Source organism: Anoplophora glabripennis, unplaced genomic scaffold (genome assembly GCF_000390285.2).
Source record: "Anoplophora glabripennis isolate ALB-LARVAE unplaced genomic scaffold, Agla_2.0 scaffold87, whole genome shotgun sequence".
Taxonomy (NCBI): domain Eukaryota; kingdom Metazoa; phylum Arthropoda; class Insecta; order Coleoptera; family Cerambycidae; genus Anoplophora; species Anoplophora glabripennis.
Genome location: NW_019416928.1, coordinates 5,312 through 293,669, shown reverse-complemented (window position 1 = coordinate 293,669; position 288,358 = coordinate 5,312). Strand labels below are relative to the sequence as shown.

Genomic DNA, 288,358 nt, shown 5'->3' with positions numbered 1-288,358 from the left:
ACTTTTTCGTAGGTGGTATCCGGTCATACGAAATGTGTGTATCAGTTTCAGATAATAATAGTGCCCACCTAATGATCTCTTGTCATATGGTGAACTGATATCACGAAACATGTCTACAAAGTAAGAGTACTCAATTTTTTAAAAATCAAAATGGCAGTATATTTATGAAAAATTTTCTATTCAGAAAGGTATATCAAAAACTATTTTTTGACGTAGTCGCCTTCGACCTCAATGTATTTCATGAGCAGAGTGATGAGGTTTCTGATACCTTCATCAAAAAGATCTCCCGCCGCCCATTGTTTTACGGCACTGTGGGCCTCTTGTCGGTAGAAAACCTTCTTTCCACCCATAAACACCTTCAGAGAAGAAAAGAGATGAAAATCTGAAGGTGCCAGGTCAGGGCTGTGAGCGGGCTGGTTGATGATGTTCCAATCGAATCAATCCGAAAGTTGTTGTGTGGTGTTGGCTGTGTGGAAACGTGCATTGTTATGCAATAAACATACTCTCTCGCAGTTGACGGGATTCGGAATATCGGCATTCATTTCAACACGCCACTACCACAACAGTTCTCAACTGACTGAGACAAATGAGCGCGCGTTCTGCTCCCAACACCTTGGCCTTGCAATGTTGCCAATTTTGTCAAAAACAAAAGCCATAGAGCATCAGAGTCTCAGTACTCTTACTTTGTGGATATGCCTCGTGTGTTCACCTAAACTAGGTCAATGCCAAAGGCCATTGATACTGAGATTTTCAAATTAAATGCTTTAAAAATAACAATAAATACTTTTTATTAAAAAATTGGAATGATTTTAAAAGATATTTCAAATTTATTATATTAGTATCTTATTTTTTTTTAATTTTGTCGTTATGTAAAACAGCCGAAATAATTATTATACAACTTAAAAAACTGACCCCATATAAAGTTACAACCTATATACATATCTCCTGAACTGTATTGATTTATTTAGGCTTTAAAAACTATGAATTAATTTTGTACATATATTAAATTGTTATTTAAATAGTTTGAAAAAAATACTCAATATTTTAAACATTTTAAAAAATCAACTTTTAACTAATGATAAAATTATTTGTGTTTGGTTTTGTTTTCTAATTGTTTTATGATCTAGTGGTAGAATATGTAACTGACCTCTTTTAAACAGTTTTAAAAAATTTCCTTTTGTTTTAACACCGCTCCCATCCAAAGTCATTTTCTACTTAGAATAAAATTACTAAAGCAGTACCGTCGTTGACAAATATAAATTAAGCAGATTGAATTATCTAAAAAAACAATTGAGACTCCGAGTAGGGTTTATATAACAATAGGGAGAGATCATATTATTTATTATAAGTAACAAAACTACTGAGTAAACTTTTGCTCTTGTAACATGTAAGTACAAAACGTTTGATTTTTGCTAATATTTTTTTGTTTTATAGTCCAATTAAATGGGCCTTTAAATCGCAATTTGGTCAACTTGCCTGAATTTTTTATATAAGTTAGTTTGAAGTATATATTAACAATAAATGACAGTAATTTTTTTTTTCAACCCCCGGCCAGGGGTGAAAAAAGATAAAATAAAGAGGTTCTTCAAGATAACTCAAAAAGAGTAAGAGCTAGAAAAAGATTCTTATAAAAGTTGTAGAGCATAAAAATTCCAGATAAAAATGGTCTATAGACTTTTTCTTGTACTTAGTTAAGAGTTGATTTCAGAAATTTAAAAAAAAATCCATAACAAGCAGAAAAATTAATAAATTAATTTTATAATTTTTTTTCAATCTTCTCTAAGCAATGTAAACTTCCTTTTCAGAGAATTTTTTAATTTTTAATAAAAAAGTTACAACAATTTCAATTTTTTAATCATTAATTTTTATGATTTAACACAAAAACAATTTTTTTGTATGCCATTCGATCGATTATTTAAAATAATTAAGTTGCTTTCGACATTTTGTTTTACAACAAAGATAAAAAATCATGTTCGCTTTGTGAAATTGTTATAACTTATTTATTAAAAATTAAAAAATGTATCTCTTTCTCTGAAAATATAGTTTACATTTTTTAGAGTAGATTGAAAAAAAATATTAAATTCATTCATGTTTCTGATTGATGATTCTTTAATTTCTGAAATTATCCCTTAACTTCTAGTCTCCCTAACTTTGTTAATTTTAATACTACAAGAAAAAGTCAACAGACCATTTTTATGTAGATTTTTATGCTCTACAAGGTTGAATGCTTTCCGGGCTCGTTGCCACGTCGTCGATTTACAACTCTTGACGTTTCGAGAGACATATCGCTCTCTTCTTCAGAAGTACTCTGAAACTGAAAATTATGCTCTGCAACTTTTATAAGAAACTTTTTTTCTAGCTCATACCCCAAGTTGATCAAAATTGCGATTTAAAGGCCCATTTAATTGGACTATTATGCTTCTTTCTCGTCAGTTTAAAAAAAAAAATAAGATTTTTTAACAATCTTGTGAATAGTTTGCTCCTTTTAGTCAAATATACTTTCGGCAAAAGAAAAAGATTGATCTTACCGAAATTTGACTCTTTAAGCTCCAGAGTAGTGTGTCGACCATTTTTAATTAAAAAATAAAGGGTAGATGAATCCACTACCAAGGTTTTCGAACACAACTTTTGTCGTTTATTTGGAACGTCAATTACTGCCAGTCACACACTTTTTTATTTCCACAACAGGGACTGTGTTTTTATCGTATTTACCTTTAACTGTTTTCCTACATCTCGACAATTAATAAAAAATTGTAAAACTGAACATTTTCTCTTGTTTTACAATTTTAACTCTTAAGTCTACTAAAAAGTGGTAACATTCAATGATTAATTTCTACGATATTTTTACTCACAAGATGTCAAAAATACAAGGCAGATAAATCAAACGCAACATTAAATGACATGTTAAAAACCCCTTTGCATGTGGCACGCTTTGGCAGCTGTTGCAATTATTTGTTTTATAATACTATAATGCAGCATTCACATTGCCTTAGTTTGAATGACTTTCCTCCTACAGGGTGTCTCAATTTGTTTGTTCATTTCTCTTAATTACTTTTTAAGTACACTGAGAAAAGGATTTAATCAGGAGAAATAATAAACTAGAGGCAATTAAACCATTTACTTGTGTTTGGGGCATTTCTTTGAAATTAATTTGATAGCATTTGTTTGGATGATAATATTTAGTTCCAAAAGGTCGATTAAATAATACATGAACAGCATGTAGAAGGAAGCTAATAAAGAAGGTAAAGAAATTATAATACCTCTTCTGGTTACGCAATATTTTTAAGTAGATTTATCGAAATTAAAGTGGTAGGAATAACAGTCAGGAATATAAAGTTTAATAAAGTTTTTGAATTCTTATCTGAGGAACCTCCAACTCCGTCAGTAATAAGCAGTGGCGGCTCGTGAAGGAGGACTCTGGGACTCCGCCCCCACATATATTTTCAAACTATAAACTTAAAATAATATATTTATTTAAATCAATAAGAAATCTAAATAGCATGCATTCTATATCTCTTGGATGTTTGGTTGGTTGCATAAAGTGCATGTACTCCGTGAACGTAGCTCAGATTAATGGCATCTGTCATCTATGATCGTAGCAAAGACTTATGTTTAACCGCGCGCGCAATCCCCACTCCATTGCGGACGGTGAAATCGTAGTCCACCGTGCAAGCATATTTTTACATATGATTGGACAAATTGGCACGTGGAGGGGTAGGCGACGATAGGCTTGTGCGCTTTATTTTGGGACTCAATGTGGCAGTATCCCGTATCACTGCAGTGTAGTTATACGTGTTTTGTTTTTGCTTTGGCGCTTTTTAAGACATTATATTTTATAAGTTTAAGTTTAAAATGAGGGTTTGTGAAATAAAAAAAATTGTTATTAGTAATTTAAGTTTAGAGGAAAAAGTCGAATTGAAAAATAACGGACGTCCAACGCCAGTGTTGAATTTAGTTCAGGTACCTACAGAAAGAGTGCAAAAGTAGACCGACTTTTATTCGCAAATTTGATAAAAACATTTATGATAAGACCCTGTGGTTGTGTGGTTGTGACCAAACAAATAGATTTTTTTGTTTTGTGTGTTTATTGTTTGGAGGAGGCGAAGAAAACTGGACGAAAACTGGAGTTTCTGACTTGAAACATTTAGAAATTAAAATTAAGAAACACGAAAATTGTCCTAAACACAAAAATAAGTTAGTGAGTTTTTTACTTTTAGGAAGAGTAAATATTGCTTCTTGTTTAAATAGTGCTTATGCAGAACAAATAAATAGTAAATAGTCATAACGAAACAGAAAAATCGATTGCTTCTTTCAAACATTTTAAATATCTAAACTATGTGGTACATGTAACCTTTTTCTTCGTCGACATAATAAAAAAGTGACTCGGTAAAGAAAGGGGTATTTTTAGAACTGATAGACTATAGTGCAAAAATTGATCCCGTTTTAGATAAACATCTTAGTGATGCCCATGTTTTTAAAGAAACTTCAAAAACTATACAGAATGAACTATTGCAGTAATCTACATAATTATATCCTAACTGGGTTGGTTGATCGATTATCCACTTCAGCCCCCACACGTTGGAATTTTATTTCTCGCATTGTATCTAATTGTAAGTAGCTACTGTACACACTGACAGTATTCATTTTGGGGTACTTGCAAAACACAATATGACCTTCAAATTCCTTAAAAATTTTCGCCTACGGCGCTAAGCGGGAGGCTACCGCCCCCCACACCCCCACAGCTCTTATGATGTACGTCCTCTTTTCAGAATGCGCCCCCCCCCCCTGTATCTAATCGACATGAGATATACTTATCGATTTTGTTCCTTAGGAAATATGCTACAAGAGTAGGCACTTGCGAAAGCACTCAATTTTTTTTTACATTGCAAAATTAGCGGTGAAAAAAAAATGAGCAAAATTTTCAGCATTAAGCAAAAAGAACGAATTTGACTGAAACTGGATGAAACTGCAGGAAAACATAACTGTTAGGGTGCTGAAAAAATACCCGCAATCCAGACCCCCAATTTCAAAACGGCGGCCTACTGCAAAATTATAAAGTCGAATATGCGAGCGCGTATATCTTCTGGTTTTTTGTTAATAACTTTTTTATTTTGCATCTTAAAAATCTGAAATTTACGCAAAAGTGAGACAATATAATTACCTTTCAATTATTTTTTACCGAATTTCGATATCTCGACTTGAACAGAAGATATACGCGATCGCATTTTCGACTTTATAATTTTGTAGTAGGCCGCCGTTTTGTAATTGGGGGTCCGGATTGCAGGTATTTGTTGAGCACTCCAACAGTTATGTTTTCCTGCAGTTTGATCCAATTTCAGTTAAATTCGTTATTTTTATTTAATGCTGAAAATTTTGTACAATTTTTTTTTTTCACCGCTAATTTTGCAATGTAAAACAAATTTGCGAGCTTTCACAAATGCCTATTCTTGTAGCAAATTTCCTCAGGAATAAAATCGATAAGTATACCTCATGTCGATTAGAGGCTTATTTTCGGAGATATAAGCGAAAAACTGAAAAAGAACAATTATTTTTCTTCTTTTTTGATAAACAATATGACACTCGACCTCTACAAATACACAAACTTAGGCTTTTATTCTTTGTATTTTTTACTTAATTTTAAGCCCATAAAATTTGGGTTAGGCTCGGACTATAATAATAAACTTAAATATTGTGTTGTGTTGGTTCTGTCATTTTTATATTATATGATAATATGATATAACAAATTATAATATTAAAAATTAAATTATAAAATTATTAAATATTATATATTATATAATATTATATATTATATTATAAATTATAATTATTAAATTATTATAGTTAAGCAATGCTTAACTAACAATTAGCAATGCATTTTTATAAATTTCGCTACACAGTTCGTCTTAATACACAAAAAACAGGCTTATACACTTCATTTCATACTTCACACTATACATGCACAGTAATGGCTGACGCTGTTCTACTCCACCTTCTCCTTTGACTGTTCGCTGTGTAGTAATATCTAATTTTGCGAAATAATTGTATATCCAAGGAACAGCTGTTTGTGTTTCTAATTACCTGATTTGTTTCAATTCGTTTCAGTTCATTTTTTAAGTTTTACTCGAAAATTAGACATTTTTTTCGAAAAACATAAGAGAGTAGTAATTTATCGAAAACTGAAAGACGCATTCGAAAATATCATGACCGTAAAGCAGTGACGTACTATTTTATAGAAAAATATGCCACCGATACCCTGTATCTCCGCCACTGGAGCGTGTAAATTTTAGGAAAACCCTCAGATTTTGAACAATGTTTACATAAATACATGTGGCCAATTTCAAATTATTTCACTTACTAGTTTTTAAATTAAAAAAAAAATTTTTGAAGTTTAACACCCTGTATCTTTTTAACGAAGCGTCCTAGATAAAAACTTTATAGGGAAGACTTCCCTTAAAATTCACCATAGAATCCGAGGTTTCATTTTTGGTTGCCATTTGTGAATCACCCTGTATATTCAAGTAAAACTTTTGCCCCCATTGTAATAATAAAAATAGAAACTGTTTTTCTAAATGTAATTATGCCAAAGTTAATAAGTTTGCTTATAGAGCGTATATAAGAAATAAATTAAAACGAAAGTTTAATTGGAGCACATAAAAATTGGTCGATCATTCATCTATTTTGCTTTGGGTAATAGTGTATTGAATTAACTCGTGAAACCGATTGTGAAATAAGAAGAAAGGTAAAAGCCATATTTTCCTTCTAAAGGAATAGTTTCCTTCAATAGTAAATAAAATGGAGACATTCAACAAATACATTTTGTTAATATCTTTTTTCTTATTTCAGTTTGAAATTGTATTTTAAGTCTATGACGTCACTAAGCGGAAACTTAGAAAGTCACTAAATGTCTGTTGGCATACTGATCGGGGTGGTATAACTGTTAGGGATTTTTAGCAACACTGTAATGGTCACCCATAGAAAAGCGAAAGCAGTTATGCTGACGCGCACATATTGCCAGTTCAATAAACTGAAATATTCTAAAAATCACTACATTTGGCCGTGTAATTTGAATTTTCGCCTAACGACTTGAAGACATACATTTCAATTTTGTTTAGGACTTAAATGAGGTCAAAATGCAAACCAAAAAAATACGAGTCTGTTTCTTTATCCTATCTTTATTTTGTGATGCAGTTAAAAATTCGCAAAACACCCCTTTGCACCGCAAGAACTTCGATATATAGGTGGCCTACTTATCGTATACGTACGTCCCAGATGTACTTAATTGAATATAGTGCATTTTCCGAGCAATTTTAATCCCGTTATCCCCTAAACTAACAAAGTAAAAGCGTACAAGGGTCGTCTCCCTTCTTTCCCCTGCAGAGAAAATAGAGACCCACACCGCAAGAAGGCGGCTGTCATGAATGGAGGGCCGAGAGCGAGTAGACCGGGTGGTGGTGTGATGTGTCCTGAGCGCTGAAATGTGGACTAGGTTCGCCCGTTCAAAGAAAAACGTTCATGGCGCGGCGCAGGGTTGCTACTACACCGGGATCGTCTCCAGGGTGGAACTGAGCGGCAAACTTCTTACGCTCTTCAAATTTCGATTACCTCTGCTTTTGTTTTGTGAAAGGTGCACTTTGTTATTGAATAAGTCCTGTTTGGCCAAATTTCACTCTCTATCAACTCCAAAAGGAAATATTTAAAAATAACACAGCCCCACAAAAAAAAATCTGTGCATCGGACTAGACGTTTGACTATGAACTGTCGACTGTCAAAACAAACCAATTTAAAATTTTCACATTTAAACATACATGGATCATATTTGTTTTTTTGGTGTGCAAATTCTAAATTATCCAAATCAACACGGGCTTAGACATCTGTACTTGTGTTGGCTGTCTCTTATTGGAAATCGCTGTGAAATTGGCTTTCCAACCCAAGTACAGATTTTGCCTTAAGACAAAAGTAAATCGTCATTGCTATCAACTACTTCCAGTGAAGAACCTCCACCAGTCATTACAGGTGCTTCCTCTGCTCGCTCTTTTTCTCAGGTCTTCCTTAATTTTTTCATAATACTTTTTTAAAGATTCCGTTGGTCTAAAATTCAACTCCAGTGAAGCAGCTATTTTTCTGCTATTTCTTTCCAGGCTCTTTTTTTTCTTTCACAGAGACACCATCTTTTTTTTTTGTTCTCAACTATCTCCTTATAATACACTACGAGATTCAGTAAAATTTCTCTTTCCTTTTGTGTACAATTCGGGACTCGGGCTCGCTTTCTCTGACTGTTGTTGTTAGTTTCCATGTTATAAATAAATATGACGGTAAAATAATTTACCGCGATAATTCTTAATAAATTTGATTTTTAAGATGTCACGACATCTTAAATCACTTCTAAATGTCATCACGGACAAAACATTTCTGCAGAAAACTGTCAAAATTCGCGACGTTGCCACTACATTGCTCTACATAGTTAGGGATTCCTTAAAATTAGGTGGTTAAGTGTGCGCTAAGATTTAGGGAGCCCGTAACTATTACTTCCCTAGTGATTTTTTGGTGCAAATGGGCATTTTAAAAACGGTCGTGGGGACGTAAATGATGAGCAACATGTTGGCCAACAGAAATCCACAATCACTGCAGATTTCATCAAAACTGTGCGTAAAGTGATCAAAGATCAGTAAAAATCATCATTGAAATTCATGGAATTAGAATTGAGTATCTCCAAAACATAATTTTTCGCATTTTGGTCGAACATTTGGGCTACCGAAAAGTTGATGCACGGTTTTTTCCACACAAGTTGACTGACGATCAAAAATTGCTCAGAATTCAACATTCGACATCATCAAGGAGACCAAAAAGGGCAAAACCTTCCTTTACAATATTGTGACGCGATGAAACGTGGTGTTTTCAGTATGATCCAGAAACCAAGCGCCAAAGTGCCGAAGAGACGGCGCCAGACCAACGAAAAGCCAAATAATCTCGTTGGATTAGTCAAAAGTGAAGACAATGTTGATTTGCTTTTACAATTCAGCGGGCATTGTTCACAAAGAGTTTGTTCCACCGAGCCAAACCATTAATGCACAAATCTATCTTGGCGTTTTGAAGCGTTTGGTGCTTCGTATTCATGGATTCGGCCAGAATGTCGCTCAAAAGAAAGTTGGCGACTGTTGCACTGTGTCAACTCATCGATCGACACATATGACCGATTTTTTTTACTAAAAGTCGCATTTTAACTGTTAGCCACCCGTATTCACCTGATTTGGCACCTTGCGACTTAAATTTTTCGGAAATATGCTTTTAACAGTGGAAGGAAAGAGTTTTGTGGATGTAGAAACCGTCCAAAAGGCTTGTGCCGACATCCGGAAGGACATCCCGGCCGATAATCTAAAACAATCATTTGACATGCTTTTAGACCGTGCAGTTCGCTGCATTGAGTCGGAAGGGGACTATTTTGAATAAAACAAATCGGTTTTACCAAAAAAAAATTGTTCTTATTTTTAAAGACCTGATTAATAATAATTCTATATTATATGTATATTTAAATATAAGAGCAATTTAGCATTAAACAAACCACTTTATTCGATATTTTGCTTAAGGATCTTCACTTAAAAGCTTACAAAATACAGTTAAAACAAGAATTATTGTCAACTGATCATTGATTATGTCGTGCATTTGTTAATTAGGCTCTTGTAGTGAAAGAAGGAAATGATTTTTTTAACAAAATCATGTTTAGTGATGAAGCTCATTTTGAAACTGGCGGATATGTAAACAAACAAAATTGTCGTATCTGGGGTAAGAAAACCCACGAGTAATATTGGGACAACCAATACATCTGCAAAAAGTAACTATTTGGTGTGGTTTTTGGTCCATACTCCGAAAATGAAGATGTAAACGTTGTTACTGTGAGTAGTGCTCGATATCGAACGATGATTAATAACTTTTTATGGTATGAGTTGGAGCGTATTGATGTGTAGAATATGTGGTTCCAACAGGACGGTGCAACATGTTATACAGCAACGGAAACAATCGATGTTTTGAAACAGACATTTGGTAATCGAATAATTTCCCGGAGAAGAGATTGGCCACCAAAATCATGCCATCTGTCACCAGTTGACTTCTTTTTATGAGGTTTTGTCATATACCTTATTAGTTTACTAGGTCTATGGGTTTTGTGAAAATGCTGACAATCCTCAAACCATTCAACATCTGAAAGAAAATATAATCGAGTAAATCACTCAAATTGAACCTCTATTATGCGAACACGTGATGGAAAATGTTGTTGAAAGATTAAAGACTTGTAGAGCTGCAATAGGTGGTCGCCTATCTGACATTCTTTTCTATTATTAACAGCAACATGTCTACTTTAATATTCAATAAAGATATCTAGTTATTTCGAATAAATTATGTGCTTTATTAAAAAAATAAAAAGTTAACTCAAATTTGAACATCCATTACAAGATATCAGGTATAAAAATATAATTATTGATTTAATGTAATAAACGCCGTTGTAACTCACAGACTTTGCCGAAATCCGAAAATAAGTATGCATTGTAGTGATACTAAATATCTTGATTTACCTGCTTGTTATTTATTTAGGATTATCTAAATATGAATATATCCATTATTAAATAATTATTTTTTTTTTATCACAAAATACAAAAATTATTTTGAACACGAAAATTTACCGACTACGATTTCAGACGAGACGATGTGGCGCCTTACACCTATTTTATATCAGCAAATTCAACTGCTTTTGCCGCTGTTATTAATTAGTGAAATTAATTTGTGGTTTTACTTGATAAAATAATCTGACATACCTACCTAATGTTACAACAACTGTTCAAAATTTTGTTCACCGACGTTTAAACACATTTGGATCTACCAACTAATACAAATGTTGTCTTGCTTCACCATAGATTGAAACGATATCCATCGAGCTATAAACGTTAACCATTTTTGACACTAACTACTAAAAAACTATTGTAAATACTATCGCAATGACGTTAATACTAATTGTAAAATCGGATTTCAGTGTTCGGAGTCGCTGGGGACACGTGTCGTTAAAGCGCACAACGCGAATGCCTCTAGAAACTACAGCGAAGTAATGGTGCAAAGTACTACATCTCCAATAATTTTTTCTCGGAAATTTTTTTACGATATTGACTCCATTTTTCATGCCGCGTCTATTCTCAAAATTTTTTGTATAAGTTGTGAATCACCCTGTATATTCTTGTAAATCCATTTATTAGTCTTTTTTTTAAATTTAACATCCTGTATCCCAAAAATATGGGTTCAAGACCAATTGTTTAAATGAAAACTATTCTTAACTTCGTGCCAGGAAAACGATTCTTCAATTTTGACATGTTGTTGTGTAACACCCTATATAATTTCAAAAATGACAAACAAATATTTATATTCCATAGGCGGGCTGTAATTTTTGAAGAAAATACAGGGTTATCCAAAAGTCCCGGTACGGCAGAAAAACTCAAAGAAAGCATTTTGGGAAAAAAAATTTCAGACAAAAGTGTAAGGATTTTTCCCTTGGCTATCTGATGGTGACCTTGGATTTGATCTTGACTTTGACCTTCAAGGTTATTTGAAGGTCAAGTTAAGTTTTTTAATGGAAACCTCTATTTTTTATTGCGGATTTGGAAAGAGCAGGAAATTTTACGTCCAAACATGGTATTGACTATGACTTTGACAATGACATTCAAGGTCAAATGTGGGTCGACTTCCAAAACTCCCGGTACGGCAGAACTTTTGAAGAATGCATTTTGGGAAAAAAATGTTTCAAACAAGAATTTTTCCCTGACTATCTGACGGTGACCTTGAATTTGACCTTGACTTTGACCTTCAAGGTCATTGTCAAAGTTATGGTCAAGACCACATTTAGATGTAAAATTTCCTGCTCTTTCCCAATCCGCAATAAAAATAGGGGTTCCTATTTAAAACACTTAACTTAACCTTCAAATAACCTTTCTTCGAAAGTTTTTCTGCCGTACCCGGACTTTTGGATAACCCTGTATACTTATATCTATGCCACTGGTTTGATTCTTAGTTTTTTCACGTTCATTATATTCCTCTATTGTTTTCTATTATATACTGTTTGTTAAAGTCTAACCGACAATTCATTTGCTGAGAATTTTAAAGCACTGTGTTTAGTTTCTGAATCTCAGTATCAATGGCATCTGATATTGATCTAGTTTAGATGAACTATGCAGGGAAACCCCCAAAAATTTTAACGGGAAAGCATTTTTTAGATAAATGGCGAGGACAAAAGTCTCAACATTCTTCACGGCGCATCCGATGGTAACCTTGATCTTGAGGTCAAGATCAAGGTTTAAGGTCAAGTCGGTTTTTTAAATGGCGACCCTCCTTTTTGGGCCCCGGAAATGGAAAGAGCAGAAAATTCTTCATTCGAATATGACATTGACCGTAATCTCAAGGTCAATGGTCAAGGTCAGTTCGGGATCAAATGTTCATTTTTACTGAAATTTTTTAATTTTAACTATGGAATCGGAGGAAGTGACAGTCTTTGAGTAGTTACCTGATCGTTCTCCTTAGTGACCTTGATCTTGAGGTCACTAAAATTTGTGAGTGCCTTCTATTCCATCGTCGAAAATAAAAAATGACAGTCGGAATAATCACTTGACCTCTATCTGACCTTGACCATTGACCTTAAGATCATTTTAACTTGTAGTTAAATCTACGATCTCTTATTTCTAGGGGTCTAAAAATAAGGGGTTGCTACTCCAAAAACTGATACGACCTTGACATTTTCTTTCGACCTTGACCTCGGGAATAAGGTCATTAAGGAGTACCATCAGGTATCTACTCAAAGACTGTCACTTCTCATGATTCCGTATTTATTAAAAAAAAACTTAAAGGTAAAAATCAACACTTGATTTTGAACTGACTTTGACAATTGACTATGATGTCGCGGTCAATGTCATATTGCCAATTCAGCCTTTCCAACGACGGAATATGACAATTACGAAGAAATGCATAAAAAATCAGGAATTTGAGAAAACAAAGCTATATCCGAGTTTGAAAAAGTAAAGTATAGCCTTGTATAAACATGACGTACATTCGAAGATACATCGTGTATTTGTTTATTTTATTTTATTTTTGGTGATAAAAAAAAGTTAAATATGGAAACTGTTGCTTTTACTTCTTTTTTTTTGCGCAAAACCATCGAAATATGACGGAAGTTGAATATTCTTCGCAAGCCTTTTAAAAGAAAGGGATGAAGAGAAATTGGAAACGACCTTTTCCCCGAGTCCGGTCCTGGCGCGCCGCCAGGACGGAGCACACACACATCCACCCGGCCTCCTGCGACGTTCCTGCCACGCATTCTCGTGGCCGATCGCGACCGACCGCCGCCGATCCCATCAACCCCAACGAGAGTTTGGCGACGGGTGCGGACGTTACAGACTAGTGGTGTCCAGAGGAAAAAATACGATAAAATGAAGTGCAGTGAAGCCCACACATCCGGTCCAGCCATTGTTTAGTGCGAAGTGCCGGCCACCACCCCCACGATGACGGCGGCCCTTTGGACCTTTCGGGGCTGCTCAGCTGGAACCGGCCGCATCTCCACATAGTCGCACAAAATGGAGGCATGTCGTTTTAAAACCAAACTGAAACTTAAGGTTAGTCGCCGGCATACCGCCTGTCCCATGTCTCGTTCGCTTTGCGGACATAGCCACCCCCTCGGGGTAGAACTGGCGGCTCCGCCAAGCTACGCGAGCATAGCGTGGAGCGAATTCGCTCTCATTGATTCCTATGACCCATATACTCCTCGCGGTAACTTTGTAAATGATTAAAAGGGATTGTTTTTGGTTCAGAACCCACACAGTTACTGTTTCAGTACGTTCCAATATTTTACTTTTCGAAAACCACGACGATGTAGGTATTCTAGAAAAGCGCTCGTCGCGAATGGCTACAAAATTATTTTGCTCTCCTGATAATTTGTATCTCAAATCTTACTCCCTGTAGAATTCGTTTAATGTTGTTGTTTTTCAAATATAGGGCGCGGCGATATTACAGAACTTTGCACAATGTTTCTTCCATTTTTCGTTTTTGCAGACTCGTTATCTTATGGTGTCTATCTAATCTGCCACAAAATATCTTTTACTGTTCTTATAAACTGTTTGTTTTGCGTTAAAAGTACCACTTAATGTGACACAATATGAATAATTCAATGGACGATGGTAATAGACGCTAAAATTTGATCCAAATGTATCGATTTACAAGTGAAACTTAAAACATAATACATGAAATGGCCAGTAGAATTAACTGAACAAATTTGCTTTGGAGTTTTCAAACATCGGTAGGTTTAGGCGATGGAAGAGAGATCTTAATGTAGGTCATCTCAATTTCGAGTAACGTGGCCACACAACAGTGGCACAATTTTAATGTTTTATGAGATCTGTCAAAAATACGTCAATTTATAGATATGTCCCCAGAATAAGTGATTGATTCGAAAAATTTTTAGATAAAATTGAAGATATGTCAATAGTCTAGGCGGTATCTGTTTTGGTTTGGGTGAATCGTATATCCACGGAGATTTTTGGCTTTCAAATATCACCAGAAATAAAAACTTTTCTATGCGCATAAAAAATAACGTGGGCTTAACTTTTGGCAGCACAAAATGTTAAAAAAATCGAAAAATGTCACATATTTCTTCCTATTTAATTATGTATCTTTTCAAGAATTGGTTTTAGGCGAAAATGGAAGAGGAAAAAAATGTTTGTAATTAGATTTTTTACAAAATATGACTAGTTACAAATCGAATGAATCATGATTATTATTGTAAAAATCGAAAAAATCGCCAAGAATGGGGTTAAAGAACATTACTTTTTAGCGAATTTTTTTGGGGTCTTTAAATTGGGTACAGGACCTTCATACTTGGCTAAATAAAACTTGATGTTATGTAGAATCATCACATCAAATTTCATCAGCATCGGTTCTATAGATTTTGCATAATAATTTTGCAATTCAGATTTTGAAAAAAAATTTGCAAATTTTCAAAATTTTGCACAGCAAAAACCAAGGCCCTCAGATATTTGAAAATTTAATTACATATAGAAGGGCTCTCATACTTTCAAACGCTTTTTGAAAAATTCGAATCCGTCAATTAGGAGAGCTCTGGCGCTTGTTTAAACATTTGTCGAATTTTTGTACTTATAAACAATTAGAATAACTTTGTGAATATTCAATCAAATCAAATTTTTTAAAGCAGGTTTTAAAAGTTATTGATTTTTTATAATTAATTTTTTAATTTAATCATCATTTCTTTTGTGATTAAAGTATAATTCAAATATTATTTATTGTTTAAAATAGAAGCAAATGAGAAATTAACTCATTATATTATATTAATTTTCGACATATTTTGAAAATAATTATTGTATAAACAATTTTAGAATATTTAAATAAATTTGTTTTTGATAAACAGTATATAAGTTTATGCACTTACCTTTGATACAATAAAAAAATAAAATTGATAATTAAAAGAAGTTTAAAGATAAATAATTTATCGGACTGTTGAAAGACCAATAATTATTAACGATAGGTATTTGAAAATACGTTTTTTTAAATCGCGAGACATAGATATAAAAAAATCATCAAAATTTGACCTCTAGAAGCTGAGATATTAAAAATTTTTAAGCGCGTCGCGGTTTTGAACTCGCTGATTCAATTTCGAACAGGCCGAAGCGGCTGCGCTCTCTGCTTCCCCCACCATCACCACCCGTACGATTTTCTTGAATTTCTCGCTTACATAAATAACTTTAGACACGTTTTAAAGTAGGTTGCCATTGAAGAAAAGTATTGCAAACTTAGACTGATAAGTACTCGGAATACTATAACTACGTAATTAATTGACCAATCGTTTTTTAAAGAAGCGTCTTTCCAAGAACTTTTAAAACCTATTTTGAAAATTTGACCAATGTTTAAACAAGCGCCAGAGCTCTCCTGACTGACAGATTCGAGTTTTTCAAAAAAGCGTTTGAAAGCTGGAGAGTCCTTCTATATGTAATTAAATTTTCAAGTATCTAACGGCCTTGGTTTTTGTTGCGCAAAATTTTGAAAATTTGCAAATTTTTTTTCGAAATCTGGATTGCAAGATTATTATGCAAAATCTATAGAACCGATTTTGATGAAATTTATTGTAATGATTCTACACATATGTATGTAAAAAAAATAATTACAAACATTTTTTTTCCTCTTCCATTTTCGCCTAAAGTCAACTCTTGAAAATATACATAACCAAATAGGAAGCAAAATATGAAATTTTTCGAATTTTTTTTAACATATTGTACCGCTAAAAGTTAAGCCCACGTTTTTTTTATGCGCATAGAAAAATTTCCGTTGATATACGATTCACCCAAATATGGATTTTTTGAAACAGATACCATCTGGACTACAAGAACAAAAACAAAAATGGCTTGAATCTTTTATTTGTGATATTTCTTTAGTAGTTTTCCCTTTGCTTTTTTCGGGTATTACTTTTTTTTACTAATTCTATTACTACTTACCCAAAACTCTTTTACCTATTTGATATTGAAACAATTTCAAATTTTAGCTAGTAGTTATTATTACCCACAAAGCAAATATTTTAATATAATTAAAATATAAGGCATAGGCGTCAGGTTCTAAAATTAAACACACCCAGGACTTTTCTTAATGTATTAGTGATATTTTTATCTAAAAGTTAATATTGTGTTCTAATTTAACTCCCACGTAAGTTCTTCTCTACCAAATTTGAATGAAATATCTCTAAACGTACACGAGAAACGGAGATAATTGTTAAAGATAACAGTTTTCTTCAGAAATTCTTACCTTAATATAAAACAACAAAAAATTGTATGTTTGGGCCATAAGTATTTTTAAGGATATTTTATTTAAATTTGTTACAAAGTTGTTCCTAGGGATGCTAAATTAGATTATTACTAACCCTCCACTCCTTTTTTAAGTTATTTTATATTACTTAATGCAGGTAATTTTATTTCATATTAAAATATCGAAACGTTTCAATTTGAACTAACTTAGGTACCACCCTGTTATTTCAAATTGAAAAGTGAAGCACATGTATATTATGAAAATATTATATCTTTAGTGATCTTTCTTTTTCATTGTGAGATTTAAATCGAACAAAAATAGGTTTGTTAAAAACAACCCCCGATTTTTGTAGCACAAAGGTTTATGTACAAGTCTGTTTTATTTATAGTATGTTAAAATACTCCAGAATAAAGAAACTTACGTTATTATGTAAGAAAATTGCTCATAAAAAATCCAAAAGAAAATAATCGATAATTTCATACTTGTTCTGCAAATAAGAAAAGTTTAAAATTTCAGGATAAAAATGGAAAGGAAATAATCTATACCTAAACCGCTGTTTAAATTTCGTTTTCTAAATAATGTTCTTTATACAGGGTGTATCTAAATAACACCGAAAAAAATCAAGGGGCGATTCTCCGATGAAAATTAATAGGGGTCTTTGGTATAAAATTTTTTGAAAAAACCCTCCCCTGAAAAGTTACGCCCCTCCTAAAATTGCAAAAAAAATTGTGTTTCTTTTTTATCTTCCATGTACATCAAGCTAAAGAAACCAAACTTGGTGAACATTATCTGTCAATAAAACTACACTTTTTGAAATTTTTTCAACCCTGAACTATTTTTGTAAGGGGTTGAAATAATCAACCCCTATGACATTTTCGGCAAAATACACTCGCGTTAAACAGCTCATCTTTTTAAAAATACATTACAATACATTTATTTTTTTTTGTTATAAATCCTTCACTTTTCGAAGAAACTTGAAGAGATCAAAAAGTTAGTAAATGAATGGGGTTTTTTAGACATATTTTTTAAAAGGAAAAAATTTTATCGAAAAAAAAAATTATAAGAAAAAATGTCATAGGGGTTGATTATTTCAACCCCTTACAAAAATAGTTCAGGGCTGAAAAAATTTCAAAAAGTGTAGTTTTATTGACAGATAATGTTCACCAAGTTTGGTTTCTTTAGCTTGATGTACATGGAAGATAAAAAAGAAAAACAATTTTTTTTTGTAATTTTAGGAGGGGCGTAACTTTTCAGGGGAGGGTTTTTCAAAAAATTCTATACCAAAGACCCCTATTAATTTTCATCGGAGAATCGCCCCTTGAATTTTTTCGGTGTTATTTAGATACACCCTGTATACCTCCACGAATTTAATTTTATAACAATCCATAAAATTCGTATTGTTAAAAATATACGGGCATTAAAAATCGCGATCTACCTGTGCAAAATTCGTAAACGCTATAATCGATAATTTTGCCATTGTTGGCAGCTCTATTAATACATATTTATTGGTATTGTCACCAGGACTGGTGTCAAGGACCAAATTTTAATTACACGAATTCGCTTTTAAAATGTATCGATGTTTCATACATCAAATAGTAAATTCGTTCTATGGATTGTCACATTTCAGTACCAGGAAGACGGTGGATGTTAATTGGTTGGAAATGGAAATCAGATAAATTACTTTATGAAGTAGGTTAATGAAATAGTTAGTAGCCGTTTTTTTTTTAATTTCCCGATAAACTTGATTTGAGAAACAAAAATATTTTGCCCCAATATGTTTGTAATTCCTAAATATTAAGTAATACATATCGAATAACATTATTAACATGTACCTATATTCACCATTTTCGATAAACGATTTGGAGAATAGCATTCCTGCTGTTTTATATGACCCCAAGCAATGTATCAAGGGGATTAATCTTGGGTGACCGTTGAAGTCATGTGATACAGGATTTCCTCTACTTGTCCATTTTACTTACAATGTGGTAATGGTACCAACAGTTATTTGTGAGTTACTAATAACTAGTGACTACCAAACAAGTCCATCACTTACTAGATCTATCTGAATCAACTAAAATTTTGTTTAATTTTACTTGCACTAAACGGGTTTCACTCCATTTACTCAGACTTCACGGGTGTAACAATGAACTCTTAGATTCTATCATCATGATAGATGATAGATCTAAAAATTTTTTTGAAAAATCTAAAGGATTCTAAATAACAACACAACGTTGTCGTAAAACCTGTTCAGTACATATCTTCATATCTTCACAATGTAGGTGTATAACGGAGTTCAGTAGGACCAATATTAGTAAATTTGATTGCAATAATTAATAATAACATTTTCTGTGGAATTAAACGAAAAAGAATTATACACTACAATAGTGGCAGTTTTTTTGCACAAAATTGAGGACGACGACAATATAGTAGTTTTTAATAAAACATTTTTCCCTTACACTAACTTCTATAGCGTAATTCATTTCAGATATAAATTTTTCAAGAAAAAAATTCAAAATAGTGGACCTTCACGCAATTAATTTGTAGTTGTGGTTTGTTATTAACAAAGACAATGGGATCATTTCATTTCGGTTTGAACTACGTACGAACTTTATCTTATCAATATTTCATATCCAACAAGCTTGCGATGAAAATATTTGCTATGTAGAACAATATATATAAGTTATAAATTAAAACTATTGAAGTAGAAATAATATTCCGCTTTCCTATCAGTTGGGCTTATGAGAACTGAACTATTTAGGATTGTTTCAAGATAAATTATTATAAATATTTATGTGTTAATAAATGAATTATTTTCAAAGCTTTTATAAAACTTCTTAAACAAATTTATTTGAAATTTTGAGAAAAAATGGTAATTTTTAACCTAGGTACTGTTTACCATACAGGATGTCCGGAAAGGTCATGTCAAAAATGAAGGGGTATACAGAGGAGCACAAAATAGTAGTAGTACTTCAGAAAAAAATTTTCCTATCGGACTTCGTTGTGGAGTTACTCGCTTTCAAAGAAAGAAGTTTGAAAAACTATTTCCAATGATAACTTCTAAATCGTTACCATGACAACAATGAAATTTGGGAAATTAAAGTAACTCATGATAATATTAATTTTCAAGTTTAAACTGATATTCAATATGGCTGAATTATACAGGAACAGACGAAATTATCCATTTAAATTTATACAACTTCGACAGTGTTGCCAAATTTGGCATTTTTCTTTCTTAGTTCGTTTCCTCTCTCACTTTGTTAAAAAAAAAGGTATACCATATATCAGTCGATATCTTATACCGTTTTGGAGAAAATCGAATTTTATTAACAACATACATGTAAGTATTGTATCAAAAATGCGATATTAAAATTTCATTGTTGTCATGGTAACGACTTAGAAGTTATAATTGGAATTTCCATAACGAAGCCCGAAAGAAAAAAAATGTAACGTGCTACAACTATTTTGAGTTCCCCTGCACACCCATTTATTTTTGACATGACCTTTCCGGACACCCTGTATATTGCGGGTATTACAAGATGCTGATTGATGCATCCGCAGTCCTCAGAGTAGGTGTTTCCCGTACTATCATTAGTTAAAAGGTTTATTTCACCTAGTGACACTAATCGTTCTCTCATGATACCAACTGATGAGTAGGTCACTCTTTGTCAACAGGTACAATGCAGTGCTAAAATATAATGTATTTTGTAAGTTATATCTCACCCACAAAATGTCTTTCATTGAAATAAAATGTGTTTTACTTAAATAAATAAATTTTGGCAGAACAAAAATTTTTTAATATACCTAAACATATAAAGATAAATGTATTCTTGATTCAATAATTTTTTTCCCTGAAATTGACATTTTGTACCAAAACGATAACAGCATTGAAAAAAAGAATATTGTCATCATTTCGTTGAAAATAAAATTTACATGATAACGGACGTCTCAAAATTCGCGCAAGATTTGAATTTCGCGCCATTTGTGCGGTAAAGTGGTGCCGACGAAAAAAAAACAGCCTAGCAGGTGACAGTTCAGGCTTATAAAACATGGAGCACTACACGAAATACCAACAATGAAGGTTTGGCAGCTACAGTTCGCAATTTTCGAACGAAATATGGTCGGAATAGGGATTTAACTTCATCAACTGTGAAGAGATTAATTAAAAATTCAGGGAGACTGGATCAATTAGCGATCTTAAACACTCTGGCCGTTCTTCAACAACTCATTCATCACGAAACATCGAAGTAGTTCGTGAGAGTGTCCAGGAAAATCAATTCAGTCAAGAATTGGACGTTTCGGGAAGCTCTCTCCCACGAGAGATTTGCATCTTCATGCTTACAAAGTTCAGTTGACTCAAGAACTGAAGCCTACTGACCAAGTAGAGCGAAGAGAGTTCATTGATTGGATTATGGGACAAGTGGATGCTGATTTTTCGAACAAAATAATCTTCAGCGATGAGGCCCATTTTGATGGCTTCGTTAATCGACAAAATTATCGAATACATCCACAACGTGTCACTGTTGGTGAGGATCTTGGGCTGGAGGCATCATCAGACCATTCTTCTTCGAAAATGCGGTTGGCCAGGCAATAACAGTTACTTAGACTTTACAATATAATTTTTTGTGCTTAAGATGCAAGACATGGATGAAGACGACATGTGGTTTCAACAAGACGGCGCCACATGCCATACAGCCCGAGAAACAATTCAATTACTGCATGAGTCATTTCCTGGTCGTGTAATTTCTCGTTTTGGTGAACAGATTTGGCCGCACAGATCCTGCGATTTTACTCCGTTGGAGTTTCTTCTTTGGGGTTTTTTGAAGTCTAAGATTTATGCCAAAAAAACCCACGACCACCCACGTCTTGAAGAAGAATATTGAGCACTGCATCAACGAAATTCAGCCGCTTTTATGCAAACCGGTCATGGAATATTTCGACTAAAGAGTTGCGTAAGTGACAGCAAAGCCGTGGAGACCATTTACCCGTTATACTGGTCCATACATAACCCTATCCTTTATGAATCGATACAAAAATTTACAATTTTTAATTAAAAACCTGTGTTTTTGTCAAAATTACTTCTTGCGTGAATTTAAAACATAAAAATAAACAGTGGCGGTTTTCAGTTAAAAATTGAATTATGTTTTACATGTTTTTGTATCAGTTGTTCTATTGTCATATATAAATATAGCGTAACACAATATTTTTGAAGAGGTACGCTTGAGTCTCTTTTTCATAATGAAAAAAAAACTTTTACAATAATAGGTACCGTTTTTGTTTGTTTATTAGAAGAAATATCGTTGCTGTAAAAAAGGCTCGTTATCGATCTAGTACGTACAGGTAGTGGAGTGCGGGTGAAGCCTTTTGTTTTCAATTGTTATCCTATTAATCAAGACAATGAGAACTGAGTGGTACCTACTTGAGTAAGAAACTCATTTCTATAAATATATCTCTTATACTGTTTATCTTGTAATTGAAAACTGCACAAAATATTTCATGGCGATTTTGGAATGAACACTTCAAAATGTCCTGGATCAATAAAATTTGTTAATATATATGGGACAATCCGTGCATTTTCACTGTAACTTAATTTGGTTGTAGCTTTTGAACCATACCTTGAATTTTTTGTAATATTGTCGTCAACATCTAAAATAAAAAAATTTATATGATAATGCAAATATTTAATCGGCTCTTAATAAAGAATAAGTTGTAATATTTTAAAACTCAATTATGTATTTAAAGTGTAAATGACTTCTTATTTGCAATTTTATGGGACTAAAAAATCTAAAATTTGTATTTACGTCATATCGGAAGATACTCCCTGTATATTTGTACAGAAACGGTTGAGAAACTTATAATGTGAGTTTGCAACGAGACAGAAACTAATAGGTAGTTATGATTTTTTCTACATCAATAAAGAACAGTGTACTATCCTCGTTTTTCTTAAGGCCGGCCGACAACAAATACTCTTTTAGTGATTTCTTTAATCGGTAGCTTCATATTCGTGGGACATTTGCAGGCCGACTATCGCCCAAAGCGATTTGTAAATTACATTTTTATTATTATGATTATTTTTCCTGCAACACATAATATCCTCATTTAAACATGTCATATTCAATCGCATTCTTATATATTATGTAAAGTCGGTGCAAACATCACTCAAAAATATTAATGTCAGTCCCATCCTATGTGACTATCACCATCTTTTCGACAGTATCCAAATTATAAAAATGTTGAAATACAAGAATTTCTTTAATTTTTCGTTGGGAAAGATCACAAAAAACATATTCATGCATGTAAACATCAGAAACATCCTGTTTTGTCGAGGATTTTGTAAAAAGTACTTAATATTTGTTATTAAATCATGTTTTAGCAGTTTCTTAAAAGCATACTGCGGGTTGTGATTACGTTTATCGTGTCGTCCGCCATTTTCTATACGTGTAAATTTCAGGTAAGGTAGATTTTCTAAAACTTTCGACAAAAAACTGCTACAAATTCCTAAGATTATGCATAAAATTTTACCTAATAGTTTTCTAGAATTATGATAATAAGTTCTGTATATGTACATACGTACAATTTTATTGCTAATTCAGTTGGGGTAAGTTTCTGTCATTGGCATTTTCAGTATTTTCTATGATATTATGTAAACCTTTGTGGGTGATCAAAAAAAAATTCCAATACGGTCCAGGAATTACGAAATTCTAACTTCAAGGCCTTGTTGATCTTCAATAATAATGAAGTATATCAAAAATAATTTGCAAAAATAGTTTAAATGCTACATCTAAATAATTTTTAGTGAAAATTCATGGATTTCCATGCATAACCGCAAATTTTGACAGGACATTTTTAGGTAGTCATTTTGTTCTTGCATAGACTTTAAGAAATTTTAAATATTGTCATAGGCAACTTAGGGTTAGGGTAAAAGGATCTAAACAGAAATTTGGAAGTGAATTTAACTATTACAAACAATATCATATGTATTTTACAGAAAATGTGATTTTATAAAACAATTTATTTTCTTCTTCTTGCTTTACTAGGCTTTAACAGGCCTTAATTTAATTTATCAGAACATCTCTTAATAAAACTGGAATATTACCACATTTACGGTAAAAATATAAAACGTACGTAGGTACATACATACATACATATATATGGGAATGTTGGGAATAGTTGTAGCCCTCCATATGCAAATTAGGGGTTGGAGTATATACTTGCTGTACCTCACTATACCTCGCACCAACCTGTTGATACACCACGAATGTGAGAATTTAGCTTATTTTAAAATAGTTTTGCTGTATATATTATAATTTGGTCGCTGCTTATGGAAAATAATTCAAAAATGTCATGCTTGTTATTTTTAAATCGGAAGACTTTTATTCGTTTTTATTTTATTAGGAATTTGCGCCACACTGAAAGTAATATAGCATTGTTATTCACGACACAGCAGTCACTGTAACACGCTACACAGCTTACCTTTCGAAAAACTCGGTTTTCAAAGAATTATTCAATCAAGTAAAAAAAGTACCTGGAAATTCCGTAAATAAATAATCAGAAACAATACTTTTATTTGGTCTTTGTAGTAAAGCTCCATTTACCTTTTTAGTAATTATTTTAATTGAAGTTCTGATGTATCACAGCGCGTTTTCTATAGTCCTTTGACCCGCTGAATCCGACTCTAAAATAAGAATTCCCGGATCATTTCGTATTTTGACCCTAACATAACACATCCAGAAAGTGCTTTTCCAGATTACAAACTAACTTTAGTAGACAGTGATGAGATAAACATTCGAAGTCATGATCAAATTGCACCATAATCCTATAACCTTTAGCTTCATAACCCCGTAACCCCATAATTAGGCTATTGACTATGTCAAAAAAAAAGAGGGCACAAAGGAACTACAACGTAACAGAAATTTTATTGTTTGATATTTTCAATTGACCCTAAAAAATGATAAAACCGCGAAGTGCTACCTTTTAAAGGGGTGCGTTTTTGAGAACGAAGTAAAAAGGTGGTATTTTCAGTTTTTTGAGTTTTACTCGAAAACTATGAATTTTTTCTATATAGTTGTCAACAGAAAAGTTGTAGCAAATTGAATTTCCAATCTAAATGAGACCCTTTTGAAGTCAAAAAAAAATTATTTTTAACAAAAATGTGCCCAAAAAACGAGTAAAAAAAACGAAAAAATGCGTTTTTTTCTTTTTGGTTTCTGGCCCACAACTTTTTTCTGAGAGGAGTTAGATATACGCATTGCTTCACAGAAAAAAAGTTAATGTTTTTTCCTTTAAAATAAGCCTTTATAGAAGTACCTACGACTAATAGAAACGGAGATACATTGGATCAAAGTTGGCTACTTTTTGGATTTTTTGACGATATTCGCCTTATAACATTTTTTGCTGAGTTAATTTAGGTATATGTAATGCCATATTCAAATGAAAGCTGGTTTCAAGACCTTTAAAATGGTGCCTGGTAGAAGTTTGTACAATTAAAATCAACCGAGATATGTCAATTTAACCAATGATACTTTTTCTTTTTATAAAATTTTTATTACTTTCGGTATTATTTTGTCTAATAAATTTATTTTTGTGAATGTGAAAGTTAAAATAAGTTTCTAGGTGATTGAATATTATTATTTATTTATTTAAACAACAATTAATCATATTTATCTTGTAAAATCTAGAATTCTTTTAATTATTTTTGTACTTTTAATTAAAAAATTACAATTACAAAAAAATTTTCAATTTTGTAAATAAGAATTCTTCAAAATTAAAAAATTACCTCGATGTATTTGTACTTGAAAATGACAGCCTAAAAACTTGTCGATATAAATTATTTCTAAAGTATTCACCAAGTGCGAAATTTACCTTATCTCGATTGCCTTCAACAACTGATGCTCTCAAACATTATGGGTTCAGAGTATATTTTCAGATGCAACAGTGGAATGGTAGTACTTTAAATCCCCTTGATTGGGGTTGGAAAAATTCCATAAATGGGCTAGTTCCCATTTTTAATCATAAATCTCCTGCACCTGAAAATTTATTTGAACAGAAAAAAAAACGCATTTTTTCGGGTATTTTTTACTCGTTTTTTGGTCATATTTTTGTTAAAAATAATTATTTTTACTTCAAAAGGTCTCATTTCGATTGGAAATTCAATTTGCTACAACTACTATATAGAAAAAATTCATAGTTTTCGAGTAAAACTCAAAAAACTGAAAATACCACCTTTTTACTTCGTTCTCAAAAACGCCCCCCTTTAAAAGGTAGCACTCCGCGGTTTTATCATTTTTTAAGGTTAATTGAACATATCAAACAATAAAATTTCTGTTATGCTGCAGTTTCTATCTAAAGTCATAGTCATAGTCAATAGCCTAAATCCGGAATGTGTGAAACTGTTGAATTATGAAACCCTGCGAGAACATGAATTTTGTATATCGGAGGTTCAAAACTATATGACTATGAAACTTCCTTAACCCCATAAGTAAATAACCCCTTAACTGAATAACTCCTTAACTAAACAATCCCTTAACCCGATAGACCTGGATGTGCAAGGATATTTAACCACGAAACTGTATGCATGCAGGATATGCTATCTATCCTAGATCTATGATGCAGTCACTCAGAGATTTTTTCTTTGTATTTGTACTGAAAAAAACGTCATTTAATAAAATAACATTCTTTTATTCATTGATATTTTGTCTTATTCTTTAAGTGTTGATTTATTGGCATATCCAAACCAAGATTTAAAAAGTCGTATGTCCTCGTGAGCAGAATGGAAAAAGCTTTAAAATAAGACGTCACTCAACATAGGGTGCCATTTAAAGTGTAAGGGTAATTTACGCCCCTGTCTAAGGTGTAGTTTCCAAAACACCAAAACTTACGCTATCACGTGTCCCCTTCGAAAAGAAACTCGACGTGTCTTATATTTTTTATTATTTTTTTTTTAATTCCGATATTTTCCAGGTGGGAAGTTTTAACTGGTATACCCTGTATAATGCAAATACTTAGATATTAACTAACATCTCCTCTTAACAGAAAAAATTGAGCACACAAGTTATGAAACACTGTAATAACTATTACATACTTTTGGAACAGTAGTACATGCTATTTAAATTTTTAATACCTAGTGCTATTATTGGAACAATCCCCATGTTATTGATTATTGGCTGTTTCTAATAATCTTTTATGTTTCAATAGTCTGGTATATCACACATAAATTTAAAAGGTACGTGATTGTATTTCTTTAAGTAAATTATTTTTGATCGAAAAGCGTTAACGAAGCTGAAATTTAAAACCGCTAATTTTTTAAGTAGTCAGTGTTGAAATAAAAAAAAAATATATCTTATTTTCCCAAATATGTTTATAGATATTTGACATAAATTAATTAAATTGAGATTAATAATTTAAGTAGTTAGTCAAATGATAAAAAAATATAAAGGGTGGTCAAGATTTTAATAGACAAACTTTGGGAAACTACTAAACAAAAAAAATTAACATCACTTTGCTCTATGAACATAGGCGCAGAAAGCCACCGTTTATGAGATACAGGGCGTTGAAATTAACAAAAATAAAACAATTTTTTTAAATATCTGGAAAACGGCTTTATCAAATTTATCCAAATTTGGTACACATTTTTTTTTAAATATTTCCCCTAGTTTTGTATGCACATAGTCCAAATTCAAAGACCAGTGGCGGAGAAACAAGGATGTCGTTTACTTATTTAAAGTAAAACTTCTACGCCGTCTGAAACATTCCGGAAGAAAAAACATTATTTTATTTTTATCAAAAAGTGAATAGTTTACGAGTTATGAGACACATTATTCAAGTAAACAAAGCGTTGAAATAGGGAAAAATAAAACAAATTTAGGTGGTCCAGATTTTAATAGACAAACTTCGGGAAAGTGGGAAAGTTTTAAATAACAAAAATTAACATCACTTTGCTCTATGAACATAGACGCAGAAAACTACCGTTTATGAGATACAGGGCGTTGAAATTAACAAAAATAAACCAATTTTTTTAAACATCTGGAAAACGGCATCATAATATGTCTCATAACTCTTAAACCATTCACTTTTCGACAAAAATAAAAAAGTGATTTTTCATCCGGAATGTGTCAGACCGTTGTAAAATGGATTCATATTACCAATTAATTCAGTGGCATAAAAGTTTTACTTTAAATAAGGAAACGTTATCATTGTTTCTCCGCCACTGGTTGAATTTGGACTGTGTGCATACAGAACTAGAACAAATATTTGAAAAAAAGTTTGTAGCAAATTTGGATCAATTTTATGAAGCGATTTTCCAGATATTTAAAAAAATTGTTTTACTTTTGTTAATTTCAACGCCCTGTATCTCACAAATAGTGGCTTTCTGTACCTATTGTAGTATAACAACCCTAGGTTCGACAAAAAATAAGTAAACGTAGTTGTGGCCAAAAATATGTGATCGTCATAAGGAATACCTACGTTGTGTGTATTTATTTTTTTAATTGACCGGAAGGCGCTGGCTACTAACTTTGTAGAGGGGATGTATGGTTTAATTATATAAAACAAAAGCAGAGTAAATACACCTAACCTTTATTTACATACAATTCAAATTAAACATGTGACAAATAGAAAGAACAACAAAAACATTAACAACCATTTAACATAAAATGAGAGTGCCAGGCTCACCTAGAGCTCCTGTGGGGAAAGAGCATGGCAGAGAAACCCACGATCGTTGCTCTTACCACCCAAATATAAATACAAAACAACCGCTAACCAAAGGCATAAATTAAGAACCTTTGCTAATGATAAATAAGACCTGTCTCATTTAATGTGTCACTAAATGTCATCTGTTACCTCATATTAGTCATACACACTTCCAAGTAAAACTGAAGAGGTTTGGTGTTAGTTAGCCGGCAGAGCCGGAAGGTACTGGAGTCCCATACGGGAGGCAATCCAGCTATAGTTGAGATTTCGGAAGATCCTTCATAACACTGGAGTCCCATACGGGAGGCAATCGAGCTTAATCCAGATTCGTTCCGCACGGGCGAAAATGTTAGTAAACTCAACAAGGCTCGTATAGACGTATGACATAAAGTGAGCACAAGAAATCAAAGAACAACTTAATCATGATAAAACAAGTTAAATGTGAAACAAAGAGGTCGTTAATGCAATATCTGGGCAGTCACGACAATATACATATTTTAACATGTAATAAATAATGAGCAATCTATAATAATAATTGTAACAATTTTATCTTAGAAAAATATACGCCCCTGAGCGTAAGACAATGAAGGCTAAACATATACAGAATTATTATCATGAAACATCTATATTTTACGTATAACGTAATCGTGGCAAAAACAAGTTAGATGTGAAACAAAGAAGTCGTTATTGTAATGTCTGGCAATCAGGACAATACATATATTTTTAACATGAAATAAATAATGGGCAAACTTTAAGTATAATTATAACAATTTTACCTTGGAAAAATATATGCCCTTGAGCATAAAGCAATGGAAGCTAAACTTACAAAGAATTATTATCATGAAACATCTATAATCATCACAATCATAAGATTATATAGAACAATTAACAACAAAGTACTTAAAGAATATTACCTGCTAACTAATAACACTTTAAACAATTAACTTTTCACTACTTTGACACACTGCCCGTCGATCGTCTTGCTACCTATCTGCACACTGTTCTCACTTCAACTACCTATCTTCGACTCTTTAGGCTTCCTTCCAGAATGCCCCACCTAAACGTTATTTTTTGCGCTTTCTTCTATCGACCGTTAATATTACTTTTTCATTGTTGTGCAACACTCATGTAACAGGTGACGTGGAAGTTGATAAGATAAGTACGGTTTTGCACACTATGTTCTCGAAGTTTGTTTATTAAAAATCTGGACCATCCAAATTCGGTTTATTTTTCCCTATTTCAATGCTTTATTTACTTGGATAATATGTCTCATAACTCGTAAACCATTCACTTTTCGACAAAAATAAAAGAATGTTTTTTCATCCGGAATATTTCAAACCGTTATAAAATGTATTCATATTACCATTTAATTCAGTGGCGTAGAAGTTTTACTCTAAATAAGGAAACAACGTCCTTGTTTCTCCGCCACTGGTTTTTGGATTTGGACTGTGTACATATAGAACAAGGAGAAATATTAAAAAAAAATGTGTACCAAATTTGGATAAATTTGATGAAGCGGTTTTCCAGATATTTAAAAAAATTGTTTTATTTTTGATAATTTCAACCCCCTGTATCTCATAAACGGTGGCTTTCTGCGCCTATGTTCATAGAGCAAAGTGATGTTAATTTTTGTTGTTTAGTACTTTCCCGAAGTTTGTCTATTAAAATCTGAACCACCCTGTATAATTTTGTCACAATATTTGAAAAAAAAATTAAGAAGTATCAACTAACATACCTATTACATTTTCTCTAGAAATTACAGCATACCATTAGAAAAAAATATTTTCGTCAATTTTAAAATGTATTATTACTTATTTTGAACGAGCGATTTTTATATTTTCTTTTTTTTTTCTTCTTTCTTCTTTTTATATTTTCTTGTATAACTTTTACCCTAAATTAACAAATTTTAGACATAACGTCAAAAAACATACAATTTGGTCTTGTATCTGTAAAAGCAATATTAAATTGTTTTTGAAATCACAAAAAGTTTCATACACACACCGTTTTCAAGTACGAAAATAAAAATCCGAGGGGGGCGGTAGAACGTTATGTAAATAACCCTGTACCTGTGTATTGAATTTAAGCTCCTTTGTTGCGCTACAAGGGGATGCTTTTCCGCGACACGTAGCTGCGGCTGGTTCTGAACGCCTGACCGGCTCCCTCCTCCATGTAAAAAAACAAAAATAGACAGGTGGAGACTGTGTTGAAAGTCCGTCCGGAACGTCGGTGGCATTCGCTATCCCAGAGGCGGCAATCCCGGGCCCGGTGTTGCCATGAGCCAATTTCCAAATATAGTCAGCAGAACCACCAAAATTTTGCACAATTCATCCCCAATTATTACACAACGACATATCTTATTCTTTACAACTATTTTTTTAAATACGGGTGTTACTAGAAGAACATATTTCTTATTTCATTAATAAATACACAGGGGAACAAGGTAAAGCAAAATCATGCTTTGATCATATTTTCATTACTATTTTTAATATAGGAACAGAAAGCTTAAGATATTGTTCAACGGAAGTATAAGTAAACAGGACTTTTCAAAAATAAATATTTCTAGTGGGGCCATCTATTGGCAACTGCATGCGTCGGAAAGGTAGATCCTTCACTGATGTACTAACAAAGTTTCATGACATTTGGACCAATAGAAGCAGAGTTATTACGTCTGAAATGACAGTATGTTTGTGTCATCGCACAGTGGTCGCCCCTAATCTCCCGATCTTCCTCCACTACTTGACCGCGTACGCGCGCTCGACCGTTTTTGATCATGTTCGGAGGAATTTTTCCCCTATTTCGCATCATTCTATCGGAAAATTAGAATATACGTTTTGTAGTATTATACTTCTTCTTTTAAAATTCGGCTGAAAAATTAAAATCGGTCCACCTCCAACGCATCCAGAATTTTGCAAAATAGTGCCTTCAAAAAATTCAAATTGGAGTTGTGCCAAAATTAATGGTCGGACAGCGCCTGCTTTGTGCACACTTAAAGTACATATAATTCACTATTTTCGTACACAGGGTCAGCTTTACAACTTTAAAAATGGATCCGGATTTTCTTCGTTTCTAATTATCCGATCGAATGGATCAACCTCCCGTTTTATTCTTATTTCGATTCTCTACGAATTGTCTCTATAACATTCAGATTGCTTCGTTAGTTTAGGTTTCATAAGCAAAAAACTAAAAAATGCGTTTTTTTGCATAACGATGTTTATAAAATATATTTTTATACGACTGCCTTGCAAAAAGGGGCTTTGCGCACGGAAAACACGCTCTGAAAACGGTATTTTGCACACGCCGTGTGCTAAACATTTCGCACACGGTTATGTCATCTTTGCACACGCGCCTCCAGATTGTGATTTTTGTTTGATGTTGTCACCCAAATTATGCAATGTTTCAAGTTGGCTGAGTTTCATAGCAACCGTCACGGCTCCTTTATTTTGTTGATTAGATACTTCAAAAATTGTTGAATTCCCGAAGTTTGGGTGTGAAAATGTGTGATTCTGAAGAGATTTTACAGAAAGCAAGCGAAATATGTTCGGAACTGCTGCCCACAAAATCCAGAAGCAGGTATGAAGCTGAGTTAAGCCGATTTATGGACTGGCGACTAGCCAAAAATGTCCAAACTTTCTCAGAAAACGCAGTAATGGTGTATTTTGAAGAACTATCTAAGAAATATAAATCTTCGACGTTGTGGACGATTTTTTCGATGCTCAAGTCAACGTTAAGTGCCAATCACAACATAGATCTTGGAAGCTATAAAAAGTTGCAAGCGCTAATCAAACGAAAATCCGAAAACTACGTCCCAAAGAAGTCCCAAATCCTCACAGAAGATGATTTTTGCCGGTTTTTGACGAAAGCATCAGACGACAAATATTTACTTATCAAGGCGGTGGTGGCAGTTGGACTATCTGGGGCATGTCGAAGGGAGGAATTATGTTATCTCAAAATAGAAGACACCAAAGATTTCGGCAGTGCTATGCTGATTAAACTGAAGAATACAAAAACAAAGGTACCAAGGTGTTTTACAATTACAGGAAACCTTTACACTATCTTAAAAAAGTACTGTGCTCTTCGTCCTCCTAATCTGAAGACAGGCAGGTTTTTTTTAAACTATCAAAACGGAAAATGTTCAAGCCAAAACGTTGGCATCAACAAAATTGGAAACATGGCTAGGGAAATCGCCAAGTTTTTGATGCTAGAGAATCCAGAAAGTTACACGGGACATTGTTTTCGGCGTTCATCGGCCACAATTTTAGTCAATTCTGGCTCAAATCTGCTTGCCCTCAAACGCCATGGAGGGTGGAAATCCAGTACAGTTGCCGAAGGCTACGTTGATGACTGTTTGAGAAATAAAATGGAAGTTTCGAAAAAGATAGAGTCTTCAGTGTCTTCTGCTGCCACAGAACCAGAACAACGATCGTCTACTGGAATACAACAAGAAAACAACGACCGCACGCTGAAAAACTGCACTAAAAACACGACACCAAAAATATTCTCTATTACCGAAAACAAGGTGCACAATAATACTGCTTTTCCCAGCGTAACCTTGAAGGAATTAAAATTTGATTTTTGTGGTCTCTGTTTGCAGTCGTATAAAAAGTATCGTAAAAAACTTGTTTGAAAACCTCATTGCACACTCGCTCGGTCCACCAATATGTCTCGCTCGTGTGCAAAGAGTCGTTTTCAAACCTTGTTGTTTAATATACTATTTCATGTTCCTCGTGCAACATCCAGGCATGATCAGTGTTTTTATTTATCAACTCCTCGTACGAATATTCTAAAATATTTCTCTATATACAAAATGTGCAGTTACTATAATAACCATCAAGTCTTTGGACATATTTGCAAACGTGTCAACTAATAATAATCATTGAGTGAACATGCATTATATTCATGATGATTTAGGTTAAGTATGTTAGTATACATCTTTTTTTGTTTTGTATTATGTTATTCAGTTATTAAATGTATTGTATTTTTCTGTTTTTACCCATCCTGTAAATGGAATTTTCTGTTGGGTGGTGTAAAATAAAATAAAATAAAAATAAAAAATGAATTAATGGTAAATTGGAGTAGGAAATATATAAGCATATATCTACAGACTATCTTTTATATGATGACACAGTCCGTTTGCTACTAGTATTTTTGTCACAAAATCACTGATTTAATGCTTTGTTGATTGGCCTAATTTGGAAAGGGGTAAAAAATATCAGAAATAAAAAACACGAAATCACGAAACAAGGTCAGCAGCTAAATTCTACAAATTTTTTTGAAACATTTACAGAATTTACTTACAATATTATATTTCTACTTTGTAGAAACTTACAAATATGCTCGTTCTAGTTTTGGCAGATTTGGGAAGTTTTTGATAATAATTTGAATTATATCAAACAAAATGTTGTGACAGTAGGATAGTTTCGAATGAGCCTATTCCATAGGCATGAAGTTGTCCATTGGGGCAGTCCAGAACCTGTAACCTTAATTCAGAGAAAGCTTGATGTAGACATACTTAAAAGATTGAGGCTTATGAATAAGCAAATATGTTTTATATTAATCAATGTCGGTCAGAGGAGCTTATAATTTATTGGACACATCAATAACGCTGTCATTTATTCCCGTGGATATATAAAACACGACTATACTAACGTTTGTATATCAGTTATGTAGGAGGAGATATAAATAAAGATGTCGGTACATAAATTATGCAAAACTGTCATTGTTATTTTAACAACGAACGTAACGTAATTTACTGCTAATTCCACTGTTTGGTGGTTACCGCCAGTACAACAGTGGTGGTGGATATAAAAAAATGGCAAGCCTCAAACAAGAGCAGCATTTAAAATCGTGATTATTTTTGAGTGTTGATCTTTATCGAAGATGATGTTAGAACAATGAGAATACAAGATATTTCTTTGGAAGATTGTACTATTTAATGATTTCAATGTCAGATATGTTTTTCAATTAATAAATTAATTATTAATTACTACACTGAGGGATATTGGTCAATACGAAAAATTTGCTAAAATAATTTTTTGCCGATCGATATTAAAGGCGTAGTTATAATGACAACTGTCAGGCACTAAAGTCATATTACTGCCTAGGCTTTCGAATCATTTTTACTGCCACTAAATTAAAAATTAAAATTTGTTCTTTAACGAAAGTAATTTTATTTACTGTAAACATTTATAGTGAAATTAAAACAGCCTGTAAGGGATGTCCCTTGTACTGTTTATTTTGAAACATTTACTTCCTCTATGTAGGTTGAAGTGTTTTCACTAGTAGATGGTTTATCAACTATTGAATCCTCCAAAGTGGTTGGATTATTTAAAAAATCACTTGTAGCTCTTGATGTACTTGCAGTAGGGAACATTTTTTTACTAACAACTGATTTACGAGTTATGGACTTCTCAATATAGCCTTCAGCTACCGTTGAAGATTCCCATCCATCATGCATTTTTAAAGTTGTGATATCAGCTCCTAAATTTATTAATAGTGTAGCTGAAGTTCTACGGAAACAATGTCCGGTATATTCGTGAGCATTCTTCAGAAACGCAGCAACTTGCTTAGGCATTTTCCCAAATGTATGAATTCCTATTAATTAGTTGTATGCTTTACCATTTAAATATTTAAAAAAAATCTGTTACTATCTATTTGTGTAGGTCCTTTATACCTATTATACTTCTGATATAGGTCTAAATATTAGCATACATTAAAGGATCTTTTTTTTCTTTGTTGTTGTAATTGGAAGAGTGATTGGCAATCTACATATTTCCCATATCTTCAATATCTCCAATTTTTGTTTGAAGTAATTCATCACAGCGACACGCCCTAGATATGGCAAAAATCATTGCCACCTAAAATAATAATAGTTAGTATTCTTCGTTTACAAAAATATTTTGTTTATAATTTTGCATCTTTGTACCTAAATACGTATCATCAGGCACCTTCATTAGAATTTTTTAATTTGTTCATTTTCTAAAACTCGTGATTTTTCAACACGATATCCATCTGATAATGCTTTTAATTGTAGATACATCCCATTATCGACATTATTGTAGGCATTCAAAGTAGCGCATATACAGGGTGTCCCAGAATAACGTGTACAACAGAATTCACCTATATTGGAAATCGTTTAGTTTGGCCGATAGATGGCCTCAAAGTTGGTGAAAATTTTTTGAATTTTGTAAATAACTCGAATACATATCAATCGATTTTGATTATTTTTGGGGTGTGGACTTTTGCTTTCAATCTACACATTTTGGTGTTATACAGAGTGTTTTTTAAAAACTACAACTCCTACAAAATTGATGTATGGTGATTGGTGACAATATCCGTTCATAACTTCTCTTTCTCTCTCTCTCTTTCGGGCAATAATAACAACTATTTTTAATTTGATAGGTGATACCATCTGAAAGTTTTTGGGCCTCTTGTAGAATTATTATTAAATGAGCGGTTTGGGTACAAAAATATATTTTTTAAATGTCTACGTTATCGTGCTACCCATATTATAATACTGAACAAAGTGCTAGTAGGTACTGATTTTGTAGGTTGACTGTAATTTCAGTTTGATTTAAGTCATTGTGACAATTCTTAATGAGTGTTTATGACAATAAGATATACCACCAGTTACTTAATTTTCCGATATGGTTACACACATACGACGAATTAGAGTTATTTACAATGTACCTAATTTCATCCAAATAATTAGAAAAAGCAATCAAATACAACACTTTAATAGCATTATTATTTGTCCTGTTATTCTAATGGGGAATTTTATTTAGAATTTGTGCAAAACACTTTACCCGAGTTATTGGAAGGTGTGCCATTATTACTCAGAGCTAACATGTGGTTTATGCATGATGGAGCTCCATCACATTTCACTGTAAATGTCCAGCAGTATCTGAACCAAAGATTCCCTCGATGGATCGGTAGAAGGGATAATGCTTCTGTTAATAGGCCTGTACGTTCACCAGAGTTAACACCTTGCAACTATTATCTTTGGGGCACTCTGAAAACTACATTGCATGCTTGACTTGTCAGTGCTGCGAGAAACAACTACTCCGAGAGCTATTTGCCCCTACCGGCATTGAATTATACTCGCAACACCTAGTGCAACAGCTAGGATCGTTTGTCAGTTTACCCACCAGGCACAGACCGGTTTCGGATTTATTAGTCCTCATCAGTGTGTCATAGGTGCGACAACCGACAAACGACCCAGCTGTTCTTCGTCGTATCATCACGAAGAGGAAATACATTGTACGCGGGAGCCAAAGGCTCCATCTACATTGCATTGTACATTGCATGCTTTCACATCTAACATTGCAGAAGAGTTGTAGAGGTATATCCAAAATGCCATAAATGTTTTAAAAAATAGTCCTTAAGAACTGCAAAGGGTGTCCTTTAATTTTTTTAGAAACATTTTTTGAAAAAGACAATGTTATTTTCAGCTTAATAATAATATTCTGCTAATAAATTACACTGTATTTGTTTTGCTGATTCAATAATTTCAGGCGGAGTTAATGTGAATTCTTCCATCCCAAATAAACAATTGTTATTTTTGTGGATTTAAATAGGAACAATATGGCGATTACTGGCGACAGACGACCTCATAAAATTATTGTTATTCATGAAAGAAATATTATAAAATTTTAGTAATATAAAATATATAGCTTTGTTTGCTATTATGATAAAAGTTATATTTAACCTGCCAAGTTAAGTTGGCTGCTTAAATCTTGCACTTTTCTGCCCAGTTAAAGAAATAACGATTGTATAGTAATAGTAATAAATAAAACATTTTCCAGGGTAAAAATTGTACTATAGTACAGTTAGTAGACATGGCTATGTAGCTCTTGGCTCTGCGTGCCAATTATGATTACTACGCGCTAAAAAAATATCTAGTTACTCTTATACATGTTTTACTTCGTCGTAGGTAAACTATATCACATTCACGAATTATTATTGACATGCAAAATTCTGCACATTGCGTAAAATTATGCACATCCGGCAACGTTGTCCGGGCCTCCTAGATTTGTAAGCACGTGTCGCAGATGACGCAGGGCGCGCTGCAAAGTGACGTAGCGACCGCCATGTCGACATGTGACGTACCCCGATCGATAGGCAACTGCAGTGCCCCGCTCGGCACCCGCGGAATATCGTATGTCGTGATGGGGCTTAATTGGCACCGAATAATAGTTTATTTTAATTAACTCCGTCGATGCCGTCTAATCAGGCTTTATTTTTCCGAGAAAATGGCAGATTTCGTTCTAACGCTACCTGCTCATCGAACATTGCGAACATCCACTATCTACAATTTGACTGTCACGGAAAAAATGTTTATGAAAATTTATCAAATGATATATTTTCCAACTTTTGAACTACATTAAAAAACGGAGGTCCCACATGTTTTCTTTTTTCATTTTGATTTCATTTAAGTCCCGAAACAATATTGTTAAAAAACAAAAATTTCAAATCCATCTCCAACTGTAGTAATTTTATAGAATATTTCAACTCTATTGTAGTGGCAACATGCATGCACCACTGCTTCGCATTGATATGAGCAATTTGTCCAATCTTTATTTTCAGCTTCATCTGCGAAACTTAAAAACATAAACAAAGTTAATAAATTTTTTCGTCTTTATACAGGGTGCCTGCTAAAGGTTGGGAAATTTCGAAGCTGGAGATACTGGTGACCAAAATAAGTCGATTGAGCCAAATATGCCTTATGCAAATGTTGCTGGTTTCAATGTTTGACTTTTATTTTGAAACTCCTCAATAATTTCCAAAACTGTCAAGAGTATGAACAAAAAAATTGGCACTATTATGTTTTTTGGCATGACAAATAAGAATTTTTAACTAATTTTGACGTTGCTTGCACAGGGCGTATTCCTTTGATAAAAAGGCAAAAAACTTTTTTGCCTTTAGAATTACGGACATTGTGTATTTAAAATATGAAAGAACGTCCTTTGTTTCATAAAAAAGTTACTCTCATTCGATTTAGATAGAAAAAATGATTGAAATTAACCCAGCTAGGTACCATCTGTTAAAGTTTGTCATAGAGCTTGTAGAACAGCCCGCATAAAAATCATTGCAAATATAGAGGATGGCCAAATGAAACCGAAACAGAGACATTTTCAGAATGTGAGTCAAGATTGTAGAAAAATGCTCAGATCCGCCGATTTTAGATTAAAGAGGGACATTCTTTGCTGGTATTTTTGACTCCGCCACTTTTACCCCCAAGCAAGGGTAAGCATCACCCTAAAATATTTAAATGGCATTGGGGGTTAAGTAATATTTATTTTGACAGCTCATACAATTCTCTTTACAACAGACTTTAAATTTTATAATTCCACCCAATACTTATTAAGAATTTTGATTTTAAAGTTGAAACTTATGTACAAACAATTAGTAACGGTGAAAATGTCAGTCATTCGAGTTAAGTACGCCAATGGTATAAATTTAGTATTTCTTGCGTTACATTGGTTTTTGGCGATTTATCACTTTGGTAGTTTATGTAATTGTGTTTTTGAAAAATAAACACTATGATTTATTCCATTGCGGAAAGAGTAGATATCATTTCGCTTTAGATTATGAACAATAAATGTGCGAATAGAACAGCTCAGCTATTTAATGAACAACATCAAGATCGACATGTCAGGAGGAAGAATGTTCTAGAGTTAGTAAAAAAAATTCAAGAGACAGGGAACGTAGCCAATAAAAAACGAGAAATTGAAAAACCTATAGTTAATGAAGCTAGTGAAGTTGCAGTTTTGGGACAAGTTCATCTTGATCCTCCATTAAGTACGAGGCAGCTGGCATCTGTGTCTGGGATCAATCGATCTAGCATACAAACCACTTTGAAGAAGAATAAATTCCATCCATACAAAATACATTTAGTCCAAGAACTTCATGAGGATGATTATGACCGCCGTTTGCAATTTTGCGAAATAATGAGTGAGCGAGCAGGGAGCGATCCACAGTTCCTTTTTAACATCTGTTTTTCTGATGAATTCAGTTTTTCTTGAACGAGGTGGTAAATCGTCACAATTGCCGCTATTGGTCCGATTCAAACCCAAGAGTTTTTCATGAGGTGCATACACAGCAACCGGAAAAATTAAATGTATGGGCTGGAATTTTCGGTGACCGGCTGGTGGGTCCTTTTTTCTACCTGGTAATTTGACTGGCCAAACATATTTGCAATTACTGGAAGACGCTATTGACCCTGCCTTGACTGATATTATTGAAAATGTTCCAGAGTATGATGAAGATCATTTGATTTTTCAACAGGACGGTGCTCCTTGGGATTATGCGTTAATTGTCCGTCAGTATTTGGACCAACGTTTTCCACGGAATTGGATTGGGAGAAGAGGCAGCATTGAGTGGCCTCCACGATCACTGGATTTATCGCTCCTTGATTTCTTTTTGTGGGGATACCTAAAAAGTAATATCTATAAAACACAGCCAGCGTCGCTGGAAGATTTGCGTCAAAGAATCGTCGACGAATGCCGTCGAATCACTCCGGAAATGCTTCGGAATGTGCGCCAACGTTTCGACCAAAATCTTTCTTCTTGTATGAAAGCGGGCGGTCATCAGTTTGAACATTTAATCAACTAAGTAGTAAGTAAGCAACTAAACATAATTTAAATTTTAAAATGTAAATTTTAAAAGTGGCGGAGTCAAAAATACTAGCAAAGAATGTCCCCCTCTAATCTAAAATCGACGGGTCTGAGCGTTTTTCTACAATCTTGACGCAGTACCTGAAAATGGCTCTGTTTCGTTTTCATTTGGCCACCCTAAAAAATCTATGAAAATTTCCACAATTTTTAATAGTCTAGCCAGATTTTAGTATTGGCATTGGCGCCTTCGCCAAAACTTCTGAATTACACATTTGTTTTAGGAAGAGACACCTTTATCGACTTTTTCAGAATTCTATTGCCAATCTAAGAAAGTACAGTCGGCGTCACAGAATTTTAAAACCATATTTATGTTACATTCTATCCACGTATTTCGGGAGTCCAATATAGCCATACAACTTTTTATCAAACATTACACCATTTGTCTTCATTATCACCATTAATTAATCCCGTAATGGAGTAAATACCTACAATTTATTATTTGCTCAGTGAGAATTGATCGATATTAAAAGGGCTAGACAACAGCGTACAAACAAATTAATAATCGCTTTGTTAAGTACGTTCCTGTGTGAAATTGTAACTGAAAAACAATTTTGTGATATTTTCAGGACGCTATACCGCATTCAAAATGTGTAACAATGCGGGCAAATATTATTTTCGCATCTGCGAGAAATAATCCTGCCCCGCCATTGATTTTCGTTCGCTTCACAGCGGTTTAATTGATTATTTATTAGTATTTATAAGCAGCGATATATTTAGACTGTCTCACAATATTAAATAGTTGACGTAATCGGAAAATATTTACCGGGAATGAACTAGAAATGGGTTTATCGGAAAAGAGTCCTTTAGTGCCGCATCCAAATGTCTATTATGGCCGGCGTGGTATGTAATTGAAGTTGTGTAGGTGGCGTTGCGCTCATATTACAGACCAGTGGCGTCACCGGTCGAACATAAATAACGTTTTAGCGGTCCAATAACTGAACAATCTACTCGGGTTCGTATCGATACCGGTCTCCTATCCGTTTCTGTTTTGGTTAATAATTTTCAAGCACCAGCGAAAGTAAATTAATATTCCTTTTTATGTAAGCTCTTATCAGAAAAAATACGTACAATTACTCTAAATCGTACATTAAATCGTTGGTTGTTTTGACGTCACCCTAGGTGCTGTACGACAACACCACATCACACCGGGTGATCACGTAATAAATCTAATTGGTTGAGCCAAAACAAGTCGGTGTAAATCTATACTTTTCTTCACATATTTCAAATGTAAAACCGCATAAAAGATTAGGAGTCAAACATTCTAAAATATAACAGTACAATGTACAATATAGTACAACTTTTATCAGTGTACGTCATTGTATATCGTATGTAGCTCTTTTTTTACATGAAAAAGAAAAAACAAGAAATGACTTTATTCGTGATTAATTAGTTTTATGTAAAGAACTGATGAAACATTAATATTATTGATAAATGGAGCAATACTTCCTTTAAACGATTATAGGTAGACCTTTTCAAAATGTATTTCAGAAAACATCAATTGTACCTCAGAAAACGTCATTTCAATTTCTTCTTAGTGCATTTTATTTGAGAACACATTTGAATTTAAGATTTTAGTCAATTGTAATTCAAAATATGTCAGTTGTGTTTTGCAGAAATTGTTTTTATGAAAACATGGTTTGTTTGTATTTCAAAAAACATGAAAAATCGGTTTTACATATACAGGGTGTTCTCTACAAGCTCTTTGACAAACTCTGTCAAAGTTGGATAGCTGGGTTAATTTCAAACATTTTTTCTTATATGAACATAGGTCCGATTCGTTTTTGTTTAGAACTTACAAGCATTTTAAAAAATATAATTTCATATACAGTACGCGCCTAAAGTATGAAATAAATTCAGTAAAAACTAAACAATTTTTTTTTTGGGAAAAATCCTCGAACAGGTCGATTTTTATTTTAAAAAATACACATTTTAACATAAAAGGCGATTTTCAATCGTCATTTGTTTTCGAGTAATGACGTCATCGACATTTTTCTTAAATAGCAACCCCCTATTTTTTTTCTTAATTCTGAAAGATAGTTTCATTGTCGATCCGACAGTATTAAAATGTTGCCATCTTAAATAGGAAAGTTTTCGAGTAAATGACGATTGAATGTTAGAAAACGTAAATTTTATTCACTAAAAAAATAACAATTGTCAAGCAAATACAATTCATTAAGTTTTCTACCTACATTAAGTGTTCGAATTGCCATCCACCGACTTCTTGACAATACGCAAGTCAGTGTAGAAATTCTTCTTGCACATTATGAATTATTTCTGGGGTGTATTTCATCTATAATACAATTTTGGAGTTCTTCTTAATTATGTGGTCTATTAACGTACACCTTGGACTTTAAGTAGCCCCATAAGAAATAGTCCAGGGGTTGAAGATCTGGGGATCTCGCGGGCCACTCTATCGATCCAGAAAATCTCGAACAGGGCGCGCATAGTGCGGAGGTGCACTGTCTTGCTGAAACCATATGGTGTCATCAATAATCTCAGGGTCATTATCATTAGGAAAAATTACTGCAAGCCCTGGAGCAAGGTCATTTTGTACAAACTCTAAATATCTTTCTACTGTAATGGTTCCTTCAAAGAAAGGCCCTACTATTCTGTTGTCAACTATTCCAGCCCACACATTTGATTTCTGTGAGTGTTGGGTATGTGTCTGTTATCCAATGAGGATTTTCCTGACTCCAATACCTGCGGTATTGGAGTCAGGAAAACACGGTTCACTGTACTATTGAGACAAAACGTGGCCTCGTCTGAAAAAAGTATTTGCCGGTGTAAATCTCTATTTACTTGACATAAATCCATCATAATTTCACAAAAGTGTAAGCGGCGGTCGGGATTGTCTTCATTGAGTTCCTGCACAAGTTGAATTTTGTAGGGATGATATTTTTCCTGCCTCAGGATACGTAGCACTGTGGTCTGACTAATTTCATTGTTTAATGCAACCAATCGTGAAGTATTATGAGGATTATCTACCATACTTATCAATAAGTTCTGTTTGTGATCTTCACTAACGCTTGGACGTCCAGGTTTTGGAATATCTACAACATTGCCAGTTTCTCTAAATTTAGATTCTATCTTACTGACTATTGATTGGCTGATACGGCGATCTGGATGTTTTTTCATTAAATAAATCACAAACTTCCTGCTGCGTTCTTATCTTATCCTTGCATCCGATAAGAATTAAAATTTCAATTCTTTGCGTGACAGTTAAATATGCCATAATACTTTAAATTCAACAATAATTTTTATATCGCTTACAATACTTAGAAAGTCGATATGACAGTGACACTTTGTAAAGATTTACACCTATGTGATCCATAAAAAACTTCAGGCATTTCGAAAAACTAAATTTGATAACGTTTTTGCTTTATTTTAATTGATTTGGGTTTTCTAACATTCAATCGTCATTTACTCAAAAACTTTCCTATGTAAGATGGCAACATTTTAATATTGTCGGATCGACAATGAAACGATCTCTCAGAATCAAGAAAAAAAATAGGTGGTTGCTATTTAAAAAAAATGTCGATGACGTCAATACTCGAAAACAAATGACGGTTGAAAATCGCCTTTTATGCTAAAATGTGTATTTTTTAAGTTAAAAATCGACCTGTTCGAGGATTTTTCCCAAAAAAAAAATTTGTTTCGTTTTTACTGAATTTATTCCATACTTTAGGCGCGTTTCAATCAATAAGTAGATTTGGCGAAGGCGCCAATACCAATAGTGGCTACAATAATAAAAATTGTGTAAATTTATATAGATTTTTACTTATTTGCAATGATTTTTATACAGAGTGTTCTACAGGCTATATGACAAAGTTTGACAGATGGTACCTAGCTGGGTTAATTTCAATATTTTTTTCTTATATGGACATATGTCCGATTCGTTTTTGATTTAGATTATAATTTATTTATGTTGGACTTAAATAATTTGCCTCTCTTTCATATTGTGGAGATAGCGTTTTTAAATGAAAATCTAACTATGCTATATTCCATTGAAAACTTGTATAACACGTAAAACTTACGCTCCGTGATAACTGATAATTTAAAATTGCTAATGTCAATTAGAGACAGAAAATTAAAGGCGTTCAAATCTACAAAAAGCCCTTTGCAGTGGCAGGATTATAAAATATGGCGCAATTACACAAATATTGCTGTGAAATGTAAGAAGCAGGTTTACCTTAATTTTACGTTACGTGATTCTAACTTAAAAAATACTTGGAAAGAGCTAAAACGTATGAATATTATTAATAAAAATAAAAAAAATTTATTCCCGATATGACAGCTGATCCTGATGACATTGTTAATTTCTTTTCTACTTCAGTTCAACAGACTGGAAGTAATAACATAGACAACTTAATTAATTTCTACAACTCTCACGCTAAAAATAATATTCTAAATAATTTTTCTTTTTCTGCTGTAAACGAGGATGTAATTGCTAAAATAAGTAATAACATTTCTTCTAAGGCAGTTGGGGCTGATGGCTTAATATTACTTTTATAAAATTGTGATGCCCACACATCTTTCCCTAATTACGCATTTAGTAAATTATTATCTAGAATATAGTGTTTTTCCATCCTGCTGGAAATAATCATTAATTAGACCTATTGCTAAAGTTACTAATCCAATTGAATTTAAATATTTGAGACCTATTGCTGTGTTGTCCGTATTATCTACAGTTTTGGATAGAGTAATGGATAATCAAATCATCTTAACAATAACGAAATAGTTCCAGTGTTCCAGTCGGGATTTAGGAAAAATCACAGTTGTTTAACTACTCTTCTTCACATAACTGATGAGATTATAGGTCAGGTTGACAAAGGCAAGTTAACAGCGCTTACACTTCTAGATTTTAGCAAAGCGTTTGATACGCTTTATCATGATAGGTATATTACTCTCTGTTTTACATTTTGTAGGTTTTAGTACAAATGCGGTTTCATTATTAGGGAATTATTTAACTAATCGGTTGCAGCGAATCGTTTATAATAATCGACAATCAAATTAAGTAAGAATGGTGTCAGGTGTACCGCAAGGGTCTATTTTGAGACCGCTTCTTTATACTATTTATATGTTAAATTTTGGAACATTACTACTTACTGTAAATTCCATTTTTACGCAGATGATAGGCAATTATATTACTCTTTTTCCCCTTTCAGAAGTAAATAATGCTTGTGATACAATTAACGCTGATTTGGCTGTCTTATTGTTAACTGAAATTGCTGCTGATCATTGTTTAAAGCTTAATAGTTTAAAATCGTCTGTTTTATTAATAGGTCAACAAAATAAGCTTAATGAAGTAACAAAATCAATCATGAGCAACTTAAAGTTACGAGGGAGGCAAAGAATTTAGGTTTAATTCTGGATGCTAATCAAAGATATAGGCTATATGTAAATCATATGTTGAAACAGTTCTATTGTAATTTAAAATTGTTATATAGTAATAGACATACATTAAATAAAAATACCAAGATAATGCTATGTGAAACATTGGTACTATCTCAATATAATTATTGTGGTATCTTCCTAATCAGTGTATAGATAGTTCCGATTGTAACAGAATACAAAAAGTGCAAAATATCTGCGTTTGGTTTATATGTGGTATATAATTCGGTTAATAAAGGTTAACTAATGTTTAAACTTTAAACACAAATAATAATTATTGTTATAGCAACCATCATTTTTATTTGTCAAGTTACTGTGATTGAAATATGAAATAATATTTTTTTAAATGCTTGTAAACAAAAACGAATCCTGCTATCGCCTGTCAAAGTTTGTCATATAGCTTGTACACACCCGGTATACCTACTATAACCATACATACATATATGTATGATTGGATAGTAATGAAATAATGAAAATATTTATTATTTAATCTTTATTTCCGTCACAGGACAAATATGTATTTTCCGTTTTCTTCGCTATCATTTGGGTATTCTGCCACCTCTCAAAAAATTGTAAAAATTAGTGCAATAAACCAAAAATGAAGTCAGAATAAATTCAAAACTGTCAAAAATAACTAAAACGAAGTTAGAATATAAACTGAAATTTCAAATTACGTTTTCAAATTGGTTTGACGATCCTGAAACATAAGTGGCAGTTTTTGAAATGCATCTGAAAAGGGTGCAGAAGAGTATAGGCTTTTTTTCAATAACTAATATTCAGTCGTGAAAATAAGCCTTATGTTTTGAGTCTGATATAGAATAGGTACCTATACACTATTTAAATGGGAAAGCAGGTATCTTCTGTATCAAAAATATAAATAACAACACGGTTCAGTTTTATTTTTAAACTTTTGCTTAAGACCAAAACAAAGTAAGATTTTCAGTCCCAAAAACAAAGAAGAATTGTCTATTCTATTTTTTCTGTTGAAAAAGACGCAGATTCAAGTTGACAACTTTCAGACTTCTATTTGTACTAGTATGAAGCTTGCGAGTACGATATTTTTAAAAAATATGTTTACGTTCCGAGAAACAAGCTTTATTTGTGCACTAACACTGTTTTCTAATGGGAAAACATGTAACTAATTAGCCTTTAGAGGATATGACATTTCAGTTTTCATTCATCAAAGGTTTTTCATTAAGAATCATTAAATTTGCTCATTAGGGATAAGTACCTTTAATAGACAAAATAAACAGTGATGTATTTACAAAATACACTATCCGTGTTTGCTATCCGGAATTTCATTTTAAAATTTCTTTATGTTGGGGAGTAATAGTAAGCTGTCCCTTCCCCCGCATAACTTTAAACAGTTTGTCTCCTTGTCTTTACATGCTAAAAGCTGTGATTAAGAGCAATGCGTGCACTCTAAAAATTCTCGTGTTTTTCTGCTTTGCGTGCTGTAACCATGTTGTTAATTTCTATTATTATTTTTCATGCGTAAAATTTCTTGTAAGAAACGTCCATCAAGCACATGAGGTTCTGCGGTAAAATTGATACCTATAGAAATTTAAAAAGTTGATAATGTTTAGAAATTTATGTGATAAATAGGCAATTTTTATATTAAATGACAGGGGACATTTTTTGCTTAACTTTTTGAAATTGCAAATTTTTATTAAATTATAAAGTTGTAAGTTCCATATTCTGAAATAAAAAAGTCTCTAAATACCATGTAAATTATTATTTGTAACTACTTTCACAAATTATTATGGAAATGTATTTACAGACGAAAATGTTAAAGATCTTTTCTTTCTCGATATATCATCGTAAGTAGATTGCGGAACTAGAGTTCTTTGACTTCAATCAGGGTCATCGAAAAGGCCTATAAACTTTTTATTCATATATTCCTACGATACTCGGATTCTGTCAATTCCGATATAAATTAACTATCCACAAAGAAGAACTAGAAATACCAATGAAAATATTGACATCTACTATTAAGTACATTTTTAAGCATCGATCTCTTTGTAAATAGGAGTGTGTTAATATTGTGTGATATTACAATCAATTTAGAGCACGTTGTACCCATAGATTTCTGCGATGATTTCTGGATGTAATCCGTAAAAAATACAGTTACTGCGTCATTTTACTTAAATAGTCACCTAAATACAGCTTAATTAATATTATTTTTTATAAACACAAACCACTATATCGTTCGTTCTATCGCGGATATCTTGCAATTGGTAATAATATTTCCTCCCTTTTTTCTCTCTTTGCTTACATTCTTTACCAAGATAAGATGGATAGAGCGGTAATCGCACTGATTCGACTCAGATTCTCAAAATACTATAAATATCACATCCCATATCCAGAGCCAACTGTACCACCACCCTCCAGGCACTAGTTGCTTTTGCTTATATAGTGTGTTCGGTTGACCGTCACTTCTATCCATGAGAAAATGAACGCAGAAATGCTCTTGCTCATAGATCACTTGTCGAATACAAAATCGCAAATGTGAGTACAACAATTATTTCTATTTGTTCTCGAAATTATCTAAACATTTAAAAAATCGTAAGTAGTTGTCCAATTTCAGTAATAATAAATATTTTTTGTTTATTTTTCATTCATTATGGGAATATAAATAGGATAGTGCTCTTCAACAGGAATAAAACGGAAATATCTTAGAAATATACATTTTTTATATATTTTTGTGAAGGGATTACTTTAATTTAATTCAGCAATTTATTTCTTATCTTAATTTGAAATTTTATTTTACATGTATAACGTTACTAGGCAAAGAATTAGGAATATTGGCAGTGGCATACTGATAGAGTGTATCTTTATATCTACATAATTTTTTAGTACATTTTTTACACCCATTTGTTTATTTGCGCGCTTAGGCATTTGTACACATAAGTAATTTAATATTTGATAGACAGTATATGGTTTTAATTGGTATTTTAGAAGTATTTATTACTTTTACAGGGTTTTGCGGACGAAAAATCATCTAATTTGGTTTCCTTTCCTTCAATTTATCGGAAAGACCGTAGCGACCTCTAGCGGGGGACACAGAATTGCTACATTTATAGAATCCCGCTTAAAAAATAGGTGCAGGAATCTCCAACAGTTACGTCACCTATCAGTATGCCAATAGACATTTAGTGATTTTCTTTTCGCTTAGTGACGTCATACATATGCAATACAATTTAAAAAAAAATTAAAATACTACCGATTTAAATTAACCAGTCTTTTCATAAAAAATATTAAATAAATTGTATTTCCAGGAGATAATAATTCCATTTTCTTTGTAATTGAAGGAAACTACTCCATTTCTAAATTAATTATATTTTATATCTGGCAAATTTTACACGAATCATCCCTTGGAAAATAATCACGTATATAAAAAAGTGCTCCAATTTTTGTAACTCTGTCCTTAAAAGTTGCCAAGAAAGACCAGTTTTTCCAAGAACGTCATCCCACACCTCTCGGCCGCGTCGCGTCTACGCCAATGACGATAACCCACATTACGGGCAGACTACAGAACTGTGGCGTCGCCTGCGTCGGAACGGGCGCCGTCTGGACAATACTCTTCTCCTGCCAAGAGCTTTCCTTGGAATTGGAGTCTGCTATGTGGAGATTTACGGCTAGAAAAACCTGGATAAAATCATGAATAGGATTTGTTTGTGAAGGGGATGTTGTTTTTAGTAAAATGGGAACGAATATGGAAGGACTTTCTATGTTATGATACGAGTCGTGAGGGACCGACGCTGATGATGACTCACTTGTTTATTATGGTCGTCTGCAATAGAACGCAACATCAAGAAACGTTTTAATAGCGAGCCGCATACATGTTTTTATTTTTGTATTTAATGGTTGTTGCATTAAACTTGTGGAGTATACAAAATGACTTTATTTGTATATATAACTTTGAACAACAACTTTACTTTGATACGAAACTGTCTCCTCTCCTGTCATATTTTTAGATGACTGAACACGACCATACAAAATAACCATTGATTATCCAAAAACAGAACTAACAGAAAATTTTATAATATTATAGTGGCTGCACCGCCATCTAGTAGTATTGTTAAAACTATAAAACAAACTACTTAACAATGGTGTCTTTTATAAGGCCGTACTTATCTTTCGAAAGTTGGACGCCAAATAGAATATATACCAGAAAACACAAAAATATATTTTCTAAAGAACGTACTAAAGATAATTACATTTTTCTATTCCCATGCTAATTGAATTATTAACCATTCATTAATTTTTCATTAATACAAATTAATAACCAATAGAAACGCAACGTCATAACAATATTCAATCAATATCAAATATAGCCTTGAGCATGACAGATCCAAAATTTGTCTGCAATAATTATTTAATTCTAACAACAATAACAATAACAATGTCAACAATGTCGTTTTCTACACACCAATGCTGTATATGGTTCCTTTTATTGTAGATTATTACAAATCATTAAAACTAGTTATGGATCATTCAATTACCCGCATACAATAATTTGCAACAACTGACGATTAAGAAATATGTTCAGCAAAGATAGTTAAATTGGTATCAATTAACCTACGAACAAATGCATGCTGTAAGGAGTTTGGTTATAAATGGAAAGGTAGATACGATTATACAATGCTATTTCAAAGACTTTCAGACTTCAGAGAAATTAGAAATGATCGATATTGGTCTGTAGTTCTCAACCGATGACTTGTCATAATGTTAAGTCACCCACAATGATAACATTACCTTTTTGTGAAAATTCCAACTGCTAAAGAGAATAAAAGAATGGGGGAATGTTCAAATTAATAACGATAAATGAAATATTATCAGTATAACACTTAAAAAATGAATAGGTATTGATAAAATATAGACGAAAAACTTCACATCCAAAACATTCGATTTTATACAGGGTGTCCCAGAATATATGGGCAATCTCTCAGATTTATATAGGGGATGTTAAAATAACATGACAAGTTCCTATAAAAATATTCCCTAGAGGGCCCCCCTTACCGATAGGTATGCCTACAGGCTCCTAAAGGACGCCACGGAAAATCGATTTTTTGTGTAATTTAATTATTTTTAGGAAAAAACAAATGTAAATAAAAGTGGCATTTTTTTTAAATAGGCACAGAAAGAATGCAAATTTCATCGGTTTATTTCTCTTTACGGATGTAATAAAAATAACATTTTTAGTTCAAGCTTCAAGTTATCTAAAAATATTATTTTTGTGCCTCTATCATAGAGGGCGTAAAAAAAATTGTACTACAGCTAGCAAACCAAATAAGACAAATTGTTTTAATGGGTCAATTTTTGAAGAAATCTTATTATTATCTATTGTCCATCATAAAAAATAATTAACTTACACAGAGTATTTTAAAAGTTAGTAAAAAAAAATCGATTTTCATAGGCGTCTTTTAGGGGTCTGTATATCTGTTGGGGGGCTCTCTAGAGAAAATTTTTATATTGTCTTATTTTACTGTCCCCTAATATAAATCCGAGAGATTGCCCACATATTCTGGTACACCCTGTAAAGTTTTTTACAGGAATTAAAACTACACCACTATTCGCTCTATTAATTACTTAAAATATGCGATTTTTGGTAAATGTAAAACAGGTTTGAATAATACAAAATACCTACGTCCTCCTATCCAGAAAATCTTTGTAAAACTATTTCAGAACAGGTATTACTCTGTCGACCAAATCTAACCGCTGTGACAACTGTTTTTCTGTTGTTATCGCAAGTGAAACTTCGACAACACTTTTAAACCCGCGTATGTTGTATGTACATCCCAAAGCTCACATGTTGGTGTTTTGTTCTAGGTTGGCCGCAGCGCAGGAGGCGGCGGCTCAGGCGGTGCAGCAGCAGCAGGCGGGGGCGGGCGCAGCTGATAGAATGGGGGGTGCGAGCGCGGCCGGACAAGGACAGGGGCCCTCCTCGCTGTTCCTCTTCTCCGAGGAAAACCCCATCCGCAGATATACGCGCTTCATCATCGAGTGGCCATATCCTTTTCATGCTTAATTTAAAAAACACAAGCTGTATAATATCGTGGACTCTTTCAAAAACGCATTCAGTAGTTATTAGTTGTAAAAGTATTCATAGACATAACCCTGGTGCCTTTTGATTAGATATGAGGGTCACATTATGGTTTCACGTCTTTCATATGTTCGTTCTGTAACTGTTCGTAGTCATGGCTGTAATAAATCAGTTGGTAGCGCTGGCAATGCATTTGCACTTCACACATAAAATTTCAAATTTGTTTGGTCTAGTGTTGTAGTGTAGTACTGTATTTTTTTAATGCAGTATTTTTTCTTTTCTGTAACCTTTTCAATAACTATGTCGAAATATTCTGTTGGGACATTTAAAATCAAATTAATAGATCCAGGTTGAAAGGTAACTCAAATTATATGTAATTCTTTTTCCATATCAAGCACACCTCAAATAATTTTGTAACAGAAAATAAGTCTTGGGAAATATTATTTATTAAAATACAAACACTTCATAAAGTTCATAGTTAGCTAAATGACTAAATTATGTTTTATAGAGGCGGCATGATCTAGCTTTTTAAAATCGGTGGCTTTGTGCATTTTTAAAGAAGTTATTGATTTATTCCTCTATACAAAAGGCTGCAAGTGCCCTTGCACCTTTTACGGCATATGTGATGATCAAGCATTAATAAATACGGATTAAACAGCTCTTTAACATTTTTTCAAGATCAAAGCATTGCCAGCGCTTTAAAAAATTGGTAGTCACGGTCATTGCAAAATATCACAGTTTTTATCTATAGGCAGATGGAATTTTAAACTGTTTATGAATTCCGATACCAATAATTAATGTAATGAATTTACTCGATATACCTATGATCTGTAGAACTACACTTTACTTATATTTTTCTTAACAATATGTTTACTCCGTTTGAATATGCCGTGCTTTCGACAATCATAGCAAACTGCATTGTACTGGCATTGGAGGAGCACCTGCCCAATTCCGACAAAACAATGTTAGCACAAAAATTAGTAAGTATTCACCCTCTTTTACTTTACTCACATTCTGATAATTATATATATCTGGTTGTCCCAGAATTCTTGGAAAAAATGAGTTTGTGCAATATTTGTTCCATAAGCTGGTAGTTCATTTTTATGGGGAGTGTTTATATGGTGGAGGTAGAAATGAAGCAATTTTGATTTTGCCTTAAAATGATTGTGGTAGGTATTTCTCAATACAGGAGCTTAATTATAAAGATTCCATCATTCGATTTTTTCCACATTTTGGGACATTAGATGCACATAATGTATGAAAAATATATTACTCTTAAATTTGTATTTGGGTACTGATTTTGTTTTGTTCTTTGTAGGAGAAGACAGAAGTTTATTTTCTAGGAATATTTTGCGTTGAAGCCTCACTAAAAATTTTAGCCTTAGGTTTCGTTTTACACAGAGGATCTTATTTGAGGAACATTTGGAACATTATGGATTTTTTTGTCGTACTAACTGGGTAAGGCGATTTCTTTCTTATAGAAACATATACATATATGTAAAGATTATATTTTACAGGATAATATTAAGACAAATTTAGTAATTGTTTTGAATTATATTGCTTAGTCTATAAAAATCTACCATAAATTATCCTGTGAAATACAAAGCCCAGTCGATCTTCATTAAATTTCAGGCTATATCCATCGACCAATGACCAATTTTAACTGTATTTTTTTTCTATTTTTCAATAATTTAAAAGGTCGATGACAGTTTTTGCTGAAGCGAATGTCGATGTAGATCTACGGATGCTCCGGTCTTTCCGCGTATTGCGGCCCCTCAAGTTGGTCTCCAGGATCCCAAGTAAGGGCCCAAGATGACCGTCTCACTTATTTTTACAACTACAAAACTCTCTAACTGTCTAGTTTTTTTAACCCGGCAGCTGATCGTGTAGAGCAGACTAGACTTAGTCTTAAAGATATTAGTTGTGGATATTTTTATAGTTTAGTCACTATTTGTGGTTATTACACAGTCGGTAGGATGAAACGGAGGACGTTTTTCGAAAGTACACTTTTTTAACAAGGTTTAAAGATATTAGGTATATACTTTCTTGTTTACAACTGCTAATAATTTAATATTTTAAAGTTGCTTTTATTCAAACAATATGTTTTTTAATTAAAAATATTTTTTGGCTTATACAATTTTTTAAAATGCTTATTATGCAATAAATAATTTTCTTCCTACAGAAATTTACTGATTTAAGTAATTGCTTCGAACATTTCTAAATCATGCAATATTTATCTAAATTATCGGATATATGTTGAACAGGGTGTATACCAATTTGGAATGGGGTTTTTACATAAAAAAAGTGTAGTGTATTCTTTAATAGTTCTTTAATAGTTTATATGAACCGGTTATATGTTTTTTTCTAAAATCATAAATAAAAACTCCCTATTTGATGTAAATGGTCATTGAAAAATGGAAACTTATATAGAGCTTATATCTTCAAAAAGCAGAACTTTTTAATTCAGACAATTTTTTGGTCAAAAATTAGTATACACCCTGTATCTAAGAGTATCAATTTTTAAGTAAATAAAAAAAGAGTAATTAGGGATGAATTTAAAAAATATATCCTTTTTACCAATCATTATGGAGCCGTTTATGCAACATACTGCTGCCGAGTGTGAAAAACGATTCTCTTTTTGTCCTACTGTTGTATAGGACACAATTTACATATTAAATGCAGTAAATGATCGTTGGTTGATTGGGACTTAATGGGTGTCGAAATGTTTTTTCAGTTTCAGCTATTTTCGATACTGATTGTGCCAAAATTATTATGGTATGCATGAGATGTTTCGTTTTATAGATAGACAGTGCTCGACAAATCACTTTTAAAATAGTTTTAGTCAGAATTTAGATAACGTTCATTTAATTTTAGTCAGTCCGTAATAGATAAGGTTAGCCATCAAAAGAATGTTGACCCGGAAGTATTAACTTCTTATGTGTAAATAATATAATATAAATGATGATAGATTTCATTTAGAATTTAATTATTAAATTATTCATAGTTATTATAAATTCAAATCTTGTTACAAATACATTTCGAATGCAAATCAACATAACTAAAAATGGGCCTCATTTCTAAAGTTGATAATTTTCACGATTTTTTTTATTGCCGATTTAATCCTCTGTAATGATGCAAGAATAGATAGAAAATTGTATTTGAAAATATACAAGGGTATAAGTTTTTTCATCAGAAATTTGAAATGCTGTGTAGAGAGTCAACTAAAATAGTAAATTTCTACTTAATCAAACCAAACTGTAGTACCAGAATTTCTTATTATATTGTTTTTTAATTCATGTAATTTTCTTTGTTATTATTTTAAATATACTAGTTAAATTGAGTAGTAGAGTACCTACTAAACTGAAAATGCCACAAATAAATAATTACAGGCGGTAGTCCGTAGATACTAATTATTCGTGACTACACAGTAATCACCGAAACATAGTTAACATTTTGAAAAACTTTCTGCTTCCGTTATCAAAAGTTTAGTTATAAACTTGACTTAAATTATATCCTTCGTAGAGATATAAGATATATAATATTTATTCTGTTATTACTTACCTCTTCATTGGGAATATTCAACCAGCAACTATAAAAATTTATGGAATTATTTGAAAATCACTGTTTAGCAAAATAAACTTGAACTCTTATTTTCGTTTCCCAAAATTTTTCTATTATATTGAATTTCATCAAAAGATAAATATTATCAAAAATGAAATATTGTTTTTAGAAAATATATCATTAATGTTATTAAATAATCAATATTTAGAAAGGTTTGTCGATAGAACCTTTTTATATTTATAGATTTTTTTATAGACTTTTATTTTTAGACTTTTTTTTGTTTATAGACTTTATATTTACAGACTTTTTTTCCAATTTTTTCCAATTTATAGACTTTGTATAATTAATAGACTTCCAATTTATAGACTTTTTTCCATCTTTGGTTATAATTTTACGATTTAGTTAATCTTAATCTTATACATAAACAATTTTGCAAATTACTTAATCAAACTGCTTATGATATCATTTTTAATTCACATTTCACCAGTAAATGAATTAGGTAGTGAATAAGAAATCTTGGTATAGGTGGCAACTCCATCAGCTAAATCTTCCCTATTCTACAATTTGGTATATTAAATCCATATGTATACATATCGCCACATATCCACATTTAAGGTAATATCGTGATATCCAAATAGTTACTTATAGGAATATGATGTTAGATTAGATATTACATTAGATTAAATGTTGTTAGATCCTGTGAACATAGAATGTATATTCAGATGTGAAATTTTCATACTAGTATGTCAATATAATCAATTACAATATACTCGTAATATAACGACAAAAAAATAAATAAATATAAAGACACTAAATTCCAGTTCCATTACAAGAATTGTACGATTTAAACAGTTACACAAAGCAAGTTTGAATAAAGAAAAAATAGAATTGGGCTTGAATGATCGATGAATAAACATATGTAATAAATATCTCCCTATAGAATTAATACCAACTTCTAATAATTTGAGGACACACTTATGTGGTGTCCCAAAATTAATGCAACAAAATTTGGTCACAGACTCTTAAGACAAATTTAGGGGACCCGTATTTTTTATTTTTGCTAAGTAGCTCTCTTTTTCGGAGTTACAACCCCCTGAAATTCGCCCCTACGAATATTTTTTTTATATCAGAACCCTGTTGTATGGGAATCACTAAATTTGGTACACAGGGGTTTTATGACGTGTGGAATCTGATAATGCTATGCTTTTTGGCGGGGAACCCCCTTAAAACACTTTTTCGTGGACTCCATATTAGTTTGCTAGAAAGCCATAGAGTTTAGAAATTTTTTTATCTTGATATTTTTTTCATAAAATGCAATGTTTTTCAGAAAAATGGCGAATCACGATATGCATTCGATCATATTTTGCCATTTTTCTCGAAAACATTGTGTTATACGAAAAAAGTATCAAGAGACATAAAAGTTTTTAAATTCAATAGCTTTCTAGCGAATTAATAATTTTTAAGAAATTTAAATATGCGACCAAAGTTTTGTGACTTCCCCGCCAAAAAGCGTAGCACTATTATGTTCCACATGTCACAAAACCTCTGTGTACCAAATTTAGTGATTCTCATACAACATGGTTCTGAGTTCTGAGATATAAAAAAAAGACTAATCTTGGGGCGGATTTCAGGGGGCTGTAACTCCGGAAGAGGCCACTTGGCAAAAATAAAAAATACGGGTCCCCTAAATTTGTTTTAAGAATCTGTAACCAAATTTTGTTGCATTAATTTTGGACACCCTGTAGATGTAAGTGTGGGTTAACGAGGTATATGTATCTCAATAATAACAGATGTAATGAAAAGGATCAAACAACATACCTATTGTTCATAAAAAGTGAGATTATAATGTGATTTAAGTAGACATTCACTGTTCTAACTTATACACTCTACAGAATATTTCAAATCTGAAATTTCAGTAAAAAAATTACTATCTTAGTATTGTAGCTTAGGCTTCATGAGATAATCTCCTTGAAATTGAAACTTATTTTTAGTGATGTGATTTGAATGAAGTGTATGTTAAAGAAAAATATAAACAATTTTGGAAAGAAATTATTATGAGTTCAAACTAAACACCCGTTTTTTCAGAGATCATCAACCATTGTTATATATGCTGTTATTTTTACTAGCACCACTCGCTTTCCTAAAAAACTGCAAAAAATCTCACATTTCAACATGGGGCACAATTATACTTTTGCTGCATCCATTATTCTTGAGTTCTTATGGCTTTTTATATATAATTCAAACCAATTTACGCTGAGTTTCACTTTTCATGGAGTTATCTTACTTGAAATTGTAACGTTTCCACACAAAATGTTTACCTGCAAAGCGATTATTCTGATATAACTAAATGCGCCTCGTTCTAAAATTAGTAAGTGTAAATGTTTTTACAAAAGTTATTTTAGCTATTTTTTTAATCTAAAACTTGATACTATATTCTAATTTAGCATCCTCATAATCGTCAATATACAGGGTGATTCAGATTTAATCTGGATAACTTCAGGAATCAATAGAACAGGTTAAAATAATGTTCATTCATGAAACAGCTGCACGCCACCTTTGCCTCATTAATTTTGAAGCTTTTTCATTTCTTGTTTTTTTCGATATTTGGCCTTGTTTCTGAAATATTCAATGAAATTCATGACAGTGTAGCGCCCGTAAATTGTATACAAGGTGAGATAATGTTCACTCATGATATAAACTTATTTCTTAAATCGCACCGTATTGGAAGTAGAGGGCGTTAAAGTAGGAATTTTTTTCCCGTTTTTCCCTCATATCTTTTAAACTTAATTATACTTTTAACAATGATTTTCACAAACGTCAGTTTATACAAATCACTGTGAGTTTTTCATGGGTTGCTATAACATTAAATGAAATTTACGCAGCTGGGGCGTTACCTCGGGTGCTACACTGTCACGAGTTTCATTAAATATCTCAGAAACAGGGCCACATATCAATGAGGCAAAGGTGGTGTGCAGCTGTTTTATTGAAATTAACTATTTTTTTTAAGTTTTAAACTAATGTAAGATGGGGTAGCACACAAAATACACTTCTAACAGGGGTAGGTGGTTCAAACTTAAGGAGCTTATGTAAGATCATAAAGAGTGTTTGTGTTCCGAATTTTACTTCAATCGGCCAAGTGGTTGAAAAGTTATGAGGGAAAAAACAGGAAAAAAATTCCTACTTCAACGCCCTCTATCTCTGAAACGGTGCGATTTAGGAAATAAGTTTATATCATGATTCATGAATGAACATTATTTTAAGCTGTTCTATTGATTCTTGAAGTTATTCAGATTAAACCTGAATCACCCTGTATATATTTTTTAAATAGTTCATTGATTGTTTTTTTATTTTAAAACATGACGTCTGTGACTAAAATCAAATTTAATTATATCAGAATAATTGCTCTGCAGGTAATTATTTCACACTAAAATATCAAAATGTTTCTATTTAAAATAACTGGCATAGGCTTCATGAAAAATGAGACATAGTGTAGGTATATCTTACCTGAAATGTGAACTGTTGCAAAAAAATCAATAATTACAATCACTTTATAATTACAGATAAATGCAAATTTTTATTAAAGAAGATATTCTTAAACAAATAAACGGTGTTAAAAATGTTTTTATGAATATAAATCAAGCCAAACTATAAAAAAAAATAAATTTTGTATTTCTTTTCTATTCTTAGTACACAAATCATATGTATAATAGATATTTGGATGTATTTGAATTAAACAGGCCTTGTTCAAAATTGGCATTCTTCGGTAGAAGACGAAACCTTTTTCGAGCATTGTCGTGGTGACGCACCACTACCTATAAACCAAAATGTATATTCGAATACCATAGATTTTCTGGCCTATGCCACACATCTCGGGACTGATGGCTGAAGTTATGTTTTTTATATTGATTTTGCTCTGTGGTTACCATTCTTATTTCAGGTCGCATATTAGATTAAAACATAGTGTTTTTTTAGAAACTTGACCATAGTTTTAGTTGGTACTTTTGAGTAGTGTTGGCTAGAGGCTAGATTTTTGCAGGTTTCTCACGTTGTTCCCTCAAGATTTCATTGCGGTGGACCTGCGAACCTTGCGGGCTATTCGAGTGCTAAGACCGCTGAAGCTAGTCTCTGGCATCCCTAGTAAGTAGATGATGTGTAGACGTAATTTAATACCCCTCAAATTTTCACTTTTTATTTCGATGCAACGAGACTATTGGCACTCAATGATGACCCGAAAACAGAATATCTGATGTACCTCATGCTATTTATCTTTCTTAATTTCTTATACCTTTATTTGATATAAAACCGAGCCTGTGTAAATACCCTCATATTTCTCCTATTCATAAACCAGTTTTATTTTAATTTTCAAATTGAAAAAATCAGAACCTCTCATTAAACTGTCAATGGTCCCCTTGTAGAGTTTCAGTAGTTAAGACTAAAGTTACTTCTAGTTTACAATGCAAGGTAGTTGGCAAACATAGTTTAGGTTGCTTTTAAAACTTTTATATGCTTTTTTAACTTATTCTTCTGTACTATAAAGTACTTTCCTGAATAGCAAGAGCATTTGATTTATACACATTACACAAATTCAACACACCACTGTATCTTTATTTGTTTATTTGTTGTGGTGTCAGCTGAAACGTTGTGACGTTACTTTTTATTAAGGATGACAAATATTAAATAACTTCCTTTAAAAAAAAAAGAATAAAATAATTACAGTTGATTATAATAAAGTGCAAATAATATTGAAAAGAAAATGGAAAGTGCAACCCATTAAAATCCAGAGTATTCCCCTAAAATATCTAAAAAAAATTTGCTGAACCAATTATGATGTAAACCATGGCCTACTTTGATTTTCCAGAGAATCAGTGGAAATTATTTTATTTAAAAAATCTGTAAAATGTAGTCTTCATCAAGATTACTTCAAATCTATCTCAAACTTCATTAACATATGATGTAGAATATTTTTTTCATACAAACAAACTCTTAAATATGTTTCAATTTCAGCTGAAAAATCAAAGATGCATTGGAAATTCCTGAAAATGATGAAAATTATAGAATTATTGACACTTCTGATAATAATTTGTAAATATTACAATCTGCTTCTGTTACCTACTTTTAGTATTTTAAGCATGAATTGCATTATCAATACCTAATATTGTGAAAATTATACAGGGTGAGTCATTAATAATGGTACACAGCTTAATGGCAGATTGTTAACGTCAAAATATAGCGATTGGGCCAAACATGCCTTAGTCAATTGTTGCTCCTTTTCGTTTTACAGGGTGTTAAAGTTGAAAAAATATTTTCGATTTTTTGCTATATTTTAAGTACGTATGGACCGACTATTGAAAAATTTGTATTCTACGTTTGTTGAGGTGACAAATACGAATATGCAAACATTGTTGGAGTCAGGTCTAGGGAGCGCTAGTTATACTGTCGTACCAATGTAAAAACATTTCTAACTTTTTGTATTTTACAATTTTAAATTTTTTAACAAGAAATTATTGAGCTACGTTCAATTTTTAATAAAAAAAGGTACACTTCGATAAACTCAACCGTTTTTGAGTACAGAGGTTTTAAGTTTTTAAGATTCGGCGGGAATTAAATTTGAAAACTAGCAGGTCTTAAGATACCAAGCCTGAATTAAGAATTAAGATAAACATTACAGTAATATTTTTTAAATTTAAATCCCGCCGAATCTCAAAAACTTAAAATGTCTGTATCCCGAAAATGGTTGAGTTTATCGATTTGTAACAAGTATACATCTTTTATTTAGAATTGAACGCAGATCAATAATTTCTAGTTAAAAAATTCAAAATTGTAAAATACAAAAAGTTAGAAATGTTTTTACATTGGTACGGCAGTATAACTAGCACCCCTTAGACGTGACCCCAACACTGTTTGCATATTCGTATTTGCTACCTCAAAAAACGTAAAACTACAAATTTTCAAAACAATCGGTCCATGCATAGTTAAAATAAAGCAAAAAATTGAAAATATTTTTTCAACTTTTAACACCCTGTAGAACGAAAAGAAGCAACAATTGACTACTAAGGCATGTTTAGCTGAATCACTATATTTTGACGTTAACAATCTGCCATTAAGCTGTGTACCATTATTAATGACTCACCCTATATAAGCCTTTATTACCAGTTATAGTCAGTGTCAGTAATTTGCTAATTTCTCATCATCGGGAATTTCCAAAGCCTCCTAGAATTTTAAACGAATTAAAAATTTCCCATATGAAAAAATATTCTGCATTTTCTATTGATAAAGTTTTGTTTATTGATGATTATGACTGATTACAATTTAAAAATGTTAGTCTTCTTATAGGTAAGTTATTGCAAGTTATTTCCACAGAGTTAAGCATTAATTGCATTCCCAATACGTAAAATTCTGGCAATTATATTATGTGAAGAGGTATTATTCACCAGTTACAGTCAGCAGTGTCAAAATTGGTTTATTTTTCATCTCTAATAATTTCCAATAAAAATCTAAGACGATGAAACAGAAATTTAAAACTTAAAGCCTGCTTAAAAAATATTATATTCTGTATTATTATAAATTGATGATAGTTCTATCCTGGGATTTTAACTAAAATAACTCCCTAAAGTGATTTTCTGGAATATCGTTTCCCAAAATATTTTACTGCGGCGATCTGGATGTTAATGGTGCACACTGTAGATCATATTAATTTGTTGTTTATTTAAAGAATTGCTTTAACAAGATATAAACCATTTGATAATAATAATACAATTAATCATGTGGATTTGTCAAAATTGATGAAGTTTCAGCTGATATTCGATCTGCTCACATTTGGACACTGTTTTATAAAATGTATGTGTTAGGTCTTCAAGTGGTTTTAAAGTCTATCATTAAGGCTATGGCACCTTTGCTGCAAATTGGGTTGTTGGTGTTGTTTGCTATTGTCATATTTGCTATAATCGGCCTGGAATTTTATTCTGGAGCATTGCACCGTACGTGCTATAGCCTTTACAACATAGGTAAGTGAAAATATATTGTTAATGTGTTGTAATGTAATCGTAATGTTATAGTTATTAGTTTTTTGTAATATACAGGGTGTCCCGTTCATGTTTCAAATAAACTTATGTGCAAATTTTTCATGGAAAAATAATGGGGGTTGTTCACTTAACGTTTTTTTCTTACATGCCATGTTTTCGATATACAGAAGTTGTTACTTGCCATGTGGTTTTCCTTAATTACTTTAAATCGTCGAAAGATAAAAATATACAAATTTGTACACGATTAAACATCAACTGTGAGTTAAGAATAATGTGCAAACAGTTTCTTTCTGAAAAGCAGTGTTGTCAATACAGGTAATCGGAGATTTTTCTCGAAAATGGTACATGGTACCGAATTTCGACAAGTAAACCTTTTTTTTTTGGAGTATGCTTTAGAGTTTACAAAATCTTTTAGAAATGTAACAAATTTTGACTTTTAATTTTCAATTACCTGTATTGGCGACACTGCTTTTCAGCAAGAAACCATTTGCACATTATTCTTAACACACAGTTGATGTTTACCCGTGTACAAATTTTGACATTTTAATCTTTAGCCGATTTAAAGATAATTAAGGAAAACCATTTGGAAAGTAATAACTTCAACACACTGTATCTCGAAAACAGGGCGTCTAAGAAAAAATGTCACACAAGCAAGTTTTTTTGAAGCATGAAAGGGACACACTGTAAGTTTAATTGACTAAGTGTTAAAGATGTATGGCAAATATTAGGTTTTTTATTTAGTTGTTTCTATTTTTAACAGGAGAATAATAAATATTACTTTGTCGACATATGTAAATTATTTGATTTTAATTTTAACTTTTAAAAACAACGAAGTAATATTATTTTGTATTTCAGTTTGTTTCTGATATCCCAAATTTTAAATTTAACGAGTAGTCAAACTACTGACCAAAAAAAATACTCTTATAAGTGGGTCAACAGTAACTAGGATTATACTATCTTAATATCTAATTAGTATTACTGAAAAGCTAGATATTTTGAAATAGAGAACCTTTCCATCTGTTTACAGAATGATTTAAAAAATTGACATGTTAAAATTCTTCTTTCATATAAATATTTCCAATCAAACTTCAGAAAAGTTACAGCCCTTTTTAAGTGGGGGAAAGTAAATTTCTTCAACATTATTCCCAAAATAGTTGCAGTTAGATAAATATCAGTATATTTTCTATTTTTTTTGGCGCCCTACAAGGAGTGAGGCTTTTTTTATTTCAAAGAAATGAATTTAAAAAATCAGAACAGCTCTATCCATTTTTTAGAAAGTTGTTATTTATTGAAAAATTTTGTTATCTACCTTAATTTTGGAGCAAAAAAACTTTTAAAAATTAACGCAGATGCTAATAATACAAATACACATGCTTGGAAAATTATTTTATATTTTGTTCTTAGATATAAAGTATTTTTGTTTTAAACTTATATTACATATCTTACGAAGTTCATTTATTATGGCAAAAATGTATTTACATTTAACTATTAATAAATATAGATAATGTAATATCAAAACTGATCAATACACTTAGTTTAAACATAGTTTTAATTGGTATACCAATACGAATTTGATGTAAAAACAATTACTTTGTGTGTTAGATGAAATTGTAAAAGAAGGAGACGAAGAAGTACCATGCAATACGGACAATGAAACACAAGCCGAGAGTCAAGGTAGCAACTGGTGCAGAGACGGAAATTCTGTTTGTCTGGAAAGGTGGCAAGGTCCCAACAATGGCATAACATCTTTCGACAACATTGGGTTTGCCATGTTAACCGTATTCCAGTGTATTACCATGGAAGGTTGGACCTCCATTTTATATTGGGTAAATATAAACGATTATGTTTTGTCAGAACATCATTAAATTCATTTTTTTTAATGATGCTGCGTTTTCAGATGAACGATGCCTTGGGCAGCATCTTCAACTGGATGTACTTTGTCCCACTGATAGTCTTGGGTTCATTTTTTATGTTGAATTTAGTTCTTGGTGTTCTTAGCGGGTAAGTTTTTTGTTTGCAATTTACACGCATGTTCTGATGTCCCATATTTGACAGAGAGTTCTCTAATGAAAGGTTGAGGGTAGAGCGCAGGGCAAAGTATTACAGAACTAGGTCCAAAAATATGATAAACGAGAGTTTCGAGCAGTATATCGATTGGATAACTGAAGCAGGTGAACAAAACTGCCCTCAAGTAGTATTTGCTAGAGTATGGGCCAGATGTAACAAAATATTTAATTGTACCATTAAATTTCTGCTTATCTGTATATGACTAGCAAATTTAATTATTTTTTTGCTTATTTCAAAATTTAAAAAACAATATTAAAAAAAAAACAGTTATATAAATTTATTGCTTTGCAATTATTTTTTAGATATACAGTGTGGTTGAAATATTTTTTATTAAATAAGAATGACATATTTAAAAACTATAACTTTCTCAGAATGGCTCATTCTAAGCCTCTTATGATTTTTGGGCACCAATTTTTCAAAAATTGTATTAGAAAATATTTCTATCCAAAATCTAATAACATCTACACCTCAAAATGCCTCTGTATCAGTTTTTATGATCTGTTTGTTTTTATTCACTTATTATTTTTTTAATCAGTGTCAATGTGATCTAAAAAACAAACCCCAAAAGAATGATAACGCAATTAAATTTGCGGAAGTTGCAGTTTCCTAACATTTCGTATTCGTATTCTTATGAAAACGTAGAAAAGCCGTGTTTTTTTTCTTATCTTCCAAACTTGAAATTATTTTGATAACAAACTAAATATTCCAAGTTTGATATAGAAACTTCAATTTCAAATACCTAATTTCAAGTTTGAAAATTTTGTGTTTAATCTCAAAATTCATGGTCGAATTTGAAATTTCGAATTTCAACTTTCACTTTTGAATGTAAATTTCCGAAATTAAACATAAAATATCAAGATTGAAACACAAAATTTCCTGTGCCAACTAAAAACTTCTAGTTTGAATTCGAAATTTTGTGCTTGGACTTGAAATTTCAAATTCGAGCTCAATTTTAAAAACTCATGTTAAAATTTGACAATATTATTTATTTCAAACTACAATGTTGTGTTTCAAACTCTGAAACAAATTTCAACTCAAATTTGAAATGTGCTAAAACTTGAAATTATTTTGTTTTAATCCCGAAATTTTGTGTTTCAAATTTTTCAAATTCAAGCTCAAAATTTCAAGTTCCAAAATGAAATTTCAAGTTAAAACTTGAATTGTGGACTTTCAATTTTCATACGTTTTCTTGGGGTATATTTAACAGAAAATATTTGAACTGCATTTGTTTCTTATTCTGGTAATGGTCTATACATATTTAAATTGGGACACGCTGAATTTTATAATATAACTTGAAAAGCAAATTATTTGTCCAATTAGGGTTATTTTATAACTTCTTTTAAAAACATAGATGTTGCTACTTTTACTTAGTTTCCCCTAACGAAAATGCTTTATTATTTAGTGAATTTGCCAAAGAAAGAGAAAAAGTAGAAAACAGGCAGGAATTTCTAAAATTGAGAAGAGCAGCACAGCTAGAAAGGGAGCTAAACGGATACGTCCAGTGGATTTGTAAAGCTGGTAGGTTGAATGCTAGAGGTAGTTTGTGCTAAATAAATTTATTCGTTATTTCCTCAAAGGAAATTCTATACATTCTATACATTCTGTACATTCTATTTTTCTTTTCAAAGTGTTGTGATACTGAAGGGAGAAATCTTAATTTAATCTTATTTCTTTCAGAGGAAGTAATTTTAGCCGAAGAAAGAACGACGGAGGAGGAAAAAATGCACATAATGGAAGCGAGACGGCGCGCGGCGAAAAAGAAAAAGTTGAAAAAGATGGGAAAGAGTAAGAGTACAGACACGGAAGAGGAGCAGGAGGAAGAAGATGTGGGAGATGATGGTAAGAACTAATTTTATTCCAGTTTAGTATGTGCATTTTTCTATATTTTTGCAAGAAACTTGGAATTTTCCTCTTGAAAATTTGAGTCTAGTCGAAATTTAGGTGACGATAATATTAAATAGATTTTTCACTTCTTTAATTGTGTTAGGAACAGTTGCATGGTAACGGTAATAAATTACCTTCTTTTCGTGTCTGGACCAGAATTATCACTCTTATTTTTAACTAACGTACAGTCCATTTTATTTACAATAGTAGTTCAAAAGTACCTAATGAAAAATTCAGAACAAATTTGTTTTACATTCATATATTTCGGTTTATTGTCTCTTACCCATAATTTGTTGCTTTTGTTTACTTTTAACAATTACTTATATAATTTTATATTCTACTGATATTCGTTTTTTAATCCACAGTATTTCTTACAGAGTCTAAGAAAAAGCTAAAAGGTATGCGGCTGAAGGAAAACCACGATATTAATTATGTAAAATGAGAATATTTAGATTTTTTAGTTAATAATTTGCAAAAATATGTCTCTTTCTTTGTAGTGCCTTTCTGCGGTCTTATTCTTCGTCGAGGGGAGGACTATCGCGAGGATTAATAACACATTGCGTAGCTTCCACTGTTCATTTTCGAGGGAAACACAAATATTTTCTTAAAAAAAGAAAAAACAAATTTAATTTATAAATTACACCAATTATATACCAAAAGGAATTAAATATACTTGATGAAAAGTGCGAATATTTTGAAAATTTCTGGGGTTCTGGGGCCATTTCTGTTGTCAAAACATTAACAAACTCATTGAGTTTTATCCAGATTTGATGATACAAAAAGCACTTTTTGTGTAACACTGACAGGGTTAGTTAACGTAATTTTTTATTTTTTGGTGTGATATCCGGCTCGAAGGACCAAAGAAATGTATGAGAATTATCTAAATTCTTAGGATTAATATTCCCAAAGGTTTATAAGTCTTGGGAAAAAAAAGTCCTGTTAAAAAATTGTTCGAAAGCACTAATAGAGAAGCGATATATATAAATTAGTATGACGTACAGTATGGTGATTTTCAATAGACCACTGGTGCTTATTATAGAAATTAAAAATTGCTTTTCAGGTAAAAACAGCCAGTTGTAAATGTCCACATAAATAATGATCCTGTAAGGAAATATAGAATTTTTACATGTGAAACGAATACAATGTGTGCCATATTAATTGTAATAAAACACTAAACATGAGAGATTCTTAAATACACAATGGTGATAATTAACAAACAACTAATTACCATGTAAACAGTACTTGGAACAGACAGCAGGCTTTCTTTCATCTTCCATTTATGTATGTTTCTTTCGAAAACATATAAATCTTTTACTGCAGATCATATATTGCTCAATGAGTGGAAACTAGCGTGAGTGAAAGAAAAATACATAACACTCAGTGCTGTTAATAAAAGAAGGATCAGTCCAAGAGGATACTGCTTCAGATATTGAATTATGTTCCAGTGCCAATGACCAATTATCATGAGGATATGGACAGTGGGGTATTTGGAAATAATTTGCATCTATATTGCCTTCACGTTGAACCTGGTGCAGTGATTGTCATGGATAATGTGCCTTACCATAGTCGATAAATAGAAAAATTACCAATATCTGATTGGAAAGAAGAAAACAGAATGGTTCAATGAAATATTTATTACAAAACAATATTATTAGCAATAGTGCAATAATGAAAAGCCATATACATGAAGTGTGTTATCGATGAAATGACCATACTACTGCGCATTGAACTCCATTGAACTAGTATCGGCGAATATAAAAACTTACATGAACTGACACTGTGGCATGAAATAACATAACTTTTAAGTATAATAAAAAAAGGATGAGCATAGGCAGATTGTAGCAATATTTGTCTATAAAAACAGAAATAGTATTAAAAAAAAAGTACTCGAACAATGATGTATATTATGAGGCATCAACATCTTTGATTTTGTCTTTTCCTTTACAAAAAGAAATCAGATTAAGCTCCTCACGTCGCAGTTGGCGGGATTTGGAATAGCCGCACTCATTTCAACACGCCACTACAACAACAGTTCTCAACTGACAAACAAAATATGAACTCGTGTTCTTTTCCGAACATCTTGTCCTTGAATGCAGTGTTGCCAACTTTGTTGAAAGGAAAAACCACAAAGCATCACAGTTTCAGTCCTCTTACTTTGTGGATATGCCTCGTACTAAAAAATATTTTTTCAAATTTTACCAAAGTAAATTTGTAGCAATTGGATCTCCAAGTTCGTAAACACCTATTAACCTATTATACAATCCTAAATTAAAATCTGAAACTTCTTAATTTTAAACAGTTTATATAACAAAGATATAATTAACAAACATATACAACAAACCTAACACCTTAACATTCCTGTGGACAGTGGAAGTTAGAAAACATCAGTTTTGCCCCTCATATACCTTTCTTAGGCCTGTGTAGCTTCTCCACGGTATTTTTGCATCGCATTTTTGTCGTATCTTTTCAAAATGTTCCATTCAAAGTATTAGGTATTACGTATTTTATATCTAGATTCTACCACAAGTTTTTCAGTGAAACATAAAGCGCACAGGTCAGCTTTGGCTGATAGAAGTATCTTGTCGCATCATACCTGAAACTGAATAGCAAAGTAAACCCTGTATAATTTGATCGTAGGTTCTTTGTAGTTTTCTCGACTTAGTCTGACTTTTATAAAACCACCAAGAACTCAATCCTGATACCTCTTGAACCTGATACGTTAGCTCTGGTTTTAGGAGTAGCTGTTTGCCGTAGATTTAATTATGATAGTTCTAGTTCTAGTTTAAGCAAGTAGCGATTCTTTTTTTTTTTTGAAATGTGAACATAAGTTTTTAGACCTTTCAGTTTTGCTTGATTTTATTGATCATGAAGATATCGATAAGTCTGTCGGGCAAAATTATTTACAGTTTTCAAAACATTTGTTTTTATTTAAACAAACATACGAGTATATTTGTTGTTTTAGCTCTAACAAAACCATTTGAAGAGCGGTAGATTTTGTAAATATCATTCTTATGTAAAATATTTTTGCCTGACGTAATCTGTTAAGATAATCGAACTCTTAAAAATATGTTGACTATTTTCTTTACAGGTAATGTAATCGGCACTCTCTATACAGGGTGTAGCACAACAAAATGTCTAAAAGTGAGAATTTTTGAAGTTTTATGTTATTTCTCTAAATATTTTCTGAATATTTTTTGTATTTCTGAAATTGAAAAATGTTTTGAGGTATGGAAAACGAGATTTTATCATCTTCAAAATTACTGTTTTTGTTGTGTAATAAAATTCTATCTAAAAGCATATACATTTTTTTCAGTGACATACCTTAATTTCTCTATAAAATTAACCGGTAAACTATATACAGGATGTCGCACTTAAATGCGATACAAGCCTGTAACTTCTTTAATTTTTGAATAATTTAAAAAAAAATTTTTTGGTAGGGTAAAAACATCTCTAACTAACTGTGATACTGCTGTTTTTATTAATGCAATACACGGCTAATTAGGACATCGTGGCCTGAAGATGTATCGAATTTGATGAAACTTGGTGATAAGACTTTTTAAGGGATGCTGAATGAGAATACTTAATCTGTTTTTTGGAAAAAAATCGCTAATACCAATTAACTGTTTTGACGTCAAAAAACGCGTCCTAGTTGGCTGTATATTGCATTAATAAAAACTGCAGTATCACAGTTAGAGTTTTTTACCCTACATTCTAAAAAAAATTTTGAAATAGACCAAAAAAATAAAGAAGTTACAGGTTTGTATCACATTTAAACGCAATACCCTTTATACCCCCTTAACTTTTCCACTTTGAATGCAAATTTTCAGAAAATATTTAGGGATATAACATTTTTTTTAAGCTTCAACAGCCTGTATCTGTGTTACACACTGTATATATAATTGAAAAGACTTTTCTGTTTGTAGAAATTATATTCATTTTACGTTATACAGGATGTTTTAGAAAACGGTCTCATAAATTCAGTAGCTGATAGAACGTCAAAATATTTGATTTTTTCTATGGGCCGTGCGTCTATCCACTTTTGTTTTTGAGATCCAGTGCCTCAACCACGAATTTTTAGGTCAAGTTTTGAGAGTTTGCTAACTATGAGCCTTTCTCACAAGGGGAGGCGGCACTATGTTGGTCATCTATTTGGCCAAGTCTCTATGTACTTAAAGAGACTCAGTAGTGTAGTAGTATATAACCAAATTCCGAAAATTCGATCTTACGAAAGCTGTCGTGGCGAAATAAGCAGTGTTTCTTAGCGCGAAGATTTGGGTTTGAGACTAACCGTATATTTATTTTATTCTCCTGTCCTCCTTTCTTCATGGAAAATATTTATTTGTACAGTTCCTTCTAAGAAAGGTTATAGTTAGTCAGTGGCGGCTTCTGATATTGTGAATAGGTGAAGCATATTCATTGATTGCCAAAAAGGAAAAAAAAGCACTGCAGCAAATATTTTCATATTTTCAAGATCAAACGGCTTTAAATGAATCTGGAAATTTTTAGTTGCATTGGCAATATTACCGAAAACTGACGTTCGTGATAAGGATCTTCATTTAGATTTTTTTTAAAATAGAAATACTAGTTTGACTTGTGGACTTCTGCGAACATTAACGCACACCCTACATGTATGTTCCAAAGAAGCTTTGTGGTTATGACAACTTCCCGTGACGTTCCCAAAATTGTTAAATCCCTTATTACAGAAACCCGACTTTACAACCACAATTAAACACTGCATACAGAAAAGTTGTTTTAAATAAACACTTCCACACAACCACTTATACTCCGAATACTATTTATTTCGAAATTTCCGAATATACACATTGTCTTTTGACTTCCCCTTATTTCCATATCGAGAGAATAAGACACAGGTCTCACAATTTAAAAAATTCCTTTTGTCCTCAATTTTCCATCTGGAAAATGACGTTTCAAATAAAATACCTACTGGCTCATACATAGGAAACATTTCTACAATTATTATACAAAACAAATATTAACTAAGAACAATTATAATCATGCACTGGGCGCGCGTATCATATAAACTGTTTAAAGGCAGACGATGGGCGATGACAATGCTGTTTCAATATCCATGTCACTCGTTCCCCCACGCCGTAGGTTACTCCCGTGTTGGCCGCCTCTTTACCATGACAACCGCCGTAAACAACGCTTCGTAGAGAAGCGAAACACAGACTGATTTCGATCTGCGTCACTTGCGTATACTATAAGTTGTATAGTATGAGGTTGATGTTCGCGCTCAACGAAGGCAATGTTTTTTTAGAAGGCGTTCACCACACAACTATTCTGTTTATATCTATATAATAATATATATTTATAAATTTATATAAAATTAAAAATAATTTTAAATTGCACAACCATTGAAGTTTTAGGTGAAGTCATCTGACAAGCCGCCACTGTAAGCAACTTCTAGAAACCAATTTTTTTTCTAGTCATTCCCCTTGGTACCTCTAACAAATTGCTAAATTTCATGCCATTGATTTTTTCAGACTTGCCATGATTAGTTTGCAATTAAAATTGTACTCCTAACAAAAAAATCCCATAAACTCTTTTTGAGAATTATTTTACATTTTGTAGAGTGAAATTTAAAAAATAATAAATCGAAAATGTTTTTCAAATAGAACGAAATATATCTTTTTTCTTGGAAACACTACAAGAAGTTACAAGGTGATTATACTGACTCTTCAAAATATCCGGTAGCGTTGAATTTCTAAGGAAAAAAATTTATTTATTTTAAAAAATTTTCTTTGAAGCGTAGTATTTCAAAAACCTAGGAATAATGCTTTCTTCTCATGGTCCTTGGGAAAAAGTATAATTTTTTTATATTCTATCAGTCCCTAAATGTCTTTTTCAAAAACACCCTGTATATGTAAAACACTCGGTGAATTAATTTAAAATTACAGTTTTCATTTGTTTAAAACTTTTTTTATAAATTTATTTTAATTTGTAATTAATAATTATATCAAAAGGGAGTGTCTCAAACCTGTATCACAATCATAAACAATTTTTTAATTAAATAAACTCATTTATATAAGTTACAATTAATTCTAATAAAGAAGTTTTTGTATAAGAATCGTCTATTTTGCAAGTTTATGAAAATTAAGCAAACTTTTTGACTATGACGACACTTATACAAAATTGATGTGACATTATCGCCCGAAGTCAAAATAAAACCATTTCCAATGTTGAAGTTGAAGTATTGTTGGCAGGTTTCGGGAGGACGTCATATTTAAAATCAAGGGTCAAAGGGCAGGGAGGATGCGCCCGGTTCTGGAGGGCCGAAAAGAGGTTCAGATTTGGTGTGAGGCACATGATTAAGACACAGTGGTTTTATTGGTCTGTTATAATGCTTGTCTTTTTAAATACGATTTGCGTTGCCGTCGAGTTCCATGGGCAACCCAAGTGGTTGACCAATTTTTTATGTAAGTATTACATAAGTTTTTTTTTATTATCAATTTTTATACTTTTAGATAACGAAAACTTTTCACAATATATCTTTTTTTTACAGATTGTGCCGAATTCGTATTCTTAGGTCTGTTCATGTCAGAGATGTTCATAAAGATGTACGCCCTGGGGCCAAGGATATACTTTGAGTCTGCCTTCAACCGCTTCGATTGCGTCGTGATATCGGGGTCTATATTCGAGGTGATCTGGTCCGCGGTGAAAGGAGGGTCCTTTGGACTGTCCGTACTTAGGGCCCTCAGGCTGTTGAGGATATTCAAAGTGACGAAATACTGGTCGTCCCTCCGCAACCTCGTCATTTCGCTGCTCAACTCGATGCGATCCATCATCTCCCTGTTGTTCCTTCTGTTCTTGTTCATTCTCATTTTCGCGTTGCTCGGGATGCAGCTCTTCGGGGGACAGTTCAACTTCGAGGGCGGAACTCCCAACGCCAACTTCAACACCTTCCCCATCGCGTTGTTGACGGTGTTTCAAGTAAGAGAACTTCTATTAAGGATATACCTTGTTTTCTTTATGGAAAAGTAACGTTTTTCTTTCAGATTCTGACCGGTGAGGATTGGAACGAGGTGATGTACAACGGCATCAATGCGCTGGGCGGCCCGCACGAGAACGGCATGATTTACTCCTTATATTTCATAATACTCATGCTTTTCGGCAACTACACATTGCTCAACGTATTCTTGGCCATTGCGGTCGATAACTTGGCTAACGCTCAGGAGTTGACGGCCGCCGAAGAAGAACAAGCCGAGGAAAACAAAGAGAAGCAAGCCTTGGAGTTGGAGAAGGAAATGGAGGCCTTGCAGTTGGAAGGTTCTAATCCCAGGGTGGAGGTGTGCCCTCCGAGTCCTGTCAGGGGGCGGAAAAAGAAGGAGGAGAAACCCGAGGAGGAGGAAGAGATTATTGGCCCGAAACCGATGTTGCCGTACTCCAGCATGTTCATTCTTTCTTCAACTAATCCGTAAGTGTGTGATATTCGTCCTTTATTAACGTTTCTTTAAGATTTAAATATTCCAGAAACAATATTCTGTGCATAGTACAGTCATTGTAGCTTTTCACCTCTGAATTCTTTGAAACTGAACCGATCGACTTGAAATTTGGCAGATAGTTAGAGAAAAGGTCAATGAATATTAGTGACATAGCGCCGATTGACGCTTCCACCCTGTTGGGAGTTGACACCCCTTCTGGGGGGTGGAAATTTAAAAAAAATAATAACGCTGGAAATCGATAGAGAATTAAATTTTGAGCAAAAAATATTTTTTCGAGAAATCAATAGTTTTTTAGTTATTCACGATTGAAAACTTGGAATTTTGAGGGAAAAAACACTTTTTCAAAGTATTTTTCATGAATAACTCAAAAACTACGCATTTTATTATAAAAAGTGTAATGAACAAAAATGTAGCTTATAAATAAACAAAGAAAATCGTTTTTTTAAAGTGTTGTACGTCCTATACAAAGCGAAATATGGTTAGTGGAAGGGGACTTGTTTTGGGGGGAATACTCAAATCGATGTATACGTCAAATAACGGAAAAAGGATTAATTTTACGTGTATAACACTCCGGAAGTTTTTTGTAGTACTCAAAAAGACCTTCAAAATGAGCACTTATAAAAGTTAATTGGAGCAAAATTGAAGGTGTTATCGTCAAAAACAGATGGGTGGCTCATATTTTTTAAGGAAAAATGAGCAGTGAATACTATACCATTTCCATCGGAATTAAAATTAATATAATACATCTGTTTATTGAAATAGGTTGACCCTAATACACCATTCAATATACATGCATCTGACTAAGCCTAAAACACATTAACTACATTATACCCATAACTTACACATATACACACATATATATACACACATATATACATACATATAAAAGCCACCAACAATCAGTTAATCAAATTTCTTAGTCTACACTTAAAGGAATTCAAGGACTCCACATTTCTTACCTCTAGTGGGAGTTTATTAAATTCATTAAAACCCTTAAAGAATAAAGAATTCATTGTACCTCTATAATTTGTTTTAGAAATATATAGGTTTCTATTATTTCTTGTATCATAATGATGGACATCCCCACCAAACACAACATATTTACTGAAATATTCTGGTCCCAATCCGTTAACTATTTTATACACAAAAACCATAGTTGAGAAATACAACTTCTGTTCAACTGACAACCAATTTAAAGTTTTTAACATATTTACTATCGGTGTACGGCGGTTTGCTGTTAGTATGATCCTCATGGCACGATTTTGCAGTTTTTGTAATTGATTCAGTTTATTAAGATTAAACATATATAAAACTGATGCACAGTAATCAAAATGTGGCTGAATAATAGAATGAAATACTGTAATCTTGGTTTGAGTTGTCAAATGCTGAGATACTCTGCCAAAAAAATATAGTTTCTTAGATATCTTTTTCTGCATATAATCCAAATGGTAATCAAAGTTTAGAAAACTATCCATTTGAAAACCCAAATACTTTATATGGGATACTATATCTATATTCTCATTACTTATATGCAATTTAATTCCAGTCACATCCATCATACGATACTTATATTTAGTTGTAAATATTACGGCTTTAGTTTTCTGAATATTCAATTTTAGTTTATTAGCTGTAAAATATATTGCTGCAGCTGTTAATATCCTATTTGTTTGTTGTATTGCTTTCTCGAGGCTAACATCACTGCATGCTATGAATGTATCGTCAGCAAAAAGATTAATAAATTCACAATCTATAAAAAGTTCGATATCATTAAGGTATAATATAAAGAGAAGAGGACCCAGGACACTACCTTGAGGTATACCTATATCATTGTTTATTTCATTAGATACAGCTTCATTAAAACGAACTCTTTGTTTCCGATCTTGGAGATAATCCTCAAACCAACCATACACCCTTCCCCCAACGCCATACTGTTTTATCTTGGCTAACAACAATTTTCTGTCCACTGTCTCAAAAGCCCTTTTTAAGTCCAAGAATATCCCAATCACATACTTATTATTGTCAATATCATTCTTTATTTTACATAGGGTTAATTGAAGAGCTGACTCACAAGAATGCTTTTGTCGAAAACCAGACTGAATATTTATTAAAATGGAATTTTTTTCAACATGTTCAAGCAATTGCTCATATACCACTAATTCAAGTACTTTTTCAATTGATGGCAATGTATTAACCGGTCGAAATTCATTAGCTTTAGTTGTATTAACAATTTTTTGTATTGGAATGATTGTAGAGACTTTCAGTAACTTCGGGATCCTCCCAGTACGCAGCGACGTATTTATAAAGTTAAGTATAACATGACCAATTGCTTTAAATATTTCCTTTAATATTTTGGGGTTCATCACATCATGCACAGAGTATCTATTATCCAAGTTATTTATAATCTTACTTAATTCTGACATAGTTACTGTCCTAAATTCATCAAACGCTGGATACAAATTATAATTATATAAACCATACCCATTACCATTATTGGCGATAATACTATTTGTAATATCTCCAATACTATCAACAAAATAACCATTAAAATTTTCTGCAATCTCTACATCATTTTTTAGTACCCTAATTTCTAATCCCTCATCAAATGAAATATTACTATTCATATTTTGACTATTTACATTAACTAAATTCTTCAAAGTTTTCCACATTTCCCTTGTATCATTCTTAAACATATCAATTTTGTTGAAATAATATTGTTCTTTTTTGCGCTTTAGAAGATTGACAACACTATTTCTATACACCTTAAAGATTTCCCATTTATATTGTTTTTCATTATCCGAACAGTTTTTAAAAGATTGGTAAGCTCTATCACGGTCCTTAATTTTATCAAAAACCTCATTATCAAACCAAGGTATTTTAGTTTTATATTTACAAGTTTGTATAGGAGCAATGTCATCAACTACCAAGTTACAATTCATTGAAATCTCTTGAAATATCCTTTCGATATCCGTTGTATCTAAATTCCAGTCACACATCATTAAGTTTGTTTTTATGTTGTTTAGGTTTTTTTCGCTAAAGTTTCTGTATTTCTTTAACTGATCATTAGTACAAGAGCAATTACCCAAATCAACACTCAAATCTGAATGATCTGTTATCTTAGGATAATCATACACATGAGCTATTATATTATTTTGATTTGTTAATACATAGTCAACTAGTGTTTCACTAGTAGCTGTAACTCGGGTAGGTTTTGTTACAAGTTGACTTATACTATACAGTGCAATTAATTGTCTTATTTTATCAGAATAGAAACTAGATCGCAGCAAATCAATGTTGAAATCACCTACCAATACACATCTATTATTAGAAAATAAGTTATCACATATTTCTTCAAAGTCTTCAATAAATCTTGCATCCGAGCTCGATGGAGAATGATAAAGACAACCCACCAACCATTTAGAAGACATCATATCAATTTTCACAAATTTACACCAATAGTTTTCATGCATTACAAACGACTTCACACCAGACAGCTCATAATTGTTTTATATATATATATTAACACACCTCCAGTATGTCTACTATGTGAGTCACACCTAATACACCTGTAATTATCAATTTTAAGTTCATTGTCTTCAACATCAACTGTTGTTCTTGCTTCACTCAATAGTATTATTTTTGGATTATAGTAAGCAATACTGTGACGTATTTGGTCTATATTGCTTAACACACTCTGAGCATTAAGATATATAATATCAACGTTCAGTGGTATATCAGGGCTTGCAACTAGTTTTTTTTGACTATTCGATAATCTTGTTTGTTAACAATAGTTGGTTTATTATTCACAAATTTTATAGTTTTGCTATCATCTCCATTTTGAATAAATTTTTGTAGTTCACCTTTTACCCAGTTAAAGTAATCTCTTTGCATTTTAGTTTGATCACCGTATATTCTAACACTAGGAACATTCACAAGATTTTTGTTCTTCAAAACAATTTTTGCATCTTCAACTGACTTCAAAATTACTTTCAGAGGTCTGTTCTTATGGGGTTCATACTTGCCTAATCTAAAATTTCTTAAATCGTCTTTGTCTATGTTAAAGTCCCTTAAGTAAAAAACGAAGGACTTAAAAGGTTTTATATGCAGACGATCTTACAGCTCCTGAAATTATCTTTAAAATGCTTTTTTTGTAGGATAGCTTGCTTCAAAATTAACCGAGTTATAGTAAAAAAACCAATGACATTTTTTTGGAGCAATATAGGCTTTCTCATTTTTGGAGCAAAATGTTAGGATTCAAGTGCACGTCAGCGTGTATAAAAGTTTATATCCAGCGTAGCAATTTTTTTATGATTGATTATATTTAGAAATCGATTATAATAAAAATATTTTACATTAATATTGGTAAAGGGGTATTTTATAAGAGTTGAAAATGGCAAAAGTAAAATATTCTTTCATAAACAATATAAGGGAATTTTTATTTTTAATTATTGCACAATTATGACATTCCAAGATTTAAAACGTAATTTTTTATCATTTTGTTTAGCACAGGGGTGATTTATAAGGGTTGAAAAGTGTTATGAGATACAAATTCTTTCATAAGCAATGAGGGAATTTTTATTTTAAATAATTGCCCCGTTAAAGCATTCCAAACTTTTAAAAAGTAATTTTTTATTATTTTTATCAATACAGGGGTGGTTTTTAGGGGTTGAAAGGGAAAATTTCTTTTATTGGCTATAAGGTAACTTTTATTTTAAATAATTGCACGATTTAATCATTCCAAATCTTTAAAAAGTAGTTTTTTATCATATTATTTTTGCATAGGGGTAGTTTTTAAGGGTTAAATAAGGGGTCAAAAAGATCAAATATATCATAAAACATGTTCGAGAACATGGAAATATTATATAATCTTTGTGTTTGAACAAGATTTTTATCAATAAAATGCTTAAAACTTACTTTTTTCAATTTTTTTCACTTAGGGGTAGTTTTTACCCCTAAAAACAGAAAGCGTCAATCGGGCTTATGTCACTTTTGAACTTGAGCCTAAGATGAGCCTTATTCTAAATTTTCATGCAAATCCATGCAGTTTCAAAGAATTTGGAGGTTACAGCTGATTTTCAGCTTCAATGACTGTAGGATGGGTTTTGGATAAAATAACATGATTTAACTAAATTTACTTTCTCTAGATTAATATTTGAGAAATTATGATATTAACGTGATAAAATATTTTGAAATTAACTTAGTTGTCTTCATTAAAAAAAAATCAGTGATCTGTCTTTTCGTTTGCAGTGTACGAAGGTGTGCACATTGGATCGTAAACCTGCGATATTTCGATTTTTTTATTATGATCGTCATCTGTCTGAGTTCCATGGCCCTAGCAGCGGAGGACCCGGTGGATGAGAATGCGTTCCGCAACACTATCCTAGACAAGCTGGATTACGCCTTCACGGGGGTATTCGCGGTCGAGATGTTTCTCAAGATAATCGACCTGGGGGTGATCCTGCATCCCGGGTCGTACCTCAGAGAATTGTGGAATATCATGGACGCCGTGGTGGTGATCTGCGCCCTCGTATCCATGGGTTTCGATTTTGCGTAAGTCATCTAATAAATACATGTTTGAACTAGAATAGTTTTTTACGGTGATGCATTGTGTATGTCCGTTTTTTTTTTAGGAAACGTCCAGCGGCCACGAACTTGTCGACGATAAAATCGTTGAGAGTGTTGCGAGTGTTGAGACCTTTAAAAACAATTAAAAGAGTGCCCAAACTGAAGGCGGTGTTCGACTGTCTCGTGAACTCATTAAAAAATGTGATAAACATTCTTATAGTGTACATATTATTCCAATTTATATTCGCTGTGATTGCCGTTCAACTATTTAACGGAAAATTTTTTTATTGTACTGATGGTAGCAAATTTACAGAAGCAACCTGCCAGTAAGTATCACTAGAAATTATGTCACTTAAAAATTTCTGTTTGCTAATCCTAAATCTACACATGAAGCGGGCCGAGAAAAAAACTTTTCGAGTACCAGTTTCTTTCGACATTTGGCCCTGTTTTTGCAAGAAGTGTTTTTAATTGTTAATATTATTTTGATTGAAAATTCAAATATTCACGTTTCTTTAAATACTTTGGGAAATTCAGTTTTTTTTATTCACTATGTTTTTTCTTTAATAAATAAAATAAAATAAAAACTGGAAATATCGAGTTTGAAACATAAAATTTCAAATAATATGTGATGCACAGAATTTGGTAGATAAAAATTATGTAACATTTCTACTTTATTCTTGAAATTTTAGATTTGAAATTACATTTTTCAAACTCAAAATTTTGTGTTCCAAATTCTAAATTTTGAGTTTGAATTCGAAATTTGGTATACAAAACCATATGGTCTTTCTACTTGAAATTTCATATTTACAGCTTGAAATTTCTTCTCAGACTTGAAATTTTGATTTGAAACTCAAAATTTGGAATTGAAATGTCAAAATAACTATCTCGAAATTGAAATTTATTTGAAATTTGGACAAAAAAAAAGTTTCAGGATCGAACTAGAAACTTTGTGTTTGAACCAAAATTTTAGATTTAATTTAAAATATTCTGAATAGAAAATATTAAGTTTCTACCTGAAACTTCGAGTTTGAGTCAATCTTGAGGTCTCGATTGAAGTCTCGATTTTAGTAAAAAATGTGTTTCAAACTTGAAATATGATAAATGAAAAATGAAATTTCTATTAAAACGTAAAGTTTGAATTTAAACTTGAAATTTTATATTCAAATTCAAAATCTCGTAAATTTAAAATTTGCACTTTAAACTCAATGTTTCAAAGTCAAAATTTTTAGTACAAACACGAATTTCAAGTATGACACATTCAAGCAGCATTTGTGCTGTTATAGGACCATGATATAATTGCATTTTTTTTTACTCACATTTTTCAGGGGTCATTTTTTTGTATATGAGGAAGACAGCGATGTGCCTGAGGTGGAAAAGCGCGAATGGTTGTCACAAAAATTCCATTACGACGACGTGGCGATGGCCATGCTGACACTCTTTGCCGTTCAGACGGGAGAAGGATGGCCTCAGTGAGTAGACCCGCTTGAATACACGCTTTAAAAAGGTGCTGTGCCCCGAATTTCACGAATCGCATTACTTCCAGGGTTCTGCAAAACTCGATGGCTGCCACTTATGAGGATCAAGGCCCTATACAGAACTTTCGAATAGAAATGTCCATTTTCTATATCGTATATTTTGTAGTGTTCCCGTTTTTCTTTGTAAATATATTCGTAGCCTTGATCATTATCACGTTTCAAGAGCAGGGAGAGGCCGAGCTTCAGAGTGGTGAGATCGATAAAAATCAAGTAAGTCACGTTTTTGTTATACTAACTCATTTAACAACCAAAAAATTTGAAAATATTTGAATTTTCATGGGGATGTCGAAAGATGTAGCTCAAATGTGGCCCAAATTAGAAGAATGTTGTGCTATCGGATCGGTAAAATGGCAAGAGATCTCGGTTTTTTAAGTTTTAATATACATTATTTGAGAAAAGCAGATTTCTCAATTTTCTGTTTTAATTTTTCAGGTATCAGAGATGTAGTGAAATTAATTAAAAAAAAAAAAATTTTTAATTCTTCATCGATGTTTTGCTTTATTTGATATCATCCTCAGGACTCTAAAAATTCATGAAAAACCCTCTCTAAATGTGTATAAATTATACCATAATTCAAATAAATTTGGGAACATGTCTTTGTGTTTTACCTTTGTTGTCTCAAACATGGAATTTTAACATTAAAATCAAAATTTCATGTTTGAACTTCTTGTTTGAACTTGAAATTTTTAGTTTGAATTGAAAGGTTGGTAAATAAAAAATTTATATAATCTTTCTATTTTCTTCTTGAATCTTTGGATCCGAATCCAATTTTGAAATTTCCTACCGGATCGGGTTGATTTGTTTGTTGTTGTCTCCTCTTGCATTGGTATGGTGTTAGCTGGAACAATCTGGCTCCTTTTTTACCTGCAGTGCTGGCTGGGAGGTTAGTCGCCTGCTTGCTGATAAAGGGTTTCCAGTTGGCTCGTACTCCTTGACGATAACCAGAAGGACTCCCAGGGGTGAATGACTGTGAGACCGTCATTGTTCCTCCATGGATGTCGAGGTTGTTGGTCTGCTAAGGAAGATGATCCACACTTTAATTTGATCCAACACACAGGATGTTGCACTCGATATGTTAGTTCAAGTAGGCTTTCAACTGACCCTGTATGAGTTCAAGTTTTAAGGTTTTGACTGACACTGTATAGTTTTTTGTACTAAAAGTTAATCTTAGGATTATTTGCACTTCAAGTTCTGGGACTCTATAGTCTTATATGTGGACTATTAGGTTTCTTTGGAGTACCTACAAGCTTTAGGAGCTTTTGTACTGCGCCTCATAGGAGGGCTAGTGAATTGCAGCTTTAGAAGCTGGTTTACCATTTTTCAGGGTCCTCGCCATAGTTAGGACATACCTAGATGGACTGCTTGAAGAACAGAGCTAAGGAGCTCCTAAGAATGATTTTTTTGGATATAATCTCTCAGGTTTGTGGCTTTTGGAGAGAATCTAACTCTAAAATTTTGTATTTAATTGTTTATTTTGGATAAATATAACAACAATAGCATATATTTACATTTACATAAGAAAACTTGAACAATTTTGAGCATGTGCAAACGCTGGCCAGAATTCGATCCCTGGTTATATATCTGCCGATTCCCAGGGTTGATGTTCGTTCACATTTCATCCTTCTCCGCAGGTGGCTCTCTTGCGGGCTTCGATTTAGAACGGCTTCTCTGGACCTTGGCTGGATTCCGCGGCTTACATTTTCGACATATTAAAACTGTGACATCCTTTTGGGTTGACTAGATTAATGATGGATCTCACAAAATTCGGAGCATTTTTTTTATTTCCAAAATTCTGACCTAAAACGGCTACGCGGCCCTCATTTCAAACTGTCGGGAATATGGGCTGCTGTGTTGAGGTAGTTTAGGCTGCATGGGTTTTCGGATACTATGGCGGGAATTTTTGAAAGTGAAGTGATTTTTTGCTTTTCCTACGCCTCTTGGAAGGAGCTGTTGATGGCATCTGTCCTTATCAACATAGACTATCATGGATAGGACATTTTCGGGCTACTTGGATCAGTTTTGAGCGCAACAACGGAATTTTGGAAAGATGGGTGAAATTTCCAATTTTCTCGCCGCGTGTTTCGTCGCTGTGCTGGGGTAGGTCCTTTGGGAGCCCTCCTTGACTTCAGCGGGGATGGATTTGGTTTTTTCCAGCTTTGCAGTCTCGAATGGAAAGTGTGGTAAATTGTGAATGGTAATACAACAATATCTTTCCTAATAGTTCAATTTTTTATTAATCATTTCACTTACAGTATACAGATGAGTTGTAATAAGTAAGGCACTACATTTTTAGTTCGTTTCCACTAACGTAGGGCTGGGTAGGTACTCCACGCTGCCGCACCGCTAGGAATGCAAAATAATACCAGAATCGGCAATAATCCTCATTCTAACGACAGCAGTAGGTAGGTAGTATCCAGTTACATCGCATCTTTAGCAACGAGATTTTTTCTGTGTCTTAAAAAAATAAATACATAGGTGTGTCGAAATTAAGTACTAACAAACAATTGTAACAGAAACAATTCTTCGGTGTTACCCAAATGTAGATGAATTAATAGCACAGACCAAGGCAGTTTTGCTCAAATCCTCAAAACGTATTCGTCAATTCCACCAACAGTGTCCTGGCATTCCAGAACCTCCACAACACATTCTTACATGATGGGGGACATAGTTAGAGGCATCATTTTATATTTTAAACATTTTCAAAAAGTAAAATCCGTAATTTTACAATTTGATGCCAAAGAATCCGCTGTATATTTGGAAGAGCCAAATAAAATTTCAAGATAATCCAGTTGAAGCACAATGATATACAAACAGTATGCCTTAAGTGACGAGAAAAGCGTTTACGTCAGAGACAAGTTTGACAATGTTTTGAGAAAAAAATCCAGATTTTTCCAGATTAAGATACATCCATAGCAATTGTGCTCCCATGGATTCATTAACTGCTTTTAGAGATTACTTCAAATATGCACCTATAAAGTCATTAGACGTCGACCAATCGTTATCGTTATAAAAGAAATTTTTTTCCCCATTGCCGACATCGCTTAAAGAATCTACTGTGGAGACATATGTAATGTTCCAGATATTTGCCAGAGCTCATCCATTCTAATCATTTCACAATATTATAAAAATAATTATTATAAACGCACTAGGTAATCTACGCGCAAACGCCTCTGCTTTCAGACTGAAATGTCATGCCTTACTAATAAGTTCTAGACCAGTCTACTAATGAGTGATCTTAACTGTTTACTAGATATTACAGATGTAATTCAATGGCTGGGTAGAGTATGTAGCTGGCAAAGTAGGTGTTTTCCACAATATCATTGATTAAAAGGTTTATTACATCTAATGCAAAATCGGTCATGTTTTCGTAGTGCCTACAGATTAGTAGGTCACTCTCTGCCAGCAGGTACAAATTAATGCCTTGGGCTAGTAAGCATTGATCAGCAATGTCATTAAAGAAACAATATATGTTTACAAGTTATATCTCACCCAGACTCAAAACAAAGTTGAATTTAAAAAAACCAGGCTGATATCAGTATATGAAAAACGAAATGAAAATAAAAATTTATAAATTTGTTTCACAGAATATCTCAAAACTGAGAAGTATATCTGAGATCTGTTAATACCAACTTTTTTTGTAATTTGGGCTCCATATCTTGCCATCTTCAAAATCCCCATGATACACATCGTTATTTCTGTCACGGTATTGGGCGTTTTTCAGAAATCGTGTATAGACTTTACTATCCAAGCTCGTCCATTAGAAAGGTACATGCCAAATAAAAGAAACAGCTTTAAATATAAGATATGGAGGGTAGTCGTGTCGACGCCATTTGAATATTTCATCATGATGTTAATTGTTTTTAATACCTTATTGCTGATGATGAAGGTAAGTTATGTGTCCGTTTTCTCTATATGCACTTTAAATATATATAATTTACTTTTTCACGAGAATTGTTCAACATGAAACCAAAATTCGGAGAAATTAAGTTCATTTGATTGCATTAATGTCATTTTTGAGTAGATTTCTCTCCGAATTTCGGTTATTTTTTTATGAAAAGTTAAAAGTCGGCAGCCTAAACGATTTACCGATGCACCTTGGATGCGGGACACTTTCTTACAAGATTCACACACCGAATGCTATTGTCAGCGTTGCGCACAACCATTCTGCATATGAATTCAAGCAATACAAACATTTTTTACCACATTTTGGTATTTTTTTACGCTTCAAGGCAGTTTATTGGAAAACAACAGTAAACGAAATCGACCTAGTTCTTAAATAAACTCTTAGATAATGTCTTTATATCTTAGATCTAGGTAATTAGTATAGCAGTGAAATTAATTAAATCTGTTAGTGTTGATTATACTTTACATAGATTGATGGAAGTAATTCTTTCGATGTCGTTTTTCATGAGCATGATCAGTGTTGAGGTAATAAGTGGCTTTAAATTGTAAGCACCACATCACTAATGTTGAATTTCGGGGGAAGTTGCGGTTTTCTCGCACAGGTTTTATCAGCTTTCTGCCGCAAAAATTTTTATTATCCGAATGGATATGCCAGACTTCAAAAGTAGCTGTAAACTGATGGAATGTACAAAACAAATTTTGCTTCTTTAAAATGTTACAATTTTTTTTATAGCTAGTTGCTGACCCGTTGTTACATTTTTCATTTTTGGTCTCGATTATGTCAGGAAATATAACAAAAAAATGCTATTACACGTCAACATTTCATTGTTTTTATTGTCATTAAAATTTGTTAATTGGGTTCAGAATTGCAATTTCTTTTAATGGTTAGTTCTACTTTTACAAAAATTTTTTAATTTTTATTTTTACTAAAATTCAAGTACTGTTCAAGCCTTAGAATTTTCCGAAAATATAGTTTTTTTCTTTTTAATTAAATGTTTTTTCTTTTGTATAATTGTTTGTGTATATATGAATACATTACTGATAAACGTAAAGGGAAAAAATGCCATACATTTTTTATTTTTTTTTTCCACTTATAAAATTTCTCGAATTCTCGAATTTGAAAATGATATTTTGACTGGATTTTCAAAATTTTTAGTTTGAACTCAAAATTTCAAATTTGTGCAAGAGACGGCAAAAAATATATGACCTTTTACTTTCTACTTGAAGTTTTAAATTTGAATTAAATTAATTGAATTAAAAAATATAGTCTTTCTACTTGATATTTTGTGACTCAAACTTGTGAAAACAATTGGGTGGCTTAAATTACAAAAAAAGTATATTAAATCAATTAAAGAGAAAGAGAAAGATGATAAAACCTGTAAAATTTACCTTGTACCTGTCTGTAAAGATATTAGATATAACGAGGCATCAGAAAATCTGACACATATATAGCATGTCTTTTATGTTTGTGTAATTGTTTCATTTCAGTTACATTTTGAGAACAAGCTGCACCTCTGTGAATGTCGTACTACTTTTTGGTGTCCGGCTATATATATACTTTGGTTTTTTTGCAATAAACAGGGGCGTACGTGTGAAGGGTTCTCATTTTTATATTCAATAATTACAAAAAGCTCTTGCCACCCGTTTCCACTGACTACGCCGCTGATTAATGAGTTTAATCCAAGACTACTTTGACGTAGGAGTTCACGAGTAGGGAAAGTTCTGTCCCTTCCGTAAACGCCTATAATTTCAGGAGAGCATTGCTGAACTTGGCTGCAGTGCACAGAAAAACACTTATTCCCGTAGATGTTAGATAGTACAGGTCCCCTTTTCCCTTTTCACTTAAATGTCTTAGTTTCTTGTGATGTACATATAGCACCATATTTATACACCTTATCAGGCAATTTCTTATTTACCAAGTTTAGCAATATTGCACACTTTGACAATGCATAATTCCAAATATATGTATAACGTTCTTTAAGTACGTGACCACTTCAGGTTATTCCTTAAGTTGTTTTAAGCTAAAATGGTCTAAAATCACTAATTTTTGTGATACGGGGTGAAAATTTTGAAATTTTAAAAAGTTTGACATTTAATTAAATACCTTTGAATATGTTTGATGTTGATAAACGAAATTTGGGCTAATAATTTATCTAATTAGGGGCAAATATTCTAGGGATTTTGAATAATTTTAAATCTCGAACATTTTGCGTTTCGGAAATTAGTGGCTTTCTCAAATTATGACATAGTCATAAAAACACCCAGTATTGTACATTCTGTAATGCTGTGAATTAATAACTACAGTAATGTCTATGAATGTATAAATATTTGTTTCGCATGATAAATATGAATCTTCGATTTTATGAAAATAAAAGTGTTTTTCCTTAGAATAAGGTTTTAAACTTAATTTACACATGTATTATGGTGGTATATGCTACATTTTCTCCTTTTAAATTAAAAAAAGTTAGTATGTTAACTCGTCCCTCTATTCCCCAAAATAACTTTCAAAAATAAATTTGTACAAAGCTTATATGTACCTAATTGTAAATAATTAGTAAACCTTATCCATTCTCAAGACAAAGCTTACAGAAAAATGTTGGGACGAGCTTAAGGTTTTATTTTGCCTGTAATTGACATTTGAATTTAACGGTGTATATAGAGGGTGTCTTGTTTATACTTAAAAAAGAACAGGGGAGTGAATTCCTCTTAAGAGAAATAGTGGGGGTTGTTCATTTAACATTTCTATCATTTAAGTTGCATTTCAGGGGGTGTTAAAATTATTATTTTTTCATTTTCTTCTTAATTTTTAAATTTACTAAAGATAAAGCCATAAGGAAAATGTGGAAACCATTTTATTTCTAATAGCAGTGGCGTGGATGCAGATAATTTAAAGGAAAATATGTTGTCAACATCTTTTAAACATCCTTTTAATTTTGCAAAACTAAAAATAATGCAAAAAATATATACTATTTGAATATCAATAGGATTCCCAAAATTACAAATTAAAATATATTCAGATTAGGTGACCTAGCAGGCCATTTTACAGTTACATCTTGCCTATGCAATCTATCATCCAGCAAACCGGTTATTAAGGAACTTCTACTCAGTTTGAGTACACCATGCATAAAGCGTAGGCCTCTTTTAATATTCAAGGGCACATCTAATAGATCTGACAATTTATTTAAAAAAATTAAGATACTGAACACATTTAAATGTGACGGCAGCTCAACAGTCCCTAATAAATGATCAATGATAATTCCAGCTCATACATTAATAGCAAATTGAGGCCAGGAATGGTACACAATTGTTGCTTTTGGATTATCGCCACTCCATTCATGACTATTATGTAGATGTATTACTCCATTTTTTTTTATAAAATATGACATCAGTAAATAGGACTGTGTTGCAGAAATTATTTTCGTTTTGTTTATTTCTGAACCAATTACAAAAATGTAGTCTAGCATTGTTATTCTGGGCAAAATTTGTGACTCTTATTAGGTGATAGGTTCATATTATTGTTCTCTTATTGTTCGGTGTAGTTTAAAAAATTGAATTTAACAGCAATTCTTACACTTTCCTGTGGAATTTCTTCAACAATATTTAAAGCGGCTTCTTGCTCGTCTACAGTATTAACATACCATGAACAAGCGCTCTGGTGTGAGATAAAAATTACTTTTTTCTCGAAACCTTCAGTCGATTGCAAGAAAATTACGGAGATGAGGAATTTGTCAACAAGGAAACATTTCAACATATCACATCGTTAATGCTAAAAAATTACGTCTACAATCACAATATACCAAATACGTGTCAGCCAAATCATTTAAGGAGGTTTATCTAATATGTAATTGACAAACAAATATTCATAAAACAATTAATACAAGTTTATTAATATGAAGAAAATCCTCAAAAAAATTATGACTAGTTTGAATATCTAAGAGACGAGATATTAATAAAATAATTTTTCATGATTTGGTACAGACTGCAGATTTTTTTGGTCTTTCCACTTAGAATGCGCAACAATTAACTTAACCTTCATTATGCGTGATAGCGACAACTCCGCAGTTCTCGACGTAGCGTATTATTTGAAATTCGCAGGTGTGACATTATGATCGAACGCGAGCGAGCGAACACTGAATCGAGCCTAGTGCAACATTGCCAAATCTAAAGGCTTACTACTTTAATCATTAGCGAATCTACAGAAATTCTCATTTGACTTTAGAAGGACCCGATAAACCTCCTTAAACTACACCGATTGTACGACAGTGCTAAAAAGGATTGAAGTGGTCCTGATATCTTGTGAAAGTTAAAAAATATGTTGTCAAATTATATTGAATCATATGTACAGCTTTCCGCGAGCAAAGAGCTTTTGCTTAATTTTTCTTGAAAAAAGTACATCCTATCGATTTTCTACTAAGCAACCTTTTTTTTATATCATTTTTTGGGATTTGCAAAGCCGTTATAATTATACCCCTCAAATTACCCACATCCATGCCACTGCTGTTGGGAATATAATGATTTGTACTTTTTTCTTAAGACGTAGTTGATATTTGTGAACTAGTTTTAACAATCTTCTGCCGATTTAAAGATAATTAAGAAAAACCTTCAGCAAAGTAACAACTTTAACATTCTGCATCTTGGAAATGTAATTTTAATGAGAAAAATGTTGTATGAACTTACCCACACAATTTTACCCAATTTTTTTAAGTATACACATACTTAATCTGTGACCTGAGCATTGAAGAGAAGGAATATAAAATGGAAAAATCCATTCACTTATTATATGCGATTCAAAGATGAATTAGAGGCAAAATAAAAGTAAATGTTTGATCCAAGGGACTAACCCGTTCTCCCAGTAAGACATTTAGGTATAAAGACACAAGACTGCATCACTCTCTGGTCTACTAGATAGTTACATATACATGTTTAATATAGTGGCTTAGTGCCTTGTGCGATTTTTATGTTGTGTTAACAGTATGACAAGCAAGGCGAAACCTACACCAATACGTTAAAGTACCTGAACTGGGGATTTACCGGCATGTTCACGGTGGAATGCCTCCTCAAGATCCTAGCCTTTGGCGTGCGGGTAAGAATAACAACTAGGAACTCCTTAAATACCAGATAAAAATTAACGTGTTGTATGCCATTATTTTTCTTGAAATCTAAATCGATGCTACGATTGCTTATTGCCACTCTTTTAGTATCATTATGTTATGGATTTAAATCCCTTGGAATTATCGTTTTTTTAACAGATAATATTCTAAACTAATTCTTTTAACGTAGACTTGAATTTAAAATTTTGATTTTTTTCAAAATTAAGGATTCCCATACCTTTTTGTTTAAAAAAAAAACTTAAAAATTTTTTGAAATAATATGGTCTAGCCAATGGTGTAGCTTCCCAGAATAAAAATAAAGTGATTTGCATCAAGTTGTCTATTCTCGGTTTGTTAAATTAACATTGGCCATTTGTTTTTTGCCTGCCTAGCACTATGTTGTCATATCACATCAGGTGGACTGATAGTATGTTGTCAATGCCAGGGGTCATTGACACTGGTATTCATAAACTAAACACAGTGCTTTATTCAACTCTACGAGATTAGTAAGTATTTATGTGTATTTAAAAAAAAAACATTGCAGGATACTATTCTTGGGAGCATGTACTATTACACCTAAAAAGAAGGTAACTTGATCTAATCGGTTTATTTTCAATCAAGCAAGCTATCTTTGAAGTATGACCTATTCATTTCTAGACATATAATTTTTAATAGAAATAGAAGTAGCTATTATAGGTATTTTATATCTGTATAAAATACATTTGAATCTATAATATAAGCGAAAAATAATATTAGTAGGCAATAAGGAAGCAAATGAAAATAGTGGTGCATACTACAAGAACTTAAAACGAATGTATATAGTAAAAAAAAGAGAGTTCGATTGAATACTATGAAAAAAAAAACGTAATATTACTCTTACTACTAATAATTTTGTGAAAAAAATGTGAAATAAAAAATAAATACAAATAAAAGAAAATTATGCATCGTAATGATGGAGTAAGTGCATACATTCAAATATTTGGTGTTGTAATTAAAGGTATGTCAGCTGTCTAGCTTATACAGTGTAATGTTGAAATATGACCTCTTTAATTCCCACTACCTATCGCTGTGCTCATATGTAGTTTGTTTTATTCTGATAGTGTTACCCTCAGAGGAATATGTTTACTTATTCCTCTGAGATGTTGCCTCTATACAGTGCATTCCAGAAGTAATGCAAAAAATTCGTATTTTATTTTCTGTTGCATTTTCACAAAGACGCTAAAACACGTCAACTAGTAAATATGAATTGTCGTTTTGTCACTTTGCTTAAACTTTTTTGCGCTATGTTTCATGAACTTATGACGTCATCGACATTTTTTGTAAATCGCACTACCTAATTTTTTAAGCATAAAAGGATAGCCTTTTGGAGGGAAATGTGTTGATATAGGGTTTGGCCTACTTTACTTTGACAGATGCGAAAAAAAAACAATGATTGGAATGGACATGGTTTAAGATAACAACAAAAGTAGGTATCACAAACTGATGCAAGAACAGTGCCACAGCAAAAAAATAGGAATTTGTAGATGTTTTGTGTTTTGGTTGATTGTAGGTACATGTTTTTATGTATTGATATGTTGGCGTTTTTGGCGATAAGACGAACTTGGCATTGAATAATTGGCATACTTCATCATAACTCCGGATCCTATCTCCGTATCCAACCATAATTAGGAAATTATTTCTTTGTTTTGCACTTAAACGCAACACCATTGTAATATAAAGTTATGGTATTTGTAACTGTCATAATGATATGCGGCACTATCGTATTCGCTAACTGTCGTCTTTAAAACGATGCCTAGTCGGGTGAACCTACCCAATCTATATAAGACATGTACCTACAATCAACCAACACACAAAACATCTACAAATTCACATTTTTTGCTATAGCACTATTCTCGCATCAGTTTGTGATACCTACTTTTGTTATTATTTTAAACCATGTTTATTCCAATCGTTGGCTTTTTTTTTGCATCTGTCAAAGTAAAGTAGACGCATTTCCCTTCAAAAGGGCTATCCATTTATGCTTAAAAAATTAGGTAGTGCCATTTAAAAAAATGTCGATGACGTAATAGGTTTATGAAACATTGTGCAAAAAAGGTTTAAGCAACGTGACAAAACGACAATTCTTATTTACTAATTGACGTGTTTTAGCGTTTTTGTGAAAATACAACACAAAATAAAATACGAATTTTCGGCTTTACTTCTGGGATGCACTGTATATGAAAAATACTGGTGTAAGTCGTATGGGGTAGATTTACATCTCTACTAAAATAGAGCAAAGGTTTTAGAATAATTACTATGCAAAAATGAAAATTGCAGTAAGAGTATAAAAATTTGTCTTAAAATTTCAAAATTCAATGATATTTTTAATCCTTACCTTTGTACGTTTAATCGAACTATATTAAAAGGGTATTATAATTATTACAATTCGCCATTGTTTGTTTATAAAAGGTGTACTTTGATGTTTTTAAATTTTAGCAATTATTATTTATTGATGAATAATACACTTAACAACACAGTCCCTGTACAAAATCCCCTCGTATTCCACTGTCCCCTTTATGACTTGTCTTTAATGTGTAATCTCACTCTTGCTTGACATAAACGTATTGCATGGCTTCTAGCATCTCACTGAAGTTTTAAAGCATGCTGCTACATTGATACACAAACACGAGAAATAAATATAGGGTAAAACAAGATCTTTAAATGTATTTTTAAATCTATTTCTATGTACTTCTCCTTCGCAAATACAAAATGCAACATCTGTCTGATGCTTTTATCATTACTTATTGTCTTATTCGGCATTGAAATTGATCTGGGAAGTATAATGATGCTGCATCGCGATATTTGCGGATGGATAAAGATGTTTTTATATTTTTAAATGTGTTTTATCGGAATTCACTTGTCAAAAAAATGGTTCTGCCGACTTTTCCAAAGAAATTGAGGTAGGCCTTAATGCTTGTAGAGTAGAGCTATATTTTGAAGTTGTTTGTAGTACCATGAGTCGCCACCCTTGTTGTCAGACATCCTCGCAGCTATGAACATACTTTTTACATTTCTGTTCCTATGTGAGACTGTTTTGAAGTTAATCGCATTTGGTATAAAGGTAAAAACTACATAACACATATATTTATACATTATTAACATTTATAACAGCGTTGTACGAAACAGAAATGCCGTCTCTAGTTTTATTCTTTAATACGTTGGATACTGAGTCGATTCTTGTTTCTGTTTCATACAAATATAATAATTTTTTTATATATCACTATATGTTTTAAGTAAAAATGAGGAATCGATAGAATAGTTTACGTTTATTTTCTAGGTAAATGGCACGTAATTAGTGTTATTTTGTCATTTAGAGGAGTAGAGATATATCATGATTTTTTAATTTGCACTACACTTCCATCCATAGTTTTTCTTTTCTCATCTGTACTATAAAATCGTCACATTTTTTTCACAGGAAGTAGTTTAGCTACTAGTAGATCATTAGGGCTAAAGACTATAGTATTTATATTCTAGTAACTGTTTCTTTTTGACATGAAATTAGTTACTTACTAGAACATTTTCTTGCTTTTTTTAAATTAGAGGCATGTTCTCATATTTATTAAAAACATCCTTTTATCCTCTTCCACCTATATAATACTAAATAATTAGGTATAACATTAGAATCATTTACTAGATTGGAAGTCACTAGAGTATATATTTGTGCTCAATTTTTTTTTATAGGTATTATAGATACTTGTTCTTTAGATAAAATTGCAAACTTTCTTTTATTTAAAAAACTATTATTGAATTTTATTTAAATAAGAAAAATTTGTAAAAAAAATTCTTGAGATATTAGTTACTTTTTCGTCTTTTATTGTTAGTAAAGAATTTTAGAAAATTTGTATGTTCTGTTAGAAAACAGTAAATTAATCGAACACAATTTTTTTTTTTTTTTCAACACAATTCATTTTATATAATTTTTTGAATCGCAATTTTTGTCTATGTACTTTAATAAATTGTTGTTTTCTCTAGAATTTCTTCAAAGACCCTTGGAACGTGTTCGACTTTATAACAGTGATAGGAAGTATTGTAGATGCCTTGGTGGTGGAATTTGGAGTAAGTATTTCTTTTATCGTACATAAATTTCATATAAATAAATATAAAATTTTACTATATACAATTTACCACAGTAACACAATTTTAACACAGATTTATCGACGCCTGATCTGGAAGGTATAGAAATAATGATTAATGCAAAAATAAGGCACTATCGTGCACCGATGCATTTTGAATGTTTATGCACTTCTAACAAAAATGTTTCTTTTCTTTTCTTTCATTAAACTGTTTTATTTAAGGAAAGGGCAGCCCAATTAAATAAAGAAAGGGTAAGCGTTATTCATTATTCTATTCTACTGTATACTAAATTGTATTTAGGGATAGTGTTTAGCTGCGATAAAGTCAGTTCAGGATGAATTTCATATGTCACCTTGTAAATCTCAAAATGGCAAAAATAGAAATTAAGTCGATGTTAGTACCATGTTTAGTAAAGTTTTGATACAGAATACTTGAAAAAAATTACAATAGCTACTCTGCAAAAGTGATTTATGGAATTCGTTCATAAAATATCTAGACGAAAAGTTTTGTTAGGACCCTTTTTTGTAACTTAGAGACTGAGTTTACAGAAATCATAATTTTAGAAGAAGTAAAGATGTATTAGGCTCGGTATTGATTTGTTTAAGGTTAGTCAGCATGCAACAATTTTTTTTATAACTCCTTCCTCTGCATTTTCTTTATGTACTCATGACTTTTATAGAAAAATTAGATATAACTTATAATAAATAAATTAATGTACAAGTGTTATCAGTTTAAAACTGCAAAAGCAAAGTGCTTCGAATTATACTGGAAGAAATGTTTGAAATATTAGTGGGATGTTGAAAATGTTCTTGCTGTTTTTTCATGAAAATTAATGCTTTATTTATAAAAAAATGTCACTTTTCCATCTTTCTGGCATTTTAATTCCACTTTGGAAAAACGATACGTCTTTTGAGGCTTTCTAAGAGTCGTCCCATTTCTTTAGCATCGTCATAAGTATGAAAGTGCTGTACCATTTCTTCCCATTTAAGCGTTTTCGAGTAGCTCTTCACCAGTATTACAACATGTGGCTGAGCATTGTCATGCTGCAAAATCTCTTTGACGTGTCTCTGCTCGTATAGCGGCCGTGTTTCCTTCAATGTTTAGCTCAAACGCATCAGTTGTAGTCGGTAGCGATCGCCTGTGATGGTGTCATTTGATTTGAGCAGCTCATAATAATAATAATAATAATAAAGTCTTACCCCATGATTTTCTATGCTCAGGATTACCGTAGCGTATCCATTTTTCATCACCAGTTACTGTACTATGTAAAAAACCTTTCTTTGTTGGTCGAAGCTGCTGTTCACACGTGCAAAGACACGTTTGGCGTTTCTCAGCTTCAACTCCATGCCCCAGAGCATTTTTTATCTTCAACATCAAAATCATTATTTTTGAAGCGTCTAAACCAATGCATGTTGTTTGCGACAGAGCATGATCACCGTAAATCTCAAGTCTGTGTGCTTCATCTGCAGATTTCTTTTGAATAAAGTAGTACAGTAAAATTCCCCGCAAATACTTTTTTTCTGCACGAAGTTCGACAAGAAAAAAAAATTATTTACACTTCGGCGAAAAACCATACACTGAATTTCAAGCTTACATTCTGGTAACACCGTCTGTGGAAAGCAGCGAGAACTTATTCAACGTCTCTATATTTTCCAACTGTATTTTATTTCTGATTCTTTATTTCTTTAATCTCACAGGACAAAATTTCCTTAACCATCTCCTTTCATAGTTTTCATGAGCAATCTTTGTCTAATTTCAAGAAATCGAAGATTATTTCTTTCAAAAACTGTTATGAGTGCACACATGACATTTTTTTATAGACTAATTTCTTACCCTTTGATTCAAATCAAATTTGAAGGATTTTAGCTTTATTTTCATTTAATTCTTAATCTCACATTTTTTTCCTTACAAGTTATCACATGCTGACATTAAAGTGATGCGGTTTTAAACTGTACATACTTTTTGTAATATAATATTATTTTTTATATTTAATATGGTAAGTCGACCAATGAAATTTAGGAATCAAAACACTAGATGCCGTCTCGCACAAAGTCCCTGTCATCTTTATTTATACGACGAATAGAGCGACAGCGATTCTATGGGAATGTTGTCGTCTAATATTATTTTTCCTAAGTTTGACCGGTCATTACAACCACATTGAATATAAACAATGATAATAAAGATTAAAAATTTCAAAATACAAAAGTATTAAGTTGCTTGAAAAATTGTTTATTGAATAGAGTAGCATGCTAGTAAAGTTGATTTTGGAAGAAATGGAAAAATGTTTGGCTTTCGGTAAGTATTTTCACAAAAAGAACATGATACACTACAAAGAACACCGAATTGTACACATACACCATTTTTAATGTATATACAACGTAGCGTTTTAGCAATATTCAATTACATAATTCTCTAGCAAAATAAAATTAGATTAGATAAAAAGCTTTTTTATATGTTTCATTAATAAACGTAGCATAGATATATTTTTTTTAAGAAGTAGTTTATAAGATCCAAAAAAATAATTTATTATAGGCTTTGAATACAATTTTTTCCCGAAATGATTGTTCTTATTCGTATATCGTATTTTTCAGGAAAATTTCATAAACGTTGGATGTTTGAGGTTATTTCGTGCTGCACGGTTGATAAAATTACTTCGCCAAGGGTATACAATAAGAATATTGCTTTGGACTTTTGTCCAAAGTTTTAAAGCTCTTCCATACGTATGTTTACTCATTGCTATGCTGTTCTTTATATATGCCATTATCGGAATGCAGGTAAGTTTGAGTACAGATAATCTTCAAAAAATTACATTCTTCGTAATTCTTTATTTGTGGCCTTTTTATTTACTCTTTTTATTTCATTCTCTTACTAGTCCAGTCGGTATCTGTTTCCGGGTGGACGTTTTATATAGTAACGCTAATTTTTGTTGGAAATAGTTCTAAATATTATGTAAAATGATAATTGCGATATGTGCTCGCTGAAAAAGTTGTACAAAATTGTTAGTGCAAGAAAATGTAAAAAAAAAATTAAGGCACATTTTTCTCCCTTCTTTCATGTATAACTCGGAGAATATTACCATTAGAGAAAATAGTCAAAGGAAAAATTGTTTCGTTTTGAGATTCTCTTCAAAATAAAAGTGCTCCAAAATTTTTATGTGCATTATTGGTGCTGCAATACAGTATAGAAGTACAGAAGTTGTGCGAGTGAATTATGCTGCTCCGCTCGCATAGTCCCCACCCCCCCTCCTCTCTCTTTGACTCTGCTCAATTCCTGTGAAATGTATCAATCTTTTTTGCATCAGAACTGTTACAACACATTTCCGATTTAAACAAATTTTCATAGTTATAAAGTCTTTGCTGCAAACAATCAAAATCACATTTGATTGTTATTGTACAGTTCGTTTTGCCGTAAACTCACTTCAACTTTGAGCTTTCATATCTCGATGACGATTCATTGTATCAACAAGATCAAAAGTGAATTTTGTTCGTCAATCCTTCCTCTATTTGATCCTATAATTACATTTGAAGAATATGCAAATATGGTAGCTCAAGCTCTAAATGTTTATAAGTATTTTTTCAAAGAAATTTTTAAAAAATTCTAATTCTTGCTAAAATGGATAAAATCGAAAATTTTTAAATGGGGATTGATAGTTGAGACTCCAAAGGGTATGTATAAAAATTGGGAACTCAAAATAATCATTGGTTTTACCCTGAGAGAGAATTGAAAAATAAGTATAATTCTGTATTTTCTTAATTAACAATCGAATTTTGCAAAATCTACCTGGCCAATTTTGATGAAAAAATTTCTGCAATACTACCATACCATAAGTACTCAGAACCATACTTTTTATATGGCTGCTCTAAAGTCAAGGTCCGAAATAAATTCATGAAAAAAACATCTTTTTTTACACAAATTTTTTTTCGGTCTATACTGTATTGCAGCAACAATAATGCACGTAAAAATTTCAGACTACTTTTATTTTGAAGAGAATATCAAAACGAAACTTTTTTTCCTTTGACTATTTTCTCTAATGTCAATATTCTCCGAGATATACATGAAAGAAGGGAGAAAAATGCGCCTTTTTTATTTTTTTTTCATTTTCTTGCGCTAACAATTATGCACAACTTTTTCAGTGGGCGCATATTGTAATTATCATTTTACATAATATTTAGAACTATGTACTTCCAACAAAAATTAGCGTTACTATATGAATCATCCACACAACCTACTTTTAAAACAGATACCGACTGGACTATATTGGGTATTTCCGTTAATAATATAATTTTTACAAAAAATCAAACTGTTGCATTTGATTTTCAGTGAATTTTACAACTAAAGTTTTAATAAAAACAAAGAGGTTTTTGAAACATTAACTGTGTGATGTATTGCATTGATTGCTCTTCAGTGTGAAGGAAATATCTACTCGAATAAAAAGAGTAAAATGACATTTTTATTGGGCAAAAGTAGAGTTGTATTCTTTGTTCACGGTTTTTATTTGTAAAAAAGTTTATCATCAACAAAAAAGAAACAATATCTACATCATAATGCTCCATTCATTATTTTATTAATTTCCGACAATTGTAGGTTTTTGGGAATATTGCCGAACAGCCTACCGAGTCTATAAACAGACACAATAACTTTCGAAATTTCGTACAGGGATTAATGCTTTTATTTAGGTATGAAATTGTTACATCTCTTGAAACATGTTTCTTTAATAATCAATTATATTTAAGATGTGCGACTGGTGAAAATTGGCCCAGCATAATGTTATCCTGCATCAAGGGGAGACCTTGCGACCCGAAAACGGGAAAAGGAGAGAACCAGTGTGGGTCGAATCTAGCGTACGCGTACTTCGTATCTTTTATATTTTTGTGTTCATTTTTGGTAAGCGCTTCGTTAATACTCCGACACATTTCTTGTATTTTCCGATTTGCAGATGTTGAACCTGTTCGTTGCGGTCATCATGGACAATTTCGATTATTTAACCAGGGATTCTTCTATATTGGGGGCCCATCACTTGGACGAATTTGTGCGAATCTGGGCGGAATACGATCCGAACGCGACGTAAGTTTAAGCGTTTTCGTCCGTCATTAATTTATCGTTGGCTTTTCGTAGGGGAAAGATACATTATACGGAGATGTACGACATGTTGAAGAATATGGATCCCCCGCTCGGGTTCGGAAACAAGTGTCCGAACAGGCTGGCTTATAAGAAGCTGATCAGGATGAACATGCCTGTGGACGACGAGGGGAAGGTTAATTTTACGTCCACCTTGTTCGCTCTCATTAGGGAGAATCTCAACATTAAAATGAGATCAGGTAAACGATAATATAATTTTATTTCTAATTGATATACACTGCAGAGTGAACCTTAATATATATATATATATATAATTTTAATCAGCGATACAGTTTACTGTGTAGAACATACAGCTAATATTTTTTTTGCGGAAAAGTTAGGAATAAAGATGTAACGATTACCCTACTTTTGGATATTTTGTTGAGCTGTGTTAAATACGAATCCTCTAATTTGAGAGGAAGTAGCTGCCACCACCACAGCTGGTGTTTTGCCGGAGAAATCGCCGCCCTTCGGAGGGTAGGTGTCGTAGCCCTAAAAGGTTCTGGATTGAGCTCTAACAGAAACACCGTTTAGTACAGTTGAAAATTTAATACACACCCAAGTGAGAAATTTCTTGACAGAAAAAAACAACAAAATTAAAAATATCCTAGAAAGTAGACTTAATTCAGCTCCTTCGGTCCAGGGAAGCAGGTTGCAACCTCTGGCGCCCTTGAGTAATTTGACTTTCTTACCCTTCTGTGGAGCTCTCTAGACCAGCGGTCTGCAACTGACGGACCAGACCGGGGAAAGTAAAATACTAGACTGCCAAACATTTTATGAAAATATAAATTACTCAAATAAATTATTTAGAAAATATTTTATTAGCCACTTTGAATTTAGTGATTCTGAATTCATAATTGTAATCAGTGATCCAAGAAAGTTTCTATAAACAAATATTTGAGGATTATGAAGATCTTTTTAATTTTTTTGTCCGCCATATGGAATACGTCATTTTGAATTTCGTAATTCTGCCTTCAGATTTGTAATCAGAGACCCAAAAAACCCCACTACACAAAAATTCATGCATTTTAGAGACATTTTTATTCTTTTGTCCGCCACTTAGAATCCGCCATTTTGAATTTCGCGATTTAGAGCCCAGATTCGTAATCATAGACCCAAAAAACCCCATTACAAAAAAATTCATGCTTTTTGAAGACATTTCATTTACTTGTCCGCCATATTGGATCCGCCATTTTGAATTTCGTGATTCTGAGACCAGGTTCGTGATCAGCGACCCAAAAAACTCTTCATATGTAAGATTAATAGGAATTGAATGTCTTTCGCATCTCTAAGCTCTTGTTGAGAACCGCTGACTTTACTGAGAAATTTGTGACTAGCATAGATGTTGATCTATGCAGGGTTGTCGGTGTTAATACAGAACTCTTAAGGGGTAACACCACCCTAGTACCCAAAAAACGCCTAACTTTGACAATTTTTCTTCGGGAGTATATTAAAGAGAATGAGAATTCTTTTTAGAGGGGTTATTCAACTTATATTTAAGTATAAAAAAGTATTTTTTTTTACTATTATTTTTATACAAAATGTCTGCGAGAGAGCCAATCTTTGAAATGACCTTTTTAGAAAGCGCCTCCAGGAGCGAACGAATTCGTGCAATTTTAGACCTAGAACAAATATTCCAAGATATTTATTATCTTTGTACTATTGGCTGTAGAAGTACGTAGGATTTTTTTTAAATCAAATACTGTAAAAATGGTGCACTATTGAAACAAAAGTTAGATTTTTTGACAAAAAATAAGCAGTTAATTGTTAAGAAAATAAAAAGTTCATATCGAAACAAAAATTCTCTACCTACTTCTATAGAGAATCTAATTGTGGAGCTACTGTCAAAATTTCAAAGTGATCCGTACAACCATGTGAAGTAATTAATTCACCAAAACTGAAAAAAAATAGTTCCGAGGAAAATGCGATGCCTGCACCATACACAAAACAGAGAATGCAAAGGAAAAATATGACCTACATGTAACATGACTACTTATTATCCCGAAAGTAACAAGCAGTAGAAAAGTAATGAATTAGAGCACCGCACATAAGTGATTGATCGCGCTAAATAGGAGCTCCGAGGCCCTGCTGGAAAATCTTTGGCAGGGCCTCTTAAATTTTTTTTTTTACTATAAAACCAATTGCATATTGTTTTTATGGTATTAAAGCATTGTTTGAACAAAAAAAAACATTTTTTCAAAATTCAATAGTGACGTCACCTTTATATGAATTAAAAATAATCATAATCATTTTTTAGACGGACTACCAGAAACTTTGAAGTATCTTCATAAAAATGTTTATGGTTTCTTTCTACCATTACCGTTCCTGTTTTCATCAACAAACTGTTTCTGTCTAAATTCTAGCCGATGAAATGGACCAAGCCGACGATGAGTTGAAAGAGACAATCAAGAACATTTGGCCGCTTCAGGCCAAGAACATGGTGGACTTACTAGTTCCCCCAAACGATCAGCTGAACATGGGAAAAGTGACGGTCGGGAAAATATACGCCGGCCTGCTGATCCTGGAGAGCTGGCGTAGCACCAGATTCGGCCAAGTGGAGCCCACCGGGTTGCCGGTAAGCAGAAAGATAAACGAACACGCCCTCTATCACACTTATACTCTACAGAATCACAGATATGACAGGCAGAACATTTTTACAAAAATGCAATCACACTCATCTCTTTCGATACTCTTGAATTACTTGTGGCCATTCGTTGTTCAAAGTTCGATTGTTTAAATGTGTTTGTAGGTGTTGTAAATATTTTTTTTACCCTTTCTTTTATAGGTGTACGATGGTTTTTCTTGTTCTAGTTATTTATGTTTTTACATTTTATTCTTCTTAACATGTTTTCTTTTTTTTATTACAGGCCTTAACACATATTTTAAATTTTATCACTTTAAATCCAAATTAAATTATTCCCGCAGCGAAATATTCTAAACTTTTTAATCTTATTAAATTTAAAATATTTAAAAAGACATTAAACAACATCTGATTAATATTTCTTGCTAAATATGTACTTTTTGTTTTGCCTCTTAAAGTTCCGTATTTTAAATTACGTTCTGCTTATTAAAAAATGTTAAGAATAAAATGTTCAAACAGAATGCGAAAAACTTATAGATTAGAGATTATACTAATATGTTTAGTTCATGTTGTAAACAGATATAAGAAGTAGGACACACTATCGTTGTTTAGTAGTTCAATGGTTCCCCAATCACATATTACAACATTTACGTAGAAAACCCTATTTTATTTACATTCGAACATTTCCAAAATCTTAAGTATTACATGTAATTTTTTGGATGAAAAACTCTAAATCTCGTTTTAAAGCAGGGAAACGTTTTATGGAAATGAAAGAAAATATCTTTTACTTTTCTGGAATTTTCTTTATTTGGGTTAAAAATTTCTTAAAACGTAGTAATACCTCTTAATCTTCCTAATCTACTTAATACTAGTGAGAGAGAGAGAATCTTATCGTCCGAAAAATTCTTAGTTATACTTTAGCGTATTATAAATGAGAAACAAGGCACAGAGTCACACAGAAGTTTTATCAGACACATAATAGTGCCCTATAATTTTGTACATTGTTTTCAGGGATTTGGAAACAGTCCTACAGCAAATACCGCGGTAGTATATCATTTTCCCATTTTATTTCTCACTTTTTTCTTTTTTTATATTTAGAAAATGTTTTTAAAATTCTCATTCATAGTACAGTCCTGAGAGTAGATAGTTTTTTTTTAGAAATTACTCGTTTAGCAGCATATTGTGCCTGTCTCGAGTTCAGATTTATAAAAAAAAAAGTGTATTAAAATCAGTTACAGCCCTTTGTCATTTATATGTCAATTATTATCACTATTTTCTCCCGTATTGTTAAATGTGTTCAGAAGTTACTTCAAAAACATAAAAATACAAAATTAATAACATAACCTCAAAACAAACTTGTACTCGAAAAATAAACAGATGGCGCTGTTTTTAGGTGCATTTATAGAGAAAATAAGTCACGATCTTGAATATCATGGATGTGATTTGTATTTTATATTCATATTTGTATTATGATGCCCACCTCAGATTTTCATAGCTCCTTCAGTTTTTGATATAAGTCCATTACATTTGCAGACAAATCAAAATATTTAGTAGCTGTAATCATTCAGAAATCATTCCAGGTAAAAAATGTGAATGCTGAAGATTAATTTGTACCCTGTTTTAGAGACTTTAGCTTTGAAATTGCCATCACGTGAGATAAAATTATTTTTAGGAAAGATAGAGTAATTTGTCACACGAGTTGTTGTGTATAGTCCAACCAAATTATACACTTGGAGAAAAAAAAAATTGTTACATGGATTTTTATAAGTGGAAATGGTAAAGGGGCTTGCAATAAACGTAAAAAAAATAAATGCGTGAGCAGGAGTGGCGGAGGGTTGATTTGTGGGGTTGAAAAGTTGTGAAAAATTTAGAAGTTTCACATTTTTTTTTTCTTTTCTTAATAAATTCCTTTCATCGTAAAAAGTCAATTGCCACATAAATTTAAAATTTTTAATTAATAGTTTTCCTATAAAAAAATATATAAATTCAAAATAATTCTCTATGCACTAAAACGCAGTCTTAAACAAAGACGGCTGACTCTTATGTTACGATCCGGTATCGGTCCAAATTAAACGAGTCATGTTCTGTAGTCTGTCTCACTCTGACTCAAGTGTTTATGCAAACTACGTGTGCCGGATAGATTTTATATTATTTACTTTTACTTAATACAATATTGTTAATTATTTTAAAAATTGTACATTCTTCTATGGCTACAGAACAAATCTGTAATGACAGTTCAAAAACATGCTCAAAAATGCAAAAAAATAAAAAATGAATTGCAACAATGAATTTTTCAGTAATTGTTGATAATGTGTTTAAATTAAAAAAAAAATCAATTGTACGGAAAAAAATACAAAAGAAACTGAGTCTCATTGTTTGACCCAAAACTTTATTTTTGTACAGTATTGCTATAAACATCTATGTCGAATTACAAATGTAAAAATGATAAAATTATCTCTGGATGATTTGAGATATCAGCAATACAAAGTATTAACTGCAAAGTCTACTTTTAAATTAGAAAAATTACCACCAACTGTTGGAGCAGCTACACAACACTCCTATAGAGCAGCTTCAAACGTGGCTTGGAAACAAAATAACTGCAACCAAGTAGGGCTGGAAAGAAGTAATTGCGAGTAATTCCAGTTGTGATGGTAATAGATGCGGGTGTCGAAAATTGTTTGAACGTTGACAAAATTTCGGAAAATTTCAGTGATTCCAAAGACATTTCACATGAAATCGAGCAGCCAAGTCTGCTTGAACCTGGAAAATCAATTAACCGAAGAATTAAATGATATCAAAGAAACATTTGAAGATCAGGAAAAAACCCAGTCTAATGAAGGATAGGACGGTGAAGATCAAGTTAGAAAGTTGAGAAAAAGATTAGCCTAATATTATTTAATTGTAAATATCCATTGTAAAAATTTTGAAAGCAAAAATACGAATTTTAAATAATTTAATTATATCTATGAATTCATCAAAATCTTTAAAAAATAAGTAGGTACACTAATCAATCCTACGGAAAAAGAATTATTATTTATTTTATTTATTCATTATTCGACTTAGATGTTTATAGCAATACTATACAAAAATAAAGTTTAGGTCAAACAATGAGAAACAGATTTTTTGTATTTTTTTTCTGTACAATTGAATGGTGTAATCAGTTTTTGAATTTTTTTAAATTTAAACAAATTATCAACAATTACTGAAAAATTCGTTGTTGCGTCATTTTTTATTTTTTTATTGTGCATTTTTGAGCATGCTTTTGAACTGTCATTACAGATTTTTTTATTTCACCAAAAAGTATATGTCAAAACGAAAAAATTATCATTCTTTAAAAAAACGTGTTTCAGATTGGAAAAAATGAATATCTCGGAAACATCTTCATTTTTTTATCTAAAAAAATTTGTGCTTATTTATGACACAGAAAGGTATATTTTTACTAAGTTTCGTCAAAATTAAATTATTTTTGCGGAAATGAGAAATAAAAAACGAAAAATCAGAAAAAACTCATTTTTCACATTTTTTTCAAAAATTTTAAGGTTGTTTTAAAAAGTGATCTCTACAAAAGTTGTAAATTTTTGCATTATCTACAACTTTTGTATTGGATACTTATATTTTTGACGTCAACTTTTGCCAGAAATCCATTGATACAATTTTTCACAACTTTTCAATCCCCCAAATCAACCCTGCGCCACCCCTGCTCGCGCATTTATTTTTTTTTCGTTCATCATAAGCCCCTTTACCATTTCCACTTATAAAAGTCCAGGTAACAATTTTCTTTTTTTTCCCTCTAAATGAGTTATTTCAATCAATCTAGTATCTTTAATTTTAAAACAAGAAGTATCAATTTCGAGAGTTTCTCTGTGACAGTCACTTTGCATTAATATAATAGATGTCGCCCCTCTTCATTGTTAAATTTGTAAGAACTAGAGGAAGATATTTTCACTTTCTACACATTTTTCTGAAAAAAAAATAACCATCAATGTCATTAAATATGCGAAAGTACGACACTTTTTTAACATTTTATAAATCTGAACTTTACTGAATTTGAGATGATTGATTTCATCGTTAATATCGTTTTGTCCATTTGTCCAGTGTATTTTACACATTATAATTTTGTAAACTCTTGAGGTCTGCATTTTTTTACTGTTCTGCAGTTCGATCTATGTCTGTATTTTGTCTATTTCTTCGTATTTATACAACTGTTGCATGTTTTTTTGAATTTATTCACGTTCCTATTTCTTCGTTTGAAGCATGAGTAATGCAAATAGAGCAATGTTAAATGATTGGCCAGTTCGGTATTTATTATTAATTTCTTAATTGAAAACGTTTATTTACTAATAACGTCTTTTTGTAGAGTTTTCTTAACTTCCGTTTCCCCTACATTAATATTTTTTAAATAATAATTGGTAGATGTTTTGTTACCATTTCGCTATTTTCCATTATAATCAGAAATTTATATTCTAGGGGAAAGTTGTGCATAGGAAAAGTTGGTATGTTTTAAAATTTTATTTGTATTGTAAATTCCTCATATCCGTTCTTCTATTTTGGGACATGCTTTAATTGCGATGGGTAAGTAAGGTAATTGCCAACTTTTTCTGAAAAACTTTCTTCTATGTCTTTAAAAAAAGTGTATCTGGAAAAATAAAGTAAAAAAATGCCATTAATTCAGAAAAACAACATTCGTTTCCTAAACGCTATTTACAGGGTGTTGCTTTGAATGGGTTAACAATTACACAGGCTACCTCTGACCTTTACAAACATATAAGTCTGTTTTCTTAAATTTCGTCATGAACAAAGGATTTTGTTAATTTTTTTCGGGAGTTGCATGCGCATACCCAATCAGGTTCTATGGCATGTGTTGTTTTCAGTAAAAAAATGCAATAGAATGAAGTGGTGATGTATTCGGTCATATCTGTTCCGCCAAATTTTTTTCTTTTGGCCACCTAGTATCTTGTCATATCATATCAGGTGAATTAATATTATGTAGTTATTTAAACTAGGTGTTAGAGGTCATTGACACTGAGATTCATGAACTAAACACAGTGCTTTTAGTAATATTTATTAAAAACTAAGACTGTAAATATCTTTATTTTTTATAATGTTTTTGTAATGACTACCTATTTGATTAAAAAAGAGTTTAGATTAGTGGTCTAGGAAACATATTGTTGCTCTTTAAAAACTGTGAATCCTAATTTAAAGTAACACCTTGTGTAAAGTTCAGAAGCAAAAATTTTGCAGAAGTATTCAAAAAAGAATTAAAAACTTGCTTTATTTTTTGCGAGGTACGGAAACTACTATTATTTATTCTTATATTATAAACATTGCTCTGCCATATAATAGAGGTAGGCTGGTGCTCTTTCTTATTAAGTAATTTCTCTAGTACCGTCATTTTTTGCATGTTTTTACTGTATCTCTATAGGCTGTGTACTTCTCTTTCACATTTTTTGGGCCACATTTTCATTGAATTCTCTAGATATTTTCAATATTAGCACTAGACATTTTATTAGTTAGAAGACAAATTCTGTATAACAATAAATAGGAAGTGATTATAAGTGGATTTCATAGTGGCTAATAAGATTGCTAAATGGTTTAAGTAAAAGTTATTTCTACAAAACAGAAAGCGTCCTTTTTTGACTGCCTTATGGATATGGCCGGCCATCTCGGCGGGAGTAGAGCCGGCTCCCTGAGCTTAGAAGGGGCCCCTCTAATGGGGGGACAGGAGCACAGCGATACTCACCTGAATTTGCCCGAAGATAGCTCGCTCGTTACTCTGGCGCGGAGGAACACCAAAAGAAATCGATCGATAAGGTAGGGACTCTTGAATTAGCAAAATTTTAACATTTTCATTTAATTTAATATTAATTTAAAGTAGATGCATACAGGGTGATTTATTTCAAATTACAAATTCAGTAATCATGAAAACTGATTGACAGTTATTAATTTAAAGAAAAAAAAAACAGTTGCATTGCAATGAAAATCAAGCCAAAGCTACAAAATGTGGTGACGAGAAAATGTCCAAACAAAGTTTGCTTATGATTTAATAATTCGTAATGTCTCCTTTGGCCTTTTTAACAGTGCCAATTCTTTTTGGCATAGTTTCGACTAACGATCTACAAAACTCCATAGTGAGAAATCACCAGATCTCATAGATTTTTCTTTTGAGATCAGGAATTGTCCTTTAGGGATTGGTCTGCAAGGACTTCTTCATATAGTGTTATAGTGTTTCAATGACATTTAGGCTAGGACTGCTTGACCCCAACCTTAAGAGTTTAATATCATTGTCTGCAAACCATTTTTTTGTAAGTTTGGCCATATAACAGAGGAAGCACCGTTTTGTTTGAAAATAAAATTTCTGTTGCCAAATTGTTCTGATACTGTAGGCAGTAAGTTACTGTTGAAGATATCCCTATATCTATCTGCATTAACGGTATCGTTAATAAACTCTATTCTCCCTATCCCCTTTGCCAACATGTATCACCAGATCATGACTGTGGAAATTTTACTGTAAGTTTTAAGTAGATTTAGTGAAACACTTCCCTTGTCATTCATACCATACGCTTATGAAAATCCCCAACACACATGTCAAACTTGGACTCATTACTGAACATTCAAGTCTTCACTTATCCAAGTAGCTTTCGATTTAGTCCAAGCTAAATGCTTCTGTTCCGTTAGCAATGGTACTTCTTTTGCCTTGATGGAAACAGAATTATGATTTAGTTTTCGATGTTAATAATTATTGCCCCTAAAGCCACTTTACCTTAAAAAATCGTAACTAGAATTGTGTATCCACTGACAACAACATTCCTTCAATATGTTTTTTGGTTCCACATCACTGTAATTTCTGTCACAGTAGTCCATATTTGATGCTTGCAGATGTTAACAAGAGGTGTTTGTACCATTTTTGTTATTTTTGGCGGTCAACCAGAACTCTTTCCACGAATGTCTAGATATCTCAGTAGGTTTTGATTCCAATTGTGGATTTTGGAGTATTCAATTTTCTTCATGGATTTCTCTCATTCATATTGTTTGAACACAAATATTGTCATAGTTTTCTACAGTCTTGTGAAAATGTCACAAACACTGACAGACACGAATTATAATCACGGACAATTTTTATTGTCATAAACTTCCTTAGATTTTGAAGCAAACAGTGTTCCGTCAGAATATTTAGTTAGCGAATTAAGCAAAATATTACTGTTGTAAAGAGTTTACCCATCAGATCAAAACATTAAAATACCTAAACAGGTTGTAAAATGAAGGTATTAATGTGGAATTTGTTTATTCTAAGGTTTGACATTATTAAGTGTTACTGTCAAAATTATGGCTAGTCCGAATTAGCTGTTAAGACTCATAGTACTTCTACGGGTGTTGGAAATTAGGATACAAAAGAATAGAATTAATGAGCCAGACTGCCCTGAAATTTTATAGGTGGTCTTTTTACATGTACCTTTAAAATATTGCCAGGTTCTAGTAAATCATCCTGTAACGGTAGAAACAACCAAATAATTTTTAACAACTTTTTTGGATTTTTTCAATATAAAAATGTATTTTTTTTGGAAACTGTCTTAAAATGTTAACATTTTAATTGTTTTATAAGTATCAAGAGTATGAAATATTTTTTTAATTGAACACTATACAACTTTCAGAGGCAATTATTCTTTACTTAAATTCATTCATTTCACTTTTCATTTTTTATACAAGGTGTCTCATTAAGGTCGACGAGATATGATATTAGGGAAAGTATAGGCACTAGAACTTCGGGAATAACATTTTGATTAATAAATCAACCAAGAGAAATTGCTGGAAATAGTTTTCAAGTTTGTAACTCGGCCGCTAAGGGGCGTAATCTACATACCAAAACATGGAGTAGAATTTTTCTCAGAAATGTTTCCTATTCAGGTATATTAAATTAAATACATAGTACAAATATGGATAGCGGGATTCATTGCGCATAACCTTTGTTATTGACACGCAGCGAAGTTTAAATTCCTGTATTGAAAATAATACTATGTATTTCAAGCATTTATAAACATCTTTACTTTTGTTAAAATTTAATTGTTCTTTCGTTATATAATATCAATATATGTTTGTTATTATTTTCAAGATTGTTATTGATTCACTCATTTGCGTGGGTTTAGGTAGGTTCTTTTATAGAGGCATTTTGTTTTGGTAATTAAATATCTTTTCAATAGCGTCATGTTTCTCAATTCATTATCATTATTTATTTTTTGCTCACTAATTTGTGAATAACTTGATAACAAAAAAAGATATCGAACCCTTTTTGGTGTCAAAATGTAGCTATTTTTATGCTCTCCAAACTAATCTATAAAAAGCTTTGTCCTGCTATTTCACGTTTTTAAGAAAACGTGAAACAACCCGAACTTGGAACAAATAGCGCCAATAAATAAACAACTTTGTTAAAAAATTCAAACTTATACTATGTTCATCAATTTCTTGTGCTGAATTGCTGAATTCATTTTGTAAAGAAAACTATAGCATTAAATTTAAAATTTTTAGAAAAATCTATAAAATGGTATTCTTTTGAAATAACGCCATCTATAGGTTTCCATATTGAAGTAAATGACATTACGCATTCACCACGAAATAAAGCATGAAAAAACCTTTCCAACGAGGTATAACACTATGGGCTTTTCTTGAGCCAATCCTTAAAAAAATGCATTTTTCTGATCAGACATTAGGGGTTTCCCCACTCTTTCTGTCAATAACAAGAGATGCGCAATGAATCCGGCTATCCATATTTGTACTATTTAATATACCTGAATAGAAAACATTTCTGAGAAAAATTCAACTCTATGTTTTGGTATGTAGATTGCGCCCCCTAACGGCCGAGCTACGAACTTGAAAACTATTTCCAACGATTTTGTCTGATTTCTATGATTACTTACTGCATAATATTATCTTATCAATATATATTTCTACTATAAATGCCAAATTAACATTTTTTAACAATATTTTGAAGCAGTTTTCAAAAAACAATGTTTAATAGACAGTTGTGAAGTCGCTTTTACATTCTTGAATGGTTTTCTTACTCACTGGCGCTCGCAAAAATACTCTTCATTCTTAAATAAAAAAGCGATACTTCACAATCAAACATAACCGTTGTGATATATCTCGATTTTCTCTTTGTTGCAGGAGCAAAAAGGTGAAAACAAACTCAGATTTGGTGGTAAACTGTATTTTTGTTATAGACTAGTATTAGGTTTTTTTTTTAAAAAACAATATAGAATCAAGTCAAGTCATAATGTTTGGATGTTCATTTTACAGATGCAGAAATATGATGTTATAGTCTTAGAAAACTTCTAGAAGGTATATTTTAGAATAGACATATATAAATCTCTAGTTGGATTTTACCAGAACACACAGAACTAAATATAAAGATAGTTTATAGGTCTCTTAGCGATAAATGATAGTCCCAAAACATTGCATTTATGTGCACGTTTATTATTATAACTATTAGTATATGCATCAGTTACTCTTTAGTTATCACATTTGACATGTTACTAGGGATACATACATAAAATGAATGTTAAATACCTTCTTAAAATCTATTAACCAAAGATCGGGTTAAATCTGGTGACACTAAAATAATATACTAACCAAAAAAAAAAACTAGTTTTAACATCTAGGTAAAGTTAAAAGGGTTTGACTTGCACACGGTTTATGTGTATAATTTTTATATAGCACTACTGCATGTCTCTTTTTTGAGGATTTTTTGCATGATTTTTAACTCTATGTGTTGCATTGAACAGGACCTGTTCTATAAATGGGACTGTTAGTTTTTTACATATTTTTTATTACTAGTGCTACATACCATCATATACAGAGCGTTCTAATTATAATCCTGTTTTAAATAAATCTCTTCCTAAGGCGATGGAGTTACAAGATGTCATGGGCTCCCGCAGGCCGTCTTGCGAAAGTATAGGCGATCAGCAGCATTTACACCCATCAGGTTATGTAAACTCTCATCGACAGAGCCCTAGTCTTCGGTAAGTGAAATATCCGCTATGAAAATTAAGTGATGACCTCTTTGTTTTTTTATGTATAATACACTTCTGGTGCATTTCTTGCAGATGTGCGAAAAGTAGTTCAAATGTTCCTATCCTCTAACTTATGTGATCATTTGGGAATCCTATATATTTTCTAATTTCATCTATATTTTCATTTAATTGTAAATTTTACACATTTCAAAGATGAAAAATATCTAGGGCATGCCATTTAACAAAAACATTCTTGGATTATGATAAAAAAATTACTGCAAATTATAGAAAAATGTTGAAAAAACTTAATAAAGGTCTTACAAAAATAAAAATGTTAGTAATAAAAAATACTCAAAATTAAAAAAAAATGTCAAAATGAGGAACATTCGGTTACTCTCAAAGAAATCAAGGTGAATAATTTTAATTTTTTAATTTTTCTTGAAAATCGAGGCTGAAGCATTTGAACAACATTTTCTCTATCTCCTCAAGAAATACCAGAAATTCTAATTACAATGCAGGCTTTGAGGTAAAAAATGTACCTCTAGAGTAGAGGCCTTTTCTGCGTATACAAAAATTAAAGAAGAGATAACATTTAATTCTCATAAAATACATGTAAAAATATTTAAAGTATGCCATATATTTTTTGTGTGTAGTGTGTAGACATCTGTATACTTTCATTTGAATGTAAGTGTTTCACAGATGTCAATAATTGAAAAATATTTAGCGCCCATTTAACAAAAAAGTACTTAGATTGTAATAAAAAAATGCCGGTAGAAAAATGTCCTGAATAAAAAAAATCTGTCAAAACTAAAAAAAATTGATAGTAGATAACTTACGAGAAATGCTTGATTCTACTAATCAAATCGAGCCTGGGACATTTGATCTACTTTTTATCTATCTCCTCAAGAAATACCAGAAACTCCAATACTGTTAGAATTAGTTTATTCTATACATACAAGGCATACATGGGGTAAAAAATGTATCTCTAGTGAATTTCTCTCCATATAATGGAATTAAAAAGGGATAGCATTTAATGCTCAATACATAGAAAATATAAATTATAGAAATTATACGTAGTTAATGTGCACACCATGTATACTTTAATTTAGATGTAAATTTTAAACTGATTTCATAAATTGTCGTATATGTATTTAGATTATAATAGAAAAAACTTAATTTACAGAAAAATATCATAAAATCTTAAGAAAAAACCTTGCAAAAATTATAAAAAATTAATAAAAAAGTTTGAAATTATTTAAAAAACGTCTAAAAATGGGAAATGCTCACAAATCAAGGCATTGAGAAACTTTTGGCATTCAATTTTCTTCGAAAATCGATATCGGGATATTTGACCTACTTTTTATTTTCTCAAATAATATATGAAACTGCTCAATAGTACTAAAAATTGCGCACCCTATGAGACATTTTGAGGTAAAAAATGTATCTTTAGCAAGGACGTACTTCTAAATTATGCGCCTTGGGCGAATGTGATCGGCCGCCCCTCAGGAACAGGTCGCCCCGGGCAGTCGCCTCCTACACCCTTAGGAAAATACATCCCTGATCTTTAGTGTATATTTCTTCATGTAATAAAATTAAAGGAGAGATAACATTTAATCTGTATACATGTAGTATTTACAATTACTAAGAATTTTTTCCAATTTAGATAGTTTCGTGTTAATATACATCGTAACTATGTACTTCAATAAATGTCTCTTTTAGACGTAACTCCCCTTCTCTTCAGAGAAGCCCATCTCCGCGTAGGAGGTACCCCCATCACCTCCACCACGATATAGGATTCTCAGACACCGTATCGAACGTAGTGGAAATTGTAAAGCACGAACATCAGAGAGCCTCTCAAAGAACTAGATTTCCTAGAGGTAAGCTAATGTGTTTTTTCAATAGTACTCCTAAAGCACCACATGTTTTACCGCTATAAAGACTTTAAATTCTGTTTTTAAATTTATTCCAAGGAACATTATAAAGAAGAAATGGAAAATGTTTTATTCTTCATATGCTTGTGCCCATGAGTGAAATCTCTGTTAAATTTTATATACAGGGTGTTACTCTAGTAAGTGGGGGTCAGTTTTTTAGGGACAATAGTTACGTGTCCCCCCAGAACTGATCTGATTTTTTGTTGATCAAATAATAGTATACAATTTATTTTTTAAACAGCATTTAAGCTAAAGTACAAAAAAGTTAATCTAATTTATGGTTTAAATTATTTTTGCTGTTTTATAAAATGTATTAAAAATATGTATATTTATGTAAAATAAAAATATGATGGGTTTAACTTTTTAACATCATTTCAAGTTTTTAATAACTTAATGCCTACTGGCACAAAGCATCACTTTGTACCTACTAGCATAGAGCAACCTACTATTTCCTAAGTGCTATAGAAATATGACTAGTACTGCATTAGGTAAAATAAACTTTCTAATTAACGATAATGTGGGGAACAACTACTCCACGAGCTATATGCCCTGACTGGCTTTGAATTTCTCTCACACTCAAAACATGTTTCTAGATAGACTCCCAAGTAGCTAAATATTTGTTGGTTGTCTCACCTATAGCATACTGACAAGAACTAATAAGTTCAGAACCGATATATGTCTGGTGGTTCGGCTGTCGAAAAATCTTAGCTATTTAGTCTAGACATTTGCAACATAATTCAATACCAGTTGGAGCACATAGCCTAAGTAGTTGTTTCTCGCAATATCAATAGTGAAAAAAATTTTGTTCTTATTAAAAATTGTATTTAATTTTTATTCTTTCTCATATTAAGTAAAAAAGTGTCACTGTTCGTTTTTAATAACAACGCTTGTAAAATAAATTTTACCATCCTTCTGCACCGAACAAATTCTTAAAGTTGTTTTTAAGAATTTTCCGCTCTAGGCTCCTGGTCAGCCTCGACGAGTCCAGCGAGATCGCCCTCGCCCACAGGAGGCCGACACAACTCCAGGTATGGCCCCCTGAGATCGTCCAGGAGAGGCGATTACGGAACTACCAGTTTGTGTCAGCGGTCAAGGTCTCCCAGTCCTACTAACCCCAATACTACTCACCCCAATACTACTCACCCCAATACTGCTCACCCCAACACGCATCCGCCGGCGCACCCTGCGGTACCACACCAGCAGGGTCCTCCGCTAATAGGTAGGAAATAGTCTTTATGTTAAAATGAAATCTGTGTGATAAGTGTTGTGTAAAAATCATTGGAAATCCAAATTACAGAGCATTAAGTTTCCATGGTACTATTTATAGATGATATTATATTATCAAAGCCTAATAACAATAGTATTAGTCATTAGTCATTAGTCATTTAGCTTATAAAATTTATTTTATTTGACACAGTAAGCCATTTTTTTTTTACTTTTACATTATATTGAAAAGTTGAAAGTACTGAAATTTATGATTTTATACATATTGTTAAAAAATTTGATATGGTTTATTTGTAACACAGCTGTATTGGTTCTTATATATTTGTAATTTCCTTCATCTCTGTGATCGTTTTTGTGTTCTCTGTAATTTTCTCTGCAAATTACTTCTTCATGTTTTTCTATGATTGTTCTGCGATTCTCTGCGATTTTCTTCTCGTTCCCTACAATTCTTCATCTTTGTGATTTTCTTTTCTGCCTTTTCTGCAATTTTCTTTCTCTACTCTGTGATTTTCTTCATGTTCTCTGTGATTTTCTTTGTGTTTTCTATGATTCTCTTCATGTTTTCCATTATTTTCTTTATTTTTTCTGTTATTTTTTTTTACTCGTCTTTGTTGCAACTTCCTTTTTCATCTTATTTGGTATTTCATTTGTATGTCTTTATATTCTTTACTATTTTTTTCTCTGCGATTTCTTTGTCTTTGTTATTGTTTAATTCATCATTTTTTGTGATTTTCTTGTTGTCTTTACAATATTTTTTTTGTATTCTTTGTAATTTCTTTCTCGCAATTTTTTTTCTATCTTCTCTGCAGCTATATTTGTGATTGTGTGTGATCTTTTCTTCATTAACCATGATTTTCTTTCGCAACTTCTCTACAATATTCTTTACTCTGCGGTTTTCTTTGAGATTCTCTTCTTCCTCTGTGCAATTTTCTTCTCACCTCTACAACTTCCCTTGCCTGCTCTGCGATATTCTTCACCTTTTTGTTTTTTATGCAATTCTCTACTTCATTCTCTGCTTTTTTTCTGCAATTTCTTTGTGTTCTTTGCTATTTTCTTCGTCTTCTTTGTCTTTATATTTTTTGTTTTTTCAATTTTTTCCTTTATTTGCTGCCTCTGTTTCTCTCTTCTTTCACATAAATTAAATCAACAAGTTGTTTTTTTTTTTATATTTCATAGTATAGACTTCCTTTCCATATAATTTAATAATTAATACACTTATAAATTACCTTTGTAAATAAAATTGCTTTACATTTTCATTGACCATAATCAATTCTGGACATTCTCCTTATTATTTCCTTTAAGAATAAAATTTAACTTTCTATTAAATAAATATTGAAATTAACCAAGCCACCGCAAACTTACTGCTCTGTTTATATCATACATTGATGTATTGCTAGAATTGAACTGTTATGTGTGTATAAATTTGATGTTTCGATGTTCATAACGAGATGGCTAAACAAAAAAGTCGTAAATTTACAGCAAGTGCTGTGGTAGGTATCCCGATGGGGCAGTCTGCGGCACACCAGGGTAGCATGCAGCACAGTCACCCAATGTTGGGGGGTAGAAGGGGACAGGGGAGAAGGTTACCACCCACACCCTGCAAGCCCTCGACGCTTCAACTTAGACCCGGTACAATCAACTTTCCGAAACTCAACGCGTCTCCAACCCACGTAAGTCAGAGAAGGAAACTAAAAATCAGTGACTGTTTGAACACATTTTTATTGTTCTAAAAAATATATTTTCACATTTATGTTAATGAACTTAACACTTTTGGAGTGTTTTCTAAGGAGACAAAATGTAGGTCAAATATCCTAAGCTTGATCTAAAATTGGAAAACAAAAATTGCATCTTGACATTTCTGTGACATTTGAACTACTTTCTATTTATCTCCTAAGGAAACAAGAGAAACTCTTTAAAAGGTGAAATTGATGTATTCTTTAATATGCACTAATGACAAAAAAAAGAAAACTTAACTTTAGCTAAAAAATGTCAATCAATCTTTTCTTCTTCCGCAGCAACAACTGCAATCACAGTCTGCACACGCAACGCCCCACACCTACCCGCATAGTTTCCCAAGGGATCGAGAACCCCTGAGAGAGATCGTGCCCGCCACTCCCGCCAATGTTACGACGAATATCAGCGTCAACCCGGGAGTAAGGGATCAGGCCCCACTGAGCTTCGAACAGGCCGTCGCGCTCGGAAGGGGCGGCAGAATGTTACCCAGTCCTGTACCAAACGGGTAAGTCCAAAGTTTTTGTCTTTTTGTCCCAAGTAACGTTAGTACTCATAATAACACTTTTTTATTTTCGTTATTTCGAATTTTCAATTTTATTATTTTCAACAACATCAACTTTCTCAACTTTGAATTATAAAGAAAAATAGTAAGCATAAGTTTCATAAATAAATCAAAGCACAAGTTAATGTGATTAAATAACTATATTTTGTGTTTTCTCTGCATGGAAATTATAATGACTGTTCATTTCCATAGAATCTGTGCATGAACTCATGAAACGTTCTATGGTTACAACACTGATTTCTAACTTTGTTTATTGTGTACAAACAGAGAGACTAGTGCTGCATAGTTTCATTTCTCAATTTGTAAGTTTCCCACTTAGGCATTTCCTTTCATGTCATATGCGTGTAAGTGAGAAAAATGAGTAATCATTATAGTAGTCACAAACGAGCAAATTTAACAGATGAAGAATGTTGTATGATAACCAATGTTTATTAGAGAATTCCAGCAGGGTTATTTCATGTATGTGCTATTTTTTAACAAAAGTGTCTGCCAGAAGTGTTTATCATGTCCGTAAGAAAATTCAAGGATTTCGATTTAAAAATGAACCTCCAACATCTGGGAAAGGACGGCGATTAATAATTACACATATTGAAAGTGGTTTACATTGTTTATGGTGAACAGGAGATTACCATGGACAGTGGAAAAATTTAGAAAAATAGTTTACATCTATTTTGCCTCACATCAAAACTGATGCATTTGTGCCTAGTCATACTTGACAAATAAAAGAATTGCCAACATTGCATGGAGAAAAGGAAATTTCATGGAATGGTTGAATGCAAAACATATTGAATATAAAAACAAAATGTTAAAAACAGTTATTGACAATTGCACAAAAATAAAAAGTCAAATACACGAATTATGTAGTGAACGAATTGGTTAAAGCTCAGAGTTACACTTCTTCGATTGCCACCATACCACTGTGAGCTAAAACCCATTGAACTAATCTGGGTGGATATAAGGACTTATGTTAGGTGGCAGTAATGGTAGTGATAGAGTACAACAGTGATTTTATTAATGCGTAAAACAATCGTTTCTAGTGTGTTATTGATGCTGCATCTCATTCTTCAGTGATGTCTGTACTTTTAGTAGCTTTGGTGATTTTAGTGATTTTGTGTCGCATTACTGTTACAACAATAACTTTTAACAGGAGGCACTTGTCGCTTGGCCAATTAGAGAAAGTGAAGAAATAAAATAAGGAGAAAAAAGTGTAGTAAAAAAAAAAGCATGGGTGGCAACAGGCCACCTTTGCCGCGAAGCAGGATTGCTGAATACATACCTTAATATAAATAAAAAAAGTACCTACTTGCCTGTTGGATATACTGAGGTGGGTGTAAATTTGCAATGGTAAACTAATTTTAACCAAAATCATCATATCTAATTATTATTCTATATCTAACAATTTTTGGAACCCTCTAAAATGATACGCCCATGGAATTGCTTTCCCTGCCTTGTCCATTGTACATACATACATACAACATACATGTTGAGAATGAGTCACTGCTTAAAATTTTTGAGCTATAGTATAATCTTAATGATTTCGTGCGATTATATATTCTTAATTGTTTGGAATATAGTCCGGTCAAATCAGTCATAAAAATAGTGGACAAATAACGAAAACTCCGACAGAGCTAAATTTTGGTGGAGACCTTGGGTACACCATTAGAAATAAAGTGTCAAAAGTCCCCATCGATCCCATTTGTGCTAAAAAAGTTATTCGGGGTCAAAGGTCAAAAACAAGTAGTTCTGACAAAAATTATAGATCTTAAAATTATCTACAAAAATGGTCCTTGTAATTTTTTTTCTAAGAATCACCATTCCTGAGATATTGCGGTTCTAAAAGTTGAAGTGCCATTTTTGTAGATAATTTTAAGATCTATAATTGTTATCCGAGCTACTTTTTTGATAAAACTTACCGTTTTGAAAAAAATCCAAAAAACCTCAAATTTTGACCTTTGACCCCAAATAACTTTTTTAGCACAAATGGGATCCCAAGGTCTCCACCAAAATTTAGCTCTGTTGGAATTTTCATTATTTGAAATGTCTATATTGACCGGACTAATATGGAGGTATATAAGAAATCTGGTGTTGACGTTGCAGATACAAACCGAAACCAACACGTTCTAGGCACTCCGATTCCGATGACGATGACTGGTGCTAGCATATGCTGAACACTCTTTAAGAGTACAGTGCAGAGTAATCTAAAAATCGAGAGGTGACTCTTTAAACAAAGTGAAAACCTGATGAACTGTTATTCATAAATTCGCTCAGTACATTTAAGTCGTATTTGGAATTTCTGATTTCGAAAAAGATATATATTCCATTTCGTATCTTTGCCACTGGATATTAATAAAACCCCAGCACATGACCTGCGGGGTAGAAGAATATTAACGATGTATATTTGAGAAAATTTGCTTCAGTCGTTAAATTAATTTTAGATATGATTAATTGTACTTTCCTTAAATGTACTGTGCTTTAAGCTATTTGGGCCTTTCAGGAATTGAATAACATAATTTAATTGTGTCAGTGTGTATAAAAATTAAAAAAAACTTGAGCGGGTGGACTCGAATTAAATTAAAAAATTTTATAAAACTACTGCCAATAACTCTATATAAAAAATTATGACTATGATGACTATTTTCATTAAGTTTATTCTGTAAAAAGGCGGTTTTTTAGCAATAGGTACGCGCGTTCTAAGGATAAGCTTGAACTTCTATTTTGTAAATTAAGTACGTTTAAGTTGAACAGGTTTTGTTTGGGGCCAAATAAAAGTTATAATGTAAATTTTAATAAGAAATTGTCCTAGTATTATTGGCATGGTTAAACCATATTCCACGATTTAGAATTGACTCGTCACCAATTCATCACTTTTGCTAAAAACCCGTTTTTGATTTAACTTTGAGCGAATTTCGTAATAATTGTAAATATAATAGTAAATAATTGGTAGATTTTGAATTTTGAATAAGTGTTATTTATACCAAAAAAAAAAGAACCGTTTATTATTCTGATAAATAATTATATAATTCTTCCCTAAAGTGCTTTAAATCACTATAAAGTTTACGATTAAAATACATAAAACTTGTTACAAGGAAAGAGTTACTTTGGTTGTTATGTTTGTGTTATGTGTAATTAATTATTGTAATACTTTAATTGAAGAAAATAAGTAAGGAAAAGCCTGAATAAAATTTAAAGTTTACAGAAAGTGCAGCTGACATAACCATATAACCTTGATATAATACGAGGGTTGTATGATAAGTAACTGGTCTTGACGAGAAGAAACATTTTGCTAAAACTTTATTTTATTGTTCAATGTATTCACCTTTCAGTTCGATACACTTAGTTCAACGTTTTTCTATCTTTTGTATCCCTCTAAAAAATACGATTGCGCTTCAACTCTTTCAACAAAATAAGTGTCATTTTATCACCACACAATAATCAATTTTCTTCATGGATGTAAAATTGCAAAATTTGTTCTATTTAAATGGCTGGCATTTATAAACTATACCACACAGAGAACAGTTTAACAGTGTTGTTGAGAAAGGTTATATTTACGAAAAATATCACTAGTAGCGCCATCTCTTGCCTAGGCCAGGTACTTATTCAGCCCTCGTATTTTCATAAAATTCGCCAAATAAATTTATTTATCGGAGAATCAATGAAGTTAATCATGGTTATTTTCTTCAAATAAAGCTCTCCTTATATAAATTATTTCTGTGATATAAGCACGAGATGTGTATAGTTTTTCATATGCAAAATTTCACCACTATTATTTCAGTGTCTATAACTATGCTCTGTGAAGGGACTTTTTTTTTCTTATATAACGTGTATAATACTACTTAACATCTACATAAACTTTTTAAAATTTGATTGGGCCCTGCGCCCAATATAGTTTATTAAAAACGATGCCTTATTCTACTTATAACCAGTTCATGCAGAGAGTTTACCATGCTAACTCGTTTCATGGTTGTTTGGTAAGAAACTTACAAAGTTCCACGAGGTACGGCCTCCTCAGCAGTTTTTAACTTTGTGCTGGACCGAATAAGAGCATTAGGGTGCACGGTTTATCTAAAAAAATGGCTGAAATAAAAAATTTTAAAGAACGTAAAGTGTTACTTTCAAAATTGTGTCGTTTTCTATTTTTTTTTTTTTTTTTCAACTCTGATTAGGTATATAGTCATAATGTATCGACAAAAATTTAAATTGCCTTTTATGCAATTCTCAGTATTGAAATGTGTTTTAGCAGTTCTATTTTTTTTAAACTGTTTTTCTATTTTTTTTTTCGTTTATTTTATTTATATTTTTTAATCGCGCATTATCTTTTGTAGAATGAAAAGCATTTAAACATGTGTGTGTAATGGTTGATTGTAAAAAAGTACTATTTGTAAAAAGTAACTGCTGTATTTGAAGTGGAAGTTAAAAATTGCCTTAAAGAATACATTACGTGTTCTCTGTTTATTTTAAATATATACGGCCTAATATAATATAAACGTATTAAGTAAGACTTAGTAATAACTTTGGTCAGAAATTCGCAAACATATACAAAACTTAAGTAATTGGCTATAGGTATTAACGCTGTGTATTGGTTAAATTTAGGCAGGGCCGTACCCCGGAGGGCGATTCGCAAAAGAAAGTAGCATTTTTATATAACAAAATTTAGACTAAGACCTTCATTTCTTTCTTTACAAGTGCTCTGCCAAAGAATCATCGAGAGATTTTTCCTCTACAGTTGAGACGTTTGCACCTACTTAGTAAGAAATTAGAGGCGAAATCTTTTGGGTACTTAAAAATAAGTTCATTATCAATATATGATTGTAACTTGTGGTTATCACATAACAAAAAGTATTGTCATTGACAAACCTTAAAAGATATGAGTCCCACTTCGTTTCGAAGTCATATTTTTTCTTGGTTTACGAAACGTTTCCTGGAAAACATCCTCCGACGTCTCTAGAAGTAAAGTCGTCAAAAATGTTGGAATATATAGATTTTTCTCCTAACTCGATTAAAAATTATATGTAACCACAAAACGTAGTGATCATTAACCAAAATGTACAAGAAAACGTATTCAGAATCTCTGCGGATGTCCAAGTTCTAACTTGTCAAAGTGGAACAGACGATGGAGGATTTTATTTCAACTGTTTTACAAATATGGATAAACAGTCAAATTTAGGGGACCCGTATTTTTTTCTTTTTGCCAAGTGGCCCCTCTTTTGGTGTTACAACCCCCTGAAATCTGCCCCTAAGAAAACCCTGTTGTACAAGAACCACTAAATTGGGTACACAGGGGTTTTATGATATGGGGAATCTGATAGTGTTACGCTTTTTGGTGGGAACCCCCCTTAAGACACTTTTTCGTGGGCCCCCTTATCTTTGGAACAAAAAAAAATATAGTCGCAAATTTGAATTTTTAAAAAATTATTGGTTAGCTAGGAAGTCATTGAATTTAGAAAGTTTTTTGTCTCTTTTAAAATTTTTCCTTAAAACTCAATATTTTTGAGGAAAATGGCGAATCATGTACATTTTAACATTTTTTCTCGAAAACATTGCGTTTTACGAAAGAAGTATCAAGAGACAAAAAGTCTCTAAATTTAATGGGTTTCCAGCGGACTAATAATTTTTAAGAAATTAAAATATGCGACCAAATTTTTTTGGCTACAAAGACAAGGGGGCCAGCCAAAATGCGTAGCACCATCAGATTCCACATCACAAAACTCCTCTGTACCAAATTTAGTGATACTCGTACAACAGGGTTCTGAGATATAAAAAAAAGATTACTATTATTCTTAGGGGCGGATTTCAGGGGGCTGTAACTCCAAAAGAGAGGGCCACTTGGCAAAAATAAAAAGTACGGGTCCCCTAAATTTGTCTTCAGAATCTGTGACCAAATTTTGTTGCATTAATTTCGGGTCACCCTGTATAATGATGAAATTTTGTTCGATCGCTTGGAAGGCTTCACACTACATAATTCCGTTAACTGCACATAGATAGCGCTACGAACTTCGCCACAATATAGTTTTTAACCGGACTGTGTACCTCATCGTTTTGTGTTTAAAAAATTGATTCAAAATGTATATTTGAACGTCCTGCATCTTTCTTATTAAATATTCCCATTAAACATTTTTGTAAAGATTTCTCTATCGCCCGTTTTGAAGATTAGAATAAGGATGCACCGTAAGTTTTACGTTGACGATGCGGTGTTTTCCAAGAAATGTAATTTTATTATTGATATCTCTGCCAACAAAATGCGGGTCATTATTCAACTTAACTCGGTAGATTAGGTAGCTTAGGTGAAAAAGTAATGCGAGACGAATGAAAGAGCAGAATGATATGCCAATGATGCAGAAACCGTTTGTATTCACAGACATTTTCCCATTTCATTGTTTTATAAGTCCAAAATTTTGTATTTCAAGAAGACGTCCAAAAACAAACACAACATTTCTAGAATAGATACCCTAAGATCTACGTAAAAAATGATCTGCTTGTTTCTGGACGAGTACCGTGTATAAATAATAAGTCCATATATCTACTAAATGAAAAGTGTTGATACACATTCTCATGAAAAAATTTCCATTTCAAGAAACTTGCTGTCCTGTTAATAAATTAATTAAAGTATTACCTTGTTACAAACTTAGCATATAATTTTACTCTAGTTAGTAAGAAAAATCAATGCAGCAAGTTGGTTGAGATTTTGATTGAAATGTGTACAAATTAAAAATTTATACATCTTTTTCGTAATTATGTTATTGAATATCTATGTATTTATTCATCAGTTAGGAAATTTGCATTAGTGTTATTACAATAATACTGCTTTAAAGCCATTTTTTAATGAAAATTGTGAATAAATAATAAATACGCTAATCGTATATTTTATTTTAAACCTGGTTGCCCCCGTTTGATGATTTATTGGTGAAGCACACAGACACACACAGACACACACACACACATATTCACACTGTGCTCCAATCCAAATTCGTGTTGGGCAATCTTAAAAAATAGCCGTATTTTGTATGGATCGTATCACACTGAAAAAATATCAATGTTGGAGAAGTATCGGTGACAAATATGGAGTGTTAGTACCTAAAGTCACTTTTTTTATTTTATTATTTATTTTATTGATTTATTTACACATACATACACAAAAAATGTTTTCCTTAAACGAGGCAAACAATATTAAATTGCATACAGTCGATCTCCTTTAGAAAAAACTTTGGACCTAAATTTATTAGCTTAAATAAATAGCAATATTTATACAGGGTGTTTTCTAAAATCTGAGTCATAACTCTCAACATGAAAAGATAGTTCGTTGGAGCCAAAAGCCATCAAGCTTTATTTAAAAGATCTAATGTTCCACTGAGTTTTTAGATACAGAGTGTTGAAGTTCTAGAAGAATAAACTGGAGCCGTTTTTTTTTAATAAAGTGGAATAGACCTTTTATTCCTAAAAAAAAATATAATTTGAAATTAAATTAAATGAAATTAGTTTTGTTAACCTATTTTTGAAAAACTTCATCACCCTGTACATGGAAAATTCGATAATGTTCCAAAGAACTTGGAAGTTATGACAAACACTTAGAAACTATTGTGTATGTCAAAGGTGTAAAGTTGGTCAACGTCTGGACTCTTGGGCCTCAAGCTCTTATTACACCTCTGATATACACAAAATTTTATCCACGTCAGTCACAAATTTGGTGTCGGTATTTGATGCAAAATTCTTCCCATTTTGCATTTTAAATCGAGCATCGAGTCATTATAGTAGTAGTCACTTGTTATAGACCACGGGCGATTAAAGTTGCCCTTATAACACTCGGTCGTGGATAAAATAACTACAAATACATCTTTAGTTGAGAAACTAAGACAGAATATATATACCTTTTTACAATATGTAAAAAAACTTGTACAGTGTTAGTCTCGGATGCTTCCTGTGAGCGTTAGTGATGACGGAACAAGGGATGACGAAGCAAAGAGGGTTAGAATGAATCGTTTCGGAAGTTGTCAGTTTTTAGAAATCGTAAGAATCGTTTTCTCCTTTTTCCACTTTGAACAGGAACCTGTACACTAGACCGGCAACCACCCCACCGATAATTGGGCCTACCCAGTATATCTGTAAATGAAAATAAATTGGTACATTTCAGTCGAATATCAAACAAAACAGAACAAAGAAATACTTTTGTACCAAGTAGTGCACAATTATCACTATTTTAAAAGTTTTATTAACAAACTTTTATTTACACATAATACAGGGTGTTGCAAAAAGGTAGGTCAAACCGTTAACCACAGATTCTTTGAATGAAAATAGTGAGACTTTCCTTATACCATTTTAACTGCAACTCTGTTTCTTCTATTCATGCTTAGATTTATTTTAACAAAAATTATACAAAAATATGCCAAATTCGGTGCAACATTTCTACTGAATTCTTAAAAAATAAGTTTCATCTGTTGAATACATGTAAATCCATTTTTACATTATGCTAGAATTTTTGGGAAATAGCTTAAGTTGAAAGTTAAAAAATTATATCACCGTCTTTTTCAAACTACAATGTAAGAGATTAGGTAAACTATTTTTGTGTTTAATTTTTTATGTTTTCATGTTGAAGACAAAATCTAGAATTTAGTTTTTCCTATGAATTTTAAAAACATTTTCTAAAAAAACACTAAAGAATAAAACGAGAAAATAGTATAGTCTTTCCGATATCAATTGAAGAACTAAGTCGTTGACGATATGTACCGAACCTGGTCACTGACGCAGCAACTCGACATTGAAATATTTGAAGAACTTGTTCCCATATTTATTTAACCATACCCATATACAGGTCTGGTTGAACTACACGTGGAGGTGGTAGAAATGTATATGCCCAGTTGAAGAATGCGAGCACAGGCAAACGAAATCTAACACAACTGTATTGGGCTACTGGGCAATTAATCTCAGCTTTTGACAAGTGATTGACAAATTGCCTAGCAGTGCAGTGCAGCAATGCGGAATTCGGTGTGATTTAGGTAATTTTAATTTTTTATAGGCACCTTCTATTAGTCAGTTATATTACAATTGCGGAAGGGAGAAATAATATTGCAACATGGCATTTTGGAGACCTTTTGAAACGGAACAAAACGAAATTTACCATCAATATAATAAAATTGTTTGAGGACATAAATAATTAAAATATGTTGTTGGTCAAATGAACATATAATAGAAATGTTCTACACATTATATACAAATTATTATAATTTTTTTACCTTTAGTAGAAAACTTTTCTAGGGACGCCTATGAAGCTCATTAAATTTGATTGCTCATAACTTGTCCGTACAATATATGGACCAGTTATGACAAAAATTATTATACTTCGAAGACCGCAAAGATTCGGACAACATATACATGGCACTATTTTTTGTTACAAATTACCCTTTTTATTGCCTCCTTGTTTGACACCCTATATACCAGCATGATGAAAATTCATTAATTCATTTCTTTTGCATAATGATCTACAAATTAATTGAATTCAAGTACCTAATATGTATTTTTTTTTAATGTCTGAACATTATTTTAATTTTCTTGTTTATGCTCCTTGACCTTTCGCATCCTGGTTTTCTCTAAACAAGCTCTCATCATTTTACATAACACTTTTAGAATGCTGGAGTAAATGACCTTTTCCGATCTCTTTGGGAAAATCCCTAGCCACACGGATCATAAACATTCTTTTCTATTATATCAGACCTACAGATATATTCTGAATCATTCATTGTAAAGATATAATCTCAATTTAACATCTTTTAATAATTATTACAATATCCTTTTTGCAGCATCGTAATGTTCTAAAATTCATTTATTTCCCATACCTACCTATTTTTCAAGTCATTAAAAAATAATATGAAGAGGTTTAAAGAAAAAAGTTAAAAGTGAAGAACATAAGTTAAAAAAAAATTAAATTGATTGATTGATTGGAATACATAATCATCAACATAATAGCAAGAAAAATAAATATTACTCACCCAGTGATTTTCCCAGATGTTCATGATAACGGCTGGCCCAAAACTGCGTGCCGGATTTATACTAGATCCAGTATATTGGATCTGGAACATATTTAGTAGTTACTTGGAAGTGTAGAAATAATTTACAGAAGCATTTCAGTTATTTGGAAAAAAATTGTATTGGCAAAACGAAGCAACTTGGTATAGAGATGTAAGTTGCATTAAAACACCATATTTCAGGATCCCCTCATTATAGAAGCTGGTGAAAATTAAAGTGCTCGTATTTTGATAATAAACCCTGAAGTCCTATACCTTTTTTTTAGGAAATAATTTATATGCTCGTATAGAGAACTTTCATGATAAAACCAATTGGGATTTATAAGCTATTCTATCAGATAAGTCAAAGTAAAAGGGTTGACACTTGCCCACAAATTTTTATGTTTGTGTAGGTCCTCAGAATCCAGGGGGTTTTGTGACTGACGCCATTAGATCTCACAAATCATGCAATTATCATATTTATTACAATCATTACTTTTACTACCACAGTTTAAGCAACAAATTGCCTCTTTTTGATACACCCTTAGATTTGACGGCGTCAGCCTTCTCTGCCTTCTAGCCGCGGACGGCCTAACATCCCCTAAAACTATGAGCAACGTCAACAATTAGATGGATCTTCTAGTCCCTGTATATTTAATGGTAGGTGTATGCATACCAAACTTCACTTAAATTGGACAAAGCGTTTCAAAGCTATTTAGATGAAAAACAATTTTTTTTTTACTTCAATGCCATCTACCAAACAATGAGCAAAATAATGAGGTAAGTTGCCTCCTAAAGTTAATACAACAAACGCTTCCTGAAATACATTAAACTAAACTGAAATTGAAATATAACTAACTAATCCAAAATATAATTGATGCTTTCTGAAATAATTACAGAAATTAAATTCTCTTTTTATCCATTAGGTATAGTCCACGGGCCCAGACGCTTTTTTTTCTTTGATTAATAACAAGCTGAATTTTGGGGAATAGCTTCGTTTTGACGAGACGCCCAACTTTTCCCTCTACGAAAATTCTCGAAAACGGTAGCTAATAAAGCGCGGGGATGTCAAACACGTCGATTTGGTGAATGATCAATATTTATTGCTAACAAGTAGTTTTTTACTTAAATCGCATGATAATTCTATGAAAAACTCTAAAAAACTTTTGTCCTACACGTTCGATGGTTTTTCCGAAGCGTCTCCCACTCTTAACATGTTAAAATAATATGATCTTAGAAGTTATTAATAACCACCTAATTTTTTCACAGATGCTTGGTAATTATTATTATAATTCATTGACATTTTTGTCCTACACGTAAAATGGAAGGTTTTCCTAGTCCTACACTGGGAAAGTGTCATTTCCACGGGTACAATTTTCTCATTAATAACAACCTAATTTTCGATTTTTTCTTTTGAGAACGATGTTTGAATCAAGATTTTACCAATGTCCTACAAAAAAAGTGGAAGCTAGTGATGAAAACAAATAAAATTATACTGGAAATCATACAATTTAATTTTCAATAAAAATTATAAAAAAAATTATTGAAGTTTATAATTTTTTTTTAACTTATTTATCTATATAATAATGAATTATTCAATAATCTTTATAATAATAAGTTTTTTTTAAATTTATGAATTATCGAATGTTTCACCATTGGTGAAAATAAAAAATTTCAAAATTCCCGCACCAATCAGGATTATTTTGGCGGTTTGCCCACGTTTTATTTTAGAGAGAATCAAGTGTGTTTCAGTCGTCCACGTTTTTGTGCTTTTTTTTTGACTATGGAGTTCTTATGCAAATTATTGTGCGATAATCCGAATTTCCGAGAAAAAAGAGAGGAAATAAAAAAATTCTCTAAAGTAATTCTGATTGTTTGCAAACAATATAATATAATATTTTATAGTAATAAATTCACTTTTTGTTATTTTCATACAAAAAATGATTATTTTATTAATAGATAAAGGAGCTGTTTATTGAATATCACACATGAGCGTGGTTATTGAATAATTTTAGTAGTAAAAGTTAATGCAGAATAACAAAATTAATAACTATTAACTATTTTTGTGTATAAATTTTTTTTTAAAGTAATAAAATTAATTAATCTACTTAATTAATTTAAAGTTAATTATATTAAAAGGTATTCAGTTACTGAAACGGGTTCAGTAAGTAACTCCTTTAAACTTGAGATAAAAATGTATATTTCTTTGTTTAATATACTCAAAAATACCTTTTATTCAAAATTTTTTTCTATAATTTCTAGAATAAAAATTAAAAATAATACAAAAACATTTACATATGATTTTAAAATATAATAAAAAATTCATCGGTTTGGCTCGACTTGGCTCGATAAGGGTAGTTTGCTTAATATATCCACCCCCCCTCCCCTAAACTCTCTGGAGGGTTACTACTTTTCTACTTTGTGGCATCATACGATCACATGTGCATAGAAAGTTAAATATACACTTTTTTCGACGACATAGAGAAAAATCGCTTTGGTTTAGTTCGGCCGCGCTTGATAAGGATAAAGTTTGTTTATCACTCCCCCCCCCAAACTTCCTGGGGGGGAGTGATAATCACAAGAAGATATAATGCTGATTTCGAAATTCGCAATTTTAAATAATTTTATATAATTTTTGTAGGACTAGCGATACATACTCATTTTTTTGTAGGACATAGTTTCTTTTTATTAAAAATTCCCTAAAATATCGTTTGGTTTCTTTGTCCTACAGTTATTAATGAGAAAATTGTACCCGTGAAAATGACATTTTTCCATTGTAGGACTAGGAAAACCTTCTATTTTACGTGTAGGACAAAAATGTCACTGAATTATAATAATAATTACCAAGCATCTGCGAAAAAATTAGGTGGTTATTAATAACTTCTAAGATCATATTATTTTAACATGTTAAGAGTGGGAGACGCTTCGGAAAAACCATCGAACGTGTAGGACAAAAGTTTTTTAGAGTTTTTCATACAATTATCATGCGATTTAAGTAAAAAACTACTTGTTAGCAATAAATATTGACAATTCACCAAATTGACATATTTGATACCCTCGCGCTTTATTAGCTACCGTTTTCAAAAATTTCCGTAGAGGGACAAGTTGGGCGTCTCGTCAAAACGAAGCTGTTATTAATCAAAGAAAAAAAAGGGTCTGGGCCCGTGGACTAGTATTTCTGCAACACTGAATAAATAAATAAATTCTACTTACCCCACATAAATGGGCAGCGGTGATCGCCAGCCCGATGGCAAGTGGGGCGGATCCCTTGATGTCGTTCCTGCGGGGGTCGCAGACGCCGTGGATGACGAATAGGAGCAGGAAGGTCAGCACGCCTTCCATCAGGAGTCCCTGGAGTTGCGTGATCTGCGAACTTATGTTGGTCAGACCCAAGTTGCCGACTTTATCTTCTGGCGTGGCCACCTACAGTATTTGTAAAAAACAAATGTCGTTGAAAAAAATATTATAGAATAATGTTTTACTTTGTAAAAAAATATTGACATTGTTGAAGACATACGTTAATTTTTATCGCCTCTATTCATGGGCGCCGCTAACCGAAGGGAATGGATGAAAGGGTGGTGGAGCATAGATAAAACATCAGAATGATTAATCTACTAGGTCTAAGGTCCGTGAGTAAATGATACATGAAATAAAAGCCGGGAAGCTATTCATGGCATCATGCTGACATTGCACATATAAAGAATTTGAAACGTTCAAGTAAAAAATCTCGTGGGCGACGAGAGCGCCGTCCATGCGCGTGCGTGGGCACCGCGCTCATTCTCCCGCGTGCAGGCCGTTCATTAAAGTTGACTTTTACTGTTACTAGTGCGTTTTTTACATGAATTACACAGCCACAAAAAAAATGAAAAGTAGTTTGTACTTTCCATGCGACATATGTTATCTGTAGTATTTTTGCCTCCTGATCACGAATCCGGTGTCAGAATTGAGCTGTCACATAACAGGAATTTCCTAACCCCAAAAAACAGGTCAAAAATAGCAAAATTCATGAAAAAGTGCTAGGAAAACTAGAAAAAAAAATTTTTTTTCTATATTCAAATGTTCATTTATATAGTTAAGACCCCGCCGAACGTGAATTAGCGGTCAGAATTGATGGTTCTCAAACCTCAAAAAAACGGGTCAATTAAGGTCAGATATCACGAATTTTCAAAAAAATAAATTCGCGCCAAATTTGGTATACGGGGTATTCGGGGTCGATGATCACGGATCCGTGGTCAATTTTGCAAAATTCGAGATGGCGGATCCAAGATGGCCGACCAAATTTTAAAAAAATAACAGATTCGCATCAAATTTGGTATAAGGGGGTTTTCGAGGTCACTGATAACGAATCAGATTTACAAAGTTCAACCCGTGAATAGATATTTTACAGAAAAAGGAACAATATATAGCCGAAAAAAAAGTAGATTAACACATGATTGGGCAGTAAAAGTAAAATATTACAAAATGAATTCCGCAGTTCTGACCTCGAATACGTAATCTGCGACCCCGAAAACTCCCGTATACCAAATTTGCTACGATTCTGTTATTATTTGAAAATTAGGTCGGCCATTTTGAATCCGCCATCTTGAATTTTGCAAAATTGACCTCGGATTCGTAGTCAGCGATCCCGAAAACCCTCGTACACGAAATTTGCTGCGATTCTGTTATTTTTTGAAAATTGGGTCGGCCATCTTGGATCCGCCATCTTGAATTTTGCATAATTGACCTCGGATCCGTGATCAGCGACCCAGAAAACCCCCGTATACCAAATTTGGCGCGAATCGGTTATTGTTTGAAAATTCGTGATATCTGACTTTAATTGACCCGTATTTTTGAGGTTAGAAAAAGAACCATTAATGCTGACCGCGGATTCACGTTGGGCGGGGTCTTAACTACCTATATAAATGAACATTTGAATATAGAAAAAAAAAAATGTATTTTTCCTAGCACTTTTTCATGAATTGTTGCTATTTTTTCCTGTTTTTTTGAGGTTAGGAAATTCCTGTGATGTGATAGTTTAATTTTGACACCGGATACGTGATCAGGAGGCAAAAATACTACAGAAAACATATGTCGCATGAAAAGTACAGACTACTTTTCTTTTTTGTGTGGCTGTGATATCAATGCAAATTTTTTTGAAAATACCTAATACAGAGGGGTGTCTCATAAATAATGTCGGTTTTCATTCATGGGACACTATCCAACAACTTTTATAGGTCTTACCTAATGACCTTAATTGGCGATGTATAGTCTTTTTAGAAATTCCAAGCAAGTACGGTAATCGGTAATCCACGAGTGTTCTGCTTCCTTTGTAGCCTCAATATCCCACATAGGCAATCGATCTTCAAATGTCAAATCTCCACTGTTAAAACGATTAAACCCGCTGTGTCATTCGCTCATTAACCATGTCTTATCCTTCAATATCTGATATTTTCCTTGCTGCCACGGCTGCAAGGAAAATTGTTTCCAATAATGTCTTAACTACATACTTTTTATTATTAAAACGTCTTGCGCCGCCAATAAACAAAGACAATATAATTAAAATAAAGTAAAACAATTACACTCTTCATAGAACTAGATAATTGTATTAACAAGTTACGCATGTATAAAATGAGGCGTAGTAAATTTTTAGTTATTAGACCGATATTACTTATGAGTAAATGGCGGAATATATGCAAATATTTGCATATTTTGCATATTTTAACAAATTTCATAAAAAATTGCATATTTCGGCAAAAATAAAATTTGTGTGCATATTTTTATGTTTTTCGTTTTATCAAAAGATTAAGTGCGACCCTTGCAGATAATTTAAATAATTTAAAAGTGGGTAGGTTTTGTCGGCTCACCCGTTTTATTATTATATGGTTTATTGCCGGCATTTATTGGGTGTTTAGGAATTTCCAAGTAATCAGCTTGCAGAGAATGGAGAGCAGATGTGGTCTATTCTTTTGTATTTATATTGTATAGTTTAGTTTGTCGATAGATTCCAGTGTGAAAAGAGTGATTTCGAAAATATTTTATTTCAAACGCCTAAAATGCGGAAAGTCGCTTCGTGGATTAAAAATTTTCCTGAGTTGGAGTTTAGTGGGGATAAAGTGTTTTGCAAAGTTTGTGCCAAAATCATTGTTTGTGAAAAGAAGTTCCAAATTGATCAACACTTGAAAACAACTATGCATAAAGCTAAGTTGCAGAAAAATAAATCTGTGCCTGTTCAGCAGTGTGTGCAAACCGCATTTCAAAATGTCAAACCAAAGAGTGAAAAGGAGGTGTTTCATCAAGACTTATGCAAAGCTTTAGTCGCAGCAAATATACTTTTGAAGAAACTGCAAAATACACAATTCAGAGATTTTTTGCAAAAATATTGTAATCAAAACATCCCTGACGAATCTACACTTAGAAAGAAGAATGTGCAAACAGTATACGAAACCGTAATGGGAGAAATTAAAGTTTCACTGGGCGATGAACATTTTTATATTATTGTTGATGAAAGCACAGACTCATGTGGTCGATATATCGCACATCTTATTATTGGAGGGCTTCAAGAAAATGAGCCAGGGAAACCATATTAAATATCTTCTAAACAGTTAGACAAAACAAATAATATGACCGTAACTCGATTTATTCAGCAGTCTCTATCAATTTTTTTTTTACCAAAACCAGTTCCAGTAGAGAAGTTTTTAGTGTTTTTGTCTGACGCAGCGCCGTATATGGTTAAAGTAGGCCAAAACTTAAAAATATTTTATCCCAATATGGTACATGTCACTTGTCTTTTACACGGGATAAACAGAGTTGCAGAAACTATTAGAACAGCATATCCCTTGGTGAACAAATTAATTTCAAATGTAAAGAAAGTGTTTTTGAAAGCACCTCTAAGAGTGCAGATCTATAGAGAGAAATTGCCAGGAGTTAGTTTACCTCCAGAGCCCGTAATTACTCGATGTGGAACATGGATTAAGGCCGCGATATTCTACGCAGACCATTTTGAAGCCATTAAAGACATAGTTTTAAATTTAGAAGACAATTCGCAGTGTGTAGTGCAAAGTCAAGCATTATTCAAAAATGTAAATTTAGCTAAGGAACTTGTTTTTATTAAGGTTAATTTTAGTTTTGTACCAGATATAATAACTTCGTTAGAAAGTAGGAATATAAGTTTAAGAGAATCAATTAATATTGTTGAAACTTTTTCCGACAAATGCAAAAAAGTTCCCGGTGATGTAGGAAATCAAGTAAGAAGGAAACTCGAAGTTATTGTGGGAAAGAATGAAGGCTTTAAGTATTTAATGGAAGTCAAAAATATTTTTGATGGTAAACCATCCAACGAAGTAATACCTTGACCTTATAACTTACTACCCAAATTAAAATATTGCCAGATCACATCGGTAGATGTTGAAAGAACTTTTTCTTTGTACAAACATATTTTTACAGACAGAAGGCAAACATTTTTATTGGAAAATTTTGAAAAATATATCGTTATAAATGCATTTTATACTATTTCAGGTTGAAAATTTTACCTATTATGTTTTTCTTTTAATTTTACTTAAAATAAATAATTTTTGTAAGAGTCGGCGTTTCTTTATTTCCATTTTTCCATGTTATATTCAAGGCATATAATTGCATATTTTGACAAATAAATGCATATTGTTGCATATTTCAGAGAAAAACGATGCATATATATGCGCATATTTTAACTGAATTGACGTGCATATATTCCGCCCTTTACTTATGAGACACCCTCTGTATAACCATATTATAGTTATTTATTGTTTAAGTCTTTTAAGTAGCATTTTATCCACGCAAGAATGTTTAAACGCGAAACGGAGTTCGAGAGTTTAATATTCTTAAGTGGATAAAAGGCAATGGTAAAAATACAAGAAAGTAATTGTGTTCCTGTGGCTGTTTTTGAAGAAGCTCAAAAAGCAATTTTCCATTTATTGCCAGCGAAATCCAGGGAACATTACGAAGAAGTGTTCGCCGAATTTAACGACTGTAGGGAAAAAGGAGAGTAATGACAATAAATGAAGAAGTCATGCTATTGTATTTTTTAAATTTGAAGAAAAAATATGCAATTTCATCTATGTGGTCAAAGTATTCGATGTTGAAGGCTACTATAAAGGTCTGCAAAAATATAGATATTGGAAAATACAGGGTGTTAAAAAGAGAGTGTAAAATATTTAAGGACGTAATAGTATGAACCAAAATAAGCAGAAGTCTCAATAAACATGGGTCCGCAAAGTAACGGTTGCGGAGATATGGATGTTTTATGTTTTTAGCCCCTTTTTTTATTTTGCAAAAACGTTGTGTATTTTCTTATAATAGCTGGTTGATGTTTAGTGAAATAAACAGTACGTATTTGACAGTTGTTCTCAGTGCACAAGTTTTCTTTCGCTATGGCTGGTTACTCTAACGCAGAATTAACAGACATGCATTTCATGTATGGTCGTGCTAATGGGAACGCCACCGAAGCGCGACGTCTTTATGTTGACGCTTATCCAAATCGCCAGATTCCTTCACAACGCATGTTTGGAAGAATTCACCAAAGATTGCGTGATACCGGTTCCTTGAGCAAACAGTGCCATTTATCCAGAAGACCAAGGTCGGTATCCACTCCTAGAGCAGAAGAAGAAATTCTAGCACTGGTAGAGCAGAATCCAGGTATGAGTGTGCGGAGAATAGCAGCCGAGGTAGGAATTAGTGGTCATCTTGTTTGGAGAATCCTTCGCAAACAACTGCTTTATCCATACCATATGCAACGAGTACAGGCCTTAAATCCAATAAATGATCATCAAGTACGTTTGTTTTTTTGCCGCTGGTTTCTACGTCATGATGCTGAAGACCCTCGTTTTCTTGCAAACATTCTTTTTACTGATGAGGCCGAGTTCACAAGAAATGGAGTGTTTAATTTTCACAATACGCATATTTGGGCCGACGAAAATCCTCATACTCTAATAGAATCTGGACATCAGGCACGTTTTTCATTAAACATTTGGATGGGTATTGTAGGTGACAGATTTCTAGGTCCTGTTGTTTTACCAAACCGATTAACAGGCGCTGCTTACCTCAACTTTCTGCAGAACACACTGTATGAGTTTTTGGAAGACATTCCTTTGAATCAGAGGCAACAAATGTGGTTCCAGCATGATGGTGCTCCAGCTCATTTTTCCATGGCCGTTAGAGAGCATTTACACCAAACTTTTCCACAAAGATGGGTAGGAAGGGCAGGACCTGTTTTATGGCCTCCAAGATCGCCTGATCTGAACCCTCTATATTTATTTGTTTGGGGATATTTGAAGACATTAGTGTATGGTACTCCTGTAAATAGCCTGGAAGAGCTGCAACTACGGATTAATCAAAAGTGTCAAGAAATCCAAACCAAGGAGGGTGTTTTCGAAAGAGTTCGAATATCGTTGAGACGAAGATGTCGTGCCTGCTTGGAAATGGACGGAGGGCACTTTGAACATCTTCTGTAACTTTGTTTCTTGTTTGTTAAAAGCTTCCTTTGTTGGTTTATTTCTAATAAAATAAAATGTTTGAAAAACGAATAGTGGTCCATATCTCCGCAACCGTTACTTTGCGGACCCATATTTATTAAGACTTTTCTACTTATTTTGGTTCATACTATTACCTCCTGAAATATTTTACACTCTTTTTTTAACACCCTGTATAACAAGCTTACATCTTATTTGAAGAGTGAATTGAGATTATACAAAGCAAAAAAAGCTGCTGTATTGGAAAGAGCACATATTGAAGAATTTTTGACTGGGGCTTCCGATAAAGAATATTTAATGATTAAGGTAATATCTCTTTACCTTTTACATGTCGTTAGGTATATAGTGAACTTTGAATTATTTTAGGTTGCACTAATAATAGGGATTTCTGGTGCCTATCGATGCTGACAAATTGACAAATTTGAAAATTGACTTGCAGGACTTTGATTCAATACCTGACACCGAGACGTGCATCAAGAAAATTTACAATTATAGAACGATTTTGCGTGAATACTGCTCTCTGCGCCCAACAAAAGACATATTATTTTTAAGATAACCCTATCTTTTATTGTCTCTAAAATCCCGATCCGATACGTCCAATAATTGATTAATAATTAACATTCATCGCTAATAACCAGTGGACCTATTGTGCCAGCTCTAGTTATGACGTAGACTTACAAGACACCCCACATCTAACGACTGCCGACCGTCTCTACAATTCGGGTTCATCGCCTGATCCCCTATCTCGATCTCCCGCGTCTTACTATCCGCCGACCCTCGCGAAAACATTGGATTTGGCGGTTACTCAGCCGGAACCACTACCAGAGTGTCCGTTACGCACGGCCGACCCCTTGCAACACCCGGTGCACGGCGAGCACCATCTCCGCGTCCATACACGACGATATGTCGCATTGACATTGTGCTGTTCTGCTCGCACGGGTGGACAACACCTCGAACTTGACCGTGTAAAATTCAAAGCATTCCTTCTGCGGCGACCGACGAATCGCTTAACGGTTCCGTGTTCCACTGAGAAGGTAAATATTTGTGGGTTTGAGGCCTGTATAATTATAAGTAACGGATACTTAACCGAATGCTATAACAAGATAAACACATATAAATAAGTCGGTATTTATGCGTAAATTCACAGGAACGCAGATTAGAATATTTGAATTTTATAAAAATATTTATTCTAACATTATACAGGGTGTTGCATCACGAGAGGGACATGGCTTAATGGGAGATAGAGGACATCTAAGGTAACTAGGATCGCCTATAGAAATAGCTCCTTGGCCATTCTTTACTGAGATACAGGGTGATTTATGATTTTTGATCAAAACTGCTTTATGTCATAACTTTGTTAGTGAATGGAATATCTATTCTACTATTATCCAGAGAGGATGGCGTGAGAACCGCCAATCTAAATGAAAGTCTGGAACCGCTGATGCGGACCCACTTCCCGGGATCCACATCAATGGAACGGGAAGATTGGCCAGACGAAATTGAAAACCCACCCGCAGTCTTGGATTGGCAGATTGCCAACCAAACTGTAACTAAAGACAAAATTAGATGGGCAATGCTCACCCTTCAAATCACCAGGCATTGACGGTATATATCCAGCCCTCTTACAATGGAGCTTGGATGCTTTAATGCCGCAACTGGAGCGGATGTTTAGGCTGTGTTTTGCACACCTTTACATTCCAAAGATCTGGAGGGAGGTAAGGGTTGTATTCATTCCCAAAACAGGGAGGCTGGATTATACCTCCCCAAAGGCGTATCGACCCATCAGCCTGACCTCGTTTCTGTTGAAAACGATGGAAAAGCTGTGTGAACGATACATAAGGGATAGTGTGCTGTTGGACAGACAGCCACACCCTAATCAACATGCATACACTCCAAGGCGATCTACCGATACTGCTCTCCATCGGGTGGTGGGCAGGATCGAGAAATCTTTGGACAACAAGGAGTCCACCCTGGGGGTATTCATTGACATAGAAGGGGCGTTTGACAAAACATCCTTTCCCAAAATCAACTCGAAACCCCTCTCTCATGGAGAGAGATGTTTCTTCCACCATCTGCAGATGGATATCGAATATGCTCACAAAAAGAGCTATACAAATCAGTGTGGGGGATGCCTCCGCGAGAGGAATTGTTGCAAGGGGCTGTCCGCAGGGAGGTGTTCTATCACCACTGCTGTGGAACTTAGTTCTAGACGGTCTCTTGTGCCACCTCAACTCGGAAGGCATCTATACCATCGCTTATGCAGATGACCTCACTATGCTGATTAGCGGTAAATTCGAAGGGATCCTTTGCCAAAGAATGCAAACAGCCCTGAGAATTATTGAAAAGTGGTGTGAGGACCATGCTCTGTCAGTGAACCCCAGGAAGACGGATACGTGGTGGTTTTCTTTTAATTCATTACATCTGTTAAATTCCCAGCCATTTCTAAACTTTCTAGACAACCATCTATTTGAATTATTAGAGAATGTTCCATTAAATATACGACAAAATACTGAATACAAATGGATGGTGCCCCTTGAGGAGAATAATACAAGAAAGGCTTAATGAAAATTATATGGGGTGATGGATAGGCAGAAGACCAAATGCCAATGTCAACCATAATGTTGGAGAGGGTCCAGTGTCTCGGCCAGCCAGATCGCCAGATCTAAACCCCCTGGATTTCTATGTTTGGGGTTACCTATCTGAAAAGTAAAGTTTACTTCAATAGATATTACTGTAGCGAATAGAACGCAGGTAAATGGGGTGGCAAGAAGAAAGGTCCGCATCCTTTATTGCGAATTATTCCGAGCTATACTTTCACAGAAAATTCCTGTTGAAAAGATTTTGTTCGAATTTCATGAAGATTTTCTTGTTACCAAATATGCAAATTGTGAAAATTCACTACCCATCGCCTTGTGAACGCAGCCTCATCAGATCAAAGTATTTCTAGTAAGAATTTTAAAAACCACTGATAAAAATTCAGGCATCTCTCTGCAGCTAACGGATGTAAATTTTGCACAGGTTGTAAATGGTACGGATTTCTGCTATCTTTATGTAGAACTTTTCAAATTTTTGGATTTACTCACCCCAAGTTGCCGAGACGTTCTTCGTGTACTTAACCAAAGATCGTCGTCAAATACTCTTAAAATTTCATTTCTGTGTCTTTCATTACTCCGTCGTGATTTTCCAAATATCGTTTTAATCCAAAAAGATGAAAGCGACGAGTGTAAAGAATTTTGTTGATATGCTTACAAATTGCACTTACTTTTAAGCATAAACATAAATATTATAATTTTATGGTTAGAAGTGTCTGCTACAAGGGGATTGTGTTGGTATGAATAACTTGAGAACGGTGAACTTTAGGGAAAAAATTCAAATTACCTTTTTTACGTATTTTGTGCAATAGAATATAAATCCGTTACAATGTAAAAAATACAGTGGCGTAAGTTTGTTTTATAAAAAAGGGGGTGACTCTGTCCAGTTGGACACCACTATTTGAACCTTTAGAGCTCATATTTTTGGTAATATAAGGCCTACTATCATACATTATCTGTACTAAATTTTATTGAGATCGATTGATAGATTCCGGAGATATGAACAAAAATTCTATTTTTTTTAACAACTTCAACACCCTGTATCTCTAAAACGAGGTCGTTCCAGACCTATGTTTATAAGGCAAACACCTACTGTTTTAAAGTGATTTATCTACCATTGAAGTTTCCTGCTTAAAATTCGGACCGCCCTGTATATTTTGTATTTTTGTTGTTTGTAGGGAATTTTTTAAATTTTTTCACCCAATAAATCCAATAAGTAAAGAAAAAAAGAGACAAATTAGTAACTTCAGAAAATTTGTATTGTTGTTCAAAGATAACATAAATGAATTGCAACATGATTATATGTATTTTATGTGGGTAATAGAGATATTGATAATAAAAATATCCGCGGTTATTTTTATGCTAGCAATTTAATTCAGAATTCATTCATCTAGAAAATAATAAATGTATAATGATTACTATTGTACTATTAACTACGTTCGTTTATAAAAAACCTTCGCTTCATTGTAATTGACTACCTCTCACTCGCAACTCTATAAAAAAATATTTTTTTGCTGTTAAATGTCAATTTTCTACCGTTATATAGTCGTGAAGAGCCACTATTTAACTACGATTAACTTATTTACTTATTACTGATTATTTAAATTTATTCAGTATTTATTTAATCGGACTTTTATTACAATCAACATTATGTAGTAAAATAATACATAAAATAACGTTAGTTTATTAGATTTAGATTGGATTGGAAGAGGTTGAGTAATTTTCTACTAGTTTTTGCGTTACGTTTTGCGTTAACTGTTAATAATGAGCATGTATTTACCAATATCTATACATTCTTCATGTACATTTCAGAAGGCCTTTCATTTCACAAAAATCATGATATTCAGATCGGTCACATTTATTTCAGAGAGCATAAAATATTTTAACTTGCTTTATTTCTTATAGCAAAAAGATATCACAAACAAACAATTCTACTCCTATAAACAATTCCTTATGTTAAATTCATAAATAAAAACGGGGCAATATTGTCTTATCTTGTTTTGTCGAGACAATATCCCGTAAAATAATCACAAAAACCTTCGCATCGGTACCTCCTGGATTTAGTGCAAAAATTTTCGGAAACTGGATCGGTTGTAAACGGAACGCATCAACGTGAACAGGTCGTACGTAATGAGAGTAATCAGGTAGCTGTCCTGGATCACATCGCAATAGAACCAAATTTGAGTCTCAGAAAACTTGCAACTACTTCAGAATTTCTGTACCTAGTAACCGCCGTATCTTAAAAATTCGTAAGTATCACCCATACAAAATTAATTTGGTACAAGAAATTAACGAAGATGATCCCGATCGTCGCTTGCAGTTCTGTGGAGAAATGAGTGATCGTGCTCGAAGAAAACCAAATTTTTTGTACCCAATCTGTTTTTCCGATGAATGTACGTTCCAACTAAATGGTGCTACTGGAGTGATTAAAATCCACGCATTTTTCATGAAACTCATAACGAATATCTACCCGATGATTGTGGAAGTATTGGAAAATTACAGCGTATTGTCAGAAGAATATGTGTGTTTTCAGCAGGATGGTGCTCCAGCACATTATGCCGCAGCTGTGCGTGATTTTCTTAATCAGAACTTTCCAAAGGACTGGATAGGACGCAGAAGTTAATTGAGTGGCCTCCCAGATCGCCAGATCTAACGCCCTTAGACTTTTTTCTATGGGGACACTTAAAATCGAAAATTTTTGCAACACGACCAAACTCACTTGACGTGTCTCAGTTTTTTTTTAACTCCGATATTTCCCAGGTGGGAAGTTTTAATTGGCACACTCTGTATTTCTTCCCTAGTAATTAACAGACGTAAAAACGTCTAAAAAGTTTGCTTGCATATTTTTTTTATCGGCTTGTTTCACAATAAACAAATAATAATAAAAATGAAGCAACCATTCCACTTTTTTCCGCCTTGAATTAAATATATTAAGCAACGCAATTGCGAAACGCGCAAACCTTATTACCCCTTCACCGAACATTACAGATCATACATCGACAGCGTTTCAGAATGCGATTTGCAGTTTCATCACTTAACTATTAAAGAAAAGGTAAAATATACATTTCAAAAAAATATATTTGAGGTTGTTCAACTTAACAAAAAATTTTCTAAAAATATTCAAGTTATTTCCAATTTTATTTACTCACAATTTCTGGACACTCTGTATAAGGCGAAACATATAAAATATTCTGCCAATAAAGAAATCGCAGTAAATGTATACAATCCCTTTAGAATGGTTGAATGAAAACATTAAATTATATCCTGCTGATCCTGTTATTGACTTAAATATTAATGTAGATGTCACAACCTAAATATTATGTTTACTAAAGAATCCCTACATTAAATAGCTTAGTGAAAGGTTGTATTATACTTTCTTTCTTGAAATTATTATAGCATAAGGTTATAATGTCTTAGATTAAAACACTCTAGAAAGCAGAAGATTTATATTTCTACATTTTTTCTTTTACAATGGGAAACTGTTAATAGTGTATACTTTTACTTACAATTATTCGAGAATCTTGGCCAGTTAAAGTTAAATAAATGAGTAAAAGAGCTGACAGATAACGACGAGTTGTCAGAATAAATCACTTAATCTAGCAGAATAACATGTTTGAAGAGTTCTACAAAATAAGGATTCATCGCAAAATACACACATTGACTATGAAATATCTTAGTTATAACGATTTTTATATGTAGACACAGCTAAGTCAAAATCAATTGTGGTTGTTTAGGAAATAAAAATAAATGACTCACTTTTAACAACGCTGATCCTCCAGCTGCTCCAATGCATTGCACGACGATGAAGAAGATGGCCCTCAAGAGTTTTATGTCTCCTGTGACGAAAAGGCTTAGCGTAACTGCTGGGTTAATGTGGCAACCGCTGATATGACCAATAGCCTAGAAAGAAATAAATCGTCATTGGTGTTGATTTACTAGACATTTTATAGAAACAGTTCAAAAACTGATCTATATAGAAACTATCGACAACTCAAAATTTGAAAAATTATAACAAGTTTTAAAACAAAATATCATTTTTGGATTCTCTTTAAAAAATTATTTAGTCGAAATATTTTCGAAATAGTACATTATGTATACTATATGTATTATGTTAGTGAAGCCAATTATATTTCCGGACGATGATAAAGAAAATTTTTACTATGAAGTACACATATTATTTTTTCTATAATTGCAATCAATATTATTATAAATTAAGGAATAACATTTTTCATTACAATATAATTGCTTATGAAATCGTTTCTTTAACGGTCACTATTTATTTATTGTTACGATGAAAGTTAGATTCACTTTAAAACTTGTAAGTATGCTAAAAAGTATTAAAACGTATTTAAAATGGACAGTGATGATATGTGTCCGGGACAACACCACAGTTAATAACAGCTGTAAAATATATTATTTCAAATTTATTGTCAAATAAATCTAGAAAAGAGTACGAATTCCCTTATAAACATTCATATATTATTGCCACAATAAAAAAATACGACCTCCCGTTCAGAAAATGTTCCGCTTCATACTTTTTCGATTTATCACCTACAAAGTTGAAGTCATCTACGTTATGGTCAAATTACACTATCAAACTGTTTTGTTGGCATTTTTAGCAACAAAAATAGATAACAATTTTATGCAAAATATATTCCATAGTGAGAGCAAAAATAAATATTAAACATGATATTGATATTTCAAGACAAAAAAAAACCGACAATGTTAACAAATTCTTAGAAGATGTTCCGAACAATATATATTTAGCAACAAAGCAAAGGTGATAACGTCAATTTCAAAAATTTAGATGACATTATTGCAGTTACAAATCCAGATTCTAAAAATAGTGTTACGTGCGTTTACAATTACTTCTCATCTGGGTCCTGTTTCTCACCTAGAAATTCTCAAGAAATATATCAAGATTTGATTGGAAATTAAAACTGATATTTCATGCTTTTTTGTTAGCTATCAATCAGGTGGATATTACAACCAACCTGTCGGCAAGAATACTCTTTCTATGATTCCTAATACGATTGCATAGTTCTTGAAACTAGAACATCCTGAAACATATACAGGCCATTCATTTCGAAGAACATCGGCAACGTTAATGGCTAATACAGGACAGTCACAATTGCAGCAAGTTATGTTGCTGACAGTTTATATAACAAAATTAAAATAGCCAACAGGATTCTTTACAATGACACGTCAACTCTAGATTCTAGTAGCATCATGCTGTTTTAATAGATCAGTCAGATAATATTGAGCCTCCGGTAACTGAGCTTTTTATTGATTGAAAACAAGCAAAAACTAATGTCTTTTCGGAAACCGCTTTGTTGGCATTTTTAAATAACAAAAAATTTAATTTATCAACTTTATGGAAAATATGCTCGATGCTGAGAACAACAATAAATGTAAAATATGATGTTCACAAATTCTTAGAAGATGTTCCGTGGTATATATTTAGAACAAAGGTGATAATTTGCAGAAAAATGTATTTATTACATCTCGCGAAAAAGCCAAACCGCAGTTAATTATAGTAACCGCGTTAGCGGTTTTTCACCAAAAAAAAAAAACACTAAAAATATTTGAAATTATGTCCTTTCCTTAAACGTCAAGGTGACAACCATAAACCAAAGAGCTAAAAAAAGTTTTGTCAAACTATTTGAATCTAGGCAGGTCAAAGATTCCCAAAACTATTTACATTCTGGTATCGCTTTCTGGTGGTTGCATGGCAATGAATTAAAACACTAGATAGGATATTTGATATCTAAAATTGCGCTGAAAGAATAGTCATTTCAGAGAAAAGTGAAGCTCTTTCATTTAAATTTATCAAAATGGAATCGTATAAAATGGAAGAATGAATTCGTGATTCGTATTGAAATATAACAAGTATATGAACTACTTTACTAAAAATAAAAGTCGTTAAACAAAAATACTGAAACTCTAATATACACACATATTAGTAATGCTATATTTAGATAATGGTTATGTTTCTTTAAATTCAATGGAACTTTTTGAATCGTCAAACTATAACGTCGAAATTTGTCTTTCATTAACGGACATTTTTATTGATTACTAATAATCAAAACAAAACGTCTTGGAGCACAATATACAACAAAAAAATTCAGACAAAAATAAATATTGTCTGTAAGTTGTTTAGAGTTCTTGATTCGCCCTGTATATTCTAAGATTGTGAAGAAATTATATAATAAGTAACTACTAGAAAAAGAAACATTATTAACTGCAAAAAATACTTTACATCGAAAATTGTGAAACCTAACTATCTAATGTTTTTATTGTTGTTATCGATTTAAAGTTGCTTTTATGAATTTCTTTATTGCATATTACTGAAAAAAAAAAAAATCGATAACATACAAACATTGCTGATGATCACTTTAATTTAAATAATTTTATTACCGTAATAAAATCAAGTCTCATTGCTCATAATAAATGCAATTTTTTCACCATTCCCACGTATTAGATTGCAAAACGCTTTGATATACACGAACACAAACACGATACGGCAATTTCGGCAACATGTTACTAATGTCGAAACAAAAATATTGCAAAGATGAGTTTCCAAGATAAAGAGTGATGGGTTAAATGCGAAAACACGATTGCGAAAATTTTAACATTGTACACTGATACATAATATTGTTTTATTGCGATTCGTCTAAAAACAGTGCAAATTTTGGCCAGTTTGGTTATATTTAATTCAAACAGTGGCGGCTCGTATATCTAGAACAAGGGGGGTCAATTTTAAAAAGTTAACATACATATAATGGTTTATATAACAAAATTCTCGATTTTTTTTCGAAATACGAAGTAGACTATAATTTTATCATTGAAGTTATTCATCTGCTTTATCAAGAATGTGTCTATAGTGAGCGTAACATGTTTCATTGTATTTCTTAAAAATGTATTTGTAAAGTTAAAAAACGAGACTCGCTTTGGATTACTACACAATATACAGGGATGGCCAGAAGTACGGAATAAAATTCATATCTTTTGAATGAGTAAATTTTTTTTAAAACGCCGAAACACGTTAACTGATTTTGATTTTTTCCCATCTTTCGGTTATATAATAATAAATTTTTCTTCAACCCCCTAACCCCTAGCTACCCCTACTTTTTTTTTAAATGGAAACATAAGGCATGAGGGGGCTCGTTGAAAAGCTTATAGAAAACCGAATCCAGTCATACCAAATAAACAAGTTTTATTTTTTCAATAACAAGTTTTTTTTCATTTAGAAATTGAAACAACTAGATAATTTACAAAAATAAACTCAATGTCGCAAATGCTGAAAATGTCCTCCATTCACTATTTGGCATTCTCCAAGACGATAGTAAAAGCTGTCCACAGCATTCTGAATGACTTCAGCTGGTAAATTATGCATCTCCGCCCTAATCTTGTTCTTTAAATTCTCAATATTATCCGGTCTGTCCTGGTAGACTCTTTCTTTCAAATATCCCCAAAGAAAATAATCCAGGGGTGTTAAGTCGGGGGATCTTGGCGGCCATTCAACTGTACCCCGTCTACCAATCCAGCGATTTGGAAACATTTCATCTAAGTATCTTCGAACATCAATACCAAAATGTGGGGGAGCGCCATCTTGTTGGAACCAAATTCTTTCATTCGGTATATCTGGATCAATTTCATGAGGGAAAATCACAGCTAGAGCAGGTATCAGGTCAAATGTTAGGAAATCCAGGTAGCGTGCGGCAGTAAGATTTTCTTCAAAAAAGAATGGGCCCAAGATTCTGTTGTTGATGATACCTGCCCATACATTAACTTTTTGTGGATGCTGCGTATGCGATTCGCATGTCCAGTGTGGATTTTCCTGGGACCAAAAGCGATAGTTGTGCCTGTTAACCACTCCATTTAAATAAAACGTAGCTCCATCCGAAAAAAGTACGTCTCGTTGAAAACCATTATTGTCGTCACACCGTCTCATCATTTCCTCACAAAATTGTAATCGCTTATCATAATCGTCTTCCAAAAACTCTTGGACAAGACATACCTTATAGGGGTGGTATTTCTCTTGTTTCAGAAACATTCGAATTGCAGTTTCGAGAAGGATCGTGATTGCGGACCAATGAAACAGTTGAAGTATGAGGATTTTCAACAAGTTCTAATGCACTGTCTAATTTCTTTTCTTCATTCAAAGCATGGAGGACATTTTCAGCATTTGCGACATTCAGTTTACTTTTGTAAATTATCTAGTTGTTTCAATTTCTAAGTGAAAAAAAGCTTGTTATTAAAAAAATAAAACTTGTTTATTTGGTATGGCTGGATTCGGTTTGCCTTATGTTTCCATTTGAAAAAAAAGTAGGGGTAGCTAGGGGTTAGGGGGTTGAAGAAAAATTTATTATTATATAAAAAATCAAAATCAGTTAACGTGTTTCGGTGTATTAAAAAAAATAACTCATTCAAAAGATATGAATTTTATTCCGTACTTCTGGCCATCCCTGTATTTAAAGTTTCACACTCAGAACAAGTATTTCACAAGTAATTGTTCCTAAATATCTGTAACAAGTGCACTGACTCACTATTTAAAAAATATCCATTTTAAAATACTTCAATTCAGTTTTAACAGTTCATGTTTATTCCGTTTTAATTAATTTGAAAGCATTTGAGGAAAAGTTCTTTTTTAATTTTTAAATCAGCCTGCGTGAAACAATTGAGACACTATTAACTGATTACTGAAGCCAATCCTGTGGTTAATCTGTAAGTCTCCGGTTTTACATGTTTGTTGATATTTGTCCACCTGATATTAATTAACTTGACACTTTCAGATATTGTTATCCGTGAACCCATTATTTCAAGTTGTATTAAATTTTCCAAATTAGAAACAGTACAATTAAACTGCTGATTTTTATAAGTATCGTAAATCCTTTGTAAGTCAGTATTAATTTTGGCACTGGCTGATTCATAATCCAAGGAATTAAGTGAATAATACAGTAATAATACAGTTGAATATCATCAGCATATATGTGAATAGAACAGTATTTGATAAATTTAACAAACTGGCTAGTATAAATACTAAATAAAACAGGCCCTAAAATTGAACCCTGCGGAACACCAGAAGAAATTTGCCTAGGTTCAGATAATTTGTCCCATAACCTTACAACCTGTGTGAGATCCTGTAAGTATGATTCAATGAGTGAATTGGCTTCGTTTTGAAACCCACATGATTCAAGAATAGATAACAGTACTTGATAGTTAACAGTATCAAAGGCTTTACTAAAATCTAGTAATACCATCGCAGTATTTTTCCTTTCATCCACAGCTTGAATAATGTCGTCGGTGATATGCATTAATGCTGTAGTACAACTGTATCCTGGTCGAAATCCAGACTGAATCGATGGAAGAATATAATTAATTTCTAAGGAATTGCGAATTTGATTCTCCATTACTTTTTCAGCAACTTTAGATAGACAGGGTAAAATGCTAATCGGCCTTAAATCCGATATTTGTTTTGGATCATTATTCTTAGGTATAGGAATCACAACCCCATTTTTCCGTAATATAGGAAACCTGGAGTCCAGAAACATACTATTAACTATGTGTACTAGATACTTTAAAACGTGGGGACAACACAACTTAATTAGATTTAAACTCAAAGTATCAGCGCCAAGGGATGATTTTTTCGAATTTATCAAGATTTTATGTATATCTGCAACTGTGACCAAACTAAAATTAAATGAATTCTCACATATTTTATTTTCTTTGTAATATCGAACTATATAATCAGGGGAAACATTTTGATGACGAATATTATCTACAAAGAAATTATTGATTTCATCAGTATTTGAAAGGTGATAAGGATTTCTACCCATAATTTATATTTCTCCCATCCTCTGTCTTATCTTGCCCCCCCCCCCTTGGCTGGCGACGTCCTTGCATCCAAATTCACAGACATTATTGCGAACTGCTGGTACCGCAGGAAACAACTGCTCTATAGGTTACCTGCCTCAACTATTATTGGATTAAAAAATTATCCAAAATAAAATGAAATAGTTAAATAATTAATAGAAAAACACATACACATATTTCAGAATGTAAACATATCAGGTACCTACGTGTACCTTATGAAATGCAAATGACTTAACTGAAATATAATTTACATTTTTTAAACCACAAACTGAGGCTTTCCGAAATACCTCTTTAATGGACATCCGTACAAAGGATGAAGCAGTCTAACATTAATATTTTCTTGAAACCTATTAGGATTATTACCAACGCGTTTAGTAACGCACTTTGTTGCTCATTTCGCATCAAGTGTTTCGCATTTAAAGTGTTATAAAGATAAATAATAGCACAATTAAACGTCTAATTGCAAACGAAGTTGTTAATTAAACGAATATTATCATAATATACCTGTTACACGCGGCCGAATTATTAAAGTTGAAGGTCGAGCTTTTTAAATGGGTTTTTAAACATTTGCCTGTGTCGATTTCGTGTTCAATTTACCGTGGGGCATACCTACGGGTACAAGTGATAGTTTTATAATGATCAATCGAGAAACGGATGTGACAAGTCATTAAGCAACATCGGTCATGTGCCACATACGAGTACTAACGAAATAACGTACCATTATAGATTTCTTACATCTGCTGTGTAGGTTTTTGAATGCGATAATATTTTAAACAAATAAGTGGATGATCTTGTGAATAAAAATATCAAAAGGAGAAACAATCCTCTCTCGTAAGAGAGACTCTTCAAAATGCAAATTTTTCCAATGGGATAAAATTCAAATAAATCTAACAACCATTCCCCGCATTAGCAATTCTCCTGCGGTAGGCAAATAAAATGCAACGATCGGAAGTACGCACGCTGTAAAAGGTATATGTTTCACAGTTTCGTAATAGTTTTGTTTGCGAAGGTACGTGCTCAGACTGCTCATGTCGATTTTATATGACGGCTAATGGCTGTCATTAATTCCTTTTAAAGATACGAAGTGAACGGTACCAAATGTACTTAAATTGTTGTGATTTTTCTAGTCTTTCGAGAGATGTAGGTCCGCATGATGAATTGACGTAGTAATTAAAGACAGTTTTCATTGTATGACCAGGTTTTAAACATTATTTAAAAAAACACACAAAAATGTTTCTAACTCAAGAAAAGTATAACCAATACAACGAAAAAGCGCAAACCCAACGAAAAATCATCTAATATAACGAGAAATTATTTAATATGTCCTAAAATCATAGAACCCAACGAAAATCTAACGATCATGGGTTAGATTGAGGATGGTCGAGGATGGTTGGTGATGTTCGAGGGTGGCAGATGTCAAGAATGGTCGGTGATGGTCAAGGATGGGCGATGACGGTCGAGGATGGTCGGTGACGATTGAAGATTGTCGGTGACAATCGAGGATGTTCGATGACGGTCGAGAATTGTCGATAATCGTCGAGGATGTTCGATGACGGTCGAGGCTGGTCGATGATGGTCGATGCCATCCTCATTGATGGTCGAAGATTGTTGGGGATTATCGAGAAAGGTCGGCGATGGTTGGTGATAATCAGTGATGATAACATGATCTTACAATAGGTTGAATGATTTCATTATACATTAAATGATTTTATGATTCTAAAATCTAAGATCTAAGAATACAGTCATCCAACTTAACGTAAAACCATTTGACCCAACGTTGAGCTAGATAAACTCAACAAAAATATATACTACATGAACAGGCATCTAACCTGGCAAAAAATTATCTAACTCAACGAAAATGTATATCACCCATGGAGAAATCATAGTAAAATCATCTAACCCATCGCAAAATGCTCTAACCTAAAATATCTAACCCAAATAAAACATTTTTTACACGGAAAAACTTCTAAACGAAGGAAAAAGTATTTAACCCATCGGAAAACTATCAAATCTGCCATGAATTCATCTAACCTCTTGTAAAATCAACTAATTTAGCTTAAAATTTCTCTAGACTATCGCTAAATCTACTAATCTATTTTAAAATCACTAATCCAACGACACTTAGATCTAATATCTGAAGATAGTTCAGGGTAGTCGAGAGTAGTAGAGGATCGTCAGCGACGATCGAAGACGGTCGGTGATAGTCAACGATAATCGGTGACTGTTGATGATGGCCGATGACGGTCGAGGATAGTCGATGACGGTCAAAGATGTTCAATGACGATCGACGATAGTTAGTGATGGACAAATATGGACTGATGGACTGTGATTGCGGATAATTGAGGATAGTTGAGGATTAAAGAGAAAGTTCGGTCATGGTTTGTGATGGTAGATGATGAGTTTGTAATAGGTTGGATAATTTTATGGATTAAATGATTTTACAACATGCTAGATGATTGGGTTCAGTTATTTTTCGTTGGATTGATGCTTTTTCGATGTGTTACATATTCTCTTTACGTTAGGTGATTTTTGGTACGGTAGATAGTTTTATTATAGGTTCGGTACATGATTTTGCGATAGGTTAGTTCATTTTGCATTGGTTTAGATGCTTTTTCGTGGAATATATTATTTTTTCGTTGAATTATATATTTTTTCTTTAAACAGTCGAAGATTGTCGACGATGATCGATGATGGTCGGTGGAGATCGATGATGGTCGATGAAGATCGATGATAGTTGACTATGGTCGAGGATGGTCCGTAATGTTCGACATGATTTTACGATAGGTTAGCAGATTATATAATAGATGATTTCACTATATAGGTTATATAATCTAATAGTATAAGAAAAAGGAAAATGTAGTTCACATTTGCTTTAGAATTATTTTTATGATATGAGAGGTCCTTCCAATATTCCATTAGAAAAACGTCCATTTAGAAAAACGGTTTGCGAGATCCAAATAATCATCCACGCGTAATATTAAAGATTGTACCACCGAAATCTAAGGTGGTAATCTTTATACTTTCTCTTGCACAATAAACACACAATCTATTACAAGCACAAATCCCAAGTTACTTGTTTGAGCCGAAAAAATGGCAAGTACCAATTTATCTCGACACGTTCAATTTAGTTGTGGGTCGAGTACGGCACATTGCGCAAGATTTTATGAAATTGAAGTAGGCTTTTAATTTGTTGTTTAATGTGAATAATAAATATCTTATAAATGTCTCTATTTACATTTTGTTTGTTTTGCGCCGTAAACAATGTGTTAACATTTACTCAAACACGATAACTATGTTTACGATTTAATAACTGGGAAGTTATTTCATGGAAGGATATTTTCATTTATTTCTAAATATAGCGTAGAATTCTCAACCACGTATACAGGATGTTTCTGAACTGAGTGCGTTCCTTGAAAAGGGAGATAGAGAGCACGAAATTGAGCAACTTTTGGTCTATAAAAAAGTTTAAAGCCGGACTTCGTGCTGGTCAACGTACAGGGCCATTTCCTCCTATCCACTTTTCCGGAAAGTTGGTATGTAAAAATTCACAAACTGCACGAGAAGTTTGGGAAGGGGCACCATCACGCATGAAGAACATTTGGGCACGGATTTGCAAACGGACGTCTTCCAACAAATCCAGTAAGGCATTTGTTAAAAACTCTAAATAAGCAGCACCATTTAAACGTGCATCGGACCGAGTGATCTGTCACCAAAAACACATCACTGAAAACCGTTGCTGCTTCACACCAATAGTGAATGTTGTGAAAATTTAGTATACAGTCTAATAAAGCAACATTCATCCGTAAAGAGCTTGTAAAATCCGGATAATGTGCTATTTGATCTAGAAACCACAGGCAAAATTTCGGGGCTGAAAATATACAATGTGCCTAACATTAAGTCGAACAACATGCTTATCATGGAGAGCATTACAGAGGATTATGTCAAACGAGGTTTGCGCATACTGAAGCCAAAAATGTCCATGGGACTGGATGAAATCCCTGCGTTTTTGGTAATGGACTGTGGTAGCACCTTTATTCATCCTCTCACTATCATATTTAATTTAATATTGAAATCCAGGAAGTTTCCTAATATATGGAAAGTTTCACGTTTATGCCCTATTTTTAAGAATGGTGGCAAGAGTGATATAACTAATTATCGACCCATTGCGCTAATTTGTGGTTTCTGTAAGGTCTTTGAGAATATCTTGTATCATTATGTCTATAACAGTGTCAAAAATATTGTAACAATAAATCATGATTTTATGAACGGGAGATCTACTACAACGAATCTCGTGTGTGTTTCTCAATATGCCGCGGATGTTCTGGATAATCGGGGGCAAGTTGATATTATATATACAGATTTCTCGAAGGCCTTTGATAGATTGGATCACAAAATTTTGATTGAGAGACTGGGTGGTTACGGATTGACTGAGAATTTAGTTGATTTGTTTGTGTCATACCTGACTGAATGCACTATGGGTGTAAATCACAAATAATAAGAGTACTATCAGGAGTACCTCAGGGTTCAGTCCTAGGACCTATATCGTTCAACATCTTGTTGGATGACATAATAAATTCCATCGACGTCAATTTTTTTATGTACGCAGAAGATATGAAGTTGTATTCGAGGATTCGAAGCACTGTGAACGGCTGCAAAATGCTTTAAATTTAGTCGAACATTGGTGTATAGTTAATAAACTCCCACTGAATTCTAAAAAATGTGAGCTTTGGTTACCACATTAATGATGTATATTTAGATCGGCCTACCCTCATCAAAGATTTAGGGATTGCATTTGATCGTAGACTTTCGTTTGTTGAACATGTTGATAGGATTTTGAGGACCTCATACAAAAATTTAGGGTTCGTTGTTCGAAATGGTAAAGATTTCTTGGATCATAGTACGTTATTTATTTTATATAATTCGTTTGTGAGGTCTAGATTGGAACCCGCTACAGTTCACATAAATAATTTGGAGAACTACAAAGGAAGTTTTTAAAGTACTTATTTTATAAAAAAAAATCGTATATCCCCCCCATTAATTTTCCTCAGAACCTTCTGTTAAATCACTTTGGCGTGAATTCTTTACGGTGTAGAAGATCAATGCACTCGATCATTTTTTTGCATAAGATAATCCAAAACATCTTTGACTGTCCTCAGTTATTAAGTTTACTTAACTTTAATGTGCCTAGGTTAACTTCGCGTTCTACTGCAACCTTCTGTTTGCCAATCCCTCGTACAAATCTCCTAAAAGCTTCTCCATTGATTCAGGCATGTTCAAACTATACGAAAATTGCACATCTTGTAGATGTTTTTAATTATACCATAAATTAAATTAAAGAAAACACTATACATATTTTGAGCATGACCTAAATTAACCAAATATAAATATGTTATTAATAGGCTGTTTGTAACGAGCGTTCAAATAAAAACGTGGTCAAGTTGGTTCTGAAAATTTGGACGTAGGGCGTAGCGTATAGCAAATGAACTTAAACGTCATCTGTCAAAGCGAATGGTGTTTTCTCAAGAACAAAAAGTGTTTATCATAGAATCCTACTTTAGAAATTGACGCAAGATTGATGGAATATGGAAGTATTCTATTGAGGAATGTTTCATAGAATTTCAAAATCAATTTCCCGGCGTTGTTGAGTACAAAATTTTTCAAAGTGCAGTTCAGCGTTGTGTTAATGTTTTTCGTGTAACAAGAAAATAAGGAAGCGGCCGACCTAAAAAGCGGACTGAAGAATTAAAAGAAAATGTCCAAGAAATAATGGAAAATGCGCCAAGAACTTCTGTACGTGTTTTATCACAAATGGTGGGAGTATCAGTCGGTACCTGCCACACAGTGTTAAAAAAAGATTTGCGTTTGTTCTCCTATCGTTTAACTTGTCAGCAAGAACTTCATGAAGTTGATTTTCCGCGACGGGCTGTATTTTGTGAATGGTTTTTAAACAACTACGGTGAACTTCATAATATCACCTTTTTTTCTGATGAAGCCTGGTTTCATTTAAGTGGTTACGTAAACTCACAGAATATGAGAATGTGGTCTTCTGAAAAACCAGATAACTTTTTTGTCGAGGGCCCTCTACACGCTCAAAAAATTGGAGTTTGGTGTGCTGTCAATCGAAGGAAGATTTATGGACCTATTTTTTTTAATGGTACTCTTACTGCGCAAAGGTATAGAGAAGAAATTATCGCTCCTTTTGTTAACCAGCTGGAAGAAATCGAAATTACAAACTTTTACTTTCAACAAGATGGCGCAAGGGCACATACGGCAGGCGAGACGATGAATATGTTGAGGGAAGTTTTCCAAAATCGACTAATAAGTCTCAATGCTGAACATGAATTTCCACCGAGGTCATGTGATATTACGCCGTGTGATTTCTTTTTGTGGCCTTACCTTAAAGACACTATTTTTGAACTGCCTATTCCTGATTTAAACCATCTGCAGTCTCGACTTATAGACAAGATTCGTGAAATTAACAATACCCCGAGCATCTTAGAAAATGTCTTTAATTCTTTGAGGAACAGGTGTGAAAATTGCTTGGAACAAGGAGGGGGGCACTTTCCGCAGCTCCTTTAATTGTTTGTTATTGTTATCACGATTATTCTTTAAAATAAAGTTATATAGTCATTAACGTTATTGAAACTGACAGCTGCTATACAGCTCGTTGATAAATGAGGTTAAGTTGGTCGCTATAAGCTACTCCCTACGTCCAATGTGTCAGAGCCAACTTCGACCACGTTATTATTTGAACGCTCGTTATATTACTTATACTGCGTACTTTTTCTGTCTTCTCCATGTTATTTATCACGTTTGTCTTATATTTACTTATTATACAGGATGGTCCAAATTTTATGCAGGAAACTTCGAGGGCAGATAGATCTCTTTAATATAATATGTGTCTGCATTATAAACATTGGTCTGAAACAGCCCCGTTTTAAAGATAAAGGTGTTGAAATTGTTAAAAAAAATGATTTTTTGTTTATATCTCCGGAGTCTATTAACCGATCTCGATAAAATTTGGTACAGATAATCTATGATAGTATGCCTTACATTACCTAAAATATGAGCTTTAAAGGTTCAATCGGTGGTGTACAACTGGACAGGGGTCACCCCATTTTTACAGAAAACCTACGCCACTGCATTTTTCACAAGTCACTGTAACTGATTTATATTCTAATGCACAAAATACGTAAAAAAGGTGACTTTAATTTTTTCCCTACGATTCGCCGTTCTCATATTATTCATACCAATACAATACTCTTGTGCAGACATTTCTAATCATAATATTACAAGTATATTTATGTTTATGCTTGAAAGTAAGTGGAATTTATATGCACATCAACAAAATTCACTACACTCGTTTCCACACCACCTACGAGGTAGAGTTCCTTACGCGTTTTAGTTTCCCCTGGAAGTCTAACTCACTATCTTTACAAATAACAACTTAAATCAAAATAATAACAAATATACATTTACCAAAGGTGAGGGGTAGTGAATTTTCGCAATCTGCATATTTGGTCACAAGAAAATCCTCATGAAATTCGGACAAGATCTTTTCAACACGAATTTTCTGTGAACGTATCGCTCGGAATAATTCGCAATAAAGTTTGTGGACCTTTCTTCTTGTCACCTCGTCTAAATTCCTAGTCATTTCTAAACTTTCTAGAAAATTATCTATTTGAATTATTAGAGGATGTTCCATTAAATATACGACAAAATATCTGGATACAATGGATGGTGCTTCTGCACATTCTGGTAGAATGGGGAGAATAATATAAGAATGGCTTAATTGTATGGGGCGATGGATACGTAGAAGACCAAATGCCAATGTCAACCATAATGGTGCAGAGGGTCCAGTGTCTTGGCCACCCAGATTGCCATATCTAAACCGCCTGGACTTCTATGTTTGGAGTCATCTGAAAAGTAAAATTTATTCTACTCCAACAAATACAAGACCACAACTACTGCAACGAATAGAAGACGGGTGTAATGAATTAAAAGAAAACCACCACATGATATTAGCTTCAATTAATTCCATTGATAGAAATGTATTGATGTGGCTGATTCGCATTTTGAACAATTGTTGTAAGTACGTAACGTTAATTTTGTTTCTTGTTTAGTTGCTGTTGCTTGGTAAATATATTTTTATTATTTTGATTTAAATTGTTCTTACTTTTAAAGAGGCCTCCAGGGAAAAAAAACACCAGGAACACTACCTCACAGGTGGTGTAGAAAGAAGTGTAAATAATTTTAACTTACTTTTAAGCATAAACATACATACTCTTGTAATATTATGGTTAGAAGTGTCTGCCAGAAGGGGATTGTATTGGTATGAATAACTTGAGAACGGCGAATCTTAGGGAAAAAATTCAAGTTACTGTTTTCACGTATTTTATACAATACAATGTAAATCAGTTACAATGACCTGTAAAAAATGCAGTGGAGTAGTTTTTTTTGTAAAAAAAGGGGTAACCTCTGTCCAGTTGTACACCACTGGTTAAACTTTTAAAGCTCATATTTTAAGGCCTACTATCATATATTATCTGTATCAAATTTTATTGAGATCGGTTAATAGATTCCGGAAATATAAACAAAAAATCAATTTTTTTAACAACTTCAACACAATGTATCTCTAAAACGGAGCTGTTGCAGACCAATGTTTATAAGGCAAACATATTATTTTAAAGAGATCTATATAAACTCGAAGTTTTCTTGCATAAAATTCGGACCACCGAACATAGGTTTAATCTTTTTTTTCTCTCTGTATTTCTCTATATTATAATTATTATTTGTACTCTCATTCCGTAACTGGAATTTTGTTTCTGTGGAATGGTGTATCCAAAATAAATAAATAAATAAAAGTTGCTCATTTCCGAACCCTCCATCACGCTTTTTTAAGGAACGCACTTATATCAGAAACACCCTGTAGTTACTCCTACTGACTACGCCATGTTATAAATTACTTAAAAAGTTCTACCATATTTTTTTTTTTTGAATACGGTAAAAATAATCGGAACGACCACTAACCGACCTACTTTTAGGCAGGCTTGATAAAAATTCATTTACTGAATCGAACGAGTTCGATATGATAATAAGTGAGAAATGTAAACGACTAATTACCATATCGGTGCCTCGACGTCTGCTAAGTTTGAAATGATCGCGGTTCAGCTGGACTACCCACATCACCGTTTGCCGTTGATGTGACTGTGGCTAGGGGCTATCGTCCAGAGTTAGAACCACGTTCTAGACGCTGCCACCTACTCGACTGGCGAATCTGTGCCGAGTTATGTAATCACTAGACCTTGCAACTGTTCTAATAGCTCGGGATCGACGGAATTAAATGGAAACAAAACGATAAGAAGCAAGTTAAAAGTGGTTTGTTGTAGCTGTTTAAAAAAATGTTGTTTGGCCGAATAAAAAAACAATTGAATTCGATTCATTGTGTTGATTAGTTACGTTCATAGATGATTTGATATCAATTTTTAGGAAAAAATTCGTGAAAATCAAAGAAAAATGCAATCACCGGCGACTTCGCCAAAATATAATAGGAGGGCCGAAGATAAAAGACGATACAATTTAAGGATAATTTAACCACAGTTTTTCCAAGCAAGTTGCTTAGCATTCTTGCATAAAAAAACCTGCTTGAGAAATTTGTGATTATAATATGAAGCTTTTATTTTTCAAACAGAATTTTTTTACATGAATTTATTTAGGTACCTACTAAAGTTAGTAAACTACAAAAGGTATTTACACAACAATATACAGGGTGTCCCATAAGCACATGACCAAAAAGGTACTGCGACATTCTTTGGCTCAAAAGAAGGTGATTTGACCTATAAGAAATATTATAGATATTAAGAAAAAATGTCTGGCTCCTCTGCTACTGACTGTCAAAGTTCTTGAAAAAAAAATGTTTTTTGTAATATCTGGAGAATGTTACGATCGATTTTAATGAAACTTGCTGTGGACTTGTTCCTAAGTAAAACTCATGTTTTGATGAAACAACCGCGTCCATCTGCCTTGGGCTAGTGGTAAATTCTTGAGTGTCTTGGTACAAGAGTTACCAGAACTTTTTATTTGGTCCGTGGAGTTAATTCATTTTATTTTTATTGATGCATCAGTCCTTTTCGAGATTTTCGTGCTCTTGGTAAAATCTTGTGACATTCATAGTTTTTACGCAAAAATTTTTTTTTCAATTTTAGACAATCATTATCACTACTACCATTGTATAAGTAAAATATTGTAGGATAATTGGAATTCTCCAATTAATAAAAGGTAGATAAACTGATATACATATATCATATATTACTTAATTGTACAGAAAACACATCTTATGCCAACTAATGCTAAGAATTTTCTAACTGTTCTCGCGCCTTTTCAATGCCTCTCTATTCCTGTCGGCCGTGTCGCCTTATCGTTCATACGTGATGTTTATATAAACTTAATTTCGACGGGTGAACACTATTTCCTACAATATTTACTTATACAATGCTACTACTCAAGTACAACAACTACTCACTACAATTACTACCATCGTAGTAAGCGATGATGCCATTTTATAGTAAATGAATTACCAATCAATTCGTTTCGAATGGCGTTTTCTAATGAAGATTGACTGACTGATCAAAGTCTTAGGGTTTTGCGATGACAACTTGGGTGGGAGTGTACGCGTCTACGCGGCGCGATACCCAAATCGACGGGTTCCAGATTACCGATTTACAAGGATTGAAAAGAGTTTGCGGGAAACTGGGCAATTTGGTGTTCGAGCCATTGACCGTGTGGGTCGTCCTCAAGTACGAAATGCAGCCGTTGAGGGAGACGTTTTAAATAGGGTCGCTGAAGAACCAAATATCAGTACTCGCCGTTTGACAGTGGAATATGGGGTACCAAAAAGTACAATTAATCGCATCATAAAACAGCAGCTCCTCCATCCTTATCATGCGACGTCTATTCGGGAGCTTTTACCACACCATTTTGAGAGAAGACTTCATTTTACCCCTTTATTTTTTAAGGAGCGCAGGCACGTGATCCAAATTTCACCAGCCGAATTTAATTCACCATTACGCAGAAGAAATTCTTCATGCGAGGGGTATTAACCACTTTCATGTGGAATTCCCAATAAATGTTTGGGCCGGGATCATCGGTGACATCCTTATGGGTCCTTATGTCATGCCGCGCCGCTTGAATAGCGAAAATTATTTCAATTTTCTGACGAATACCTTTCCGGTTCTAATGGAAGACGTCTCTCTCGATCTTCGTGCTCAGATGTAGTTTATGCACGATGGTGCTCCTCCGCACTTTAGTGCAAATGTAACTGCACATTTAAATAATACTTTTCCACACAAGTGGATCGGAAGAAGAGGGAGAGATGTTCCTGTCGAATGCCCTTCCAGTTCCCTCGACTGAACGCTGTTAGATTTTTTTTCTATGGGGATCCTTGAAGAATAAAGTTTACGCTACTCCTGTGGAATCCCAGGCAGAATTATTGCGCAGGATTCAAAACAAGGCGGACGTAATACGGAATGATCAAAAAATGTTGAGGAGGGCTCAATTCAATTTCAATCGAAGGATCCAGCTATGCATCCAAAAAAATGGGGGGGGGGGGGAATATTGAACATGTCTTGTAAATCCACCATCATCTATAGTATCTATGCAACTATCATCCAGTTTCAATAAAGAGAATTATGTCTTTCCTAAGTACGTCTTTACATTTTTTGAGTGTAAATAAAAAATAAATCTAATGAAGTAAAATGATATTCAATCCGTCGCATTGCGGCAGACTTTAAAATTGCGACAATTTTACTTTCAATATTGATATCCTAGGTAAAAGAATTGACAATTATTATTAATGAAAGCTGCTTCTCGTAAAAGGGCAGATTTACTGCGATACATCTAAATTTATTAAGTCGCAACGAAACAGAAAACATTTTTTTGCGTAAAAACTATGAATGATACAAGATTTTACCAAGAGCACGAAAATCTCGAAAAAGGACTGATGCATCAATAAAAATAAAATGAATTGATTCCAAAGACCAAATAAAAAGTTCTGGTAATTCTTGTCCCAAGACACTCAAGAATTTACCACTAGCCCAAGGCAGATGGACGCGGTTGCTTAATCAAAACATGAGTTTTACTTAGGAACAAGTCCACAGCAAGCTTCATTAATATCGATAGTAACATTCTCCAGATATTACAAAAAACATGTATTTTTTTCAAAAACTTTGACAGTCAATAGCAGAGGAGCCAGACATTTTTTCTTAGTAGAAGTTAGGTCAAATCGTCTTCTTTTGAGCCAAAGAATGTCGCAATACCTTTTTGATAATGTGCTTTTGGGACACCCTGTATATAAAAAATTTTATATTGTTAATTCGGTCAATCAAACTATTGTCTTTTATAAATTTGTTGTCTATTTTTAACAAATAAAAAAAATTTCACAGTCTTACCAAATGAAGTCAAAGAAAGTTCTTCCATATCCCAAATCTACACTAGAGCCCTAACTGCTGATAGGTATTATGCTTAGCTATATACAGTTTTTTTCTTCCTGACCATATAATTTCTTGAATACTAATTAATTTACTGGGAGAACAGGTCACAGTTAAATAATTTGTTGTAAAACAAATTTTTTATAAAAAATTTTTATTACGATCGTTTCGGAATTATTGCCATCTTCAAATAAAACAATAATAAGCATGGATTATAATATTTTTTCCTTATGTAAAAATTAAAATAATTGGTCATCAAATATTGTTTAACATCCTTTCCTATTAACCATATAATGTAAAACAATAAAATAACTACATTTTCTTATTTTCTCTTATTGTTAAAACAATATATAGAAATTAATAGCGCCAGAAAACTAATTGAAATGAACATTTCATTTCGTTTTCTGACGCTATTAATTAGAATTTTGTAACATCAATTTTATATCAGCAAATACAACTGCTTTGCCGCTATTCTTATTATTAATTAATGAAATTAATTTGTAGTTTTACTTAATAAAATAGTTTGACATATCTGCTATGTAAGGCTTTAAAATACTACAACTTTAATAATTTTTTTCTCGGAAACTATAAGAAATTTTTTTACGATATTGACATTTCTCATGCCGCATCTATTCCCAATTTTTTTTGGATAAGTTGTGGACCATCCTGTATGTATTGCAAAAGTCAAGCAATCCAATATTTGGCTGAAAGATTTGTGAAGCTGAAATGTGTTTGTGAACAAAAAGATTCCCAGCTTATTTCGTAAATACGTTTTTATTACTCAAATCGTTACAAAAAAAGGTAGATTTTTCTGTCCCCAAAAAATCTATCACACTTTAAGTTCTCATAATCAGTAAAAATAATAAATATAATCTTCAGTTTAATATAATTTTAATATAATATTTTTAATAATATTAATAATATTTTAATATAATTCTCCTTAACATTGCCCCTATTATATTAGCTATTATACGTAAATTTCATGAAATTTTGTGAAGAAAATTTACTAATTTTCGAAGTATTCTGAAATTTGCACGAAGAAACTATCCTTCATTTTTGACACGTTACAGTATAAGACCTTGTATAATTTTAAATTTATCTAGCAGTATCATCTTTTCAAATTGCTAATTTGCACCAAAACCGTAAAAGCTGTACAAAAATATCAAAAGGTCACTTTCGTTCAACATAAAATTTCCTTTTTAAAATGACCAAATATATCCAGTGCATTTAACTTTACACAACTTAGCACTAAAAAATAGGCGAGACAACTTGGCGATGACAAAAAAAGATAGATAGATAAAAAAATCAATGCTAGTTTGTTATCAGAAAAAAACTATTCTTAAACTTTATAGGTATTTTTACTAGAACTAGATTCATGCAAGAGGATACAAATTTTAAGTTAATTAACAATTTTATTTAATTTCTCACACATTTCTAGCGTCAGGTCATCGTGCCTGTTTATCTCGCACACCTAATACTGGATAAAGCGAAAAGAGATTTAAATGACATAAGACAGAATAAATTTCGCTTTGAATGGAACCGTGTTCTATTGATAGATAGCAGCTATTTGTCACCCCGTGCGTAAGATAAGGCAAAGTAGGACGACTACTTATGCAAAACTAAGTACGTACGCATATATTTCACGGAGTGACGCTTGAATAAGTACATGATTTATTCGAATTCTAATTATCCCAACAGGATTATTTATTTCCAATCGGATATGTTACTTTGCTAAAAAGGTGGAGAAATACTAAAATTGTACGCATAAAACGCCACGTTTCAGCGTTAACAGAAAATTTATTATTGTTTGTAAGTTGTATTAATAAGTAAATTATAGTGCTCTGATTACTTAATAATCATTTTATGATTAAAATATACACGTATCTAGAATTTCATATCTCGGGCGATTTCGAATTTTACTCAACATTCGCATATGATCTACGAAATCGTTTGCAGAGCTCCTATGCACGGAAAACCCACCTAAAATAACAGCCGATATTTGAGCCAATCATCTCTGTGAAGTAGAAAACGTGGTGCGGAAATCGAAATTTTCAAAGCGACCGCCGATGATTAAAATTTCACTCCAGTTTCAAATTCTTCCGCAAAAATGCTAGGAATACTACGAAATTCAAGCTGGGACATGAGATGTATTTGCCTTACATAAATCTAGAATAACAGCCACGATTGTCATGAATCGCCCGAATCTGAAGATACCGGATGTCAGGGTCCAAACCCAACAGCAGTTCCTGAGAATTCGCGGTGCAACCCCGAACTGTGATCAAACGTCGACTCTATTATTTCGCAGTTCAATTCAAAGCTGAAATCTCTGGCCAGTCCCAAAATCAAGTGTACTCGTTGCCTTTACCTTGAAGCTGCCTTTGCTTATTTAAAGAAAAATAAGTCCTCAGGTTCTACTGAGGGTTTTATATGACAGGTCCAAAGAACCAGAAAATCAAATACAATTTTTTCCGAATTCGTTGATTAAATTCCAATTTGAAACACATAATTGCATTGTATAGCACCCCTTTACTTGTGGTATGCCAATATATTGAAAAAATTTACAAATATTTTTTTCAATTCGTAACATTGTTAAAAAATTTGTTGCAAGCGCACAGCTCGAGATCTAGATTCAGTCAAAACGAAGAAAGGTCTGTCGACTAGTGGTATGCGGTCTGCCCTGACTGTCCGTATGGAGTGGTATTATAAGGGAAGCAATACCATAGAATAGTTATACATCTATATTATTTCAAATTAAATTTATTTTTGTTACACCATTAAGCAATATTTCAATAAACGTCTTAATAGATATTTTTGCGGCATATTTTTCAAAGATTAAGTAGGCTTTCGCTTTTTCTTTTCTTTCTGACATCAACAGAAGTTATACGTATCGTTTTAAATAATTGCTACCGATCAATGATTATTAGAAGTGTAAAAGAGAAAAAATCAAAATGAAAGAAAAATCAATCATTCTTAAAACTTAACACGTTAATATAACCATCTCATTGAGAATTTTTGTGCTCGGACCCATTGATATTATTTGTCTGAATGTGAGTTATTACTATCATTTAGCATGGTTATAAAATTCTATGCCAAATGGTAACCGAAACACCGGACACCTTAATATAGTCAATGATCTCATTCAAAATTTTTGTGGTTGGTCCACAATGATGTATTTACTCATTGATATCATTTGTCTGAATATGAGTTATTATTGTAAAATTTCCACAACCGCCTTATTTAGCAGTTAATTTCCTGAGTCATCCTCATTTGATGTGGGAATATATTTTTGGTAGTTAAAATTTGATGCCACCAAACAAGAAAAATAGAAACAGATTAATTGCTTAATTAAGAGTGATGTCACAACTTTTTTCGTTTCGTTCCAATGTATTCTCATATGATTATAATAATGTTGACGTAATATGAAAAGTATCTAAAGGTGTTTTTTATTATATTTATTTTACCACATACATTACAGAGGCCAGTATCTTGTAAAATCAATATTCTGGGTGAAAACGGGCCAAAAATTACTCAGTCCAAAATTGATTTTGCTCTACATAATATCTGACAGATCATTTTCGACGTATTTTGATCAGCCAAAAACGATATCGCAGTCAGAATTTATGCATAACCGACCAGTATGTTGTAAGATCTATATTTAAGGTGAAAATGGATCCAAAAATCGCTTAATTTAGCCAAAAAAGGAGTCTTCGCTTTGCTCAGACTAACAAGATTATGTTGTTTCTAGAGAATCTTACTCTTTTCTTTTCAAATGATCTGCGAAGTCTTTTTCTAATTTTTTCCTTTCGTTTCCGATATATTCTGTTTCAGATTCCAACAATATAGTCAATATTTACTTCCATCTTCCTTGATATCGCTTTTCCATTTCTTTGAGGTCCTGATGGAACCTTTCGCCCTGTTGGACGATACTCCAGAAACAAAGATTAACCATAATCTCGTCAATCTTTGGCTAAATTGAGCAATTTTTGGGTCAAAATACGTCGGATATGATATGTCAGATATTGTGTACAGCAAAATAAATTTCGGACTATGAATGAGCAACTTTTGGGTCCTGTAGTGCATAAATTCTGACTACGGTATAGTTTTCACCTCATCAAAATACGTCGGCAATGATATGTCAGATCTTTGAGTTTGGACTTTCTTGCACGTCTGATTCTATTAATTAAAATGGCCAACTCTAAATCTTAGGAGCCAAACTTTGACTAAGAGTGTATTTTATCGATTATTGACATCAAAGTGAATAGCACTACCGGAGTTTTTCGCATCTTAGCACAGTTTTTTTGTGTGCCAGTGTTATTTTTGTTATATAAAATGTAAGCAATAAAGATAAATAAAAAACTTACTAGTAGACAAAGTTTTTAATAAAAAGTATTTGGTACTATCTCTTAAAGCACTGTATTTAGTTTGTGAATCTCAGTTTCAGTAAATTTTGACAATGACGTTAATTTGATGAAACAAGGATGGCTGACTTTTTCATTTAAAAATCATATTCTATTTCGTAATTTGTACTATATTTTAATTCAAATAAATTCAAACATTTAAAAAAAATACTATCAAATGAAGTAAAAAACTGGGTTACATGCCCATAGATAATCCGGTCAAAATAGACCAAAAAATAGTGGTAAGTTTACAATAATTCGCATAGATCTAAATATTGGTATACGTCTTTGGTACAATATTATAAGTAAAATATTAAAAGTCCCCACCGATCCCATGCGCGCTAAAAAATGTATTTAAGGTCAAAGGTCGCAAATATCAGTTTTTGCCATTTTTCTCGTAAACGGTAAATGTTATTATAAAAATAGATCAGACAAAAGTTGTAGATCATACAATTGTCTGAGATATCACCATTTCAAACTAATATGCACGCATACGCCGGTTATATACATCATCGGACGTTTAATATAAGAAATTAATACAAACAAACTATACGATTCTGAATGAATATACACTTAAAACAACACGCTACTTACATCAACGATGGAGCATATCTATTATTACACCGCGTTCAATTGTATGGGATCGAGAAGAAACATTTAACGTTATTTTTGATAAATACATTCAGTATGTACGTAGACATTTCGGTCATACAGTGACTATAGTGTTTGATGGTTATACTGATTATAAGAAAAACATTAAAGCTGCAGAACAACGTCATGGAACTACAAAAACATCATCTTCTGATGTCATTTTTGATCAATTTATGATAGTTCCAACAAACCAACAACAATTTCTTGCAAATACCCACAACAAGTCTCGCTTCATTTCAATGTTATGTAAAAAATTTACAACTGCGAACATTGTAGTAAAACAAACTGATAATGACGCTGATGTCCTTATAATTGAAACAGCATTAGAACAATTCAGTGATACATATAACTATCGTTGTTGGTGAAGATGTTGATTAAGTAATACTACTGACTGCACGAACTCCATTTGATGAATAATTAAAAATATATTCATCGAAGAGTTTATCTGTTTATTTAAAATGACAAAATCAGATCTTATTTTTACATGCAATAACTGGCTGCGATATCAGCAATGTTCGGGAGGGGTAAAACATCAGTATTTAATTTGGTTGAAAATCGTAATGATTTAATTGATTGCGCAGAAGTATTTAAAAAGATTGACTCTTCTCCAGAAGTCATCGTCACAAACGGGATTCGCTTTCTACTTCTTGTATACGGAGCTCTAAAAAAATTGATTGTGTAAACAAGTATAGATATTTAAGTTTTGTAAAAAATACACGGAGCAATAAATGAGTACAACTATCTTATCTTCCTCCAACATCTGCTTCTGCTTATCAACACTTATATCGAGTATACTATCAAGTTCAAGTGCGGCAAGGCAATCAACTGAACCCAAACGACTAGGGTTAGAAATTAGTAGATAACATTTTGGAGCCAATAATTCATAGATATCCAGCAAGATAAAGAAGATGAAGAAGATTGTTGAAGTAGCATTTGAAGATTATCAGTCAGATTAAAATTTTCCCGAAATCAACAATAATTCGTTCCATTTTAATCATAACCAATAGTACCATTTTTTATTGAACAAAGTATTATCTTATAAAACTGAATCGCAATAGATCAGGAACGGTGATTCGTAGGAAAAAAGTATTGGCACAATTTTTGTGGACAATTGCATGATATACAAATTTTGTCTGATCTATTTTTATAACACTTACCGTTTACGAGAAAAATGCAAAAATCCGATATTTGCGACCTTTGACCTTGAATATATTTTTTAGCACGCATGCGAACGGTGGAGACTTTTGACATTTTACTTATAATAGTATATCAAAGACCTATACCAATATTGTAAATTGAAATGTCTAGTTTGACCGGATTATACATAGAGTAGTTGTTTTTCATTTGATTGGATATTTCTTGGATATTTCTTTTTCGACTTATACATTAATAATTAATAATTTAATTAATAAGAACCTTATCTCCGCAGTTATCTTAAAATATATTTGTGTGTAGTGAATAATTTTAATTCAATTTATACGAAAGTTTCAAATTGTTACAACAAAATGTTATTCTATGTGTACGTATTTAAAATATTGATATAACAAAACCTATCAACATCGATACGTACCAGATGAAAAAACCGATCAGGTTTCAATTCAACATTCAATTTGTATTAATATATCTTGATAAGCAATTAATTTAGAATTTACTAACCTTCGTTTTACGCAAAATATAGGTCACATATAGTAGTAGTTTCTCGATTCGATTATTAGATAGGAGTATTTTAGACTAAACTATTGGCTGCAAGCAAATTATACCGACGTTTTTACATGAATGAGTACCTACATCTGATTAGTCGATCAAACATGTATCAGTTTATATGACGAAAATTTTTGGAACGGTTACAAGTACTTCGCAATTGTTATACGTTACAGATATGTAACCGTATAAGCACACGAATATAAAAAAATTACTCAGCTGCACCGATTTACCATAACTCTATTAAATCTCAGCGGGATATCCCATGACCGTAATACTAGACATTAAGGCAGTTTAAGAGCAGATTTTAATCTTTTTATCGCTTCTACCAGATAGAGAAAATTGTGGCTCCGGGACAAATTGAATTGCGTCTTACGTAATTGTAACATATACCTGACAATATCCATTATACGAAATGAACCCGTAACCAGCAACACATACTCGACGTTTATGTTATCTTTTTCTCCATTAATAATAGCGACAGTATCAATTTAGTTGTTCAGGAAGAGATCATTTCGACAGTGAGCGTGTAAGAGGGCAAAGTATGAGTTATCCATGAAATTTTAAACATACACAACATACAATCGATTCTTCAATCCTTTTGAGATGCGCAGTGATCAATAACTTTTTCGTTGAGGTCTTTTATCTGTTTTATCAACAATTTTCCTATACCTACTGAGCATAGCTAACACTTAACCCTTCTTGTCCCTTTGTATTCCTTAAAAATGTCTTTATTCCTTTTAAAATCGAATAAAAAATGTTAATTCTCTCTACCATCATAAGGTGGGGAGTTTCACACATTCAGAAAATGTAATACACAAGTTATTATTCATAAACATATGTAACATATCATCTCTACTTTAAAATAGAATATTACGTTTTAATTCATTTGAAAATGTGTGATTTTCCCCTACGGTTGTAGGGGGTAGAAAAAGTCACCCCCAAGACTTGTTTCATATGTAACTTTTTTCTTATTACTACATTACCATTTAAAAATTCATTTCAGATAGGCTGATTCATTCAAAATAAAAAATCTCTAAATTTTGTCTTAAACGATTTCTGGATAAAAAAATATTTTATCCGCTCCCACTATAGTAAATAGACTATTTAATACATTGTTTTAAGGAGGTAAGTGGATTTTACCGTAGAAGTGGAAGTTGCTATGGACAACGGGAGGTAAATGAGGTAACTTACCTCCCTAGAGAGAAAAGCGATTTCAAGTTATAAATGCATAGTTTATGAACAAATAAATAGAAATATTTGATGAATATTACATTTTGTTAATTATTATGAATGAATATTTATAGTAAATATACAGTTATTACATTTAGTAACATTTATAAAATCTGGATATTAATTTCCCTCGCGTTTACTAATTGTCACATCCTTTAAAACGATTTGACCGCTCCATTTCAGTCACCGGAGGCTCAATATTATCTGACTGATCCATTAAAACAGCATGATGCGACGTACTACTAGAACCTGAAGTTATTTTTATTACTAAAACTGTCAGCATCATAACTTTATGCAATAGTGGCTGATTTCCACCCACCATGTGTCCTGATTGCTAATATATCAACTCCTGTAATAGTCTGTAACGTTGCCGATGTTCTTCGGAATAAATGGCCTGTATATGTTTCAGGATGTTCTAGTTTCAAAAACTGTGCAATCTTATTAGGAATCATAAAATGGGTATTCTTGTCGACTAATTGATTGTAACATCCACCTGCTTGATAGTGCATAAAAAAAGCGTGAAATTTCAGTTTTAATTTTCAATATAATCTGATATATTTCTTGAGAATTTCTAGGTGAGAAACAGAACCCAGACGAGAAGTAGTTGTAAACATACGTGACATACCATTTTTAGAATAGGGAATTGTAACTACAATAATGTCATCGAAATTTTTTAAATTGATGTTGTTCAAAGTAAGCATAACTCATCAGAACGGCATGCTCCTGCAATGCCTAAGACCGTCACTACCTTCATTAGCAAATATGTGTTATTGGGTGCCTGAACGAGAAAATCGTTGACTTGTTCTCTTGTAAAAACGTTTTGACTTTTTAGATGCATAGCCGTCAATTTTACGTTTCAAAAATACTCTCAGCTTGGGGTATTTTGATATATATCCACGTTCTCCTCTATGAAAATAGTTGACTTAAATCATTGAGTATTCACTCCACAAATTCGCCAGTGACTTTAAAATTCTTGACTTCTCCAGGAAATACGCTAGCAGTGACATTTCAGAAACACCAGTATTTTTGTTCTGGCACCATTCTTTGAAGTTTCTATATGCTCGTCCGTAACGACTTTCGACTTTTCGGGAAATAAAAATTCGCAGACAGCATTTGCTGTACCTTCTATATGAAAATCACTTATTTAGAAATAATAATTCAAAACTAGCAAAATTGCAACTTTTATGTAGCTTTGTTTATAAATACCTTAGAAACGACAAAATCCAAACAACTAAGGCGTCTTTGCAAGATTTCGAATAATGTCAAAGTGAAATGATTAAGAAATGTCAAAAAATAAAACCTAATCTTTATTTTATGAACCATAAAGAACTGTGGATGCAGATAAAATGTTGTACACCACGCAGCAGTTAAGTATAATTTTCCAGTCTCGGACTATATTGCCAGCCCTCGCTCGGCTCGGGCGCAAAATCGTCCTCGACTGGTAAATAATACCTCTTTTATGGTGTAAATAACTAAAAATCAATCATGATTGGCACAAGAAATTTTATAATGGCAACTCAATTATTGTTAGTAAGGTTACAGTTATTGTTATTTGCTAATACAGTGTGATCATTTTGAGAACTTTTTGTGCAAATTTATCAAGATGGAGGTGTACTCTAATGTAGAAATGACCGCTTTGAGCTTCTGGGACAATTTAGAAACTGACCCTTATGAATACTATAATAATAAATGTTTCTATAGTAAAAATACAAATATATTCTTAGAATTACACCTTTTTGTCAAATTCTAATGAAACATTGAATCTATTTATTATCGTATATTCATGTGGCAGGTCACTGACCAAATAACCCTATATAGAAACCACTACTGCAACTTAGGCATTTTAGTATTTATGTTGAGGTGGATATTTAATATTTAAAAAGTGTGCTACTTCTATTTATGCTACACTTTTCTGTATTTGTGAATTTCTGAAATGAAGTTTAGTTAGTAGTTTTTATAAAATAATTTGAGTTTACTTGACCTCAAAGCACGTCTAATTTTTATTACCTAATTTATAAACACACGGACAAATGCAACAATATTTAACTAAAAACTAATTGCTCAACAACTAGTAATTATAACAGCAGCGTTTGATTGAAATGTATCCAATTAATTTCCCCTGCGTTGCCTAGAGGCATGGATATACCTACAATTAAAATAGTACCTACTGGAGATATGCCAATTCAATACGATATTCAAGGTTTTTCGGAGAAATGAACTTGTGCAGATTATAAAATTCTAATATTGTATCCAAAATGTCCTCTAGAAGGTGTTTGTCCTCTAAATATTATTTTATTGCGAACAGAAACCACAAAGAAATATGGTATATTCAACAATAGGGTCATTCTCCATTCTTTGTATCTATACAGGGTGATTCACAAATCGTGGCAAAAAATGAAACCTCGTATTCTTTGGTGAATTTTAAGGGGCGTATTTCCTATAAAGTTTTTATCTAGGACGCTTCGTTAAAAAGATAGAGGGTGTTAAACTTCAAAAAATATTTTAAATTTTCCTAAATAATTTAAAAACTAGTAAGTGAAGTAATTCGAAATTGGGGACACGTATTTATGTAAACATTGTTCAAAGTCTGAAGCCTTTTTCTAAAATTTAGATGCTTCAGCTGCGGAGATAAAGGGTATCGGTGGCATATTTTTCTAAATACAGTAGTACGTCATTGCTTTACGGTAACAACCATGACATTTTCGTCTTTCAATTTTCCTGAAGACACCGAACCTCAACCCACTGGATTTCTTTTTGAGGAATGCTGTTAAACGGCTGTTATACAGTGAAGAAATTAATTAATACACTTGAGCAGTTAGAAGAAAGAATAAATAATGCTTTTCATCAGATTCAAGCACCAATAAATTTCGAACAAATTACATTTTCGATACTAAAAAGATGTCGCGCCTGTGTTCATGCAAATGGAGGTATTTTTGAGCATTTACTCAAATAAAATCATTAAAATGATGACTAATGTTATTAATTTCTTTATTCGAATAAATAACCGAATGATTAGTGCTTGTCATGTCATTTAAATACAAGTGTTTTCAGTTGGTTTTATTGAAGCTTTTGTCAAAAATCTTAAAAATGTTTTTCTAATGTTTACAATTTTTTTAGAAATTAGTAAGTAATTCTGTCGCGGTTTTGATGTCCAGTTTATTCAACTTTATTTATTGTAATTTGTTTTAACAAATATATACATATTTTTTGTGTAAAAAAAGTTGGAAAATACGAATTTGATACCAAACATGAGATATCTTAAAGTACAAAAAAGTTATGTAGTTTTTAACACATTCAATTTACTGCAGCTAGCGCCCTCTATGAACTTTAACCAAAATGTGAATAGATTTCAATTCCTCAATCCAAAGAACTCCAAACCCCAAAATTTTGTGAGGATATTCGCATTTGTTAAGGAATAAATGAAAAAAAAACTGAAATAATATTTTACATTTAACACCCTGTATCTCTTTAACTATCAACTTTGGGACTAAGGTAAGTTCCGCTAAATCGCAATATTTTTGCTTGGGTAATCTACCCATGAATTTTGGCCCATTACCTCGGGACCACCCTGTATATAATTTGATAATTTTATACAGAAGTTTAGTTATGGAAACAACGCCATTGTGCGGTTGTTCAACAAACCCTATATGAAAAGAAACTCGATTTTTATTTAGTACTTAGAAATCCTAATTCAAAGAATCACAGAACTGATATCAAAGGCGTTGTTTGTATTACAATTCAGCATAATACACGAAGCCATGTCACTGAACTACCCTGCTTTTTCACTCTAAAAATAGCCCTTATAAAGTAAAAAAGTTATTCGGCAAATTTTTTTATTCTGCGAATAAACGCAATATAACCCAACCACTTAAATCAAATATTATGGATCTGACCCCCACAGACGTCCTTTTAAAACAACAAGCACGAACGGCACCTGAACCGAGCGAACCAGTTCTCTATCTTACAATCAAACATTACGCCGTATCTGTAATTGGAAATTTATCGGATCTCGTATAGGACGGCGAAGTTATTAACATATTCGCGGATCTGTTGAGCAACACTGATATATTTTCTTACGAAACCATGTAAGACACATCCATACAAACCATATTTACACTTTTATTATTATCGAGATATGCCTACCACCGTATCTCATTTGTAACGTAAGGTAAATACCAAATACTGCTGTTTCGATGCCCTAGATATGACTAATGAAGCGGGTATGCGTTGTTTTTTAATACAGGGTGTTTAGAAACTTGGAAAGAGTGTTTGAAGAGTGAGAGGTCCAAAAATTTGTAGGTAATTTTTTTTTTTGGTAAGTTATATTTTTTAGATACGTACTGACCACAATGATATGAACAAGAAATGCTCTTTATTCCACGCAAGGCGGTATCTCACAATGTCCAAAAACATTATTTATGGTTTTAAAATGCTTATTATTAACGTAACAGATAAATACCTAATGAAAAAATCGTAACAATTTATTTGCAGAAGTACTATCACATTTATAAAACAATGATTCATTCATGTTTTATTGAACATAAGTTATATTGGAATATAATTAATATTTTATGACGAGAATTAGCTTAGAAATCGAAAAAACGCAAGAGATTTTCTTAAGACAATGCAAACATATTTCCTAAGTTATACATTTCTTAAACTTATAAAATAGATAAAATTCCTAGAAGACAACCTAGTTTTCAAATATTATACTGACTGGATACCTAAGCAGTGCTGTTAGTGTCATTCATATAACCTCCCTTGTTTTTTTTTTGCCTTTCTGTTTAGCAAACAATGGGAAAGATCGAACTTTCGAATCGAAATATATACAGTGAGCGGCAAAGTATGGAATATATTTATTTAAAAATCAGATGTTCGTTATTTGAAAAATCGCTCGGACCCGTTGAATTATATTTTTAGTGGCGCATTTTCTGAAGCAATTTTCATTTATACAGGGTGGCTCAAGAAAAAGTTATGAAATCAAGGCCAACTTTTTTAAATGGAAACCCCACTTTTTTATATTTTTATTCAATTATTTGAAGCAATTTCATATTCTATATTCAGACGCCATTATCTCGAAAACGGTTAAAGATAGGTATAGGTTATGTTACATAAAAAATGATCAGAATGGAGAATTTAATGAAAATACAAAAAAGGGGGTTTCCATTTAAAAAAGTTGGCCTTGATTTCATAACTTTTTTTGGGCCACCCTGTATAAATGGAAATTACTTCAGAAAATGCGCAACTAAAAATATAATTCGACGGGTCCGAGCGATTTTCCAAATAACGAACATCTGATTTTTAAATAAATATATTCCATACTTTTACCGCTCACTGTATAATAAAACAATTGATTGAGGAAGCCATATATTTGCTTTCATATTTACAAGTTATTTTGCTATACTGCGCAATACCAAAATCTGAAGCTCGTGTCTAATGACGATTCGGTTGCAAAACCTTGAAATGGGGCACTCAGTAAATCTAATATCCTTCAACCCTTCCAAATCAGAAAACCACCATAGCCTCATGAGCCCAATAATACCACAACTCTATGAGAACTAAGAATGGAGTCACCAGGACGAAGGAATTCAAATGATCACTATATTCATGGTTAATTAACCCCAGAAATCACCATAACTTACAAACTCAGGAACCCCAAAACCCCATAACCTTAGGAGATTAGGATTGCAGATTTGGATTCTTTGATCCTGGTTATTGCATTCCCAGTCTCATATCCCAATTATGGGGCTATGAAGTTCTTGAGTTTATAAAGTCATAGTGATTTCGTTATATCCCTTTATAGATTTACTTAAGTCTTGGTTCCAAGGTTAGTCAACCGTAAATATCGTGATCATTTGAATTCCTTCATTCTATTCAATCCTTTCCACAGGGAGTTCAGAGTTTGTATGAAAGGTCCATAAAACATTAGTAAAACCCTGGAATCCCTATTGAAGACTGTTCAAGATATGTAAATTAACGATTTGCAAAAAATCAGATTCACATTTGGTGACCCTAAATATGTAAGAATAACATGGATTACTTTATGTCGCAAACACCTTCTTTTTGTGGGCATGTTTTATTAAAGACTATTTTTAACAGTAGTTACCTACACGCAGTTTTCCAAAAAACGGATATTGTCAGTTTACGAAAATTAACTTTTGTGATTTTTTCAACATATTTTTCATACCTTCCTAAGATGGAATGGAATATAAAATATGGAACGATATGTAGGTATCCCTTACTTCCTTCATGTCCTTTCACAGAGCTTCATACGTTTTATCGCATTCTTAAGGTTCTGTGTTTAGGGTTATCATCTACTTTTACACGTACGTAAGGTGATTAGTTAGTAAAATTTTCCGAATATTATGAATCTTGACTTCAAATGTCTTTTGGGTATCGATACGACGATAACCTAAAATTGAATTTATAGATTTAAATTGAAAATGTAATTTTTTTGTTTACTTCAAAAAACGGGTAAAACAGTGAACGACGCAATATCAACTATTCACATCTTTTTATGTTGGGGACGATTCCAGAGGTCTTTAACATGTTTTAAGCTCCGTTCTGCATATTTAATAGTTTTAATTAAAATTAATTAAAATAGTTTGTAAACTCTGAAGGTATAATTTTTTAAATGATGAAGTCAAGAAATCTTGAAATGCTTTCACATAACGGTTATTTGCACATATGGAATATAAACTAAATATTTATCAAACAAATGTTGTTTTAGGAATCTTTACTTTTCCAAATTGTATACGCAGTAAGTATTACAAGAATGTTACTGTTTACCATGTTTTAGATACTAATATTTCTTCCAAAGTTTCCACATTTTACAACCGCTCTTATGTCTTATATCCAAATCCAGCAATAGCAAGATTGAATTTTGGCACTCTTGCAAAGCCAGTCAAAATATAAGAATTTAATTTAGCAAGTAATAAGTCACGATCGATTGAGAAATAAAAAAATAACCACTTTTTTATTATAGCGTCATGTTTACGTCTATTAAAGAAGTTGTAAATGACAGGCAGTACCGCATCTTCTGTATACATATTTCGGACGTAACCTAATTTTAGCGAAGTTCGCTTGTTCAATTCGCGAAAACAAGACTATTTGATTTTTGCGCAACCTTAATTGCATTGAACTAGTATCTCTATTTCTTAAAGCGCTCAGGATATCCTTGAAGATTCTATTCGAGTCAACAACGTAAAACTGGCCGGTTCGCAATTTTTTTTTCTTCGTATAATAATATTTACCAAATATGCTAAGGCGATCTTAAACGTTATGAATACGAATGCGAAATAAATAGTGGTACGTCCGGTGATGAAATTCGATTTTCGTTTAATGGTCATGGGGGACGTACAGGGTTATTAGTAATAAACGTCAACCCCCGTGACTATATTATTTTTAAGTTTAAGAAGAAATGTTATCGTACTAAATATTGACAAATTTACTTATTAAAACATTAGTGATATAAGTGAAATATACTAAATATTGCTTTTAAATCTTTAATTAGGTACATTTGGCTATATTCAGTGGTCTACCAATAATCCAGACTTAAGTCATCTATAAACATTTTGGGTTACCTTAAAAATAAACTTATTGAAGTGGAATCGCTAAACCTTCAAGGTATTCGCAATAAAATAAATAAACTCTTGAAGAACAATTAATAAATGGGAAGCACGAAATAATAGTTAAAGAAATAATTAAAAATGCAATTATGATTGGAACAAACTGGAGGTTACTTTGAACATGTATCCTAGATGTTAACAAAATTTGTTATGCATCATTTACATTTTTCCTTTCATGCTGAAAAATCTGGGCAGGTGTTTAAATATCTTCCTGTTCCATTAGAAAAATCACAAATTTGATTTGTCATGCTTCTTAAGAACACATTGTATTGAGTTCAGTAGCATCGTCAACTTCCAGCTGATAACTACTTCTTTTTTATTTAGCATTTTTTCTAAAGGACCCCGCACAAACCTTATGGAAATGGATTCCCGGTGGATATCTCTCAAATTTTGGGAATGAACTCTTCAGAGCATCCAGATCAAAAGTTCTCATGGGCACAATGGGCACTTTTAATACTGGGAGTATTACAGCAAGAAACATCAAGATGATCCTGATAACGATGATAATTTGTGCACATAACATTTATTGGAGAAAATTGAAGAATATTTGTTCTTTGTGTTTTCAAATAAAATAAATAAGTGTAGCGAGTTCTACATCCCAAAATATTATAATTCAAATACTCTAGTAATTTCCTACAATCAATCATCCCATTTACAAGCTTAAACAGAAACAAAACAGAAAAATAGAGCCTTCTTTGAGCTAAGTCATTAAGTTGAAACCTGGTTAATAGTTCGGATTGAGGGATTCCGCTAGGTGGATAGGTATTATCAGATTTGAAACTTGGGTATTTAAGAAATTGCCTCTAACTCTTTTCTAGACTGTTTTTATGAACTTCATAGCCTGGATTCCATACCACATTAGCATATTCAAGTTTAGAACGAACCAGTGAATAATAAAGCAGTTTAATAGTGTTCACTGAAAACTGTTTAGAGTTGCGAATGATAAATCCAAGAGATTTATAAGCAGTTTTGGTAATGACATTAATACGATTAGCAAAAGTTAGTCTGGAATCGAACAAAACACCTAAATTGGTCACATTTTGTTAAACATACAGTATCAATGTTATATGCACACTTAATAGAATTAAAATTGGTCTTTCTGGAAAATGACATACAAAAACATTTTTTGATATTAAGTGGCAGGGAGTTAGTGTCACATCAAGAGTTAACCGTTGATAGATCAGATTGGAGTTTCAAACACTCCTCGACGTTTTCGATATTCCTGAAGAATTTTACAATATCTAAATATTGCTGCACAATCCAGGCCTTGTGGGGTGGAGCCCCGTCGTGATGAAACCATAGGTTTCTCCTTAGCCGCAAAGGCACCTTCTCCAGAAATGCAGAAAGTTCTTCTTGTAGGGAATTTAGGTAACTCACGCTGTTCAATGTATGTTCATAGAAATAAGGCCCAATTAAATGCCTACCGATGATGCCGCACCATACATTTACTCCAAATTCTCCAAAAATGGCCTTGGTTTTGGACTGGATTTACAATGTAGGGATTTTCAAAGGACCAGTAGTATTCGATGCGCCTATTTGGCAAACCATTACTGATCGGAACGTGCCGAAAAACGTTCTGATCAACATTTACTACAATTTGAACTATAAAATTAAGTCTGTTTTCAATGTGACAATCAGGCAAATACTCCAAATTGTGAATTTTGTAATCGTAATACCCATTGGTCTTTAAAATTCGTTTATTCAAATTCAATTCCCGGCGAGCCTGCCGTATAGAATTTCTTGGGTTTTGTTCGAAATACTGTAACAGTCTAGCTGTATTAACATTGTATCTTGCCCTTCTGTGAATTATTTTTCCGAACAGAAAATGCATCTTCATTTCGTCGCAAGGTCGCTTCCAATCTTGTAAAGGTTCTATGATCAGGAATGAGGCGCTCTGGATACCTTTCTAGATATAACTTTAGAGCTCTTTTTTATTTTTTTTTTGTGACTCGCCGTAAATTAGCAACATATCAACTTTTTCTGAATGAGAAAACATTTTGTAAGCACAAAAGTTATACGTTTGACGTTCGTATTGAGTAATGACAAGTATTTTGTGACATTTATGCAATTTAAACAACGAACATTCAATTATTTTCCAACGACTACTTGATCCTTCCACCGCTAATGTGATTTTTAGGTGGTATTTCTTTAGGACGATATTGCTTATAACTTTAAACGAGAAGTAATACAGATAAATTTGTCTAATAAAAGTTTATTAGAAAAAAGAGAGCTTTTTAACAGGAAAAAAAATTGGATGTTTCCGGAAAAAATATAATTGATGATATCATCAGTCGTTTCTGTCAAATCTCAAAGATAATACTTTCGATTGAAAATGGAGCATATCTCATCCCATTTAACACCACCTGTCCCAAATTTTATTTAATTTTTTTGTATCCTCACAGTAGGCCCATACTATCGAGTTTGAGACACCTTGTACAATCCAATGACGATGAAACATTCATTCAAAGGATCATAAAAGGAGATGAAAGCTGGTTTACGGCTACGACATTGAGACATAAGTTCTATCATCACTATGGATTGGCAAAGCATTTTCACACCCCAAGAAAGCACTTCAGTCTCAATTTTCAGACCATTGATGACATCAAAGCAAATTTGTCACAGACGTTAAAGGCCATTTCAATAAAACTATCCAGGAATGACTTGCGAAATGGAAGCACCGCTGGGAAAAGTATGTGGAAGGGGAGGAGGGTAATTTGAATTAGAGAAAGACCAAAAATTAATAATAAACGTAAAAAAAAGTTCGCTTATTTTCTGAACAGACCTCGTACTTAATCTGGGTAATTTTCAGTCGGCTTGTGAAGCAGCTAAATTAAGTCATTCGACCAACATTAAAAGGCTAGTATAACGATCTACACCTCGTTAACATAATTATTATAATGTTAAAATAACAACTTTTACAAACGTGAAACGCATCCCATATCATTTATCGAGGTTCATGTACAGTGTAGCAACAATTAATAATATTAACGGTGTGGGATCTTTTAGAGAACATATTAACGAGCTAAAAAATTATGTAATTGCCACAACTACTTACTCTGGCTTTAGAAGCGCATCTAACTTGTATTGTATTTGTACGGTATGGATTACAAAAGTTAATTTTACCGCAAATGTGTCATAAAAATTATTTACATCTGCAGAACGTGATTTTTTACAGACACGCCGATTTAAACGCACGTTATGTAGGCTTGTGTTATTACACCGTATGAAATGAAATTTAATGCATACGTAGTAAATTTGAGAGAGATGGCGAGGGCGAGATGAGGAATTGCAGCAATTTTGGCATTTTATAAAGACTTCTCTGTCCTATTGATTCAATGAGTTTGTAGTAGAATGAGTTTTCTAGGACACAAGTTGATTGAAACTAATTATTGGACATTATGGGCTATGGATTATCGTTATGTATTTATTTGTTATTTTTACGGACGTTGTTTTTCTTTTAAGTGAACTATAACAACTATTGGTGTATTCAAGTGAAATATGGCGATCTATACGAACAGTGAAATGGTAGAAGCATATTCCAAATTAACATAAGTTGACAAATATGCCAAAAATCAAGACCATCTTATACATTATAAAAATATTTCGCACCGTTTGGAAATTTTCGTAAATATTCTATTTAAAAAAAATTATTTTGTCGCTCTGTATCTCGAAAGCAAGAGGAGATAGACATATTGTTCATAAGACAAAAAATTCTTATTTTTTGTCGTACTATCATCCCCTGAATTTACGAGAGGTCTTTCTAAAACACCCTGTATATACACATTTACTACAAAAGACGATGCGCCTATTTTGTTCTGAGGACAAATCTACATCTCGGCGTGCATCTGCAACTTTCTGGATCAAACCGTGTAAATTACACTGCTACAATCACCTCAGCACATGAGATTACACTCCTTGTTTGGTTTAACACGAATACCGCTGCGAGATGTTTTAAAAAAGTTTAACAATGCAAGTATTTTATATAGGAGTCGAATACACCTTATTGGACCGGCCTTGAACTGGCGCATTGTTTTATGGTTAATAAATTATCATCATGTTTTGTATTTAAAAAACACCTGTGCGATGAATTTATGTAGCTATATAATTATATGACACACTTACGGAGAAGTTAAAAATTTTAATTGGGAAAAAACGTCACACCACAAAAACAGGTCAATATAACAGGGTGGCGCCCAACGTTTACATATTTTTTTAAAAGATTTGTGTGTAACACTTAAATGTATTTCGTCATGTTTTGGCGATTTTGTGCAAGGAGAAGTAAGTTGACGTACTTTGTGAAATTGCAAAGGGTATTTCTGAGATAAGTGCTTTACTTGAAAAGGGTGATAGAAGACACGAAAATGAGCAACTTTTATAATGCAACTGATGGTCTAAATCTAAATGTTTCTGTTTTCGATAAAATTAACCATAAATGTAAATCGACCTTGTGCATCTTGTGCGCATGCGTTGTGTCTTGCAGTATTACTTAGCCGGCATATAAAATGTTTTCTGATCAAGCACTAGCAAATATGGTATTAATATAATGGATAATGTCAGTACAATTTAAATGAGACTTGTCGTTTGTGTGTCCGTTACCGTAACAGACGACAACCTGATAATAGAACAGTGCAAGAGGCAGTTCAAAGGTTACAGGATACCGGGAATGTCCACTTGACATATGAAGGCCGCAACGTGTCTTCGACAATGAAGAAAACATCATGAACCTCGATGAGGAAAATCCGAGGCGCAGTACCCGCAACGTTAACCGAGAAGTGGGTGTTTTTAACAGTACGCTGTGGTGTGTACTACGAGGGCAATTATTACACCCCTATCCTATTATGTACAACAACGATAGTAGGCATAGGCGCGGTCCAATTCATTGGCCTGCAAGGTCACCGGACCTTAACCCCTTAGACTTTTACCTACGGAGTCACTTAAAACAATTAGTTTATGCTGATCCAATCAATACTTTGTAATAACTTTTGTTGGAATTTATTATTTATTTTAGTGTGATATTACAAATTGTGGAATAAAATAATAACGTATTTTTATAACTGAATACCTCTTAAACGAAGTCAGATCTGAAAATAAGTTATTCTTTATTTCATATTTAAAATTCGATTTTACATATGCCATTTCGGCTGTCCAGTTACGAAACACGCGGTATAAAAATATTTTTTTCCAAAATCGCATATGAAAATTTCAAGTTCTTGTTTCAAATTTCTGTTCACATTACTAAGATTATTAATTATTTGTACTGGTGCTAATGGCAAAACATATAAAAATTAATGAAATGTTGAAAATAAACAAAGCAGTAAAAATCGTGCTTGAAAATTGCTTTCCACAGAATGTAAAATTTTATAGCTTCATAAACTTCAACACGCGAACGCAAAGCATACTGTGCTTTGTACAGGCGAAACACATACTTTTACCTTTATGGGGAAGAATAAGGATTATGACAAAGTAGTTCATTTGTCGCAATAATTTTTAGCCACGATTTTTGAACTTCAACGAATGTAACTTATTTTACTGCGGTAAAATTACGATAATAGTCCGGTCAAATTAGTCATAAAAATAGTGGTCAAATAACGAAAATTCAGAGAGAGCAAAATTTTGGTGGAGACCTTGGGTACACCATTAGAAATAAAGTGTCAAAAGTCCCCGTCGATCCCATGTGTACTAAAAAAGTTATTCGGGGTCAAATGTCAAAATTTGAGGTTTTTTGGATTTTTTTCGAAAACGGTAAGTTTTATCAAAAAAGTAGCTCTGACAAAAATTATAGACCTTAAAATTATCTACAAAATGGTCCATATACTTTTTTTTCTAAGAATCACCATTCCTGAGATATCGCGATTCTAAGAGATGAAGGAACCACGTTCTACATGATATGCACATACGAGTATATGCCACGTATGTACTTAGTCAGGCACTTAATACAAGTAAAAATGCCTATTTGTGTCTTATATGTATAAACTATACTCTTCTGAGAATATTCACTCAAAAGAAACTCAGTCCCTTAGTCAAAATGACGCAGATGTCCTTAATTGAAACAGCAATAAAACAATTTAATGCAACAAATACAACTATTGTAGTTGATGAAGATGTTGACTTATTAATACTACTCACTGCAAGGACTCCAATTGATAAAATTATATACTTTTTAAAACCTGGAAAGGCTCAACAGCGAACAGAAATATATTCTTCAAAAGTTTATCTGCTTATCCAAAATGCCAAAACCATATCTTATTTTTACATGCGATAACCAGCTGCGATACTACATCAGCAATGTTCAGAAGGGGTAAAACATTAGTATTAAAATTATTTGAATAAAAAAGGTTTGATTGATTGCGCTAAAGTATTAACAGAAATTGATTCTTCACCTCAAACAATAATCACAAAAGGAATTCGCTTTCTCCTTGCTGTTTATGGAGCTCCAAAAAAATTGATTGTATAGATAAATATAGATATTTAACTTTTGTAAAAAATACAAGAAACAAGTACAACTATCTTGTCTTCCTCCAACATCGGCTTCTGCTATTCAACACATATCGAGTATACTATCAAGTTCAGACATGGCTAGACAATCAATTGAACCCAGAAGACTGGGGTTGGAAATTAACAGATAATACTTTGGAACCGATTCAAACTTTACTCCCACCTACTTCGGAAAAACTCATAAACACTTTTTTTTTTGCAATTGCAAAAAAGGTTGTAATGCTAAATGTGGCTGTAGAAGAGTAGGGTTACTGTGTTCTCCAGCGTGTACTAATTGCCAAAGCCAGTCTTGCACAAATGTCCAATTGAATACAACATACGAAGATTCATGTGATTTCGATGAAGAGACAGCTGATCCATCTTCATTTGAACAATTTATGAACATCCAGCAAGAATAAGAGGAAGAAGAAGAAATCAAAGAAGACATGACTGTTGAAGTCGACTTTGAGGAGTATGAATCAGATTAAAATATCAAAAGAAATCAGAACTACAGTTAAAGTCAATAACTAATATCAATATCAATAATCATCATGCAGTTAAAAGAGTATTGTCCCTGAAAATTCCGTCATAACAGTTCGTGGAGTAGGCCTACCGGGGAAACCACGTTAAAAAAAAAGCGTCAAAGTACACCACCTCACGGGCGGTGTGGAAATATGTGCATATCATGTAGAACGTGACTCCTTCAACTATTATAATCGCGATATCTCAGGAATGGTGATTCTTAGAAAAAAAATTATAAAGATCTATAATTTTTGTCAGGGCTACTTTTTTGATAAAACTTACCGTTTTCGAAAAAAATCCAAAAAACCTCAAAATTTGACCTTTGACCCCGAATAACTTTTTTAGCACACATGGGATCGACGGGGACTTTTGACACTTTATTTCTAATGGTGTACCCAAGGTCTCCACCAAAACTTAGCTCTGTCGGAATTTTCGTTATTTGAAATGTCTATTTTGACCGGACTATAAATTGTATGATATCGTCGTGACTGACTAATTGACAGCTGCCGTGTCATTTCGATGCGGAGAAGTTAACAAAAGCTCTCTGTCTCATTATTCAACAACCACGCCTCCCATGGATGTTTAACAGTTCATTTTATTGCACATAAAAAAGACAAAATTGCAGATCCTTCGAGGAGCGTTCAATATATTAATCCTATCTAAATATAAATCTTATCTTGGCTTTATTAGGCTTTACAATATTATTAAATAATACCTTGGCCACTCCCTGTTGTATGCATTTCGATTGTCTGACAAGAGAGTAGGACATTTAAAGTCAAAAGTATGTGGGTAGGTATATTCGACATGCATTTATGACAATGATTTTTTTCGATGTGTTATTTCAAAGTATCATGTACGTATTTTATCTAAGATTGTATAACAATGGACGTGTTGTATTGGCTAAATACATTGCACGCTCTTTTTACCGAGTTAAATAATATGTGAAAAGATTTACAAAGGCATTGCCCCTAAATTAAGAAATTCAAGGTGTGAAAGAGCTGCTATATCTTTGGTATAGTTTGTTTGTTAGAAAAGAGTTGTATATGTATAATTTATATAAAAATTGATTAAGTACTTTGAAAACCACTAATTATGCCTCTGCGAAATGAAAAATAGTAGAGTCAAATACCAATTATTTATAGACAAATATGAAATTGTGAGAAAACGAAAAATGTTTAAACATTTTCATTGTTTTCTTTAATAGTCGAGGAAATAAAGCACTGAACCTCTGAATTCTGTGCAGTAAGATGGATCGTTTTGCATTCGATTCGTTAGAGCGTCCAGAAAGTGTGTGACCCTATGTGATCAATGAGAAATGAAAATTGCATCGGTGCATAAGAAAAATGCATTTTTAAAATTGCTTGTGGAAGAGTTAAAATATGAAAAATTTATAACTCGGAAAATATTGACGGACATTAGTTCAATTTTGCTACTCGGGGGTTTTTGGGGTCGCTCAACACGAATATCACGACGGCAACGGTCTCCGAGGTACCTAGTGCCTCAGGGTGGCCGGTTTCAATGTCATCTCCTGGAGTTTTGTGGAAATTCGTTATAAACATAGCCGAAACTCGTTACGTCGGGGTTTTTGGGATCGCTCAACACGAATATCACGACGGCAACGGTCTCCGAGGTACCTAGTGCTCTAGGGTGGCCAGTTTCCAAGTCGTCTCCTGGAGTTTTGTGGAAATTCGTTATAAACATAGCCGAAACTCGTTACCTCAGGGTTTTTTGGGTCGCTCAACACGAATATCAGGACAGTAACGGTCTCCGAAGTACCTAGGGCCCCAGGGTCGCCGGTTTCCACGTCGTCTCCTGGAGTTTTGTGGAAATTCGTTATAAACTTAGCCGAAACTCGTTACCTGGGGGTTTTTGGGGTTGTTCAACATGAATATCACAACGGCAATGGTCTCCGAGGTACCTAGGGCCCCAGGGTCGCCGGTTTCCACGTCGTCTCCTGGAGTTTTGTGGAAATTCGTTATAAACTTAGCCGAAACTTGTTGCCTGGGGGTTTTTAATGTCGTTCAACACGAATATCACGACGGCAATGGTCTCCCAGGTACCTAGGGCCCCAGGGTCGCCGGTCTGCGCGTCGTCTCCTGGAGTTTTGTGGAAATTCGTTATAAACTTAGCCGAAACTCGTTACCTCGGGGTTTTTGGGGTCGCTCAACAGGAATATCACGACGGCAACGGTCTCCGAGGTACCTAGTACCCAGGATAGCTGGTTTCTGTAACAACTATTTAATTCATAATTATTTTTTATTATAAAAATAAATTTATTCATTAGGAAATGTTTATTTAATACAGCAAGTGACCCATCCTGTGCCATAAATTCAGAGATATTTTACATTTTGTTGCAGTTTATAGTTTGTTTGTTAAAGACAGGTTTGTTTTGTTTAAAACAGGTGTCCACATTTACCCCAAAAATTAAATGCTTTGGAGTAAATACGAACACTTTCGAGGGGTAAATGAAGACACGTCCCATGGCCTGAAAAACCCCGATGTAACGAGTTTCGGCTAAGTTTATAACGAATTTCCACAAAACTCCAGGAGACGACGTGGAAACCGGCCACGCTAGAGCACTAGGTACCTCGGAGACCGTTGCCGTCGTGATATTCGTGTTGAGCGACCCCAAAAACCCCCAAGTAACGAGTTTCGGCTAAGTTTATAACGAATTTCCACAAAACTCCAGGAGACGACTTGGAAACCGGCCACCCTGGGCACTAGGTACCTCGGAGACCGTTGCCATCGTAATATTCGTGTTCAGAGACCCCAAGAACCTCCGAGTAGTAAAATTGAACTCATTTCCGTCAATATTTTCCGAGTTGTAAATTTTTCATATTTTAACTCTTCAAGATGCAATTCTAAAAATGCATTTTTCTTATGCACTGATGCAATTTTCATTTCTCATTGATCACATAGGGTCACAAACTTTCTGGACGCTCTAATGAATCGATTGTAAAAAACCGCATCACAATCCATCTTACTGCATAGAATTCAGAGGTTAGGCCGTTTTTAGTGCTTTATTTCCTCGACTATAATGTGACATAAACTGAAAAATGTAACTTAAGAAAAAGAAATAACTAAAGTTTCGCATAATATCGCATATAACTTAATCTATAACTCTAGTGATATATTCAACTGTAGTTTGCAACATCTGTACATAGCTTTTAGAAGTGTCAACAAATCATGATTGGTAGCATAGGGAGTAGTTACAGCTTTTTCTTTTTTCTTTCTTCTTATTTTTCTTTTTCTTTTGTTGTTACACTATTTTACCGGTATGTTTGTTATATTTATTCTTTATATTTTGTTCTGTATGCTCACATGTTTGCAAATATTATATATTTCTATACTTTGTCCTGTAATTGGTGATTTTCACTGTTGGACAAATAATTTAAATAAATAAATAAATAAATAAATAAATAAATAAATAAATAAATAAATAAATAATAACAAACAGGTCTGGTAAAATTGTATAAACTAAATAAATAAATGTAAGAAGAAATCTGATCTAACATAACTTCCAATAGACAATTTATTAAATAGAAAAATCAAAAAATTGTATCTACTTAAGAACATATATACAGCGTGTATAATCTATAAATATTAAACTACAGCTTTCTAACGATATTTGTAATAGAAAAGTCTTATACGAAAAAGTTCTATTATAGCGTTTTTTTTCGTAAATTAAAGTTCAATTTATGGATCAAAATATTTTCTATGGAACGGTCCTGTCCGTGTGCTCTACGATGAGTTACGTGCTGTAGACAAATTCTCGTTAAAAGATAGAAAGGTACTTCTCAATTTTTGGGTAATTTTTCATGTAAAAGTACAAACTAAGAAAAATAGATATTTAAAAAAAGTGATATTTTCTTATTATAATAATTAATAGTTCGCAAACAAAACCACATCCGTAAGCATCTGTAGTTGCCAACTGCGTGCACTAAACAAACTCCATTAAAATATGGAACAAAATGAAATAAATCTTACACTTTTCTAGAGAAAATGTTGAAATTGATCCCCGTTAGCGCGAATACAGGCATGGCACCGCGACAACGCACCCAATTTTAGCAAATATTTTCCCAAATTCCAGGTATTCCCCTAATTGTGTCAGCAGTTTCCAGTATACAGTTTCGCAATTCTTCCACCGTAGCAATTGGGGTATTGAATGACTTCAAGTAACTCCAAAGATAAAAGTCCATTGGAGTTAGATCGGGTGACCGAGGTGGCCACGGCACAGGACCAAAGCGTCCAATCCATCGCTGAGGAAAATTTTCATTCAAAAGTGTCGTTACTTCTCGAGTACTGTGTAGAGGAGATCCATCTTGTAGATAAATCATGCGTGCCCGAACTTGTAATGAGTTTCCCTAATTGCGTGAGGATTTTCATCGGCCCTTATGTACATATTATGGAAATTCACTTCATCACGGGTAAATGTCGCCTCATATATATACATAAGCAGGAAAGTCTACTTGATTGGCACATTGCCGTAAAAACCATCTGCAAAAACGCATTCGTTGATCACAATCCGGGGGTAAAATCTGTTGAACTGGTTACAGATGATAGGGGTGCCTAACCTGAGATGAGGTTACTACTTCTTGTACGAGTCGTCGGGTACTAATGGTGGGGTCTTCGTCAAGATTTTCCAACACTGCATCTTCAAAATAAAGGTTCACTTGCTGACCACATCCTTCTCGTCGAGGAATAACACTTCCCGTATCTCGCAGCCGCTGAACGCACTGTAGGATTGTATTTGCACATGGGGGGTGACGTTGTGGCCATCGTTCCCGGTACAACTTCGCGCCGTGAGCGCAATTTCTCCGGCTGCACCATACACGAACACCATATCGACACGTTCGGAAATAGTAAATGCATTGTTTTCTCGGTTCACTGTAAAACTAGTTTGTGCACAAACTAAAAAAATTAAGCAAAATAAGAATCTCGTTTTTAATGTAATCGGCACGCTATTCTTATTTGTTACTTCTTTATAAAAATTATACTGTTGCTATCGTGGAATTACAAAATAAAAACTTTTGTGTGGAATCTTTCACTTTTTAACACTGATGGGTCGGTGGACGATACTTAATATTTAATAATTAATTGAATAATGTATTTGATACAAATACACAATCAACTGACTGCACAAATATTATGACAATGTAACCTAACCTTCTTTTAGTATTACTAGTATTAGATTATACCGACTTAAATTATAAGGTTGCATTTCGGGTCGCATAAAACATTTTCAAAGTTTTTTTATTAATAACACAGGGTCGGCCTTCATTTTCGTTGAATAAATGAACTTTAATTTACAAAAGAAAACGCGAAGATAAGAGTTTTTTATTACAAATATAATCAGGAAGCTGTAGTTTAATTTTTATAGATTATACACGCCACCCTGTATACGTGGGAAAATAACAAATTTTCCAAATGATATATAATAGTATAAGGACAATAATGTGAGGATGGTTGAAAAAACGAATGATCCTGTATTATTGCTGTCCTATTATCACATTCGACAAAGACTAATAACGAAAAAAACAGCTGCTACAAAGAGATCTTTTCATTTCCACATTTTAATACTCTTAAAAAAGTACATATTTCCTGTGATACAGTCGCATTAATAAGTTGCCGAATATCTCTTAGCTTTATCAAATAGATTTTTATTATTACCATTACATCAATTTGAAATTAAAACCCACCTTTCTCTATTACTTTTTTTTAATTAAATTTTACGCAGACGAGTCTATACTTTTTTGATAAGAACGTTGTATAAAATACGTGTTCATAATAAATTTTCTTAAAAGTCGCTGACGTAGCTGTTCTAAACAATTGTCAAAATATTTCTTGAATTGTCGTAAAACTAGAAAAAAATCAGGAAACAAAAAATAGGTAAAGAAAAATTTGTACAAAAACAACAAAAACCAAGTAAAAGACAATATTTCTTAGAAAAAATCGTGGCTATTGGTAAATTTCTCTAAAATTTTAAAAAACAAGACAATGTTTATCGATGATGGGATATCATAAACTATTATAGTTGCGATTTATAACCCTAGAACAAAATACATTAGATCATGCTTTTATGGACCACTTGTGGTTTTTTAAAATTGTCTGTTGCCACATGACCAACTTCTCGGAATATATAAAATGCACGTCTATCAACTAAAATGCCATTATTTTATGAGATAATGGGACTGAAAATAGAAAGTTATATGGAACTTTGGGCCAATATTTTGCTACCTTAGTTTAAACAAAATTTTCACTGGTTTGTTATTGGTAATCAATATCCTATTTCTCTTACATATGTTTATTGAATGCCTTTTTCACTTTCCTTTAATGACACGATTGCTTATAATCTGACTTACAAAGAGCAGAAAATAAATTTTTATTCCATACAATTTTTTAAAATTGCGTCGGGCAAAGATTAGACAAAGATTCTTAGTCTTAGTCATAAAAGTTCCTGAATATTATTATTGAAGTACTTAGTAGTAAAAATTTTTTTCTACAAACGTATTTTGTCTGATGACATCTACGCGGTACTTTGTTAGAGGATTTTTTGCCGCAATTGATACGACGAATTTTAAAACTAAGTAAATCCACGTGCATCCTTAACCTTATGACTCAGTTCACCGCACAGAAACACTGTTAGGCGCATCACTGACCCCTCTTCCTCTTCCATTCGTACAGATATTCATAATTCAATTTCTGGCATCCTAACCTTTCCCAATACTACGATATTTTGAAATAATCATTATAATTTTACGATAAGCATTGAATGCATCAGAAGACCGTGACAATTAAGTCGGTTAGTGAGTAATTTGCCAGAGACAAGCCATTGTGTCTTAAGAGATGTTAATAACTGTTAACACCCGTTAATTAGTGTTTATTTATGGGTGTGTACGATTCATTAACTACGAGAATATTACGGTGGTTGCGAAAGTCTGTTGTTATTTTTAATTGCTTTTTAATTTTATGCAAAACTTTGCTATTAATAGACGAGTACAGGGATATCGTTCGACAATGAATACATACCTACATCTATTTCTGACTCTAACTCTTTTATTATTAAAATTTGAAATAACTAGATATTGTTACGACCTGCCCTTGGCCACACTGGGGGTATAACATAAAAACGGTATACAATAAATAACAATATATTGAATTACAAAAATAAGTAGTTTATTTATTAGTTCTCGGAACGCATGGGCCAACTCAGACAGTAAAATATTTCAGTCAACAAGAATTATTGAAAAGTTAAGGGTTTTCAAGTAGCATAAAGTCGTCGAGAGACTAGTTGTCCTTCGGGGAAGGCCTCATGAAACTTAGCAATGTTTTTAAACAAGTTGACTTAGACCATCGGGGCTATGTGTTGGGCATCTGGGAGCGACGGTTTAGCCCATGGTGAAGGGAAAAAAATAGATATTTCTAATAACGCGCGAAATACATTCGAAAAGGCGAAGGAATTCCAAGACATTTAAATAAGTTGTTAGAATGTTGTGAGGAAAATAGATAAAATAGCTGGTTTTTAGGCGAATTTTCCAAGCTATGAGAATAGATTAAATGAGGTTGACTAATCCGTCCCGAGTCACAAGAGGAAGGTGTAAGGTTACTTGTAAGTTCAGTTTAGTCTCAAAAGTGTCATAACAATTGTAAATTCTGTCAATTAGGTATTAACATGGTACAGTTAAGCCTTTTCAATCCCCGATATTCAGGTAGCCCACCAATAAGACAAGAACATAAACTTCTGGACCCAAGAAATGGACGTGCCGAAGCGAGGTGTCGAATTCAGGAGAGATCTCCGAAAAAAAGGCAATTTGGGTTCCCTGAATCTCGGATTGCGTTGTCGCGTGTAAATTAATCAATAATATTTGTTCCAATCCGCTGTGTCTTCGTTACTTTGTTCGTGTTTTTTTTATTGTTATTAAAACTCTTCCTGGAAAGTTTTGGTGTGTTCTTGTTCTACCAACTTAAGTGTCACCCTATACAACCAACCACTGGATTACATTCTACATGAGCGACGTACAGTAAGTGTTTGAAATTCATTCTCTGAAGGTACAACATTTCTAAGTTCCCACGTATTATTTAAAGTATAGATGATAAAAATTATAAACTTCCTTTCGAGAAGTAAATGGTGAACTCTTTTACAATCTAATATCGTTATTATACTGCTCATACTGGGAGATAGATAAATAAAGAAATAACCCCTCAGGTTACAAATATTTTAGCAAAATTTTCCATCAGGAGTTCACATAATAGTGGTTCAACTAGTGTGCTCAATTGTGTTTTCTTTTAGACGTTGAATGGTTTGAGGATTGTCAGCATAAACTTTGCTCTTCAAAAATACACATAAAAAGTCCAATGGTGATAGATCGCATAATCTTGGTGGCCAATTCGAAAAATTATTCGATTACCAAATTTCTGTTTCAAAAATCAATTGTTTCCGTTGCTGTATGACATGTTGCACCGTCCTGTTGAAACAACATATTCTGCACATGAATACACACCAATTCATCCTATAAAAAGTGATTAACCATCGTTCGATATCGAGCACCATTCGCTGTAACAACGTTTCCAGCTTCATTTTGGAAGAAGTATGGGCCAATCACTCCACCAGATAGATCTAAAACCACACCAAACAGTTAGTTTTTATTCCAATATTATTCCTGGATTTTCTTCATCCCAGATACGATAATTTTGTTTGTTTACATATCCACCAAATTCAAAATGAGCTTCATCACTAAAGGTAATTTTGTTAAAAAATCGTTTTCCTCTTTCACTCCAAGAACCCAATTAACAAATATACGACGTAATCTAGAGTCAGTTGGCAATAATTCATGTGTTAACTGTATTTTATAAGCTTTTAAGTGAAGATCCTTATGCAAAATATTGAATAAAGTGGTTTGTTTAATGCATGATTGCTGTGAACGATGACAAATTGATGTGTTTGATTCTGGAGTGACATGACACTATCATTGGCAGCTGTAATATTTTCTTGTGAACGACCACTACGACTTCTCTGATCTTGAATTGAATCAGTTTCTTCAAGTTGAACAATTTATTTTTTCATTTTTTGTACGTTATTTTCTTCCAACTTCTGCATAACTTCCACCAAATTTAAAATAATTTTTTACAATAAAGACCCGTTGCTCTATCATATACTTCCCCATATTGATTAACCGCCAACCAAAACGATTCTAGTACAAAAAACATAAATGGCGGCAATTTCAAAAAGTTAACTCAAATTTGAACACCCGTTATATCACAACGAAACAATTCTACATTAGACTTCATTGTAGAAACATACGTATACCTAATACTCAATGACATCCTATTTAATTAAGTAATTATTAAGGATAGAAATTGGAACCAGTTTCTTCTAACAAAGTATAGTACTATTCGTGTAGATGTCGCTAGTAGTAAAAATTTGATAGGCGGGAAATTTTATGGCCACAGGCACGAACTAATCGCCCTATGCACTTGTGTAAGGGTACAGAACTTTAAGAATTTCATAAAACAATACAGTTTGTAAGAGGATTACTCCAGTCGAAGGTTATCTACAATTTAAGGTATCTAAAGTCATACTTCGCCAATTTGTTAACTGTAAAATAAAGGTTGAACGCTGAAAAACCAGTTTTCGAAAATTGCGCATTATTATTGCAAAAAGCGGTGGATGTAGATGAAATTTATCGAAAAGATGGTCAATCCAAAGACCAACATGTATGCCAAAGGCCGATTCGATTGATAGTGGCATTGTTGCTCCAGGTATTTGTTAATTAATTTCATTTGTTTTGCAACTAATTGTTTAATTACTAAACGTTAATTTTAGAAGTAAATATCGTAGATTTAAGTAATTGATACAAAGAAACGTATCGAAAAAAAAAATTTCAAAATTTACAACTAACAAAATATGACGTGCAGCGTTATAAACAAATTGTTCCAGGGCCAGGAAAAAGCCGCTCGGGAATTCGCTCTTTTTGCATTAAATAGAGCTTATTTTTACGGTAACTTAAAAAAAAAAGAGAAATCACCTATGCCTCTTTGTATCCAAGATAGCCTTTTTTATATAACTGGACGTATCGGACCGGGATTTTAGAGGCAATTAAAGAAAGGCTTAAACTTTTATTTTCAGAAAGTTTTGCATTGATAGTTCATCTAATAAACGCGCTAGCAGCAGTAAAGTTAATGTTAATAAACAGCCTGCACGCGGGAGAAAGAGCGCCGGGCCCGTACATGCGCGTGAATGTCGCTCTCGGTCGGGCGCGAGATTTTTTATTTGAACGTTTCAAAATCGGTTAAAAAATCTCGCGCGCGACCTCTAATTCTGCAAACAAATAATCATTCGTTTTGAAAGACACAAAAATCGTACATCTTTATAAATTTATTACTCATTAAATATATAGTTACTTTGTTACTTTCTTGCCTTTATATTTCCTTTGCCTAGCGCTAATTATTGTTTTTTCACTGGTTTAAAAAGATATACCGGAATAAAAATAAGTCTAGTGTCTGCTCTTTGTAATATGAAATATATTAACTGATAAGGGAATATATAAAAATAAGAAAAAAGTAGTGTGTTGTGTCTGTGTGTGTGTGTGGCTGTATGTGTGTGTGTGTGTGTGGCTGTTTCACTAAAGTAATTAAACTGTCGGTTTTCAGCAAAAACCCAGTTTGTTGAAAACGTCGCGCCCGTAAAGGTCACGCAGAGAATATACATACAAATGAGTAAATCACGGTGTACAGCAAACCGGTTGCCTTTTGCCCAGAGGGCATCCCCAAAGTGGGACAGTTATAATTACATCTACAAATTCACATCGACCAAATTTTCTAAGTGGTTGTTAATAAGTTTCGGTGAAGGTTTTGGACCCGAAATGTCTGCGCAGCTGTGATTCATTTGCAATTAGGCAATAGGCAAGGTATTGTACAGCATGTTCGTAAACCATTAAATGACGATAAGTTAATTTAAGTTAAAGATTACACAGCCACAAAAAAAAAGGTTGTCTGATCACAAATCCGGTGTCAGAATTGGGCTATCACATCACAGGAATTTCCTGACCTCAAAAAACAGGTCAAAAATAGCAAAAATTCACGAAAAATAGCTAGGAAAAATACAATTTTTTTTTTCTATATTCAAATGTTCATTTATATGGTTAAGACCAAATTTGGTATACAAGGGTTTTCGGGGTCGCTGATCACGGACCCGAAGTCAAATTTGCAAAATTCAAGATGGCGGATCCAAGATGGCCGACCAAATTTTCAAAAAACAACAGATTCGCTCCAAATTTGGTATCCGGGGGTTTCGGGGTCCCTGATTACATATTCGAGGTCAAAATTGCAAAAAAGAGGACACTTTCCTAATACATATAAATCGGTATGAAACAGTCTGATATCGATAATCGACCATCGATTTTTGTCTCTTCTTTATGGGCAGTGTCAATTACAATGTTTATATTAAGCATTTAAGAAGTCAAGTTCAGTGACCTTATTACTCTAGCGTACAGTATGTTAAGTTGTTCAATATCAGGTGGATGCTTTTTGTTTCCGGTCCATATCCATCCAGTCTAAAAGTATTTTAAAATGGAGATTTTTTAATAATAAACAATAACTTTATACTACTTTTCTGAAAGTGTGAAACTTTTAAAAATATTGCGTACTTTCCTCGTGAAAATAGTCGAAAGTGAACGTTGCTTTTCAGTTTTAAAAAGGATAAAGACATCTTTAAGAAATATTTTATGACACAAAAAAGATTAAGTGCTTTAGGTAAGTTCAGTATACAAAAATTATTGATAAAGTAGATAAACGACATCAACGAGAAAGTCGCCTCTCAAAAGGATTTATTTGTTATACAGGGTGTAACTAAATAAGTGTAAAACATTTAAGGGGGTGATTCCTCATCGAAAAAAAGATAGGATCTTTCATATAAAGAAACTTCATTGGAGCATCCCTTGTTAAGATACAGCCCCTTAAAGGGGGTACATAAAATTTGTTTAACAATTTTTTTCACAAGCACTAAACAAGTTACAATATTGAAATTAACCTGACATTTTCTACTACCAAAAAGACACTTAGCCAGTAATTTATTTGGTTTACCCCATGGTAGTAAGGGGTGGAAAACGCAACCCCTAAAATTTATTTCCAACGTAATTTTTTGTCTTATTATTTTTTTACCATTTAAAAAATTATTTCCGATAGCCTGTTTCATTCTAAAAAAAAATGTCTCTTGAATTTTTTGCCCAAATTAAACCAGTTCGCAGTAAAAAATTATTTTACGAACAACTACAGAGATACATCGTCATAAATGCGGACTGGATTTACTGTTATTTTGTAGTTACTACCTGCATTAAATGATTAAAGGGGAATAATCAAAACTAATTTAATAATAACAAAACATACAACATGTAGAAATCATAGTAAATGTTCAATATGTCTACCTTCAGACATTACGCATGCGTCTAGACGTCGGCGCATTGAGCCACGTATTCGCTCAAATATTCCTGGAGTCTCTCTAATTACCCTGCACGCATCGATAATGCGGTTTCTTAAGTCCTCTACATCGCGAACAGGAGTACGATAAACCAAATGCTGCAAATGGCCCCAAGTAGACAAATCCAGAGGATTGAGATCCGGGGATCGAGCGGGCCAATTCTGTGGTCCTCCTCGACCTATCCACTGATTTGCATATGTTTCAGTTAAATGCTGACGTGCTACTTGACTAAAATGGGCGGGAGCCCCATCATGCATAAAAACCATATCCCTTCTGACGCCCAAAGGAACTTCCTCCAGCAGTACGGGATGCACTTCTCTTAAAAATTGAACGTATGCCTCACCATTTAATCGAGGAGGTAGAAAATGAGGCCCAATTAAATAATCCCCAATAACTCCGACCCACACGTTAAGAGAAAACTGTTCTTGATGGTTAGTTTCGACAATAGCGTGAGGGTTTTCATCAGCCCATATGTGGTAATTATGAAAATTAATAATCTTGTCCCGAGAAAAACTACATTCGTCTGTGAATTCGATCGTCTTCAGAAAGTCACGATTTCTTCTAATCATTTCCAGCATCCAATTGCAAAATTCAAGACGGTTCGGAAAGTCTCGCGGTAACAGTGCCTGTACTCGTTGCAGATGGTAAGGGTATAAGAGATGTTCCTTTAAAATTCGAAATACCGTCATATGATCAACATTTAGCTGGAAAGCAATCTTTCTAGTACTGGTAGTAGGTTGTTCTTCTATCAAATTAAGTACTGCTGCCTCAAGCTGTGGTGTTCTTACTTCTCGATGGCGACCACAATCCTGCGTTCTTTTGTTGAATGAACCATATTCACGTAATCGTTGATGAAGTCAGACAAATATTCTATGTGAAGGATGCTGCCGTTGAGGATACATTTCAGCATATCTTGTAGAAGCTTCTAACCCATTCCCCTGCGACAGACCGTAAACGTAATGCATATCAGCCATTTCCTCATTTGTGTATGCCATTTTAATAACAAGTGAATTATTAAAGTAACAAATTAAGAACAGAACAATACACAATTAGTATTACTTCAATTTCAAAAATTTACAAACTGACAGCTTGATTCCAATTTAATTGTCAGTATCGCTAATAGCGGCCTACTAGATAAATTAGTTTCGTATTTTCGTTTTATGGCGATATGTATCTTGTTCGTAAAATAATTTTTTGCTGCGAACTGGTTTAATTTGGGCAAAAAATTCAAGAGACATTTTTTTTTAGAATGAAACAGGCTATCGGAAATAAATTTTTAAATGGTAAACAAATAATAAGACAAAAAGTTACGTTGGAAATAAATTTTAGGGGTTGCGTTTTCCACCCCTTACAACCATGGGGTAAACCAAATAAATTACTGGCTAAGTGTCTTTTTGGTAGTAGAAAATGTCAGGTTAATTTCAATATTGTAACTTGTTTAGTGCTTGTGAAAAAAATTGTTAAACAAATTTTATGTACCCCCTTTAAGGGGCTGTATCTTAACAAGGGATGCTCCAATGAAGTTTCTTTATATGAAAGATCCTATCTTTTTTTCGATGAGGAATCACCCCCTTAAATGTTTTACACTTATTTAGTTACACCCTGTATAAATCATTTCAGATATGTTAACTATTTAAAATTGGCTTTACACGAGCCGCCACTGATTATTATGTTTGATCAAACTTAACCGATTAATGAAACGCGACAAAACCTAACACAGATAAATATTTTAATTCAATGATTTAATAAAATTGAGATTGAATGCCTGAGAGCAGCTGATATTATGTACCTTAACTACAATTTTTAGATTATATCGCGAAACATTATCAATAATTGTCAGTTGTTTCAATATCAAATTATGTGCTTGTAAAAAAAGTATGGCAACAACAATCCACACATATATTATAGCATTAAATTGCATAACATATGTTATCTACTAATACTAATAAACCTAAATGCCGCCGCAGGATATAATTCTGTTGTAATTATTAACATAACAATATACTAAATGCAATGTAGTAAAATTAAATAAACAGTATTTCCAAAAAAGAAAGTTGACGAATAATATTATGATTTATAATTAGGTGTGACAAAAATAAAATTGTAATGAAAAATGTGGTATTTACTTCAAATGTTTTTTTTTAGAAAATTGTTATTCCCCTTTTGATTTTTAATTAAGAATTGGAAGATAAAATAAAATACAATTTTCACATAAAACTAAGTCAGACATCCTTCAAATTAATTCAACAATGAATTTGAAGCATATACTCGTATGCTGTAAATTCGCGCATGTCTCGAAAATTTTCATCAATCTTTCTAAAGAGATCCCCCAAAGACACAGTTCCTGCTAAAAGAATAGGCATCAGTAGACAAGTTATCGCAGACGACCTACAATAATTGCCGCCGAAACGTCTCAGAACAACGTTTTTTACCACACTTTCCAAAATTTTCCCGCCAAGCTGCTAAGATGCCAAGATCGTCGCCAAATATCACCAGTATCAGACGACGATTCATACACAAAACCCGCCAACAACACACGACCGGTGAATGAAAAAATTGGTGAAAATAAGAAGTCCTAGAAACTTCAAAAGTCAGTACCTAATTAACTAAAGTAATTTTCAGTACCCTAATCCCTCGGAGACTCCCACAATCCACAAAGTAATGGCGTTTCCCTAACCTGAATTTTCTGAAACCAAACCGGGCCACACACCAGGCTACCCTGCGGAGCTCACGTCGAGGGTGTTCGAACGTCAGCTCGAAGACCATGTTGTTTTATAACCAGTGTTGGAAACTTTATTACTCTAACCCCGCAACACATAGACAGTTATGAAAATACACTAGACTATCATACTCGACCGTGCTCCATAAAACAAAATGCAAAACAAAAACAAAATGGATTAGTTGAAAACTTTCGAAACAAAATAAAACAGTCATAAATTTAAAATATATCGCAATTGTCAGTGTAACTAGGTACAAAAAGAGAGTGTGGACCATTATCCCAAGGCCAAGCAATCTCGTCATCAAATGGAGGAAGAGTGACTAACAGCTTTAGCGTCATCTATCTCAAGTGTCCATTGGGGTTGGGATGAAGGGGGATATAACCGAGCATCCTGGAAATCTCATTGCAGGCGAGCAGGCAACTAATCCCTTGGCACCTATTTCTGGCTGTATCTTGGAACTATTTCGGTTTATATTTAATTACAGTGATGCTAACGACGCTACTAAACTCTAATTGTAAGTTTTAATTGTGCCACACCTACAGCTCTAAATGAAACACAAGCTATAAATCTACTTCAAACGCATACTTTTTAAATCAACTCCAATAAATATATAACTGATTAGGCCTGCCCAAGTTATTGCCCATATCAATTACATTTAATTACGCCTTTTTGCTGGGTCGAGAAAAAAATATCGCTCTTTGGATTTACGCTAATTAACGGTCTGTAAAGATTAAATTTATTTTTATAACAATTTAGAGTAATATATCGAGATAGGAACGCCGGTGCTAGGCTCGTTTAAAGAGGTTTTTTGAAAAGCGCGACACACGTTCCGCTTTGTAAAAATGCCAGTAGGAACATTTCGCAACGGTAATAACACGTTTCACGTTCTAGATTGACTTGAACGGGTTCATTCTTAAATATAATGTCATATTAATCAATGAAATCTACTGATGTAGTACATTATAAAATCAAATTAATGCGTAGATATTGTTCATTTTGTGAAATAAGTAATGTTGCAATTAAACGTATTGTAATTGTTATTTAATTACTGATAATAATAACTATTATTGCGCTTATTACTGGGAGTAACATTTAAATACCTGTATTTAGCTTACGTGCTAAATTAATTAGGATCAGTAGAAAAATTACGGTTTTAAGTGAAGTGCCAAATGCAAATCAGCACTGACAGTGGTGTAACACCAGCTCTAATTTTGAAAGTAATGCCTAAAACTCGTACGCCACTGCTGCTTTATGTTGAAGTAAAATCTCGAGAGAGACAATTTAAAATTCGATTCAATTTCGAAATATTACATCAGTACAAAATAAAACGGCAACAAAATTAACCGAGAACAGTTTAAGTTTAAGCAGTATCCGATCCTGTTCCGAACGCTTACGAAACGCAATGGAGATTAGCCTTCGCACAAAATTTCAAGTATGTCATACGCTCTAAAAATCAGTTGTATTAGGGCAGGATTTATTTTTGTGATTTAGTTCAATGACTCAGCCGGCAAATACAAACGTGTTAGATAATATTGATGCAAAAGTGTAACAATAGCAACAGTGGCTCTTCAAAAGTTTGTTGACATTTCTCTTTGCAGTTCGTGGTCTATCTATTTTATGACTGAAATATTCCAACACATGACCCTGTATTTTTACGGTTTTTGAAAGAGATATCTTATATGTAAGCATTAACAGATAATGCTCTTTATAATAAAATAAATCTACGTAGCTTTTTGGTGGCTAGGACGATGAAATTTATTTACAACTTTTTTATTTCGTTTTGACTGTTAATGGACATTTCAAGTCACATATATCAATCGAGTGACATTTCTCGCTAATTAATAGAGCACTTCGGAGGATTTAATTTTATATCGATTAATTATTTGTGCCTGTCTACACATAATTTATAAACTAATATCAATTTGCAATTTGACTGCTTAATGAAGATTATTTCTATTTTATTTATATTGCTTTATAATGAATAGGTGTCACGAAGAACAATTCCATGACATTAATTTGAATGAATTCAAGTCAATTTAGATTGATTTCGAAATAAAAGCTTGCGACATAAGAATTTACTAAAATTTGCAGATATTTCGAATCGAATGATTAATTACAGCAAACGCATACGTATATTATAAAAAGCAAGTTATGTATAGTAAATTTTGATAATTCCTAATATTAAATAACATTTAAATCGTTTCATCAATGTTTAAGCAATTTAAATTCGGTGCTAAATACAATAATAAATTGTTTATCATCAAAAAGTGGTAAATGAGTGTTAATAACTGTTAACAACTTTGAATTGGTTTATATTGTTCAAACTTTTCCGCTTGTTCATAAAAAAGTAAATAATTTAATATATTTTATTACTCTCAAGAATCATAAAAATATAATGAAATTATCAAAACGTAATGTGAAATTAGACTTTTTGATACTCTCATACTTTAATAGGTTTATTAAACATTTACTACTTATTCTTTAATTAATGGTTATTTGCTTAACTATGCACTAAAGTACAAGATTTAATGCCGTAGCCGAGTCTATTAAAAATAATTTCAACAATGTTTCCACTCACCTGAGCTAGTGTTGCTACCGTCAATCCGAAAGCCAGAGCTATTTGTACGTAAGGGACGTATTCAGCGGGTTGGTTGAGGGCTATACACGATCCAGACCCTACCAGAACCAAGATCAATGTTCCCAAACATTCTGCCACCAACATTTTCCATATTAACTTGTTCTCCGTTATGTCGGATATACCCAGGATGCTTCCCGCCGACGTACCTTCAACAAAAACGAAATGTCAAAGACGATAAAGAGAGTACCTACTAAAACTTTACAGAGTATTAAAGAAATTATTTCTAGTCTACGCCTAAAATCCGATTTTTCTTCGCTGGGAGGATAACGACATAATTTTTATGCATGGTGTTAACTAAGAACAACCACAAAGTTCATCAGTGATTCTTTGAGAGATTTTAACCAAAAAGTTTATGTCAAAAATTTAATGGGGTGAAAAAAAAGCAAAAACTGAGTTAATCGATGTCACAAACTTGTATCGGAAGTTTAAGGTCATAGAGAAAAAGGCAAATTAAAAATATGTTTAAAACTGTTTTGGAACTGCTGAAATAGGTACACTATTTTATCGCGGCGGGTACTTTCTGAAAAATACTGTTTACGAGCTTATAGGTTTCTTATGAAATTGGACTGTATTCGAAAGTCAATTTGTAATACATTGTTGTAGTGATTGCTGTGCTGTTTTTCTAGAGTACATTTAATAGCCGTATTTCCAAGTTTTCTTTTGAAAGTGGCGCTGGAAGTTCGTTACATCGATCAACTGCGACATCGTATTGCCGAAGCTTGTAATGCGATTCGAGAGGACATGGCAATGTTGCAACGCGTGCGAGCGAATTGGATACGTCGCGCTGAAGGTTGTGTGCAAGCAAATGGTGGGTACATCGAACATCTTCTATGAGAATCAGCAGTTCTCAAAAGGTGGCTCCTTCCAATGCTGAGGTAAGTCAGATTTTAAAATTACATTTTACTCAACACAAATTCGCGTATTTACCTCATTTTGACATAACGGACATGTGGCAAAAATATATGACATAAGTTCATTAACACCCTGTATAAACGAAAGTTTTCGAGATACACAGTACTGAAATAAAAAAAATCTTTTTCTAAATATCTCTGAAGACATTTGATACAGTATGACGAAACTTGTAATAACTTAATATAACTTAGGTTGATCACGATTAAAGACAAAATTCCACTATATTACTTGCACCAGTGGCGGAGATACCGGGAGTTGCTTTCACTGAAAACCCCAGAAATTTGACGCCTCTACTTATGCGGTTTGTAAGAAAAACCACATCATTCATTTTATTGGAAAAACTAGTCTTCGACTGATGTTATTCTATCGTTTTAAATCATCAGCGAATAAAAGTTTTTCAGATGATGGATTACTGCATAAGTCATTGATAAAAGTAGGAAAAGTAGTGGTCCCAGGTTAGAACCTTGGGGAACCTCCGATGTGACCACCGTATAAGAAGACCTATGACCGTTGTGCATAAATGTGCTCGATTACATAAGTAAGAAGCAAAAAATTATAAGAGACAATCCATAAATTCAAGATCAGACAGGGCAGAACTACTGGTGGAGTCAGCGATTCTAAAACTGTTTCATCGTATTAATGTGGTTTCGTAAGTATTAAAAAAAAAATTAGTACTATTTGCAAAAGATATTTCTATTTCTTTGTACCTCTCCAAATTATTTATTTGATTTACAAAAAAGATAAGTTTCAGTTATTTTGCAGGAGTCAAAGATAACGTGCGTAATTTTTTAATATCATAATTTGCTGCCTAGATAATTCGACGGTCTGATGTTCTCCAATACTTCACATGATCTATCATGAAAATAGCCTGACCTGGAGCATCACAGATTTCACGTGAATGTGCCACTGATAACGGTGCATCTCCTTCGATCAAAGCGAAAAATACAAATATAGGTATCATCAACTCGACGTTTTCACGCGACCTAAAACTCACGCACTGTGACAATAATACATCTATGTTAATTATTATTACCATAATAACTGTATTTAAAGTATATATTTGCATATGAATGTGAATGAAAGTAATAGCTTTAGCTCGCAACATTATTGGTATCTTCTATATGTATACAGTGCGTTCATGATGAAAGGAACAAATTCGTTTAAAATTCAGGTAATTATTTTGTGGAAAAACGCTCGGACACATCGATTAGTATTTTTAGTTGAATATACATAAGAAAATTGTATACAGAGTGTCTCAAGAAGAACATATGCAGTCATCATTGATTTTTTTTAATGGAACACCCTGTATATTATGAATTGTTTTTTGAAGGATGGCCAGAATGATTCATCTCTTCCCAGTTGACGAAGTTAAATCACTATTCCGACCATATTTTGGACGACATTTGCGAACTGAAGCTGCCAAACCTTCATTATTATTAAAACGTTGCTCAACAATCGTTGGCAACACTTTACCGCAAAGATGGCGCTGAATTCAAATGTTGCGTGAATTGTGGGACATCCAATACAAATTACTTATTACAGCATTTTGTTAGTATTTGAAAAATGTAGTAATTTCATGTTATCAATCAAAAAATGATTTCAAGTGACTTTTTCTAAATACTACCACAATAAATTTTAATTACTTAAAGGTATTACTCAAATATCCCATGCGTGACAACCGTGATCATCGCTAACATTTAATAATTACGAATATGTATTGCGAAATAAAACAAATACAAATTGGGTATTAGTTGTTAGAAATGCATATAACTACATATTTGCATATTTTATTCTCTCCAGGCAAACCCCACAGAAGACATTCAAGTAACACATCTAATTCTTCTTCCATCTACGTATAGGTACCATTACCTAACAGAACCAAAATTATGTAAAATTTCTGACACTCATTACATTATGAAATGGAATGTGAAGAATCTAAACAGACTAGAACAACGCATCCCACATGTATTTAGACAAAATGGGTATACCAAACAAGCAATAATTTGCGGTATCATGATAATTCGTAATTATATTAAAATATTAGAAACACGATACTACGTAATAACAAATTCCATATAATAAGAAAAAGTTATGTGAATTACATAAACCAAACATGTTTTTAACACATTTCAATGTTTTTCAGAGTAAATAATCGTATTTTTTCGGTCTAGAAAATACCAGGCCGTATATACAGGGTGAGTCATTAAGAATGGTACACAGCTTAATGGCAGATTGTTAACGTCAAAATATAGCGATTGAGCCAATCATGCCTTAATCATTGTTGCTCATTTTCGTTCTACAGTGTATTAAAGTTGAAAAAATGTTTTCTTTTTTTATCTATATTTTAAGTATGTATGGACCGATTGTTTTGAAAATTTTTAGTTTTACGTTTTTTGAGGTGGCAAATACGAATATGCTAATAGTGTTGGGGTCACGTCTAGGGGGCGTTACTTGTACTGTCCTGTCAATGTAAAAATATGTGTAACTTTTTATATTTTACAATTTTGAATTTTTTAACCAGAAATTATTAAACTACGTTCAATTCTAAATAAAAAAGGTATACTTGTTACAAATCGATAAATTCAACTGTTTTCGAGATACAGACATTTTAAGTTTTTGAGATTCGACGGGAATTAAATTAGAAAATTAAGGCTAAGAAAGTGCATTGAAGTTGCTGGTAGTTAATAATTTGTTAAGATATGCATAATAAAATCTTTAATTGCTGTAATGTTTGTCTTAATTCAGGCTTGGTATTTAAAGACCTGCTAATTTACATTGATAGGACAGTATAACTAGCTCCCTCTAGACGTGATCCCAACACTGTTTGCATATTCGTATTTGCCTCCTCAAAACTACAAATTTTCAAAACTATCGGTCCATACATACTTAAAATATAGATAAAAAAGGAAAATATTTTTTTCAACTTTAACACCATGTAGAACGAAAAGGAGCAATAATTGATTAAGGCATGTTTGGCTCAATCACTATATTTTGACGTTAACAATATGCCATTAAGCTGTGCACCATTATTAATGACTCACCCTGTATAGTATAATTAAAGTCAATCATCAAAGTATAGTTACTGATCAGTGAAATAATTAAGCTTACCTACATTTAGTCAATATAAAAAACTTGTTTGAAATTCATGTCAAATATAACAAGTCTAAAAAATATGTTAAATATAACTATTTTTGAATAAATAAAGTAGTAGCTATATCGAAAAGGACTAAAATACGAGGGCTGTGATTTGGCACTAAATGACATTTTTTATTCCCGCACATCAAAAATAAATTACGAGATCAATGTTTTGGACAATAGAAATGGAAAAAGTGCTTCGACAATTGGTTCAAGAGAATGCAAAAGTGTATTGATCTTCATGGAGAATATTTTGAATAGTAATAATACGATGATTAATATATTTTTTGTTCTTTATTCCCGAAACATAAAAGGTTGCCTCGTAATAATGTCAATATACAAATATAGTATACTCTCAGTTATTGTACTATATTAATTATTCTAACAGCTGAATCTTAACTGTCGATTTCTACAAAAATATGACTTAATTGGTGCAAACATAGAAAACGAAAAAATAATAACAAACGTGCTTGTTTATAATACCTACCGCTTTCATATAATTTCACTAACGACTCAAATAAATGCAATCGTAATTAAATACACGATTTGCGATAATTAATAAACAATTATTCTTAATTACAGAAAGCGTTGCGAGATGATTTCTCATTCTATTTTGACAGATCGTTAGAAGTTTAAGCATGAAATCTCGACGTTGCTCTGATAGGCATACCCACCTATTATCTGTCTCTATAATAAGACAAGTGTCTGTTGGAAAATGTGTGTCTAGGACATATACATATATGTATATGGGAATATAGTACATAAAAGTTCAATCGACAAATAAACATAAATAAATTGAATGAAAATGATAACAAAACATTACTGAATATGTAGATCTAAGAAATTTGAAATATTACTTTTACTAAAAACTACTACATAGTCCACTTGAAATAGATATTGTCTGTAATTATTTATTTGTGTCATTTTCAGTTACTTTTTTATTTAATTGGGTATTTCTGCTACACTGATCAATTAAGGGTTGCTTTTACAAAACATTAAAACTCTTGATTGATTTTCTGAAACATTTGTGAAAAGTAAAATATACAAAACATTTTTGGAAAAACTGTCATCTAGCAATTTTAATATAAATCATTTGATGTTGAGTTTTGATATAGTTAGCCTATTTACCAATGTTTGAAAAAACAAATTAAATATAAAAATTGAAGCTACAGGGTGTTAGAAGTTTGACTGCCTTAAATTTAACAGATGATAGAATACATTAAAATAAACCAAAAAACGTTATATGACATGGGTCTTAAACTCAACCATTTCCGAGAAAAAAATTATCAAAATCTTCAACTTGATGTACAAAAGTTCTATTAATTAAGGAATATTGACATCACTGCATGCATAGAATACCATAAAATACAATGTTTATCACATTTTTTTAACTTCTTTATGCTTAATTCTAAAAAATAATTAGCGTTGTAATAAATTTAAAATTCGATAAAATTCATATCGAGCAATGTGACAACGGCGCGGTTTATTAACACGAGGTACTAAGGTGTTCAGCAATCACCAATACGCAATTCAATTGGTATCTGGATTTGACCGTGTCGGAGTGTCTTTTGCGTACCACTATTTCCTTTTCTTGAGGTGTTTCCCAGCGAGTGCCCGAAAATTGGATTCGAAGGTGTCGTGCGTGCATCGAAAATGGTGGTGGACATTTTGAGCATATGTTGTAGCTTGTTTTGTACTTGTGCGTTTAAAAATTACTGAATTTTGCTTTCGGTAAAAAAAAATTATCAAATGAAATCGAACAATATTCTTCGATACCAAAAATCTAACTGCAGGAAACAATTATGTGGGTTACATGTCTCGACTAGCATTGAATTACACTATCAATACCTAGTAAATAGTTAGTAATAAATAATTACCCAAAATAAAATGAAATGTTTAAATAATTAATAGAAAAGCATATACCTGATTTATTTAAATTCTGAAATAACGTAATCGTTCAAAAAAATATCTTGTATTTTTGCTGTTCTACAGAGAGATCGAGAATGATTGACCGGATTCTGAACGTACCCTGTCTCAATTGCTATCAAAACTGATTTCCATTTGCTAAAATTACTTTTTTCCCGAGCTATTTCATGGTGTTCTGTGGCGATTTCACAATTTGACGTTCTGTTCATTAGCGCACGGATTATTTGGCTTGAATATTATTTTGTAGATTTTGTTGTTACCTGATATATTTTGCGACATTATAAAACAGTATTTTTCAATACTACAGTTAGAGTAGGTGGATATTATACGTGAGTAATTAATTTATTTCGTATGTTGTTCCCTAACCTAATCGGTTTTTTAATTTAGGTTAACATGGCATTTTCATTAGAACATGATAAATTTCTTCTGGAAGCCTATTTTCGTAGTGGACAAAACAATGGTAATGGTTGGAAATATTCGATGAACTCGTGTCATTTACAATTTCAAGAACAATTTCCAAATGATGAAATTAATGATTATGAAATTTTTTCGAGACACGTGAAGAGATTAGTGGAACGCTTTCATAACACTGGAAGTGTTTGTAGAGGAAAATCTCCAGGCAGAAAGTCTATTCTTACAGAGGAAGTCTTGGAAGATGTTGAAAACCGCTTACGAGCTAGTCCAACCAAATCACTACGTCGGTTATCTGCTCAAACAGGTAATAACAAATATTTATTCTAAAATTTGTATCATTATTCCTAAATTGTTTATAGGAATATCATATGGATCATGCCATAAAGCAGTAAAGAAGTTGCATTTTCATCCTTATAAAGTTAGTGTTGTGCAGGAACTACTTCCGTTAGATTTTGGAAAATGTGTGCAATACTGTAATTGGTTTAACGAAAATCTGAATGACGACGATATTCTAGATCTAACATTTTTTTCAGATGAAGCGTGGTTTCATTTAAGTGGGTACGTAAACTCCCAAAATTATCGCTCTTGGAATACAGAAAACCCTAATATTTTGCGTGAAACAACTCTGCACCCTATTAAACTTGGTGTTTGGGTAGCTATGTCACGTAGAAGAATAATCAGACCAATATTTTTTCCGTGAAAATGTAACTGGGCAGGTATATCGGCAGCAAATATTGTTACCATTTTTTGAGGAACTTCACGACGATGAAATCCATCATGGATACTTTCAGCAAGATGGCGCAACAGCTCACACCTCTAACGAAACTTTAGAGTTGATTAGAGAGTATTATGATGATCGAATAATTAGTCGAGATAGATGGCCACCACGTTCTCCTGACCTTACACCCCTAGACTATTATTTACTTGGTTTTTAAAAAATTCAGTATTTGCTCAACGGTTACACATGATTGAAGAACTTCAAGAGGCAATTACAAACGAAATTAGGAGTATTACACAAAATGTTTTACTTAATGTATTTAATAATATGAAAAGAAGAATTAATACCTGCTTGAACAACAATGGACAATCATATTGAACATTTATTGTAAAAATATAGATATTTTTATGAATTTTATGTAATTTTAAGGTAAAATATTCAATAAAATGTGAAAAAATTCATTCCAATTACTCTGTTATTACATATTGCATGTAACTGTTGTTTATTGCTCTCGGCCATACAGACATTGCTAACATAATCAAGCACTTCCAACTGCTTGCATTTGCTTGAAGCAAACGTTTTTAAGACACTCCCTGAATTTCGACAGGTAACTAAAATGTTCAGCATAAATTTTTGGGCTGGATCGCTTGCGCTGGATATTCAGAAGTGTGAAAGCAGTAGCTGCAAAATAGTCGTCTTATAACCATACAGCAGTTTGCTTTGATGAAAAACAGCAGCTTGCAGCGTATCGCTGTATAGCTGAATCGTCTTAGATGCCAAGAATGTAGCCACAATAGTGCTTCTCTTTTAAAATTAACTCAAAACTTTTTAAAAATAAAATCGCTGAAGCACTTACAGTCGTTATTCAAAATTAGCTACATCAAACTTTTAAACGTTTTTCTAATTGTAAATGAAATAAGAATTTTGGAAAAGTTAGGCTAAACCTACATTTGATTCTGTCATCCTCTTTAATAATAATAACAATAACATTTATTGGTCCATCAGTATTGCTTAATTTGTGAAATAACTTTGATTTTTGTTAAATAATTGATATTTTTATTATGAATTTCCATTTTGACAGTAACCTAATTTATTTGACGTTTGAACGTAATTATTTGTTTACCATTAAAATCCCTCAACCTGCGCTCATGATTCTAGTATTGGTATCAAAAACTGGTATGCCGCACATCAAAAATCAGTATGAGGCGGCACGGTCAATCATTCTCGATCACCCTGTATTATCTCCCTTGACTAAGACTAATCCCATAAAAAAAGCTATAGAGAGTTTTTATCTCCACAGTTTACTCTTTTATTTTCTTATCTTCTTACACGTTGTGCAATACGAGTAGAGTTATTTACTATACGTATAAAAACAACATTTTTTTCATTTACATGATTTCTATCAACAAAATTTCGGAATTGCTATGGGATCATCACTACGTCCAATATTAAGTATAGGTATATTTATGAAATATTTTGAAAGCAACTATATCAATTATTTAAATAAAAAAAACACAAATTCATTTTAGAGACTGAAAATATTAACACACCTTTTTTATACGTTTTAATTAAAAGGAATAATGATGATTATGAACAAGTGTATATCGGAAACCAACAAATATCAATTTTAATTCAAACCATCGATCGTCTAAATATTAGAAACCTGTACTAAAATATTTATATGATGCAGTAAAACTGATTTCTTCAAATTTTCAAAAATGAAATAGGTTTCGGGAAAAACATATTATTAGATACTCAATATCCAGAAACATTTGTTGATAGAAACATTGAACGTCGCGTTTTCATTGTTGAGCAATATTTTAAAAATAATGAAGGTTTGGCAGCTACAAATTCGCAATTTTCGTACAAAATGTGCTCGACATAGTGATTTAACTTCATTAATCTGAAGAGAAAAATTCAGAGAGACTGGATCAATTAGTGATTTTAAACACTCTAGTCGTCCTTCAACAAGTCGTTCAACAAAAAACATTGGAGCAGTTCGTGAGAGTGTTGCTGAGAGTCCAGGAACATCAATTCGGCACCGTGATCAAAAATTGGACATTTCGAGAAGCTCTCTATAGCGTAATCTCACGAAAGAGCTATATCTTCATGTTTACAAAGTACAATTGCCTCAAGAACTGAAGCATACTAACCACGCAAAGGGAAGAGAGATCCTTGAATGATTTATGGAACAAGTAGATGCTGATTTTTTGAACAAAATCGTCCTTAACGATGAAGTTTACTTTCACATTGATGGCTTCATTAATCGACAAAATCGTCGAGGCTCAGTAAATCAAAATCCGCGAGTGATTGTTAAGAAACAAATGCAGCTACAACAAATGATGAGATTAAAACGAAGCTCAGTATCACTATTTGATGCAGCTTTTGGGCTGGGAGCACCATCGAACCATTTTTCTTCGAAAATGCGGCTGATCAGGTAATGGTGCTCGCTACCTTGACATGATAATCCAGTTTTTTGTACCTAAATTGCAAGATATGGATGTAGACGACATGTGGCTTCAACAAGACGGTGTCACATGCCATACAGCTTGAGAAACAATTCAGTTACGGCATGAGTCTGTTCTTGGTAGTGTAATTTCCCGTATTGGTGACTTAAGACCGTCTTCTTCGGGGTTTTTGAAGATTTGAAATTTGAAATTGGGCGCTGTATCAACGATTTATACAAAACTATCATGGAAAATTTCGACAAAAGAGTGCGTATGTACCAGCAAAGCACTGTACATTTTATGAACCAATTTTTAATTAAAAACCTGTGTTTTCTATCAAAATTATTCCTTCCGTGAATTTTGGGACACCTTCTATTTACTAAAACATTTTGCTTTTCAGTGTAGCAGAAATACCCAGTTAAAATAAAATGGTCCGCTTGAAGTTTTCCTCTAATTGAAAAAAAATGAAGGAAAATATCATATGGATTCTATTTTACAGAAATCAATATCGCAAATCAGAGAAACCACCAAGGATCCTTGAAATTTGTCTACCCTGTAGAATCTTGCACCTAATTTATTGAAGCGTCAATTGCGTTTATAGACTTTCATTGCTTTCTAAGTACCTAGTTTCTTGCAAAACAAAACTTATTGCTAATGTCTTATCTTGTGAACATAATAATGAAAGCTGCGTACGCCGCTTTTACCACTACTGAAGCCGTACTAAAATAAAACAAATAAAGGACTCTTTTCTAGTTTAAGAGAGCATGGGAACGAAGTTCGAAGAAAGCAGTAGTAGCAAGTCGTGAGGTGCTATTAATTAATATTTACATTTAGAGATTGCTCTTGAGTAAACATAAGTATGTATGTTAGTCATTTTGCCAGTCAAGCACTGGTTTATTAATAATTGATTATTATTAATCTGCGCAAAAAGAATATACGCTATAAATAGTACCTACAAAAAAGTAAGTTGAATAAAGTATGTTATTGTTTTCCTATGAAATCATAAATATGCAAATAAAGAATTAAAACAACAATGTCTTACAACGCAGTTCTGAGTTCCAAACTTTTCCATAAAAGCAACTGGTTTTTAGTATTTTAGCAAAAAGAGGTACAGTGATTCTCTGCAACATTTTACCGCAGAAGGAATTTGGTACATGACTTAGGTTTACTACTAGTCTTCTTTGACTATGATTTAAAGTTAATTGAAGCACTACAAGGTGTTCATTGGAGATGACTCACCTCTAAAATTGTACCGAACTTTTTTTTCATTGACCAAATTGAAAAATAATATTAATTCACAGCAGAATTTTTTCGACCTCAAAATATCCCAAAGAAACCCTGCTGCTTCGATTTTTCTTTCATTGTGATTCGAATGATTGAAATTGTAACTATTGCTAAAAATCATTTAAAGGGGAGATGTTGCTTCTTTTATTCATTTCTTAAATTATTGTAATTGTATGTAATTGTGTTTTTCGCAAAAATTCATTTTTTGTCATTAAAAAATGTCAATTATCGGAAAAAAAAGAAAACAAAATTATTTTTTACAATATTCACACTGCAACACAATCGTCAAAAAAATTGTCCTTTATTTTTCACCACGGTTTCCACTTTGTTTTCAAATGCCAATTTAAAAATTGACTGTAAAAAATTTATTGTAGACTGCGGAACTTTGAAATTTTTTTTCCTCTCGATTTTCGACCATTTTCCGCAAAGCTATAGCCTTTTGAAAATCGCCTAAAAATTTAAGGTATTTTTTATTCCTGTGGCTAGTGAATGTAACTTATTCTGAAAATTTGAAAGTAAAAAGAAGTGTGAAAATTGTGGAATATAATATAATTGTCGCAAAAAATTCATCAAAATTGGCAAATAAATTAAAACTAACTCTATTACCTACAATTGCCGGACAATTTAATAGAACTAACTTACTACAATTTATGTATTACATGTCGTGTCGTGTCGAAAAACTTGGCAAATTCCTTCATTAATTTGCTGGATCAATTAGCAAAGGTTTGTAATATTTAAATATATACAAATTAAACATATGATTATCATTACTATATCAAAAAACTCATATTTCTAGAAATTATATTAGTTTGGACTTACGTGTGCAATAAATCAAAAAAATATATACGGATATTAAAAAAAAAACATGAAATTAATTTAAAAACCCAAATATAGATAAATAATTAGGTACTAACAATATTTATTTATATTGTTTTCGAAGAAAACCCATATTTATTAATATATTATTAAAAATGTCGTAATAGTTGTTTCGTAAAGTGTAGATTTAGATATATATCTGTTACAGATATAATCCAAACAATAACGAAAAAATATCCTGATTCCTATGTCAACTAGTATTTTCGTTAACAATACCTAGGGATTAGTGGCATCTCGACAGAAAGTGGAAAATAAACTTCTATTATTTATGATAGTTGCTGCTTCGAAGCGTAGGAGCTAAAGCCATTTATCTTCTATTTTAATTGATGCTAAATATGTTTGCCGTATTAAAAATAGCGATAGACTAAGAGATTAATCTGATGATAAAAAAAAATTAATCCCTATATTGACATATTGTTGACGAATTAAGACGGATCAACAGAGTTCACACCCGCTTTTATCAGTACGTAAGGTAACGACAATAAGTCACAAATGACCCATGGATAAATAGGTACAATAAAAGTTGTCTGAGATAAAATGTTTTTACGTACAGCATCAGTTAACATTAATGTATTAAATGAAATAAAAGTGTAACAGTTACAAAATATAGGACATAAATATGTCAAAGAGACAGAGATCAACAATGAAATCTACCTAATAAAAATATTTGTTCAACTATTCTGTTCTTTTAATATTCCTGACATGGATAATAATTAAGAAAATACAAATAAATTTGGTACATATTACAATGGGAAATTTATAAATAATTTCTTAGACTGATTTCATTTTTATTTTGGATTTATACTGCCAGATCCCAGAACATATCCTATGTTTATTGCAATAAGTAAACAGACAAATAATTTTTTTTTCAAAATTTCGTGAACACACTATGTTAAAGCATTCTAACGCTCGCTGTATAAATATTTCGTAGAAAATTATCATGCCAATGAAACATATCTTGCAAATCTGGGAAAAACACATTGTGCCGGAACATTTCCTTAAAAAAATAATAAATTGATAACAGATCAACGTATGAGATTAATAAGGGGTATAAGGTTACACTTTATCCGTAAAATCCAAGATTACTTATCAGATTAAATATTAGATCAAAACTGACTACTTGGACTAGGCAATTTGCCTAGAAATTTTTTCTAAATTATTTAACACATTTTTAAACTTATAATTTGAATCTTTGCCCTACTTTTTGCAACGTATTGTGAGCATGAGAAATCTCAGAAAAACCAAGATTAAGAGAAATTTACTTTTACAATTAGTACAAGTTTTCTATATGAGATTCTCTGTGCAATAACATGAAAAATATGGTACAATTACAAACAATTGTTAAAAAAATAAAAAGAAATTGTAACTTTATATTTATAAGCAAAATTTTAGTTCTTTATTAAAATATAATGCTTTCTCCATAGGTATTGCTTCAAAAAACAATATCCCAGTCCGTAAAGAATATGTTTACCTTGTGAATATCCCTGACAATGGTCTTCCGCCAATATAATTGATTTAATAGTAAGTAAATTTGCTGACAGCACAATGTTATGTAATATATAAACAACGTTATTTTTACAGAATATTTTATGTTGAGAAATTCAGGTTCAGGTACAAAGCAACCTTGCTTACTATTTATATTTGGATAATTTATTTTCTTTGATTCAGTCAGTTTTCATGAATAACAGATCATCTTCGACAGAGTAGGACTAATATTAAGTTATTTACGGATATTATTTAAAAATATACATAAATATACTAATAAAATGAAAAATTTATTATGATTCCATATTTTGCTCACTCCACTTAGGCAGAACGAAATGATGATAAAAACTATAAAAATCACTTTTAGGATTAGCGGCGTATATTTTTCATAAAATTTGGTACTAATTCAATTGAGGGTTGTCTAGAATCCAGTGATGTAGTTAGATTTTAAATGAAACAAATCGCTAACCAACATGTGACAAACAAATATTTAGCAGGCTTTGATCACTGAATATAAATTCAAATGTCACCTGACGTAGTATCTTAAAAAAAGTCGAAGTAATTGAATACAATTTTTTAAGATTGTTTCAATTTAAAATGTGCCGCACTGTATAAAATAATTGTTAACGCAGTTTTCAATATTTTCGACAATATTTAAAAAAATTTGTATTATTTAAATTGTATTCAAATTGACATGTTTCAATACACCTTTATACTCGTATTTTGTCGGTTTAGTTTGAAAAAATATTACTGTAACATGTTTTATTGTGTCAAAAATTAGTAATAACGAAAAAAACTCACTTGACAAGTCCTTCACCATTGTAAAAAAATACCAAGAACGACACTAATTCGAGTAAAATTCAGCTCGTCAAAGTCCTTTCCACCACAAGAAATATCCACACAAAATATCAACAAGCCCTCGCTTGTTCCGATCAACAGAAGCTAAAGCTGTACTGAATTCAGGCGGCCGAACGCGATTGCAGTTGTGTCAAACAACAATAAATCTATATCATGGATGCCTAGATATAAATGTCGGTCAGAGCGATTGAACGGGATGATGAGGTTCGCGAGGCAGGTGAGTCGCAGGTTCCCTCGACTATACGGTACGAGAAAGAGAATCTGTGCTTGGATTCAAGTGCACCGGGTATATAAGTGGATCTATGGTCGACGGAGGATGCAGACTGATGACCAATAGAAGGTTGCGGACGGTCAGGTTAATTTCTCCGGTAATTATTATTCGCGCATCTTTCCATTTGCGATGGATAAATGTGATTTTAATTAGTTTTTTTTTTCAATAATGATAAGTTTTTGATTTTTGAAAATGCAAAAGCGACTAAATTGACGAAACAGAGAGTAAAAAATTTTTACTTTTAAGATAAATTAAATGAAGATTTATAAAATATACAGGGTGATATATAACTTATCCAAATTTTTGAATGTACAGGGGACTCTTACAAATATAATTTTGTAAAAAAAAATCAAAAATGCTTCGAAAATGATTTAAAAATACACTTCTGCGCGGCATTGGAAACTGGTCCACTGTAAAACCTGAACTTCCTCAAGGCAAAGCATTCAGTCGACAAAAGACAAAAATTGAAAGAATTTCTTTCCCATTGAAAGAAATAAAGAAAATTTTGTGACACCTATTTTATATCAGCAAATTCTGCTTTGGCCGCTATTGTTATTATTAATTAATAAAATAAATTTGTGGTTTTAATTAATAAAATAATTTGGCACACCTGATGTAACAACGACTGTTTTGTGCACGTCACACTTGGGCCCGTCTTATCCAATTTCTACGAACTAACACAAAATAATGTTGTCTTGCTTCGCCATAACACAATTGCTTCACCATAACACAAATGTTATCTTACTTCACATAAACTAAAACGATATCTATCAACTCCGAGTTGCTATACACGTAAGCCATTTTTGACACTTGAAAAACTAATGTAAACACTATCGCAGAAACGTTAAGTAAATTTGCTGACAGCACAATGTTACGTAATATATAAACAACGTCATTTTCACAGAATATTTTAAGTTGAGAAATTCAGGTTCAGGTACAAAGCAACCTTGCTTACTATTTATATTTTGATAATTTATTTTATTTCATTCAGTCAGTTTTCATGAATAACAGATCATCTTCGACAGGATAGGACTAATATTAAGTTATTTACGGATATTATTTAAAAATATATATAGGAATATGCTAAAACATTTGTTTTATAAGAAAAAATTATTATGATTCCGTTGTTTTCTCATTTCGCTTAGGAAGAACGAAATGATAAAAACCATAAAAATCACTTCTATGATTAGCAATGAATATTTTTCATAAAATTTGGTACTAATTCAATTGAGGGGGTCTAGAATCCAGTGGCGTAGCTAAATTTTAAATAAAACAAATCGCTAACCAACATGTGACAATATAAAAATATTTTGCAGGCTTTGTAAACACATTTGGGCCCATCTCATTCAGTTTCTACTAACTAACACAAATGTTATCTTGCTTCACCGTAACACAATTGCTTCGCCATAACACAAATGTTATCTTACTTCACCATAAACTAAAACGATATCCATCAACTCCGAGTTGCTATACACGTAAGCCATTTTTGACAGTTGAAAAACTAATGTAAACACTATCGCAAAAACGTTAATACTAAGAACGGATTTCAGTATTCGCAATCGCCTGGGGCCACGTGATGAGAGAGCGCATTGCGTACAGCGTGCAACACGAATGACGCTAGAGATTATAGTAGCCCAACGATGTAAGAGTTGTAAATACTACAATTTCAATATTTTTTTCTCGGAAACTATAAGGATTAAAAAAATTTTTTTATGATATTGACTCCATTTTTCAGGACGTATCTATTCCCATTTTTTGAATAAGTTGTAAATCACTCTGTATAGATCAGATTTTACCCGATAGGTATAAGTATCAAGTCATTAGTTTCGGTTGCCATATTTGTTACATTTGCCATGTTGAGAAATTCTGCGAATATTAAGAAAAAATAGTGCTAAAATATTAAAAGTACTTATAAATGAACTGGAAAGAGAAATGCATTTTTTAACCGATGACGAATATTTGCCTGTTGAGGTGTAGAAAGCCGCTGAAAAAAAATTAAAAATCTTCAAGGCATTAAGAATGGCTTGAACAGGTGGTGTACTGAAATAGGGGGTCTATAGTTAGAGAACTGGAAGATTTTCTAAGCAGATAATGAAAATATACGGCGTATTTAAAAAACAAATATAGTTGGACAAGTCAATAAATACCTATACCTATACAGGATGTTCTACAAGCTCTATGACAAACTTTAATGGTAGCGGCGTTAATTTCAAACATTTTTTCTTATATGAACATGGGTCCGATTCGTTTTTGTTTAGTTATAAGCAGGTCAGAGAACGTAATTTCATATTTCAATCAAAGTAGACTGATAAATAATACTGCGAATGATGCGCACGAAATAAAAACGACGTAAAATTATTAAAATTACACTGGTAGCGATTCACGACGACACGTAGATGTCTATGTATATTTTACTTGAGTTATAAATAATACAAACAAGTATATATGTAGTTCTAACAAATAACTACTAATTTTTATATCTATCAAATGAGCTTTTCCAAATCAATCCTTAAATAATATGTTGATATTGATTGAAGATTATAATTATCCAAAAAGAGAGCAATTTTTCCAGTATTGAAAAACTAACTATACTCAACGAGATCCTTGAAAATAATATTAAGAAAACATCTAAAAATGTGTCACTGGCTTATTTTGAATACAACTTCGTGAAACTTCCATCATAGTCAGTAATTTTATTTGGAACATCAGTTGCTGTAATTTTTCACGAGATTCTATTCATTATCTCGAGCGTAGACGTATCGGTTTGTCATTGTTCATTGTAAACGAATCAATATTGGTGACGCCAATATCTAGGAATTTTTCGTTACCAGCCCTGCAATGCTAGTTTACTAAGCTTAACGGTCACTTGACTTGTAAACATTTATGAGGGCTTTGTACAGGGTGTCCCACTAAAGTCGGCGAGTTACGATATAAGCGGAAGTATAGATTATAGAACTTCGGGAAAAAAATTTTGATCAATAAATCGACCAAGATAAATCGCTGGAAATAGTTTTCAAGTTCGTAGCTCGGCCGCTAGAGGGCGCAATCTACATACCAAAACATAGATTTGTTATTGACATTCTGTTCTATCTCTCGATAGAAAGGGTGGGGGAAGTCCCTAATGTCTGATCAGAAATATGCATTTTTTTAAGGATTGACTCATCAAAAGCCCACAGTGTTATACCTCGTTGGAAAGGTCTTTTCATGCTTTATCTCGTGGTGAATGCGTAATGTCGTTTACTTCAATATGGAAACCTATAGATGGCGTTATTTCAAAAGAATGCCGTTTTATGGATTTTTCTCAAAAATTTTAAATGTAATGCTATAGTTTTCCCTACATAAATGAATTCAGCACAAAAAATTCATGAATATAGTATAAGTTTGAAATTGCTAATGAAAGTGTTGTTTATTTATTGACGCTATTTATCCCAGTTTAGGTTGTTTCACGTTTTCCTAAAAAAGTGAAATAGCAGGAGAAAACTTTTTATAGGTTAGTTTGGAGAGTATACAAATAGCTAGATTTTGACGTCTAAAAAGGTTCGATATATTTTTTTGTCATCAAGTTATTCGCAAATTAGTGGGCAAAAAATAAATAATGATAATGAATTGAGGAACACGACGCTAATGAAAAGACATTTAATTACCAAAGAAAATGCGTTTGTAAAAGAACCTACTAATCAAAATTGTTTTCCTCGAGATCTAGGGTCTAATATCGTACCTCGCCTACCTTAGTGGGACACCCTGTATATTAAAACGTACATTGAGTGTTAAAGAAAATTAATATAAAAAGATTCACGAAAATGATGCCCTACCTGAAAAGTCATCGATTGGATATCGTCTAAAGAAATCTAAAATTTTAACGGAAGTAGAAATCGATTTATACAAAAAAAAAACTTATTAGAAGGGCACTGGAAATGTTCTCTAAATATTTTTTCTCAACATAATCCCCCTTAACTTCAATGCAAGGAACTGATTGCCTTCAAACACAAAATTTATTTCCTATAATCAACACTATCGCGTATTGAGCGAACCATATTGCGGACACCCTGTACGAGAAAAAGTTTCTATTATTGATAGATGATGATGCTAAAGATTTGTTGCTGTATGATTTATTCTTATTACAGTTTGCGTTAGATGAAACGCATTTCACTAAGTGACTTTCACAATAATTGTTAGCCACATTGCTCTACATTTTAGAAGGTAATTACCGAGAAATTTTAGTGTAAAAAAGAAAAAAGTTTATGTATTGTTAGAATTTATGCTTAAGTGTACAACCCACAGTAGATTATGTCTACAGAAAAATAATGTGTTAGTTGTAATAAAAATTAACTGATGTATATAGAAATTATTAACATAAGTGTGAAACCAACCAATAGACCTTTTTAGTAGTGACGTCACATAATAGGCAACCCCTAGTACACCTTGTCATGAAGAATTTCTCAGTATTTTTACTAGGTCGATTTTCGTTCTTATGTACTTTGAACATATTATATATTTATTATTAAATATCACGATATTCTAGCAATATTAGAAATATTTTAGAAGTTTCAAACCCCAAGTGACAAACTAAAAGAATTATAGAATTTATATATTTATAAATAGAACAATATTGATTTATAGTAATTAATAAATTAAAATTATGTCAATGTTACTGAGCATGCGCATTAAAGATAACTTCATGTAAGCGAAGTAGTCTCGCAACAGAATATCATTAAAGAAAGTTTGGTTATGGTTAAGAGTACGTCAATAATAAACCACTTGAAGAAAAAAACACTCGATAAACACACTGATACAGCACAGCACTAAGAAAAATAACAGAAATACTTAGTAGAACTAGAAAATTCCAAGATTAAAGAAAAGAAGAGAAAATACGCTAATGATGACAGCGATGACATAGCAAGAAGATCTGACCTGTGTATGAGGCTATTCTTTCCGAGCATGCGCATTAAGAATAACACGGCTAATGTTAAATTTTTACTTTATTTAAATACATTTATATCTTTTATTGTAAGTTTTAAGCACATTAGTGTATCTATTTTACAAGACACGTGTTGGTTGTTCTTAAATACTTCTAAATACTTGCAAAAATAAATTAATTTGAAGCTGATCATTTCTATAGTATCTATGTAAATAGTACACAAGGGTCAGGTACGATTTTTTAAATGGGATACCCTATATATTATTTCAAATTTAGATTAAGCTCATTTCTCCCATGCTTCCAATATAGCATTTAATTATGTTATACAGGGTATTTCAAAAGTTGTGGTCAATTGTATACGAGATTCATTCCCATTTCAACTTAACAATAATTTTTTACAGACATAACTTTTTGATATTGGTACAGTTTTACGAAAAAGTGCTATTTCTTTATTATTGCAACAGTTGAATATAGAGTGAACCAAAACTGGAGCACATAATTTTCTCATTTTTTTTAAATGAATCATGATTTTCTGATTTATCAAGTATTAACTAATAATGGTATAGGTTACTAATTATAAGTAAATCTAATTTATGTCTTAAAATAATTATGTTCGCTGTTATATAATATGCATATAATAAAATAAACGTACATACTTACTAATCTGACAAATTTAAATTATCTTTCAATGATTTGATGATATTGACCTAGTTTAGGTGAACGATTGAATTAGTGAACGAAATTCCAACGATGTAAACAATTGCACGCACCCACGTCCAGAGTGATTATAAATTTAGACGCGTTTAGGAAAGTTAAGACAGATACTATTAAAAACTGTAAACAAAGTACGATATGTTTTACTCTTTTTTCTTATTTAGCCACATTCGGAGCTAGACATCTTAAATTAATCTAAAATAACATAAAACAGTACAAAATTAAGCCACGAATGATACGCATGGAATGAAAACTATTACAGGATTTGAAGTCTGGTTCTGTACGAACGCGGGAATTGCCGTTCAATCCGTTTCGATTAATAATTTCGCAGCCAGGACTTGATTATTGTTTACACTATTGGCATATGTAAGTTGACTAGGATAGCAAACGCGCAAAAAACAAACGGCGTACTTCTTCGATGATTCGGTGAAATGAGAATTCAGAATAGTCACCTTTTCATTTTGTTACATTGTAGTTTTCAATTTATCGGTTTACGAGGCGATTGTTAAACGGTCGATAATTTCGCGGCTTTCATCATGAGGTATGTTTTTACTGAAATCAAAATAGAATTTGCATGTTGTGTTTTAAGTTTGATTTTATAATAAAATTAATTAGAGATGGATGGCGTTCTTGTGTGTCTTATGGTTAAATTTCTTGCGATATTATAAAAATATGTATACGAATAAAAAATATGAGACTTGACAACTATGCATGCCCTAGCTCGTGCCCATGACTAGAGCACACAGTTCTTTGAGGTTATACTATCCTGTTCAGCGGCGAGGTATGAAAATTACGAAAGGAAAAAGGTTAAAAATCAGTTTTTATAACATAATTTGATGAAGTAATTTGAGAACACACTTCGATATTCGAATATAATGCTTTTTAAAACTACATAGTGGGCTGCGATAGTAACTTCATGACATTCTGAACAGTTGGAAGAAAGAATAAATAACGCTTTTCATCAGATTCAAGCAACAATAAATTTCGAGGAAATTACATTTTCGTTAGTAAAGATGTCGTGGAATTGAGCATTTACTCAAATAAAATCATTAAAATGATGACTAATGTGAATAATTTCTTTATTCGAATAAATAACCGAATGATTAGTGCTTGTCATGTTATTTAGGTAAAAGTGTTTTCAGTCGGTTTTTTAAGTTTGACTCGAAAGTCAGGCTTTTTTCGAAAAACATAAGACAATAGTAATTTGTAGAAAATTGAAAGACGAATCCGAAAATATCATGGTTGTTACCGTAAAGCAGTGGCGTACTTTTTTATTTAGAAAAATATATCACCGATACCCTGTATTTCCAAAATTGGAGAATTGGACAATGTTTACATAAATACATGTACCCAATTTCAAATTATTTCACTTACTAGTTTTTAAATTATTTAAAAAAATATATATTTTTAACAAAGCGTCCTAGATAAAAACATAAATTTCTGTTTTATTGTAACGTTAATAATTCGTTTAGCTTGTTCAAGGAAATGTTTTAAATTTACTAACACGGTCCACGTCGGCTTCTTATGATGTTTAACAATTCTTTTTATCGCTGTATATTTTATACAACAATAATAAAATAGAAAGCACATCTGTCTACTAACGATAAGCCAAGATAAATATAATGGACTATTCAATAAAGCCATCCAAAAATTCAATCCGCAGCTACCATTGAAATTAATCATATTTAACAACAAATCTAATTAGTTTTGAAAGCACGTGCATCCATCAAATAATAAATTTTTTCCTCTGAAGGTCGTGAAGACTTGTTATTTATTTTATGTCCCACTGACTCAAATTGTGTCAAAAATTTTAATTGACACTTTTTAAAGAGATATTCAAATTAAATTGGGTTTCTGAACGATATAACAGCAAATCATTAAATTATAATAATATAATAAATATGGGAATATGAAGAAGTTCACAGGAAATTTGCTGACATTTGAAAATAATGTAAGCAAGATATTGAAAATATGGCGGTAATAAATTTGAATAAATTTAAATCGAAATTCATCATTCAGTACACAGACTACGTAAAAGAGAATGGACATGGAATTACATCAGTTTTACGAATAATAAGCGTTCTTATTATCCATTCATTAATATTATTTTATAGGCACGTCCATCTATACTCAATTTAATATTGACTTTTCCGAAAATTGAGTTTAAGATACGATTTTTACAACATAGACCGATCAAAATAACTCATTTAGAGGAAAAAAAAAAGAAAATTGTTACCTGGACTTTCATAAGTGGAATTGGTAACGGGGCTTATAATAAACGAAAAAAAAAATAAATGCTAGAGCAGGGGCGGCGGAGGGTTGATTTGGGGGGTTGAAAATTTATGAAAAATTGTATCATTGGGATTTCTGGCGAAAGTTGACGTCAAACAAAAAAGTATCTAATACAAAAGTTGTAGATCATACAAAAATCTACAACTTTTGTAGAGGTAATTTTTAACATAACCTGAAAATTTTCGAGAAAAATGCAAAAACCAGGATTTTTTCTGTTTTTTCTTTTTTTATTTCTCATTTCCGCAAAAATAATTTACTTTTCATGAAACTTGGTGAAAGTATACATTTCTCTGTCTTAAATAACCTCAAATTTTTTTAGATAAAAAATCAAGAAGTTTCTGAGATATTCATGTTTTTCGGCCTGACACTTTTTTTTCAAAGAAAAATTCTACTTAAAAAAATCATCGTACAGAGTTCTGCCGGTAATCATTTTTTTCGTTTTGACATATACTTTTTGGTGAAATAAACAAATTTGTAATCACAGTTCAAAAACATGTTCAAAAATCCAAGAAAATATAAAAAATGATTTGCAACAATGAATTTTTCAGTAATTGTTGATAATTTGTTTAAATTAAAAAAAATATCAAAAACTGATTGCGCCATTCAATTGTACGGAAAAAATACAAAAAAAAACTGTCTCATTGTTTGACACAAAACTATTTTTGTACAGTATTGCTAAAAACATAATTCGAATAGTGAATAAATAAAATAAACAATATTTTTTTTCCGTAGGATCGATTAGTGTGTTTTTAAAGTTTGATGAATTCATAGATATACAGTGTGTCCAATATAAGGATGGGATAGCATTAAGATCTAGGAAACGGTAAGAGATACGGGGTGGCTCAGATTAGAAAAAGTTGTGTTTTTTTATACCTAACAATATGCTGTTTAGAAAGTTTTAAAATTCCGGGTAGTTCCGGAGATATCCGGAAAAAAACGAAATTTTGCAAAATTGTTTATTTTTTTCTGGCTTTATTTGAAAACGAATTTTAAATTAAATTACATATTTACAATGCCACTTTTTTTGCTCTATACAATGGCGTCAACATTTTTGCAATCCGACGTTTCGTCTTCGAGGTGCCATCATCGGGTAAATTTTTTTAAATACGTCGCTGCTATTTTTATGACAAAATCTAGTCATTTTTAATTCTGAATTAGTAGTCCAATTAACTAAGCCTTTAAATCGAAATTTTGTCAACTTGGCTGAATTTTTGATATGAGTTAGTTTAAGGTATATTATAACAATAAGTGAGAGTAATTTTTTGTTCAACCCCCGGCCAAGGGTGGAAAAAGATAAAACAAAGGGCTTTTTCAAGATAACTCAAAAAGGGTAAGAGCTAGAAAAAAAAGTTTTTCATGAAAGTTGTAAAGCAGACAATTCTACATAAAAATGGTCTCTTAGCTTTTTCTTGTACTATTAAAATTAACAGAGTTAGGGAGGCTAGAAGTTAAGGGAAGATTTCAGAAATTTAATTTTGTTAAATCATTAAAATTAACGATTAAAAATTTGATTTTTTGTTATAACTTTCTTATTAAAAATTAAAAAATATATCTATTTCTCTGAAAAGAAAAGTTACATATTTTAGAGCAGATTGAAAAAAAAAATTACAAAATTCAATCATTTTTCTGTTTGTTATGATTTTTTTTAAATTTCTGAAATCTTCCCTTAACTTCTAGCCTCCCTAACTCTGTTAATTGTAATAGTACAAGAAAAAGTTAAGAGGCCATTTTTATGTAGAATTGTCTGCTTTACAACTTTCATGAAAAACTTTTTTTTCTAGCTCTTACCCTTTTTGAGTTATCTTGAAAAAGCCCTTTGTTTTATCTTTTTCCACCCTTGGCCGGGGGTTGAACAAAAAATTACTCTCACTTATTGTTATAATATACCTTAAACTAACTCATATCAAAAATTCAGCCAAGTTGGCAAAATTTCGATTTAAAGGCTTAGTTAATTGGACTATAGAGGATATTACTATTGTAATCGCTTAAATAGTTTTTAGCTTGTTTTAGCTATAATTTAAAGTTTTTCCTAAGTACGGCTCTGAACGCTTTTAAAATTATTGGATGAAGTCATAACAGTATAAAAGTCAATACCGCACAAAATATCCAACAATTGTTTACTACTGTTAGCAATATTACGAGAATAATAAAATATTTCATAAATTCGTATTATTTTTTTATTAGGTACAACTTTTTAAATTATGGATTAAAAAAATTGTTGGACATTTTGTGCTGTATTGAATTTTATTCTCTCCTCTCTCTCTCTCCTCCAATAGATACAGGTATTTTGAAAGCGTTCAGAGCCGTAGTCAGCAAAAATTTTTAATGATAGCTAAAAACCTTTTTAAGCGATTACAATAGTAATATCATCTAATACAGAATTAAAAATGATTAGAGTTTGTCATAAAAATAGCAGCGATATATTTAAATAGATTAATCTAATGATGGCCCCTCGAAACGTCGGATTGCAAAAATGTTAACCGCCATTGGATAGAGAGAAAAAAGTGACAATGTAAATATGCAATTTATTTAAAATTCGATTTCAAATAAAGCCAGAAAAAAATATAACGATTTTGTAAAATTTCGGGTTTTCGGATTTCGCGTCAACAGTAGACTTTGCAGTTAATACATTGTATTGCTGAAATCTCAAATCAACCAGAGATAATTTGTCATTTGTGCATTTGTAATTCGACTTAGATGTTTATAGTAATACTGTACAAAAATAAAGTTTTGGGTCAAACAATGAAACAGTTTTTTTTCCGTAGAATTGAATGATGTAATCAGTTATTGAATGTTTTTTAATTTAAACACATTATCAACAATAACTGGAAAATTCATTGTTGCAAGTCATTTTTTATTTTTTTTTTTGCATTTTTGAGCATGTTTTTGAACTGTTATTAGAGATTTTTTATTTCACCAAAAAGTATATGTAAAAACGAAAAAAATGATTACCAGCAGAACTCTGTACGATGATTTTTTTAAGTAGAATTTTTCTTTGAAAAAAAGCATTTCAGGCCGAAAAACATGAATATCTCAGAAACTTCTTGATTTTTTTATCTAAAAAAATTTGAGGTTATTTAAGACAGAGAAAGGTATACTTTCACCAAGTTTCGTCGAAATTAAATTATTTTTGCGGAAATGAGAAATAAAAAACGAAAAATCAGAAAAAAAACTGTTTTTCGCATTTTTCTTGGAAATTTCGAGGTTATGTTAAAAAGTGACCTTTACAAAAGTTGTAGATTTTTGCATGATCTACAACTTTTGTATTGGATACTTTTTGGTTTGACGTCAACTTTCGCCAGAAATCCCAATGATACAATTTTTCAAAACTTTTCAACCCCCAAATCAACTCTCTGCCGCCCCTGCTCATGCATTTATTTTTTTTAGGTTTATTATAAGCCATTTTACCATTTCCACTTATAAAAGTCCAGGTAACAATTTTTTTTCTCCAAGTGTAATTTGGTTGGACTAACAGGTCGTAACGGGACAAAAATAATAATAATAAAATACGCAAATATCAATTCACCTGATGTGATATGACAACAGAGTGCAAGGCAAACAAAAAAACAAACCGCTAACGTTAATTGAAACATAATTTACATAGGGCAGTTTTGTGTTTTATTATGTTTCATTTTTTAGTAAAATGGAAAATGGTAGGTAATTAGTAAAATATTTGGCGTAGTAGTGACAGAACGCTGTGTTTGTGTGTCTTCATCGTTAAATTTCTGTGTGATCAGTTTTTATGGTGCGTTTCTAAAAGTCAGAGGTGGCCTCCCTATAAATATAACCCCTGATTTAAAGTTACACCTTGTACAACAAATATTTTAATTCCTTGCAAGCTTCGTGACAGGGCCACATCTTCGTTTTGGGCTGCTTGATATTTCAAGAGGCTAAAGTTTAGTGTTTCTGAAGAAGAGGACGATATATCTCTCGAAACGTCTAGAAACTTAAACCAAAAGTTGCAACCTGTCCATACAAGTTTTAAATCAATAACAACTGCTATGGGAGCCTGTAAATCACATTAAAAGGAACATTCTCTAGGTTGCAGACAGCCTATCAAATTTGTATGCGAAAAATATAAAAAGATAATAAAATCTATATCACGAAAAACTATGAAACATATATTACTCAAAAGACATTTGTTTTTGTACATATTAAGACCATGAATGCAAGATACGTACACACTACGTCGAGGTTAGAGTAAGTCACGAATTGGAAGATTCTGTTTACAAAGCCTTTAAACAATGAAAACATGTACGAATTAAGTTCATCGTCTTCATTTGCTTGTAAATTTTGAAACGCAAGTACGTATCTTAAAAGGATGAGTCAACAAGGCCCTCTTTGTCAAGGCCTATCAAGATTTTCCGGATATGCCGATAGCATCTTCACTGAATTGTTGACATGTAAGAAACATTGACATTAGCCGACCTTCCACTGACATTGTTTTGTTATTAAAAAAAACTCACGCTGTGAAACTTAATAAAATTACAACGTGGAATTTGGATCATCATCATTAAACTCCAAGTACGATGATACAAAGAAGTAAATTAAAGATAGTATAACTACAATTTTGTTTTATATTTTGTATTTAATCATATGTTTGTGAGTTAATAAATAATCCGATATCACTCTGGAACCAACAAACATTTACAGATCCAAATGAAAAATATCAGAATCCTGTTCTTCTGTCGGAAATTTGTCCTGATTATAAAATTTAGTTTTGGAATTTTTAACAAATTTCCTTCTTCCTTCTTCATATTAAAATCTCATATAATTACTACCTGCTAATGATGTATATCTTTGAATTTGTACACAAAAGATAAGCCTTCTAAATCGTGTTTACATTGGCATGGAGACTAAATAGTCCAGTCGACAGAGGCCGAAAAGTTACTGTTGGTGACATTTCCTTGATAACTCGGAAATAACTACACAGGCCTACTTTAAATGATGAGTACAATGACAGGTTAATTTGCTAACAAAGTATTTTATCAGGAAAAAAGTTGTTAACAATTTAATCGTGAAAAAAAATTTTTTAGGAGTTTTCTTTAAATAACTCAGCGGGATGACTTTGTACGAAAAAATGCTTAGGACATGATTTTCATGTATAATCTGGCTAATATACCGTAATGGAATATTTTATAAATATACATAAATATACGTCCAAAAATTAAAAAAACGGTGACGTATAAAACTAGGGTGACTTATAAAACCTTACCAAAACTGCAAAAATGAAGATACTTGAATTTTGCAAATTGCTTTTGGTTTCTGCATATTTACACTATGTGTGTACCAAATTTCAAGTGTCAGCAAAGCTTCGAACAAATTTGGCAAAGTTTCAAGTTTCAGATGCCGATGAATGTATAAAACCCAAATAGAGCAAAAAGTTTTGCTCTCCTGATTTTCGGCTTTAGCGTCATTATTGTATATATATTGAACTATAGTTTTCGAAAGTTTTATCACTTTTTGTTTATAATTGACATTTTTACAGCAACTTTAAAAAAATGACGTTTTATACCGTTTTGCGGCTTTGTTATTGCAAATTTCGTAATCGGACCACCGCCATTTTGTAGCTATTATTATTACGAACAAAATCATGTCCTAATCATTTTTTCGTACAAAGTCATCCCGCTGAGTTATTTAAAGAAAACTACTAAAAAAAAATTTTTCCATGATTAAATTGTTAATAACTTTTTTCCTGATAAAATACTTTGTTAGCAAATTAACCTGTTATTGTACTCATCATTTAAAGTAGGCCTGTGTAGTTATTTCCGGGTTATCAAGGTTTGACACAGGCCGAACCTCTGCCAACTGGGCTATAATAGCATATCTACTCTGAAACTAAGTTATAATCTTGTATCCGGCAATTTTATGATTTACCTATGATTCTCCAGTCCTTAGTTACTTCTTTAGAATATTAATGTTCTGGAAATTGAAGAAAAGCTAAGAAAAGCTCAAATATTTATTTTCGTTTTACTAATAATTATTTTAACTAATAAGCAATTTATAAAAATCGTTGTATGCAATCCTTTTCCAATAAACTAATTGTCTGCAATAATTGATGTTGAGCACACAAATGAAAGGGTAACATTCTTGAAAGGTTTAACTAATAAACATTAATTACATTATCTAATTTAAATTATATAGTGCTAAAACGATATGTAGATAGCGGCGTTTGCAAATTCCTTTCATCTGTGATCTCCAAAAGGTAGATCTACACTTTTAACGATATAATTATTTAAAAAATAATTTATACTAGTGTTAATGAACAGAATCAGTTTAGTGTTATAAAATATCAGTTTATCGTAATGTAATACTCTGATAACAGTGACAACCCACCAAATTTCAATGACTCAATGACTGGTAGAGAGTGTTCCCATAAAGCGAAATGTATGATTAATGTATATACAGAAAATAACCGAATTTAATACTTTATTATTAATTTTATACATTATTGATCACTGTCTCCTTCAAAGTACTCCCCTCCCCTATTCAAACACTTGTCCCAGTGGTGTTTCCACACAGAATCTGTGACAAATTTGCTTTTGATGTTATCAAGAGCCCGAAGACTGGATCCTTTCAGCACTGATTTTAATTTCGAAAATAAGAAAAAATCGCAAGAAGCCAAGTCAGGCGAGTAAGAAGGATGAGGGAGAACAATAATCTGATGTTTGGCACAAAACTTATGAATCGGCGAAGATGAGTGTACGTGCGCACTGTCATGGTGCAAGAGGTCTTTTTGAGGATTTTTTCAGGTAACCGCAGTAAAACGCCTTGATAGTACACACGGTTCACTGTTTGAAAAAACAATGAGCATCATTTTAATCCATTGTGATGACTGAGCGTTTGTTCAATGTCATAGCTGTAGATCCAGCTTCCGTCTCTCGTTATGATCCATTGAATGAACGTTTTATCGTCGTTGTATTGTTCAAGGAGTTGCCGACAAACGTTCATACGATTTTCTTTCTGTTGTTCAGTCATCAAACGAAAAACAAATTTTTTAGTCAAAATTGACGATTTATACGCACCAGATCTTTGTCTTTCTGAACGTGGGAGTCCTAGTTGAAATCGACAGTCTTCCTGGTCGAGGATCATCTACGCAGTTGACTGACGATCACTTTTAAATCGTGAAAACCATTCGCAACATTGCATACTACCCACAGCATCATCTCCGTAAGCATGTTTCAAAAGTTGAAACGTTTCTGTGAAAGTGTTCCCCAGTTTCAAGCATAATTTTGCGTTGCATGGTTGTTTCAGAAAATCGCACATTTCAAAAATCGTCACTGACACTAAAACACGTTGAACTCAAATAACAATATCACGAAAACTAAGTGAGATAACAATAATCCAAGAACAGAGGAGGTTATGCTCAACGCAATGTTGCCAACCGCATATCACTAAATATCTCCATATCGGCGCGTAATTCAAAGAGTTCGGTTATTTTCTGAACAGACCTCGTATAGACATATCAACAGTTCAAAAATATTTCAATTCCGTTTTGAATTTTTGAAAAAGAAGCTATTCCTATACGAAGAGATTGGAGATTCGTATTTGTACGGTATTATTAAGAAGTAGTATACTTAATAATTCCTTGCAATAAATATAATTTACAAATTGGGCTTGCAATGTCATTTTTATGGTTTTGTGAGTTTTTAATGTGTTATATACTTGTTCAGTTCAATCTATCAATAAATAAAAAAACGTTGTTAGTCAGTCGATGACGCTGAATGCTGAACCGTTTTTATTGGGTGTGATGAAGAACGCCACATAATATTAATAACTGCTATAAACTTCTAGGATTTAAAGAACATATATAATTTTGTTGCACCATATTCAGCATGTTGCTTATAAGAATTATTCCCCTCGTGTTTACTGTGTCACATTTTTCTTAAAGTGATTTGACCTTTCCATTTCAGTCACCGGAGGCACAATATTATTTGACTTTTCCATTAAAACAGCATGATGCGACGTACTACTAGAACCTGGAGTTGAAGTGTCATTGTAAAAAATCCTGTTGGCTATTTCATTTTTGTTACTTAAACTGTCAGCAACATAACGTTCTGCAATTGTGGCTGACTTCCACCCACCATATCTTTTGATTGCTAATACTCCTGTATTAGACAGTAACGTTGTTGATGTTCTTCGGAATGAATGACCTGTATATGTTTCAGGATGTTCTAGTTTCAAAAACTGTGCAATCTTATTAGGAATCATAGAAAGGGTATTCTTGCCGACTGGTTGGTTGTAACATATACCTGCTTGATAGCGCATAAAAAAGCATGAAATTTCAGTTTTAATTTCCAATCTAATCTTGATATATTTCTTGAGAATTTCTAGGTGTGAAACAGAACCCAGACGAGAAGTAATTATAAACGTATGTGACATACCGTTTTTAGAATCTGAAATTGTAACTATAATAATATCATCGAAATTTTTGAAATTGACGTTGTCCAAAGTAAGTTTGCATAACTCATCAAAACGGCATGCTCCTGCACTACCTTCATTAGCAAATGTGTTATCGGGTGCCTGAACGAGAAAATCTTTGACTTGTTCTCTTATAAAAACGTTTGACTTGCTTTGTTTATAAACACCTTAGAAAAGACAAAATCCAAACAACCAAGGCGACTTTGAAAGATTCCGAATTGTGAGAACAGATAAAATATTATACACCACGCAGCAGTTAGGTATAATTTACCAGTCTCAAACTCTATTGCCAGCCCTCGCTCCGCTCAGGCGCAAAATTATCCTCGGATGGTAAATAATACTTACCTCCTTTATGGTGTAAATAGATAACTATTTCGTAGTATTTTGGCCAGTTTTCACCCAACTAGTGGATTTTCCGAGAAATATCGAATTCATGGGTAAATTTTACTTACGATTTGGACATAATTTAAGAAAATATCAGTTTTGACCCATATTTAGTTTAGTTTTCACCCAAATAGTGGATTTTCAGAGAAATGTCGAGGTCATGGGTAAATTTTACTAATTATATCGCTTCATTCAGCGCCTCAAAATACTACGAAAATTATATGTGGTTCTCTTGGGTTTGCACTTTTTTATGTATGACTGTGTAATCTTAGACGTTCCGCAATTTTTTCGGTATATTGTCTGTATTAATTTCAACACACTGTTTCGTACATCTCTTTCTTTGATAATTTTGGAGAAATGGTAAACATTTCAAATTTTGCCCCCACGGTCGTAAATTCATATACTTATATTTTGTATAAAAAGCTCGTTGTGTCTTTGTTTCTGAATTAGGAATAATAATTATAAATGATTTTCGTATGTGCCCACATTTAACATTTCTCGACTTTTGTTTCCTTTATAAGTAACTGTAAACTACCTGGAACATTTTATAAAAATTTGTTAATTTCTTCAGCAGATAAAATTATCAGTTTCCTGGTTTTAAAGCCTATTTTTTGAGCAGTGCTATTAATTTAGCATAATTGGCAATAAATACTAACATTATTATTTACATTTAGTGTCATCTTAAGCATATGAAAAAAGGTTATAATGAATATAGTTTTACTGTTTTTGATACTTTTCAAAACATTTCAGTAATACATTCTCCGAAAACAACTTAGATTATTTCTAATGCATGAATTTTTTATATATAAATTCATTTCTTTCCTGTTTTATTTGCTACAATTATTCTTTGTAATTGATGTCAACACATAGGTATACTAAGTACTCTACCGCAAGCTGTTTATTATTCAACCAATCAAAGGCATATATACTTAAATATTGATTTCAGTATATACACAAAAGAACGTTATTAATCATTTACGGTAGTAGAGACGTAGAAAATTCTTACATCTAAAATTTAAATTAGGATTCGTTGAATAATCATCAACCAAGATACGAGTGTGTAACCTGCAATCATTTAATAAGATCAATTTAATTATAAACTTACCCATTGTAATTTTAACTATACACTTATTTAAATTTCCAAATTAAGTATTCACAATCTTCTTCCCGCAAACCTTTTGGAGGATAAGTACATAACTCGCTATTTTTCGAAACTTTTTAGACCCGCGCGCAATCTCGCAATGAAGAAATCAAACAGCAAAGAGATCTTTATCGCAGATGTTTGATAATAACTATTATTTGTTTTTTAAGTATCCGATGGGTGTACCTTTCGCGATAAGGATTTTATCTTATGTTAACTACTGTAAATATGTCAGTCTAAACAAGGGTATGTAAATACAGTAATTACTAAATGCAAAAAGAACGCAAAATGTAAATTCTTGTTCTATATCATTAGTGTCACTTACAAATTTCTATAGACAGAGACGGCGGGTTTTCAAAATTTTAGTTCGAAATTCACTCATGTTTCGAAAAAAATCATCAATTTTTTAAAAAGAGTTCCTGCCCAAACAATAAAAATCCATAGACCTAGATAAATTATCGCAGACAACCTACTATACCTGTGTATCATAAAAATGGGCAGTGATTCCATAGCCGTACTACTTGAGAAGGGGTCAAAGAATAGAAAATTATAAAAAATAAGTTCACGGTGAATATTTACTTTAAAAATCTTATAGACTCGTCTGTCATACTCTCCACAATTGTTGAGTGCCGTTCTTTTGGACGGCAATGGCCCACCAACTTTATCACTTATAATAATACACTGAACTTATAATATATACACAGTACACTGCCTACTATCACTTCACTATAATGGTCAGACATTAACACTTATTGTACAATACACTACACTTATTATACGTACTACATTATGATTAATATGCACATATACATTACTGGTCACTAGCTCTATTACTATCACTGTTATCACTAGAACTGTCGTCTTCATCACTAGAGCTGCTGTCACCTCCAAGGGGTATTATCAGTGGATCAACCAATACATCAACTGTGGTGTCGAGATCCCACATGCGTTGTTCCTCTTTGTGGACATGCATAATGCATTTACTCCATGTTTATGCTGTAACCAGATTAATCTCTTCGTGCAAGAGTAACTTTACATCATGCAATTTAAATGTCGCCTTCTTTCGTGGTACTCCATTTTTTATATGGGCCCAGATTAACTCAATGGGATTTAGTTCACAGTGGTAGGTTGGCAAGCCAAGTACTGTAATCCCATGAACTGCAGCCATTTCATCCACTACATACTTAATGTTTTGGCCTTTTTCTCTCCGTGATTTCCAGTAATTCGGAATTAAGCGCAGTTTCGTCGAATTCGATCTTTTTCGATATTAACCAGTCTATAATTTCCACCTTGCTACATGATGATGTTGACAACTTCTCTACTCGTCCACTATGATAGGGTGCATTATCCATTACAATTACAGCACCAGATTCCACCACTTACACTCTTTTTTTGGTTTCGCGCTATAAGCCCTTCATACACGTTTTTTATCATCTGATATTCCTGCCTTGTTAGATGAGGGTGCTTACCATTACGAGAACACGCTGTAGAGCTCGAATTAAGCCATTTTAAGAAGGCAAACCCAAAATCTCTAATAAATTAATTACAAACACAATTATATTAACGTCAGACTTTTCTCGCGCGTACGCTTATTTGCCTGAGCCGACAGAATTGCCCGGATTCGAATGAACGCAACCCAATTGACGTCATACACCAAAGAGCAATAAAAGTCTAGAATTTGCTACAGCAAAAGAATATCCGGTGCACGCCAAACGAAACCCAATTGACGTCACGCACCAAACACCAATGAAAGTCTAGAATTTGCTGCAGCAGAAGAATTCCTAAAACTGTGCAGTATCGACTGCTGTGGGAGAATGCGGCACAACAATTTTATGCGAAGAATTTACAAACGGCTCGTACTCTTTGTGTTGACTGCTAAAAATGGTGAGCCGGATTAAAGATGAAATCGCTATCTATGATTTTGAGATACGACTGTACATAGATCGAAAGACGCAGGACGGGAAAGTGTATTTTCGTTCATGTTTCGAAAAGTTGCAGATTTTTCTCCCGCAGAGGCACAATTACCGCCGAAACGAAACATACCAGACAATGCTGACGCGCACGCGATCCAGTGCAACTCGCCGATCGTGCAGGAGGTCACCAACAAATGACATCATCCAAAATCTCCCGCCAAGCTGGTTAGATGATTTTTTGATAGCCGCCAAGAGTCACTATTTGTATCATATAATGGCGACCAGCATCGCAGAGAAGCCGCCAAAAGCGCCAAAAAGCGCCAAAATTTTCACTATACTTTCGAAAAATGGCGAAAATTACGAAATCCTAGAAACTCGCACCCCAAAACAACTTCAGTTCTGTTATCATTTTCAGCCCCTTTAAAAACGTGCCAACAGATCCAACCACACGCAGTTTTATAACCCGAGTTCGGAACCTGGCCAGTGCGATCCAAATTTTCTTGTGCTTTCGCATACGTAGATAGTTGCTCTCAATATCTTGTTACTATAATAAATCCTACACTCTCAAAAAATATCAAACCCGCCTTGTAGAACGAAAAAGAGCAACATTCGAGTAAGATATAATATTCAGTTCAACTTCATAATATGACGTCAGTAATCTTTTCTTAAGGTGTGTACCACTATCAATGAATCACTATGCTATTTTGCGAAAACCTGTTGATAATAGTGCGAAAGCGTAGCTTATAAAATCAATGATTGTGATCCAACCAGGGTTACCACCCGTCTCGGTTTCGCCAGGATTGTCTAGGAATAGAATCCTGGCGCGACATTTGGTAACGGCTCCGTGCAATCTGATTGGTCATTGCGCCATTCAAATATGAGATTCGTTACGTGTCATCATTTATAGGAAGCGGTGCATATTTTAAACGTCTTTACTGCATTAAAAGTATACTGGATTCACTGTCCGCTTCCTAGAAATTGATTCTGTAGTTGTGTGATGCTGTATTTGCATTTTGAATTATTTAACCGCTTTAACCCACAACTACAGGTTAAATTTTGTTGTCTTAGAGATTTCCTACTGGACCCATGCCAATAAAACTTGTTCTTTATTTATATGATTAACTTACCACATAGTTTCTAAGAACCAGAGTGCGCAGCTTTTTAGTGGTTAGTATAAATATGTAAAATAGCATTGTTCTCTAAAACTAGTGGGACAAACAAACCAGTAGGCGCGTCACTGAGTCATTACAATAATAATGTCGATGATCAGCAAACGATTTACAGCCTGATCTCTAATCATGACTGTAAACGCGGATATTATTATAATTTTGTTGCTACTTATCGCTCATTATAACAATATCTCCTCTTTCCATGTAGGAAAGGAGCAGTGGTTTCAATAACTCCAAACTGAAGATATTTCGAAACTGATGCAGTGACGTCCGCATACAATGTTATAAATATGTTAAAAATATTAAGATTTATTAAACGATAAATAAAAGATAAGTCTAAAAATATTCCTGAAAAAGCCGTCCCAAAATCGCTCAAATTTATTGTGCACGAAATATAAATTTATCAATTTGATATTTAGTTAAGAGATTCTGATGATGTAATGTGGAGTCACTTTTGCACTTACGTGATAACAAGGCAAATTAACGAAAAAATGTAAGGGAATTCTGTGCTCTAGGAGACGCGTGTGTTACGGATGAATAAAAATTGCATCAAGGTTGTATGCAACGATTGTTTTGTTATTATGATTAAACTCTATTCCCCGCTATAATTTAAGAAATGATTTCCACGGTTCACGATAATTTTCTTAAACTGTAAAGATAATTATAGACAAAACAATACGTAATTTAAAAACGAAACGAAAATAATATTTTTATTTTATAAAAACCTATAACATAAAATGGATGGAATAACAAGTACAATATCTTTTGAAAAAAAAATTATATGTAGTGTCGTAGTATACGAAATCGCCTATGTTTCCAAAATTCGACCGTTGGCGTTGGTCGAGTCGCCATGACGAGGAATTCCACGCCGGGAGTTCTCCGTTCCATCGAACGATGACAACGGCCCGTGCCAAACATTCTCCTGAGGTTGCTGTTGGGAAACGAGGATGAAGAAAATTTCGACTAACTTTCGAAAAAAACCGCGAAAAGTATTGAATTCAAATTCAACCACCTGAAAGACCTCCAAGTTAATATTAACATTGTCTAATGCCATACTTCTAACTTCACCCAAACAGCCATACCAAGCAGGAACGCAGAAATGAAGTGCCACTAAACGGGATCACGCAACAGGCAGATTACCGGAATCCACACCGCAGACGAACGAACGCGTACCCTAGTCCAGTACCTACAGTTATTTAACCAGGGCATAGTACCTGACCAGAGTGTGTACTCGACAAACAAAAGAATTCGTATTCGAAACCGTTGCATTCCTGTACTGTCAAACAAGCATAAATAAATCACATAATCTAAACCTCAACCTGAGTTATCATTTTTTGTATACCAAAAATCCATGCAATAGGCCCATTCAGTGATATATAATTTTAAACTCTTTCTTTCATTTTCTGATAGTATTTAACCACCTAAATATATCTTTAAAAAATTAGGTCAATAGGATTAATAATAAGTGATATATTTAATTCTGAATTTGTAAGACCCTTAAAAAGGTCAACACTGCGAGAGAACAGCTAATGACGTCACGATACCGGACACTCGGCGATCAAGTCTCGAGCAGTCGGAGAGATGTGTAGATATTTGGTTACCTATATTATATACCTATATTTTTAAGAGTATAAATAGAGAGTGTATAAGATATATACACCAAGTCTTGTTGAAATGCATTTTTCACACAACATATTTATTATAAACATAGAATGTCTTGGAATATCTAAATACATTTTCGGATATTTCTCAATGTCGTAAATGGTTCATTTTTCTACATTTTCTGTTGCTCTCCTGTTTTATACAAATGTACCCAACGTACTAGACTCGGTACTTGTGAATGTATGCGACGACGTGTATGTGCGAGCAACTCAGAACCACCCTCGTTTTTCTGTGGTTGCCCGTCTAGGAGGTTGTAAAATATTATTATTTAAATAAATTGCTTATAGGTGCCTCTCGCAACGTATTTCGAAATTTTTGTGGACGGGAACGTTTAGATGGGGTAGAATTTTTTTTTTCGACATAAATTTGAAAATTCTGCTCTAAATGTTTAAATAATAATATTTATAACCCCTTAGACGGGCAACCAAAGAAAAACGAGGGTGGTTCTGAGTTGCTTATAGGTCCCTCTCGCCGACGTATTTCGAATTTTTTGTGAACACGAACATTTAGATAGGGTAGAATTTTTTCCGGCATAAAGTTGAAAATTGTGCTCTAAATGTTCAAATAATAATATTTTACAACCCCCTAGACGTGCAACCAAAGAAAAACGAAGGTGGTATTGAGTTGCATACCGTGGCTGGGTAAACCGTGGATAACATCACACAAACTTTTCATTTTTCGGTAATGAAATAAATATTTTATTCGGAGTCGATCCTGAGGTACTTTTGCAGCCTGGAACTATTCAATATCTGTACAATCCTCGGTTTCGACCCATTTAGACATAAAAACAATGATTAACGAAACTGCCAAGCGAACCACACACCGTATGTATTAACACAGAATGGGATGAGAGCGAGCGGAGTGCTCTGCTAGTCGCCCGTACCGGTATTGTGACGTCAGGCAATGGTTGCTCAACGTTTTTCCGCGCTCTGTTTTCATTAATTTATTTCACACATGTCTCGTTGAAACAAAAAATTGATTTTTGGCATACTAACTAATTAAAGGGTAAACTTTTGAAATATGCAATAAAAAATTTTTACTGAATGGGCCTATTTAAGTTTTCTACAAGCTTTCGTACAGGTACTCCACGGAACCTGTACAAAAATGCATAAACTTTACTATGTTAAAGACAGTGACTTCCAGACATTAGAGTGACAGACCCGCAAAGTGCTATACAGAGTGAACAAAAAACCCGAGCCATAAAAATTTCCAGTGCCCAAATTAGAAAAAAGCAAGTGTCTGTGTTTCGAAGGCCTTTTAGGTCGCATCAACAATACAAATTAGAGTCAATTACGTCAAGAGGGAATCACGTGATATGCCAGGGAACTCTTACACCAGCGAGCAGCAGTCTGACGACCTAGCACCGAGGGTGAAAAAGGACCAGGACAATACAATCCCTCCAATCCCATTATGAGCGTCTACGACCCCCTCATGATGCTAAGAGGAAAGGCCAATATGTCATCTCCACCGTGAGCTAGCGGAACCGAGCAAAATCCACATCCTGGCGCCCAACGTGGCCTTGTTGCTAGATGAAATCCAGACGTATTTGATTCCACGACAGTAGGATGCATTAAAACTTTCAAAATAAACAGATAAAAAACAAATAGCGGAATTACACATATTTTGACTTAATTAAATTAAATGATAATTATTGCATATATTTTTTCTATTTTTTCGGACTGATTTTGAAAAGGTATGTAACTCTATTATATTATGTAGATTATGTAGATTTTCTTTTTTTAGTGCTAATTTCTTTATTTATGAAAACAAAATTAGTTCTGGTATATTATTTAATGTTCGTCCTTTGTTGGGTTTTACCATTAAAATTTGTTCTGGTCTTAGTATGAGAAAAACAGATGGTGGTACTCAAAATATCATAATTATTATTTGTTATAATCTCACATAAGAAAACATTTTTTTATATATAATTTAAATTATTTTTAACTAATTACCTAGACCAGGTAGGTATGCATGATTCATCTGTTTATTCTTACCCACAATATATTTTATATCCTACATGTCTTCTCATTAAAAAAAAAACAATTTAAAACAAATTTAGATAGGAACCACCAGTATGTTTGGATAATTCAAAAGTTTAGTTTTTTAGTAGATTTTTGAATAAATGAAGAATGTTATTATATGACAGTGGCGGGGGTTATAGGACTGAGTGAGGTTCTTTTGCCCATAATTTTTCGACTCTGGGCGAATTGGCATTTTGAATGCATTTTTTAAACCGCCAATGTTTTCTACACAAAAAAGGTACCCTTCATTAAAAGCTCTAACGCGAACCGTTTTCAAGATAAATGGCGGTTTTCTGGTGGAAAACATGAAAGAAAGAGGCAATGTGTTTTGTTGTTAACAGAAACAATTGTTTTCCATCTAGTTGTCCGATTAATTTCATTGTTGGACTTTATTTTTGACAATTGTAGTAAAGAATCAATATCATAGGTACTTATTACACTTATTACCTAATTAATTTAAACTGAAAAAAAAAATATTTTTTTGACACCCTATATCTTGAAAACGGCGCGTTTGCCGACTAATGTTAATAAGAACTTTTTTTATAGAATGAGAAAGAAGAATCACATCCTTCTTTTTCCGACATAGGTTCTGAATCACACTGTGTAATTAAAATGTCAAAATTATATGAAAGTTTTCGGAAAAAAATTATATTTAGTCGCAAATGCAATGTACAAATTCATCTGCGGAATTATAAACGACTTATAAATAATTATTGAACTAACTTCATGACAAGCAAATCAAGCAGATAAATATACAGTACGCGCCTAAAGTATGGAATAAATTCAGTAAAAACGAAACAAATTTTTTTTTGGGAAAAATCCTCGAACAGGTCGATTTTTAATTTAAAAAATACATATTTTAGCATAAAAGGCGATTTTCAACCGTCATTTGTTTTCGAGTAATGACGTCATCGACATTTTTTTAATGGCAACCCCCTATTTTTTTTCTTGATTCTGAAAGATCGTTTCATTGTCGATCCGACAGTATTACAATGTTGCCATCTTACATACGAAAGTTTTCGAGTAAATGACGATTGAATGTTAGAAAACGTAAATTTTATTTATTAAAAAAATAACAATTCCTATGTCAAGCAAATACAATTCATTCAGTTTTCTACCTAAGTGTTCGAATTGCCACCCACCTACTTCTTGACAATACGCAAATCTGTGTAGAAATTCTTCTTGCACATTATGAATTTCATAATGTGCATGAATTATTTCTGGGGTAACTCTGTATATTTCATCTATAATACAATTTTGGAGTTCTTCTAAATTATGTGGCCTATTGACGTACACTTTGGACTTTATGTAGCCCCATAAGAAATAGTCCAGGGGTGTAAGATCTGGGGATCTCGCGGGCCATTCTATCGGTCCTCGTCTGCCGATCCACCTCCTAGGAAAACAATTGTCAGAAAATCTCGAACAGGGCGCGCATTGTGCGGAGGTGCACCGTATTGCTGAAACCATATGATGTCATCAGGAATATCAGGGTCATTATCGTTAGGAAAAATTACTACAAGCGCTGGAACAAGGCCATTTTGTAAACACTCTAAATATCTTTCTCCTGTAAGGGTTCCTTCAAAGAAGAAAGGCCCTACTATTCTGTTGTCAACTATTCCAGCCCACACATTTAATTTCTGTGGATGTTGCGTATGTGTCTCTGCCATCCAATGAGTATTTTCCCGACTCCAATACCTGCAAGTTTGACGGTTCACTGTACCATTGAGACAAAACGTGGCGTCGTCTGAAAAAAGTATTTGCCGGTGTAAATCTCTATTTACTTGACATAAATCCATCATAATTTCACAAAAGTGTAAGAGGCGGTCGGGATCGTCTTCATTGAGTTCCTGCACAAGTTGAATTGTGTAGGGATGATATTTTTCCTGCCTCAGGATACGTAGCACTGTGGTCTGAATAACTTCATTGTTTAATGCAACCAATCGTGAAGTATTATGAGGAATATCTAACATACATAACAAAATGTTCTATTTGTGATCTTCACTAACGCTTGGACGTCCAGGTTTTGGAATATCTACAACATTGCCAGTTTCTCTAAATTTAGGTTCTATCTTACTGACTGTTGATTGGCTGATACGGCGATCTGGATGTTTTTCATTAAATAAATCGCAAATTTCCTGCTGCGTTCTAGTCTTATCCCCGCATCCGATAAGAATTAAAATTTCAATTCTTTGTGTGACAGTTAAATGTGCCATAATACTTTAAATTCAACAATAATTTTTATATCGCTTACAATACTTAAAAAGTCGGTATGACAGTGAAACTTTGTAAAGATTTACACCTACGCGATCCATAAAAAACTTCAGGCATTTCGAAAAACTAAATTTAATAACGTTTTTGCTTTATTTTAATTGTTTTGGGTTTTCTAACATTTAATCGTCATTTACTCGAAAACTTTCCTATGTAAGATGGCAACATTTTAATACTGTCGGATCGACAATGAAACGATCTTTCAGAATCAAGAAAAAAAATAGGGGGTTGCTATTTAAAAAAAATGTCGATGACGTCATTACTCGAAAACAAATGACTGTTGAAAATCGTAGAAAGGCAGAGGATGTTGGTCCGAAACAGGAAATAAGATATTTTAATGGCAATTTATGCAATGAAAAAATGGGAAATCCTAATCAATTTAAGATCGACAGTTTTTATGACAGGAGCGTCATTCGTCATAACAAGCGTAAAATTCCCAAACAGAAAGCAAAAAAAAACGCAGAACCATTAATTAAGACGAATAAGGCAAAAAATATATAATTATAACTTACAGGCACTGGAACATTACATGCCACCTTAATGAATGAATAAGTATGATTGTTATGCTACATCCTTTAGACAATGGAGATGAATAAACCGTTTGCACTTTATATAACCTTGTCACGTTATTATGCGATTACACCTGCCATATTCAATCGGTCGAAATATGTAATAATGTTATGTAAAAAAATAATTAATAAAACACTTGTGCCCGTGATGCGAGACAATGGAAACATTTCCGACGAAATGAAATTACATCTTAATAATACCGTAAAGGAAATTGATGATAGATAACAAGTATGTTGCATTTTGAACATCGAGGTAACGTTAAATAAGTAAGTCGTCACTGCATGCCTTTGAATAAAAACAGCGAACGAAAAAGGATATGTTAAAATAAGTAAATATAACCTTTATTATTAAAATTGTTAGTTCTATAACCTACAAAAAGATTAATGAACATAAATTGATAATGAGGATGGAAGATATGTCAGTTCTTGCATCCTAGTCTAACATCCAGAAATGTAGCTAATGTAAATTTATTTTTTTTGGAAACTGTCATAAAATGCTGATATTTTAATTATGTTTTAGAACAAATCCATATTTTTCGTACAGCTGTTATATACTTGTTAATTTATTTGGGTAAATTGTTTCAGTAATATAACTACTTTTTTTTTGAAAATTTATTTATTTCAGTTGAACAAATTTTACAACTCATTAATCAAATAAATATATAATTTTCGTAGTATTTTGAGACGCTGAACACGATATCATTAGTAAAATTTACCCTTAAAAAGATATTTGGCCAAAACTTAGGAAAAAACAATTTTGACCAATATTTGGCCCAGTTTTCCCCCAATTAGTAGATTTTTTTAGAAATATCGAGGTCGTGGATAAATTTTACTAAAGGCATCGTGTTAAGCGCCTCAAAATAATACGAAAATTATACAGGGTGTCTCACGGTGATGGCCCATTAGAATTATTTCAGAGACTTCGATTTAAATTTTGAAAATTTGGGATACAGGGTTTTCGAGCATGCTCTTCTCAACTAAAATAATGGCGTCCACATACCACTTCCGGTTATACCGAAAGTAGCCGTCAACTTGCTTATTTTAAATGGAACACCCTATATATTATTGCAATTTTGGATTCTACGTCTTATTTTAGGTGGACTTTTTTTAAAGTTTCCCTATTCCTAAAATTAACCGTTTTCGAGATACCTATTTATTTATTTTTTTTTTTTTTTTCAAAAAAAATGGAGAGAAACAGTGACTAGCTTCAAACCATGTGTATATTATAGTAAGAAAGATAAAGCAACAATATTTATAGGGGGGATAGACCCTTAAGCTTCCCATCCATACTTTCAAAGTGGCTTAATTGCATACAGGGTGCTAGAAAGCCGAGTTTAGTTAACTTCAAACCTTCATAAGTCGGTTTTTTTTAATGGAATACCCTGTATGTTTTTATATATTCTGATACACAATTTTATTCTCTTTGCCTATACATATCTCTTGTAGTTTTTAAGTTATCTACTACATTTTTAACTTTAAAACAAAGAATTAAACTGTCACCAGTTATTTATTATTATTTATTCACAGGCGTTGCAATGGGATTCTAAGCAGAACATTTACAGTTTTTAATGAGACATATTCCAATTTTCCACCAATGAGCAGAATAAAGTTAAGAAGAATTCTAAAAAATCAACTTCATACATAGTAATACACAATTTTAATTATGTATGTCGTATTCGAGCAATCAAATCCTCTTTTGAAGCAACGGGTGTAGAATAAACTTTTTGCTTTATTACTCCCCAAAAATAAAAATCTAATGGAGTCAGGTCGGGAGACCTCACTGGCCAATTCCACGGTCCTAGGCGTCTCATCCATCTATCTTCAAACATTTCAGTCAGCTGTTGATCGATTTGATTGTGACAGTGAGGTGGAGCCCCATCTAATTGATACCAACACTTCCTTAGTTGGTCTAAAGGTATATCATCTAGTAAATCGGCTACAACCGTTCGAAAAATATTGAGATATCTGTCGGCATTTAAATTTTCTTCGTAGATATGGTAAGAAATTTGGTTATCTTTAATTAAACAAAAAACATTTAAATACGCTAAATTTATTTTGAAAGTTTCTTTCCCGGATAACATGAGGATTTTCAGATGACCACAAATGAGTATTATGTCTATTAAAAATACCTTCTCTCATAAATTTTGACTCGTCTGACTTGGTATCGCACTAACATCGTTTTACAAAATTGTACACGTTGCACGGCTTCACCCAGATGAAGAGCAGAAAGTAGCTTAAATTTGTTCTTAGCATCCTGTGAATAGAGGTTCGTGAAATGCCTAAATCATACTCTGCGGCACGAGTTGAGGATTCTGGATGAACATTAAAATAGGCATATTTATTACATTTTCTTCATTTGAAGTTATTGGTTTTAGTGAAATTCTTTCTACACAAATTATACCATACTTTAGTTGATTTGTTAAAATTCTTCTTAAACAGAATGATATACACAGTTACAAAGTTTTTTAGGAGAGCCAGCTCTGAGCAAAAGGTCAAACCGGTCTTTTATTAGCTTTAACTACTCTTAGAGTTTTCGTGTGGAGAAGAATCTTGTCCTTATCCCTTTTTTCTGTAATACTTTGGCAATATGATCTGATATATTATAAAAGTAAAGCAAATATGCTATTTGTTGCTCTTCATCCGGTTCCGGAACGTCTACGGTTGATGATATCCTATCCTTTATTACCATTTGCATGTAAAACGTCTGTAGGGTGTTTCAGTTCAGAGTCTAAATGATCCGGTCTCATAAAGCCTTAGCTCTGTTGACTAATGTTTTGATTACAGTCCTTTTTTGTGCCGGGAGATGGTTCGAATTCGCTTGTAGTCATATACAAGCTATAGACACCATGAGCCAGCTGCCGCTGATTTCTAGTTACCGCGACATCCAGGAAAGCCAATTGTCCCCCGTTTCTTCCTCCATAGTGAATCGAATACTTGAATGACGGCCGTTCAAATCGTTTAACAAGCCGTCCTTACCATGTGGTCAAATAATGAACGTAGCATCCATAGGTATATCGGTACCAATGTGATGATTCGACTTCAGCTGTTTCCAATGATGCCTTTTAAAAATTTTCCATGAACAAGTATACCATTACAGGACTAGTGAACTCCCTAAAACACCTCATAAATTCCTTCATAGTAATTTCCTTTCCATAAGAAGTACCAAGAAGTCTGACACAGCTCAAATAAGGCTTGCTCCTGTGATGGGAACAAAGGTCGTAGTAGGTAGTTCCAATATCTTTTGCTGGTACCTTAGTGCACAAGAATTTCATATCAAAGCTAACCAAGATGTCTGAGCTACTTATGGTGAGTGTTTGTAGAATATCCACGAAATATCTTGAATTTCATATGTATTAAGCTGACGTAAATATATGTGGTCGTATCAAAGCCGCTAAGTGTTTCATCACTATATAAGTTAGCGACCCGATTGCACCATCGGGGGAAGCGGGACATTAGACTTATGAATCTTATGACGTAGGAGCGGCTGTCAGAATGTTGCAGCGTCTTAATTTCTTTGGTGGCAATTATCTCTCTATTAGGAACTGTTTGTGGTGATATGGCGAAGGTTCCCCCTTTTCCTAAGTTACAAGTCTCTGCTTCCGATAAAGTAATACTTCTGTGATTGATTACTACTTACAAAATCATTACATGAGGTATACTTCACAACACTGAATAAAAAGATCCAAATGCATCAATTATGCAAACAAGGTATGATTAAAAGTGTTTTTTTTATTATTTATAATACCTTTCCGGGATGAAATGGTCTACTTTTTTTATAGCACCAGGATATCCTGACAAACCTCTGCGATTGTTTCTGTGGTATATATGAAATAAAAGCCTAAAAATCGTTTGCCGCAAACGTAAACATTACACATACTTGAATTTAATAATGTTGTCGTGTATTAAGTATATTTAATCGTTTTGTTTATACTGCTGTCAGTGCACCTGTATTGGAAAAACTGACTGATTTATACCGCTAAGAAGTCTTTAAATAGTAAAAGATCATAAGATGGACGCAAAACAAATTTGTGATATGGCAATCTTCTTGACATGCCATAAAGATTTGGAGATCGCCAAATTATGATCTATATAGATTATCAGTCAGCATAGCTAATAAAGCCGCATAAAACATAATCTCGTCTGAAGGGAAATAAATTAGTAGGTAATAATAGATTGATGGATATCTATAATACGTTTTAAATTTAGACATCAAAATATTTTGTGAATCATTATAATCCAGACGTGGTGTAATAAACAAATGGACTTCACTCGCTAGCAACATTAGTAAGTGACCTTCGACAAAACAGAACCAATTGCAAACGTTAGATTCAACAGTTATTGTAACGCACAATTAAAAATTAATAAGCAATACGAAAACTACGCCACATTTGATAATTTAATTTGGCTGGTTATTTTAATTTATCAAAAGTAGCCCAGGTTAATAAAATTGATCTTCATTCCCTGCCTACTGAAGTCGATGATAAATCTATTGATTTAATTGGCTTACTTTCATTTTGCAGCTGCCTCTGCGTTTAATAAAATTTGTAATACTAATAATAAGATTTTCGGCTTAATATTTATTACGCAATCTTATTATGCGAGTTCACAGATTTTGTAATTTTAAATTAGCTGATGAATACGTTGGGGGGAATGCAATGAAACGGACAGGGTCAAAAAACTTAAAATCGATCACTCCGATGTGATTGTCTGAGTTGGCAACTTCTTAGATTTATTATAAGTTGTTTCTCGTTATTATAGGACATGGGAAGTACTATAAACAGTGGAACCTTCTAATACCGATCACCTTAGGAATCAAAAGTTGGTCACTAAAGAGAGGTGGTTGTTTAGAAGAGAATACATCAAAATTATAAGTATTGATGTACGTTTAATATGGTTTATTTGTAAATAAGAATTACAATTACATTGTAGTTTAAATTTATAATGCACAAAATTACTCAAACACACACAGGGTGGGCTCTTGAAAACCTGAGGGATTTCTTTATTTATCTATCTATAGATATAGATATAGATATTATCTATATCGTTATGACCAGTATCATAACGAGTTTGGATTTCAAAAGAGTTTACTATTTAATTCTCGAAAGGGAGTTTATAATTTTCATTACACTTTAATTAATACGTGGGAACTTAGAAATGTTGTACGTTCAGAGAATGAATACCAGCCATTTACCATATGTCGCTCATGTACAAGGTAATCCAGTGGTTAGTTGTATAGGGTGACACTTAAGTTGGAAGAACAAGAAAGAAACACCAAAACTTCCAGAAAGGGTTTTAATAACAATAAAAGCAGAACAAACAAACAAAATAACGACACAACGGGCTCGAACAACATTATTAATTTATTTATTGACACGCGACAGCGTACCGAGATTCAGGAAATGCGCGATCCCTGCCAAAATTTGGAATTACTTTATCCATTATTAAATTAACCCGAGACTCTAAAACTAAGTCGACTGCTCAATGTGGAGCCTAAGGAAAAACTGATTTTTTTCGTAGATCTCTCCTGAATTCGACACGCCCATTTCTTGGGCCCTGTTCTTATCTTACTGGCGGGAACCTGGATATCTGGACGCTTTGACATAACTATGCCATGTTAATAATTATGTAATTGACTGATTTTACATTTATCTAAATAATTTTGAGACTAAACTTACAAATAACCCTAGCCTTCCTCTAGTGACTCCGTTTAACGATACGGGACGGATTAGTCCATATCATTTAATATATTCTTATAGCTTGGAAAATCCACCTAAAGACCAGCTATTTGATCTATTACTTTCTTTCCTCACAACATTCTAATAACTTATTCTTGGAATTCCTACGTTTCTTGGAATGCATTTCGCGTGTTATTTGAAATATCGATTTTTCTCTTTATACCTGCTCAACACATAGCCCCGACAGTTTAAGTGAACTTGTTAAAACATATTGCCAAATTTCTTCCCCGAAGGACGGTCCTGGCGACGTTAAACCTACTTGAAAACCATTAACTTTCCGATAAATTAGTGTTGACTGAAATATTTTACTTTTTGGCCCATCCGTTCCGAGAACCAACAAATAAATTACTACGCGTCCCGGCTTTTGTTACAAACGAAACAACGAATAACTCTCAGGAAAAGCATCTCCGAAACTAATCGGTCATATTCAAAAAATAAAGCACGGTTGTGTAAAGAATTAGAATACCTTTCAAACGATGTGTCACTTAACTCTCCTTTCTTATTAAAATTTTTGGGGGTTCCCCCTCCCTAAGGGGGCAGAGTCTGTAACAAGAAATTTATGTGAAAAGATGTCCTCCTTCGCTCAAAAATCGATGTGTTCCGGCGTTTCTTCAGAAAAATAATTTTCCTCAGAGTTATTCGCTATTTCGTTTTCAAGAGGCCACGATTTTTCAAAATAATCGTTTTTCAAAGATTGTTTCATATATTTAAATTTATTTTGATACAATTCAGATTCACAGAATAACTTGGAAATATCAGTAGCTTTGTCAAAACTGTTTGCATTAACAAAAAAATTTCTAAACCTCTTAAACATTTGCAGGCTTCTAACAGGTTTGAAATATTTGACAATGAAATACTTGCAGCTTCCTCATTTTCAGTTTCAGAATCGGGAGTAGTGTCACTTGTTTCTCTGATGTCTTCAATACAGTCGCTGATGGTCAATTCTGAACTTTCTGTTGCCACTATTAATCATTGCTAATTGTTTCAAATGTATAAATGGATCTTTTATGACAGGAAACACTTGTGTGAGTGGAATATTGTCTTCATCTTCAAAATCATCCATACCGATATCGCACATAAATCCGCCTTTAGAAAAGCACTTTTTATGGTTATTGGTGATAAGCTTTGCCAGGCAACCGATATCCATATTAAAGCATTGGTTATGGTAATGTTTTTCTCTATTTCTTGAAGAAGCCTACCACTATCCGCATATATTAAAAGCCTGGTAATAAAGTAGCCCCTGCAGGGTGTTAATGTTCGTTATGTCAAAATGTGAAATACAGGGATTTGTGCTGAGTAAAATTTAATTTTAAAATCAGACTTACGTCAACATTGCAAGAAGCCATCTTTTGAGAAATGCTGATTTTCATAGAAGATGTTCGATGTACCCACCATTTGCTTGCACACGAGCTTCAGCGCGACGTATCCAATTCGCTCGCACGCGTTCCAACATTGCCACTCTCAAATCGTATTATAAGCTTCGGCAATACAATGTCGCAGTTGGTCGATGGAATACACAACACTTTTCATATATCCCCAAAAAAAAAGTCTAAAAGGAAAAATAATGTTTAGAAAGTCGTGCACTCTCCGAAAAAAGTGAGTGGGGTTCCGTTGAACAGTAACCACACATTTTGCAGAACATTTAATGGCACGTTTTCCAATAACTGCGGCAAGCGCTTTTGCAAAAAAAAATCTAGATATGAAGCACCGTCTAAGCGTCTTCTAGGCAATTCAAAAGGTATTAAAGGTATTAAAGTGTCATTAACGATACCGGCCCACATGTTCACTGAAAACTGTTGCTGAAAAGACACTGACGTATTTCGTGTGGATTTGCGATAGACCAGTGGTGAGTGTTGTGGACTTTACGTACACCATTTCGACTGAAACATGCTTCATCTGTAACAAGTATTTGCGCTGTAAATTCTCAGGAGTAAGCGCTTGAACACGTTGAATATGAAATGGGTACAACTCTTGTTTATGTACTTACAAACAAGGCTACAACTGAGCTTCTCGTAATGTCCGCCACACAACAGGATGCGATATATTTACTTGCTGTGCGATATTTCTGGTGCTACGATGCGGATCTTCTGCGACGAGACCTAAAATTATCTCCTCGACATTTAAGATTCTTTAGTGGTCGCCCTAGGCCACAGTCGCCACCTCGACGCGGTTGTACTTCACCGATGTCCAAAACTCTTTGCGCTACAGCAACAAATGTTCGCGGTGTGGAGGCACATCGTTGAGGATATCTTGCACGGTACACTTGACAAGCTCTGTGAGCATTTTCATTTGCTTTGCAATAGATTATGAACATATCATAATATTCGCGATTACTAAATAAATGCGCCATTTTCAAAAGAAAACTTGGAAATACGGCTATTAAATGTACTCTCGAAAAACAGCACAGCAATCACTACGACAATGTATTACAAACTGACTTTCGAATACAGTCCGACTTCATAAGAAACCTACAAACTCGTGTTTTTTATAACTCGCCGCGATAAAATACATGTATTGCGGCAGTTCCAAAACAGTTTTAAACACATTGTTAATTATGACCTTAAACTTCCGATACAAGTTTGTGACATCAGTTAACTTAGTTTTTGATCTTTTTTCACCCCTTTAAATTTTTAACATAAGTTCATTAACGCCCTGTATTTTGAAAAAAATTTCAATTATACCTTGATCCAAGGGTTGGAAGTGTGAGGTTGTATCCGGCAGAAAAAAATAAGTTTAACATGTGTAATTTTCGAACGAGATGTGCATTATCCAAAAACAGAACACTTTTCTGCTTTGCTTCTTCTTCTTGGCATCAAACTTGTGAAGCCATGTCGTCATTATGTCCGCTTTGTCATCCACGTTTTTTTGTAAGAGATCCATTGAAGAGGCAACTTATCGATGTGCGCCCCCTTAAAACATCGATCAAAATTGTAATTCGTTGTTTTGCTGTTTTTTTGTCCAGGAATGGTGGTCACAAAATGTTAGATTTCTTTAAACAATATCCAATCCATTTTCCCACTTCTCATTTTATTTTATTTTTATATTATTTTGTTTAATATTCAATGTACTTTTTAACATAGGGCAAATTAACCATAATGCTGAAGGTTTCACTTTCAAGACCTTGTGTTCAAAATAAGCCAGTAACACATTTCCAGATGTTTTCTTAATTTTCTCTTCAGTTCACCACTTTTTCTCACTATATGCGGTTTATCTTGTCTTGCAGATTTTTGAGGAAAAATTGCAATACTACACTTTCTGCGGTTATCGACATTTCATCGTCATTCTTCATCACTTTAAATATTTTAACACTAAATTTCTCAACAAGACAATTATAACAAACCTGACAATTAAACCAAATGGCCATCGATACTGATACTTTGTTAGTTTGCTTTCTATGATCGATAGGGTAAAGATGCCTATTATGTGACACCTTTTTTAAAAAATCATGTTTTTTCAATTTTAACATTTTTCTTGGAAAATTAACGTTTTTCTGTAGAGAATTTAATCTAGATCCTTCAAAAAAACGCGAGAACGCCTCAAATTTGTATTTTAGTTTTTAAGTTAGATTTTATCAGAAAAGTAATATTTGCCTAATCGAAAAAGGGGTTCCCAATTTGAGACAGTATGGGTTTTCAATATGAGACTATCTCAAATTAGGGAAAAAAGCTGAAAATAACCTATTGTTTGCTCAAACATATTTTGATTGAATAAACAGAACAAAAACAAAAAACATATTTTTCTTTAAACAAAGTAACATTTTCTCTTAAAACAAGAAATAGGTAATTCTGTGAACAAAATAAAAAAAAGTTTAGGTTTTCAACCTTAACAACAAACACACACACAAATAAACTATTTTGATTTTATTTCTCCACATTCTAGATGTGCCCATTTCAAACAGACCTGGCATTTCTCCCACTTTTCACCTCGCGTATCTTCGGAATACAAACCGGCGCAATATGGACACTGCATCGTATTACTGGTCTTCTGAAGAAAAATCCGTGGTGTGCAAAACAGTGTCATCATCTTCACTGCTTGTTGAGGATTCAGTAAAAACTTTCCTTTTCACAGGCCTTTTCCCAGTTCCTTTTCATTTTACAGCACTTTTCCTTGGCTTTCTTTGTTTTTCCTTTTTTTGCCTCCCTTTCTTTTTTTTTCTCTTTAAAGCTTCTTCTATTTGTAGTTTGTACGGAGAAGATGTAATCAAGCTAGCTGATCCTGCACGACTAGACTTATCTTTGCAGCTCCGGGAGTGCAGGAACTGGTTTTATTTGATGTGGTGACACAATTGTAGTGGAAACTTCTTTTCTTGTTGACTTGCCAAGAGAACAACAAGGAGTTGTAGGAGAAGAAACCCCGTCATGAAAGCAACCAGGAATAGGGCTCGTAGAATGATACTTTGATCGGGAACGGTTGAGTTTGTAGGAGCTCTCAGGTGTCTCATACTAGGGTCTTAAGAAATTTTATTCAGTTTTAGGTTAGTTGGTAAAAGCATGCAAAAAATTGACTCAACGGCATGATAAATAGATACTACGTCATGTTAGCTTTATGTTAATGATAAACAACACTGTCTTGTTAATAATTTTCTGTTTTCTACATACCTTTACGACAACTGTTTTCCCGCGCGACGCGGCCTCTATTAACATACGATAGAAAGTGAACTGCCGGTAATATAGAACAGTGGCGCTCTTTTCAAAAAATGGCTTAATTTGCGAGAAAGCCCGATGTCTCATATTCCGAACTGTCTCATAATAGGCATCTTTACCCTACATATTTCTATCAAATATATCAACATTTTTACTCACTTTTTCGCAAACATTGATACAGTTCGGAGTCGCGAGTTCCCAATGTTCTTTTTACTTGCTGGTGCTAGCAAAAAAATCCCAAATTTTATAATAATAATAATAAATAACTATTGAAATTGTCATGAAATTAAATTGTTTAATAGCTAGTCTAATATTCCATATAACTTTAGTTAGTTAAACTATAAGAACCAACAAAGTAATTAACGCTTGTATCCTGTTTATACTTATGTAATTATACCATAATTGGATTAACTTATAACTTCCTTAGCATGTGCACAATATCGTTTAGTCTTTCGACAGTTTGTTAATTCTACGTAAACGATATAAGACATTTATTATTATGTTAACAGGCACATATCGTTAAATAATAAATATTATTTAATTGTCTAGTCGCTTACATTCAGGGTACACGCTGATTGACTTGTGTGTGGTTTGTTAATTTATTTTGTGCTTTAGAAAAATCAATTATAAAGCATTTACCGCAGGTATACGCATCGATTAATGTACACAGGCACAGCTTCATCAATTTGGTATTAAGAAAATTGGATTTTTTATTTAGATTTCAGTATGTTAACATGAGTTGAGGTATTTCCCAACATCCGTTCTCAAAAGTAACTGGGCAAATTGCAAAATTTTTAAGGTACCTCGGTCAGGGGAACGAATTTCAAGTCATAGATTGTTCAATGTTTAATAAGTTAAGAATATGTTCTCATAGCAATTTAGTAGATATCTACGTACTACAATTCTCGAAAGAACTTTCTCAAAATTGATTACAGAACGTATGTACAAGGTCATCCACGTAAAACAGTATACTCCCCCTTATCTTTTATGTCTTTCTATCTAGGAAAAAGGAAAAATATATAAAAGAACAATTGAGTGTTGTATTTCAGATATACAGAGTGACCCATTTGAAAGCGGGCCACCCTCATAACATTTTTATTTATGGAGCGATTTTGACGAAATTTGTTTTGAATGTCTTCTTCTTCTTCTTCATCTAGTGGTTGGTCCTTTAAAAGTCCCATAGCACTGCGGCCTAATTAGGCCTATTGTGCGTCCCACTACTAGTCCTATTCAGCAAGTAGGTTTGCCCTTTTTACAAAGTCCAAAAGCTTCCTTGCTGACACTTCTCTCAGCTCCTTGGGTTCCAAATAGGGTCTCCCAAGGAGCGCCATTCTGCTACGTGCAAATCCCGGGCACTCGCCCAGGATATGCAGAGAAGTTTCATCCGCCGATTCACATCCTCGGCAGACCGGACTGTCTACAAGCTTTAGTCTATGTAGATGTTTCCTAAAGTGACAGTGTCCCGTTATGAGTCCTGTCACTCTCCTGAGCCGGATTCTATTCAAGCTCAGTAACTCATTCGCTCTTCCATTCGAAGGATACTCCATAAGCTCCTTGGAATGGCTATGTCCTGGCCTTGAAGTCCAGTATTTCCTATGTTCTGTCTCTGTCCATTTGCCCAGAGCCCGCTTGACCACACTGGGAGATGCGCCACAGAAGGGCTTCGGGCCAATGAACACTGTCTCGGATCCCTTCCTCGCAAGTTCATCCGCTTTCTCATTTCCACAAATGCCTTTGTGCCCTGGCACCCAACACAGTCTGACTGTATTGTTGGTGGCCAGTTCAGTCAGCATCTGTAAACAGTCCCACACCAGTTTTGAACTTACCTTGTGTGCGGCTAAAGCTTTAATTGCAGCTTGACTATCAGAGAATATATATACGAGTTTACGTCTATAACCTCTACGTACATTCTCTGCCAGACACGCCATTATCGCGAAGATTTCTGCTTGGAATACAGTAGGGAACTCCCCCAGACTGTAGCTTGCACTCCATCTGGGTCTGAGTCCATATATTCCTGCACCCGTCCCTCTGGTCATTTTGGAGCCATCTGTAAACCATACTAGGCTCCACCTTTCCAGGGTATTAAACCTTTCCTCCCACTCGCTTTGATCCTCTATTCGAGTCTCAAATGGCTTGTGGAAGTGAAACTTTGGAACCATCTTGTCGGATACCATCCCAAGAATTGGTTCCGACATAGATGTATCTTTGATCCTGGAGTGGGAACCACCCCTCCAGTCATTATTATTCCTGAGTCGATATGCTGCTAGCCGCGCTTCTCTCTCCACCACTATATGCAGCGGTGGCAGATTTAGCATGACTTCTAGTGCAGCTGTCGGGGTCGATGCCATCGCCCCCGTTATACCTAAACAGGCCAATCTCTGAATTCTATTCAGTTTTTCCTTCGCTGTGGTCTGTTGTGTTTTCTGCCACCATACCACAGCGCCGTAAAGAATCCTGGGTCTTACTATCGACGTATACAACAAGTGTGACATCTTTGGTTTCAGTCCCCAGGTTTTCCCAATAAGGCGGCGGCATACACACAATGTCTGCTTCGCCTTACTCACCACTTTTTCCAAGTGCGCATTCCAGGTAAGCTTATTATCCAGTATCACTCCTAGATATTTTACTTCCCTGGAAAATGTAATGCCCCTCTCCCCTATTATAGGTTCAGAGAGTCCAGTTAAATTTCTTCTCCTGGTGAAGGGTACTATGACATACAGAGTGTAACAAAAAAACAGGTCATCCTACTAACTTATTTATAATAATTTTGTCAATTTTTCACGTATCAGTTTGAAATTTAGAAGATTTGGTGAACCACAAGAAGTATACTTCCGTCTCTGAACATAGGACTGGCCAGATTCACCATTTCCCGCAAACCATGAACTTTGTAAACTAGATCTATGACGCAAACAAATGTTTTTTTACCTACGTAAGTTCGTTTACTAAGAAAAATTAAAACAGGTATTTGAGAAACAAATTAGTTAAACACACTTATACCAATTGCTGCACATACCAATGCATAAACTGGCCATTATAATTTGAGAAAACCTAATGTTTTGAAAAATTCAATCGCATTTGTATATTTCCAATTAGAGGAGACCATAAAAACAAAAAGCGTCACGTCAACGAAGACTAAAATTTGGATGACCCGAATTAAACCTGTGGATTGGACGTGAAGAGACGCAACTATTCAATGGCCACCACGCTCCCCAGATTTTAATCCACTAGATTTCATTGTTTGGGGGTTTCTGAATGGGAATGTTAAGTCTGAATCGATCGAGAATGTTGATCTGAAAAAGGATTATTATAAATTCGGCTAAAAAATTTAAGCAAAAACCGCAAAATTTTCAATACATTAGAATTTCTGTAGTTAAAAGAGCCTGTTTTTGTATTTCTGAGACAGGTGGAGCAATTAGTAAATTAAAATGTTAAGTTTGTGAATTAAAATTTTAAAATTATAATATTAAATTAAATTATAATGTATAAGTGTGTTTAACTAATCCGTTTTTAAAAACTCTTAATTTTTAATAAACGAAATTATACAGGCTGTTAACAAATTCGCTTCTCACTAATCTCACTACAGGGACCTTTGAAACGGTAAGAAATACGTAGCTTAAATGGGGGCAAAAATGTATAATCAGGGAACCAACATTATGCCTCTAAAAAATCAAGGCTAACACGATTAGTTTTCGAAATATTTGAAAAAAAAACCGAAATTTTGGATTTCCGATTTTGTTTCATTTCAGCCTTGTTTGAGGTGATATTTAAAAAAGAACAACACTTTCTCATGGCAACTTTTTGCCCTCTATCGAATGGCACAATAAATTTTTATATGTAACGTTTCATCTCTTCAGGACCATCATCAACTTATTTTTTTTAATACGACCCTGGAAATTTTATTACACTTTTTGCAAGCCTTCATGACCCCCAACACCGTACTGCCTGAGCCCGAATCAGATTCAGACGTCTTGTCTCGAAAAATTCGTCTCCAATGTATTCGTTCCAAATTTATCTATTTTTTTTTTATAATAATAATGTAATAAAATTTCCAGAGTCGTATTTAAAAAATTGAAGTTGATAATGGTCCTGGAGACACGAAACGTTACATATAAAAATTGATTATGTCATTCGATAGAGGGCAAAAAGTTGTCATGAGAAAATGTTCTTCTTTTTTCAATATCACCACAAGACTGAAATTCAACAAAAACGGATTTCCAAAATTTCGGTTTTTTTTAATATTTCGAAAACTAATCATGTTAGCCTTGGTAAATATAGTTAGCTCTATGATTTGTTATTTTCATGGACAGTGTTTAAGTTTTATTAATATTTTTAAAGAACTATGGTGTAACCAGATGGCATATAGCGATTTATACGAATAGTGAAATGATAGATACATTAAAACAGTATTTTCTGATGACAATCATTAGTATCGTTACAAAGAAACTCACTATAAAAGACGTCTACTTTGTGAAAATGTTAAAAAAAATTTACTGTTTTGAGCCGTACATTATTTAAAAAATAATTATTTCTGACTAAACTACGCAGAATTTGAAAAAAAGTAGGGACATTTTTTCTTCAAAAATGTCCAATTCATTAAAAAATAATATTATTTGCTTGATGATTCAAAGGAACAAAAAAAATTCGAAAAATTTCTGGTAAGAGTAGTTACAAAACTATCCTTATTTATAACCGATTTTGATGAAACTTATGACAGTGAAAGACGCTTATGGTATGATTATTACCTACAATTTTCATTCCAATATCTTAATCAGAAAGATAGTTATTTTAAAAAATATCCAAATGATAAGACCCCTTTGGAGGGCCATATCTCAGTAACGGTGCTCCGCAGGACCAATGTTTATAGGAACTTTTTTACTATTTTTGGTTCCACTTTCACCCCCTTAAATTTTGTACCAACTTTTCCAAACACCCTGTATATTCTACACGGTAAACTATAGGTATTGCTGACTAAAATAGATGTACACACTTCAAATTCGCCCTATATCTATCGCCGTGTATTTTAGACAACAATTTATAATCATTAATACAAATGAATTTTTTCATGAATAAATGACATTCTTCATGGATTAGGCTCATATATTCCAAATATTGCCATAAAAAATTCAACAATCATCTGTTTGCAAATAAATCGTGCAACGTCAACTTTACCAAACAGGGTAAATACACACTTTAAATTGCAACACTGAAATTGTGAATAATTAAAGGAGCATCTTCTAATTAGTACTACTGGGCAATATAACCTTTTAATATCATTAGATAATATTTGAATCTCAGATAGCGATTTAATTTATTTGAACCATAAAACTTTACGATACCCTCACAAAGCGAAATTTATAGTCGGTGCCTAATTGCGCGAGTAATTAATAGTAATTTATAATTTTTGTATTTTTCCTTTAAATGAACTGTAGAATTGTTTGTACTGTAATAGCGGTTAAACTTCTATCAGCCAAACAAAAAATACTGTACATTCAAATAGGACAAACTTTTTCTAAAGATATCCTTAGGATATTTAGTTGGGATATACTACCATACCCAGGGATGTATGGTTCTGGCTATGTCTAGCCATAGAAAGTTCGAAGGATATCTTGTCTAATCTAATGATATGTTCATTTCGGTCTTTACTGTGTCTATGGCCGCTGTGAAGCGGCGAAGCAATTGCAGAGTCACCACTGAAGATGCCGACAGGCGAAAAGCTGGGAAGCATCAGATGCAACTAGTTGTAGAAACTATTACGAGAAGGGGATCACTATTACCTGGGGAGTGGTTTCCTCCGTAGCAGGTTCGTACACCCAGTAAGAACTGAAATGAACATCAAGCAGCATCAGCAAGCTAATAGCCAGTCCGCTCCCAAGAGCCTAACCCGAGAACAACAAAGGCAGGTCAAAGGTTCCTAGTTGAATCTAGTGGAGCTAAGGAAATGAAAGGGAATTCTATAACTTACGGCGACCATATATTTCGAATATCCGAGGGATATCTTATGTTACAAAGCAGGATATCCTCCAGATATCCCACTGTATGTCCTAGGCAGATACGGTTTGGACTGTATGCTATCCTTAATACAGTCTGAGACTACTGAATATTATGGCAGATATAGGTTATCTTTCGGTCATCAGAGGGATGTCTTTTTCTCACAAATTAGCATATCTCCAGAACTATTACTGAAGAAAAAATGTATACAATAGCATAAAACAACGCTGTGGATGGACCAATGTGGCGATTAACTTTTTAACAGAAAACTTTTTGAGGATCGCTGACTTCACTGCGATATTTACGCGTAACATAATATGACTACTATGAACGGTAGATAAGCTATGCACTGTTGCCGTTGTTACACAGAACCCTTAAACTCCGACGTTTTATGTGAAGTAGAAAGAAAAAAATCAAATAAGCATTTGTCATTCCTATATTCCTATTCGATAATGGATGTCGAAGGCGTTATCATCATCCTGTTATTTATATAATTCTAGCCTATACACTCAAAGTTGAATTGTTAGCATTATTTTCGAGACGAGTGTTGCGGTTTGCCGATAAAAAATTATTGCTTTGAAAATCATCATGTATTATCATACTTATACAAAACAAAATATGTATTAGTCACTTCATATTTAATTGATTTAATTCATTCTTTGTACATTTTAATCTATTGTGGACATTAATTTTAAATGTGCTGCAATTAAAAATTATACAAGGTGTTATTGAACTCATGTCAAATATTTTGGGGGACATTTAAGATTCTTAGTGGTTGCCCTAGGCCACCGTCGCGTTCTTGTAAGACTTCACCGGTGTCCCAAACTTTTTGGACTATAGCAACAAATGTTCGCGGTGCGGGGGCACGTGGTTCAGGATGTTTTGCACGGTACACTTGACAAGCTCTGTGGGTATTTTCGTTTGCTTCGCCATAAATTATGAGCATATCATTATATTCGCGATTGCTAAATAAATGCGCCATTTTCAAAAGAAAACTTGGAAATAGGTCCGGCTACTAAATGTACTCTCGAAAAACAGCACAATAATCACTACAACAATGAATTTACAAACTGACTACAGTCTGTCTTCATAAGAAACCTACAAACTCGTAAAAAACGTTAGAGAATTTTTTTTAAGTACTCGCCGCGATAAAATACATTTATTCCAGCAGTTCCAAAACAGTTTTAAACACATTTTTAATTAGCTTTTTTCTCTATGACCTTAAACTTCCGACACAAGTTTGTAACATCAGATAACACAGTTTCTGCTCCTTCTTCACCCGTTTAAATTTTTGACATGAGTTCATTAACACCCTGTATATTTCCTATGAAAATCAGTGCAATGCTGACTTTTATTGGGCACGTGTGGATAAGGATATTATAACAATTTTAACTTAATACATTGTTGACTAAACGTATAAGTACCTTATTTGTAAATAGCCAAGTAAACACCTATTTGTTAATTTTTTTTAATAATTTAACAAATTTGCTTTTGAAATAGCGCAATTATAAAATTTATGACAGTATTTAACTTTCTGGAATTAATTTTTTAATAGTTTAGGATTTTCCTTTGCATAATTTAATTTTAATTCGGTTTTAAAACCAATTACAATATAGAATCTGACCCAATGCATTACAGTTACATTTAACCTGCTAAAAAACTGACACTAAATTCTAAATCACTTTTAATTTATGACTCGAAAAAGTTTCGATAAGCAAGTTAAAAGCCAGTAAAAAGGTCAAGAGCATATACATATTTGCAACAAAGTTAACAAACTCATTTTAAATATTAAACATCTTATAGATAGAAGTTCTTATGAACTGATGAACTTCAGCAGGAAGAAGGTATCATTTAACATAGGATTTGCTCTAATAAAAAGAATTCGCATGTGCATCTATGGAGAATGAGGACGAAACACTTATTAATTAGTTTGTAGTATAACAACCCCAGGTTCGACAAAAAATAAGTAAACGTAGTTGTGGCCAAAAATATGTGATCGTCATAAGGACTACCTACGTTGTGTGTATTTAGTTTTTTTATTGACCGGAAGGCGCTGGCTACTAACTTTGTAGAGGGGATGTATGGTTAATTATATAAAACAAAAGCAGAGTAAATACACTTAACCTTTATTTATATACAATTCAAATTAAACGTGACAAATAGAAAGAACAACAAAAACATTAACAACCATTTAACATAGAATGAGAGTGCCAGGCTCACTTAGATTTCCTGCGGGGAAAGAGCATGGCAGAGAAACCCACGATCGTTGCTCTTACCACCCAAATATAAATACAAAACAACCGCTAACCAAAGGCATAAATTAAGATCCTTTGCTGGTGATAAATAAGTCTTGTCTCATTTAATGTGTCACTAAATGTCATCTGTTACCTCATATTAGTCATACACACTTCCAAGTAAAACTGAAGAGGTTGGTGTTAGTTAGCCGGCAGAGCCGGAAGGTACTGGAGTCCCATACGGGAGGCAATCCAGCTATAGTTGAGATTTCGGAAGATCCTTCATAACACTGGAGTCCCATACGGGAGGCAATCGAGATTAATCCAGATTCGTTCCGCACGGGCGAAAATGTTAGTAAACTCAACAAGGCTCGTATAGACGTATGACATAAAGTGAGCACAAGAAATCAAAGAACAACGTAATCATGATAAAACAAGTTAAATGTGAAACAAAGAGGTCGTTAATGCAATATCTGGGCAGTCACGACAATATACATATTTTAACATGTAATAAATAATGAGCAATCTATATTAATAATTGTAACAATTTTATATTAGAAAAATATACGCCCCTAAGCGTAAAACAACGAAGGCTAAACATACACAGAATTATCATCATGAAACATCTACATTTTACGTATAACGTAATCGTGGCAAAAACAAGTTAGATGTGAAACAAAGAAGTCGTTATTGTAATGTCTGGCAATAAGGACAATACATATAGTTTTAACATGAAATAAAATAATGGGCAAACTTTAAGTATAATTATAACAATTTTACCTTGGAAAAATATGTGCCCTTGAACATAAAGCAAATGAAGCTAAACATACAAAGAATTATTATCATGAAACATCTATAACCATCACAATCATAAGATTAGAACAATTAACAACAAAGTACTTAAAGAATATTACCTGCTAACTAATAACACTTTAAACAATTAAGTTTTCACTACTTTGACACACTGCCCGCCGATCGTCTTGCTACCTATCTACACACTGTTTTCACTTCAACTGCCTATCTTCAACTCTTTAGGCTTCCTTCCAGAATTTCCTACCTAAGTGCTTGTTTTTTGTGCTTCCTTCTACCTACCGTTAATATTACTTTTTCATTGTTATACAACACCCATGTAACAGGTGACATCGAAGTTGATAAGATAAGTTCGGTTTTGCACAAGTTTCTTAATAAAAAATTGGTCAGTTTATAGAGACTGAAATTTATTTTGTACAAAATCAACACTGAAAATTTGTTTGTGGCTTGTTTTTCAAGATTTAAACCATCAATAAGTTACAACTGAAATTTAGCTACATTTATTTCGTGCATCTTTTCGACATTGTTTAATTTCATTCTAATTACACAAACTGCTTTTTTCTTGTAATTCGTAGTGAAATTAACACTTAGGTAACATCTATTTACCAACTTACAAAGTTAAGGGAGCTAAGTGGATTTTACCTTAAGAAGCAAGGCAAAAACCAAGAAGCTTATTAATAATAGCACTTTTCGTGTAGCTCATTTGGCGATTTCACGCTCAATATTAACGATTTATTATAAAAAGTAGACCAGTTCACCGACCGCACCGAATTTTGCCGAATTATCTGTCTCTCGGACGACAAAAAAAATGACGACAACGCTGCTCCGTATATATCTCGATCGATTATTCTGCAATAATTGGCGTTTCACAAGGTTGTGGGAGGTGCAGATTTATTAATTAAAATAGGTCAAACACGAACGCGAATATTGATAATTATACTATCGATGTGCACATCTCATCGCGCGGGAGTGGCATCTATGAATATTTGCATTCATCTGAATGATTCATAAGAGTCGGTAATTAACTTTTACAAGCTTCTGACTTTTTTTCTATGTAGGTGGTTGAACTTTAGTGTTAAATTTGTAAATATCCTTTTTAAGTGCTGCGACACTTTGCTATTTGCTTATCTCATTATGACGATCATACAGACGAGTGTTGGAGGTGTAGGTGAAAAAAAAGGTTGCATGATAAAAGGTTTTTGAAGTGATCAGCTCTTATAAAACAAGATATTATCTACCCGCTACCCACATGTAATCATTAGTTCATGCACATCAACGAATCGCAAGTTTGACAAGGCACGTGTCAAAAAAATTATTTAGAATAAGGCATCAATTTTTCAATTTCATAATGCAGGTCAAATCCCAGGGAGATAAATAAAAAATATTAAAATTAAGCGATATTAAAATTTCTGGTAATAATTTCAGTCAATGCGCATAAAACAAGTTATTTATGAAACAATAAATTAAAATTATTAAATTCACAACTTGACAAAAAAATTGTGATATTCGCGATTTAAAATTTCACTCCACTTTTGAATCCGAGTTACGAAACAATCTACAGAACTCCTGCGAGGATACAACCTACCCATGCAGTTGCCGATACTATGGGGTCTCTAGATTACTATCCCTGCACCTCATCGAAAATCGAAATTTTCGCCTCAGTTTTGAAGAATTCCGTCCATGGAGCTCCCAACAAATCCTAACGACAAGAGCCGCAGCAGACGACACCATGTGCAAAACCATACTTATCGTATCAACTTCGACGTCACCTGTTACGTGGGTGTTGTATAATAATGGAAAACGTAATATTGACAGTTGGTAGAAGGAAGCGCAAAAACAAACGCTTAGGTGGGGAATTCTGGAAGGAAGCCGAAATAGTTGAAGTGAGAACAGTGTGGAGATGGGAGTAAGACGATCGGCGGGCAGTGAGGAAACATAGTGAAAAATCAAAGTGTTTAACCCGTATTAATTAGCAGGTAATTATTCTTTAAATACTTTGCTGTTAATTGTTCTATGTAATCTTATGATTGTGATGATTATAGATGTTTAATGATAACAATTCTTCTCTGTACATTTAGCCTCCATTGCTTTATGTTCAAGGGCATATATTTTTCTAAGGTAAAATTGTTACAATTATTATTAGCGATTGCTCATTATTTATTACATGTTAAAATATGTATATATTGTCGTGACTGCCCAGATATTGCAATAACAACTCCTTTGTTTCACATTTAACTTGTTTTATCATGATTACATTGTTCGAAAAATAAATAATAAAGCATTTCTTGTGCTCACTTTATGTCATACGCATATAAGAGCCTTGTTGAATTTACTAACATGTTCGCCCTTGAAGAACGAATCTGAAAAAAAAAGAATAATTAAATACAAAAAAAGAATTGCTAAAATAGATCTTCCGAAATCTCAACTCATAGCTGGATTGCCTCCCGTATGAGACTCCAGTACCTTCCGGCCCTGCCAGCTAACTAACACCAAACCTCTTCAGTTTCACTTGGAAGTGTGTATGTCAAATTCGAGTGAGGTGATATTTAGTGAGACATTAAATGAGTCGGGTGTTATTTATCAGTAGCAAAGGATCTTAATTTATGCCTTTGGTTAGCGGTTGTTTTGTATTTATATTTGGGTAGTTAGAGCAACGATCGTGGGTTTCTCTGCCATGCTCTTTCCCCACGGGAGCTCTAGGTGAGCCTGGCACTCTCATTTTATGTTAAATGGTTGTTAATGTTTTTGTTCTACTTGTCACATGTTTAATTTGAAGATTGTTGTATGTAAATAATAAGGTTAGGTTTATCTACTCTGCTTTTGTTTTATAAATTTAAACCATATTTCCCCTCTTTAAAGTTAGTAGCCAGCGCCTTTCGGTCAAAAATAGTTGTATACAACGTAGGTATTCCTCATGACGATCACATATTTTTGTCCACAACTACGTTTATTTTTTTCAATCGGGGTTGTTATACTACAACCATCAGTGCTATTGATAGAGGGACCGCTGATGAGGCGCGGCAAATACGAAAAAATCACCCCAGTTCTGAATTTTTAAAACTGAAGATATGTTTTCCAAACGTTGTCAAATTTGAACTGAGGAAGCACAATATAAAGATACACCACCACACCGAACAACAGCTCAGATACCTGCACGAGTTGAGCAAAATCCAAAGATCAGCAAAATTATAAAAGGCAAAAAGCCGAAATCCAATGCGAAGTACCCTGCGGGACCTCTGCGAAGCCAACCTGAGAGGTGTTCGAGCGTCAATTCTGGTATCTGGTAAATGCTGGGTACGATTCAAGATCTTTGCATTGCATAAAGGACTTTGCCCTTCAATAATTAAAGAAAGTAGGACGAAACCACCATTACTAGATTGGGCGATTTGTCACGAATTAAACATTGTTTCGTTTGCAAAATATACTTGTAAAAGTAATTGACATACCAAAATACCCAGTAAAATCTTATTTGAAACTTTTAATAACTAGAAACTGGATCTGAAGATATTTGCCAAAGTCTGAAGATATTTGCCTGTAAGTTTGAGAGTTCCGTCTAACACCGACAACGCTAGTTGGTCTACATTATGCGTTAATGCTACAATCAAGTCAGCGGCACTCAACAAGTTTTTTCTTAAAAAATCATTGCATGTTTTTATAAAATAGTTTATTTTATTCGCAATAATTGCGCAAACATAACAATAATTACGCATTATTTTACACAATAAACTGTACCGTTGTTTAAAATATATGTACAGGGTGTCTCAAACTCGAGAGTATAGGCCTACTGTTAGGATACAAAAAATTTAAATAAAATTTGGGACACGTGGTGTTAAAAGGGATGAGGTAAGCTCCATTTTCAGAAGAAAGTATTATCTTTGGGATTGTACAGAAACGACTAATGCCGTCATCAATTATATCTTTTCCAGAAACATACCCAAATTTTTTTCCTGTTAAAAAGCTCTCTTTTTTCTAATAAACTTTTAGTAGAGAAATTTTCTATATTACTTCCCGTTTAAAAGTTATAAGCAATATCGTCCTAAAGAGCCTCAAAAGAAATATTATTTAAAAATCACATTAGCGGTGGAAAAACAAATTAACCGTTGAATAACTTAATTCCCAATTTGTCAGTCATTTTCGAAATGTCAAGATGTCTAAGCCGATGACGTGGCAACCAGCCAGGAAATTGTTGAACCACTTTTCTACGATTGACAATTCTTTGACATTGGTAGTAATGCGTTTTAAAAAACTAATAAGAACATTTAGAACAAATTCTTGACCGACTTGCAAACTGCGAAAAAAAGTAGTACCAAGTAGGTATCAAACTTATTCATCCGTAACTTACGCGTTTTGAATTTCACAGAGAGCTATAAACCACGAAATTTTGCAATTTACAATGAGTAAGACATATCGGTCTCTTTATGTCTCTTCTCAAATCTCGACAGTCAACATAAATATGCGCGATTTTAGTGCAGCTACTGTAATAAAAGCGAAAGAGGTCACTTTGTGGAATTCCGCAACTGACGATTTTTTAAGAGGCATTAAGAACGAAATGTACGTGACGCCTCTGCTTGCGTTTATGTCATAAAAACAAATAATGTAGGAGTGGTGTCTTTGTTGGAATGATTAATAAAATCTAAGAAGAGTTCGCCTCATCTTTAAAAATATATTTGCGCGGTGGTGTTTACAAAATCAACGGAAATAAACGAATTACGAAAACGATGTGATACAAAAAAAATTTAAATGAAAAGTATTTAAAATTAACCATTTTTTAAATTAAAAATTATATTTATTCCGATTTAAAGTATGCAATCTGAAGAGAAATTTATTTTAAAAAAATAAACGAATACGAGGAAGTTATTGAAACTGGTAATTTTGGTAAAAAATACTGTTACATGTTTTCAGGAAATTCGAAAATGTTACCTAGAATATAAAACAGTATGTTCAAACAGAAAGTTTTCCCAAATACAATAAGCTTTCTTAGTAATTTAAAAATTTCATAACATTTACATAATAAAACGACAATTTTAAGAGAAATTATACTGAACTGAACATTTTATTGAATATCCAGTATTATATTTCAAGGGAAAGCTGCAGAATAGCAGAATTCTATTAAGTACAGTTACTATACCTACTATTGTAAAGTAAAATTTTTATATGTTCGTTACTCCAACAGAAAGAATGTACGAAAAAAACGGAGAAATTTTTAGTTCACTACACATTCCTGCTTCACAAATCGTTTATTCAAATACGAGGTCTGGTCAGAAAATAACCGAACATTTTGAATTACGCGGTAATAGGGATATTTAGTGATATACGGTTGACAGCATTGCGCTGCGCATAACTTCCTCTATAACCACATGTTCTTGAATTGTTGATCTCGTTTAGTTTTCGTGATTGTTATTTGAGTGCAACATGTTTAAGTGATTATTTAAGATGTCAAAATAAAACTATTAAAAGAGGAGGGCCCCTAAGGCCGGTTTTTGGCCTAATTTATTTTTGGCTGAAAAAATCTGAAAAAATTTCTGAATACTGAATCGTTTCCACGCTAAACGGACAAACCCCCTCACCAACCTTTCCCCCTCCACCCCCTTAAATGCCGGGGAAACCTCGCTTAAGGGCCCCATATTCTTTCAATAGTGTTTTCCGCAAAGACAAATAATTTCAAGCATTTAATAACTGAATAATCTAAAGCTTATCAAATAATAGGAATGTTATGTCATTCCACCCGAGTATTTTCAAAGACGCCGCAGTAAAACGAATAAACAGGTGCAAAAAACGATCATACCATCAAGGTTTTAGGTACTGAAATCTACGAAAATACTAACTTTTTTATATATAATTCCACATGTAAATATTCTTATAACATTTACTTGCTTAGTCCTACATATAAAATTGTTTACTTTTACTTATAATACGTGAAAATAATTCCTAAAGTGTGGGGTTAGAATAACAGCAAACGCATGTTTTACAAACGCTTTTTTTAGTTATTATTTTATTTGAGTAAATTTAAATGGTAACAATGAATAAACAAAACATCAAGGATTTTATTTTTGTGTTTACTTTTGTTCTACACGTTTTACTTTTAAAGATTTCAGTACCTAAAAACGCCAGAAATTTCACTATTTCTCAGCCAGGAATATGGCCACCTTAGGAATCTTTAAAGAGCTTAGAGATGCGAAAGACATTCAATTCCTATAAATCTTCCATATGAAGAATTTTTTGGGTCGCTGATCACGAATCTGGTCTCAGAATCACGAAATTCAAAATGGCGAATCCAATATGGCGGACAAGAAAATTGAAATGTCTTCAAAATGCATGAATTTTTTTGTAATGGGGATTTTTGGGTCTATGATTACGAATCTGGACTCTAAATCACGGAATTTAAAATGGCGGATTCAATATGGCGGACAAAAAAAATAAAATATCTTTAAAATGCATGAATTTATGTGTAGTGGGGGTTTTTGGGTCTCTGATTACGAATCTGAAGGCAGAATGACAAAATTCAAAATGACGTATTCCATATGGCGGACATTCATATTTTAATTGCATTTTAATATTATGCACTCAAAACTTCCATTCTTTTCTCCTTAAATACACTGTTACGTAATTTTATCCACGCCCATGCCGATATAACGAAATATTATATAGGTCAGAAGTGAAGTTTACTCATAACTACCAAATTTCAATAAATCGTCTCTTCTGGTTCCAGCTGTATCACAAAACAAAAACGTCACAGATTTTAATGCCATTTCAAATGAAGCTATCCAGCACTGCTTCGCGAAATGAAAACACCGTTGGGAAAAATGTGTGAATAGGAGAAAGGACTATGGAGTACCTTGAAGGAAACAAGAAGCAATAACGTATAAAATGAATAATAAAGTTGAAAAACATAAAGTTCGGTTATTTTCTGAACAGACCTCGCATAAATAATATTGCAAATCTGTAACAGACGACATTAGTTGTCATAGATACTGGAGAATTTTTCAAAAAGAATATTTTAAAAACATTATGATTGTATTGAAGGAAATTTTGTAAACTTTTGAAAAATAAAGACATTTATTAATAGTTCAATATTTTTATGAAGGAACGATGTTCCCTCTAATTTTGTCGCTGACCGCGGTACAAAAGTATATGGGAGCAAAAATGTTCAAAACGTATGTAAAAATGTGCAAATGGGGGTGGGGTCCTGTGCCTGTGTTCGAAATCATTTTTTTAATACTCTTGAAAATTACATTTTACAGCATTTTAATAACACACAAACAAGAAAGGATTTTTACATTTCAAAATTTTTTTTTAATCCTCTAAATTTGACTTTTTTGCGAAATTTGGATTTTTGCCATTTTTAGATGCAACTCTTTTATAAAATAAAATTTAAAATAAGACCATTGTGCTCAGAATACAAAAACGGCTGCGCCATTTTCGAAAAATTAGTGCACCCGAGCAGCTTAGAGGAGACTACCGAAAAAATAGTGTTCACACAATGTTTAAAAAAAAATTAAAAATTATATCATTAAAAAATATAAATATATTACTCTTGATTTCACTATTGTTAACGGTGTACAACCAAGATAATACACAATACACTAAAGTACTCTAATAAAAAATATGTATTACTTTAAGTAGCTTGTTTAATTCTTTTAATAAAGTTTATAACTTTCTCTTGAAACAGAGTGACTCTTGAATACTTCCAGGAACATGAAATTCTGAGAAATAACATTATATATTTTTAACCAGAAAATAGTTGCTGCTATTATTTGAAACTAGAACGAAATATATTAACCTAGCTAGTGTCAGCGGTGAGCAAGTAAATATTTGATGGAAAAAATATGAGAGAGTTTCGTTAAACTGAAATGAACTTGACACGACATAATAGTGCATTAAATTCAAAAACGCACAAAATCTAACTCGAACCATTTATTTTATATCGTACTAACTTATAAGTTGTTAAAATTAATTAATTTAATGGCTGAATAATAAATAGGCAAACCTATATACTGAAACACTTGCACAAAGGTTATTTTTAATTAGTTTAACACCTAATATTTATGAGATAACATCTATATATATCACATTTAATAAGTTTAAAGAGCAATTTACTTATCTTAGGCAAAATACAACTAATTGTACACAGGAACTGGGATGAACATGAACAGAAGTCAATAAGCTGCTTGCCGGTATCTTGATACACAAACAAGAAAAAATATATTTCATATGCCCGATTTATGATCATATCACATTTTGAGGAAAATTCCAGTTAAAGTACAGAAATGTTACGAGAATACTAAAAATTTTTTGCGGATATTAAAAAAAATCAAATTTTATTTGCAAATATTCCCTACATACAATTGTAATTTCTTTTTTATTCTTCTTCAAATATACTTAATTTTATCATCCTTGTCCGATAATTTAGTATATCTATTATTTTGAGAAAAATGTGACAATTAGTAAACGCGAGGGGAATAATTGTTACTAAATGTAATAACTGGACAATTACTATATGCATTCATAATAATTAATGAAATGTAATTTTTATCGAATATTTCTATTTATTTGTTCACAAAATATTCATTTATAACTCGAAATCGCTTTTTTCCCTAGGGAGGTAAGTTACCTCACTTACCTCCCGTTGTCTATAACAACTTCCACTTCTACGGTAAAATTCACTTACTTCCTTAAAAACAATGTATTAATAGTAAATTTACTATAGTGGGAGCAGATAAAGAATATTTACTTCATTTCTTTAAAGGGACAATTTTTTTCAGTAAATTAAATGTAAAATTTAGAAATATGGAAATTTTGCTAGAAATTCTCTCAATTTTTTGCAGTGTAGGAAAACTCTTTTGTATATGGTAGCCCCTATGTCTGTGAATTGATTTACTCAATTATTACAAAGCTGAGAGACTGACCAAGATTAAAACAATTTCTGTAACAAACGTTTAACATATTTACTACTATTTAATGATTTTCTTCTCGTACTGAAGGTTTACAATGTTAGTCTACATTTTTACGTTTGGGGTTTGACTAACGATAAACCTTTTGAGATTGCCATTAGTACTAACATAACCAGAACAATTGAATCGGTAATTTTTGAATAAATCATATTAATAAAAGTCCTCTAAAACAAAAAATGATTTTTAGGAATATACAATATCTATAATCGGTTAAGAATCACATCCTGAAACTAATAGACGAACATAATAACAATAGTTAGTGCACATAAGCTTGACGATCAGACCTAAAAATGGACCAACTGGATAATTATCCACGCCTAGTCACCTATCACTCGATGAATCAATTAATTGTTAATTAAAAAAATAATTCACAGTATTGGTAATTGGAAAATTACTGACATTGAAGAACTTCACAGAAGACTACTCGTGGAATTTATATTTTATATTGTAAAATTTATATGTTAAGATGGCGATGGGAGTAACAGCTTACAAAGATGTAGTTTAGGGAAGATATAGTCATTCCAGATCTTTTTTTATTCCAAGGAATTTCAAACTTAAAGCTATAATGACGGAGCACTAAAGGTTTACCACAATTGTCTTATTACTGCATGTTACTGAAACGCTCTGTTCTTACGAATCCGCGCACATATACATACTCGCATACTTTCACTCACACACTCGCTCAAACACTCATATACACACTCACCCTTTGAGTGTACACACTCATATACGAAGAGTACAGCAGTAATTGTCACTCCCAAATCATTCTGTTACCTTACTACTTTATCTCGGGTTCCATCAATAGCAGAAGGGTGGTGGGAATATGTGTTACCCTCGTGAAGGCCGGTACATTTATTTGTGTTTAATAGAATTAACGAAGTACTGCACCAACAATCAACTTCTGCAGGATTAGTTTGAATGATTTGGTGCTGCTTCCATACTTTTTATATTTTCCATATAAAAAATATGAGGAATAGTCATTAGGTAATAAAAACAGAAGTGGACCAAGAATAGATCCTTGTGTTACACCAAATCGTAGCTGGTAAAAGAAGAAAAGTTTGATCTAACGCGACATAAAACGTTCTATTGCTCAAATAGCTTTGAATCCACGAGTTCAGTCATCCGCGAAGTCGCAGGTGATCAAGCTCTATCTGGAGATACTGTCGAAGGCTTTGGAGAAGTAACAAACGCCGGTCGACAGGATTCCACGATCAAACTCGAGGGACCACTGATTTACACTTGACACCAGTTTATTGGTAGCAAATCTGTCTGGAATAAAACCGAGTTGTGATCATGACAACAGATTATGAATTAAGGACAAAAATCTTGAGGCAAATGAGCATCAGGTTGATTTGTCGATAATTGTCAGAGTTTGATTATAGAATATAAATATGACACATACCTGGTTGTAATCATAAAAATGTGGTAAATTAAAATGAATCCATTATGAAGTTCATAAGAAAAACAATAGTTGCATGTCGTTTTACAAGTACTTGAACAAGCAAACAGCATCATGTCAGATTATTGTATCCTAATTAACTTTCTTGTAAAACGATATTTTTTGGTGCTAGGCTAACTTGTACATCTAGATCTTATGTGTCATAAGGTATTACTTGTATTTTCCGTGTTCGTGGGATAAACGATATTTTCTGCATCAGCAGACACCAGTAGCATAATTAATTAATTGTGTGTAGAAAATCTCTTTACTAAAATACAATGCGATGGTGTATAATTAACGGTCGTTCATGGATTTTATTTATATCCATTGTATTGCAAAAGAAACACTGTAAAATATAGCGTTATGTTACGATGGTACAACATACAATTGATGTAAAAAAATAGTTATTTTTTATTCTATGTTGGGAAGTATAATGTTTGTATTCAAGAGTGAAGAGTTTTCTTGTGAACTCCACCGAATAAAAAACACGCTAGAGTGCAAAACGACTTCGCAACTATGTGTGGAAACATTGTTAAAATTGGCGAAAAAAGAAGTAAAACATTTAATATTTACATAAAATTGATTAGACCGTTATAGTATAAATACAAGTATGTATCCCACTAACCAAAAAAAAAAAAAAATTACGAAAAAAAATTGTGTTAAAATATGTATAACCATATTATAGTTATTTATTGTATAAGTGTTTTAAGTAGCATTTTATCCACGCAAGAATGTTTAAACGCGAGAACGGAGTTCGAGAGTTTAATATTCTTAAGTGGATAAAAGGCAATGGTAAAAATGCAAGAAAATAATTGTGTTCCTGTGGCTGTTTTTGAAGATGCTCAAAAAGCAATTTTCCATTTATTGCCAGCGAAATCCAGGGAACATTACGAAGAAGTGTTCGCCGACTACGACTGTAGTGAAAAAGGAGAGTAATGACAATGAATGAAGAAATCATGCTATTGTATTTTTTAAATTTGAAGAAAAAATATGCAATTTCATCTATGTGGTCAAAGTATTCGATGTTGAAGTCTACTATAAAGGTCTGCAAAAATATTAATATTGGAAAATACAGGGTGTTAAAAAGAGAGTGTAAAATATTTAAGGACGTAATAGTATGAACCAAAATAAGCAGAAAAGTCTCAATAAACATGGGTCCACAAAGTAACGGTTGCGGAGATATGGATGTTTTATGTTTTTTAGCCCCTTTTTTTATTTTGCAAAAACGTTGTGTATTTTCTTATAATAGTTGGTTGATGTTTAGTGAAATAAACAGTACGTATTTGACAGTTGTTCTCAGTGCACAAGTTTTCTTTCGCTATGGCTGGTTACTCTAACGCAGAATTAACAGACATGCATTTCATGTATGGTCGTGCTAATGGGAACGCCACCGAAGCGCGACGTCTTTATGTTGACGCTTATCCAAATCGCCATTTTCCTTCACAACGCATGTTTGGAAGAATTCACCAAAGATTGCGTGATACCGGTTCCTTGAGCAAACAGTGCCATTTATCCGGAAGACCAAGGTCGGTATCCACTCCTAGAGCAGAAGAAGAAATTCTAGCACTGGTAGAGCAGAATCCAGGTACGAGTGTGCGGAGAATAGCAGCTGAGGTAGGAATTAGTGGTCATCTTATTTGGAGAATCCTTCGCAAACAACTGCTTTATCCATACCATATGCAACGAGTAAAGGCCTTAAATCCAATAAATGATCATCAAGTACGTTTGTTTTTTTTGCCGCTGGTTTCTACGTCATGATGCTGAAGACCCTCGTTTTCTTGCAAACATTCTTTTTACTGATGAGGCCGAGTTCACAAGAAATGGAGTGTTTAATTTTCACAATACGCATATTTGGGCCGACGAAAATCCTCATACTCTAATAGAATCTGGACATCAGGCACGTTTTTCATTAAACATTTGGATGGGTATTGTAGGTGACAGGTTTCTAGGTCCTGTTGTTTTACCAAACCGATTAACAGGCGCTGCTTACCTCAACTTTCTACAGAACACACTGTATGAGTTTTTGGAAGACATTCCTTCGAATCAGAGGCAACAAATGTGGTTCCAGCATGATGGTGCTCCAGCTCCTTTTCCATGGCCGTTAGAGAGCATTTACACCAAACTTTTCCACAAAGATGGGTATGAAGGGCCGGACCTGTTTTATGGCCTCCAAGATCGTCTGATCTGAACCCTCTATATTTATTTGTTTGGGGATATTTGAAGACATTAGTGTATGGTACTCCTGTAAATAGCCTGGAAGAGCTGCAGCTACGGATTAATCAAAAGTGTCAAGAAATCCAAACCATGGAGGGTGTTTTCGAAGGAGTTCGAATATCGTTGAGACGAAGATGTCGTGCCTGCTTGGAAATGGACGGAGGGCACTTTGAACATCTTCTGTAACTTTGTTTTTTGTTTGTTAAAAGCTTCCTTTGTTGGTTTATTTCTAATAAAATAAAATGTTTGAAAAACGAATAGTGGTCCATATCTCCGCAACCGTTACTTTGCGGACCCATATTTATTAAGACTTTTCTGCTTATTTTGGTTCATACTATTACCTCCTGAAATATTTTATTTTTTAACACCCTGTATAACAAGCTTACATCTTATTTGAAGAGTGAATTGAGATTATACAAAGCAAAAAAAGCTGCTGTATTGGAAAGAGCACATATTGAAGAATTTTTGACTGGGGCTTCCGATAAAGAATATTTAATGATTAAGGTAATATCTCTACCTTTTACATGTTGTTAGGTATATAGTGAACTTTGAATTATTTTAGGTTGCACTAATAATAGGGATTTCTGGTGCCTATCGATGCTGACAAATTGACAAATTTGAAAATTAGTGACTTGCAGGACTTTGATTCAATACCTGACACCAAGACGGGCATCAAGAAAATTTACAATTATAGAACGATTTCGCGTGAATACTGCTCTCTGCGCCCAACAAAAGACATATTATTTTTAAGATACGTTCATCAAAAATATATGTACATTTCAGTCTTTTGGAATCACACATTGGCGAAAGTAGTATGTAGTAAATAGTTGCTTCATTCCTGAATATCGCAAATCAAGAAGCATATACTGGCCATTGTATGAGGCGCACTTCAACAACTTTATTGTCCAATAAAGGTGCTGATCTTACAACCATCAAACGGCATGGTGCATGGAAGAGCTCATCTGTAGCAGAAAGTTATGTTGACGAGTCTATATCTAACAAACTTGATATTCCAAGGAAAGTCCAAGGAAAATATTATAATATATGTAATATAAAAAAGTTCGGCAGATGTTACGCGTTCCGAAAATGATGGCAACAATGTACAAGGGTTGTTATTAACGGAAAGGAACTTAAATATGATAAAACAAAAAACGAAATATTACTATAAATGTAAATGTGAATGTTAATAAGTAAATAAATTAAATTTGATTTATTATAGGTTTTATTTTTTCATTATTCTACTGAAATAAAGTCATTTTATTCCACTAGTGGATCACTTTAGGCGGTTCATATGTATTGTGGGTACAAAAAATTGATTGAGTAAAATTTGTTCTATTAATTGAAATAAACATATTTTCAAACGTAAGTAAGTTGTCGTAACATTATAACAATTGATCTAAATAAATTAATAAGTAAAAGTTGTATAGGAATGAATTTTTTATACCTGAAAAAAAAAAAATCTTTTACGTTCAAGATAAAATATATTTTTGACACTTAGGAAACAGGATTAAAATGTTATCAGTTTCTGACAATATTCAAAGAAATAAATTTAGTATCATTTGCTGAACTTCTAAAGCTTAGGAGTTAAAAAAATTAAAATTTCCATTTCGCCTTGAAAATTATGAAAAAAAAATCTCCTGGGCTTAAACCAATGCATTCTTTTAATTATCGGTACTCGATTTACTATTGTAGATTGTCAGAAAAATTAAATTTTTACAGGAGAACTAATCCTTCGCCAACTTCTATGAAAATTATGAAATGATCGGTAGATTCTGAAAATGGTATCGAATTTTCTAATATCTGAAAAAAATTATGTTGCAGCAAATTCCCCTTTAAGTAACATTTACAAATTCATTTAAATTATGTCTATTAATAGTGCTGCAATTAAAAACATTAGATTTCGTATACAAGTCAAAGTATTATTCTATTTCCACCGCATTAATAAATCAAAATATGCTTTCATTTATGGCTCTTACTAAACTTTAGGTTAGGCCATTCTTATCATTCGGCCTTAATTTTGACGTTCAAACATAGTTTGTTCATTAAAACCGACTGTACCACCTGTATTACACCATCATTTATTCAGTTTATCAAAACGCTGAAGTATTTCCATTTTACTCAAGAGATTAATATTTTCTCTCTTTAGCATTAATTAATAATTTTAAGCCGAAAATCGTATTCGCTCCACAATCTTATTTATTCGTTATTGCGCAACTAATGAAAACAGTCTAACCTATGAAAACTAGGTTAAGGTGTGCAGAGCAGCAATTTTGTTAAATGACATCAGATAGCCCAAGTAATAAAACATAAGTATTGCAGAATAAATATGATATCCTATGACATATTAGACAGGAAATTAATTGAAGTAAAGAAATGCCACCAACTTGAATCATTTCATTTAATAAAATAATAAAAAATGCGATCATCTCCCAGTTGTCAATCAAGTTAATAGTTCAAGAAACGAACATACACTAAAAGAAATAATTAACTGTCCTTCTATTAATTTGTATAAGGTGAGGCGCAGTCCTAGAAAGAGTGATGCCAGATCTACAGATTTTTTTGGAATTGGGGAAATAGGCAATTTTGCTTTATTTCTTGGGATTTTTAAGTCATTTTAAAAAGTATACTTAAATAACAACTAAATGAATAACTTCTCAGTAGGGGAAACAAGGTCCCTAGATTTACAAACGGAGGTATCTACTAGCTACTGTAAAAAGTTTTCTTTGTTACGCGTTGTACTGCCCTCTGTTTACGGTTGGTATTATCATATCGGAATACCGAAGTCGAAATTGTATAAGTAGTGACATCTATTAAAAAAAAGCCAAACGACGAAAACAAAGATGACCACCGGTCGCTGAATTACAAGTGGAAGTGGATCTTATTTCTGGAAGGGCGAAACGGGCGGTGACTATGAGGCGCCTTCATTATAGCCATCCTTTTCTATCGCACAGATTTCTATGATTTACTTTATCGCTCTCACGTAGTGGCCAATGAAGCATGGGGACTTTCCGACCCTTTATAATCTTATAATTAGAGCTCGGGACACGGTCGGACAATCATAGCCGTCACATCGGCCTTTCGCTACAGCGCACCGTACGAAACCGGTAATAATGGCAGTTATTGGCTAAGCGTTTGCTTCGTGTATACGTATTTTTAATGTTCTAATAACGTCGAATGCGCCAAGGGGTAAAAACCGCTCTTTCGCTTATAAAGTGCCCAAATTTATTTATTTTTATTTATACCTACCTGTTTATTTATTTGTTTATGACGAACACGCCTATGACTATCCGACGAAAACACCGAGCTTTACTTATAATGTAAAGAGTGCAGTTATAAGAAGGCAACGATTGTGTAACTTTTTGTTTGAATAAAATTACATAAAAGAGAACCCGACCTACAGCTAACGCTGTACCACATTGCAGCCGCCCTAAAATTTCCGATGTCTAGTATCAACTTTGGCTTACAGAATAAAAAGTGAGGGATGGTGAGACTACAGATATTTTGATTTTTACTGGAACTTTTAAAATAGGATGAGAAAGTTTAACGACAAGGTTAATAATTGAATCTAACTAACTACACATAGTTATGGCAAAAAAGTGACTTATTTGAAATAAAAAATATATTTGCTAGACAATCTGGCAACCGCGAGAACTTTTACTAAGATAAAAAATTGTACTACACCACAATAACTTTTTAACTTTTTAACAGCTAGAAGGCTCCTTTAGCAAAATGTTTTTTATTATGACAGCGTAACCTTTTTGGAGCCTATTTGTTGCAGATATTTTGTTAGGATTAAACAATTTCTACTTATGGTCAAAAGACATTTCCCTCAGTGTAAATGCAAACTTGTGACAAGGAAATGCAGACTAACAAGAATATCGCAAACCAATTAGATTGCCGGAAAAAAGGTAATGGAAGAAACCTAATTGTGAACGCTCGACGGATCAGTTGGCATTATTTTTTACGAGGCCTTGATGGAGGCTTCCATCCTGCATAAAACAATAATGAGATTACTTTTAACTGCTATATTGAGCACGAATTCTCAAGCGTTTAACAATGTCTCTGATAGAGGTGTCACGACTGACACGACAACAACAATAATATAATATTCACTACTGCGTTACGATGATAATATCGCGTTATTTTTATTTCAGGCGCACAAAAAAAAATAAATTAAATTTTCAAGCTTAACTTTCCCGCAGCTCGCCACAGAAGATTTAAGTAAATAAAAACGTAATTCAATAATTAATATATTCTAGCGTTTATAAAATATGTAAAAAAAACTAATTTTTCCAGAATGGCGCCAAATAGCCATCAATTATTGTTTAGAATTAAAAAAAAAATGAAATTCAAGTTGTTTAAAACATGTTATTTACCTACTTATAATCTGCTCAAAAAAAACTTGTACGTTTAGTAATATTTTAATCTTTTATAAAATAACAGAATTACTCATACAAGTATTCGAAAGACCTGAGAAGCATCATCTACGTTATAAATAAATTTAAAAAATTTTTAATTACCTCTTCAGATAAAAGGTGCAAGAAATCTAAGTGTTTATTTTCTTATTGCTAGAGTTTATTTTCTTACTGCTAATTTGTGTCATATTAACATTTATAAATAGATATATACCAAACAGAACAAAATTGAAAAAATAGAAGTAGTGGGACATCCTGATTTCAAAAGATAGGAATATATACAGGGTGGCCCAGTTTCCGATGCGGGACCGATAGAGATTCAAAAAATAATATGAGTGCTATATACACTACATTCGAGAAATGCTTCGTTAAAGAAATATAAGGTGTACAAGATAGGTTTAAAAAAATCAAATTTATTAGTTGTTGCCAAACGGCTAAAGATACGTTTCGCAATGAAAAACATAATTTTTAGTTTTGCCAGTGGCTCATAAAAAGAAATCCAATGGAGTCATGTCGGGCGACTTCGGCAGCCATAAAATAGGCTCATCTCGACCTATCTATTGATAACCATAAGTATTTGATGAGTGCTGACTGAACTAAATTGCTAAAATGCACGTCATGCATAAACTACATCCGATTTCTAATTTCTAAGGGCACATTTTCTAATAAATCATTTAAGCTTTGTTACAAGAATTGCAAATACATGGCACCATATGGACCGCCTAGCCGGGTGTCTTGGCCGATGCATTTCGATCGGCCTGGGTAAGCATCACGGATGCAGGCTGGAACTTGGATGGGTGACCTAAGACAGGCTCGGGACGTGGCTGTGGCAGCCTATCAGAAACCTGGGTCGCTCAACACCTGCGTGTAGTCCCCGATAAAATGGTAATGAGAATAGAGCAATAAATCTCTGTAACTCAAATATATCATATATAAAAAAATTGTACGAGACTCTACCACCAAGCCACCCGTGTAGGATGGTTTGAAGAAAAGTACTCGAGTAATGAAAGGGGGGTGTATAAGGGGCCCAAGTGCCCCCGGCATACATACATACATACATGGCACCATTTAATGTCTTCAAACAAGAACGATCAACGATCCAATAAGATGAATCCCAATAATCTCCGCCCATACGTTAACAATGAGCCTTTGTTGGTGCCTAAATCGTTGCAAAAACCAATTTGCGTAATTGACTCTTGCAGGATAATCAGCGGGAGACAATTCATGTATTTGGACGTGATAAGGATGTAGCAGTTGTTCTGGAAGGATTTCATGAACGGTCCACTTTGTCGCATGAACTTGGACCGACAGCTTTCTTACACTATTGGAGGGATTTTCAGCAATCTCATCCAGAAATTACTCCTCTAACGGAAGGTTCCTTCCTCTTCTTGGGGGCGCTTCACTACCACGATGCGGCAAAAAACTTCGTAAAATGTATAGCAAAAGATTAGCTACTTTTCGCATTTTTTTATTTCACTTGACTCTTTACCTCTTTCTCGTAAGCTACGATCAATCCTTTCAGAAATTGTTCGTTACGATAAATGTTGATTTGGAAATGTATCAGAATAAATTCTTCTTGTCTCAACACAATTGCCGAGTGCTTGTTCATAAATTAGATGCATGTCAGCATATTCGTTATAGGAATAATGCTCGATTATTTAGTCTTCGGTACTCAAATCAATCAGAAAATGTTTACAAGTGTTGTCAATAACGACATAAAAACAACTAGTGCTTTATTGCAGAATTCTGATTTATTATTTCAATGACGTGATATACAAAAACTGATTTTTTTCGAAAACGGCAAATTTTATGGAAACAAACGTAGAGTACCTTTTTTAAAGAGGAATGAACAAAGTATTTCAAAATTCAGTTTTCAGCTCTATAAAATGACACCTGTCAAAATTTTGGCCCAACGAGTGTGGTGGCAAGTCCGTTCCTGACTTCTCTGACAGTATAAAACATCTACTATAATATGGCTTTATGAGCCTTTGTGGTCTACATAAAATATTAAAATTTCATTAAATTATACAAGTCGGTTCAAAAGTTAGAATCGGAATCGAAAATCGCTGAGTACCCCTTTGGGGCTTTGTATCTCCGTTAAGGGGCACTTTAGGAATTTTTTTTATGACAAACTAGGGTTATTTTGACCTCCCCTGTACATTCCCGAGAGTAGGCTATATACTTACCAGATACCCTGTATGTATGTATATATGTATGTATGTCGGAGGGGTGGTGGAATTGTCTTCCACCAGGGCACTTAGGCCTTATTAGGCTCCTTGTACACCCTCCTTCATTACTCGAATACTTTTCCTCAAACCATCTTATTTATTACACGGATGGCTTGGTGGCAAAGTCTCGTACAGTTTATGTATGATAGCATGGTCTTGAGTTGCAGAGATTTCTTGCTCTTCTCTCATTACCATTTATCGGGGACCACACGCGTGCGGCAAATGTTGGACGACCCAAGTCTCTTGGTAGGCTGCCCCAGCCACGTCCCCGAGCCTGCCTTAGGTCACCCATCCAAATTCCAGCCCACGTCCGTGATGCTTGACTCGGCAGATCGAAATCCGCCGGCCAAGACACCCGGCTAGGCGGTCCCCTACACCCTGTATGTATTTGTGAAAGAATTTGATCAAGCTATAAGAATGTGAATCTCAGCTTTGAACTTCGAGGGCAGTTTAGGAATTGACCCATATGACTAGTACCTATATAATAAAACTATACTTTTTACACTAAATACATTGAATTGAATCATATTTTTATGTGGAAGGTCATTGCCCCTGTATAGAAACCGCTAAAGGTTTTGAGCTAATCGAGAATACATATTCGTTAGATTCTGTAGTAAACACAATCTTCATCTCAGAATTTTATCTGAATTCCTAGGTCTTGAGTACACAAAGTAATAGCTAATTATTGCGTATGTATCTAATAAAATCCATCATCCACTTAGAATGCAGACTTATATATTCTTTACTCGCCGATAAAACATACTACAATAGAAATTTCTTCTAGCAGAATGCCAATAAAAAAACGCTTTGCGCAATACTAGGATACAGAGTCCTTGAGTTTTTGATTGATCGCAAGTGGAACTTTTATTAACATTTAAAATAAATAAAAGTATTTAATAAATGTGCCACCCCATTAGCGCGTCTAAGGGCCGGTACTTTCAGTCTAGATTAAATACACCGTTAACTAATCGATCTATAAATTAATCCTAGTAAACTAACTGAAGTTTAAAGGATATTGGGTACTTTACGGTTTTTTCAAACACTAGGTTAGGTAAACTGGGTTTGAATTAGGATAGTAGGAAAGACGTACGTCGTACACAAATTTTAAATTTTATGTTATGATGCATGTCATGTGTCATACATTCCTTGTCAAATCTACGATTTTTTAATTACTTTTGCGGTGTGTGTTGAGCTATAAAATGGATAACAAGAAAAAAAGGAGAACAAACTTTACTTAAGGACCCTATTCAGATTGCAAGAAGAAGAACAAAAAATAAAAATAGAAATATTGAAATCCGAACTGAATATGAAACTTAAACAAAGTTTGGGGCTATCTTAATTCTCATTAATAATAAATTATACACAAATCACGTGTTACTTTTGTGATAAGTAAATTATAATATAGTAATGTTAAGGGTTACATCACGTTATTATTAGCCGTTTTTAAACCGAATCTGGTATAAGATACATATTTAATTTTTGGTCAATAAATTTTTCAAATTGACGTCTTATTTCATAGACAATATGTATAACAGTGATTGGATAACCACAAAGTAATACTTATAAAACAAAAACAGAAACACATATTTATTATACATCTAATGGTTTAATTAACAAGAAAAATAGCAAATATAAATAACTTAAGGTAGTGTTGCAAAATAATTTAAGTATTGCTGTTGAATTATATTAAAATTTCTTCGTGGTGGTTGAGCAGGAGGTTCTTCAAAAATTTCTTCAATTTCCTCATGTGGAGCATGTATTTGTATTTCTCTGTTTTGTGTTGCAATATTGTGTAAAATACTCGTAGCTATAATTATTTGTTGTGCTAGAGGAATAGAACATCGTATGCCTAAACTTAAAATGGGAAATCTTCTCTTCCATATGCCAAAAGTTCTCTCAACAACTGTTCGTGTTGATATATGTGAGGAATTATATTTTTGTTCAGCTCGTGTATGAACTTCTGCTAATGGTGTCATAAGATAGTCACGTAGTGGATACCCACTATCCCCTAACAATACAGCATTACCAAAATCACCATTTTCAAATCTTCTTCGTATAATGGAATTTTGAAAGATATTACTATCATGACTTGACCCTGGCCATCTTGCCACTATGTCCATTATCATGTTATTGCTATCAGATACTACCTGTACATTAATGGAGAAGAAGTTCTTTCTGTTCCGAAAAAACTCTGCATTATCTCCCCCTGAAATAAAATAAAAGTACTATTAAAATATAACTTAGGATATGTATAATTTATATCGAAATTACCTGGAGATTGTATTCTTATATGGGTACAATCAATTGCACCTACTACTCGAGGAAAACGTGCCAATTGATAAAAACCTTGCTTCTTTATTCTCATTTCGTCCTCATTTCGTGGAAATTTTATATAATTAGGGCGTAAAGATACCAGTGCTTCTGTAACTCTTCTGATTATTCTACCTGCAGTTGTCTTGTAAACTCCTACAAAATCCCCTACAGTTATATAGAAGCTGCCAGTAGCATAGTATCTCAGAGTAAGTAAAAGCTGGTCCATAGCATCGATTTCATGATACCTACAATTGAAATAAAACATAAAAGGTGAAGATATAATATTGTAACAATACATACTGCAATATAATGCCACGTTTCAACATAGGTTCTATTGCTGGAAGCAAGATTGTCCTGACAGTGTTTTTGGAAAACCGAAATCTATTAAAAAATTGTTCTTCTGTACACTTTTCAAAATGGTTAATGCGTGTTTTTACTTCATATGTACGCAAATTATTCACGTAGTTTATCATTTCTTCATCGTTATCATCGAATAGCTCCTCTAATTCATTCAAATCCATTATATTTAAAAACGTCAGTTCTGTCAAAAGTATCAAAACCACGTTAATCAGGCGGTAATCGCGGATAGATGCTCCGATTAAATTTAACTACGGACACGCCCACTTTAACTCCTGGTTAATGGTTGACAGTGTTTGAATGTAACCGAAACGAAGGGTTAAAGTTTAACCGAGGTTTATATTTATCTAATCTAGACTGAAAGTACCGGCCCTAAGAATCCATAAAAAATCTAATTTAATTTGAGACCGGACACTAATCGCTAATTCAAATTGCTTCGGTATTTTCTCATTCCATGAGATCTATAACCAAGGCATTAGCATGATTTACCTTCAATTAGCTTTATATTAGTACACCTATCCGTTTCCAACATTTTATGATTTCATGAAATTTTCCAGTGTCGACGTAGCAAAACTTTGCTTAACTAATTCGATTGATTTAGCCGCATGGGAATCGTTTGTATAAATATTTATCGCGAGTTTTATTAAATTTACATTTTTTGTTTATTCTCGCAGTTATAGAATTCAGAGAACTGCATCTGTTTAAATTCAAATCTAGATTCCTTTCCGTCGATGTACTTACTTCTAATCAACTCAAAAGATAAATATTGCGCAGATTCTATAAATGCTCATTTACCTACCCGCAGAAGACATAACTGTATATAACACTAAACATGAAAACATAGTATTACCATTAAAGAGGCATTGCGAAGTACTTTGTAACGTTAATTTCTGATATAATTTACTAATTTACATAGTATTTACAAACTATGTAATAGACTATGTCCGGCTCACTAATGTTAACTTGTTCCATCCAAAGCTGATCACATTAACATTTACATCTGTGTTACATTTTCTAATTTTTTATTAGGTTACTTTAATATTAATAACTAAAACATTGTATTATTAAACAAATTTTGTTACACGGTTTTGTTGTATTATCAATAAGATTTATGCATTGAAGTAACATACGGGTAACTTTGAGTAGGGAAATATTTATACAGAGACTACCTTTGACCTATCAATAGTTTTTTGTCGACATTTGTTTGGTAATTTGACCTACACAACAGCGCTGGTTGGTATCAGCGCATGCACAATTGAGAACTGGGCTATGCATTGTTGTCAAATCTCATAACTTAAAAGGAACGGATATTAAAAAGCTAAATAATATAAACTATGGAACAGTACTTAATAAGTAATCTAACAGAAAACTGAAACAGGAATCAATAATGATAAATGAAATACACAAAAATAAGTAAATGATCTATTTATTCACCTGATATTTACAGCATATGACATACTTGAAATTTTATGGGTAATATTCAACCACTGGTATTAGAATCCTCTTCCAAGGCGTTTAAAATTTCTGGTTCCAAATTTCGCATTCTTCGAATTTGTTCCCGTCCAACATTAACGTATTGGCGTCCAGAGCTCCCATAATCTCTGCTTTTTCATAGTACATATCATACAAAAACTTGAAAATTAAAAATCGAATGTACTGAACACACTGAAACACTGAAATAAATAACTTTATGGAGTCATACACATTTTACGAACACCCTCTCGTAAATCGATAAAGTCGAAAACTAAAATAAAAATGTAACAAAACCGTTTACCATCCCGTCATATCACGCCAGGTGTTAAGTCAATTTGCAGTAGCCGCCTCCCAAACGCGGAGATCTGGCACTTCAACTGAACCTTCCTTCGTTGTCGTTTGGCAGGGTTCGAAACATGATGGGATTCTGCTTAAATTTAAACTGTTCACGGTTTAATTTTATTTTGGTATTAATTTAATACGTCTAAAATTGATTCATTCGCTGCTGAAGTGGTTGAATAACAAAGAAAAGTGGAAATATACCATATTTCTTTAAATACATTAATTATCCTAAATCTACTGTACGTAGTGGGCAGTAGTATAGTACAGCTAAACTAGTTAATGTCATAGATTATCACTGAGATTCACAAATTAAATACATACACTGCTTAAAAATATAGTAACACAATTGTTTATAAAAACTTGAAACGATTTAAAATAAAATTTGATATAAATCAGATTAGTATTTTTATTTATTTTTTATGTTCGTTTTTTAAACAAAAATAATTATTTTAAAACAAATTAGTTTCATTTACAATTAGTTAATTCGTCCTCATTGGCATAAAAAATATGATGACTTTAAGATAACACGTTGTTGTCTTAAAAAAAGATATATTTTTTCACTAAATTATTTTTCAATAGTTTCGTTGTGTGACAGCTGACTTGAAATAAATATTTACAATTAGTAGGTAATGTATTTTAGTTAATATTTATTAAATCATTTTTTTTAGAAACAATAGAATGCTTTTTTACAAGCTTTTATTTAACTTGCCTTGTTAATATGGGTCAAATCTTGCAACTGAATTTTAAAACACTTATCCCCAACCGATTGGGCTGAAATTTTGCATACATGTTTATTTTGGATGGCAATGCATGGTTAGCTAAGTGACGTCATTCTAAATCCAATATGGTGGACTGCCAAAGAAGGCGGACCAGTTATTTTTTATGCACCCCCATGATATGGGTATCAAATGAAAGGGTTTGCTGAGAAGAATAGGAAAATAAAATGACGTCACTAAATGTTTGTTTAAAAAAAATGTTTATACATAAACTTCGACCACAGTCATAAAAAAATATGGTAACTAAAATAACACGTCCTAAGTTATACCAAAAACAATCTGTTTTACTATTTTCCATTGCAACTTCGCGCAATGTATGTTTATTTAAAAACAACTGGTAACACTGATAGTGCACGAATACAACTTAATACGAATTTATTTGAATGAACTTAAGAGATATATCGGGGTCCGAGGGAAGTGAGGAGCGCAGTAGGTTTCCTATACTTTTCTTATGGGACTAAAACCCGCTGCCAATTTGAAAAACATAAATTCTATTGAAATTATTTGCAATAAACATTATCTATATAGCAAAGAAATCTACTCATGTGCACATAGCATACATATTGACTAATTAACAACATAAAAATATCATATTTAAGTAGTTTTAAATTATATTTAATGAACGCATAAAGACTATGTAGATGTGGCAACAGCGCTAATAATTGACTATCAATTGTACACACTGTGAATCTACTACAGACCTCGGACATTGGAGATATTGCGCGTCAAATTCGGGTAAAGATGCGTACGCGTTCAAAAATGTATTGTGTGTAAACTATGTACAATATAATTATTATATACAGGGT

The 288,358-nt window shown here is 32.9% G+C and overlaps 3 protein-coding genes across 3 annotated transcripts; 1 reads left to right on the top strand and 2 right to left on the bottom strand.

The window, feature by feature from the left end:
- The first annotated feature begins 51,480 nt into the window (after positions 1 to 51,480).
- On the top strand, positions 51,481 to 119,155 carry LOC108907193 (voltage-dependent calcium channel type A subunit alpha-1). The gene is made up of 36 exons (XM_023455696.1): positions 51,481 to 51,587; positions 52,496 to 52,601; positions 52,940 to 53,079; positions 59,219 to 59,319; positions 62,031 to 62,186; positions 63,807 to 64,030; positions 64,102 to 64,205; positions 65,674 to 65,789; positions 65,949 to 66,110; positions 66,521 to 66,553; positions 72,380 to 72,592; positions 72,679 to 73,106; positions 73,172 to 73,590; positions 78,863 to 79,165; positions 79,246 to 79,506; positions 80,506 to 80,649; positions 80,724 to 80,925; positions 84,437 to 84,601; positions 92,698 to 92,808; positions 93,720 to 93,803; positions 94,043 to 94,072; positions 96,413 to 96,595; positions 98,406 to 98,497; positions 98,555 to 98,705; positions 98,758 to 98,885; positions 98,937 to 99,139; positions 101,303 to 101,514; positions 102,532 to 102,564; positions 107,141 to 107,331; positions 110,677 to 110,686; positions 111,412 to 111,530; positions 113,241 to 113,410; positions 114,414 to 114,671; positions 116,156 to 116,346; positions 116,692 to 116,915; positions 119,070 to 119,155. Exons 1-36 carry the CDS (start codon positions 51,481 to 51,483, stop codon positions 119,128 to 119,130), a joined length of 5,835 nt encoding a protein of 1,944 aa, XP_023311464.1. The 3' UTR covers positions 119,131 to 119,155.
- A 5,535-nt stretch (positions 119,156 to 124,690) lies between these two features.
- On the bottom strand, positions 124,691 to 216,172 carry LOC108907197 (aquaporin AQPAe.a). The gene is made up of 6 exons (XM_018710764.2): positions 215,836 to 216,172; positions 201,778 to 201,983; positions 142,794 to 142,937; positions 130,178 to 130,387; positions 126,950 to 127,030; positions 124,691 to 125,066 (listed from the first exon to the last, which is right to left on the bottom strand). Exons 1-6 carry the CDS (start codon positions 215,852 to 215,854, stop codon positions 124,965 to 124,967), a joined length of 762 nt encoding a protein of 253 aa, XP_018566280.1. The 5' UTR covers positions 215,855 to 216,172; the 3' UTR covers positions 124,691 to 124,964.
- A 21,751-nt stretch (positions 216,173 to 237,923) lies between these two features.
- On the bottom strand, positions 237,924 to 284,830 carry LOC111692024 (putative nuclease HARBI1). The gene is made up of 3 exons (XM_023455697.1): positions 284,563 to 284,830; positions 284,076 to 284,497; positions 237,924 to 238,046 (listed from the first exon to the last, which is right to left on the bottom strand). Exons 1-3 carry the CDS (start codon positions 284,828 to 284,830, stop codon positions 237,924 to 237,926), a joined length of 813 nt encoding a protein of 270 aa, XP_023311465.1.
- Positions 284,831 to 288,358: the final 3,528 nt, after the last annotated feature.

Coding starts and splice junctions, on each gene's coding strand:
- LOC108907197 (XM_018710764.2), bottom strand. Junction 127,031..130,177: donor CCGCTGCCCATTTATGTGGG/GTAAGTAGAATT, acceptor AATATGTTCCAG/ATCCAATATACTGGATCTAG. Junction 125,067..126,949: donor ACATCTGGGAAAATCACTGG/GTGAGTAATATT, acceptor TTTCATTTACAG/ATATACTGGGTAGGCCCAAT.
- LOC108907193 (XM_023455696.1), top strand. CDS start 51,481: ATGGGGGGTGCGAGCGCGGCCGGACAAGGACAGGGGCCCTCCTCGCTG. Junction 99,140..101,302: donor CAACATTAAAATGAGATCAG/GTAAACGATAAT, acceptor TCTAAATTCTAG/CCGATGAAATGGACCAAGCC. Junction 113,411..114,413: donor TCCTAGAGGTAAGCTAATGT/GTTTTTTCAATA, acceptor TTTCCGCTCTAG/GCTCCTGGTCAGCCTCGACG.
- LOC111692024 (XM_023455697.1), bottom strand. CDS start 284,830: ATGGACCAGCTTTTACTTACTCTGAGATACTATGCTACTGGCAGCTTC. Junction 284,498..284,562: donor TATAAGAATACAATCTCCAG/GTAATTTCGATA, acceptor ATTTTATTTCAG/GGGGAGATAATGCAGAGTTT. Junction 238,047..284,075: donor CGAGTATTTTACACAATATT/GCAACACAAAAC, acceptor GTTTCCCAACAG/CAACCTCAGGAGAATGTTTG.